Source organism: Miniopterus natalensis, chromosome 12 (assembly GCF_054644295.1).
Source record: "Miniopterus natalensis isolate mMinNat1 chromosome 12, mMinNat1.hap1, whole genome shotgun sequence".
Taxonomy (NCBI): Eukaryota; Metazoa; Chordata; class Mammalia; order Chiroptera; family Miniopteridae; genus Miniopterus; species Miniopterus natalensis.
Window position 1 is genome coordinate 71,202,939 of NC_142092.1, and position 244,575 is coordinate 71,447,513.

General features: G+C 52.4%; 1 protein-coding gene across 2 annotated transcripts; it reads left to right on the top strand.

Annotated features, from left to right (window-relative positions):
• The first annotated feature begins 47,866 nt into the window (after positions 1–47,866).
• On the top strand, positions 47,867–192,300 carry MED27 (mediator complex subunit 27). Of its 2 annotated transcripts, XM_016196596.2 has the most exons (8): positions 47,867–48,074; positions 49,942–50,086; positions 107,195–107,325; positions 151,012–151,105; positions 169,770–169,877; positions 178,129–178,170; positions 189,742–189,819; positions 191,842–192,300. In XM_016196596.2, the coding sequence occupies exons 1-8, from the start codon at positions 47,872–47,874 to the stop codon at positions 191,974–191,976; spliced, it is 936 nt and encodes a 311-aa protein (XP_016052082.2). In that variant the 5' UTR covers positions 47,867–47,871; the 3' UTR covers positions 191,977–192,300. The 2 variants fall into 2 exon arrangements, with proteins under 2 accessions (XP_016052082.2, XP_016052083.2); XM_016196597.2 differs by lacking the exon at positions 189,742–189,819.
• Positions 192,301–244,575: the final 52,275 nt, after the last annotated feature.

Genomic DNA, 244,575 nt, shown 5'->3' on the forward strand with positions numbered 1-244,575 from the left:
AACAGCTCTCCAGCCCCACCTCTCCAGGACTCCCTGCCTCTGCAGCAAGCTGAGGCCCACAGGCTTTTGCAGGGACCCATTCAGGACCCTGCCTCCCGTTTTCCCATTTGCAGACCCTGGGAATTATGAGGGAGTGGAAAGAGCACTGACCCGAGAGTCAGGATAATGGATTTCTTTCGGTTCGGCCCCTAACTAGCTCTGTGGCCTGGGGTCATCACTTCCCCGCTCTTGGCCTCAGTTTCTCCATCTGCAGAATGAGGGGCTTGGCCCCGGAAGGCGGTGGCTTTGCGGTGATCCTGAGTTGACAGCAGGCCAGAGCAGCCTCCGAGAGTCGCACCCCTTCCACGTGAACGATGAAGTGCTTATTTCCCACGATGGGGAGCAAATTGGATTCCGGGTGGTCAAGGGACGTGCGTTTTTAAACTTCATTGCGGTACTTTTGACAAATGACCTTTTCCCAGCGACGAAAAGAAGCCAAGCACCAGGGTAGGAAAGTGTTAATGAATCTCCCCCCCAAAAATAATTGCTGGCTCCCTCTCACCAGCAGCCTAATCATCCTCTTCATTGGTGGGATTTTGGCTCCACTGCACAGTTTTAATTTGAATTGTGTATGTGGCATCTACTATCAAAAAGCATCTGCAGAACAATGCATTTAATTCTGTTCCATCTGTTTTTTTTTAAAGGAGATATATATAAAAGGATATATAAGGAGATATATGTATATAGCTGTATGCATAGATGCATATATATATACGTGTATATAATAAAGATAACAAAGTATGAACAGGGAGGTGGGACAGCGGCAGGCTTCCTTATACATGTTCTTTCTGGGTTGCTTGACTCCTTAACAGTGAGGAAATGCACATAGGTGGGGTAGACGCGTAACAGGAAATTATCAAGTCGCACAGAGCAGTGATCTACTGGCTTTGCAATGAGAGGTAACACATGACGAGGTCCAGGCCTCTGGAGATTGCCGAGAGAAGGCAAATTTTGCTGCAGACAGACAAAAGGACAGACAGACAAAATGAGCCCACACCACTGATTAAAGGCAGCCTACATGTTCCCACCCTTTGCCTTGTTCACGCTCTCTGTTAAGCCAGACCAAGATTTTGATTTGTCCCCTTGACCTTGAGCAGTTGAGATGTGGCTGTAAGTAGGTGGTAAGATCCTGGGAACTAGCCCAGGAGACCATCCTGGAGTTTCCAGGCCGGCCTGGGCCCTTCACTCCCGCAGCCGGGGCAGGGGCGGGGTGGGGGGGAGAGACCAAGCCCCAAGCCCAAGGCCTTCGCCAAGGTGACACCTCCAGGCGGGGGCAGGGGCTGCGAGGAGCACCCCGACTCCTCTCTGTCAGTTCTCCGCTCTAAGCTCCAGACCATACTCCCATTAATTATTATTACCTTATTAATCATACTGTGATTAATTCAGTAATGGGGATTCATAATTGATTGCATTTTACATGGCGCCTCTCAGCCGCTCGTCTCCCAAGATGGGCGCTGCTGCCTACGGCAGGAGACGCGCACGCAGAGCGCGCTCTTTGCTCGCCTGCATTTTGTTGGATAAACTTGTCTGCCAGAGGCGCGGGGCTAATGGTGTTGGGCAGACTGGGCTTGCCAGCCCCAGCTCGGTGCCCATCTCCCTGGGGGGTGCAGCGCCTTCCCTCCCGCCGCGCCCTGCCTTGCCTGGCGTGGCCATGCCCTGGGAACCCCGCAGACCCCGTTCCCTTGGCAGGTTCGTCTGCCTGGGCCCCAGGCTGCTGGGCAAGGACAGCTTGGGCTCCACAGGGAGGCGGTACTTCAAGTGGCACTGGACCAGGGCTCTAGAGTTTGACGCTTGGGTGTGAGTCCTGCCTCTCCTGTTAATTAGCTGTGTGACCTTGAGTAAGCTACTGCGCTTTTCTGCCTCAGCTTACCCAAATGAAAACCAAGATGAATGAAAGTCTCTCTTTCTAGGGTTACTGTAAAATTTACATGCAATGATGCACATAGTAAGTAAGTGCTCAATGAATGTGAGCAGACTGCTTCCCGCAGTAGCAGCAGCAGCAGTGCTGTGACTAGGCCAATCTCTTCCCTTGTTTGAGCCTCAGTTTTCTCAGCTATAAAATGGGACGACTGGTCAGCTTTGAGGGTTCCTTCCAGATCTTCGATAAGTGCTCACTATAGCAGGGGTTGGGATTCAGGACTTCAGAGCCAAGCAGCCCTGGAAGCGCACTCCAGCTCCATTTCCTAGCTGTGTGACCTTGGGCGAAGAACTCACCTTGCCAAGCCTCGGCGGCCCCCTCTGGAAAGTGGGAATCATGACAGTGTCCAAGCCTGGGCTTGGTGTGAGGATTTAAGGAGTGGCTTGGCTTCTGGGAAATGCTTTGCACAAGGTGGCTCTGGTTCCACCCCACCTTGGTGCACACCAGCCCACGATGTCCCCATGTTTCCGCTTTACCACCACCTGTGAAAGATGCTGTTAGCCTCCCACCGTTCAGGCGAGAACTCCGAGGCTGGGTCTGTCCTGGGCGATTCTGTTAGGGGTTAGCCAGGGTCGGTATCCGCACCCCGGCCCGTGGATGGGCTCACCGATGTGTGGTCTCTGAACTAAGCGGGCTACTCCAACATTGTTTTCTTCCCGACAGTCTTGGGAGGGGACTGGCATTGCAGTCCCCACTGTTAGCAGAAGACCTGGGAACCCAGAGTGGGCCGGTGTCTTCTCCAGGGCACATAGCAAGCGAGCGCCTGGGGGAGCCATCAGAACAGGCTCTGCTGAGTGGGTGGATGTGCCCTGGGCCACATGCCTTTGCCTGCTGAGTCTCTTCCCACGCCCCCCCCCCCCCATCCCTCCACACTGGCTGGGTTTCCTTCCACAAGGGACTGTCCCATTCCTGAGCCCCAGGCAGCATGGCAGAGAAGAGAGCTCAGCCCAGGAAGAGCCCGGCTCCTCCCAGCCAAGCTGCTCAACTCCTTCGCGAGGCGTGGCTGCTGCAAGGAGGGAGCCCCCTCCCCAGTTCCTGGGGCACCAGCGGACAGCTGGGGTTTCAGCCCTGTTGGTGCCCAGTCTGTGCCCAGAGCGCCTTTGGCAGATAGCAGGTCTCTGGTCCAAAGGCCCCACAGGCAGAACCAACTGCTGCTCACATCTGTGCATTCGGGGTCTCTGGGGTCCCCCAGGTTTGGGAGATGGTGATGCCAAGAGCGCTGGCCTCCCTCTCTCAGCAGGAACCCTGCCAGTTCAGATCTTAGGGGACACTTCCTTGCAGGGGACACCGGTTTACCCACTGAGCACCTACTGTGTGCCAGCACCCTACAGGGCCCTGGGGATGCAAATGGTGACAATTCCACTGGGTCCTGCCTCCAGAGTGTGGCAAGTCTTCCCAAGATTATCCGTGTCATAGGCACCAGTCTGCCTGTGCACCTCACAAAGGTTTACTAAGCACCTACTATGTGCCAGACACTGGCAGGCCAAGCTAGAGAGGCGGTTGAGTCCGGGGAAGTGTGAGTGTGTGTGAGTGTGTGTATGTGAGTGTGTGAGTGTGTCTGTGAATATGTGTGTATGAGTGTGTGAGTGTGAATGTGAGTGTGTGTACACACATGTGGGCAGGCCCACTGTGAGTGTGCCAGCTCGGCAGCATCACCAAAAAGCGCCAGGCGACCCACAGTTGGCTGCAGAGGCTGGTCCTAAGTCAGGATGGCAGAGAGGAAAGTGCGAGGCACGAGCACCAAGAACAATAAACCCCGGGCTCCCTGGGGATGCAGACCTCGACGGCCACCTCTCTGAGCCTCAGTTTCCTCATGGGTCAAGCGGGGATAATAATAGTGCTACTTCCTGGGGGTGGGGTGCTGCAGACCCCGAGGGAGGTGCCCTCATTTGGTTCCGCCGTGCGAAAGGGGACACGGAGGCTCAGGCAGGTGGAGCGATTTGCTCCGTGTCCTGCGCCAGGAGGAAGCCAGACCCAGGGCAGCGCCTCGGCCCCACCGCGTCGCCCAGGCCGCGCGCTCTCCGGGCGGCAGGTTCTCACCCGGTGCCGACTGGCTCGAGCGGGGGCTGCCCGAGGGTCCGGGCGCTAACATTCCCAGGTGAACCCGGCCTCCCAGGTCCTCTCCCGATGCCGGCGTCTAACCCCCCAGTACAAATGTTTCCCTGAGTGATCAGCAGAATGACAGCTCCCTAAGGACAGGAGAGACGCTCACACGCCAGGCACACGCTGGGTGAGACCTGGCCGCGGGGACCCAGAGGCAGCAGCCGGGAAACAGGCCCGAGACGCCCGGGAAGCCTCGCAGCGCACAGCGGAGCGCTCTTTTCACGGCTAAGTGGCCCGACGTGTACCAAGCAGCCATGACATGCCTGCAGGGCCCGGGGCGCCTGAGGACCAGGCTGGAATTCCTCAGCCACAGGTGACAGGACCACTTCCAGAGAGAACCTGCTAGCACGAGGGTCTGCTGCTGTTCAGCTGGTCTGCACCGGGACCGCAGGCCCTGTTTGCTGGGATACGTCCATGCTTCATGCATTTACCAGTTGGTAAGGACCCACTGCCGGAGTCCCTGGAGGCTCCCACACCATCCTGTTTTCCAACCTGCATTTCCAGGGCCCTTCCTTGGAATCCTGCAGACCTTCCCCACAACCCAGCAGCTACCCGGGCTTGCTCCTGGCACAGCAGCAGGGCCCACCAGGCCCCACCCCTGCCCTCGCCTGGCACCTGCTTGGATTGGTCAGCACCTGTGGCCCACAGGTTAACTATTCGAATTATCACTGCTGATGGCACACACCCACATACACAGAGCCCAGAGTCTGGGGTAACGGGTTGTTTGCTGTCCCACAGAGTCCCCTGTGGGTGGCTTCAGGAAGACCCCACTATGCCCAGGCTCATTGGGTTGGCCCCCTTGGGGTCTCCCCACATTAGGGCAGGAAGACAACCTCTGGTCCCACAGGTGCCTCAGAGTGCAGCACCCACCCACAGGGGTGCGGTGGCTTCTCGGGCTCTGTGATTCCCTGCCACCATTAACCTCTCTCCAGCCAAGCCCACCCACCACTCTGCGCTTTATAACTAGGGAAATAGTGGCTTCTGCTTGTAGGGAGGGAGCGCTCCTCCGGCCGCCCTGGCTGCTCTCTCTCAAACAGACTCTGGGATGGAGGGTGCAGGGGCCGGGGAGCAGGGGCCAGTTCCAACGGGCAATGCCACCTCCCAGAGGGCTGTGCTGGTCCGGCTCCCAGTTACCAGGACGCTGTGCCTACTAGTTGTGGCTGTTTGGCAATGGATTCGTCATGTCTGTCTGGAACAGGGGGTGCGTCTCTGTCCACCCCACAGAGAGCCCAAGTACAAATCGGTGCTTGGGAAAGGCTTCTAATCGAAGGCAATGTTAAGCATGAACCAAGCAGCCTGCATTTCCTGAGCATATACTGTGAGCAATTACCTGGATGATAAAGGAGCAACGTTCCTGGGAAATTTGAGGGTCAGTTTAGGTACCCCCCCATCTGTTCATGAGTTCCCTCTACAGTTATTTATTGAGTGCCTACTGTATGCCAAGCTCTGCGTTGGGGCTGGAGAGGCAGACCAGCACCTGCTCCAGCTTAGTGTGGGGAGACTGGCAAGGTGAGCACAGGCTGGGGGTGCAGCCCCGGTGGCAGGGGTGGGGGGTGCTGCCTCGGTGGCAGGGGTGGGCCCAGCCCTGCTGTCCTCCCAGGCCCTGGCAGAGCCCTGCCCCTAGGACCAGCCAGGGTTGTTAACATCCTGCTGAGTCAGGGGGCTCTTGAGTGTCAGCATCACAAGGAGTTAGATATTCTTGACTCCTGACTGCCCTGTCCCTGCCTCCTGCTCCTTCCCCGGCCTCTACCTGCCCCAGGCTGTCAAGAAGGCAGCAGGTGCTGACAGAAAGAGGTCTGGCTTTGGAAGAAAGAGCTGTAGGGGAAATCAGACCTTGGGGGAGAACAGGTTCAAATGCCCGCTCTGCCACTCATTAGCCCGCCGTGAGAAACGTCACCTCTCTGAGTCCCCTCATTTACGAAAAGGAGATGAGAACAGCAGCTGCGCAGACTGTTAATGCCAGGGCCTGGCCCCTAGCAGGGGTTAAACAGTGATGGCTGCTCATCCGAGTCCCCACTGAGACCGTTCCATGCGCCTTGTCTGGGGAACGACACAGAAGCAGGGTGGGTCGTTCTACCCTCGTGAAACTCAGGCGGTCGGGAGGCAGGTGGTCACAGGGGCCTACAATGGGGGACCCCGGGACCCTTCAGCTCCCCCCAGAGCCTATGCTTCCCACCCCCATGGAGCCCTCCCACACTGTACCACGATTCCTGGTCACTGGCGCCCCTCCCCACACCCCCACAGGCCGTAAGCTCCATGTGGGACCACCCTGCCTGTCTGGGTCAACACAGACCTCCCAGTGCCCGGCCCACAGGAGGTGCCCAATAAATGTTTGCTAAATGAACGAATGGACAAGCAATGAGTGAGAAGAGGGGGCGATGCTGTTGATTTTAAATCACTCCTGTGTACACAGGTATGGCTGAATAATTAGTAGTTTAATAAGATCAGCATAGCTGCTAATTGGAATATGAAAATCAAATTCTTCTAGTTCTCCCCCCCCCTCCGGCTCTCTCCCTCCCTAGTAGAAGTGTCTTAGCGTCAGCTTTGCCAAGTTACACACTAGGCTCTGACCATCACAGTCCTGGAAGGTCTCCTAAGTGTTCTGACAAGAAATGAGAGACAGGTCTGCCCCTGTGTTACTTGGCATCACTGCCAATCGAAACAGCCCATCTGAGCTCTTCTGCCCCGGCTGCAGTTCCCGGGCCCCAAGACCCTCCAATCCAGAGAAGACAAACACAGCCGCGCACAGCCCACTGTGGACACCCAGCACCCGCCTCGGGCTCCCTCCGCTCGCACATCCCTCACGATGTCCTGTGTGCGATGCGACAGGAGGGGGAGGGAGGAAGAGGAGGGGAAGGCAGTGATCCATCGGAGACCCGAGGACCAGCTGATGGACGGCGGAACCAGTGGCACCACCAAGCGGCACCGAATCATTGGACGTCGTGACCCTGATGTCCTGAAAGACTCCAGAAGTGCGTTCCTCCTCCTGACCTCAGTGGGCATGTGGGTTAGCTGGGGAGGTGCAGAGAAGCTGATAGTTCAAGGGCGTCTCCGAAACGTAAGTGGGTGCTACAGGTAAAACCTCCAGAAGACAGTTAATTCCTGACACCTGCCTTGATGCAGTCACCCCTGCCGTCCCCCTTTCATCCCTTAGCCGGCCACGCTAGCTTCCCATCGCCTAGAAGACAAGGGTTCAAAGTGACCCTTAAGTGTCAGCCCAGTTTACCCTCACCATCCCCATCATGATGCCCCCCCACCCCCGCTCCACTTGCCTCAGTCAGTGGGAGCCAGGCTGGCCCCCAAGCATGTCCCCCAGGATGCCCCCTGCCGGACGGAGGTGTCTTCCACTGGGAACAAAAGTGTAGATACTTAAAGGGTGGGTGTGAGCCTCAAGCCCAGGCCCTCTGCCTCCAGCGATCTCCAGGGCCTCCTCCTACATGGCTTCAGAGGCTGGCACCAATGCTCCCTCCTCTGAGAAGCCGCCCCTGGCCTTCCTGCCTGGAAGAACCCCCAAGCCTCCCCCCCCCATTATTCTGTGGGGAGATGGCACAGCTTGGTGATGAAGCTCATGGCTCTGCAGGCAACCAACTGGCGCCGAGTCCCAGCCTCCATCCTCAGGCCATGTAGGACTTTGGACACATGAACTAATTTCTCAGAACCTCAGTCTTCTCATCTGCAAAATGGAAATAGGAAGAGCCCCCTCCCCCACAAGATTGTTCTCAGGATTAGAAGAGATTCGCACACATACAAAGCAGGCCGTAAACCGTGTGTCACACGTTGGTCGTTGTAACTGCTCTGCAGACACTGGCGAGTGTGTCGTGATCACTGTCTGACTTGCACTGTAGCTATTTGAGCATATGGCTCATGTCCTCTCCTAGGCTGTGAAGGACTTGAAGGCAGGGACCACTTATGACGCATTGTATTCTTTTATGTCCTGCAACCTCACACCCCACCCGATTTGTCAAGGAGGGAAGGAAGGAAGGAGGGAGGGAGGTGGGGGGGGAGGGAGGAGAGGTGGTAATGGAAAGAAAAGGAGGTGCTGTTACCACTTGTGCAGACACCGTGCTTTGCAACCATCACCTTCGCACCCACTGCTCTGTGCTGTCACTATTTGCTTCCCTTGTTCACAAATGAGAAAACTGAGGAGGCTCAGAGTAGTTAAGTAACTGGCCCAGGGTCACCCAGCTAGTGGGCAACGAACCCAGGGCTGCTGACTCTGGAGCTGGGGATCAAGGCCACCTCACAGCGTGGTTGGAGACGGGCAGTCGCCGTGTGTAAATGCCAAGCCAGACCCTGCTGGGGTCCCAACCCATCTTCCGTGTTTCAGCAGGAGCCGAGGGTGGCAGAGGAGCAGTTTGGGGACCACCGCCCTGTTGAAAAAGAGGCGTTGATGTTTGCCGTGTTAGATCAGTCCTGCTCTGCTCTCTACTCAGATGCTATTTTTATGCACGGTGGGAAAATAACTATCTCACCCCCTCCCGCCCAGCAGGGGCGGCCTGTAAACATATGGGGAGTGGGGGGAGCGCCCTGAGCGCCCTGCCTCAGGCTGGCCTCGGCGCGTCGGTTTCCCCTGCGCTCTAAACTGAAAATCAGCCGTGAAGCACCGAGGGAAACGGAGTCCGGAGAAAGGGAGAGACAGCCCGGAGTGGCTTCTCCTGCCGGCGGGCCCTGCTCCGGGGTATAAGGCTGCATTCCATGGCAACAGCATTCACACGTCGCTGAAATAAACGCTCCTGCCAGCTGGACCCATTATTAAAGTGGAGGCCCGGGGATTAGCATATTGCATGTGAGTAATAAAGTGGCACCGGCTTCTTAAGGCAAAGGAGCCCCTGAGACAGAATAGGGAGCCTCTTCGGCCGGCCCACCAGCGCTCTTGATGGCCATGGGACTGGGATGCACAAGGACCTGGAAGCGAGTCAGGCCTGGTGGTTAAGGATCTGGGTAGTGGAAGCAAAAAGAGCTGAGCTCAAACCCCAGCTCTGCTACCATCTGGCTATTCGATCTGGAATGAGTCACTTCTCCTCTCTGTGCCTCAATGTTCACATCTATAAAATGGGCACAACATGTCCCACCAGGGGTTGTGTTCTGATTCAGTGAAGAAGTATATGCAAAGCACTCGGCACACAGCAATCAGTTGGTCCGTGCCAACTTCCTAGTGAATTCTTTCACAGCCAACTTTTCAGGAACGCACCTGGCGGGTAAAGTGAGAGATTCTCTTAACATTTTGTGCTTTGTGAAATTTTTCATACTAGCCAATTGCTAAATATGGCCATAAAGCTGTGTGCGTCTGAGTGTGTGTAAGTGTGATGTGTGTGAGAGAGAGAGAATGTGTGTGTGACATTAACGATGCAAAGGATGGAGAGAGAGCTCGGGAGCCAGGCTGATGGGCTTGAGTCCCCCTTTCATTTACCAAGTGATCTTGGCCAAGTCAGGTCACCTCTGACCGTCTCCTCTGCAGAGCCTGACGATGCACCCGCATCACGGCGCCGTTGAGGAAGTTAAAGTGGGGACCTACCGTCAGTGAACCTCAGGACAGACTAAGGTGGCCGTAGCTAAATGCCAAGAGGGACCTTAGAACAGAAAAGGGGCATTAGTAGAAAAACACGTGAAATCCAAAGTCTGAAGATTAGTTACCAGTGTGTGCGCGTGCTAATTTCTTCATTTTGACGTGGGTACCATGGTTATGTGGGAGACAACTGGGGAAACTGGGCGAAGGGTGCAGGCTTTTGCCTTGAACTGTCCTTTGAGTGGAGATCTGGGCTGGGCCCTGGCAGAGGCAGGGCCGGGGTGGGGGGAACCATACTCAGACCTCAGGGTGAAGGCCGTGCCCAGAGACTGCGGCCAGGAGACTGGCCAGGTGACAGCCGGCTTCCTCGCCCACGCCCAGCTCCTGTAGTGTGCCCGCTGGAGAGCTGAGGGGTGAGTACAAAGAAGGGACCAGCAGGTGCTGCAGCTGAATGTTGTTGGTGCCACAGAGAAGTGCAAGGAGCCCAGACGGAGTGATGGGGGCTCCGGGAGGGCGGTGCTACCCCGGCCACTCAGGAGGGCTTCCTGGTAGCTGAGGCCCCTGGTGGCGCAGCCATGGGGTTCTGAACTGGTCACTATTCAGGACGCTGTCTGATCAGCCACAGATGGCACCGGGGTAAGCAGGTGGAGTGGGGCAGGGGAGGGGACTGGGTCTGGAGGCCACATCCATCACTGCCGCTCATTCACGCTGGTTCCTGTTTGAGCCCCATCAACACCTGAGTCACCAAGTTCCTGGCGATAATGATAGCAATCAGGTTAGGAGCACATAATTGGATAATTCAATTGCTTTCCAGGGAGAACTGCTGTTTAATTAAAGAGGACTGAAGACGGAACACGGAGGCTGGGGAAGACCTGCCTGATCATCAAGAGAGATGGCAGCAACCTGGTGAGGTGAGGAGCTTGGAGCTGGGAGGGCAGCAGCTCTGTGGCTGCCCCAGCAGGGCGGGTGTGGAGAACACCAGCTTGCTTTCTGGAAGGGCTCCCCTCATAGCCAATCAGATGGCCACCCGTTAGCTTAGATTTTTGAATAAATTTGCATTTAAAAATAAGCACCCTGTTCTAACTAGCAGCTGTGTGACCTCAGGAAGTTACTTAGCCTCTCTGAGCCTCAGGGGTTTTGTTTTGGTTTTTTCTTCCAATTCTCACCTGAGGATATTTTTTCCACCGATTTTTAGAGAGCGTGGAGCAAGAAAGGGGGGAGAGAGAGAGAGAGAGAAACATCAATGTGAGAGAGACACATCGATTAGTTGCCTCCTGCACACACGCCGACCAGGGGCCAGGGATCAAACCTACAACCCAGGTACGTGCCCTTGACTGGAAATCGCACCCTTGACCCTTCAGCACCAGGACTGATGCTCTGAGCCTCAGCTTTCTGATCACAGTCACAGGTGAGGAATGTACCTGTTGGGGAAGGTGAAGGGGTTTTTAAACATTTGGTGCTCTGTAAACCCTTTTTATATTAGCTAATTACTAACTGTGGCCATGCAGCTGTGTGTGTGTGCGCAGCTGTGCGTGTGAGGGAGCGGGTGGTTGCTCTTTGGCACACGCTGGTTAAGTGGCGCTCACCGGCTGTGGAGCGAGGCCGCTGCGCCTGCCGCCCAGCGTGAGCCTCAGTGAGCCCGAGCCGAAGCCCTCGGAGCGGGCCCGGCGCCCAGCACCCAGCGTCCAACGAATGTCAGTTATCTTTAAACAAACAAACAAACCAAAAGCAATTAACACATCCCGGACCTGGAGGAGAAAATGCCTGCTAAATTCTTGGTGTATACACATTTATTATGAAATGTCAGCCCAAGAAACACGCTCCGTGACAAATAGAGATGTTGAAATGGCTCCGCCCTCCCCATCAGTTCAAAGACGCGGGAGAGCTGCCTGTAATGAATGGGGCGAAGCCGCCCAGCGCCGTTACTGTTGCCACTCAGAGTGTTTACGCGGCGCTGGCCGGCCGAGAGCAGGCTTCACGCCGGGCAGTAGGGAGCCCGGTGGGCAGGGACCGCCTCGGGACACGTCGGCCAGGTCCGTGCCATGCCACTGCCTCTGGTCTTGGAGGTGGGACGCCCAAGGAGCAGATGGATGGTAAAGATGCCACAAGGGCAAAACAGGCACCAAGTGCGAGGCAGTGACTTCTTGCTCCCACCAGGACAGGCAAAGGGTGAGCAAGACCGAGTCCTGGCCACCGCCCCCCGGGTTTCCTGCAGGATATCCCTGCAAACCCCCCTCAAAGAACAGGGCTGCCGCTCCCGCTGTGACCAGGCCCCGCGTCCGGAGCCCTGGCACCGGGGTTAATATTTTAATTGGAGCTTTCTGGGCTTGGGCCGAGTGACCCAGCTGGGGCGCCGTTGAGCTGGGGGGAGGGGGGGCAGGCTTCTCACTCTGCCCTCCCAGGGAACGACCGTCTTTCATCTCCCCCCTGACGGTCCTCCCAGCCCGTCACCTCTCTGCTGCCATCTCCTTAGGGAGGGCTTCGCCCTCTCCCCCAGGGGCGGGCATTGTCCTCTTCCCAGAACCCGCTGTGGCCATGGCGCTGCGCCACCGAACACGACCTGCGTCCTGGCTGGAGTGGGAGGGGTGGCACTGTCTGAGCTGCCGGGCAGGGGTGGCTGGGGGCAGGGAAAACCATGGTGACAGTCCCCAAACGAGAGGGCGGCAGAAGCTCTGGCCCGTGCCCCCCGAAGGGGACGGTTTGGGGGCAGAACTAAGCCGCGCAGAGCCGGGGGAAGGGATGACACAGCGTGGGCAGCGCAGAAACAAAGACTGAGAGCCCGTAGGGGGAGTATTTCTAAGGGTCATTAATATTAACAGCGTTGTTCCAAACTGAAGAATGAGCCGGACTCTAACGAATCATTTTTAATGGCAGCCTTGCTTCTGCTTCCATACTGTATTTTTAATCAACAAGTCTCCCGAGGGGCCTTTCGCCACAGAATATTAACTACGGGCGTCTGCTCCCCTCCCCCGGAGGAGCCCGCGGCCAGCCGGCAATCTGGCGACGGCTCCCAGGTTAGAATACCCACGAGGCTGCCGGGAAGACCTGGTCATTGCAGAGACGGTGGCCACGCGTTCACGCAACACACATTTGAGAAATACCCGCTACGCACCCAGTCCCTTGCCAGGCTCTGAGGACGCAGCTGTGGTCAGAGCGATCACAGCCCCCCCTTGTCAGCCAAGACAGGGACACGAGCAACTACAACCACCCGCAGAAGGGCGCCCCTGGAGATGGCTGGGCGCAGCGGGAGCCTTCCAGGAAGGGGGCCACCCGCATGTCCAAGCGTAGCAGGGAGGCTTCCTGGAGGAAGTGGCATAAAGCGGAGCCCTAAAATGTGGATAGGGGTTGCCGGAGTGGAGAGGGGACACCAGGGATAGACAGGCAGGTGCAAAGGCCCAGAGGCAGGGATTTTGAAGTGACAGGTTGGAGGGCAGCGTGTAGTGCCAACCAAGAGTTCTGGAGCTGCACACCCACCTTCACGGCAACCGCCCAAAGTGGAAGTAACCCAAGTGTCCATCGACGGTTGACAGATAAATAAAACATGTTAGATCTGTGCAATGGAATGCTATCCAGCCATGACAAGGAATGGAGTCTGTTACAGGCTACAACATGGACCAACTTCAAAATCGGCATGCCGAGCGCAAGAGGCCAGACACAGACAGTCCCGTGTCGCGGGATCCTACTTATGTCCAGAAGAGGCAAATCCATGGAGACGGAACAGATGGTGGGGGCCGGGCTTGGGGGAGGGGAAGGAGGGAGTGGCTGCTAATGCACATGGGTTTTACCCGGGGTGTGTGTGTGTGTGTGTGTGAGAAAGTGTTTCAGAACTGGACAGAGGTGGCTGTTGCACAACACAGTGAATGTGCTAAACACCATCAAATCGTTCATTTTAAGATGGTTAATTTATGTTATGTGAATGTCAGTGCAAAAAAAATTTTAAAAAAAGGTGAGAAAAGAAAACGAGTGTTTGAGAAGCCGGGCAGGGAGACGCAAGCCGCGTGCGGCCCCCGCCATGGGCCGCGCCCACCTGCGGACAGCCCTCCCCGGCCCTCCCTGGCCCTCCCGGAGAAGCACCTCTGCTTCCAGCGTCCATATCAGGCGAGTTCTCGGGTTTGCGCTGAATCGCCTGGGAACCCCTGTGATGGCCGGTTAGCTGTCCCATCGTTGAGGACCCAGCGAGTTAATGTACAGGAAAGAGCTGAACTGGGCCTGGCACAGAGCTCGGGGCAGACAAAAATGCCAGCTGAGAGGGCTTGAGAACTTTCTTCGGCCCAGACACGCAGACCAGACTCTGCCTGTATTACTCCACCTAACCTCCCACCAGCCCCATCAACCAGGCATGACCACGAACCCTGATTTACTGACATGTTAGGTCACTTGCTTCAAATGACACAGCTGAGAAGCAGCAGACCCCAGACTGAACTCAGGCCTGCCCAGCTTCACCGTGCTTGCTCTGAGGCTTCCTAAACTATCTGCTATCAAAAACCCCTGACTCCTTCCCTGCCCCCTGCCCCCTGCCCCCTTTGCCGTGGCTTCATGACAGTCTCTCTCTGCTTCAAAAAACCGGATGGTCACCTTTTTTATCCCCACTGCAACATCACCCAGAGGACACTGACGGGAGCCGTGACAGGGCTCAGGTCTCCGTGCTGTGCGTTTATGGCCCTGTTGCAGGGGTGTGCGTGGATGCAGAGGGCCCGCTTGGAGATAGCTGTGTGTCTGCCCAGGCCCGGGAGAGATGTGCCAGCGGCCTTGGAAGCAGCCCAGAGGCCAGTACCAGGTTGGAGATGACCATCGTTACCACCATATTGATCGCCGGGGAGGGGGTTCTTGGAGAATGGAAGTCGAGGGCAGATGACATCGTAGCTGGCAACTGGAGTATTGATTGGCCATCAGGAGTGTTACACTCCCCCAGCAAAAGCATTTTCTCTCCCCAGATGGGCAGGAACCGGTGATTTCAGCTTCCTTCGTGTACAGTGGGGTGGGCCTGGGCCAGGGGCCAGCTCTTTTGCAAAGATGCCTCCTCTGGGTGGTTACAGAAGGTGCTATGCGCACAGTCACTGCTCTTCAGGGCTAGTTTCCTGGTAAAAACTGGAGGCTGCCGGGGAGAGCTTGTGACAGGCAGGTACAAATTGTTAGGACTCAGAGTGCCAAGGCATGGAAATGCAGTCCCCCTGAGGTCACAGGGAAGGTAACAGGCTCAAGCAGAGGCCGACATTGCAGTCGTATAAATAAAAGATTGCTGTGTGTGGGAAAGACCCGACTCATTTCCCAGGGACGTCCCTGGGTCCATCTCAAAGCCAGCCCTTTTCAGTGCTGCACCTGTTTGCAACCCATTGGGGGGCCATCGACGGGCTTCGGGCCTCACATCGATTTGAAATATAAATGCTAAAGAGAGGAAGGCGAGGTGACCTTTTTTATTGACTTGATTGTAAAGGAAGTCAGGGAACCAAAGGCAGGCGGCCAAGGAAACGGTACAAAGTTGCCGTGAGTTTGAATTCCGTAGTCCCAGACCTCCATCATTACCCAGAGATGAGGAGCCCAGGAAGGGGGTGGCGAAATGCTCACAAATGACATTTTGGGGGCTTCTTTGGAGACAAGGGAAAGAAAGCTCCGGTGCTGTGTCAAAGCCACCCACATATGGGGGGCCTAGGACCCTGGAGGGAAGTTGGAAGGGGCACAGGGTCTCCCTCAGGGGCTGAGGCTCACAGCCAGGCTCAGGTGAGGGCTCGGTCCCAACACCGGCAGCCCCCAAACAGCCAGCAGCCTCTGCAAGAGGAACAGGAGCTCAGAAATCAGCCATCCTTTGTGACGGGCAGAGGCTCAGGGCCCCCAGCCCCCCAGGCAGCAGTCTGGCTTGTTTGTCTCCTTGGTACCAGCCCCCACCCCCCTTTGAGGAGCGTGGTTCAGAGTCGAGGGCTGAGAAGGCCTGAAGCAGCTAAGGCCCAGAGTGATGGGGGCCGGCGGAGGGGAGGCGGGCAGAGAGCACAGAAGAATCCCATTAAGGAGCAAGGCTAATCAATACAGGCTGCAGCCAGCAAGGTTTAAAAGCCTTTCCACACAGCCTGCTCCGCTCTGTCAGTGGGGAGAAGTGGCTGCTGGAGAGCTGGGGGCCCTTCTCCTGGAAGGAGCAATGTCTCTGCAAGAAGGAGAGGCTGGGGTGGGGGCTGAGTCACAGCCCATATGGTGGGTCAGTCACCCCCGGGGGACTTGGAAACAGAGGCCATGGGAGCCCATCCTCGGATCTTCACATCCCAGCTCTGGAAGGGACCCAGGAGATCTCTTCAGGGTTCTTCCCACCCATTTTACAGGTGAGGACACTGAGACCCAGGAGGGAAAAGGCTTTGCCTGGGGTCACGTGGCTAGAGGGCTCTGTGCTCTGCCTCCTGGCACAGGTGACTTTTCCACTTCCGGGCCTGTGAGCATGGCCAGACCTCTCACTCTTCTTTATTGTCACGAATGATGCCAGCAATCTGAAACCAACCATCACTTGATTAAACCTGCCACGGCCTGGGTGCTCGCTCTGGCTGGGCGGCGGACTCACTATTCCTGAATTACGTGAGCTGATGTGAATGCAGTGAGGACTGAGCCTTCCAAACACTAGCAGGCCCATCCCCTCATGGCTCCATTCTGGAGGGCAGGGAACAGAGGCCCGGCAGTCTCATGGCCAGCCCGAGGCCAGGCTGCCTTGGGGCCAATCTCCATTCCCCGGACTCCAGAGCCCCAGCTCCTAGGTGTTGCACGTGACGTCCTTGGGAGTCACAGGAGAGGGGGAGGCCCCATTCTGATTCTTCGTGTGGCCTCAGGGTTTTCAGGGTCAGGTAATTGAGCCACTTCCCAATTTAGCTGCCTGGACGGGTGGCTGAGTGTGTGGGTGGCTGAGACTGGTAGGTTCACCCTGAGTGGATTCCTGGAGTCAGCAGAGGAGGGAGGTGCTCTGGCCAGCACAGCCCACTCTTCCTGGTCAGAACCCTGTCAGGGTCAAGGTCATTAGGAAAGGAGGCAAGTAAGACCTGTACAGCCACTGATACATAGGATGACCTTCTCCGGGCCTCTGTGCACCCATTGGGCGAGATGGTCTCCAAAGACGTCTTTGCCAATTATCAATATCATCATGTGAACACCATGACCATTTACGGAGGCTCATCGTGGCCCAAGCCCTGGGTGGCGGAATACTACGCCGCTATGAAAAAGGAGATGAATCTACATGTATTACTAGGGGCAGCTCCCAGGATCTGTCATTCAGTAAAACAACAACATAGGTACAGACCAATGCTTTAAGCATGCTACCTTTAATATAAGAAAAAGAGAGGCAAAGTAAGAATACATATGTTGCATATAATACGTATCTCCCTGTTTGTTTGTGTGTGCATAAAGAGGATTAATAAAGAGGTAATAAAACACTTGCCTGCAGCGCAGGGAGGGAGGGGGTGGCGGGCAGAAGCCGGACTCCCCAGGGCATGCCTTCCCGTGCAGTTTTGATTAGGGAACCGTGTAATGACCTGCTATTAACAAACTCAGGCAGGAGGGCGGTGGGGATGGGAGGGGAGGTTTGATGTCAGAGTCCTGACTTATGAGCCAGGCTCCCCTGGTGGGTTCCCTTGCCTTTTAAACCTCTGCCTTCAACCAAGGGCAGCCCCCCATGTCTGGGATGCTGGGAGGGTAAGATTTAGGAGGCCCCTCAGCTTCACTCCTAAATCTCACTTATTCAGGAGAAAGCTGGGTTGAGGGGGGGTGTCCCGGCCAGTTGGTAAAAGGAGATATAGTATATGACATCATTAACCATACCCATTCCTTACCTTTTTATCACACTTTCTCCACGTGTAAGAACTTTCCTAGGCCTTTCTCATCTGCCCTTGAAGTAACTGAAATATCCCCATTTATAGGTAGGGCTGTGGAGGAGGTACCGTCCCCTGCTCCCCCTTCCCCCCCCAGCCTCGCTGGAGAAGCCAGGCCTTGACTCGTGCCCAGGCAGAGACAAGCAGACACAGGCCAGAGGGAGAAGCCGGGGAGAGGCAGGAGGCTCCAGGGAAGGCTTGGCCCGTGGCAGGGCACCCTGGCTGGCACAGGGGCCCTGGGCTTGTGGCTGACGCTCAGCAGCGGGCAGCCCCCATGTGTCACATGCTCGGCGCGGCTCATGCTGACCAGGCAGGGAAGCGAGACTTGGAGTTACCTGGCCCTGGGGTTGGGTCCCCATCCTGCCACTTCCTAGTGACCTCAGGCTGGTCGCTGAACTTGCTTACACTGCGTTCCACATCCGCAGGTCCCTGGAAAGGACTCTCCCAGGTCATTCATTAGAAGCATGGACCCTGCCTGGCCCTCAGCAGATGGTAAGCTGTGACGGTTTCCTTCTTTCTGTCACCTGTGTGCTATAGGAAGTGACAGGATATGCCTACGTTTTATCTAAACTGCCTACAAGGGAACCACCAAGCAGACTGTTTAGAGTTAATGTATTCGTCAATACACGAGTAATCGACTCATTTAAAGTCTCCGTGCCTTGGTTTCCTCATCCATAAAGTAGGCATGATCTCCGCCCCGTAGGCGGGTGCAGGATTCAATGAGCTGGGCGGGCATGTGTGAGGCACAGAGCCCCGCACCTTAGGAGGGACCTATAAACGTCGGCTGTTAATTATCATTATTAGTTAATGAGGCAGCTAGTCTGTGTTTCCCAAAAGCTGTTCTTTGCCAGTTGACCACATCAGCCCGCATGTTGGCATCGTACAGACTCAGCCCTGGGAGGCTCACTCCTGCTCCCTGTGTCAACACAAGAAGAGGTGATAGGACAACTGGGTAAAAGTCCAGTCTTGGTAGGAGTTAAATCAGCCCCGAGACGGCCCATCAGTGAGCTTTCACTGAGGACCATCACCGGATAAACGCCATGGGGGAGCTCAAAAGAAAGTACCCCTCTGCCCTTGGGAGTCCCACCTCGCCCACCCAGACCCCGCACCCAAACTCAGCCGCCTGTTACTTCTGGTACATGGGCCCCCACTCCCTCCTGATCTGCATGTTTAAATCCTATGCAAAATAAAAGGTCCAGGTCAAAAGGGTAACAGCCACCAGGTCCCATCCCTATAGTCGTGGCCTCCGAGGCCCTGGAGTGCCCAAGAACCTCTCTGCTTGCTGGGGAGGGAGGTCGGCAGGTGTCAGGGAGGCGTGGAAGGCACAGCAACACCTGAGTCAGAAACTTCCCTTTAAGCAACGTGAAGGTTGAAAGAGACTTGGAAAGGGAGCGACGCTCACTGTGATTCAACACTATTCAGCATCGTGCCCGGTTCCACTGAAGCCCTTCCACGTACCCCAGGGCCTGCGCTCCCGTGTTGGCAGGCTGCGAGATTATCCATAAGGAGACTCCGCGGGGGGTCCCCGCGCCAGCTTTCGGGAATCCAGAGAACCACAATGTTTACTGTACCATCCATCCCCCTTTGCCCTTGGTCCCTGGAGGTGGGGGTGGTCTAACTGACACCAAGGTCTGAGCCAGTCTTCTGTGAAGAGTCCCAGGAAGGCCGGGAACACAGGCCAGGCCAGAGATTTCTGCTGGCCAAGGTCTTTCTTACTATTATGGGCTCCCCGCCCCCACAACTACCAGCAACCTCTGACACTCCATCAGCCTGGGCTGATGAATTGGTAGCATTAGTATTTTGATAACTTGAGGCCCCGAAGCCACTCACCAGCAGAGACAACCCCACCCCAGGGCTAAATTATTAATAAAGTGACAATGTGTTTGGAGAAGCTAGAATGAGTCCTCCGTGGGCCTGGCTTTGAGAGAAAGAGCGTGTACGCTTGCAGATCCTCAGTGAGGCCGTGGGCCTGGCTGGCTGTCCCTGCTTTTATTAATTGCAAAGACATCAGCTCTCTATTACTGCTCTCTATTTCATATTTTAGTAATGGGGGTGGCTGGCAGAGGGTGGGGGAAATACCCACTTTAAAAAAAGAAACTCAAGGTAGTACTTCGAACAGACAGCAGGGGAGGGGGCTCTTCGTGAGCGGCTGGGTTTATTTTGGGGGCTCTTGGAGAGCAGGGTGGACTATGAGACTTGCTTATTGAAAAAAATTATTGATCGCCGGTGATCGATAGCAGTAAAGAGTTCTGTCTGAGTCGCTGGCTTTGAAGGACTCAGGAATCCTTCCTCCCTGGCTCCCTCTCCCCGTCAGGGTTTGGAGAGCTCTCCGGGCCGGCAGGTGGGTTTGGAGGTGAGACAATGCTGGTGCGAGCCACGCTCTGGCTGTCCCGCCTCCAAACAGGGGGGCCTTCGTCTGACATTGGATGGCACGCGGAGCATGTTCTGGAAGCAGAGGGGCTTTTCCCCTCAGGACACCAAACGCATTTCCCGATACCGGATCTTAGTGGTCGCAGGAGAGGGGCTGGGGAGGAAGTAGGCGCAGCCGCCCTCAATGATGTGTTTCTAATGGGCTTACAGAAGCTTTGTTGTCCCCCTGGTGGCCTCCAGAAACCAAGCCATGTGCTGGGGGCTGGTTGTTGAGAAGAGGAGACCAGAGGAGCAAAGAGTCCGCTGATGAAGGGGGAGGGGGACCCGACGCCACCCCGGGAGCCCAGCTGCCCGCTGACCTGGTTCCGACAGAAAGCTGAAATGAACAAGGACTGAAGATTGGGAGTTAAAAAGATGCATAAAAACTCGGGATTATGCTAAATTTATGAGCCCTGATCAATACTGAGATGGTACCAATAACAGCTGCATTTCTCTCGTGATGGGCCCACACCCTTTACTCAGGCTCTCAGCCTTCCCTCCAGACCTACTGTGGAGGGGCAGGCGGGGGCCAGAGGGGCAGGCTGAGGTCCCCCCTCCCCTCCCGGGTGGAGGAAGCCTCGTGTGCGTGTCCGTGTCTGTGTGCGTGTCCGTGTCTGTGTCTGTGTCTGTGTGCGTGTCTGTGTCTGTGTCCGTGTCCGTGTCTGTGTGCGTGTCCGTGTGTGTGTCCGTGTGCGTGTCTGTGTCCGTGTGCGTGTCCGTGTCCGTGTCCGGGAGGACTGGGAGGAAGGAGGGGCCGGGCTCTGGCTCACCTGGATCCCTCTGGGTAAACAAATGCAGCATCAGCACGCCAGGGACATGAGCATCCCAGGGCCCTGGAGGAATCACCTAACCTACTTAGTATTTTGGGAAAACTGTACGGGATAAAGCTGAGACCGGAAATGCAGGGTGATCTGTAGGAAAGACGGGCGTGTTCTCCAGTCCTTCCCCCAACTTTGAACCGCCAGCCGTGGCCACCTCCCCACAGGACACAGGTAGTTCCACATTACACCTTTTCCCCCCCTGAGCAAATGTTTTACCCCCACCCCACCCCCAATCAACCTGTTAGTAGAGCCAATCAATTTGATAGACTCTCCCCAGGCAACGATCTGCGGTGGAGCAGAGTGAACAGGTTGTCAGTCTGGTGCGGGGCAGACGGGACTGAGCCCGACCCCGCACACACACAGCTTGCCCCGTGGAGCCGGGCCGTGTGTCAGACCCGGGACCTGGCCGCCCTCCTGTATCCTTTGGCTTCACACAGACAACCGCCCCTGAGATGAGGGTTGTCAACCCAGGTCACGAGGGGAAGACAGGCTCAGGAAGTCGCTCAGATAGAGGCGGGAGTGCCCGACAGCCTGGCATCGAGCTGGCACTGCGCCCGCGGCCTTGCTGCCTCCCCACCCCAGTGATCCAGGGCTCAGGAGAGTGTAGAGGTCGCAGGGCCACATTCAAGTTCAACGAGCTTTTGCTCTTAAACCCCCCTCCGCCTCTTAAGCCTCCCTCCTCTGGCTGGGATTTCCTTGCATCTCCCACACCTTGATTTCTCTCGTTTTTTGCCTTCCCACCGTTTCTCTCCCCTGCCCTTCAGGGCCCTTGCCCGGCATGGAGCCTTTGGGCCAATAGATTTTACTATAGATTTGTATAAACATATTTTGTAATCATGGCTAAGCTGAACGATTTTCCGTGCAAAAGAATCCCAAAGAGAGTTCCCTGCCAAGAGAGGAGGGTGGACGCTTCGGGGTCATTGCCGACAAGGCCACCGTCTTTCGGGTGGAGGCTGGGTTAGTGTGAACAGCCTCCAGGCTTCATCCTGGCATTTTTGGTGTATCTTTAGTTTATCTTAGATGATCTCCTAGTTTATCTTTCTCTGTGTTTCTATTTTACATAACAAGTGTCCTTTAAGACAGACTACATTTGGAATTCCACGAGATAAATGACTTCATTTCTTCAACAACTAAATGTCATTTAAAAGGCTGTAGTTTAAGCCCTGGCTTGTTTGGCTCTGTGGGTAGAACCTCAGCCCCCGGACTGCAGGGTCCCAGGTTCGATCAGGTTTGATTCTGGCCAAGGGTGTGTACTTCGGTTGCAGGCTCCATCAATCTCTCTCCCTTCACTTTCTCTGAAAAGCAGTGTGAGGCGAAAATATCCTCAGTTGAAAACTGAACAAGAACCAGGTAGTAGATGATACGTCATAAGGAATTATCCTCAATTGTTAGATGTGCTGATGGCATCATGATTATGTTTCAAGAGGTCCTTATGCCGAAGCGCTTACCGATGCAAAGATACGACCGTGCCTGGGATTAGCTTTAAAGTGTCCAAAAAAAAAAAAAAAAAGGGCAGAGATATGGGAACTAGAAGGCAAACTGTTTCCAGTTGAAACTCGTGGATGGGTTCACGGAGGCTCACATTCATTCTGCCTTTTGCGTATGTCTGAAATTTGCCACAATAAAAAGTTAACGTTTTCAGGCACGTGCCACGTGCCAATATTTTTAAACGTAGTCTGGACCTGATCTCCTGTTGCTTTCGTGAGAATCCTAACCTGCTCACGTCCCTCCGTGCGGGGTGCTGGTGGGAAAGCTCTCTCCGCCCAGCTGGACTGCGAGATTCCTGAGGACAGGGTCCCCTTTTCCCATTTGTTCTCTTTCCCCAGCACGGGCGGAAGGAAGCAGGTGTTTAATGCGTGTTCTAAGCTGGTCAACCAAGGGACACCGAGGTAGCCAGGGGAACTCAGCTAACGTCCGGAAGGCCGTGGACTTCCTGGCAGTGGGAGTTCCTCGGGGAGCAAGCGGGTCTCTAAGTTACCCCTCCGGCCGCTGGGGCCACCTGTGCAGGGGTGCTGTGGAGAGCTCTGCGGCCAGGTCTTATTAAAACGTTTGCCATAACTCAGTATGAAATGTTCCTTCCGAAATAAACTCAAACCAGGACGGAGAACAGCCTTGCTCTGGAAATGGAACAGTACACACACAGCCGAGACGAACGGCAGGGCACGGTCTCGCTGGAGGTGTGTGGACCTGGTGTTTGCTCTGCTCTCATTTAACATCCTTAATAATGATCTGGAAGACGGAGTAAACAGCACGCTAATGAAATTTGCATAAGATCCTTAATTGGGAGGCGTCGCTCTTGCCAGGAAGGGCAGAGCAAGGAATGCAGATGCCTCAAAGGGGGGTTAAAGATATAGATGGAAAATAACAAAATAAGATTTGGCTCAGAGGGAGAAAGACAAATTCAATTGGGAGGAGAGTCTAAAACAGGATATTCCCTGGAGGGAACCATGCAAAAATAATGCTGAAAGTGGCTCAGGCAGAGAGCAACCTTAGCTGGAAGTGCAACGTGGGGAAATGGTCAAGATTATGAAGGACATTCAGAAAGGAGATATAAATGCCAGTGATGGGATCCCCGTGCCCGCCCCCCCGCCCTCCCAGGGTGTCATAGGCCCCAGAGACTCCATCCTGGGCCACGCAGGCCACCCGGGCCCCAGCCCCTGTGCTTGGGGAAGTGTCCTTACAGGGCTGTAGGGAATTTCCATGATGAGGTCATCCTGGTCCATGGAGGCAGGATGTACATTTCCCAGAAGCTTCATCATCTCGGAGGGCACGGCGGGCCAGGAAAGCTTGGCCCCTGGACGGCCAGTGGACTTGGGCCAGTGAGGCTGACCCAATAGGTGGCCTTGGGTGGTTTTCTGAAACTGTGGCTTCTGGAACTGCTCCCCAGAGACTGGGAAACAGGAGACTGGGCCACCGTGTCCTATAGAGACCCCACTCTGCTCGGAGATGCCAGTACCCTTTCTGCTCAACGGAGATATGAAATTCATTCACTCAAAGAATAGTCTGTGAGTACCCACTACAATGCCAGGCATCCAAACAGGCACGGTCACTGTCCTCCTGGAGCTCGGACTCTGCTGGACGTTATATTGGGGCTCGGTCGGCCCCCTTCTTCTAAAGGAAAGGAGAAGAGGCGGCGATGTGATGATCTTTTCTGGGAAGATACCATCCTCCAGATAACTATACAAACCTTTTCTGCCCCCCCCCAAAAAAAAAAACTCCAGGAGAGCATCAGGTGACTAGTAGTGATTAAAGAAGAGGGAGACAGACTTGGAAAAAGGAAGATAAATAACAAGAAAGTAAGGTATGGGTCACTGTCAGCTCCCAGCACATGGGTGCCAGAAGTTTTTCAACAGGCCCAAGACTGTTCTGCTCGGGTCTCGAGTCTACAATTCAATCAGAAGGGTGGCCCCCCGGTAACCTGAACACACCTTTGGAGTTAGCAGACTGAGTTTCGAGTTCAGGCTGCAACTCTTTCCTGCTGTGTGACCTCGGGCCAGTCACTTAACCTCTCTGACACTCGGTTTTCTCCTCTGGAAAGTGGGACTATCAACAGCACCTACTTCTCGGGACTTGGTGTGAGACTAAGTGAAATGAGGCACTTAAAGCGCCTCGTGCTGTGTCTGACTGTCGTACGCATTCGGTAAACGTGACCCTCACAACCTCACTGCTCTGCACCAGGCAGCTGGCAACACCCGCATTTCCTGAGCATCTGGAGGTGGGATCTTGGCCACGTGCTCGTACTGTCCGTCTGTCCAGGGTGAGGTCAGCATGCGGACTCTCCTGTGTGTAACACGGGCGGGGCGTGGACTGTGGTATGTTTTCTGCCTGGCGCTTTTCTTTCCCCGTCTCCCCTTTGGTAAGGTTGTTTTCCACACTCTTTTTTTTTTTAACTCTCACCCAAGGATATTTTTTCCATTGCTTTTCAGATAGAGAGGAAGGGAGAGGGAGAGAGAGAAACATCGATGTGAGAGAGACACATCAGCTGGTTGCCTCCTGCACCAATCTGCCCCGGTCCCAGCCTGCAACTGAGGCACATGCCCTTGGCCAGAATCGAACCCGGGACCCTTCAGTCCGAGGTCCGACGCTCTAACCACTGAGCGGGCTGGCCAGGAGGGCTGGGTACTTGGTAACCTCTAAGGCCCTCCTGCCTCCGGAAGTCTGCCGTTGGTGGCCCAGGCGGGCAGGGATCAAGTCCCTCGTTTCCTGGTCGAGTCTCAAGCATCACAGCGGATGTGAGGCAGGAGGAGGGGCCAGGGCCAAAAAGTGCAGGAGGAGCGACTTGGGGGGGGGATGGCGCTGAGACACGGGTATGCCGACGCAATAGCGACTAAACAGCGACTAAATAGCGAGGAGAAGCTGAGAGGGACCTCAGCCTCCTGAGAAACCCCTGGCGTGCGCGGCCTGGTGGTGGCCACTGAGGGCGGGAGGTGTGCGGAGAACCGCTCCCGGGAGACATGTGCGGGCTGGGGCTGGATCTGAAGGAAAGGTGGCCAGGCAGGGGCCATCAGTGGAGATAAGATAGGAAAAAATTAATAAGGGACAAAAGGCAGGTGGCTTGGGGCAAGTCTTTTAACTTCTTAAGGTTCAGGCTTCTCTGTAAAAAGCGGGGTGATGACCACCAACCCCTTCCGACTTCTGCAGGCCTCGCCCCCATGGCGCTGCTCTCCTGGGGAGGGCACATGGGAAACTTCCAGGGCGGTGCCTGGCGCACAGTAGGTCCTCTGTAAGCAGGACCACTGTCACTAAGGAGAAAAGGGGGTGTTGTGCTACCACTTAATTGCCTCCCAAACCGGGGAGCCATTGACAACTTTTTAAAGAGAGACAAATGTCAGAGAAGCCTACAACCCCGGCTCTGATACACCTGAGGACACAGACGATGCCTTTTTGTCCCTCGAAACTCAGGGGCTCTTGATGACAATTAAACAGTGGGTCACCCACCAGGCATTTGATGGCCGGCGTGTTCTGGGCCTCCTGGCCCAGGACCTTCTCAGAAGAAAACTCTGGCCCAGCAGAAAACGGGGAGCGGGGCTCCTGCCGGCCCCTCCCCCACCCCTCCCAGTGCCCCTTGTTGATGGGGCCAGGTATTTGCAAACAGCTTAGGCACACACACACGCAATCAATATCGCAAAACATAAATCTGCGGCAATTGACTCCAGGCTGTACTGTCACTAAGTGACAATGAGGAATGAGCAGCACTTGAATACATTGCATTTTTATCTCTGAATCTTTCTACAGAGGCCGTGTCGATAGCAGAGCACTAAATAATCTCTAGATAGCGGAAGATGCAAGAACATTTTTTTTTTGCTCCGTGGAAGATGGATGTAGCTTTTTCGAAGGTCTTAAATACTGATGCGAGGAATTAGCTCTCTAAATGCCCTGCAGTGACTGGCCTCCCGTCAGTCCTCCGAGGACGATTTGAATACCTGACTCCGCTCTTCCATCAGTGTTCTTTAAATACCAGCGCTTGGCTCGGAGGCCCTTCCACGCCCTAATGAATCCATCAATCAAGGCTTTCCGCATCTTCCTCCCCGGGCCAAGCTCAGTGAGCCAAATGGGGAAACTGAGGCAGGGGGTAGTTTAGAGTCTTGTCTAATGAAAGCCACAGAGGAACTCAGTTTCCCCCCAGATTCAATCCTATGGTCCAGGAGAAGAGGGCAGGGCCAGCTGCATGTGGGACTGAAGATGGAAGTTACATGAGCGATCAGGCTGCTGGGCACTGTCCTCAGGTGCTTGCTGGGCCCTGTTAGGTGCAAGACACTGACAGACATTGGAAATGCCAGGACATCAGCCTTACTCTTTCAAGCTTAAAGGTATCGAGGTGGAAGGACGTTTGCTTAGCAATAACAACAACCGCACACTGAGTGGTAACAGACCAGGTATTGCACTAAGAGCTGCACATGCATCCTCTCCGCTGAATGGGCCTCACAGTAGCCCTCGAGGTGGGCATCGCCGACCCCAGTTTACAAATGAGGTAGCATTGCCAGGGGCGGGGAGCCAGGGCAGAGCAGTGGACCCGGGCTCAAGTCCCAGGCTCTGTGTGGATTTGGGAAAGCCATGACCCTCTTTGGCAGGCTTGGTGATCCCCGAAAACCCCCAACCTTTATCATTGTTGGCACTGTGAATATTCAGATAAATGGGCACCCTGTCCCCAGCATCGTGGAGCTCCTGCGGCCTGCCAGGTCCTGTGAACACTGGTTTGCAGAGCTGCCCCTGAACAATGCAGCTTCCGTTCTCTGAGTGGAGAGAGAGGCCAGAGACACCCATCCCCTCCCGTAAAGTTATTGCAAAAGATAATAAAATATTAATCAGCTCTAGTGTGCCTGGAACGGTCAGGGCTCGATATAGAACATTCGAAGGAGAGGAAAACAAAGCTCCTGACTTGAAAGATTTTGCAATTATGCTGGAGAGAGGAGACTGGTGCCCAATAAAACATCTTCTACCATCGAGTATGGGAACAGGGCTGGGAGACGGTGGGGCAGTAGAGAGAACACTGCAGGTGGAACCCAAAGCCCCTGGTCTATAGTCAGTCATTAGGGAGCTGGGGTGAGGTGCCCCTGGTTCAGAGCTGAAGACCCTTCCTGAAGGTAGATCTAGCATGAATCAGCAGAGAACATAGAAAGCTGGGCATTGGCTCCCTCTGAAATAGAGCCCGGGAATGCCTTGCTGACTTGGGAGACACTCAGATCTAATCAAGGGACCAAGATATGTCATCAGGACTGACTAAGAAAGTAGAAACCCAATCGATCGTGCTCTAACCTACCTGGAGGGAAACTATAAACAGAAAAGTATTGGTCGGCATCAAGCCAAAACGGAGGGGAGGCACCGGGCAGCCTTTATCCAGCAAGGAAGGGCGGCCCTGTCTGAGACAGCACTTCCAAGTCCCCCCGGAGCTCGCCGGTTCCCTGAAATGCTCGGGGGAAGTTCCAGAAACCAGTACAGGGGGCCAGTACTGCCCACCACATCCCTCTGGGAGCCTCGATGCGGGCACTGAAGCCCACTGAAGTCCAGAGAACTCGGCAGCAAACAAACAAACAAAATCCTTACTTACCCTCATTTAACCAGGCAGTTCCCAAACTCACTTGGAGGTAGGGTGGGAAAAGGAACGTCCATGACTATGAAACAGTTTAGAAGGGAAAGATCTATAGATTTAGATCAAAGGCATTAATTGGTATCACAGAAAAAGACAGGTAATGAGAAATAGCAGGAAACAATTTTGGAGAGATGAGATGCCTTAAATGCTAGACTAACGCACACCTGGCAAGGAAGATCTTCCAGATATACTGTGTCAGGTGGGAAAAAGCTAGATGCAGAAGCGTGCTTTTATTATTTTTTAACAAGATGGGTGGAAAAAATATATGAATATATATATTACATATAAACAAATACACACACATATGCACATATACTTTTATAGGCACAAGACATCTCTGGAAATATAAGAAATTAATAATACTGGTTGACTCCAGGGGGAAAAATACTGGGGAAAACTAGACTTTTCAATGAATCCTTTCAAATTTTGAGCCATGTACAAGTATCTGTTACAAAGTAAAATAGCCTGGCCAGGCCTGGCTCAGTGGTTGAGCATCGACCTAGGATCCAGGAGATCTCGGTTCGATTCCCCGTCAGGGCACATGCCCAGGTTGCGGGCTCGATCCCTGGCAGGGGGTGTGCAGGAGGCAGCCGATCAATGACTCTCTCATCATTGATGTTTCTCTTTCTCTCTCCCTCTCCCTTCCTCTCTCTGAAATCAATAAAGATATATTTAATTTAAAAAGTAAAATAAAAACACACTGAAGTATATTGATATTATTCAATGTGGATGCACCTAAAAAGTGACAATTACTGAGAGTCACTGCTCCCCTTAGTATATTTCAGTGAATTTCCACTCCCCGTGGGATAGAGTCTAGGCCCCCCTGAGGACCTGAAAGATCTGCCTTGTCTCTCCCCTTATTCCCACCTGTCTTCCCTACAGCAGCCACTGTGCATTCCTGCAGCTCCTCAAACATGACACAATCTTACTCTCTTCTCGGGGTTTTTACACAAGTTGTTCTTTCCACTCTGAACAGTCTCTTCCCGAGTGCTTGTGTGGGAAGCCCACTCTCATCATTCAGGTCCCACCTCAGGTACGTCTGACCCACCCCCCAGGTTATCCGCCTCCCGTTGTGTTGTGTTGACTACTCCTTGTGTTGACTACTCCTTGTGTTGACTACCCGTTGTGTTGACTACCCATTGTGTTGACTACCCGTTGTGTTGGCTACTCCTTGTGTTGACTACCCGTTGTGTTGACTACCCATTGTGTTGACTACCCATTGTGTTGACTACCCGCTGTGTTGACTACCCATTGTGTTGACTACCCGCTGTGTTGACTACCCGCTGTGTTGACTACCCGTTGTATTGACTACCCGCTGTGTTGACTACCTGCTGTGTTGACTACCCGCTGTGTTGACTACCTGCTGTATTGGCTACCCGCTATGTTGACTACCCGCTGTGTTGGCCATGGCACGGCCCTCTCTGCAGGCCACTGCCCGTAGTGCTGAGAACACAATGCTGAGTGGGGTGGCCGCCCCCACGGAACTCAGAAGCCACAGTGACGGAAACTGAATGAAAGGACACAGGGAAGCCAGTGGGTGCAGGCTCTTTATTGGCAGTGTCCCCTTAACTCTGGTGGTGTCATCTGGCATATAAGGTGTAAAGTCTCGCGGGCTATGAAGAAAATAAAGAGAACCAAACAAGAGAGAGTGCCACGTTTTTCACGACCCCTGTTGAATGGGCGTGAAAAACCAACCACCAGACCAGGAAAGCAAAGAAGAGGGGTTGCTTTAAAACCCACTGGAGACAAAGAGGCCTCTAAAAGCAGGGTCTGGTCCCTCTTGAGAATCCCTTCCGCTCCTTGTAGCTTTTCATAGATGACGCCTCCTATCTTTAATCTTGGAGCAGTCGCAGAAATACTGGACTTCAGTGAAATAAAATCTTGAGCCAAGCAACGTGGGAGTGAGCCTTCCCATCTTGGGGACCAAGGTGCTTTACAAACACATTTTCAATGTGTGTCTTCCTAATCCACCTACTGAGTGGACCAGACACGAGGAGAAAGGTAGGGAGCTAACCGAGCGAGCCCCTCGGGGGCCTGTTCCCTGCCCGCAGAGGTCCCAGAGTGGAAGCAGCTTCATGACGGTGCTGTTGCTTTTACAAGTAGACGTTGCAGACCTGGACAAGTGTCTCCTCACAGCCAGTTGTTAATCCACTTATTCTTGTTGGTGGCTATTCTTGAATCCTGGGCTGGTTACTTTGGTTGAATTTTGGGGAGTGTTGCCTCACCGAGATGGCAAACATGCATTTGGGGAGGGGTGGTAACTGGGAGATTCAGCCTTGATCAACGGAGAGGTTTCATTGTGTAGTGGGAGGTCTTCATGGGGGTGAGGATCCGGTCCTCCAGGCACGTTATTGTCATCAACTAAGGTTCTTAAGGAGCGGGCACTTTCTTTGTAGGTGCATGTGATTCCTGACGATGCCAGAGCACATTTCAGGGCAGGCTTTTCCCTTCCTCTCCATGCCCAGCACCGGAAATCGCCGGGCATATTTGAGAAGTGAGCTCAGAGGCAGATTTCTAGACTGTATGTTGTTGTAGGCAGCTCTGGTCCTAACCACCCCCATCAACACCACCACTACCAAGAAATATAGGCAAAGTTTGTATCAACCTGAGTTTGGCTAATTAATATCTCTAAAGATTTCATCTGTATTATTGGAGTGGTTGTGTGTGGATTTCGTTTCTTTGGTTTTGGCTCATTTGCCTGTTCATTGTGTCTCATGATTATTTATTGAACATAGTATATAGTACTGAGGTTTTTGAAAGTTGAGGCGGGGGGGTGAAGAAATCCCTTTTCTTAAAAGTGAACTACTCAGGTCTCAATATAAATGGGAGAAGAGTAGAGCTGTCTTGGTTGACGAGGGCCTGAGGGTCTATTCTCTGCCCATCCCTTCCTTACCTCGATCCCGAGCCAGAACCTGCATGGTACTTCTGAGGAACTCTGGTGCCTTGGGGAACCCACTTTGAAAACCACTGGTACAGAGGCATAGCACGGCCTTAAGCTGGGAGACCTGGTTCTTTCCTAGCTCTGCCCTTAGCTGGTGGACCCTGAGGGAGTCATTCAATCCCAGTGGGCCCACTCTCCATCTCTACAGCTCATCTTTTTTAGGCTGGCTGATTTCTGGAATCCTGAACTCTCAGCTTTGACATGATAAAGATTCCATGACGCTAAAACTTAGATGACAAAATATTATGATTCTCAAATTCTAGAAGTCTGTAACTTAAGATTCCCCGTGAGTAATTGTGTACTTTAACAATCATTTCATAGTAACGGCTGTATTTTTTTAAAAGAGAAAACAAGCTTAGAGAGTTAGCTTTTTTTTTTAGAAAAAGTGGTTAGAGAATATCTCCATGGAGAAAAGGCTTGAGTTATACAAAGATCTGTAGAAAAAGCATTCTTGGGAGACAGATCATCATATGCAAAGGCCCTGTGGTGGGGAATGAGCTTGGCATATTCAAGGAACAATAAGCAGGCCGGCAGGGCTGGAATGGAGTTTGCAAGGGGGAGAGGGGTGGAGGTGAGGTGCAGAGGCCGCTGGCATCCTCCTGGGCAGAGCACTGAGTCAGGGCTTTATTCCAAGTGCAGCAAGAGGTCACAGGGGATGGCGTGACCTGACCTACAGTTTTAAAGGACGCTTTTGGCTTCTGTGAGAAGAATGAACCATAAGGAAAAATGAGAAGACGGGAGACCAGAGAGAAAGCTCAAGCAGCATTCCAGAGGAGAGCTGACTGTGGCGCAGGCCAAGGAGACCACGGAGGAGGTGCTTGGATTCCAAATACATTTTGATGGTGGCACAATCAGGACTCGATGACTGATTGGATGACATGCCACACATACCAAGTGACTGTGGACCTAGAAAACAAAGAGCAAATTCTAATATGAGCCTTAAAGGTCATGAGCATGATGCTCGGAATTGTAGATGCTGGTCTGCGGTTGGGCTGCTTCTCACGTGGCGACCTCAGGGGCCGGCTGCGGGGAGGGCGGCAGGGGTGCGTCCATCTCCCACGCGTCCCAGGCCCCCCGAGCGCGGTGGGGCGCCGGCGCCGCTGGGAACGTGTTAACCGGGCAGACGCGGGCGGGTACGCAGCCAGAGGTGCGATTGCGTGCAGTTTCCTTTTCCCTGCACTTCTCTGTTTTCTAAGTTACTTTAAATAGGAAATTATAACTCATAGTCAGAAAAATATCCCTTTAAGACAAACAAATAAGTCGAATGCGGTTGTACTGGAGAGAGGTGCGGTTCGGTGGATTCCGGGAGGCCGTCGCCTTCGCTGCCTTTTTCGTTCCCGGTTCTCAGCTCCGAACGACAGCTTCTGACGGTCTGCCAGCTGGTCAGCCGACCCGTCCCGCGCCTCGGCTGCCCCCCCGCTCCTCAGCTCTCGCAGACGGGCCCCCTCGGGCCCGCAACGGCAGGCGGGGACGCGGGGCTGCCTGAGCCGGTCCCCAGGCCGCCGGGACACCTGCTGGGACGTGGCGAAGTTTGCTGTTTCCTCAACGTGTGCTGAGGTTTTCCTCGGACAACTGTGCTCATCGCAGCCGTGGTGGAAACAACATGAGAAGGGGCCTCGTGGGCCACACGGCTCCGCGTGACGAGGGAACATTTGGGTCCCCGTGGTACCCACGGGAGAATGGGAGCGAGGAGGGGAGGCTCCGCCTGGCTCGGGGGGACCTCCCGGCCGGGTGGGGCGGGGCACGGCCCGTGAGATGCTGGGACAGCAGGTTGCAAAGGTGACAATGCTGTCTTTAGCCAAACACCCGCCAACCCTACAGAGCGTGTCGCTCCGAGCCCCAGGGAGGAGCTGGGGGAGCTGGGAGGCCTCCGAGGCTGGGGCCCGGGGGGCCGGTGTGACCCTTCCCCTGGCACAGCCGACAAGGACTGGCTCCCAAGCCGCCTGGGAGCTCTTTTTGTCTCGGGGGTTTGCATGAAAGAACAGTGCTGAGTAATGTGCGATTTTAGAGACGGCAAAGGTAAGTTTTCTGGAGGTTCCTTGGGACTATTGGTTCTTAAATGGAAGACGGGTTGTCCCCTTGGGGGAGGTATCAGAGGCTCAGAGCTTTTCTCATCTGGCTTCTACTCCCTCCCACATATTCTAATTTTACTGCCCCAGGGAGAAGGGGTCCCCTGCCAGATACAGCTACTATTATTGATGGAAGCGGTCACCACGCATTCAGCAGCTACTTACTGAGCACTTACTACGTGCCAGGGTTGGGATTAGAAAAAAGGTTGTGAGCCCTGTGTTTTATTTATTATTTATTTATTTTTAAATACATTTTTATTGATTTCAGAGAGAGGAAGGGAGAAGGAGAGAGGAAAAAAAAAAAAATCAATGATGAGAGAGTCATTGATTGATCGGCTGCCTCCTGCACGCCCCCTGCTGGGGTCGAGCCTGCAACTCGGGCATGTGCTCTGACCTCGAATCGAACCATGACCTCCTGGTTCATAGGTCGATGCTGAACCGCTGAGCCACACCGGCTGGGTGAGTCCTGTGTTTTAGGCCGTGACAAAGACCAGGTAGATGTGATGATGGAGGGTTTGTTTAACTGTCCCTTTCTGAGATTCCTTTTTAGAAGGCAGCGGTGGGGGGAGGGGTGTTCCTGCCCGCATGGATCGAGTGCCTCCAAGATGCAAGACCGTGCGCGCATCCTCTCGTGGGATCCTAACAGTGTAGAAGCGGGTGTTTAGCTGTCTGCTTTACAGGGGAGAAGCTAAGGCTCAGTGGAGGTAAGCGACGCTGAGGTCCCACAGGAGCAAATGGCAGAAGGACCCTCACTCGGGGGACTCTGAGGCCTGGCAGCTGCTGTGCTTGGCTGCATCGGTGCTCACTGGGCACTTGTTAGAGAGGCACCTGCTGAATCATGATCCATTTTAATCAGCACCGAGGTGATTCATTTACACATTAAAATGTGAGGGGCACTGAGCCAGGGAACTCACACAAAAACACTCTCGCTCTCGAGCACAGAGCGCACTTTGGAAATCCAGAACGTTCGTTGCGTTTCCCTGTTCCGCCTTCAATAGTCTCAAATGCTATGATACGGCTTTTAAGGAGTATTCCCCCCGCCCAGAGAGAGAAAACATTAGAGCCAAGTGGCAAAAAATGGCCCGTGTCCTTTGTGTACTACAGGTGTGTCCTCCTGAGCCATTCAGGACGGGTCAGGGATTTGGGGCGAGTGTGTGGGGGAAGGAGGCAATTTTATTTACAAAATCAAGTGCCTAAGGCTGAATGCCCACATCTTACGAAGGACGGCCAGAGGACATGGGCCTGTTTTTAGGAAATAAGTGGCACCAGATCTAATCTAATTGGTGAAACTCTACTTCTCCCTTTCTCATTTCTCAGGTGAGCTAATGCAGCCCTGCTGCCCCTTAACCCTAACTCCAACCCTAACCCTAAGCCTGATCCTAATCCTGGTCCTAACCCCTAACCCCTAACCCCTAACCCCTAACCCCTAACCCCTAACCCCTAACCCCAACTCTAACCCTGTGTGGGCCTAACAACCACTGGCTCAACTTCTGATTCCACGGGTCAGCTCTGCCTGGGGGCTTGAATTCCAGGAACCCTTCTAGCATCCAGGCCCTTCGTTGCTGCTGCAGGGCAACACTCGCCTTGACTCCCCGAGCCCCCTGCCAGGGCTGACCCCTCCCGTGAGATCCTCTGTGAGTTGGAGATTGGAGCAGAGAGCTGAGGACAGCGGAAGACAGAGGATGTCCCTGGCTGCAGAGCAAGTGGAATTGCATTCACATTTCCAATGAGTGTCCGGGGTGGAGTCAAAGCCGAGCCCCCTGACCCCTCCAGTTCGCCCTCTCCACCTCCTCACCCGGGTCTGTCCCAGGAAGCCTTGTCACTCCCAAGCTGACCCCTGCACCGTGGCCACCAGGCTTGCTGGGAGGATTCTGGGCAGTGACAGGTGCTGGCAGCTCCCAGGAGCCTGTCCGCCACCCCTGTGCTCTCGCAGCAGCAGCCACCGCAGTCCCTAGAGAGGGCGAGGGCTTCATGGCCTCGCAGGACCGCCCACGGGGTTGATGCCCTTGGCTGAGGTCACCTCTGTGCTTTAAGGAGGCTGAAGTCAGAGCAAACCTGGAACAGCAGGAGGGGCTGCTTTCCCGAGCCCACCGCTTGCCTCCTTTCCCAGAAAGCATTAGTAGCCTTCCCTTCTCTTTAAATTAAGTTTTTTTTCCTTAAAGTAATACATGTGCATAATTTAAAAAGTCAAATAGACTTATAAGGCTTCTATTTTAAAAGAGCCCCACCTGCTGACCCTAATATTTAACCCCAGAAGCAGCCACCTTCAACTCTTTTAACCTGACCTTTTCTGTTTTGGGCATCATCTAGTGGACTTCCTGCTGTAGAAAATGAATATTTAGCTCACACACACACACACACACACGCATGCCCATGCACACGCACGCACGCATGCACACACACACGTGCGCACACACAGCCTCTCTCTCCCCATACTCCCAGTATCACAGATTCTAGTTAAATCAATATTCAGCGTTTACTGTCCTCTGATTTATGTAAACATTGTTTCCCACAACCACCAGTGCACTATGATGACATTTTTGTACAATTTTATGTTTCTCGGAGTTAGTAAATTTTTTGGTCGCTTAGTTTTCTAACTATAATTTATCTCTAAACTCTCCGTCATAGCTATAAAGTTCTTGTTAATATAATAAAAATCTCAGGGACCCATTAGTTTTGCAAACGCATGTAGGGCTCTGAGCCCTGCTTCTGTGCTGGGCACTCTGAAGGCTCTTTAAATCTTGAAGCGTGCGCCCCATGGTTTTGGGAAATTGCCAGATATTATTTCTTTGATAATCTCCTCCCCTCTGTTCTCTCTGTTCTTTTTTGCCTGCAACTCCTGTTTTTGGATATTGATATTCCTGGATGTGGTAGACAGAGTATGGCTCCCCAAAGATGCCTGCACCCTAATCCCTGAAACCCGTTGAGTATGTTACCTGGCACAGCAAAGGGACTTTGCAGATGTGATTAAGAATCATGACACAGGGAGATTCGCCTTGATTACTGAGGCGGGTTCAATGCCATCACGAGGGTCCTCATAAGAGGGAGGCAGGAAAGGGAGATGTGACTAGGGAAGCAGAGAGCACAGTGATGCGCTTTGAAGACGGAGGAAGGGGCCACGAGCCAAGGATTGCAGGTGCCTTTAGAAGCTGGCAGAGGTCAGCTCCTGGATCCTCGCTTCAGGCCTGCGGAAGGAGCTCGGCCCTGCTGACACAGGATTTTAGCCCAGTGAGACCTGTTTTGGGTTTGTGACCTCCAGAGCGGTAAGAGAAGAAGCGTGCGTTGTTTTAAGTCACGAGGCTTGTGGCGATTTGTTATGGCAGCCATAAGGAAACCCGTGTAGGGCCTAATGAATACCTACTATGTGCTGGGCTCTGCCCAACAGTTTGCATTGGTTAACTTTGCTGAAACTCTTGGAGCCTGCAGTCCAGGAGGGGGCCCCCGTTGCAAGCTCCCCCTCATTGCATTCGTCCGAATTCGGATTGAATAATGACGCCTGTGATTCTACCTCAGGTGCCTCTCTACCCACTGGACCATAAGGGCCTGGACGGTAGATCAGTTCATTTTGTTGAGCACTTTGTCCCATCGATATTAATAAATCTGTGACACGTGACTAAATGAATCAAATATTGTTGCCAGCAGTCCTCACAGCAGCGCTAGAAGTGGGAACCATTGTCCATTTCACGGGTGAGGAAGCCGAGGCACAGATAAGGCCCCGTCCCTGTCCCAAGGATGCGTGGATTAGGGGGGCAGGGCCGGGATCTGAGCCTGGCGTTGTCTGTCTGAGCCCTGAAGCCCACGAGCTCAGCCGCTGGACTAACGATGCCCCTGAGACTGTCCGCCCGTCCCTGCCCCTGGCTGACCCCCGCGCGGGCCCCGCCGCCCTGGAGGAAGGCGCGTGTTCACTAGGCCGCCCTGCAGCTGTGCAGGGGGCTGCCTGGTCCCCCACGGAGGCGGAGGTTTCAGTGACAAATCCCTCACTTAGCTGGGCGGCAGGGCCAGGATTTGTCAAGTTGCTCTGGGATGCTCGGAAATGGGCAGCTGTCCAGAATCGCAGTATCATCGTCTTTATTATTGTTTTAATCTAATCTGTGATGGAGGGCAACCATTCTGAAATTGGGCAAAAATACAGCCTAATATATTTAAACATATATTTTTATCTTTATAGAATTTAAAAATAAACGCATTGATGTACATTTTCCAAGCGCCTGCCTGCTGAATTCCTAATGTAATGCAACATGACTCAGAGCTAAATTTAAAGGGAGAGGCACATATGTTTAAAGCAGGCACCGACTTTGAAGCTGAGGAGAAACAGAGTCAGGAGGATTTTTTTTTAGCGCCGAACGGACTGAGTGCAAAGTGAATTATCTCCAAGCCATCTGGGAAGTCTGGTGTTTTTCAATGCCTTCGCGACTCTAATTTTAAGCCGTTATTTGGCCTTTAAATAACAATATCTTTTCTTCCCATTGGAATCTGCACCAGATTCCGCATTTATTGCGCCACCAACTCCAAAAAGAGACCTAGCTCTGAGAGCAAAAAAGAGCAAAAGTTATTGAACGTGTTACTCTGCAGATTGGCTCTGGGAAGGAAACAGCAGTCTGATATTTTGCAAATGAAGTTTGACATATTGTGGGACGGCGCATTGCACTCACCACCGACGGGCTGGCTGCGCCTGGAGGGGCGAGTTTAATTAAAGGCCCCTCGGCAGCAGGCGGCTGGAGGAGAGGACTCAGGGTGCGCCGGGAATGACCTTCACGCTGCTCCGCGGGGCGCCCGTCCATGAATGGCCTTGGCTGTTGCCTGGAGAAACACAGGGCGATAGGACTCTAGAGTCTTAGCTCCGAAGGGGTTCTGGTCCACGCTACCAACCGGTGCCGGGATCCCGGGCACGGATCCCGGAGAGATGTTCATTCACTGTCTCCGTGGGCGCCTCCGGTCATGGGACTCACTGCCTTCCGGCTGCAGACAGTCCTTTGCAATATGAGGCTGAGATTGCTCTCCCTACAGCTTCCCTACAACTGGTCCTTGTCGCCACCAGATAACACGGAAGGAGTCTTCCCAGTGGCTGACGTGAGGTGAGTTGAAGGTCACCATCCCGACCTTTGCTCTCTCGCCGTCTCTACTCCGAGCTAACTGAGCACACCCAGCTCCTCCAAGGACCGAACCTGACAGCTAGGACAGGGCTTCTCCAGTAACAATAATTTTCTGGGAACCTGTACATGGCAGACACAGGACAAAGGGACAAAGGACAGGTCTTGGACCTTCACAAAGCCAGATTTGTTTGAATCCCAAACCTTCTAGTCCCCCCACAGCCTCTGTGTGAGTTCCCTGCAGAGGTGTGGACCTCGCTGGAAACCGGATTCTTACTAGTCCAGAGGTTCTCAAACGGGAGGGCCTGAGACCACACCGCCCGGCCAGAGACCCCTCAGACCTGCTCCTACCTGTTCTCTCTTCTACCATGAGAAAGAAACATGCCAATAAACTTGTCAGAATCAACATGAAGGACTCCGACCGAGACTCGACGGAAGGCATCTGTGCATCGTCAACGTGACCCACAGTCGATGTCCATTTAGTTCTAACAGGCAGTCACCAGAATCAACAAATTCTTTAAAAACAAAAAAAAGATCTAGGATCTGAAGAACTAAGGGCACGTTGAATACTCACATGGTATCCTTAAAAAAAAAAAAAAACCCAAAATTTTCATTATGGAAACTATTAAAAAGTATGACAGCCCGGCCGGGCGTGGCTCAGCGGCTGGGCATCGACCTAGGACCCAGGAGATTGAGGTTCAGTCCCTGGTCAGGGCACATGCCCGGGTTGCGGGCTCCATCCCCAGTCGGGGGCGTGCAGGAGGCAGCCGATCAATGACTCTCTCATCATTGATGTTTCTCTCTCTCTCTCTCCCTTCCTCTCTCTGAAATCAATAAAGACATATTAAAAAATATATATGACAGTGTAATGAAACCCACACACTCGCCCCAGTTTCAACAATGATCCACCGACAGCCTATTGTTCCACCTTTTCTCCACCTACCTCTGCGCCCCTATTATTTGCAAGCCTGGCTCATATATCATATTGGTTTACCCATAAATATCTCCGTATATACCTCTAAAGAGATGACTTTTTAAAAAAGCGCAAAACATAATCAAATTTCGCTTATTGTCTTACAAATTTTTAAAGAAACAGTTTGTACGAAGTCCTTTTATTCTTACCTGTGTCTCCATGGAAACATAAAAACAGGAACAGCAATTACAACTAGTTACCGGAGCGGAGATTGTGCACCAGACGGTTTTGGGGGGCTTTCCACAGATGCCACAACATCATCCTTGCACCAGGCCCGGGGAGCTGGCCATTGTCGCCGCACGTGCCCCAGCGCCCGCTCGGGGAGGTTAAGCGACCTGGCCTCGGTGTCACGGACGCGTCAAGCCGGCGGATCCAGCCTGCTTTTCCCACTCTCGCGTCTGCCTCGCCTGCCTCTGTTTTAGGGCTGTGCCGCCGGTGTCACGGCCGGCCGCCGGCTGCAGGGGACTGCGGGGCACGGGGGACTGCGGGGCACGGGGGACTGCGGGGCACGGGGGCTGCAACACACGGCCCCGCCCCGTCCGATCGAAACGGGCTGCCGGTGCAGTTACGCAAAGAATTTCAAAGGCTCTGTTTAAGAAAAGAATATAATCTCATTAGCAATGTATCTCATTAGTAACTTTTATATTAAAATGACCATATTTTGGGTGTGTTGGATTAAATAAAATATATAGACTTCACCTGTTCATCTTGCTCTGTTTTCCACTGCGGTAAAATACTCATAACGTAAAATGGGCCATTTTTAGGTGTATATCTCACTGGTTTAAGTACGTTCGGTGTCGCGCACCCTTCGCCGCGTCCATCTCCAGGGCCCTTCATCTCGCAAATCGGAAACTCCGCCTGTTAGACGCTAAGTCCCCGTTTTCCTCCCCACCGGCCCCGGCAGCCACCCTTCCGTTTCCCGCCTCTGCGAATCTGACGGCTCTAATGCCGCCTACAAGCCAATCGTGCCATCTTGGCCTTCGCGTGGCTTATTTCACTCGGCATCGTGTCCTCAGGCTTCCTCCGCGGTGCAGCGTGTATCAGAATTTCCTTCCTTTTCAGGGCTGAGTAACATGCCACGGTGCGTGCCCGGCTGGCGTGGCTCAGCGGCTGAGTGTCGACCTGGGATCCAGGAGTTCGGGGTTCGATTCCCGGTCAGGGCACAGGCCCGGGTTGCGGGCTCCATCCCCAGTCGGGGACGTGCGGGACGCAGCCGATCAATGACTCTCATCATTGCTGTTCCTGTCTCTCTCCCTCTCCCTCTCCCTTCCTCTCTCTGAAATCAATGAAAATATATTTAAAAGATTCCATGGAGCGGACGGACCACATTTTGTTTATCCATCGCCCATCGAGGGGCACTTGGGTTGCTTCCACATTTTGGCTAACGTGGGTCGTGCTGCTATGAACGTGGGTGTACAAATATCTTTCCCAGACCCTGCTTTGATTCTTTCGTGTGTAAACGCAGAGTGGAATAGTTAGATAACCCAGCAGTTCTGTTCTGAGTGTTTGAGGAACGGCCACAGTGTTTTCCGCAGTGGCCACACCACTTGACCTTCCCGCCAGCGGCGCTCGGGGGTTTCGATTTCTCTGCACCCATCCCGACCCAAACTCTTCTTTCGTTTTTAACGACAGGGCCGAGGCTCTTTACCTGTTGAAATGTGACTCTTAGAAAACACGTAGCTCCTATTTATGGCTCGCTACAAATGTCCATGGGACAGTAGGGCTAAGGAAGATGAGACTCAATGCCCCGGCCTCCTTTGCAGGGGGAGGTAGCCAGGCGACAGCGCCCTGCCAACGAGCGCGAGCGGGAGCCCGCCGGTGGCTGTGCCCGCGCCCGCGGCCCAAGCCAAGGGGTGCGCAGGCCTCCATCGCCCAGCGCGCTCCCCTCCACACGAAGGTGACGCTGGGCCGTCCACGGACGCCCTGTCTGAAGCGGAAAAGCCTTGGTGGCCGGCAAGGGACTCAAGAACTTACTTGGATTGTTTGTTTTTTCGCTGTTGAGTTGTGTGAGTTCTTTACGTATTTTGGATCTTAACCCCTTGCGGGAGCTGTCGTTTGCAAATGTCTTTTCCCGTTTGCTTGGCTGCCCTTTTGTTCTGCTGACGGTTTCTTTTGCTGTGCAGACACTTTTTAGTTTGACGTAGTCTCATGTGCTTACTTTTGCTTTTCCTTCCCTTGCCTGTGGGGTCAAATTCATAAAATCCTCCCTGAGGTCCGTACGTTTAGGATCTATGTTTTCTCCTGTGTAATTTATTGTTTCAGGTCTTATATTTAGGTCTTTGATCCATTTTGAGTTAATTTTTGTACATAGGGAGAAACAGCAGTCTAGTTTAATTCTTTTGCATGTGGCTTCCCAGTTTCCCCCGTACCATGTATCGAAGAGGGTTTTCTTTTCTCCATTGTATGTTTTTGGCTCCTTCATTGAAAACTGTTTACATGTGGGTAATATATACATGTGGGTTTACTTCTGGACTCTCAATTCTGGCCCATTAGTCTGTGTGTCTGTTTTTCTGCCAATACCATGCTGTTCGGATGATCGTTCCTTTGTAGTATAACTTGAAGTCAGGGAGGGATATAAAACTGAGATCAATGCATGAACAAACAAGACAAGCAAGCAAACAAAAACTCATCAACAGAGACATTATGATGGTTACCAGAAGGAAGGGGAGCGAGGGGGTAGTAAGGGTTAAAGGGCGTCAAATATATGGTGATGGAAGAAGATTTGACTTGGGGTGGTGAACACACAATGCAACATACAGATGATGTATTATAGAATTGTACACTTGAAACCTGTGTAAGTTTATTAACCAATGTGACTCTAATAAATTTAATCAACAAAAAGAAAACAAAGAACTTATGTAAAGCCATTAAATGGAATCTTTGGCAGTCATTAAAATGGTTTTAGGCCCTGGCCAGGTGATTCAGACGGTTGGGGTGTCACCCCATCCACCAAAAGCTTGCAGGTTTGATTCCGGGTCAGGGCACATACCTAGGTTACAGGTTCAATCCCCCGTCGGGGTGTGTGCGGGAAGCAACCTATCGATGTTTCTCTCTCACATGGATGTTTCTCTCTCTCCCCCTTCCTCTCTCTCTCACATCAATACAAACATATTCTCAAGTGAAGATTTAAAAACGCGGGTTTGGAAGACTCTTTTATTTTATGATAGAGAAAGCTTTGTAAGCTATGTTATGAAAAATGGAGGTCATAAAACCAGTGCAATTCCTATTTTGTAAAAAAAAAAAAAATGTGTGTGAATAACTAGACTGTTGAGTGGTAGAATTATGCAGAGCTTAATTTCTTGTGTAGTTTTTTTCTGTCGTTTCCAAGATTTCAAGTAAGTGTGTATTTTGTAATTGGAGAAATAAAGCAACACGTTTCTAAAATGAGACTCCTCCTGCTTTAGGTGAATGGACCGTTTCTTTGTTAGGCAGGTGATGTGCCTTCCTTTGTCGTCTCTCCCGAGGCTTAACCAAGAGCTCGAGGGGCTGCTGCTCAAGCAGAGGGCCCCAGACCGAGGCCCCCGCCCGGCTGCTGCGGCCGCCCCGGGAGCTGCAAGCCGGGGGTCTGCCCTCTGCCCCCAGGTTCCGGGCGACGGTTCCAGGTTCAGTAGCTCCCGGCTCGCAGTCCATTGTCCCTCTTGATCAAAATACGCCATCCACATAACACAGCGAGAGAACAGGAGGGCGATTCCTCCCTCAAATGGGCTGCGGTCGAGGCTGCGCTAGCAACTTGCGTTTTCTTCCACTTTGATTTAGCCTAATGCGCCGGTAAAAGGGTCCGTTCCCGAGCTGTTTCGCACTTAATTACGTATGAATGTGGCAGTAAGTGGAGGCCCCTAATAACATGCTTGGTGGTTGATGAAGTGAGCCTCCAAATGGGCAATTAATCATTTACTCAAATAGTTAAAACACCTCCCGGCTTCCTGGGGTGGGAAGGATGTGGCTCACGTGTGCTCCTCGGGCGGCTGCTCTGCAGGTGGACATCTCGCCGCCTTTCTGGCCTCTGCCTGTAAGCTCGGCCACTTCTGCCCACTTTCTCCATAGAGAGCGACTTCCAAACACACAGGCCTGGCGACGTCACGCTGTGCTTCCCTGTGCCCCCACCGCTCCTGCTTGGCCTCCTGCCACTGTGGCGGGCTCAGCCCAGGCCTCCCCTCTGCCCAGGATGCTGTGACCCCCTCTCTGGAGACCCCGACACCCTCTGTGCAGGCCTCTTCTGCACTTGGCCCCCACTGCACTTCATGTTCCATGTGTCCTGCCTCCCCTGCGAGGCCGCGAGGGGGGCTATGGGAGCAGGAGCGCCTTCGACTCGGATCCTCGCTTAACCATTTTATTTGGTGAATGCCGCTGAGCGCAGGCGGGAGCGCAGGAACCCGGGGCAGGGGCTGTGACCGGAGTTCAGGGTGAATGCCTCGCTTTCCCCCTTCCTGAGCCAGCAGCCGCCTCCCCTAAATGCCATGCTCCCGGTTCCCTCCGGAGGGGCTCCTACTTCCCTACTGTCTAGACTCAAAACCTGAGGTCCACGGGTCAGGGGGCGAGGCCCCAGTCCAAGCCAATGTCCCGAATCTTTGTCCTTGGGGCCACTGTGTCATCACCGTCACTGTCATGTCAAAGCCACGATAGGCAGGACGTAAGAGGAAAGCAGGAGCGGGAGAGGGGCGGTTCTCGCTATTCTTGCTTTGGATTAATTATGATAAATCTGATTCTAAGCAATTTAAAGGTGATTGATGCACGAGTCTTAGACAGGTAAACGTGGAGGGACACGGAATCCACTCCAGGTGTTTTTAGTGGCGGTGACCGGGGCTAGACCGGGCCTGGCTTTACCGTCGGCTCCCCAGCTGCTCAGCACACTGTCGGGCACAGGAAACAGCTACAGTGTTGAATGGCTGACCCGAAAGCTCGCGTGTCCCCGGGACTGTATGCGCCTCAATTCAACCCTCGGGGCAACCCCGGGGTCTTGAGCATCATGCCACGCTGATCACGACATTGTGGCTTATCCAGGCAGATTGGTTTTAAATCCTTCCGGTGACATTCTGGCCAGCCCGCCAATGCAGGGCTCTGCACCCAGCAAATCCTTAATAATTATTAATTGATGAGGGTACTTTCGCATCCTGGATGCTGAGACCACGTGGCCTCTGAAGACGGCGGGAGCCGCCGCATAGTTAATTAAATCCTGACAACTCTAATTCGATCGCTCGTTCTAATACTCTCGCGCTGATCGCGCCGAGCTAATGGCTTGTTCATTTTGGAAGATATTAGCAGCAGGGCCCTGCCTCTTACCCAAACAGGAGATCATCATAATTAAGATCTGATATTGTTCAAAATGAACTCCTCTGAAGTAATTTATAGCCCACCAACACACACAGGTGCAATATATGTGCCGACATTCTCAAGAATTTATGACACCTTGGAGAAACTCTGTCCATTCCCTTCCGAAATGAAAACCTCTCTGCTGATGTGATGGAAGACTCCTGACCAGTTCAGAGGAAATGTGTATTTCCACGGATCAATTTCCTGCCTTCCCAGAAGAGGGGACCCGCCGAGAAAGCCTGGAAACGAATGGCTGTGGGAGCAGAGTGTATTTGGACTTTATTGCGCCAATCAGGGTCTAAACCACTGAATCGGAGGCTGAGACAAAGGAAAAGCTTATTGGGGGGGGGCTGAGCACGGGGGAGGAGAGATGATGTCTGAGCAGACAGAGATGGAATGATCTGGAGAGAGGGTCCAGAGGCAGAGATGATATGTTGTGTGGCTCTCTGCTCGGTTTACTCTGAGCTCCGACTGTGCCCCACGCGTGGGAGACCCAATGGCCGCGAGCCACACCCCACGGCACTTGCCTAGAGCATGACTCTCAACCAGAGGTCCACATTTGGGCTTTAGGGGGGCTGTGAACCCCCCAAATTGTATGTAAACCTTGTGTTTATAGGTAGATATTGGAGTAGGCAGAAATACACTGGTCTTCTTTTTCTGAGGATAAAGTCTACAGCAGGGTCACACTCTCTAAACCTTCAGGGAGTCCCGAAAAGCTGGGTAACCACGACAGCGGAGGTGGCCTTCTCTAACCTCCTCCTGGGGAGGGTGAACCGATCAGGCTAAAACCCACACAAGCCAAGGAGCACAGATATCTCACTTTTGCGACGGTAAAAGAAAAAGCATTTTCTACGAAAACCTTAAAAGCATCATGGCAACTCTGTGACTAATACTGTATTGCACATTTGAAAGTTGCTAAGAGAGCAAATCTTAAAAGTTACCATCTTGAGGGAAAAATCCTGTAACTATGGGTGACGACAGATGTCAGCTAGACCTTGCGGTGACCATTTGCTCACGAATATCAAATCAGTATGTTGCACACCTGAAACTAATATAATGGCTGTGTGTCAGTTACACCTCAAAAAAATAATTTTTAGTCCAAATTGGAAAAAAAAAACACCTTCAAAAAGAAAAACCCTACATCCCTCAAAAGATAAAAAGGCCACCAAAAAATCGTGAATGACAGGAGACAGTTCAGTGACAAGCTCTTGTATCTGAGTTGCCACTTGCAGGGTCACATCATTAGCAATCACTGGAAGTCACAGGCCCATTGTGCATCCTTGCTTGACTCTGCTCACAGTCCTCAGCTGGAGATGCCGGGGTCTGTGACCCACAAGGAACCCTCTTAGCACGTTCTCCTGCCCGCTATGATCTTCTGAGTGTTTACTATTTGCCAAGTATTATTTCAAGAGCTGTGCCTGCAAGGTACTGTTGCACACATTTTATAAAGATAGGTATTATCAGTCTTATTACAGTTGAGAAAACTGAGACCCAGAAGGTTCCGTAACTTGTTTAAAGTTCACAGAAGTTTCCTGCTATCTCTACCCCTTTCCCTTAAAAAACAAAACAGAACAAAACCCCCCCACTCCTATAAATGGCAATACTTAGAAAGATGAGGCAGATGCCAGGAAATGAAAGCAGCTACATAAACCCAAGACAACAAAACCCCGTTCGTTCTCATGGGACTATTAACTAATCGGAAGAGTGTTTATGAGCCGTTTGTCTCACGGGGAGCAGCACCAGGGCCCAGTTTTTAAGCAGAACTCCTCTTCACTGTTGCAGAACAACAGGATTTGAACTGAGCTGGTCTGCAGGTTGGGGGATGGTGAGTGAGGCTGGATAAGAAATGGGACTATCATGGAAGTAGGCTTAAGGTAAGCTACACAATTTCAAAAATCCTGGACCACATAGCCTGGCAAACTGGAGATTTTTCTTACCTCCTAGACGGTGCCTACAGTTTCCATGCTCCTTTTTGATGGCCTTCGAAAACAATTTATTTTGACATAATTTCAGTCTTACACTTGCAAGATTAGTACAAACAATTTCTGAATACCTTTCATCCAGATTCTACAACTGCTGATATCTTACCGCATTCGCTTTATCTTTCTTTAAATAAATATATCGTGCTATTTTCTTTTTCATGCAGACGTAATGACGCTCCTGTATCCCCTCAAGGTCTGTTTCTCCTAAATGAGGGCATCTTCTTCCATAACCACAACACAGTGGTCAAAACCATGACATCATCACCGATGAAATGCCGCTAACTAACCTACAGCCTTATTCAGATTTCACCGACTGTCTGCGTCTTGTCAGCGAAAGAAAATCCCGGACCACGTGCTGCATTCCGCTGTCCTGTTGCTTGAGTCTCTCTCACTCAGCCCTTTTTTTTTTGTCTTTCACGACACATGTTTTGTTAGAAGGTACAGGTCAGTCATGTAGTCGAATCTTCTTCCGTTTGAGTTTGATGTCCTGACCAGACTCAGGTTTTGCATTTTGGGCAGGACTGTCACAGAAGTCATGCTACGCTCTTCTCAGTGCACCATTTCAGGAGGCGATGTTGACCTCGACCTCTTGGTTAGGGTCATGTCAACCAAGTTTCTCCGCTGGGAACTCACCAGTTCCTCCCCTCTCCCTTTACATTACTGAATTAAAAAAACATGGTAAAATATACATAACATAAAATTCACCATTTTAACCACCGCTAAGTGTCTAGTTCTGTAGCGTCAAGGGCATTCACACTGTTGGGCAACCATCACCACCTTGTACAGAACATGTTCACTTACTCCAACTTAAACTCGGTCCCCATTAATCGCTAACTTCCCGCTTCCCCTCCCCCAGCCCCTAGCAACCACCATTCCACTTTTTGTCTCTACGGATTTGCCCACCCTAGGGACCTCCTATAAGTGGAATCACACAGTACTTGTCCTTCAGTTAGCATAATGTTATTCATATTGTAGCAGGCGTCAGGATTTCCTTCCTTTTTAAGGCTGAAATATTCTTTGTATGTGTGCACCACAGCTTGGTAAGTATTCGTCTGAGGATGGGCACTGGGTGGCTTCTGCCTCTTAGGTACTGTGAATATAGCTGCTATGAGCAGGCGTGTGCAATACCTGCTCCAGTCCCTCTCCCCTTCTTTTGGATCTGTACCTGAAGTGAAATGGCTAGATCGTTATTTTTCCCCCCGTGGGTGATACTCCAAGCCTGTGTAAATACTCTGTTACTCCTCACATTTTCACGCACTAGTTTTAGCATCCCTTGATCCTATCTATATCAATTATTATTCCAACGTTGCCAAATGGTAATTTTCCTTCCATCATTCCTGCTACATTTATTAGTTGGCATTCTACTGTAGGAAATAACTTTCCCTTATCTCCCATTTATTTATGGATATGGGCTCCTTTTATTCAATGGGTTACAGTTCTTTACTCCATGGACACTCTGCTCTGAGCAATTCTTTTCCCTATAACTCTCAAGAACACACAGTTGAGGAAATGCGGGAACTTTCTGTATTTCCTTGTCGCCATCAAGAAATCCCAGCGAGCAGCCCGGCTTCCCTACATCGAGATCACTTTCTTGCAGCTGAGATGGAAAACCCCTTTTCCAGGGTTCCCTTCCGCACAAGCCACCTGGGCTGTCCAGGCCGAGTCCGCGGAAACTACATTTCCCAGAGGCCCTCGGGGCCGCGTCCTCAGCGCGCGTCGCGTCATCAGCGCGCGCGGCTTTCGTTGGCGCAGCCGGCTCGGGAGCCCGCGGCGGCGGCGGCGGCGATGGCGGACGTGCTGAGCGTCGGCGTGAACCTGGAGGCCTTCTCCCAGGCCATCAACGCCATCCAGGCGCTGCGCTCCAGCGTGAGCAGGGTGTTCGACTGCCTCAAGGATGGCATGCGGAACAAGGAGACGCTGGAGGGCCGCGAGAAGGCCTTCATCGCGCACTTCCAGGACAACCTGCACTCGGTCAACCGGGACCTCAAGTAGGTACCGGCTGGAGAAGGGGCCGGGACCCCGCGCGCGTCTCCCTCCCGTTCCCTCCGCCGAGCCTCTGCCTGCCCCTCAGGGACACCGTCCCCCACCCCCGCGTTCCGGTCTCCCTCCTCTTGGCCGCCTGGCCCCCGCCGCCCCCGCCCCCTTCGGTGGTCGCTCCGTTCCTCACGAGGACACGGGCCCTTCCCGCGAACTTCCGCTTCTCACCTGGCAGGTTTCTCACCTGTAGGCCCTTGGCGTCCCCTCCAGCTGCACTGACGGCGCCGACCGGGACCCGACCGGCCCTGCCGCCAACCCGGGGGCGCCGGGTTCCTGGGATTCGTCAGGTCCACGCCGCCGCACCCCCAAACCCGGCGGAGCGGGCCTGACCCGTCTTTCCCTCCCCCCTCCAAAACCCGGGCTCGCTGACGGCACCTGTTGAGTTCCTTCCTCGGGAGAGACCCGATCTCAGGCCTAACGGGCGGAATCCCTGCTGCCTAACGCCCTCCCCCCCGGACTCGCTGGCGGCCTCTGAGGGGAAGGGCCGCGCGTTTCTTCTCTGCCTGACAGCTGGTCTCCCCTACTCCTCCAAGGGGTGCTGGCAGAACCAAGGAGGTTCGTAAAGTGCGCGTAGTAGGCGCTCTGTCGTCGGCGAGGTCCTCCCTTCAGAGAGCCAGGCCTTCCCAGGGAGGTTAGCACGTCAGGAGTTTTGAGTCGTATTTCTCAGAACTGACCTGAGCAGGGAAAGGCGTTTGGGGAGCTAGCCCTCCTTTGAGCTCTGAAGTGGTTGGATCTTCTTTTCTCAACCTGTCTCCTGGGTAAGCAGATGGGAGAGGGAGGTAGGATAGAGGAGGAGGTGGCGGCCAAGTGATGGGTGCCTCCCCCCCCCCCAAGTAGTTGCCTTTTTTTTTTTAATTTTTTTTTTTTTGAGGGAAAGCCAGGAATCCACATACCCCTCCTCACTCCCACAGCGCTCGCTGTTCTTGGGCCAGCACTCTTCCCCGCTTGAGGGGACGCCTTGGTCGTCCTTTCCTGCCTTCCATTTCCTCTCTGATCTGCTCCCTTCTGTAATGTTCAGGATGTGAAAGCCCTTCACCCTTTTAGAAAGGTTAGGAACGTCTCCATTACCCCGTTGTTTTCTTAAATCCTCCTACAGTCGGGCCAGGAAGAAGGTGACTGAAGAGTCCAAAATGAACGTGGGCTGAGAAGCTGCTCCTACAGAGTCTTTTGTAGACAGTTGGGGACAGGCCCCTCAAAACGTGCTCCTGGAATGTACTTTTGCTCTTGGCTCTCTTCCCCAGTGTCTCTGGAGTTTTCCTGCTAGACTGAAGTGTGTTTGCTTGACACAGCCCCCTCAGCAGTGTCGTCCCATTCCATTTGTTTATTTTGTCTCTTCTTTGTTGTGTTAAGTTTTACCATCTGTGAAGCACCATGTACAAATCTATCCCTATGTGAGAGACAAATAATCGTTCATTCAGGTACTTGCTGTTCTGCCAAACGTACTGATCTGTGTGTGGGTCTGAAAACTTGGTGAGAAGCAGTGTTAAACCATGTTTCAAAATTCCAGACCGTTTCCTCCCCCCTCGCAGAGAACAGTGCTAGTTGTTAAATCCCAGTTTTAGGATTTATATCGTTTCCACTGCTCTTAACTTTTTCCCCCCCTCCTTTGGAATGGCACCAGAGAGCTTGGTTTTAAAATAAGATAAGCACCCAGTCAGGGGTTTTCTTGATTGCCCCTAATCTTTTTCACCTGTCAAGAAAGTATTTATTTTTGAAGGACTTCTGACGGCCAGTTTGAAGAGTAGCCTTCGACCAGTGTGGTGGGCTGACCACTGGAGATTCAAGGGCTCAGGTTCGCTTTATCTGTTTACTTTTCAGCGAGCTGGAACGTCTGAGCAATCTGGTAGGCAGGCCGTCTGAGAACCATCCTCTCCATAACAGTGGCCTGTTAAGCCTGGATCCTGTGCAGGACAAAACTCCTCTCTACAGTCAACTCCTTCAGGCATATAAATGGTCTAATAAGGTAAGGGTGACATGTCAGAAATGGAGCGAATATAGGAAAAGCCAAGTTTCCTTATATTTTGTGAATGCAGAAGGTGAGGGGAAGTTTTTATTTTATTTTTTTGGTTTTGATTCAGCATGGGGTTACAGAGTTGGGAGCTTTAGAATTCCCCTATGAACTCTTGTGTGGTCCTTTGAAGTCTTTGGGGCTTATTCATGATGCTCAGGTAATTAAATTAAAAATCTAAGGTGTATTTAACCTGGAAGCTGTCTATAGTGAGCAGCCTTTTTTTTTTTTTAATTCTCACTTGGTATGCCTTTTATTGATTTTAGAAAGAGAAAAAGGTGGCGAGAGAGAGAGAGAGAGAGAGACAGACATCAATGTAAGAGAGAAACATCGATCAGTTGCCTCCTGTAACGCCCCGATCGGGCATTGAACCCGCAAGCTTGGTATGTTCCCTGATGGAGAATCGAACCCACAACCTATTGGTGTGTGGGACAGTGCTCCAACCAACTGAGCCACCTGGCCAGGGCCATAGGAAGCAGCTTTTAAGAACCCCTTGAAATTATATACAAAATGTAGTATGAACCTTTGTTTTCTGGGAAAGACGTCCTAGCTTCCTTCAGATTCTCAGAGGAGCCCATAACCCCCAGAAGGTTAAGGACTGGTGGTCTGAATGTCCAGCCACTGGATGTCGTTTGTGCTGCTTGTACTGTCTTTGCCCCGTCCTCGGTGGGAGAGCCAGAGTGCTGTTTGTCACATGTCTCTGTAATTACTTTAGGCTGTATCTGAGGGCGATTGTTTTGTACACGCTCCGTAGACTATGCTTTTGTGGTTTCCTTCAGCAGCAGGCCCGTGCAGAGACGGCTGTAAAAGGAAAACTAAACTGTAGTCAAAAGAGAACAGGACCAATTATGTTCATAGCCTGGAAACCTTTAGCTTACCCACAAGTACCTTTTGTTTGGGTGCTGTGGGTGGTTGTGTTTTTCTGTGTGTTTTTTTCCTTTGGAATGATTTTGGAAGCATTTCTCTTTAGCCTGTGCTACGTCCCTGGAGACAGTGGCTCTTACAGTTATCGGTCATGAACTGCTGTGCTCCCTCCAGTTATCCATTGTTTTTTCCTCTTTTCTGTGGGCCTTGCCTCTTGGGTCTTGGATGACAGTTTTTCTGGTGTGCAGAGTTTTTTCTTTGAATTTCTCTCCAGGGGTATTTAGTATTCTTTGGTTTTAGGTGGAACCCTGGAAACTGAGTCTGAGATTCAGAGAGAAGTGACTGATTGCGGGGTGCTATCGTATGCATTGAGCCTCGTATGCATACATTTTTGCCTCTAAGTCTTGTCTCCCAAGCTCTGGGCTGCCGGTGACAGAAACTCGATGTAGTCTTGAGGATCAGGGTGCGCAGATGGTGTGGGGATCTGTCACTCTCTTGCTCTGCTCTCCTTGGTTGGCCTGATGCTCTCCAAGTGGTAGAAAAGATAGCCCAGCAGTTGTAGGTTTGCATGATCCTTATACCATATGATCTCCTGGTGTCCACATCAGACCCTGGAAAAGTGTTCTGGCCCTGCTTGGTAGGTGGCCCCTGAGACAGCTCGTTAAACCCAGGGCTCTCTGATTGGGAGTCTCTGATTGGCTGACACAGATCGCTGGATCACAGGAAGCACAGGAAGTAGGGCTCCCTGGAGTTGGGGAGAGGCAGTTTGCAAAAGGAGGGAATGCAGGGCCAAGAAATAAAGTATGTGTGTCTGTTGCAGTTGCCTAGGCCAGACCTGAGACTCCCAGCCCTTCACAGACAGCACTGCCCTCCCAGGCTGTCCTGTTTTGCTTCCTTGTTTTCCCATGGCTGCTCTTGGTCACCTGAACATGAGTCTACCTGGTGAGTGGGCGGGATGCCATCAGTCGGTGCATGGTGTGGGTGGTGCAGCTTATTTCTGGTTGGATTCCTAGTCTGCTTTTTGGTGTTTGGACATGGAAGCTGTGCTGATGTTTCACGTGGGTAAAGTTGTTCTCGGAATGTGCCAGAATGATGGAGACTTTTCAGTGATGGGAATGCTTAGGCTGATCCTGAAACCACGAGTGACTGGGACTCCAGTGGGACTGACTGGTTTTAAATTGAAATGATGACACTTAACTTTTGAATGAAGGTAGCTTAATTCAATGAATTTAATAGTTCCAGTATTAAAAAGAGAAATGCCTGCCCTACCCTCACCCTTGCCCCAGGGTGGAAAAGAGGTCGCATTAGGGAAGGAAGTAGTATGTGTGGAGCTCTGGTTCTGGTGATGTAGGCATTTGCGAGTCCCATGTGAGCAGTGGGACAGATGAGGGTTCTAGTCATGCTCTATAAAGTAGCTGCTCTTGTATTAGCGCTCTAGCACCCTCAGAGAGGGGACTTGGGGCTGCTTGTGTCATTGATCGGTAGAAAGGAAGAGGTTGATATTTATTGGCTGATATTTAATATTTTATGGCTGATGGACCGAGGCCCAGTGAACTGACCTGCTCCTGGCCCCACAGCAAGACTAGAACTTGCATTTCCTGACTGAGGTCAGTGTTCTTTCCTCTGAAGCTTGATGGTTTAATCCAGTTTGGCCTAAGATTTCTGACTGTAGAAAACATTCTCCCCTTCTTCAACCCACATCCTAGAAACAACATGTGTATTTTTCCATGAACCTGTTTGCATTTCACTGATATTTAATGGTTTATTGAAGGATGGAGATGGCAAGTACATGGTACACGTGTCCTCAAACGATTGCTCTTGTCCAGGGCAGACATCACTAATCAGCTGCCGCGTTCTTTCCTGCCGAGGCGCTGTGGGCTCAGGACTCTGCTCTGGAGCGAGGCAGCCCCTGCCGGTAACTCAAAGGTGGGCTGCAGGGAGATGTGTTTTTTATTTCTGTTACTGTAGATCATGTCCTATTAGACTGTGGCTTGCTTACCAGACTCTGGGAAGGGTACCTGGTGATGCCACAGGTTAAAACCAGATGTAGGCATTTATGAGTCTGTCTCGTGAGAAAAATGAAGAAAACAAGGGGAAGGATGTCTTGTTAAATTTCTTTAAAATCTGAAGAAATAACCTGAGAAATAAGCCAGCCAGCATTCTAACCTTCAACTGGGGATATGGAAGCAGCAAGCAGTTATATGGGTGTGCCTGGCCTGTGCTGCAAATGAGAAGGGCCTTTTAATCGTGAGGCTTTCATCACTCATCACTTTAGCCTCAAGGAGTTTAAACCAGCAAGTGCATTAAAATGCCGAGTGAGGCTGCGAGGACTCGCCGCTGTCAGCTCTCCGTGCTGGCTGAGGACTGAAGGAAGTGGGGAGGCTGATGCCCCCCACTATGTGGTGAACTTTCTGCATTATGTGCCATTGGCCATAGAGAAGTCTCATTCATGCCGGACAACTAATTCTTTTCTTTAGCGGATTTTGTAATTTTTGTAAAGTCAGTTGGAATATTAATTACATGGTAGTTGGCATTAATTGTTAGGCTAACACATTTAAAAATTAATCTCATCTAATGAAATGATGTCGAATTGCTGTGAGCAGCACTTTTTCTGTGCTGAATTGGGGAAAGATTCCGCTTTTAACTCTTAGGCACCTATAGATCATTGCTCCGTGGAGGGATGACAGGCTCCCTCGACGAGGGCAAAAATAATTGGCCGCAGTGCTGCTCCTGCTGTGAGGCAGTCGGCGTGCACTTCGCATCACTTACTATGCCCAGATATGCTGGGAATTAGGCTGAACCTTTCCTAAGGCCCCTTTCCTAAGGTTTCAGCGCCCTGCTCCCAGGCTGTTATTTCTGGCTTTGACTTTCCTCATTTGGGACTGAAGACTGCTTGTTTACTTGCTTGAGAAGCAGACTAAGACTTCAGCCTTGCTCTGAGGCCACGAAGACCCCAGCCGTCACCCTCTCCCAGGGGTGGGAAGCGGGCCCAGGGGAAGCTGCTGCTGCCTTTTATGTTTTGCATGCTTAATTTTATGTTTTATTAGAGAAAAGGCACCTCTCTATCCCAAGAGTATTCAGTTGGAAAGTCCGAGACGTTTTCTCTGCTCTACCCTCCTGAACTGCTCTTATCAGAATATAGTTTCTTGATGGCTTTAAGTGACTGGGACATTCGTCTCTCTTGGATCCTTCATGCTTGGGCACCGTGGAGCTAACTGGTGGCATTGTTTAAATGGCAACACTGAGCCTTTTCCTTTAGGGATCTGTCCTCTTTTAAGCCCCCAGGAGAGGCACTGTGCCTGTCCTGTTCCCTGCTAGGAGTCCCCAGCACCTACTAAGGTGCCTGGTGTACAGTGAGCATTCAGCTAAAATGCCTCAAATGAATGAAAGGAAAAATCAAAGCTTTTACTGTTGAATTTTTAATTTACAACCCCTTTTGTGGTCTGCCTGCTTGTATTTTTGATGAGGTGCGATAGGGGCATTTTTATTTTCGGCCGTCACTGAGAACCTAGTTGTGTCACTGTGGAGAAAGTCTTGAGATCTGCCGTGCTGGCTGTGGCTGGATCCCAGCAGGGGAATTTAGAAGGACGGGATGAGGTCAGTTGGTGATCTGATGAAAAGCTCGTTGAGAGCTGAGGTTAGCAGTTTTATCTATGTCTTTGTCACCTGGTGTGTCCTCTCTGAGAGCTGGTTGACAGCCAGTGCTGAGGAGGGGATGGGACTTGGTGGGAGTCTTCTGGCCGATCCGAGCGGATGCACCTGACGCCGGGTGGTCTGGGGCAGCTGTCGCTTTGGCAGTGCTGTGAAGACCGTCGGGATGAGGAGCGTCGCCTCCATCAGCCTCGTAGGGCTTACCCCGCTTTGTCCGTCATCAGTAACCAGTTTGTTGCCTAGCGCCCCCCTTCCCACCAGGCCCAACTCTGGCTCCTTCTCCTCTCTGGCACGTGTTCGGGAAACTCGGACTCGTTCAGAATGTACGAGGAAAGAAAGATCACACCAGTGTCCCACACAGCTTAGTCATCGTGATGCAGGCCCAGACCCTGTCTAGACTGTCACCATCAGCAGAGGTGCCAGGGACCACCTCAGATGTGTTCTTCCACCTAAATCTGACCTTCAGAGCGCCTGGCCCCATGTACTTGCCAGCAGAGTGGGCTTGACTATTGGAAAATGGCCCCAGTTGGCCTTGAAGCCTACGCTGTTCTCCTCCCTCCCCACCCCAAGCTCTGATACATGGGAGCCATTGCGAGAACACAGAGTAACACAACCAAGCAAACACTGAAGAGACAAAACCAGTCTCCTGGCTTTCTAGATACTGTGGGATTCAGGACTGAAGGAAGGCATAGCCAGGACTGTCAAACCTAAGTGGAAGTTACTGAATCAGGCTGCCTGAGTTCCGTCCAGCTCTGCGCTTACTCTGTGCCTTGAACAAGTGAAAAGTCTTGTAATGTATCCGTTTCCTCATCAGTAAAATGGGGTATTTGTATCATAAGTATTTGTATTATAGCGTTTGAAGATTAAGTGAAATAGTGCACATAAAAATGCCTTAGGGTAAGGGTAGCTCACATACGTACATGTTATATAAATGTAGTCATAATTACCAGGCGTGGTAACAGCATGTTTGTATTTACTTGTGGAGTGGTTAGGACCATAGGCTCCAGAGCTGGATGACTCTGGCTGGCATCCCCGCTCTGCGACCTCCCAGCCATGAGGCTTACCTCTCTGCCTCGGGGTCTGTTCTCTAAATGAGGTTGATAATTACACCCACTACAGAAAGGTATCATGAAACTAAATGAGATGATGTAAGTAAAGCTCTTATCTGGCACAGGGAACACTGTCAAGGACTGGTGTTATTATCTTAACAAACCGTGAAGACAGACCCCCACTCCGCCCCCCTGCAGCACTTTCCTGTCTTCCTGTGATTTCTGTTCCATCACAAGGCCTCCCATGCTGGACTTTTATATATTCTCCTGAAATTCTGCAGTGAGAAATTCCTTTAGAGAATCAGCACCTTCCTTCCTTGGGGAAGCCTGAGCACAGACATCAACAGTTTACACGTTAGTATGAATCAGTGGGTGGGGGAATCTTTCCTCATAAAACCTGGGCGTGGGGTTGAGGGGTTGGGATTTTGGCTGGGAGCCTGGGGTTTGGCCGGGCTTGGATGGAATGTGGGAATTTAGGGACTGAAAAGGCAGAGTGAGGGTCCTGGGAAGCAGCCACAGGAGGAGAGAGGGGACCGCATTGGAGGAGGTGGGACGGGCCATATTTTGCCCATGTGTCCAAACTGAGGACGAGTCGTCTTACTTGGGCAGGTACTCAGGTTTTCCTGGAGCTCAGAATTCAAATTGGACTGTAGTCGTCTGACCGGTGGGAAAAGATTGTGGACGAGTCTGGGATTTCTAGTGTTTCTTTAGGAAAATGTTTGTACACAGAGGCCAGTGTAAAAGTAAACATTTGGATTATATCCACATTGTAAATTGGGCGCTTGTTATCAGCAGGGCTCTGGAGTCCACTCTGGGGGGTTTGAACCCCTGGGCTCCCTGTCAGCTTTATGACTTGGAGCAAGTTACATAGCCTCTCTCTGTCTCAACCTCCTGTCAGTCAGAAGTGGATAATAACAGCTTCCAGCCGACAGGCCGCTGTGAGGATGGATGAGCTTAATACGCCTGAGGTACCCAGAGCAGTGCCCACTGCGTAGGGAGCTGGCTCCTTTTCATTTTACTGGGAAGGTGGTGCTAAGGCAGTGTGTAGTTGTGACAACACTGGGCAGTGGTGCCGAGAGACCAGAATTGAGCCATGGCGGCCCACTGTCTGGCTGCGTGACCGGCTGTGTGACCTTATGCCGGTGGCTCTGCTCCTCTGGGCTCCCGCTTCCTAGTGGGTAGGATGAGGAGTTGGGCTGGTGATCTCTCGGGTCCCTTTCGGCTCTAACTTGGGAGTTCAGTGGAGTTGTGTATGTGGCTACAGAAGTGAAAGCCTAACCTGGGGGGGAGTGGGGAAGGGTAGCTCCTGGCCGGGAACGTGTCTCAAGCACACCAGCCGGGTGTGCTGTGTGCGCCTCAGAGCCTCAGACACACCAGTGGAGCAGCAGCCTAGAGGCCTTCGGTGGAAAATTACCATCTAGAGGCTCTCTAGACAGCAGTGGCCTCTTGTAACATTTATACCAAGTGTAAATGTTAATGAAAACCAAGTGCTGCCCCCATAATTCTTGACACTTTCTATCCCCAGGCTTTGACCGGATTCTACCTCTTTACGGTCTACTTACTAGTTGTGTTTTCTGAAAATTGTCACTTTACTGTTGCCTGGCCTCAGGTTTGTGACTCCTTCGTCCTTTTCTCTGGAAGAGCAGGAACTCTCTTTGAAGCCGCCCTGGGCTGCCCTAGGGAGGCGCAGGGGCTGCAGGGTCACACCTGCCCCAGGACGTAGTGACCCTGGGGGACTCACCTTGACCTCCTCTTTGGCTGCCTTTTGTGGGCTGATTAGGGCGCCTGTAAAGGGCGCTGTCTCTCCTCCAGGGATGCTGAGAAAATGGGCCCATGGCATTTTCCTTGGTGGTTAGACCAGGAAGACCCTGTTTGCAGGCTCCCTGTTTTCCTGTCTTCTAGTCATGGCAGGTATGACCTGGGGAAGAGCCGTGGGTTAGTGCTTCTCTCTGGTTTACGTGCCTTCTCTGAGTCATCCGTGTCTTCTGCAGCTTCACTTGCCAACCACACTCCAGTGACGTCTGAGTCTGTCGCCAGCCTGATCTCTCCCTGGACATCCAGACCCACGGATCCCAAGTGGCTGCGGGGCACCTGCCCTTGGGGACTCCTGGGCCCCTCAGAATGAGTCCAGAACTAAATTCCTGTGCCCTCAGATGCTCCTCCTGATGGGGTACCTTCCCAGCCAGGTGCCCAGACCCTCATACCTTCTGACTGAGGTCTGACCCTACCTATTCAAAACCTCCCCCTGCAGCTTCTCTGTCTCGACCACCACTGCCTGCGCCCAGGCCCCACTGTTGCTCGAGGCAAGCTGCAGCCTCCCCTTCTAGTCTGTTCTCCACTCTGCAGTGCCCTGGGGTCTTGATAAAGTAGGCATTTGATGGTCGCTCCTCAGTGCTTTCCTCCATCTTCCCTGGATTCGGCCCAGCTCCCAGCTGGTACTTAGAGGCATTGTGTTCATCATGCTCAGGGCCTGAGTCCCGAAGCAGACAGCCAGTGGCCAGATTCCCTCGCTCAGCGTCCTCCTGTGTAACATGCATGAGCAGCCCTGCCTCTCAGGGCACTTGTGGGGTTGCATGAAGACTGTGCTGGAGTGTTCAAGCGCAGAGCCTGTTACTCTTAGTCACTTAGGTCTCGGCTTAGTTGTTACTCTGGGAAGTCTTCTGAGATGTACCGAAGTCAGGTGCCCTGTGTTTGCACCTGTTACTGCTTTTATCCCACTCTGCCTATGTCATCCTGTCAGGATGAAGCCTTGTTCTGTGTTAGGGCTTAGACTTCGATAACTTTGGCAGGTTACCTAACACCTCGGAGCCTCAGTCTGCGGGATTGTGAAGTAGGCATAATGCGGATCTCCTAGGGTTGGTCTGAGAGTCTAATTGGAAAATGTGTTTAAAGTTTCTAGTTTGGGGTAGGATACTTAGTGGCATTTTACAAATAGCTGTTATTGCTCCGATTTCCAGTGTGCCAGAAAACAGTATTTGACGGCTCACCTGAAGCCTCTAACTCTTTTCCTTTTTAGGTTCTTTGTGTGTTTTCCCTTTAGAATCTGCTTCTGTGTATGCACCTGCCTTTGTTCAGGTGGTGGTGGTGGTGGTTAGGCACAGGAGAGCGGGAGGGGAAGTGCGTGCCAAGAGGCTTCATCCCGAGTTCTCTGGCCGCTGTACCCCAATGTCAGGGTCCTCCAGGCTGTGGTCAGACGGGTTCTGCCCTGGAGGGAGGGAAGCTGCGTGTCTCTGGCCCAGCTCACCATGCTGACCTTTGGCTTCTGGAGCTTGCTGGGTCTGCGTCGCCCTCGCCCAGAGCTCTTTGCTGCCTCACTTATTTTTGGGAGGCTCCAGCTCACTGCAGCCTCTTGGGCCTGTTGGAGCTAGTTGCGGGCCGCTCCCTGGGCCAGGGCTTTGTTCGGCCTCTGCTTTTCCTTGCTTGCTTGACAAAGTGAATGGAACTCCCCATGACCCTCACTTGCCCCGGAACAGCTTACTCATCCAGTAGGCTCTGGCAAGTCATTACCTTTTGCCTCCCCCCTCCGCCCTTGGTACACCGTCAGCTTCCCCTCAGCCCTGTGGGTTGAGGCTCATTCTGAAATCTCCAGCTTTATTGTGACTGCTCTGCTGGAGGCACCGGTGCCACCCTGAGGAGCCCAGAGCAGTGATAGTGCCTACTGCCCCCCCCCCCAGGAGTACACTGTACCTTCCTCCTTGTATTCTCTGCCCCTTCCTCCTCCAGCCCATTGAAATGTTCTGTAGAGAGGCCTCCACAATGACTGGGCAGGGCTGGTCTCCCCTGCTTTGCCCCACGGCCTCGTGGTGGCTGCAGTGGTCATACTGTGCTGTGGCTGCTTGCTCTGCAGGTCTGTCCCATCTTCTCCAGGGTTGGAGACTTGGCATCATCTTTAGACACCTCGAATCCAGTATGTAGCAGGCACTTAGTAATCGAAGTCCCCCACCCTATTTCCAAACAAACTCTTAGAACTGTACCCCCTTTGACTGAGTGTTAGATCTCAGGGGACCCTCAGCGATCAGGTAGGTCATTACCCTCATTTTACAGAGACAGTGACTTCTCCAGAGCCACACGGCTGCTCCTGTACCTGGGATCTGCAGTGTTTGGCAGCTTGGACACACTGGATGTCCAGAAAAGTGGAGAGCTTTCTTCCGTTGTGAGGCCTGTTAAAATACTGCCTTTTACCTGTAGTTTTGCAGCTGCTGATCCTGTCAGTGAAGCAGGAGCAGTGGGCAATCCACATGGCACATCACAGGGTTCCAGCAAGAGAGGTGTGATCCAGTGACCGCTACAGTCTATGCACAAGCAAGGCTGTGCGGTCCCAGCCCAGGCAGGGACACGGCTCAGGGCATTGCCTTGACCTGTAGAGTGAAGCAGCCCTAGCCTTCTTAGTTTCTAGAGGCAGGTACCCTTGGCTGCTTTAAGCTCTGAATACAATAAATTAGGAGCTTAGCAGCTAACTGGCATCTTTGCTGGGCATTTCATGAAAAGAAAGGGACTGCCTTGGAGCCCTTGCTGGCATGGGTGGGGACACCAAGGATGGCTGTGTAAGGATAAGACCACTCCTCACTTTTTTCCCTTTTTAACAGGAATTGTACTGAGTCCTGGAGATGCCAGTTGCTCTTATCTTTTCCCCATTTGTGTGTGTCTGTGTCTTAGGGTTGAAGAGTTAGTTACATTGTACCCTTGTTATTTCAGTCAGTAGGCTACTCTGACTATTGATAGCTTGTCAGCAGTTGCCACCACTAAGCATCCTGGGCTTGGCTGTCTCCTGATGACTCCGTGTATGTGGTAGGTTTTGCAGGTAGAGAGGGCAGGTTTGGAGTGTGTGCATACCTCCACGTGTGAGAAAATGGTTGCACTTATTGTAAATGCTCAGTCTTACTCATTTCCAAACTGCTTTTGAGGAGTGTACTTTTTTTTTTGCTAGGAAATACCTAATCCATTCATTCAGTATGTCTTTATTGAGCACCTATTATTGTCCAGGTACAGCGAATGAAACTGGTAAGTTCCCATCTTCTTGGAACTTAGACTACATCCAATTTTCTAACTTCATCAGAGGAGTTAAGTGCCAAACCACCTAGTTTTAATAATTCCTGTTCTTTTTACTGGTCTTTCTTCCTCTTTAATCAGTGCCCTTTATATTCCGCAGTTTACCAGTCCTTTTTAAAAAATATATTTCTATTGATTTGAGAGAGAGAGATTGCTGAGGGAGGGAAACATTGATCTGCTGTCTCCCGCATGCCCCCTACCAGGGATCGGACTGGCAACCCCTCGGTGCATGCCCAACCAACTGAGCCTCACCCTCCAGGGCAGCTTACCAGACTGTACTGTCAGAAAGGAGTGTAACTCCTGGATGCTGGGTGACTCAACTGGCATATGTAACTTTCTGTCTGAATATAAAAGATTTTCTCGTCATCCTGATATCTTAAATATCCTGTTTTTATAGCTTGGTGCATTTTAATTCTGTCGTATGCTTAATGCAAATGCAAGTTCATTGCTAGTAATATATACTTTTCTGGTTTGGCTGCCCTTGGCACGCCACCAGTTTGCCCTTATTTTACTCAGCCTAAGGTTGTGTTTGTTTGAAGGGGGGTTCTCATTGGTTTCAAGGGAACAGTAAATGCACATCTTACATTTGTGTTGGAGGGAAAAGCATTCGTTCAGTCAGCTTCAGGGTGCTGACTTGCTTGACACCTCTGACTCCACCCCTGGTTGGTTGGGCTGTCTCTGCCATCAGAGAACTCTGTGTGTTCTTTGTGATACGGTTTAGTGACTCTGTAGCAAAGGGCACTACACATATGTTATTCCCTGGATTTTTTATGGGTCTGTTTACATTTCATTCAGGTACCTGGAGCCCTGAAGGATGTTTTTGCCTGTGGGTGGGATTGGCCTTAGGCACCAACTTCAGTACCTCACCCAGGGGTAGGGCAGCACGGGCCCCACTGGGTGCACTGTGCTCTCCCGTGGCCTGACCGCCCGCCTGCTGTCCATTCTGTCATCTATCTCTCACCATTTAAAATCACACTTTAGTTCAGTACGTCTCCCGGAGCTGAATGCATTGATTCAGAATCCTTCCTACATCAGCCATTGGTTTGTGATGAGAATTGGAATCACCTGAGTTTCAAGATGGACTGAATTCCCAGCCTTTGCTTCTCAGTGAGCAGAAAATGACTCAGCGGTTGTTGAAGTGTTCTGTTTAAGTGGTAGGTAGAAGCGTGTTCCCTGTGAAACCACTGGGATCATTTCTGTGTGCGCTAGTTCCTCTCCAGCTTTCACCCTCTTCACCTGCAGAATGACTTTGAAGACACTTGGCACAGGGCCTGTACACAGTAGGTAGGCACTTGCTGGGTAGTAGTTTTTCTTTCATGACTGCAAGTTCCCATCTGCTGTGCTCTCCACCCCCACACACTTAACTCCAGCCAGTGGAGACATTCCTGGTTCACTAGTTGGTTTGGATAGCAAAATTGCTAGCTCTATATACTTTTAAAGTGTATAAAGGAATAACAGGATTATGGAGGCAACACTCTCCTGTCCCTTGTTTTTCCCAATCTAAAACAAAGCAGTCCAGCCCTGTCCAGTGTGGCTCAGCTGGTTGGGCATCGTCTCATGCCCTGAAATGTTGCCAGTTCCCTTCCTAGTCAGGGCACATACCCAGGATGCTGGTTTGATCCCTGGTCGGGGTGCATTACGGGAGGCAACCTACCCATGTTTCTCTGTCTCTCTCTCTCCCCCTCCCTCTCTCTAAAAAAATCAATTAAAAAACACCATATTAAAACAGAGCAGTCCATGTTAATTTTAATTGCTCGGATGAGCTCTAGCATTGAGATGTTAATACGTTTTCACATTAGCTTGGACAGCATAACCACTTTATCCTGCTGGCAGTTCATTGAAATCCTCAGCTAAATGTTGTGCTGGGGACCTCGGCTTTTAGAGCCAGAACATGGTAGGTTCCTAGTAGGAAACTTGTGGGGAGTGCTGCTTTCCTGTCGAGACTTCTCTGAGCAGTGGAGCGTTGCCTTCTAAGTCAGTGCTGGGCTTGCGGTGCTTTCGAGGAAGGTTTCCAATGCTCTTGTTTAGCAGAGGCCTCCTCTGAGGGAGTCACTTTGTGCTGATGACTCACGGGATGGGAATGGCCTCCTGTACGCCTCCAGTTTGCTTTTGGTCCAGAAGGAACATTGACGATATCTACACCCTGGTGGTCTGGGGGGCGGTTCCCAGTGACTTCCACTCCCACTTCTCAGATGTCAGGACAGCCTGTGAGGGAGGTGAGGAGCTGAAAGCCGATGTCCAGAGGGGAGCTGGAAATAGCGGATTCCGGGTGACGAAGAAAAACCAGCAACATCAGCCGGGCACGCCCAGCACTGTGGTTACAAGCTCGGTTCCCAGCGCAAGCAGGGAGCCTGGCGCTGCTGTGCTCAGTATTTGCTGCTAAATGGATGAGCAGATACTCCCTCCCACCCTACTCCAGGCCACCACCTGTCATAGCTGGGGCATTTGCAGCTGTCGCCTAACTGGCCTCCCTGTCTTAGCACCTCCTGTCTCCTCACTCAGCAGAGTGCCCTTTAAAAATGCACTTTTGATCACGTAAGTCTCCTGCTTACAATATGTTGATGACTCTCTTCTTGTGCTCAGGATTCATACATAGTATGAATGTAGCTCGTACCTGTCTGAGTCTGACTCCCGCAGTGCCCCAGCACGTGGCCACTCGCACCACACTCAGCCTCCTGCCCTTGCTGAGGCTGGAATGGGCCCACCCCTCTTTTTGTCTGGCTAATACCATCTCATCTTATTTTCCCATTTTTGTTTGTAGTCACATACTTAGGAGAATCTTTCCTAACCCCCCTCTGTGAGCTTTTGCAGTCCCCGCACTCCCCCATTGTGGGTGTGATTCACGTTGAACTGTAAGTGCTGATTGTCTGGGTGGGGACGGGCCGTCTGCCTGATCAGCATTGTATCTCCAGTGCCCAACAGGCCCACAGAGAAAACAATCAGCAAAACACTTCAGTTAAGTAAGTAGCTTACTGGTCTTTGAAGTCAGTATTGCAGTGCTAATTAACCGTGGCTTTGAGGGCGCAGGTGGGACCCCCGGGGCCCACTTCTCACTGGGGTTGGTGGATCCAACACTTCACCGTCTCCTGAGCACATAGCTGCGGCTGTGTCTCTGTCTAGTTCGTGTATTCCATTCATAGCCGACTTGCTGAAGGGTAATGCATATTAAGTTCTTTTGAGGTTTTTTAAAACTGGTTTGAGGAGACAAACAGAAGGCAAATTATCCTGATTATTTTGAGGCAGCTATGGAAAGGGCGAAGAAAGGATGCAGTGTAAGTTATTGAAGTGCCTTCTGGTTACTTCAGCACTTGACAGCATTGGATGCATGGGAGTGGCCAGCGACCCATCAGACCTGGAGAAGCCTCGGAGGGTGCTGTTGAATTCATGAGCTCTGGGGCCCAACTCCCTGGGCTCAGCCCTGCTTCTTCCCTCTACTCCGTCTGCCCTGGGGCAGCTCCCTCCTGCTTCCTGATCTGTAACACGAGGTGGAATATTGGGTCTCCCTCGGGGTTGAGAAGATCAAGAGCTTGGTCTTTGTGAGGGTCTCAGAAGAATGGCTGGTACACTCAACTGTCATTGTCACCATCAATTCTCTAGTAACCTGCCTCTGCCTTATTTAATGAAGAGGGAACTCGATTCCTAAAGCTGAGCGACCTGCCTCAGGCTCCAGCTTGTAAGGGACCCAGAAGATGCACAGATCATCTGACTGCAGTCCCTTTCCTCTGTAGTTGGCCTCTGTGTCTCAGCAGCAGCTTGGCCAGGCAGCTCCTTCTGAGAACACGGTGATGACTTATAGTGAGGGCATTGTTAGGAAGTGGCTCTTCTTGTAGGAAAAATCCTTGGATAGAAACTTCCAGAGTTTACTAACTTTATTGTGAAACTGTTCCTGAGCATTTTTATAAATCAGAGGAGACTCTCTGTGTGGATTGTAGTTCCATGACTTGCCTGTACTGTTATAGTTCAGGTTTTGTTTTTTTGGTGATATTACCTTTAAATTTGAGTTGCTAGAATATGACAGCTTTGCAAACCCCCAAGAAAACGGAAATGGTCTCTGATCTTGGTGATGGCTGCTAGTGGCAATGTGTTTGCATTTCTACAAAACTGTGTCATTGCTACTGCACCTCATCCTGCCACTGATGTCCCACACATGTGGGGCCAGACTTATGCTGATTGCTTACTCTTTACAAAAGAAGTGGAAATGGAATTTTTGTTAATTTGCTAATAATTTTTTCTACCTTGAGCCTCTCTTCCCTCCCTGGCAGTGTAGGTATCTAGATTGAATCCAGGCTCTGTGTTTATTTACCGTGACCTTGGGCAGGGCCCTTGGTCTGTCTTGCATCTCAGTTTTCACATCTTAAATGGGCATAATAACAGTTTTTACCTTCTTGGTTTTTTGTGACGATTCGGTGAGCTGATGCTGGTAAGGAACTGGGCCCAGGGCTCAGTGAGCGTTAGGAGCACACCACTGAAATATACTAATGAGGGTGGAGACTGATTTGTTAATGCTGACCTGACTTCCTAATAGCGATTCCGATGGAGGAGGGTGCGGCAGAGAATCACGCGTCCCAGTCCCACACGTGGGCAGATGGAGATCTTGAGCTGTGTTTCGAACAGAGTAGATTAATGTCTGCTTCCCCTCGGCCTTTGCTTTCCCGAGGATTTATTTGCAGCCGTGATGTGTCAGTGGCTGTGGGTGTTCAGACTGTAATGGATCTTGTGCTTAAGGTTTCCATCGTCACGGCTGGCTCAGCAGCGCACCCTCCGCCCCGCTCAGCGCACGGCTGCGCCTCTGCTGCCCGCACCTGCCGGCTCCCCCGCGGCGCCTGAGAACCAGCCTGGAGCTGTGGCCGGCTGCTCTTGGGAGCGAGGCCTGGAGCTCGCCAGCGCAGCCCGCGCCTTGCTTAATTTATTTAGTCTATCTTGTATCATTCTGAGAGGACAATTAAGCACAAATTACTGTTTAAACTTTGAGCATGTCTCCCTCCAGCCAAGCCCCATGCTGGCTTGGGCAGTCTCCCTGAGGGTGACTCCTCTTGCCCTCCCCGAGACCCCAGCCTCTGTCCGAGGTGATGCTGTAGAAGGGAAAGCAGTTTGGATTCTGACTCCCTCGGTCACACCTCACTTGGGAGACATGCTTTCCTGTATATGTGCCTGTGAATTACATTTCTTTTTCCCTAGTATAGTGCGGATACATAGCTGTTGCTGCTGCTTCATTCTTTCAGATAAAGTGGGATTTTCAGAATGGGGCTAGAGACGTTTGTTAGCTCTTCCAGGGCTGGGAAGAGGTTTATTAGCTCTTTCCAGGGTGCAAATGGTGAGGGGTGGCACAGTCACCAAATCCCTCTGTTGTATTGGCTGTAAGATGCTGTTGGTTGTAACGTGCATTGTTACTTCGCGTACCACTGAGAAGGACAGGGTGCTGCCAAAGGTAATGTCTAGACACCATGATCACAAGACGCAGTGTGATTTCATCAGGTTTTAGAATAAGTGAAATGTGATGGCTAGATAATGGGGTTAGTTATAAAATCCTTAGTCGTTGATGCATTTTCCCTGGAGTTGTTGAGATGTGAGTTTGGAGGACACAGACATTTTTGTCAGGCAGTGTCCTTCACATGACCTTCCAGTTGCTGAAAAATGTAATGCACTTTGCCTGTCGGTGCTTCAGGAGTGGGGACCAGGACCCCTGTATTAGACATGTTATGTTGCCCTTTTTATGTATGACTTTCAAATGATTGCATTTCGTATATTTTCACTCAGCCTAATATAAAGATTTTACTTTGAAAATTGGTGGCCAGGCCCTGGCCAGGTGGCTCAGTTGGTTGGAGTGTCGTCCCAGGCAACAAAAGATTGAGGGCGTGATTCCCAGTTAGGGCACAGACCCAGGTTGTGGGCTTGATCCCTGGCCAGCCAGTGCCTGGGAGGCAACCAATTGATGTTTCTCTCACATCGAGGTTCCACCCCACTCCCCTCGCTCTCCCCCGCCCCCACCTCGGTGTTTACATCACCCCAGCTTGGGTGAGCAGTATGGGCCCCGTGAAGAACCTTTCAGCTCTGCTTTCCATGAGGACAGCTGAGTCAGCATCTGTTCTGGTTGAGCGAGTGTGTCCCTGGAGTCAGGTGGGCAGTTCTTAGAGAGAGGGTCATGCTTTGAGGTCAGAGCTGCTGCTACAGGGTTGTGAGTCCTCAGTTCTGGGTCTCTACCTTCCTCTTTTTACTCAGAAAGTCGAAGAGTTGCTTTTCAGAAATGGCTCAGACCTGCTTGGAAGTTGGGGATGTTTTCGCCCCTCAGTTCTCGCCATTGTGGGCGGGAGACTGGTTCCCGCCTGATCACTCACCAGGGCAGCGCCCGCCTGGTGAGTTGAGGCTTGCTCCTGCGCCTTGTGGTGATGGGTCTGTGAGGGCTCCATTCCCGGGAGAAAGCAGGTTAATCCTGGCTTTCCTCACCTGAGCAGTGTGTGCTGTAGGACCAATGGTGAGCCGTCGACGTGGCCAGTGTGTCTACATAATGAAGTCACTGTAATGAAGGCGTGAAATGAACAGTCTGCCATGGTTACTGTGCTGGAGATGGGAGCAGATGTCATACCAGTTATATCTGAGGGTCAGCTTGCAAAGTTAGGTCCACAGTGTGACATGGTGATCAAGCACTGGGCTCTGTCTGATCCAGGCTAAAGCTCTGCCTCTCCACTCCTTTCCTTTGTGTCCTGGGGGCAAATGACTAAGCCCTTTTGTACTCCCCCATCTGCAATGGGCCTGCCCTCAGCAGCGGCCTCACTGGGATGTTAAATCTGCAATGGGCCTGCCCTCAGCAGCCGCCTCACTGGGATGTTAACAGTGAGGCCCAGTGATTAACATACCTCAGGCTTTTAGAGTGATGGCTGGTGTACAGTCAGGGCTCAATAAATAGCCACATTTCTTAGCATTATTAATGTTACAGTTGCACTGTGGTGGGTGCAGATTTGACTGAAACAAGTTTTTCATCCTCTGAGGATATGGTAGTCCTCTCTGCTCTGTTGACTCCAGGGAGCGCATGGATTAGTGGGAGCCCTTTCGGCACTGATGTTAGTCCCAGTGCCTTACCCTTCCTGACATTCTGTCCTGGAAGCAGCTCATCGGTGCTGGGAGTTGAGGCATCCTAATAGCAGATTTCATTTGTGGTTTGGAGTATGAGTTGACCCACATCTAAATCCCCCTTGATTTAATCGTCTTTGCTGTCCTGTTTGATCTTGTAAATATTAATTTTGTCTGGTTGTACATGTGGTTTTCAATGGTCCCAGGGCTAATTACTGTATTTTGTTTATAAAGTGCTCATAGAGGGCTGGGCACATTACGGAGGGCTTAGGAAAGCCCATTGTCCATGTAGGCCTGCAGACTTGGCTGAAGCTCAGTGAGCACTGGGGAGAAGGGCTTCTGCTTCCTTGTAGACCTGACTGACAATGTCCTGCTGGGGTCCATGGCTTCAAGAGCTATTTGGGGCATACTGTTTTGTACCTTTTCCTGTTTGTTGAGAGAAGTGAGGACACCGAATCTTGTCTCCTGAGAATGATGGGGGGAGCCCAACAGGGTCATTTAGGACATGCTTCTTGAGGGCCTACTGTGTGCAAAGCTGTGTGCTCAGCTGGGGGAGGGGAGCTAGAAAGACAGGCCCTGCCTTCAGTGTACTTCAGTCCATGGGAGGGGAGGCAGGGCACAGGTCACATGGTGCAGAAGGTCACAGCCACCTGGACATAGTGCTCTGAGGGTCTTACAGGGAGATACCTGGTGAGTACACCCCAGAGAGGACTAGTGGAGGAATGCTGACCTGCCCAGAAAGGTGTCTGTGCTTTTAGTAGGACAGTGTAAACAAAGCAGAAAAAACACAGAAATTAAGGTTTTGACAGACTACTAAACTCCCCGTCTAAAATGTTAGGTTCCCACGCCACCCTCTTGACTATGTTTTTTGTACCTATTCCCATACCATTTTTACTTTATTACTTAATAACTTTTTAAATGAACTCTTTTTCTTAATACATTTGCTTTAACAAGGAAACTTTATGACATCCGATATCAATTATGTGTGTGTTTTCTAATAGACGTTGTAATACATAGCAACTGCAATGAAAAGCATGTTCACTTGGGAACTACCCAGGAGTCACCCGGCAGACGCCAGTGCACATCTTACACTCTGGTGAGCTCTGCACCAGTTAACGAGACTGGAGCAAGAGGTACCGGAAGAACAGTAGGAGAGGCGGGGCTGGGAGGTGGGGTGGCGCTGGAGTTGCAGACCCACTTTCTGGAAGCTGCTGTCTGGGTTCACAGCCTGCTTCTGCCCTTTCCTAGCTGTGTAGCCTCAGACATGTCACTTAATGTCCCTGTGCCTCAGTTTTTTGCATGTAAAATGGGGTTAATAATAGTGTTTACCTTACAGGGCTATTGTGAGAATTGAGATATCTATAATTATACTCTATAGGGTTTGACTCATAGTCAGCTCCCACTAGAGTGTCCTTGTTTCTGTTTTTAAAGAGATAAGCTGCTTTCCCTAATCAGTCTCTCACTATCTCCCTCCCTTCCCCTCCCTCCCTCCCCCCTCCCTCCCCTCTCCCCCTCTCCCCCTCCCCTCTCCCCCTCTCCCCTCCCTCCCCTCTCCCCCTCCCTCCCCCCTCCCCCTCCCTCCCCTCTCCCTCCCTCCCTCATACTGTATTCTGATCTTTGGTGCTTCTCCTTAGGAAACTAGCGCCTCCCACTCCATTGTGGTAACGGGTCTCTGCCCGCCTTCGCGGCCTCATTAGGGGCACAGCTCCTGAAGAGCAGTGGACTGTGATTTCGGCTGACCTGGATGTGCTCTGCGAATCTCACTGCACCTGAGTTTGGCTGGGCTTTGTTAGAGATTTTTTTCTCCGCGTGTGTATTTAAGTCTTCCTTTGAAATGTTACTTCTGCAGAGAGTTATTAGGCTTTATCCTGAAGCCATTATATACTTCAAAAACATGCCTGTTGCCCGGCTGCGAGGTAGCCACTCTGTGGAATTAATCTTTTGTTATTAAGCCTCAGAACGGGGCCTGCTTGCAGATGAAATGTCAGCTCTTCTCCGAGATGTTTTGTTTTGCTTGTGAAGCAGAAGTTTGTAGACAAATAGCTGACCCTTTTAAAGGAAATGTAAAAGGGTAAAATTGTCTTAAGGTGACTGCCTCTCAGAGCACGGCATCGGCTGCTCGCTGCGTCCTTCCCGTTCCGCCCCGCGAGCCCGCCACCCCTACCTGTGAGCGCGCCCCGCAGCTGCCCGCATCGCGCCAAAGCCCACGCTTGGGCTGGGGGAAGTGGGCCCACAAGTGAATGGCAGCCATGCTGTTTTCTCCTGGCCCCTTTCCTGGGCCAGTGTGTTTTGTTTCGTTGCTCATCTTTTGCCCAGTTGACCGGGAGCTGAAGGCCCCTTCATAGTTAAGATGGCAAGGCAAGGGGTCCGCTTGGCGCCTCCTCCTCCGTCGGCGTCCTCTGTTCGCATTGGGCCAGGTGACATGCTCATCTCTGTGCCCCAGAGCAGTGTTCTCCAGCAGAACTTTCTGGATAAGGGAAATGTTCTCTAGCTGTGTTCTTCCATATGGTAGCCCTTAGTCACAGGTAACTATTGGGCACTTGAAATGTAGTTAGTGTAACCAAGAAACTAAGTTTTAAATTTTATTTCATTTTAATTAAATTTAAATAGTCACATGTGGCCAGTAGCCACTATTTTGGATGACATAGATCTAGAGGCTGGAAGGAACCCAGGCCATATGAACCGGAACTCGCCCCCTTTTTGACTTAGCTGCCTATGTTTCCATAGCCCTGCTGTCTATCTCAGGGATGGGGTGGGGTGGGGGTTTAGGTCTTTGAAACGCATTGGATATACAGATTATAATGATGGATGACAAAGAAGGCAGACCCTCAGCTAGAGGGGGTCAGTCTGTGGCCAAGACAAGCCCCCTTTCCCCCCAACATCGTCAGATTTTAGAACAAAGTACATGTGGTATATGAGTTAATCTTTCCAGAAACCCAGGTAACAGCTGGCTGTGATTTTGCTCCTTTCTTTCCCACTCAAGAAAGCGTACTGACGTGCAGACGGGTGGCAGATGTTACAGGGGTCACCTCGAATCTGCTCTAACTTCTCAGTGAGTAATGACAGTCTCGTGTACTTTGTTATTGCCAACATGTTATTTGGGACGCACCTCACAATTGGTTACAAAACGCCTGCCTGGACGCCTCAGTTGAGAAAGGGTGGACTGACTAGAGCGTGTGCAGCAGTGTGCGGGGCGTGTGTATCCACACATGTATGTTTGTAGTCAGTCACTGAGCAGGGGCTTCCTGGATGAACTGTGGCTGGGAAACACTGATGAGGCCAGGACTGGGTCTTTCAGTCGTTCCTCTAGGATCTATCTATTGAGTGCTTACCATATGCCCAGATGTTGGCAAAATGAAAAAAGCTCAGGGTCCTTGCCCTTGTAGAGCTTACATTCTGGTGGGGAGACACATAGGTGTATAAATAACATCATGTTGTGATAAGTGCTTTAGAAACAGAATAATGCAGGATGAAAGGCTAAAGAGAGACTGCGTGGGGCTCCGTTAGCGGGGTTGGCGAGTGTGTGTGCGTGTCCCGTGTGAGGAGCAGAGGGGCTGCGTGCAGCTGTCTGGGGAGAGCTCACAGAGGAAACAGCAGTAAGTCTGCCTTGGAGCCTTTGGAGGGGGCTCTGCTACAGTTGCTGCCGCTAGTACCTTTAGTCTCAGAGACTCTCCATCTGTAGTTCACAGCGACGTCCTAGTGTTCTTTACTAGGGCCTGCACCTCTTATAGTGACTTCCCTTGTTGGTCACCTTCAGCCGAAGCCAGGGTGTAGATGGCCACCGTGGCCGGCTGCCTCCCCGCCAGCCTGTGGTGTCCTCAGTGGTGAGCCCATCGGCAGCTGCGCCCTCCCTGTCCCACATGCGGCCTGCAGCCCACCCTGACTGCCTGTCCTCTCCCACCCAGTGCCCTGCGCGCACCCTCGTTTAGTCAGACTGTTCCATTCCTGTCCTTGGGCCATAGCTTGTACTTTCCAAATTTCCAAAACACCCTTTTCCCCTCACACCTTCCCAGCTCCTCCGCATCCCCAGGACCCACCTGGCCTCCCTTTTCTGGGATTCTGTCCCTGTCATCTAGATGTGACTGGAACCCATATTTCCTGATTCCTACTTAGTCCTGTTTGTATTACGTCATAAGCAGTGCCTGGATATTTGTCGAATTGGTAATAAACACGTAAGAAACATTTCCTCCAATTTCTCAAGGACTCTTTGGGTGGTTAGGTTTAAGAAAAAAGGATATCTTTATTTTAAAATATGCTTAGCCTATGAGTATATATGCATATATATGTATGTGTGTGTATATATATTTACACACATATATATCTCCCAATTCTGGGTGCTTTTGAAGAAATTTTAATTTTTTTGTTCTGTTTGGATCCCTCCATTTCTTCCTGGCAGTGTTTTCAGTTTTCTACTTTAACTGAGAACCGACTGTGTGGTTTAGGGTAATGGGGGTCTGAGAGCCAGTCTCGTCGATGCGGACAGCTTGCATTGTCTCTTCTTTCTCTCCCTTTCCGGTTGTGAGCCTGCCCACATCTAGCCTTTGTGATCCTGTATGTTTGCCTGGTTGAGCCAGCCTGGTCTCTTCTGGAGATTCAACCCAATCTTCCCGACTTGTCACCGAAGATTGTCAGGAGCAGCGACACGTCCACTCCTGTGCTGTGGCTCCTTGCACGATGCCCCCCCCCACAGGACTCTGGCATCACAACCTCGCTGTTGCGCTCCTGGCTCCAGATGTGAGCACAGGTGCACACATCTCATCTCTGGAAGACTGAAGCTTTTTCTGATTTTCCCACAGTCTGCAGAGCCTGATTTAGGGCCGCATCAGGATTAAGTAAGATTACCAGCATCTTCTCTCCGTCTCTCTTGTGTATTTTGTATGATGTGTCCTAATAACTATTGATATCAAGTTCATCCCTCAAGAAGCCAAGACCGACCTTTCGTGTCCTGCTGAGGCTGCAGTTTTATGATGTGTTTTTCTTGCAAGTAAAATCAATTGAGATAAATCTCGGTAACTTTTCCTGCATGATGAGGTGGTTAGGCCCTGCTGCCGCGGTAGGTCCCTCCCTCTACAGGGCACACTCTTGTGTCACATGCAAGGTGGTTCCACCAAAATTGCTTGGTTGATCCACTACTCTTAAAGGTCACACTTAATGACATTTGGGAAGATTAAAGAAGATGCCAGACCGCCCGGGCACCATAGTCAGCTCCGCTCTCCTTCGCTGCTGTTTGCTTTTAGCAGCTCTTCTTTCATTTACTAAGCAGTTACCCCAGTGCTTAAGGGCAGAGACCCGTGTGCGTTTTTACCCTGAAAACAAGTCACAGCTAGTCTGCTGTGGTTCAGAAATGGTCTGTTTTGCTTGTGGGAATCCTAACTAATGGGTAACACCCCACCCAGTATGCTGCCGAGCCCTGCTCTCCGCCCCCGTTAGCAGGGTGTCGGCTGAAGGACGGGCTGTGGCCGCAGAGTGGGTCGGCTCATCTGTGCGGCTGGTGAGCCAGGCTGACAGGTCCAGGGGGGTTCTGCCACGGGCCTTTCATGTTAGGCCTGGCGCAGTAGAACAGATGGAGGGGAAGGGGCCTCCTTGACAGTTCAGGAGGGGGGTGGGGACCTTTAAGTTATGAGGAATCAAAAGAACAGTTTAGTTATTAGTGGCATTCTGCTTGACAGCTTGACACTCTATAATTGTCCACAGAGACTCAGCTCCTTTGGAATGGTGCTCTTGCAAATGTGTCATATTAAAATTTTTTCCTTTAAGGACTGGTCTGATTTGAATAGTTCTGAATAATTTCACATTATTATTACCATCAGCAGGATGAATATTTTTCCTTGGCATAGTGGGTGACCAGAGGACTAGAAACAAGAGCGATTGAGATTCCTGCAGTCAAGAAACATGACTTTCATTCTTGAGAGAAAAATTTTGGTTGGGAAATTTATATAATATGACTCAGTATCCTGAGAGATAATGTGGTGAATGTTTGCAAGACAGAAAAAATATTTTTGCAGGAAATAGTTAATTATTGTTTTCAAAATAATATGTGCTCATTACCCCAACTGAAAAACATAGAGAAGCATAAAGGAGAAATCTGTCAGCTATATCCCTGCACTTAGAGTTTAGCACAGTTACCAGTTTAGGGCTCTTTTAGCCTTTTTCTGGGCAAATGTTTATGTTTAACGTTGTTGTGGTCATTCTTTATATACAATGAAAACCACCCCTACCCCATTTCCCAATATATCCTAAGAATTTCTGTGCCATTATGTGGTGATATTATTATATAGTATTCAGAAAATCTAACATTTAAAAACTGTGATGTCTTCATAGTTTACTATACCGTTTCCTGTTAGGTCAGACGTTTATTTAGTTTACCAGTGTCACAGATGTTTATGGGATAAGCATTTGTGTGCACAGCTGTCTTTGTCTAGGAGTACTTTCTAAGGAAAGAAACGCGAAAGTAGAGCTCCTGTGTCAAAGGGTATGGCTTGTTTTACTTCTCAGGATTTGGATAAGCTTTATTATAAAATCAGAGCTCACCAGTGGAGCCCTCGAGAGGTGCCAGGTGGACTGAGGTGTGTGTGTGTGTGTGTGTGTGTATGCATGTGTGCGTATATGTGAATGTATGTGTGCGCGCATATGTGCATGTGTGTGTGTGCACGGGTGTATGTGTGTGTGTGGCCGTATACTTGAATGTGTGCATGTGTGTGTGTATATGTGTATGCATATGTGTGAATGTGTGTGTGTGTGTTCACATCTAAAGATGCCACGTGCCTCCTCCTTTTTATTTTCCATTTCTTTGCTTAAACTTCCTTTCTCTGTCCATTTCAAGAGTGTTTGCCCTTTTCTTGTTGGAGCATTTTTATAATAGCCATTTGATGTCTTTGTCAGAAAGTTCCAACCTCTCTGGCATCTTGTAGTGGCATCTTTACCTGCATGAGTTGAGAGTTTCCTTACCATTGATACGCCAAGTAATTTTGGATTGAATCGTAGACGTTTTTGATGTTGTATTAGGAGACTGTTTAAGTCCCACAGAAAATAGAGTGGGACTTATCCAAATCCAGATCTGTGGGTTTAGGTTTCAGTGTTAGCTCTGCCTTCAAAGCCTTTGCATGGGTATCCCACCTGCCTCAGATGTGTGCCACCCAGTGTCTGTGACTCAGTCACATCTGTCCTGTGGTTCAGTTGCTAAAATATTTCATTTTCTCTAAGGTCAAATCTACGCTTGCATAGCTTGGGGACGAAGCCAGGAGTTCAGGAACAGCTTCACGTGGCTGCTTCTCCAAGCACTTCTCTTTCTGCAGTCTCACTTGTGCTTTCTGGTTCTCTGGGCCCCTCCTTGTTGGTCCCTGGCCAGAAGCTAGCGCTTCATTCGCCCTGCTCTGCTCTGTACTTCGCACTGTGGCATTTGGGACAAAGCAGTGGGAGGGCAGAGAGAATGGGGGAGGGGCACTTCTCCCTCTTGGGACTGCAGCTCCTCTGATGGGAAGGGAAATTTCCCTACCTTCAAAATCTGATGCTCTTTGGGCTCGTATTGCAGCCGCTGATGCTGATGTCACCAAAATGGCTACGATTGCTGAGGGCTGGGGCGTGAGGACGGAGAGAAGAAAGAACCCAGCAGATGACGTCTCCCACTCTGTCTGAACTAGGGGCCTTGAGCCAGAACTAGAATCTGAAACCCCAGTTGTCCACTCCAGTGTAGTGTCCTCTGTAGTGTCTTGGTCTGCACTTCCAGTTTGGGGCAGCATTGAGTTGAGGCTGGGGGTACTGGGGGACAGATGATTAACTCATCTGGTTCAGTGGTACTTCAGAATCTAGTCTTCTTTCTTAATTTACCTGCTACTGTTTACTTCTCAGAATCCTCAAGTAACTGCTCCATTCATTCTGTCCAGGCTTATAGCTGCACTAAGTGGAGAGACAGTGGAGGGCGCTTACTCTCTCTCCTAGACCTGGAATGAGGAATAGGTTTTTTAAAAGACTCTTGGTGCATATTACCAAGTTGCTTTCCAAATTGACAGTACCAGTTTATAGTTCATAACAATATTAGTTGGCCCATTTCAGTACTCTTTATGAGCATTGGAAAAGATTGTCAGAACAAAACACAAATACTTCCATCTTATTGATAGGTGAACCACAGCACCGTACTGTGTTAGTTTCCCTAATTAGTAGTGATTAGAATTAAACTTATTACCTAGGTGTATCTCTTTTCTTCTTTTCACTTGTCAATTCTGATCCATTGTCTATTACTTTGCTAAATCTAGACATATAAATTGATATCAGGATCAGGTTTGGCTGTAAATAGCATAGACCTCTCAAGTTACTCCAGGGCTGTTATTGGAGCTCCATGTTAGCAGGAAACCAGTGTTCAGTTTATCGTGTTGCTTTGCCAAGCATAGCTTTCATCTCACATTCTCCAGTGTGGCTGCCGGAGCTCCAGCCATCACATTCTCATTCCTGGCACAACCTGGAAGAAGGAGTGAAGGAGCAGAGGGCACTCATCATGGGCTTTTAAGGTGGTTTTCCAGAACCTGCCCAGAACATTTTGTTTACTTGTTGGTCAGAACTTAGACACTCGGCTATACCTAGCTATATAGGTTGCTGAGAAATGGAGCCTTATGGCCCAGCAGCAGTGAGTCCTGTTAAACTTGGGGTCTGTTACTAAGAAAGTTAGGGGGACTGGATATTGATGGGCAGTTATAGGTGGCTGCCACAGTATTGTTTTCAGAACCATGAGAGAATATCTGTTTCTAATAAAACAAACACACATAGAGGTCTGACAGTAAAAAGTGGATGGCTAGGGTGGGATTCCCGCCGTGGACGCCTTTCCCTTCACCACTCAGATGTAACCACTGTTCACAGCTCGAGACTAGTTCTTTAGGACGTTTTCATGTGTGCTCATGCTCGCAATACAAAAATCCAAATGTGGGATCCTACTAAACATATTATAATTTTCTTTCATTCAGTAGCATCTTATGTAAGTGCACCAGAGGCTGTTCTGTTACAGGGATGTGCTGTGATTTACTTAACTTTTCCTCGGGCTGCCTTGTTTTTTCATACTTGAAAATATGCTGCAGGGGATATTCTTGAAAACATAGCTTGGCATACTTTGTGGAAATATTTTTCATTGTTTTTATAAAACTATTAATATTAAGCTTTTTCGTTTTTTGCAGATATCTTCTGAATTTGTTGTTTGCCTTAGACCTCATTTTATTCTTTTTTTTTTTAATTTTGATTTTTAGAGAGCAGAAGGAAGGGAGAGAGAGAAACATGGATGTGCGAGAGAAGCATCGATCAGTTGCCTCCTGTGCACGCCTGGTGGGTGCAAAACCCGCTACCTGGGTACGTGCCCTGACCGGGAAGCAAACCCCCTGCCTTTTGGTGCAGGGACGGTGCCCCAACCAGCTGAGCTCTGTTTTCTTTTTTAACACACACAAGTTTGAGGTGTTTATTCAGCCAAACCTGTTGGTCTTTTTCTGTGTCTTCTGTCTCTCAAACTGAGAAAGTAGTTGTGAGACGCTCACGTTGCTTTTCTCCCACGTGTTCCTGTGATTTGATTTCATACTTTTAACTCCAGTTGTTCTACAATTACTTTTGGTGTATAGCATGCAGTAACACTCTAAATTCACATTTTTCCTGTTTTTAGTGTATTTCCACCAAATTAAATGAATTTTATTTTTGCCTTGTTAACAGCGTGCCTCTCATTAAACGAAAACTGACCAGAAGTGAGAAAGATTGATTTAATTCTACAGGTAATTTTCCAGCCACGGAATTTGTGGGTAAAATGTGCATTGTTTTTGATCATTTAAGCAGATACAGGATTGTCCTTCAGATGTGAGGTCAGCAGATCCATCTGCAAAGCAGATAATTAGAAACACAGTTTCTGCAAACTGAAAAGATGGTGCAGTGGGCAGACGGGCTGCCAGTAGCATGCCTGCCCGCCGGGGAGAGGGAGGCCTGGCTGGTCCTTCCCTCTCTCAGGACAGACCTCCTGGCCCCATCTCCCCTCCCTTTCATTTCTGATGAAAGACCCTGAAAAAGTGGTGGCTGTCAGAAGTAAGAATAATAAAAAAAGATCATTTGTTCTGCATTTATAAACTGTCAAATGCTGGGCTCTGTGATTCATATTATTTCTAAATGTAGAAGCAACTCTGTAATTTAGGCACTAGGGTCCCTCATTCATGGAGAAGACTGAGCCTGGAGGTCAGGACCTGCGCCAGGGCCCACGGCTCCCAAGCACCGGCGCCAGGGTGCTGCCGGATCCCAGACCAGGTCCTGCCCGATCCCAGACCAGGATGCTGCCCAATCCCAGACCAGGTCCTGCCCAATCCCAGACCAGGTGCTGCCGGATCCCAGAACAGGTCCTGCCCAATCCCAGACCCCACACTCCCCTTCCCCCCTCCCCTCTGCCCTCCCTTCCCCGTTGTGTTCTTTTCCCCCTTTTCTCCTTTTTCCTTTGTTACCTTATGAATCACTTTAAAAATTACATTTTATTATTATTAATACTATTTTTAAAATATATCTTTATTGATTTCATAGGAAAGGAGAGGGAGAGAGAGATAGAAACATAAATGATGAGAGAGTCATTGATGGGCTGCCTCCTGCTCTCCCCCAACTGGGGATCGAGCCCGCAACCTAGGCATGTGCCCCAACCAGAAATCGAACCCCGATCGCCTAGATCCCAGGTTGATGCACAACCACTGAGGCACGTCCGGCCGGGCATATTATTATTTTTTAATCCTTACCTGAGGATGCTTTTTCCATTTTTCCGAGAGGGGAGAGAGAGAGAGAGAGAGAGAGAAAGAGAGAGAGAGAGAGGGGGAGAGAGAGATATGCATCAGTTGGTTCCCTCCTGCTCACACCCTGACCAGGGTGAACCTACAGCTGAGGTATGTGCCCTTGGCCGCAATCAAGCCCTGGATCCTGCGGCCTGCAGGCCAACGCTCTAATGGCTGAGCCAAATCGGCCAGGGCAAAAATTACACTTTAAATTTTGAAATTAGCCCGGCCGGGCGTGGCTCAGCGGTTGAGCATCAACCTAGGATCCAGGAGATCGAGGTTTGATTCTGGGTCAGGGCACATGCCCAGGTTGCGGGCTCGATCTCCAATGACTTTCTCATCATTGGTGTTTCTCTCTCTCTCTCCCTCTCCTATCCTCTCTCTAAAGTCAATAAAAATATATTTATACATATAAAAAAGAAAATGAGCTCTAGAGGGTGTACTAGATAACTTATTTTAAAATAAATAAATAATTAAATAAAATTTGAAAATAACGGGTTTATTATAGGAGTTTGGAAAATATAGCAAACACGAGGAAGAAAATCGTTCCCAGTTTGCACCCTCGACCAGTGTGTGTGAATCCTTTCCTCGCTTCGTCAGTGCTGGGTGTAACAGAAGAGGCCTTTCCCGCTGCCCTAGGGAGGTGGTGCTTGCACATCGCTGGTCCATGCTGGTGGTTTTTCTTGTTGAGATCCACATCCTGTCCACTATGCTGCCCACTACTGATTCTCTACTCCCAAGAATCTTTTTTCTGAATCATAAATTATGTTACCCTTAGAATTCCTTTTAAAATCTGTTAACTTATATTTTAATGAGTCATTATTTTCAGTTTACTCTCTTTTGATAGCACATATTTTCATTTGCTCTCCACAGTAGGGGCATCAGAAGAGTTTTTTCCTTTTTTAAATTAGGAAAGATTTGCTATATAAAATATGAATCTATTCCTTTACGAAATGTATGCACAATAATAAAGTGAACACCTGTGTACCTGCTCCTAGCTTACAGAAGCAGCTCCCGCCTAGGTGCATGTGAACCCCTCCTCCGGGCACCCTCCCCTGACATCCTCCCCAGCTCCTCCTGGACACTGCCGCCCCCGGGCAGTGTTCTGGGTTTTGAGTTTTGAGTTTATTATTTCCTTTCTTCTGTTTTAGATGGGAAAGTTGAGCCTTAAAAGGTTCAGTGAGTTCCCCAGGGCCTGACAGTAAAAGCAGCTATGGTCCTGGCACCTGCCTCTTGGGTTTCTGGTTCGTCTCTCTCTGGCAACGTGACTGCCTCCTCCCCAGTTAGTAGTGTGATGTTTTCCTCCTCACTTTAACCACGTGGATTCTTGAAGAGTGAAGTCAGGTTGTTTCTTGAAAGTAATTACTACTTTTATTTTCTTATTTAAAACCTTAGGGTTTTACATTTGTCTACTTCAGATGTTACTGGAAAACTTACAGATGCTAGAAAACTTGCCTTGCCGTGGGAAAGTAGATGGGCGGTCTGTGGAGGTCCTGTTGACCCTCCTGATTTGTTCCCATGTCTAGAGTTGGTAGAGATAAAGGATCCATCATCGATGGAAACAGGATCCCTTCTTTTGTACAGGAAGTGTGAGGGGCCCAAGTGAACAAACATATCTTGGAAGATGCTTAGCTAGCCTTTCAAAACACCTTGCTGGGGACTTTCCACTGGGTCTAGCTCATATTTTGTTAATTTTTACAGCTCACATCAACATTTGGATCACAGATGTGGATTGAAAGTGGAGCCAGTAAAATAAGGCCTCTCTTGCAGTAATGCGGGCACAGCAGAGTCCACTTACAGACCTAGGTGCCAACACCACAGTGCTTCATGCTGCTCCGTGATGACGCAGAGAGAAGGCAGGTCCTGGCTGCTGACCCTGGATGCTGGAGGGGCAGGAGCGGGGGTCCTCTCTCCCCCAGGCCACTGGACAGTGCAGTGCCTTGCTCACAAAGCAGTCTCTGGAGTCTCACATATCTTGGCTTTCCCACTGCCTGCCGTGTGACCTTGACCTCTCTGAGTCTCGTTTTCTCACCTGCAAAATGGGGACTTTAGTACACACACTCTTGGGCATAAGGAGTTTAGACAAAGTATAAAGAGAGTAGAATGAGATCATTTGTGTCAAACCCTTATCTCAGTGCCTGGCACACAGTGTGCTCTAGTGATCGTAGCTGCCAGTGACAACTATCATTGTCATCGTAGCCATCTTTTAGCCAGTCTCCCATTTTGTAGAGGAAGGAACTGAGTCTCAGCTCTTATACAGCCACTCAGGCTGAGCTGAGACAAGAATCCCAGTGTCTGAACCCTGCTTCTGCAGAGCTCTCTGCACCCCACCACCTGCCTTTCTGCACACATACCTAAGTCATTTACTTTGTCACCTTCTCTGGTTCCCAGCAGTACTGTTTCTTGCCTCCTCTCTTGAGCCGGCAGATCCTGACAACAGATGGTGCTGTTTTGAATTAAAACAATTTAACTCAGGATCCATCAACTGCCAACATCAAACATCCTTAAAAGAAGGAAAGAAACTCATTATCAAGAGTATTTAAGCGAAGCGGGTGTTTGATCTGTCCTCATCATTTGCACCCTTGAGAAGACGACAGTCGGTGGCAGCTGCCTCCACAGGCAGACCCCTTGTGTGCACTGGCACATAATGGCTTCAGAATGAATTCCCCCCCCTCTTCTCTGCCTCTCAGTACTAATTTGGACTCTGGTCCTAAGTTTTTAAGCGACGCTGAATATTAAAATTTTTTTTAGCCCTGGCCAGTTTGGCTCAGTGGTTAGAGCGTCAGCCCGCAGACCGAAGGGCCCCGGATTCGATTCCGGCCAAGGGCACGTACCTTGGTTGCAGGCTCCATCCCCGGCCCCGGTCGGGAGGCAACCAATTGATGTGTCTCTTTCATATTGATGCCCTCATCCCCCTCTGAAAAAGCAGTGGGAAAAATATACTCTGGTGATGATTCAAAAATAAATAAAAATAAAAAATTTTTTCAACCTAATCGTGTTTTTGGTCCACAAATCCCATGGCTGTACATTTTTCGATGGTAGGGGTTAGCGCTCGGCCACAGCTTTGTCCAGATGCACATGAGCACTGCAGGCTGACTGCCCACATGGGGTTGTGCCTGTAGCCCGGGAGAGGAGGGTGCGTGTGAGCTGCTGGCGCTGTGCTCAGTCCTGGGACAGTCACTCCTGCACACAGCGCAGTGCCCGTGAGTTAAATGTTTATTAATGCCACGCCCCCTGTTCTTTCCAAAGATTGTTGTCTATAGACTTGCTCCTTGCAACCAAATCTCCGAGCTAATGGTGAAAGATAGTGACTGCAAGATGATGATAATATTCAGACTCTAGTCCAGTCTAGTCCAGTCCAGTTAGACCCACTCACGCCTGGACTCCACCATGACTGCTGCTTTCAGCTCCTCACGTGCTCCTCTCCGCCCTTCCATGCCTTCCTGCCTCCACGGGCGGCCCAGGGTAGGAGCTGGGGGACGCTGAGGAGGAGTTGTGGCCCCTTTGGCCTGCCTTTGTTCTTTCTGTCCTTCTCTGGCCCTTCTGCTTTATTTTCTCTCTTTTTCCTGCCTTTTACTCTCTGCTGCCCTTGGCCACTCATGCCCATGGCCACTGCATTGCACTGCCCCACGGATAGATTGTGAGTGGCACCCCATGGAGCCACGAGCCTGTTGGCCCAGATCCTGGTCCTAGCTTTTGGTGCAGCTGAGCTCTGACCTAATCTCAGCATGAGATGAGATGATTGTGGTGAGCATCCGTTGTGTCTGAAATTAGCAAAATAAGGGGGAGATATAACTAGCTGGGGCCTTGCTAGAGTCCCGAGGACTGCTGGTGTGTGAGTGGAGGGGTGCACTGCGGGGGGAGGCACCAGCAGAGGGGACACGCACCTGCTGAGTAAGTGGAATACTTCATCTCCTTTAATGCCTCTTACTGGGACCTTCGTGTCCTTGATCCAGATTTCAGTCTTACTGGGCTAAAAGGTCTGGGTGCAGCTAAACTCTGCTGTGTTCCCACTGAGATTCAGCTGAAAGTAAACTTGCTGTCTTAGTGTTTGTTTGCCACATCACACTTTTGCCCAACATATAGATTTAAAGCCCTATTTATAGCTCTCTCGTGACATTTGCATGGGCAGCTCCCATCAGGTGATACCTTCTGCGTGTGTGAGGCTAGCTGGGCTCCGTCAGCCCCTTTCATCATGGTCCCACCGTCCGTCTCCACTGTGAGCTCTGTGCCTTTTATAAATGGCTCTTCCCCAGTGGCTGGCCATGCAGTCTCTTGCCTAGTTTGGTGTAAACTATTCCCCCATAGGGAAATAAAGCAAAACCGATGGTGGCATTGGCTTTCCATCATTTAATAATTCGTTTCCCTGCCGCAAGGAAGAGAGTGAGGCTCTGACGGCTTGAAAGTCCCTGGTTTTGTTTAGTGTCATTGGGCCACGTGTGAAGACTGATACTGAGCAGGACAAGATGAAATCTCACAAGTAATCAATTTGTATCTGACAGCATTTTGAAAAGTGATGTGTAAGTAGTTGATCTTGGTGTGGTAGTGTAAGATTTATCATATAAAGTCTGTGTGAAGGGGAATATAGGTTGTCTATTTTCACTTTATCAAAACGTCCTGCCTTTTTATTGATGCTGTTCCCCTGCTATGGTCTTATGAAACAGAACGTGGAGTCATGAAATTTCAGAGCTAGAAGGGAGGCCACAGAGGTATTATGTCCTATGAGGGAGGGGCCTGTGGTCACAGAGCTGAAGGGTGTCCCCTTATGAAGCCCCCTGAGGCGGGTCCCAGTCTTGTGTGTGTTTGCATCCCCGGCCCCGCATGGGACATGGCTGGTGGCCACTGTCATCCTGGGCAGGTGAGCACCGCCTGCTGGCTCCTCGCCTCATCCTTGGACAGCGGTGCCTCCATTCACTCTCCATGTGGATTCTTCTGAAGTAGGGCTCCCCTTGCTCAGGTGACAGCAGACAGCTTGGGGGTGAATGCAGGGCTGTGTCCACTACCAGTCTCATTTCTTCCCTCACACAGTGGTCAGACGAGGACTGTGCTGTGGCAGCTGGTAATGACAGTGGCCAGCGTTTACTGAGCATTTGAATGTGCTGGGCACTGGGCTAGGTGCTTTGCACAAATTAACGGGTTTAGTCCCCACAGCAGCCTTAAGGCATGTGTACAGCTATTATCACTCATTTTAGAGGTGAGGCAATGGGGTTGCAGAGAGGTCAAGTGAGTTGGCCAGGCATTGGTGAAGTCTGGCCCCAGAGCCATGCCTTCATCAGCTGAAGCACTCATGCCTCTCAGCAAAGCCCCTGACATATTGCACCCACTCAGCAAACGACAGGTTTGATGATCAGATTAGAACACTGGAACGTCCCAGCTACGGATAGTTCTCCTGTGCTCTTGCTCTGCTCCGTGCTTGAAGAGTTCACCTAGGAACCAACTGTTCATTCCGTGGGGAGCCACTTTGATCTGTGGCATTCCTTGTAATGTAGAAGTCCAAGTTGGAAGCAAAGGGACTAAAGTAATACCATTTAGTTGCATTAGAGCCATTGGTAAGCCAGGTTGGCCTTCAGGGTCTTGTGTTGGCCCTGCTGTGGATTTGTTGGCTCTCCCCTCTTCTGCAGCCTTTTCTCACCCAGCGGTCAGCTATCCTCTAGTTGGAAAAGTCAGGTCATGTTATTCTGCTGCTTAAAGCCCTGCAGGGCTCCCCCCTCACCCCTAGTACAAGCCCATGTACGTGACCTGCCCGCCACACCACCCACCGCCTTGCTTCTCTCCCCTTTACTCTCTCTGCTCCAGCCATTAGACTCCTTGCTGATTCCAAAACATTCACGCTATGCTTCCATTTTCCCGGCCTCTGTGCTGACCGCTCTTCTTCCAGATAGTCCACATATCTTTGCTCAGAAGTCATCGTCTCAGTAAGCACCGTGTTTAACATTGCAGCGTTCCCTACTAGCAGCCCCCCTCCTCTGCACATCTTAGAAACTGTGACACGTTTTATCTTCTAACATACCGTATTTTTACTTTAAAAAAATAAAGAGCTATTGTCTATCTTCCTCTACTAGGAGGTGTTCTCTGTTTATTTCATGGGTGTTTCCCAAATGATTAGAAGATGCCCAGCACATTTTAGGGAGTGGCCCATAAGTGTTTTTTGAATGAATGAATGAGTGATTGAGGGAAAGAAATGGATGAGTGTTGCCTGGTGAAGCCACTTTCTCTCTGTGCCTTTTAAAATCAAATAGCTGCTTGTATCAGATGAAATGTCACATCCTCCTGACTGTACGCTCTGTGGATTCTTTGCATCCTAGTCGTGTGGATGCGTCACTCACCCATCCTCACCCCTCCCAGGATGTGGTATTTGTGGGGCAGGAAGGATTTTGCTGGTGCTGAGGAGGCAGGTGACATGACATACTGGATCCAGGGATCTGAGTTCTTGTCTCATTTCTGATGGGGGAACATGCTCTGTGTCAGCCAAAGCTGATGTGTAAGAAACACGCAATTCTGCCCGGACTGCCAGCTCCTTGGGGGTGGGGCAGGGCTGGAGGCCCTGCCTGTGTTGCTGGTTTTCGTTCCGTGATGTTCCCCAGAGACTCTGAGCCCCACTGTTGTCATGTCCCCTCACCAGCGTGGCAGCTCCAGCTTGCCTTCGGTGCCACCGCAGCCAGCCTGAGCCCATTGTTGCTGTGGATTTGTTTGCATATCGCACAGCCATCTGTTCTTGGTGCCATCCAAGCTTTAGATTTTGATAGATGAATTACCAACCGCTCCATGGATTTCAGCTGCTCGCTGTTTGTTTTGTATGCCAGTAACTCGTCTTTCAACTGTTAGAACCACCAGATCCACCTTATTTTAAAAGCCCTGCCTAGTCCTGTTTTGTGTAGATGCCTTGGGCAATCATGGAGGCTGAATGAACTGGTACCTAGGTGGCTAATTGAAGCGTGGGCTTGAAAACGTCTCCCGCAGCTGTTACTGTTCACGCTTTCATTCCGATAGGTGACACTAAATCGGAAAATCGCTTCCGAGAGCTACCAGCATATAGTAGCGCCACACACAGTGTGCTGGTAAATGAAGAGCACACTTATTTCAAGTGTGCTTATTTGCATTGTGACTTAGCTGCCATTCTCGTGATAAAGGGGGTGGTATGTGAGCGTGGCAATAAGGGGCTTGCTTATCCCCTGGCACCCTTTGCTATTGCTACCCCCTTTGTGGAGCGCTTAACCTGCTCCCAGCGCCGATTAAACACTTCACACGCTCTTCCTGCGCTTTCTTTAACGTGCCCACTCCCTCTGCTTTTTTACATGCTGTTCCTTCTGCCGGAAGTGTCCTTCTAGTGCAGGCTTTCAGCACCTGTACCTTCCAAATGCCAAGGAATTTGTCACAAAGGTCATCCATTTTTGGTTTAGGGCAGGGGTGGGGAACCTCCGGCCAGCTGGCTGAAATCCTTTGGTCTAGCCCTGCCAAGGCAACTGCAGGCAGGACTCGAAATTCAGTAAATCTAGGAGCTTTTTTCATCGCTAGTTTTTAAGTTGATAATTTGGAATGGCCCACGAGTATCCAATACAAATACCCAAATGGCCCTTGGCAGAGAAAAGGTTCCCCACCCCTAGTTGAGGGGCATGTCGGTCTATACTTGCAGGCTTGTAAGCTGCATGAGGCTCGGAGCTGTGTCCCTAGCATCGAGCACCATACCTGGGACAGAATCTCGTTGCTGTCTCTGCAGTAAGGGATGTGCTCTGGTTCCCGCACACAGTCCGTGAAGTATGTGCATATTGTCACTTCTGTCTTACTGACCAGAACACTGGGGCAGGAGAGGTCAGGTCACTGGCCCAAGGTCACCCATTGTGGTAAGTGGCAGAGCCAGGATTCAGACCTGCACCGTTTCAGTGTGCTCTGTCCTAAGAAGCAGGGGCCGCTGGCATTCGGGGCGTGCTAATCAATTCCTGATGCAGTTAAAACAGCAACACAGGAACCAGAAGACCTGTTCTCACCAAATCCAAGTGCTCAGGAGAATGAGCTGTTCTTATTTATTAAATGTTAGCCAGACAGTATTTTTGTTCTTCAGCTTTTTCAGATGTTTCCAAAATACCTCTTCCTCTGCGTTAATCCAGCGCACGAATGTAATTTCATCTTTTTTCATTTTTGTTGAGGAATCTGAAGGTTTTTCAGGGCCATCACCCAGAATGCAGCTCATACTGGCTGGACTGGGAGGGTGGGCCACCCAGCTCTGACCCAGGGCTGTGTGGGAACTTGCTGTTGCACCTCCCCGCGGGGTCGGGACTGCGGCTGGCTGAGTGCTGGCTCATGGAGCCTCAGCCTAGCTCGGGTCTCCTGTGGCTCTGCTCTGCCTCTCGCCTTTGAAGGGGCTCTCATGGCCTGGGTGTTGTGAGCTTGCTCTGTGAGGACTGGCCACCGTCTGACACTTTCCTTAAACTTTGTACTTTGAAAATATTTCTAGCTTTTAGACAAGTTACAAGAAGAGCACATTGAGTTCTGTATGCTCTTACCTACCTTTGCTACGTTTTCTTTCCCTTTGTCAGTGTACATATGATTAGCATACGGTGTCACTCGGAAGCGCTGTGGGTTCGGTTCCAGGCCACCCTTGTAGAGCCGATTTGCAGTGAAGTGAGTCACACAGATTCTTTGGTTTCCCGCTGCTTGTGATAGTTATGTTTACACTATACTGTAGTTTCTTAAGTGTGCGATAGCATTTTGTCTAAAGAAGCAGTGTACATATCTTAAGTAAAAATACCTTATTGCTAAAAGTACCTTATTACTAAAAAATCCTCAGCATTTCCTGTTGGGGAAAATGGCACCAATAGACTTGCTCTACTCAGGGTTTCCACAGCCCTTCAGTTTGTAAAGCTGACCCTGACCCTTTCCTCCTAAGAACAGGGGTGCCTCACCCACGGCCACAGTGCAGTTGTCAGACGCGCGCTCCTGGGAGGCCAGGCCCCCTTGCTCTAAGCTCGTTCTTTCCACAGAGCGGCTTTTGTAGCCCACCGTAGGATCTGCTGTGAGCGCGGGTCTGCCATGAGGCCCCTCCCCAGAGGGAGGGAGGTTGCTCGCAGTCTCTCCCGTTATAAGCAGCGCTCCGCAGGTGTCCGGGTGTGGGTGGGAGGGTTGCCCTGACGAATGATACGGTTTTTGAGGAGGAACCTCTGTCCCAAAGGTAGCTGTGTGGCCATGTCAGTAGCTGTTGCCCACTTGCCCTGAGTTGTACCAGTTGACACTTTCCGCCTATAGGGCCTGGGGCATTTTTCTCCCTCATGCTCTGTATTACCTCATTTTTAGATCTTTGCTAATCCAGCCAATGAACAAAAGTTCATGACTATGTTTTACCAGCGTGTGTGGAATGAGAAGCGTCAGAAGGAGCACTCGTGAGGAATGAACGTTGGCAGACGGAACTGGAGAGAGAGAGGGTCAGGGTCAGCCAGTGCGTTGTAAGGGGAGGCTGGGACCACCGAGGAGCCCAGAGGAAGAGCAGCAAAGCAGGCATGACACGCAGTTGTCCCGACAAGGGCTCCCCAGGGTTCTCACCGTCTGTTGATGGGCTGGTGGCCACCACCTTCACCTGCATCTCTACCAAGAGTTTCCTTGGTCACCTCAGCGATCATTAGCATCCCTCAGGCCCTTGGCTCAGGTGGCATCCTTGGATAGCGCTACGTGATGTCATCACAGCGGAAGGCAGGCTTTGCTAGAAAATTGGTTCTTGGAGACATGAGAACCAGACTTTGTTTTACCATCATTGTCAGTGACTTTAGTGACCTTCAATCCCGAGTTTGATGTACTCAGTGAATTTAGAACCTTCATTTGTCCACAAACACTTTTCAGCTCACCTTCCCTCTCTTCTTTGAATCTAGTAAAGGTAATTGTTTGTGTTCTGTTTCAGATCTGTGTCTGTGAGAGCTAATGAGGTGCTATGCCTTTGGGGGAGAAGGGAAAGTTCCTCTTGATTCTCCAGCTGGGAGAGGGGAGCAGTGAGCCCTATCCTCAGTTCCCATGTATTTGATAAAGATTGCCGTGCACTCACCGGCCCACGTCTATTCCTGCGGGGCCGAGTGTGGTGCTGGGTGCTGCTTCTGAGATTGGCACTGTTATATTATTAATAGTTCCGCTCACACACGCCTTGCATTTAATACAGAACATGAGAGGCTCACCTAGCATGAATGAAACATCTCAAATTGAAAGTGTAGATGCTATAAAATTTTTAAAGAAGAGAATGTGTTATGGTTGAACTTTTGAAATAAAAATGGTGTATTTTTAATCACCAAGTTAGGAACGTCCTTGGATTCTTGAGTCGGGAGGGGGTTGATAGGGGAGGAAGGGAGGTGTGTGCCTCTTACTTTTCTACAGTAGAATCTAGAGACCTAGAGGGACACAGGATCTGAGTTACACTGACAAAAATGAGGAGGGAAGAGTCCAGGAAGACAGCCGCTCCATTACTAATTCATCGGCTGTGGCAGCGGCGGCCGCTGTCTCAGAGCAGTTGGAGGTTCACACACACAAATGCATGTGCTGAAATACCCTCTGATGCCATTCGGCGCAGAGTAACCTTTGATGATGAATTTTCCTGCCCTTTTTAGGGGAGTGGAAGGGGAGGCGGGTGGTACTTCACAGACTAAATTTACCAAAGTTTTTCGAATTTAAATTTTCTTGGAAAAAATGTCAGGTGATTGTAGATCCCAGAATGCCCGTGTTGGCATTTTGATGGTGCTTTGTTGAGCCCAGTGTGGTGCAAGCGGGAAGCAGAGCGGTGCCCGCACCAGACAGCATCTCAGGAATCTCTATGATTCATCTATTGTGTGTGATCTTTTCTTAAACATTGTTAACCTGTGCCCTTTACAAACAATGCCAGGTCAAAAAATGTCAGGGGAACTTTGAATTGCTTTCATAAGGACGTAAAGAAAGTTATTGCCCTCAAAACCAGAGGCTGTGATGGGCAATCTTTATAGAGTGGTGTGTGGAGAGAGACAGACACCTGGCGGAGGCTGCCTCTGGCTGGTGGGGATGAAAAATGTTCGCGGGGGAGTTTACTTCTGGCCCAGACCATGGCGGAGAAGGAAACGTGTTCATGCTGCCTGTCAGGCTGATGGAGACGCTCTTTAACTTGTTGGAAAGGTGACTTCTCAAAGCAGGAAGGCATGTGAAATGCTTCTTCACACTCCCACGGTTTATCACCAAGTAGAAAGGAGGCTGGGGCACCGCCCAGGAGGAGGATGGCTTCACCGCCAGGCGCTGGGAGACGAGAGGGGGCAGGAGAGGCCCAGAGGGCGCCGGGCGAGGAAGAGCCCTTGGGACCTGGAGAATTGACCCCGGTGATCCGGCCCCTAGCTGCGGCTCCTGAGGCCCGCCAGCCCCTCCCTCGTTAGGATCTGGCCGGTCCTGCGCTCTGCACGAAATGTTTGCATAGGTGAAAGTGAAAACGTCTCCTCGCTCATCTTGCTAGTGAAGTTATTAAAATAAAGATGTGAGTGAAAGCGAGGAAGGAGGCAGCCCTGTGGCAGAGCAGAAGCGCCGGGACTGTTTCCAGCCTGTTTTGAAACAACACTGGTTGTGGTTTAGTCTTTCGGAAAGGAAAAAACTCAAGCATGCGGGCTCGATGGGTGGTTTTGCCAAACTGCAGGCCAAAGGTGAGTTCAGGGCACTGCGCCGCTGCTGCTCAGGATCAGGAACGTCGGTTCTTGGTAAACCCCGAATGAGAACCTGCAAAAGGAGCCCCAAGTCCACCCTCACAGGTCTTCTGCATTTTCCATTGTTTTTCAGGTTTTCCTGGTGCCTGCCCTTCCGCGCATGTTGATTTGAAGTAGGGTGGGCCTTGGGGCTGGTGGGCTCACCATCTCTGGGACACCCCCCAACCTGGCGAGCAGCTCGCTGTCAGCAGCTTCCCTCAGCACCTCGCCCACTACATCCACCTGATGGCAGGCGCAGTGCGGGAGCTCTCCGCACCTCGTTATTTCTACAACCTGAGCGGATTTGCACATTAATTGATGTGTGGGAGGGAAGGCATCTGCTGTAGTGAAAACCTTTAACTGTCGCAGTAAAATGCAGTGAAACTAAGTGTTACTGGAGTAAACTAGCACCCGCAGGCGATGCACTGACGCCGTCCTTACAGGGCCTTACACTTCAGGACCCTCCTCAATTTGAGGCTCTTTTTTAAATTTAATTTTTTGGCCAATATAATTTTAATGTTCATCAAAGGAGTACAAAAAGGCCAGTAAGTCATCCTACGAGATGTGTAACAACAACATTGGTCCTTTGCTTGTTTCACGTGCCGCTCCCTGGAGGGAACTCCTTTCAACTCTTCTGGCTCTTTTCTTTGGATACCTGCCTACATTTTTCTAAATAACTTGCTTAAACTGCTATTTTAGATGTTATCTTCGACCCAGCTATGGAAGAGAAAGATTTCACGTTTGTATCCCCCTCTCTCCCATTGATTTGCCTAATTGACGTTCAGTTTTTACGGTATTAGGGCTGTAAGATCCTGTCCACAGCTGAGCCATGTAGTGTGCTATGATGCCATTCCTCTTTTGAAGGCTGGGGGAAGGGGGCTGTCCCGCCATTCAGAATGCAGATTTGCCCCCCTGCTTTGAGCTGTCCCTGAGCATCTCTGGGTCAGCCTCTCCAGAGAATGCACCTGCTGGCTTCTGGGTGTCGAGAAAGGACTTAGCCAGCCCAGCTGACTTCACCCCACCTCACACCTGGCCTTCGCATACGGAGTGCCCCCACTTCTTCGGTCTTTGGAAATTCTGCAAATTCTGCAGCCCAGTTCTGCTTGCTCTTTATGGACTTTTTCTACCCTCCCATCCTCCCCTCCGTGCAGGGTGCCTTTTTTTTTTATTTTTCAATTTCTCACCTGAGGATATTTTTTTCATTGCTTTTCAGAGGGAATGGAAGGGGGGAGGTAAAAGAGAGAGAGATGCACACACACAGAAACATCGATGTGAGAGACACATCGACTGGTTGCCTCCCTCACGTGCCCCGACCAGGGCTGGGGATTGAACCTGCAACCCAGGTACGTGCCCTTGACCGGGAACCAAACCCGAGACCCTTCTGTGTGCGGGCTGACGCTCTAACCACTGAGCCACACCGGCCAATGCTAGGATACCTTTTCCATGTACTTCTCTCTGCTGAGGTAGCTCGGTCTGTTGGCTTCCTGTCTTCTAGAATTATGTCCACCCCTCTCTGTTGTCCCCCTCCTACTCTATCCTGTGGGCACACATCTGGGTTTATTCCTTTGCTGTCATCTTAGTGGTTTGAGGAGGGAGCACAGTGGACAGGACTGTTCATTCCACCATGTGCACCAAGGAGATAGATCTCTGGCTCTGGTTTTTGAATACATTTTGCTTTGTTTTGCACCTAGGTCTGCAGCATCTTAACTTTGTGGTTTTAAAAAACACACTTTGATGTAATGGGCTTTCATTTGCCATGAAGGGCCTCCTTTTCATTGCACGGTTCTAAGAAACATGTGCAGAGGTTTGTACCTTGGTGATTTGAAACAGAGACTACATCTTTGGTCCCTAGGATGCTTTCTAAGAAGATCCCTCTGGTGCTAGCGTTTCATTACATAGGAGGAGGGAGAGAAAATGAAACGCCGAGTTCTTGAGAAGACAAGACGGACCCCTTTCCCTCTTCTGCCGACAAGCTGGTTGCAAACCTCTCTTAGCGGAGCGCTCCTATTCTGGCACTCAGCAGTTCGCTTTTCTGGGGTGCAGAGTGGAGGGCAGGAGTACCTGGTGGGTGGGTGGCAGTGTTAAAAGCTGAACTTTCCACTCCATTAGAATTAGAGCCACTTCCCTTGTGCTGGGACGGGGAGCCAGGCAGTGCTCTCGTGATGGGATGGAGGGGCGCTGACTGAGACCAGGCCGGCCTCTGGTGCCCGTGCAGACAGCCTGCTGGGAACAGGAGTGGATGGAGCCGGGCACTCGCCAGGCTGTGCCGCCTTGGACAGACGCAGTGTTTCAGACTGAATGTTTGTGTCCCCCCCTGATGTATATGTTGAAGCCCTACCCACAGTGTGATTGTGTCAGGAGGTGGGGCCTTCAGGAGGTATTAGATGAGGCCAAGGGTGGGGTGGGTCCCTGATGGTGGGATTAGAATCCCTCCAGGAAGAGGAAGGGAGACCAGAATCTTTCTCCCCGGGGACACGTGAAGATTACGTGAGCTCACTGTGACACAGCGGCCATGTGCCAGCCAGGAGGACACGTACCCAATACCCAGAACCGACCGGGTGTGCTGCTCCTGGATGTTGCACTTCCGTTCTGCAGAGTGTGAGGAGCCGGTACTGCTGACAGAGCCCCGCTGTGGCCTTCTGTTGCGGCAGCCTGAGCCTTTTCACGTCCCTTCCCGTCCTGGGAAACCGACCTAAGCCACCAGTTAAGTGCAACCGGTCTTGAATAGCAGCGTTTCACTCGAAGTTGTTTCATTGTGATGTTGATGAGATGCCATGGGAGCTTAACTCTTGTTTATAGTACTTATCCTTTGGTAAAATGGATTTTCTTTATCTGTTTTGCTTAAAGTTGCGGAACCTACTGATGATAAGTGAGGACTCACTGGGTTGTGCCTGCGGGATCCTTGCATTTTCCATGTGGGAAAGGCAACCCTTTAAACCCGCCTTTCCTGACCTCTGCCGTCCTTAGGAGCAGTTCACACGTAGCCTGTGTGCCGCGACCTTCAACTTCTGGAGCGCACCCCTCCCCCCAAGGGCAATGCAAAGTGCGTCTGAAAAGCAGGTTTCGTACTTCATTGAACCCTCATCTCCCCCCGCGCCCCAGATTTCCGCGCTTGCTCAAGTACACGGTACCCTCTGGAAAGCGCTGCTGGCTTGTCTTCCTTCCCACCCTCCGTATTTGTCACCCTGCCTCACGGAGGCCGTTCTTATTAAATATCATAATGTGCTCATTGGAGAGGTATTTGTAAACTTAATTAGCTCTCTGACTGTTGGAGAGTTGGTGTCGGCCTCTCTGGTCATGTTTCCCACACCCTGGCCTGTGTCTGCTAAAGACTCGGTAAATAGTTGTGAGATGCCAGTTGGTGATGTATGGGCCTCCTTAACATTTCTTTGATTTATGTGCAGTACTGTGGAAAAAGGCAAAGAAAGCAAATTATATGGCAAAAAATGTTGCCAATCTTCACTTTTTTACTCTTAGTTTTTAAAAGTACACTTATCAATCAAATCTGATGGATTTTCTTTTTCATAAAGATTGAAAATTTAACTATTTGAAGACCCTTTGATGCATGTTCTGTGTCTGCTTAATCCAGTGTAGTTTGGCACCCGAGGAGATCAGAATTCTACGAGTTCCTTAGTCTCTCCTGCATGTCCCTGTCCTGCTCTCCCCTCCACTCTTCAAAGTATATGCAGGAGACACTCAGGTTTTCCACAGGATTTGGGAAGACGGGCACCCTGGCTGCTGGAGGCATGTTGCATCCGTGTTTGAAAGCCCAGGCCCATGTGCTGGGCCAGCAGGAGCTAACTGTGACTTGTCTGAGGTCTCCCTTGTAGCGTATTCTTGGTGGGTCCCAGGTAGAGACCAACCTCTTCAATTGATGAGTCATCAAATATTTTTGAGATTGTACTGTGATTGTATTCAAATTTTAGTGGTCTCAGCGCCACCTGGGGTGCATCTTATAATGTTGGTTCTGGGCTCCTCTGTAGAAATTCTGACCCAGCAGACTTGAGTCAGGGACCCTGTAACCTGCGTTTGCAGTAGACACTCTATAGCTGATTCTGGTGCAGGTGATGTCTGGCTGTGTTTTGAAAAATGACTTGAAGGCTGTAGTGCCCTTTGATTGTACCACCCCCTGCTACTGTTAGTGACACCCTTCCCCAGCTATCTGCTGAGTAAGGTCCACAGAAGGTGTCAACAATCCACACCACCTGGCAGTACTGCGGGTTTTTATTTCAAGTGGGCAGGCCCTGTGGGTGTGGCTGTGGCTATGCACAGCTCCTGCGATGCCCACAGGCCTCTTCTGAGTATTTTCCTATTTATTCCTTCACCCAGCAAGTACCTACTGAGCTGCAGTGCTGTGCCAGGCCCTGCTCTAGGTGGGGGCTACGGTAGTGACCAAAGTAGCCAAAGTCTGTTCTAATAGAGCCTCTTATACTGGGGGGGGGGAGTATACACTAAACAAAGGAATAAATAACACAGGTGAAATACCTAGTTGAGTTTACTGCTGTGATTAAAAACACCCTGGTGAGAGAGTCTGGAGGCTCCTGGAGGCCAGGTAGCCGAGAAGGCTCTGAGAAGGTGACATGCAGGTCAAGACCTGCATGACTGGAAGTCGGGCTTTATGCAAAGATCAGGGTGGAGAGTGCTCCACAGCTAGAGAAGGGGCCCTAAGACTGAGTGAGCTGGGGTTCTAGGAACAGAAGGGGCCAGAGTGGAGAGGGTGAGCTGGGAGAGGGGCGGGATTCCAGTGAGGCGAAGGGGAGGCAGGGCCAGCTCACCTGGGTTGTTGTGCTCTGTGCCTTGTGACTGTAGACTGGCAGTGGCCATGCGATTGGTGCTGGTGCCCAAGCAAAGGCTGCCAGCAGCTACTGAGGTGCCGGGGGCATGGCATTCTGCCCACACACCACCCTCCACTGCATGCACAGGTCCTAGGTCCCGAGCCAGAGATTTGGGGTTCTGACTGTTTTGAAGTTTAGAATACTTCGGATTATCAAAAGGTAGCATGGTTCATTTACCACATATTACATTAATTTCTCCAGCGGGATCTCGGGCAGTACCCTGTAATCAAGTATCGTGTAACAGATTGTTAGACCAGTCACACTCAGTGAGGTACATTAAGATTTAAATAGGCTCACACCAGCTCATGCCCATGTTTGCTGCCACAGTTTTGGCACCGATGTTAACGAGAACTTCTTACATTTTTATATTGAAAAAAAATATTTATGGCTCTGTCCTGGCAGATTCTTGTCCCATCCCGTTTCTCGGGCCAGACACCAGAAGGCACTGAATGGGAAGAGGTGTGTGTGCAGATTCTTACTCTCACGGGGCAGCAGGCGGAGTCCTGGGGAGCAAGGGCACGTCCAGGGCAGCAGCGGCAGTAGATTGGAGGAGGCGGCAGCTGGCAGGGAATCAGAAGCCAAGAGCCACGAAGGGAGAACAGCTGGGAGGCGCTGGGGTTGCTCACTGACCAGCGGCGAGCCGGGTTTCTATTTCCAAGAGGCCTGTGCTGGACACATCTCCTGCTTTCTCCACTTCCCACAGAGCCGCACAGCAGCTCCGTGTGCCTGCCCGTGGCAACGTGACAGGACAAGCTGGGGAACAGGAGGCAGCAGTCCTGTCATCCTCACCTCCCCATAGGCACCATGCACATGAAAGGTGTTCCGAACCCACATTCCTACCTTACTTTGATGCTTAGTTATGTGTTCATTTACTTTAAAATACTTACTGAGAACATACTAAGTTCTGGAGGGGCCGTGGGTATGGTGGTTACAGAGCAGGGACCCTGGAGCCAGACTGTACAGATTCCAATCCTGACCCTGCCACTTACTAGCTCTGTAACCTTGGGCAGGCCATTTCCCATCTGTGCCTCAGTTTCCTCATCTGTAAAATAGGGTGGTCCTGTTGATTAATTGAATTAAATGAATTAGAGTGACACCTGCTCACAATGAGTCCTATATATACATTGGCTAATGTTATTGTTACTGTTTTTTATTGTTATGCCAAGCACTGTTCAAGACCCTGGGGATGTGGCATTGAAGACCAGGGAGCTCTGCACAGCTGTGGAACTTAAATTCTAGGTGACCTTGACCTTCTAAAAACAGAGGACATCTCGTGTATCTGTCCATGTCTAACACTAGGCTTTGCATCCATCAGGCCATCCCCTTCTCAGCAGATACTTACTGAGCTCCATGTAGGCCCTAGGCTAGACCTGTGGGTCTTGTAGAATCCTGTGAGAGCTCGGCCTCTGGCATTCTGTTGAGAGAAAGAGTAAAGGTAGATGCGCAGGAAGCGTACATACTGTAATGTACATGGTCAGCCCCATAGAAGGTGGTTCAGAGAGGCTCTGGACTGGCTTGAACAGACTTCACCTTTTCTCAGCTCCCTGCATGCCTGGTCCTAAGGGGAAGGGCAACCTGTGTGGTATTGTGGACGGACAGGGCACATTGGATGTGGTACCGGTTGCCTATTTTCCCGCCCCCGGTCCCAAAGAAGGCTGCTTCCCCCATTTGGATCTTCTGGATGAGCGTGGTTGGTGACAGCTGCTTAGACACTCCTAGCTGGCTGCCGCTGATACCCATTGTGGTTGCTTGGCTTGTTTGTCACAGCACAATTCAGGAACTTTGAGGAGGGCTGCAGAGCATCGTGGGAGTAAGTTTAATTTGCACATTGAGCATGGGCCAAGCTCTCTTTCAGTCCAGCCATCTCTGGACACTCCCCTTCCTCAGACCCATCCCCAAACAGGCCTGTTTTTCACTGGTTCACCTCCTCTAGGGTTTTTGTTTGTTTTTGTTTTTGTGAGAAGCAAGGCCTTCCAGTTATTGGCTCAATCACCCCTAAGCTCAGGTTCGTTGTTAGTGGCTCAGCAACCTCAGCCTGTTTATAGTCCTAGTTAACATTTATTCATTGTGTATTGTGTGCCAGCCACTCTGCTCAGCACTTTCCTGTACTCAGCCTTCACTGACTCCAAGAACTTGAGTGTGGTTTTGCTCAGTGAAATCCCAGATTGCTTTTAGAGTAATCGAGTAATATTGAGTAACAGTGTTATCCCCAGTGAGAGGGGAAGACTGAGGCTCTGGAACGTAGAGTGACTCACCCAAGGTCACACTGTCGTTAAGTAAGGGCCCTGTGATTTCTCTCCAAACAGGTGGCTGCCTCTCTGCATTCTTAGAGTAAGTGGAGTAGAAATCACACCTCGGTCATGTGGATCAGCAGGAAATTCACTCTGATCTGTGGTTCATTTTAAACCCAAAACATACCACAGTTAGTATGTATGATGTTTGCTTTTTTTTCCTTACAAAAAATGGAAATCACAGCCCCATATTTATCATCGAAAAATCCTACCATGTAAGCTGACACCTGCTTTGCCTTTTCTCATACTTCCTGTGTAGACAATCACACCTGGAACTTAAACCAACAATAAACTTCAGTCGTCCTGTAAAGGAGATGGGGCTCTGGGGTCCGGAGGGAGACTTGATCTTCCAGTGCTGAGCACTGTTAGCTGCGTAAGAAATACTCCTGACCAAGGTTGAGCCAGCTTCCTGGGCACGGAGGCTGTGTGTAGATAAAGGAACACTCTCCACAGCACATTAGAGGGAGTTTCCCCTGCTCCTCTGCACTGCCTTTCCCTTGGGGAGCTCAAGGCATCTCCACAGCCCTCAGGCAGAACCCTGGGTTGTGCTGAGCCTGTCCAAGTCGCCACAGGGTCGCCACTGCTGGAACCTCCGCCTCAGTTGGACCAGAACCCAGCTGGGCTTCCTCCTAAACGCAGCTCCTCATTCAGAGCGGCCTCGAGGGCTCTTCTGTTTCCTTTTTTCCTTTACACGTACCAGTTTATCGTCTGACGTGTTTAGGGTGACAGTGTTTGATTAAAAGATGATAATTCTAATCGTTTTGTGAACGTTCGGTCATTGCTGGCAGGTTGGAGGCGTGCGTTTCTGGGGAGGTGGCTCCTGGTAACGAGACGGCTGTGTCCCGCGTGCGCGGGGCGCCGCTCAAGGCTTTGGCACGCATCCTGTCAGTTAATCCTACAGCTGCTCTTCTGCCTTCTCACTGTGAAAGGCCGACGGAAACTCCTTCCGCGGGCTCTGAGATCAGGAAAGGCACTTGTGAGGCTGCCTCAGGGAGTGTGCTCAGTCAACAAGAAAACAGCTTCGTCCTGGGAGGTCAGCCTGTTTTCCCTGTGCGCTGCCGGAGAAACGGCTCAGCAACCGCAGCCACGTGGAGCACCCTCGGGGCTGCCCTGCCTCCGAGTGCCAGCCTGTGCGTCCTGGGCCCCTCGCCCACCGGCAGTTCTCAGCCACCAGGCTTTCCTCCTCCTGTTCTTGAGGGAAAAGGCGGTTGTCAAAAATGACTGATAAAAAAATGTGTCCTAAAGGCTTCCTCCTGCTGCCTGACTCCTGTTCGCACAGGCCTCCTGGCAGGCAGCTGTCCCCAGCTTCCCCCCGAGTCTCCGTGTGTCTGACGTCACAGTTCCGCATCTTTCAAAGTCAGGGACCTGTGGCCCGTTTCCCCTTCTCCTTCCGCCAAGTGTCCTCTGCATGCACCGCCTTTCCGCCTTCCCACTCCGCGGGTGGGTGGAGTGCGGCCAGGCAGCAGTCGGGTGCCTCCCAGGTGACATGGGAGTAAGGGGGGGCTGCGTCGGAGGTAAGTGGTGCTCAAAGCAGAAGTCGTCATTTGGTGACATGGCAGAAAGACTTAAACTCTCCACCTAGATCTAAACTGATGCGAGGGCACCAGGAACCCCTTTTACTCCTCGTGAAAGAGGCTGCTGGTAACCTAACTGTAGTTTTGTTTGTCAGATTGGTGATTTTTCAAGAATCCTGTTTTCTGGTGTCTTGACTGAAACCTTTCCAGTGATAACTGGGCAGATGATGAATGCTTACCATTCAGGTCTAGGTTTGAGTTTGGAAGCATCCAGTTTCAGTTTACTCAGCTCTCAGTTGAAAAACCTGCTTTCTTTTTTGGGGGTGGGTGGGAAAAAGAACCATCCAGGGACATACTTGTTGCTCGGGAGTGTTCAGTTCTTCCCATGCCTCCCATGTGAGTGGGCAGAGTAACAAGCTAAATAAAGTTTGTCATTTTATTGTATGTCAGTAAACATTTGGGAGGCCTGTAGCGGTGCACTGGGTTTCAGCTAATACGGCATTGGGTGTCTCAGAGAGCACCCCCCCGAATGGCCTTTAAATTAGAGACTTTGGGTAACTAGTGAAATGTTTGCATTTTATAAGTGTATTTAAATTTTATCGCTGTTGATTTTTATACCAGGAAGTCAAGTTCAGACTGCCTTTTCATGGAGAAATATTTATAACATCATAGAATTTTAATGTTAGAAGGGGCCTTAGACATAATTCTAGCCTTACTTTTTAGACTGTTGATCCAGGCCTTAATATGCATTTAAAAACTAATATTCAGCAAGTACAGCACAGGGAAGGTAGTCAGTAATATTGTCATAACTATGTGTGGTGCAGGTGGGGCCTGGAAATAGTGGGGGGTGCTTTGAAATTGTAGGATTGTCTAACCACTATGCTGTACACCCGAAACTAATACAGAGTAATATTGAATGTAAAAAAATGTATATACTTCTGATAAAAAAAACAGCTAGAAAGGGCCTTTCTGGTGGAAGTGTAAAGATGACTGCAGGACGTATTACTCTTCAAGACCTTCCTCTCCTGTCCGGGGGGGAACAGAACCGTCAAGTACGCGTTCTGGTTTCGTTGGGTATCGAGCACAGTGTGCAAATGGATGTTATTCTGGGTGGTTCAGCTCCGTTGGAGACAGGGACAAGGTGGCCCTGGGACGTGGACTTCTTCCTCCAGTAGGAGCCTACGCGAGCAGGATTGCGCCTTGTTGCCCCTCTCCCGAGGCCCCGGTCTCACTGGCTGTCACCACTCTTTTATAATCCGGTAGGGTGCTCTCTGGTGCCCTGGCAGATTTTTGCCCCCATCCTATTTCTGCTTCCTGCTTGCACCTTCTTGAGTGGCCAGGCGACCCTCCAGCATGGCCTTTCTCTGTGACCCTGTGCCTTGCTCTCTAGGACCAGGTGGGGCACATAGTTGAGAGCCTGGTGGGAAACTTGAGGTGCTTCCCTGGAGACAGGGATACAGTCTCATGCACCCCTCTGTCTGTTCTTCCAGAGTTTGCAGCTCGTCTTCCCTTTTGCTCTCTTTTGTCTTCCTTCTCTCGTTACAGATGGTCCATATTTAGCCACGTGCACAGTTGGCTCTGTTAGTGAGTCTGTTCGGAGGTGGGAGTGACATCTCTCCCAACTTATTGGCATCTCTGAAGCCTGGTGACACGGTGCAGCTGTGGTGTAAACGGGGCCAGTTGTGAGACAGGCTATTAATAAAGGTGCGAGTTCTGGGGTGTTCCAGGGGACCCGTCCTCAACGACCCCACACAGCACAGAGACTTAGGAAAGGAAAACACAGCTATCCGTCCTCTCTGTTTACTTCTTTGATGGCTGTGAAGTTCGGGCATTTGAGGATTTGTACGTAGGAAGAAAGAAACAAATGGCATTTAGCATGTCACTGATGCTCCGGCTGAGCAGGAGGCTCGGCCCAGATTTGCTGTCCTGCTTTCTTAGTAATTGAAAAGCCTGAAATCAGCTTCCCAGAAGAGAACAAATAGGCATCTAAATTGGAGGCTTCCTTCTTATGGCTTATTGATGGTGTTGTGACTAAATAAAAAGATCTTTCCCCATAAAAGCTCAAACTTAAGGTTGTTTTTCTTTTCTTTTTTTTTTTAAAGTTGGCTATTTGGAAGAAGTCTTAGGAGATAAAAGGGGGAAAGAAGTAATATTTAGATAAAAATCCAAGCAAACCAATTAAATGGCTGGTGTTTTTCTGTGGCTGTTTTCTTGGGTGCCCGTAACACCAAGGCAGGCCTCCTGTTTCTCTCCTAGAGTTACGTTCAAAAGAAGCAGAGCTTTAGCATCGTGCGTGGTTCTTCTCATTAGCTGCAAACAAAACACATTTCAGTAATGAGGGCAGAGGTCTCTGCAGCTCAAAGCGGGGATGAAGTGTTCCTGGGTGGCTCAAATCTCGATTCTAGTTGGAAGTTTAATGACTTGGGGGAAACAGGACTGGATAAGAATCTCAGATTGGCCCTCCGCCCCCACTGTGCTCACACCCTGGCTGTGTGGGGTGTGTCCTCAGGTAGGGGCTGTGGGCTGTGCGCTGAGGGGAAGTGACACTGCATGGACGGGTCCTTTCTTGTTGCTGTCGTGAGATGGTACACAGCTTTTCAAAGAGAACCCCTGCGAGAAAACAGATTGTGCATGTGATTCTCAGGACAGTGAGAGGATGTATAAAGACCTGTTATAGTAGCATGATGGGCCCGTCTTACAACAGTGCCAGAGCCGTGGGGCAGGTAAAATGTGCTACCGCTGAGTCTAGAATTTAGATTTCCTGACAACATTGACATTTCTATGATTTCTTTTCTCTAAGGTTTTTTTGTGTGTATGTTGTTTTTTTACCCTGAATGATATTTTAAAACCTTAAAATGGTAATATACAGAACTTCTCCAAACTCCCTACTCTAGACATGACTGGAGTCAGGAAGGAAGAGCAGGCGACATCTCAGTACCTAAGAGAGGTCAGAGTGAAGGGAGCAGACAGGAGCCAGCAAGTGCTGTGATGCTAACATCATGGCTCCATTGGCACCGTCTGGGTCCTTGTGCGAGAGGAACCACTGTGTCTCGTTGCTGGAGCAGGGACGACAAATGCCAGCCAGGCCTCCAGGTAGAAAGGTGCAGCTCATTCCCCCACAGGTAACTGCCAAGTGGCCACCTTCCATTTAAGACATGTGTGGCCTCGGGTCAGTCACCTCTCTCAGGCTGTCGTGGGTTTCTCTAAGGCATTAAACATTAGAATTCTGTCATTTGCAGTAATCCACGTGCAGCCCCTGTGGACGCCTTTTCTTGAACTCAGGTCTGCAGAGGGGCTCAGACATACCTCCTTTGGGGCGGTGGGAATGAGAGGAGAAAGGGTTCCGTCGTGGCTCTGTAATGACAGAGCACCTGCACGGCAGTGTGTGTGCTTCCTCAGGAGGCCAGCCTGGGGAGAACTGTCTCACGGAGCCTTTCGTTCCCTAGACTGGCTGCAGTGACAGGTCAGGCCAGGCCACCGCAGTCGTGCTAACCTGCCAGTCCACTCACGAGCTGGCAGGTTTGTTCGCGTCACCTGTGTGCACTGCATTGTCCTGGACGTGGTAGGGAACAGAGTTAATCCGTAGCAAGGCCTTTGCCCACAGCTCTCCCTAGGCGGCTGCCTTCGCAGTCAGACCAAGAAACAACACAGGCCGCCTTTCCCAGGTGCCAGGTGCCAGGTGCCGCCACAGGCAGGGGCTCTGTGCCTGGGGAAGGGAACCTGGCTGGGGGCCTGGCCTCGTCCTCTCTTCTCTCCGTGGGCCCTCTGGCCTAAGCCAGCCAGGACTTGTTACGACTTAGTTAAATCTCATTCTTTGGTCAGAGGGTTTAGATACTAGAAGTGTCCATGTGTCTTGTTAGTGTTCCCTAGAAGCTTACATGTCATTATACGTAAAGTGACTTAAAAATGAAGTGAACCGTGCCTTCAGGGTAAGAGGAGGGGGGTAAGAGGACCCCCTTTCCCCCAAGTAGCTTTTGGTGGATGCTGGAGAAGGAAGTAGTGGTCTTTGTAGTGGCAGGAATCAGGCCTGCTTGATCTGGCCTGTACGTTTTGAGGTTTTTGAATGTCAGGTTTTCTTAAAGTGGGATTCAGGCCATATGGTGAGGGCCAGGTGACACTGCATAAGAGCCTCTGTGCCCTGGGCCCCAGGGAGGTTCCGCGCACACTGTGGCTTTATGTCCGGGGCCTGACTGAACGCCACTGCTTCACCAGCGCCTTGGTGGCGTCACGAGTGCAGTGGAGCGATCCCTGTGATGGATTTCCTTCTGCTTTCTTCTCAGACTCTGTCCACTGCAGAGTATGTCCTCTGTCAGTCTTGGAGCAGGTAGAAGCCTTCAGAACAACGTGGGAGACTTGAAGCAAGTAGAGAACTGAGGAGGGGAGGGGTGGTTGCTCACCTGATTTTCTGAACCCAAGATTTCAGTCCGAAACTGCATTTGAATCCTGCTTTTTATAATTTCCTTTCACATAATTTCCTTCCAGTGTATGGTATTTGTAATTCGAATCATATTAAAGCTGATTGAATTTGGGCCTTAATAGTTTGGACTTCTTTAAAAACAGATTCTGTAAAGACCTAGGTTACCCAGGGGTGTAAGGTTTGTTAACTTACTGTGTGAAATTGTAGGGACATTACCTCCCTACTCTAGGGTGAAACCACACTCCCATGTGACTCCCTTAAAAATTGCAAGGAGTCAGACTTCAGAGCAGGGGGATGGAGGGAGAGGATTCGCAAGTGCTCTGTAGGGGGACGGGAGGCGTAAGCTCACGCAACTCTTAGTAGCAGAGCCCAGCAGCACGTCTCCAGTGTCATCTCCCTACACAGGCTCCTAGTCTGGCTGTTAGAGTCTACTAGGCACCTACCTGGCAGCACTTGGCACGTTTGCATGTTAAATGATACTAAAACAGCCTTCATTTAAAACTATTCGGCAAATCAAGGTTTTCCTAATTCTAAATGGTGTTTTCCCCAGGTCTTTATGAGTTGTTGAAATTTTCCCATGTACAGAGGTAACTAGCAGACATAATGGATTAGAAAGGGCTTTAGGCTGAGAACTGAGAGAAAAATCCTAGGTCAGTCATAGGAAATACAGGGTGGACATTAATAGACAGCAGAGTTGGAACTGAGAGAAATGTTCTCAAAATCCAGAAAACACTGAAATCACTGTTATTACCGAGTGATAACTTACCACTTAGTAAAGACCCCCTGACCCCGGCCGCATTAAACACTCTCCTCCCAGCTGTAAGATGTGGGGGTTAAGAGAACAGGTCACTTCACGTTTCCCCTTTTCATGTTGTTCTTGCTGGTTAGCGGAGAGTGGATCTTGGATAGAAACATCGCATTAGAACTTTAATAAGTTGCTTTTTGAAACAGTTGTTTCCATGCTACAGATATTTGGAGCAAAGTATGTTTATTGAAATACATTTTTATAGAAATATTACAGAACCTGTAATTGAAAACTCACAGCAGTATTTTGGAGAGTGGTGTGTGCTTAATGTTTATTTGTGGGTTAGCTCCGAGCTTCCTGCTGCTGTTTTAGATCCATTGGCTGAGTGAACGTGTTCAGGAGTCTTTTCAGACCTAAACTGTTTTGTAGAATGGAGTATTTGGTGCTTAAATAATGTATAAATCCAGTTGGACAGGAGCTGCCTGTCAGTTTTATTAACTTTGACCTTTTCTCCCATTATAAAGATGGTTCAGTAAATATTTAATGGGCCCCTTATAGATCCTGACAGCCGGAGCCGTGTTCCTGGAAACTGGGATAAGTACACATGATTAACAAATGCCGCTTAATCACCGCAAGTCAGCTTTCAGGGCAGGTTTTGTTTTTGGGGAGAAGAGTTCTTCCACCCACGTGTGCCCTTCGGGATGCAGGGTCCATGGAGGCTGCCTGAGATGGCTGAGGCTTCGAAGGAACCCTTTCAAAGGCAGCAGCAGCCCGCGTGCATCTCTGCTGCTTTGCTTTGCTTTGCTTTTGTTTGTTTGTTTGTTTGTTTGTGCAAATGATCGAAATGATGCCAGGTGGGCAAAACTGCCCTGCCCCTCTGCCTAGTTAGCAGGCCCTTCCACTCGAGGAGTCAGCAGGGCTGGAATGGCTGAGCTTGCATGGACCCCAACAAGACAGAGCAGAGAGCCAGAGGAAGCTGCCGCCTTGAGTGGGGGACCCCTGCCAAGCTGTCTTTCCCTTTAATTCCATAAAGCCCCGTGCATATTGCACTCATTGCACATTCTGGTGGGGACGATCGAAACCAAGTAGCTGACATTTTGAAACATTGTCTTTCAAACTTGTACTGTCCCTCGCTTCCATTGATCCCCATTTAAGAACCCTGTAGGAGAAAAACAAACCTGAGCAGAATTCATTGGTCTAAGATGAGTTGTTAAAACCAAATTATGCCTCCCTTTTCCACCATGAGAGGAGCTCCATTTCCATTATGAACGTGATAGATCTTTGTCTTGTATTGTGCAGCCATAAGGCTCCCGCAGCAAATCGACCACGTAAATCAAGAGGCTGTTAAAAAGCAATATGGATGCTCCAAACAGACATTTCAGTCTTACTGGGTGACTGGAGATCTTCATTTTTATAGCCACTTGCAAGAAGCAGATCATTTCATTTGGTTTTGTTTTCCTTCATTCTCTATTTGTGTGCAGCCCGATGGCTTAGGTGAGGCCATTTATTTTTCAGAACGTTATTACCCTTTGCATCCAGGGCCCAGCCCCTTTTAAACGGTGGTCACCAGTTTCATTACCATGAGCTGGGGTGTAGCTGACTCTGCAAAGGAAATCTATCCTTCGAAGAGCATTTTGAAAAGAAATTGATTCAGAGCTTCAGAATGAATTACTGTTTGTTGTTCAGTTAGTTCTAAGTAAGCGTCTGAAAGACCTTGCTTAACTTGAGGGAGGGGGAAGAACCATACCGGATGTCGTGAGGGGTCTCCTCCGCATTCTTAGCTTGTCATTTTCACACTTGGAGGTTTTATTTACATCTGCTTGAATTCAGATACCTTTCAAGGATCATTCTGTTATCGACAGCTTGATGACAACTCTTATGATCTGAAGTACAAAAGTGTGGGATTAAAAAGGGAAACTAGGAGCCACTATCACATGTCAAGTTGGATATAAGCTCCATTTGTCAACGAGTGAGAATTTGTTGTATTTAAATCAAAAGACCCTTGTTGTAGGAGTTGGGGTGAGGGGGATTGTCTGCACTGGGGCACAGGGGAAGTTTCTGCAGCGATGGGAAATTTCTATAGCTTGTTTTGGCTGGCAGTTTTACAGAGGTACACATTATCAGAACTCATTGCCCTGGTAGGCTTGGCTCACTGGGTAGAGCACCAGCCCTTGGACTGAAGGGTCCTGGGTTCGATTCCGGCCAAGGGCACGTACCTCAGTTGCAGGCTCCGGCCCAGTTGGGGAGCGTGCAGGAGGCAGCCAATCGATGTGTCTCTCACGACAGTGTTTCTCTCTCTGTCTCTCCCTCCCTCCAATGGAAAAAAGATCTTCCCTGAGGATTAAAAAAAAAAAAGTGTGCTGCTTCCTTACCCCTACCTTATCCATTTATGTGGAAAAGGAGTGAAAATACTTCATCCCTGGTCTTCATGGAGTCTGTATCCATTTGTATCCATTGTCCTAAGCTGTCCTGCTGAGCTTATGGTTGACACTTGTGTCTTAACCACTGAAAGCAGAGGCCCCGAGCTTCTCACCCCTGAGCCCGCCTGTGTTTGAATCTGTTTGTAAGCAGCCTTGTGCCCCCTGGTTTATTGCAGTGGTCTCCGAGCACATGGTTTTTATTATAAGCAGGACATGACAGTAGCAGGAGTTCCCAGAACTAACTTATCTCTAAGAACTAGTGGATCTTTTTATAAAAAATGACACTGGCTTTGAAACTATTTACATAAAGCATATATATGAATGGTAGTAAAATATAAAGTAAAAATTATTCTAATTCTACTACTTAGAGATGCACTATTAACATTTTAGAGAGCATCTTTTTAAGTGTCTCTCTGCTCACAATGTAACCTGTTTTTACAATTCACCGAAATGGTGTGAACTCCTCTTTATGTTCTAGCCGCCTCCCAGCCCTTGTTGCCATTTGGATCCTGTCAGGCTCCCCACCGTGTGACCCTGTGCTGAGCAGCCTCATTCATGTTCTCGTCTGTTTTTCTCTCTCCTTCTGATACATCCCTTGAAGCAAAATATTAGCAGCTGTGTTAGAAATGATTTAAAATACCTGAAGGGGTAAGGCCTGTGGGGTCCTGGCCCCGTGCCGCTCTGCCCGGCCCGCACCTTACCTGTCTCCCTGTCCGGCGTCTCTGCAGTTGCAGTACCACGCGGGCCTGGCGTCCGGCCTGTTGAACCAGCAGTCGCTGAAGCGCTCCGCCAACCAGATGGGAGTCTCCGCCAAGCGCAGGCCCAAGGCGCAGCCCACCACCCTCGTCCTGCCTCCGCAGTGAGTAGGCCCGAGCAGGCGCGCCGTCCGCGGCCAGCGCTTCTCTGTGCTGCTTTTTGGCTAATTGAACGTTTTTTTTGCGAGATTGTGTGTTTTTTCCTTTTCTTTTAAAAAAGTATCTGTTAGAAGGGAAACCTAGTATGTGGGTAACATGTTTTGCATAGATCTTAAGTGAAGAGTTATAATACAGTTCAGAGTATGCGTTTTGTGACTTTTCCACCTAGGATTTTAAGACCCTTCACAGCTCTCCGTGTCCTGGTCGCGTTCCCGCGGCAGGCAGAGGGAACGTGCAGTTGTCCTTAATCCACCAACTGGACAACCGGGAGCTGGCATCAGACTTGGAGCTGGGCTCGCCTGTTTCCTTTCTAAATAGGAATACATGTGCCCTTCTTTTTCTCAGCAGGAGAGATGACTGTGAGGTTCATGAAGTATACAGCTGGGTACTTTTTTACACATGTTCACCTCCGTGTAGCTCTCCCCAGATTAAGCCATGTGGCCGCCAGGGCCTGGATCGCACAGGGTCCTTCCTCATAATCCCAGTCTACACACGTGCCACCCCCGTCCCCAAGTTTAACACTGTTCCCATTCGTTCTTGAACTTCGTATTCATGGATCGTACAATAGGAAATACTTTGCATCCGCTTTTTCCCCCCTCATCATCTGTTAGATTCATCTAGGTTGTTTGTTCTTTTTTGTAGCCGTGTAATATTCCTTCTAAAATGCCACAGTCAGTTCATTCATTTTCCTGTTGGGTGGCTTTGCCCCAGGAGCCCCCGGAGATGAGAACCAGGGCTCACTCAGTGATGTGGACTCAGAAATGTGAACACAGCAGTCTTTGCTCATGGCTTTTCTGTCAGCGTGCACTCCCCCAAGGGGGCAGGCCTCCCCACAGGCTTGATGTGGACTCGAAACACACGCCCTCGCCCATTGTGCCCCTCAGTTATTTCATTTACATCCTCAGGTACAAACTACATTTTGAAATTTCCAGTCCAGAGAAGTGTCTGCAGATGAAACTCACATATTTTGCCTTCACTTATTTTCTGTTTGATTAGCAAATATTTATTGTACCTACTATCCACCAGGCACTGTCCTAGGCCCTGGGGATAAAGTCATGAGCAAGACCGACGTGGTCCCATCTTCCCAAAGCATTTTGTTTACTGATAGAAAAAGACCAAACAAAAGCACCCCTAAACAAATGAATACATACAACAATATAGTAATTTCTGGTTATGATTGGTGCTTAGGAAGAGAAGACGAGGGTGGTAGGGATGACTGGGGGAAACTTTTTAAACCCAGATGGTCAGAAACGGCCTCTCCGAGGAGGTGACATGGTGGAAACTTGGAGAGTAAGGAAAAGAAAGGCCAGTGAGGAGCTAGGGGTGTTTCAGGGGATGGGTGGGGACCTCTTCTCACCGGTGGAAACTCTTCTACCACTGTCTCTATGACTTTCAGGTTTTCTTCACGATTCACATTTGCTCCCAGAATAGAATGAACATAACCAAACAGCCTCCACCAAGCTATTTTTTGTCTGCTGCAGGCACAGGTGCCTTGTTTTTCAGACTAAGGGACTGGTTCTTTGAGTGATGCAAGGCAGAGTGTTCACCGTCCGGCAGAAAACTTCCTAAGGAACATGACTCGGTCTGTTTTCTCATATGTTGATGTGGCGATTCTGTAAACCTCAACTCCCAGCTCTCAGAAGTCTAATGGGCCTTGTAACTTGTCATTTTCTCTGCATGGATTGTCTCTGAGGCAGGACATTGGCGAGAAGTGAAAGACTTTCTAATGGTCCCGTAAGACTGGAGCCAAAAAGTGTGTGTTGCTAACACTCTCCTGACAAAAGTCCGTGCTTGGTCCATCTGTTCGCCATTTGTTAATTTGCATTGGCTTGAAATCTGTTTACAGGTGACATGCTATTATGAGGACACTTAGATGCTATTTTAAGCACCAAGGCAATCAACAGACTGTTCTCATGCCAGAAAAAAAGGAGGTGTTCACAACTGTCATTATAAATTTATAACAAATCACTCAAAATACTTAGTTTCAAAGGGAATAGTGGTTACTGTGTCTTAAGAATACAAATGTTGAAATGATTTTCGATACTTAGTAGCCTATTTCCTGTGAAAATTGACTGTCGCCTTTTCACAGCATTGAGCTTTCTGGGCTCTCATTATCCTGGAATCCCTTTATAGAGCTACTGTCCGGTAGGTAGGATCTATACCTCAAGGTCATTCAGTGCACTTTTATTGAGCATCTACTATGTACCACTTCATGTGTTAGATATCAGGGCAGAAACACCAATAAGACATAGCTGCTGGCTTTTTTGTATTATAACATTTTTTAAATTAAAAACAGGATACTAGTAATACATACATTGTCGTAGGTTTTGGGAAAAAGGAAGAGAACAAAAAAGAAAAAACAATAATACTTTCACCCTGAGAAAGCTGTTGTTAAGGTTTTGATGGATACTGTTCTAGACTTTTTAAAAAAAAAAAACCTCCAAAAAGGATTATATTGTTCTGTGTCACATCTCAATACTTATTGAATGTAGTTGTTAGATTTTAAGGTGGTATAGATTAAATTTGTACATTAATCACCATTTATGAATATTATGGTTGTATTCTGTAGAACACTAACTACAAACTTTTTATTATGAGCATGGCATAACTATAAAATACTCTTGTTATTAAGAAAATCCCTTGCACTCTCATATAAAACAACACCTGAATCCTTCATGGTTGCCACACTAGTCATCTATTGTTGTATAACAAGCTTCCCCAAAGCTTAGTGGTTTAACAACAGTAAATGCGGCTTCTCATATCTTCTGTGCATTGGAATCTGGGAATGGCTCGGCTGGGTGGTTCTGGCTCGGAGTGTCTCATAAGATTGCAGTCAGCAGCCAGGGCTGCACTCATCTGAAGGATGGGCTGGGATTCAGCGGTCACTTCCAGGGTGGCTCACTTACTTGGCGGGCAAGTGGGTGCTGGCGTTCGACAGGAGACCTCAGGCCTCTCCACAGGGGGCCTGAGAATCCACGTGGCTTTGGGTGACTTCTTCCAGAGCAGGCGACCTAGGAGAGTGCGAGCCCACGGAGCCTCTCCTTTTGATGGCCTAGCCTCAGACGGACGACACATAGCATCAGTGCCACCTGCCCTGTGTGCTAGAGGTGAGTGTGACCGACATTCCGGGCGGGGCAGAGACGCCCCTCAGAAGGAAGGAGTGTCGGAGTGTCCAGTGAAGAGAGACGTCGCACAGATGGGGAAGGACTGAGCCTGGAAGCTCCACTCAGTTATTTTTCAGAACATATGTGCTCAGGGCCTTTTGAGTGCTTGGTTCTCTGCACTGTGCTGGGACTTGGAGGTGAATAGGCTATAATTGTGACTTTTGGGAAGCGCAGAATGGAAACAGGAACAGCAAAGAGGGAGTCACAGCAGGGGGTGCCACGCCTAATGATGTCCTGGCGTGCCCGAGACCCATGCAGGCCAGCCGCACGCCACCGGGCCTCTCTGCATGTGTGGAGACAGAGCCTTCGCATTAGTAAGGGAGCTGGATGCGTCCTTGCGTAGGTTTGTGGGATTCTAAGGAAAGGTTTGGATTGAACACAGCAAAGGCATCCAGTGAAGGTCCAGTGACTGGGCTTGGGCAATGGCTCCTGCCAGCAGGTGGGGGCAGTCAGGCCGCCTCGACAGAACCCCAGCTCTGCCTGAGTGCGCAAGACCACAGGCCCAGCAGGCCTTTTGTACAGTGTGTTTGTTTTTAAAATGCAGCACTCAGATTCCCCTGTGTTCCCATAGGGTTGGTGATTTGTGGAATTAACGATTCATTGCTGGCCTCCCCTCTGAAGAAGCTTGTGAGAAGACAAAGATGTTCGTGGTGAAAGATCTTTCATTGAGTTGGCTTTCAGAGGGCGCTGATGAGGCCGCTCGCTCCCCCCTCCCTGGCTCCCGAGGGTCCGCGTGGAGTCTCGAAGGGGGCACTGTCGCTTTCCTAGAGTGTGGGCCCGGTGCTGGGCGGCGTGGTCGGGCCCTGACCTTGTAGGATTTCGGTCCGTCTGGCCAGTGGCTGTCATGTTTGATCTGTAAGTTGTATATTGAGACATCTCTGTATTTAACAGACATCCGTGGAGGTGTCTCTGGCGTTGGTCTCAGCTTCACGGTGTGTTGTTAGTGTCCTTCTGGGTGACTGTGGGTGTTGGTCGGCCCCGGTGGACACCCAGGACTCCGGCTGCATGGCTGCTGTGAGGAACACTGGCTCTGGCCATAGCAGAGGTGAAGGCTCCTCTGCTCTTATTCTGGGCACGCAAGCTCGCTCATGTTCGAGGAAATAAAATTGTTTTACAGAAAGGTTATTTTAAAAATATTACCTTCACCCCCTGGGAACTGTGGAGACAGGCGTTTCTCTTGTGTCACATCCTTTCTTGAAAAGGTCCCGCCTCTAAATCAAGGGCAGTCCCCTTCCCAGGCCCCGCCTCTGCCTAGTCACTGGGCGGAGGGGAGGGGTGCCATCCACGCTCCGCCAAGCATAGCCCCCCACTTGCCCACCAGGTCTGGGCCCCACTCACCTGCCTCAGCCACAGCTGCTCTGGTCTCCTTTCCCTGTCATCAGTGTTCCCTTTTTCCCGGGTCGGTCCTGGTAGAGTGCAGACATGCTAACGCAGACCCGTCTCCATTAAGGGCGCCCAGCTCGTGACCCCATTTCTCTCTGCCCCCAACCCCCTCCCCTCTATATCAGGACTCCCCAAAAGCATCGACTGGACTCAGCTGCAGTTTCTCGCCACCCAGGCAGCCACTGTCTGGTTTCTATCTGTCCCCTTGTTTTGCCTCAACGGAACTCCACGGAAACGGCATCATGCAGGACGGTCTTCTTTCTGGCATCTTTGGCGCCACGTGGTGATTGGAGACTCATTTATGTTGTATGTCTCGGTGGCTTGTTCCATTTTCTGGCTGAATAGCGGGCCCTGGGGTCTGTCGGAGCCTCCTGGTGGCATTTCCCCAGCACCGTCCTCTGCGCCAGTGTCGTCTGATGCCTTCGCGAGTGCAGGCGTCTTCCCCTCCACTCCTGTGCTCAGATGACCTGCCTTGGGTCTGAGTAACAACCACACAGACGGCTGGCAGGGACTGTGTGGCTGGAGGGAGACGCCGCAACTTGGGAGGTAACAGCAATGGCACGCACGCCCCGGGCTCCGGTGTGTGAGCTACCGGCTGCCGTCAGCGCGGCCACTGACTTGGCCTTGGGAATTGAGCTGAAAGAGACTCGTTTTCTGCTGCTGCCTTGCCCACTAATTCCCGAGAAGATCAGCGACCTGAAATGACACGTGGTGCTCGTACAGATGACTGGTTCCTTCCACGGTGTGCAGTAAACGCCGCTTCCACTCCTGAAGGAGGGGCTCCTGCTGTCTCCTGCTTAACGTGAAACCAGCAGGAACCACACGGAGCAGAACAACCACATAAATCCATCCCAGACACAGAGACGAGGGAGGCTGGGGCTTATCGTGGTCACGGACGTTTAAACCAGCGAGGCAGGTATTTGGCAGGATGGTGGCACACTCCGCCCAGAGGACCCTGGAGCTTCCTGGCCATTACGTCACCCTCTCTGCTGCTGACCTTCAAGACCTGTGCAGGGAGTCGTCAGCCACCCAGGCGGGACTCCAGGTTTCTCTAGTTGCTGTGACGTTACAGACACTGTGGTACCGGTGCCATCAGGTAGTGACTGTGACCTGCTTCCTTCAGGGACCTGTTTTCTTCCTGATGACTTGGGACTTGATATTTTGTCGAGGGAAGAATTTGTTGTGTTGCTAAGTTGATGTTAAATTCTTGGGCTTGAGTGCTGATAGGCATGAACAGGAACAGGCATCGCTTTCCATTGGGGCCGCGTTTGCCTCCAAGCAGAGTAACAGTAGGTGAGCCACGGCGGAGGAGAGACTGGTGCGTGGCCACGAGCTTTGGAACCCAGAGCGTTGTCCCCAGTCCCCTTTTCTAGGGATGTGTGTGGCCCGGGTGAGCTCCCCTGGCTGGGCTGGCGAGTGTGCTGACTGTGCCGCATGTTCCCAGGAGGACCCAGAGAACTTTGCAGCTGCGAGTTCCCTGAGTTTTAGAAAAAGTCATCAAAACTTGAGAAGAAGTTCGCTAAGTCCTTCTTTCCCCTATTGGCAGTATTAAGTAACAATATTCACGAAATACCGCTGAGAGGCTGTGTAATGAAGAAATAATCCTTGGCCTTGGTGGCTGTGATGCTCCAGAAGAGCTGAAATTGAGAATGTAATTAAAGATTAAAACAGTGTTTGCACTCTAGAACATGGAGGACTCTTCCTCTCCGCGTGGGACCACGTTAATAAGGAGGAGATCAGTTTCCAATAACCAGCACCTCGAGCTCCGTTATTAGCACACGCTTAAGCCACCCAGCTCAGTCCAGGGTTGGAGCTGTCCCAGGAACGGGGGGGGGGGGGGGGGGGGCGGGGGACACCAGCCTCACCTCAAAAAATGTGCCCACGCCTGTCCCGTGTCCTGGGTTTGACAGGAACGGTCACTAGCGAGGTCCCCGGCTGCTCTGCCGCATCCTGTAACTTCATTGTCTTGTTTGTCAACAGGAAAATGTTCCGTCTGTTGGTTTCAGCCAGTTTTTTGTGCAGGGTTAAAGGTTGGAAGGAACTCATGTAGCTAGCTGGCTGTTTCAAGGTTTTATAATTGTGGCTGGGAAGGGGTGAGGACACTATAAATTTTGTCACAGCATCTCGACAGTGACGGGAAGAAACCCTGGTGGCCCGATACCTGGTGCCTGGGCTGCTTGGAGCCGCCGCCCCCGAGTGAGCAGGGGAGCCCGGGCCTGCCCCCGGCTTGTCACGTTTCACGGCGCGGCCCTGTTTCCTTGTCTTCCTCTGCTCTGGGTTGGGGTTTTTTTTGGTTGCTGTTCATAATTGGTTGGTTTTCCATTTGCTCTGAAGTAGAATCCATCTTCACTGCTGCCTTGTTCTCGCTCTTTTAGTTTCTCATCCCAGGGCTGGAGGAGACACTCGGAAATAGTCCTCAAAATGCCCTTTTTTATGTGTTTATGTGCTCGTGTTTGTGGCGGGTAGAGAAGGAGCATGTGTCTCTCAGTCTGTGCCATTGACTAGGGAAGGGAAACGTGGTTCAGTGGCTGGACAGACTGCAGCTCGCAACTCCTGCAGGGCTTTCCCTTGAGCCCTCCCACAGCGCTGCCACAGCCTGCCTGCCCGGGCTCTGGTCACCCTGGCAGCGCCTTGGGGACCGGGGCTCTCTGGGTCTCCTTTGCCGCCTGGCCTTGGCTCAGGTACTGAGGGCTGAGTGAACGAGTCCTAAAGCCAGTTCCCGTTTTTGCTGCGCCACACACACAGCCACGCACTTGTGCACACGAGCACGTACACAGACACACGCGCACCCCGTGGGTGGGGTGGAGAGCGTCTCTTTACAGGAGGTTCTGGGCCTGTTTGCACTGCTCATGTCTCCTTGTAAGTTGGAGGAGTGAGCGCTGGGTGTTGAAATGCCTGGGAACCAGGCACAGACAGAAATGCCTGCGGGGGAGGACTGGGAGCTGTGGCCAGTCCAGCCCTGCCGAGCGAGGCGGTAGGATCCGTCCAGAGGCCCAGGCAGCCGGCAGGCCCCAAAGCCAAGCAGAGAGAGGCCTTGCAGTTGCTGCTGCCGGGAGCAGCAGGCCTGGTGGCAGGAGCGGGGTGCTGTGGACAAGTGGTTTGTCAGGAAGATGGATCGAGCAGCAGATGCAGATAGGAAGGCAGCCCTTTGTAGCTGTGTAACAGCTAATTGGCTCAGGCTCCTTATCTCATCCCTTCTCTCTGGGCAGGAGGAAACTGGGAGAAATAAAGGAGGAGTTGCTCATAAATGTTAATGTAATAATCTGTCTGCGGAGAATAAATAGAGGGACGTTTTGTTTCAATGCTCCGTGTCCCCGTGCTTCATTAGCATATGTTGCAAAAGATCTGTCTCCCCCAAGAGAACTACATTTAGTTCAGCCAGTAGCCACTACTGAAGTCTGTAGCCGGGCAGGGGTGTCGTACGTTAGAGGCACAGCAGGGCCTTGCTCCCCGCTTCACCCAGACAAGTGCTGGCCATGGCAGGAGGCCTGGAGGAAGTCCTGGGGCCTGGCTTGTGTTCCAGGCCTTCTGCCTGCGCCTTTGTCCCTGGGTTAGGCCTCTGCGTGCGTCTGCTCAGCGCTCTAAGGCTGGGTCTGTGCTCCCTGGGCTGGGAGTAGAGGTGCAGGCAGAAGCCTGTCTCCAAACAGGCGAGAAAGGTGGCGAGTTCCCGTTCAAGCGCAAGCTCAGGTGCTCGTAGCTGGGGTGAAAGATGGGGAATTCGCTTTGCTTTAAGCCACTCCACCCTCTCCTTCCCCGGTGCTGGAGGGCGGAGGTAAGATAAAAATAGCGGCTAATTGTTGAAACTGGTGGCAAGAACATAATGCTGTTGATGAGCTCATTATACTGTTTTATCTACTTTTGGGTAAATTTGAAAATGTTCACAGTGAAATGTTTTTAGAAATATGGGTCTGGAGCTTGGATTGTTACTGAAGAAACAGTTTTGGTAATCAGCAGTGCAGGGTTGGCAGAAGTGTCGGGAGTGGGTCGGGTCCACCAGGGCTAGTGGAGGGAGAGCAGAGGGGGGCAGGGAGGTGGGTGCAGGAGCCCTGCCGCCCGCCCGCCACGCGGCACGTCAGCCCTTTCTGTCTGGGCTGGTCCTGGCCTCACTTTCAGCTACTCTGTCCTCTTTGTCTCAGACCTGCTGTGACACAGACTAAAGTTTAAAACTCAGTGTCTTCTGTAGATACTGAACCAAGGAGAGACTGTACAAAATAGAGAACTGTAATAAAGAACCTGGCCATTAGCACAACATCAGGTGTGGCAGCCTGCGGAATCGTTTAAAAATCCTGTTTCACTGCACCTGTAATTGCACTTCTCCTTTGCACGGTAACGGTATCCAGGAAGACAGCTCCCGGGTGCGGTTATTACATCACTGTGGCCATTCCTGGGCAGAGGCGGAGAGGAAGCAGAGACCGGGTTGTGTAGTGCAGCTCTGCAGATGGGGCCGGCTCTTTCTTTAATCTTTTTGCATAACAAAGAGCTTCGGGATCTCTCCTATTTCACACTGTGCCTTTCCGGACCAACGACGCTGTTTGTAAGAGAAACGCTTGCACTCTCTTTAAATCTTTCTGTTCTTTCCTGGAATGGAAAGTAATTTTGTTGGTCTTTTGACGTGTCTGTCTCTCTTTCTCTCTGCCATGTAGGCTACAAGTAACCCACTGATTTTGGCCCAGAAAGCCCCTATTTAAGGTTATAAGTGATGAAGCAGCGAGCCAGCTTCTCTGTTCACCTGTGGTGGACACTGTCCCTGAGTTCTAACAGCTCCCGTGCCCCCAGTGATGAGAGCGGCGTGGGTGGCAAGTGGCTGTGTCTCTGAGCTGAGTCTGTGGAATAAATGGGTTTGGATCTGGTGCACAGTTGTTCTGAGGGTCCTCACCCGTGGTAGACACAGAGGGATTTTTAGTAATTAGACACGTTATACTTAGTTCTAGCTTCCGGAGGCATTATGTATACCATCTCCAAGTCTGCTCAATGGAAAGAACTGGATGTTGTCTCTTTGTGGAGGCAGTTTATCAGCCTCGATTAAACTGTGAGCTCAGGCCCTGCTGGTCCTTAGAGTGACCTATCCAGGGCAGTCCTTGCCCTGGAGACACTCTGACAGCTGGGTAGCAGTGGGCTAGAAAGGGATCAACCAGCCAGGCGTGGGGAACCTGGTCCTTCTCCAGAGATGAGGGAACTGTAGAGCCGTGGTGGCCAGTCTTGGCTACATGTGAGAACACACGGGAGCCCTCTGCGGGGAGAGGCCCCTCGCCCACATTTTTACACGGCCCCCAGGACGGCTTCTGTTTGCACCTGAGATTCAGGACCACTGCCTCTGGAGGGCCCGGGGACACTCCAGGAGGGAGGCGCCTGGGAAAAGTGTCAGAACACCTGTCAGACAAAGGAAGGATCGTTGTGGGGACACTTGGTGGAGCTGATTTGCTCACGGCCGCAGATGGGGACCTGCTGGAATTTCAAGCCCAGAAGGAGGTGGGCCTAACTTGGTTGCTTCCTCGGTGGCTACCAGACATACCCACTGTGGTCAGTACCAGTCACTTCCCTGACCAGTTCAGCTGTGACCCTTGGGGCCCCAGAACATGACAGTCTGGTGATACTTTACTTTTTTCTTTGAATGTATTTTTATTTTATAGTAGTGGCTTGGTCCTTCTAGTTAAATTTGTATCTGTAACGAAGCATGTTGCAGTGCCATTATGGACACTTTTACATAGAGTTATGTAAATCAGAAGTACATTTTAGTTCATGGGAGGGTGTGGACTCAGGAAAGTTGCAGTTCCCTATAAGTGGGCGCCTAGCATAAGAGAGGCCCAGTGCCTGTTCCCCACGAGGAGGCAGAGGAAGGGCAGGGCAGGAGCTGCAGGGCTCTGGGAAGCGGGAACAGCCGAATGAGAGCAGCCGGCTCCCGCTCACTCTTCCCCTGGTTCCCGGAGCCCGCCTTCTGCAGTGTGAAGGACACACAGGTCCCTCGGCCCCTGAGGAGACTCGCTGGGGCCCAGGGCCACTGCATTTCCCACTGTCCTGGAGACCTCATCTCCTTGGGTGCCACGGTGTGACAGAGACTGGGAAACTGCTGTGGGCGTGGCCTGAGTCACTGCTCCCTTCTCGGGCTCTAACTGAGGCAGGCACCCTCATACATGTACACCCTTCTTGTCTTTGTCCCTAGAAAACTTGTTTTTCACTGTTTAGTAACCACAGTGAGAGACTTTACCAGGCTTGAGTCTCAGATCAAACTTACAGAAGACTCTCGTTTCTGGACACATCCTGGTAGGACCAGACAGCCTTTGGGATCCCCTGGCACCTGGCCACAGGGGGACTCCGTTACGTTACCGTGGCTGAGCCAAGCCTCCCTGCGCCAGCCCCCTCCCTCCTCCCTCCTCCCTCCTCCCTCCTCCCTCCTCCCTCCTCCCTCCTCCCTCCTCCCTCCTCCCCTCCTCCCTCCTCCCTCCTCCCTCCTCCCTCCTCCCTCCTCCCTGCGTGTGTGGGGCTTGGACAGGTGGTCCTGCTGGCTCAGTCTCTCACAGGAAGGGAACTGCTGGGTCTACAGACTTGCAAACTCCACACACAGCTGCACCAGCTCCACACACAGGCTTCCTGACCCCAAGAAGAAACCCAGGGGTCTTGAGCTAAGATTCAATAACCTGCCCCTCTCCACCCCCCGCCCACTCACTGCAGCCCATAAGTCCTGTTGCATCGCTTGTCTCTCCTGTGCTTGCATCTCGTGGCTCCACAGGAAATACCCTTGTACGTCTCTCACAGTCTCCAGTACGGTTTCACTTCACTGGGATCAAATCCAAGCACCCTAGTTCAAGAAAGATGGTCTGTTCTCTCTGGTGTAAAATAGATTTAATTTTGTGTGTGTGTGTGGACATGAGCACCTTGGGAAAAATAAAATCATTGAAATGAAGTCAATAAAAGCCACCAAATTCCTTTTTCTTCTCTTTGCTAGAAACTCCATTTCCTGTCTGTTAGAATGGACCCCCCGCCCCAAGTGTGGCATGCACAGAACTTGACTTTGCACATCAGATTTGGGGCTAGGACTGGCTCCTACAAATTCACGTCCTCTCTCCTGTTGTTGTTGTTGTTGGCACTATTTTTGTTTTTAACAAAGGGCAGTTACAATGCAAAGGTGTCCTAAGACCAGTTAATTCAATGCAGCTCATTCAGCAGACATTTAGACAGTATGTGGCATTGTCCTACCCCTAAGGAACCAAGAGCCGGGAGGCAGCCTCCTCCCCACTTCACCGGTAGGGGAACTGAGGGCGCAGGCCGTGAAGTGCTCCCCTCAGGGAAGCCACAGTTACTGTAGCAGGGCCAGGCTGCAACCTCTAGACTGTCCCCTACCACTCCTGCTGATAGTCTGCTACCATCTCCCGCTCCTGGGCTCGGTGGGTGGGGGGCAATGGAGGAGGGCGAGAGGGGAAAACCAGGGTATTAAAAAATTGTACCTTTTTAGGCGATGTTTTGGATGGTATCACAGAGTTCCCACCTGTGCCTTGCTCTTTGAGGCTTCCCCAGGTTGGACGCTTGGCTGGCTGCATACTGAGTCCCGCCCGTGAACCCAGCAGCCGCACAGCCCCTGGCTCCTGGTCCCTTGCGGGGGGGGGGGGGGGGGGGGGGGGGGGGGGGGAAGGGGTGGTTTCGGCATCTGTGTGCTAAGAACCCCTCTTTCTGCTTCAGCGCTCCGTGGCCCTGGAGCGCTCCCCTGTTAGCTCTGCTTTTTGGCAGAGAAGCAATACTTTATTAGCTCATAGGAGCAGATATTTCTGTTCTACAAATGAGCCCAGATTTATAGAGTCAGAGTTCAAAGAAGTGAGACGAGAGAGTACCAACCAAAGTCAAATCTGCAGCGAGGGGAGACGCCGCCGGGCTGGTTGGTAATGGAGGCCAGCACGAAGGCGCTCATTCGGTTTTTATGTGTATCCTCTGGGGGTCCTATTACTCTCCTCGGCTTCACAGATGATGGCGCTGAGGCTCGGACCTCGTCCAGAGGCTCCCGGCTGGGAAGGGGGGATCCTGGTTCCAACCTGGGCTCCGGGACTCCAGAAGCCACACATCTGAGCTGCCCAAGTAGAGTTGTGCCCTGTATTCGTCTCTGTCGTAGATTAGGTTTCTGGAAGCAGGTGCTGAGGTGGAGTTTGGGATGAGTATCTTTATTAGGGATCAACACCTATGAAAGGAAGGGGAAGAAACAGGACTGGACAGGAAGACTGCAGACTGTGAGACGGGCCCAACAAGCCTCGTCCAACCCAGGAGGTGTCCAGAGTGAGTGTCGCCTGGGAGAGCTGTCCTGGCCGGTTATACCCCTCGCTCGGTCACGGGGACCCAGGAAGCCTAGCCTGTGAGGAGGCTGCTGGCACAGCCCCCGTGGCCGGGCCGCAGGTTCCCCGGGAGAGGGACCTGCCGCGGCATCCGTTTCGGGATCTTTGTGAACTGTGCTTCTGCCGCCGCGGGGCTCACTGCTGGTCTCTGTTGCTGGCGGATTGGACATTGTTGGCCTCGGTAACTGCATCAGTTTTGTCTAGTGCAGGACGGTGCTCTTGGCCCATTTCAGCCACTGTGGCTGCTTTGTTTCTTGACCCACCAGACTGACCGTGGTTGGCTGCTGTGAGTGGCAGGTCACTTTGTCCACTTGGTGGTACAGGGACCGTCCACCCTCACACCTCTCCCATGTGTCCGTGCCTGTGTCTGTGTCTGAGACTTTCTTGTCTTGACCGGTCCAGTCTCTCCTCCTGCACCTTGACACTCTGACTGGACCTCTCACCACTGCGCAGGAGTCCATGTAGTCTCACCTGCGCCGCCTCTCTGCACACATGGCTGATACCTGGCTGCACTGCTCGAAGCCCTGCCCGTTGGGAGGCTTGCCCCTCCCCACTGGCGGTCATGCCGCCCAGTGTTTCTTTAGCTGTGTGAAGTTTTGGCTTGTATCCACATACCAAGGCGGCCTATCCATAAAGCAGGCTTGGGCTTTCCTCTCCTCCTCCAGTTGATCACATAGGGCCGCCCCACCCCAATGCAGCCATAGACCCAGGCTGTGGGAGGGGTGGGCCCCCATGGTGGGTTGATGGGGTTGGGGGCTCTGGCTCTGCAGGTGCTCCGTCCAGGCTGGCTGCTTCCACCTGAGCACTGATGGTCGCTGGGCCTGCACATTCTCAAGATGCGCTGGGTCTGACAGCCACAGAGGCCCCCGGACATTGTGCTTCTCTCCTGTGGGAACAGTGCAAAGTGCAGTGACTTGTGTTTTCTCAGGGGTCCTAGCAGAACTGGATACGTGTGGAAACAATAGCTCCACTTAAAATGTTAGTTCCCGGTGGTGGCATCTGAGGGGATTTCTCGCGACAGGTGCAGGCTTGGGTCCCTGGTGGCACCTGTGATTTCTGTGATGCAGCTGAACTTAAACATAGAAGGTGTCTGTTGTTTTGTGTGGCAGTCTTCAAGATACTTGAGTACAAGTAGCAGTTATGAAAAACTGTCAGAAGTTGTCGTGGAAGGGAAGACAGGCTCTTCTTGTAGTGCCTCTGGGTTATGATTTCAAAGGCAGGGCTCATCTCTCTTTGCTCCTGAGCACACCCCCCAGGTTCTGCGTGGATGCCGATGGCATTGACTAATGAACTGACCAGTGGTTATGGATTTCCCGCTCCATGTCTGATTAGTGCAGTGTTATGTGCCCTTGACTGAGGAGCTGGCAGTCCGATTGAAGGGGGAAATTATGTTCAGAGGCAGATGAGAGAGTATCAGTTCCAGATGACTCGTCCAGACAGTCCTGTGTGAGCTTGTGAGCTGACATCCTCCAGGAGGTGCCTTTTGGCCAGATCTGCTCTCACAGGAACCCTAGGTCTGCTCGGAACCTGGGTCCCGGGGCAGGACTGGCTTTCAGTCTGCAGAGCGTGGAGTTCAGGGTGAACCAGGAGATCGCATCCTCCTAGGGTAACCCTGAGTTCAAGGACCAGGTGGGCTGCATGACCATGGCATGAATCCAAAGGACTGGCTGGTGGTTCTGGACCTTGTTTGGAATCAGACACTCCCCGGCTTTAGAAAATGTGTAGGCTGCTCGGTAGAGGAGTCAGGGTGCTGGGTCCTGTTGCAGGGACCAGGGATCTGGGAAGCCATACCAGACAGGAGCCTGGTCTCATGGAGGGGTGGTCTTGTGAGCATGTTCAGAGTCATGCACTTTCAGGGCCTCAGGTAGAGGCCCATGGACAGAACAGAAGGTGCCCATAGAGCAGGGAAGGCTCCAGAGCGGCTGATCTTGGAGCATCACCAAGGTGCTAGTGGTGAACTGTGTTGCAGGGTCTGCGTGGGCTCACCCACGGGAAGGGCGAGCACTGCTGGGGCCGTGACCCTTCGCAGGTGAGGCTGGGGCTGGACTCGGAGGAGGCAGAGCCTTTCTGTAAACAGAAGGTGTGGGAGGAAATGCCAGGGGGCTGCGGGAGGACAGCGTGAGGAGCGCCAGCACTGAGCCGCTCCTGGGGAACTGGGAGGGTGGCGGGTTCCCGCCGGGCTCCGCTAGTTCCCTTTCTTTCAAGGTGAGTGTATTGCTTCCCAGTGGTGGGTGTTAAAATACAGCTGTCATGCCGAAGGAGATTATAGGTGAGTTGATAGTGATGTCTGGAATGTGGGTCCTGTTTTAGTTGTGTGTGTTTTTTAAGTCTGTTTATGTTGGGGGGGTAAATAAAACAGGCTGGTAAAATATAAACAATTGCTAGAGTGGCTAACATGGGAGTTTATTATACAGTTTTCTCTACTTTGGGATGTGTTCAGACATTTCCGCAATAGAAAGTTAAACTGAAAATAGTATAGCTGCTTGCACAGCCTGCGAGTGCATGCCAGACTGTGCCCTCGAAGTGGTGGAGATGGTCAGTTTTATGTCATGTGTTTTTTACCACAATTTAAAAAATGGTTAAGATGGCATATTTTTGTATGTATATTTTACCACAGTAAAAAAATAATACACATCTTATCCACAAAGGGATGACGTCAGATTGTCACTGGCGGCCACACGCCCTACTGAGGAGGCCTCCTAAGACATACTTTGAGCCTGGCCGGTGGCTTGGTTGATTAGTGTGTCGTCCCGATACACCAGGGTATCGGGTTTGCCCCCTGGTCAGGGCACATACAAGCATCAACCAGTGATGCATAAATAAGCAGAAAACAAATTGACGTTTCTCTCTGTCTCTCAAATAAATTTTTTAAAAGACAGTATTTCCATGGTGTGGAAGGTGAGGGGACCCCTGGGCTCCTGCTGCTGTCCTGAGGGGAAGTTCCAGGCAAGGTGTTGGAACCAGCCGCTTCCTTGCTTTGTGGTTTTGCCAAGAGGAAGCTCAGTCTTTAATTAGTGATGTTTGAATAATGGAATATCTTCAGCGTGATGAGCTGAAGATATTCCTTCTAATAATCACCAGCTATTTATATAATGGCCGTAAGCCTTGGACTCTTCACCCATAAAATAGAGATTACAGTTGTTCTGATGTTTAAGTGAGATAAAAGTGTAGAGAAGCCTCGCACGGTTTCTATCTCCCTACGCTCTGAATCTCCCGTCAGAAGGAGGCTTGTCAAGCGAGGGGCTCTTGCGATAGGTCAGTCACAGCTGAGGTGTTCATAGCTGTAAGCAAGCGTAGCTCTGTGGCTAACAGAGAATGTTTCCTCAATATTTACTTGGTCATTTTTTTAAAATTAAAAAGTGTGAGTAATCACTATGCTAGAGAATGTTGAAAAAGGAAATGAGCTCACAATTTTACTTCTTTAATACCATGATTTTATTTAACTTTGTTGTATTTTACAGAAATGATTTTCTCAGCTCATAGTTTTTTAAAAATTGTAAACCTAAAAGTCAGCTAATTCGATCCATGTCTTAATAGACAGGAACTCTTACCTTTTCCAGCAGTCTTTTGCTGCATAGGCCCTCGGCACGTGCTCTCACAGTGTGACAGGGAACCCCGAGGCCCTGGACAGGATGGTCACTTACACACGGCCAGGACACGAGCCGAGCTAATCCGTGTCCCGGTTCCAGCAGGCTGCTTTCCCGGCTCCCTCAGCAGCATCCAGACTGAGGATGGTTTCTGGTACTTGCTCTCTCTAGTAGGGAGAGGACCTATTTCACACACAATTCTTCATGAAGGCCCATAGCTTTTAATTGCTTGCTATTGTGTCAAAATATTGTCCTTCTGACAGTCAGGGTGATGTAAACAGAAAGCAAGAGGAGATAGAAAATTGAGTACATTTACAAGAAAATGAGAGTGCCTTTGAAATACCTAAGAGACTGACTTAGTATCATCAGGAACGTATTTTGATCTCCTGCATTGTCAGGTGTGATATTTGGGGGAGGTGAGGATTTCTTTAAGACAGAACCTGTTCCTAACACAGCTTCTGAGTCTACCGCAGCCCTGGAAGGAGCTGAGGCTCCTGCCTGTGCCCCACCCCCGAGTAAAGTACTCTGCGGGGCAGGTGGAGGGACCAAGCACGCGGCGTCGGACTCCTCACTGCATCCGCATCTTCCACCAGTCCCTCAGGGAAGGGGCCGAACCTCTTTGAAAGCTGGTGGCCGGGGATGGCATCTCTGAAGATTACAGGAATCGTTGCCTTGGATCCTTCCGCGGCATCCATTCAGTGCCAGGGACCGAGGAGCAGGACCACAAAACCTGGGCAGAGAGTTTGACCCAGGAATCTTACATTCAGCCAGCTTTCGTTACGTAGGAAGACAGCAGTGTTCTTTAAAAACAACCAACAAACCACACACTCAAGGAAGAGCCCGTGGGCCTTTCTGTAAAAACCTACCCAGTGAGTGGGGATGCTGAGCGCCTGCTGTGTGCCTGGCCCTGGCCTCGCCTGGGAACGCAACAGCTCATCAGCTTCCATTCTGGTGAGTGACGGCAAAGCCATCGGTCTTCTTGAATATATAGCCAAGGGCACATAATTGCCAGGAGTATAACATATCATAAAGTAAATGTTATGAAACATGGGAATGTAAAAATATTCACAGAGCAAGTAGAATCAGGAGTTTGAGTAGGGGTATTGCATCATCTGATTTGGGAGCCAGAGACATGTCTAAATATCAAGAAATAGAGGTTTCATTACAGGATAAAAAATTAGAAAAACCTTTGAAGAACTTAAAGAAGTTTCAGTACAACCTCCCAAGACAACAAAAAGACCGTTTGTATAGTAAAAAGCATTAATATCTAGAAACATAAAATAAGACAAGCAGATTGAGGCCACACATCTGTGTTATCAGTAAGTACTGATGGAATAAATTTCTATTAAAGTAAAAAGACTTGGATTGTCCCCCAAAACCAAAGCTCTGCTGTGTACAACTCTCAAGGGCTGTTGGACAGAGACAAAGCCTGCCTTTCTAAGTAGGAGAATTAGGGTCGTGACGGAAGTAATGGACAGGTGAGTTCAGGCACATGGTATGAACGGCGGCAAAGGGAAACGTCCCGACAGAGTGCACAGCCCACAGCGAGGCCCGGACAGGCAAACCCAGGGCCAAAATACTGACGTATCAATGGCAGGAAGGGCCAGGAGACACAGACGAGCCTACCAGTAGGACAGAACCCGCAGCAGACCAGGGAGACAGAAAGGCAGACAAGCACATGCAGGATTCAAATAGCATCTTCCTTACCGTCGTTTTTAGTTGAAATGTCACCTCCTCGGAGAGGCCTCCCTGGACTACTCAATCTAGAGACTCTTCCTCAGTCACTGTCATACAACCTTTGCTGTCTGCTGTTCTCTTTTTGGTTTATTACCTTGGGGTTGCTTTTATCTTCTTCTGTTTAAATTATTTGGACAAAATCTGTGCAAATCTGTGCAAAATCTGTAGGAACCCTGTTTGTCTTGTTCCTGCTGCAGCCCCAGCACGTAGAGCAGAGCCTGCAGGCGAGTCCTTCTTGATGGAACAAGAGTCTGAGTGCCTGGTGTGTGTGTGTGCAGAGCAGGCAGTGTTCCAGGTGCCTGAATCCCTCAGTGCACAAAACGCAGCCCCCTGCCCCGGTGCTTCCATCCTAGCAAGGGGATGTGGAAGACAATCCAGAGTAAGCAAGCACCATCCAGGGCCTGGACAGTGGGGAGTGCAGCAGGGTGTGGAGAGCCAGAGAGCGGGGCTCAGGCAGGAGGGTTACAACTTAAAAATTATGGTGGAGACCTCCTTGAGGTGGTGACATTTGAACAAGGTATCCTGGAGGGAGTTAGCCACATAGGTCTCTGAGGGAAAGAGGAGCACAAGAGAGAAGGGACCGTTAAGATAAGGTCGTAAGGACCAGCTGGAGCCTTGAACACCAAGTGAAGGTGCTTGGACCTATTCTTGAGACTAGAGCTCAGACTGGGAGCAGCAGGCGGAGTTTAAACTGATACGTGACCTTGAGCCAAGCTTCCGATTGCAGGCATTTTTGCCTTGATGCACTATAAACGATGGTTCTAGCTTTATAAATTGTTCCGAGGGGTACAATAGGTGCTGATTTCAACTATTAAAATGTCCATTTAGAACATTTATTAGCACAAATGCATTCAATTATTTCAAACATAGAAGCAAAATATTGTGTGGAATGAAAATAGACGACATAATTAGACTTTTAATGAAAACACTTGCCTACCTCTGCATGATTGAAAGTGAGAGCCTGACAGTCTCAGAAGGATGGAGCTAAATATTTACATATCTGTCTGAGATGCACATTTTTAGGTGCTAAAAATAGTCACTGTTAATGACTTGAAGGGAAATCTAGGTTCGACGTAGTAGTAAACTTCCATAGTGTCTCACACGCAAGTCAAAGTTGATTCTGTGGAGTGCTGCTGGCAGCCTTCGGAACAAGACCTGCTGCTGGACTAAAAGGAGCGCCTGCTGGGTTCACAGGACCTGCTCTGGGCCGGTGGTTACTCTGAATCTAAGGTTTGCATACACGTGCTAAAACCGGAGCCCGTCTTGAGACAGTAAGAGGAGACTTGAGCACCGCCAGGGCACAGCCAGGTGTGATTAGTTAAGTCACAAGATCATCCCGGACTCAGGAGGGGACCACACAAGGGGGCAAGTCCCAGGAAGTGTTCTGCTGGGGACCATGTTGTAGCCGACTACCACACATGCATGAACATAGGACATGCATACTATGTGCTGCCTGCTACTAATATATGCAAAATGTGGGGTGGTCTAAAGTTAGCCCCTTCCCAGATGCTTTCCTCCTGGTTGGAACCCCTTTCCCACCTTCCCTACCACTTCAGAGTCAAGCAAGAAGAAAATGGACTAGTGGTCAGATCTGGTTGGAAACCTGAGGCTCCATTTTGGTTAGAAAGCATGTCAGTTCCTTGCACAGTGTGCGCCCCCTCCCTGGAGCTGCTCCCGCTGCCTTCGGGTGTCTGGGTGCGGGCTCTGGCCGCACTGCGCGCCTCAGCCCTCCTTCCCCTGTTGTGGCTTTGCCCCGTGACTGTGGCTTTGCAGTGTCCTCAGCCACGCAGGTGGCTGTAAATCTCTGAGCCCCTCTGCCCCTCCTCTTCGGCATTGCTGGTGAAGGGAGCAGCTTGCTTCAGTTAGGATTGTTTCTCACAAATGGCCACGTTTTAAAATAAATAAACTGGGGGAGAGAATACGTTTGGCTCATATGTGCATGCTCCTGTGTGTTGGACTCCTTCATTGTCAGCAGTGGCGTTTTAGTTCATTTTAGCACATGGGCGTAGGCTCTGTGAAGCTTCATGCATGTCTTTGCCGGTTTTGAGGGGAAATGCCTTGAGCCATCACCCTGTGCAAAAATCCAAAGCATTTGATTTCTTATAATTTAGCCAAAACAAATAGTGGTTTTCCTAAGGCTTGCAACAATCACTGTGAATGAGCAAATGTTTATACAAGGTGTGAAATTAAGTTTCATATAGTCACAGAATGTGAGTTCCAGCCAGCAGCTCTGAAATCAGATTTGTATTTTGGGTAACAATTTCAGTGCTGTTTGTTGCAATTAGGAGCCCTGCTGCTTCGAGAAATGATGCCCCTCATCCCGATTTAGCTCCTGGTTAAAAAAGAAAAAAACTGCACTGGTTTCTGATGAAAACCAGGGCTTAATCCTTGCTTTTAAAGTGTGCAAATTGTGTCATACATTCGTCCCGGGTTTTACTTCCTAACCTGCTCCACTGAACAGCTTCCTGCACTAAGGAGAATTGCGTCTTTGCCGACTGTCTACTGTGAGAAGCGTCAGAGTTCGTTGAACTAAGAGGCCTGTCCTTAGCAGCAGGGAAGTAGTTAACACTCAACATTTCTTGTGCCTTTTTTTAAAAAATGGGACCAGGCAGGCTAATGATTCTATGCAGCTTTTCTACCAAACAGTCAAAACCCATTTTCAAGAGATAGTTTCCAAGATAGAGCAGAATCCACAAAATGATTGCTTATTGTGCACTGATTTTTCAGGACTAATTGGGAAGTATAACTGCCTGCTGTCACATCTTCCTGATAAGCGGAGAGTGATGTGTTATTCTGTACCCCTTACCTCTTTGCCCTGAGGTCCCATTTGTTTTGTGGGAAGGCAAAGTGCAGACACATGACAGCTGTGTGCTGAGCTGGGGCTGCCCGTCTGCTTCCAGCTCCCTCGAATGCTGGAATCTCTTAATCGCCGCAGCCTTTGCTGATGGCAGTGGCCCGTGCCATGGGGTCAGGATCAGGTGTGCTCTGAATGAGGACAGTTTTGCCTGGCCCAGCATTTGATAATGAACTGGGTGGCTGGCTTATTTCTAAAGCAGCTTAGTGCTCAGGGCGACTGCTCTTGTTCAGTGGCAGCTCGCTTTCTGTTCCCCCGCCCCGCGCTCCCTTTATAAAGGCTGTGTTCACACCGTGAGCTCATACATAGGTATGTATCTAATGTATATTCCTCCACCCCAGAGAAACAGCAGTTTTCTTAGTAGCAACGACGTATTTATACTTTTAGCAGACCAAAGCCATTTAAAGAAACAGTTGCAGTTTGAGCTGAGGTTCTGAATTGGAAATACATGCAGTTTTATTATGTTTTAAATTAAAAGTTTAAATGTCAGTTGGGGTAGACCAAGTAGCCCAAGGTTTTGAGGAAAAAAGGAGGTCCTGCAGAATCTTGAGGCGGGTGAATTTTATTATTTGTCCCTCCCTCCTTCCTGGGGCCTGGTGCTACTGCACAAGAAGGCAGCCTGCAAGTGGAAAGAACCCCACTCCCAGGTAAGGGCACTCGGGGGTAAGAGGTCCTGCTGCTGAGCAGATGCGTGTCCACAGGGGTGTCTCACGACCTCCCCATTTCCAACACATGGGAGCTCAGTTAAGGGAGCTGCACTCATTTCTTCTTTCGGCAGATTCTTCGTTGAGCACTGCCGTGTTCCACGCACTGTGCAAGGGGAATGGCAGATGGCAGTAGTAACCCCAGAATTCCCTGCACTATCTTGTTTCAGTACTAAAATTCAGGTGTGTGTTGTTTTTAATATTTAGTGGTAAGTAATGCAACTTAGTTGGAAAAAACAAATATTTGCTCATATTTATCATATGTTCCTAATACAGACAGGAAGATACACAAGTATTGGTTAAACTTCCTAATCTGCTTAAATGAAGAGATAGCACAGATACTCCAGATCTTATCTGGATCTTAATTCATTGGTGAGACAAAAAGGAAGTTGCTAGGGTCCACGTTGACCTTGGTTGGGTGTCCCCAGCCTCCAGCCCTCTGCCCCTGGAGAGCCACAGTACCCCGGGGAGCTCCCGAGGCCCAAGTGATACAAGTGACAGCCGTCATCTCTGAGGTGCGTCACTTACCTGCTCGGGCTTGTGCACCACACTGTCACCAGATGTTGTAGCTAGAGAGTCCAGTGTTTGTGAAGTTTTGGATCATAACTCAGGCCTGTGCACAGAGGGCTCTTTGGCACACTGTTTAGGGCTTTGTGGTATAGATGAAGGGCAGGGATCGTGGGGAAAGGATGGCAATGATCTAGTCATATTAAAAACAGCAGCAAGACGTTCTTTGCTGGAAGTTCTTTATATATGAAATTAAAAACAGAATAAAATGCCCGCTTTGAGGTGGTTCATCCAAATCTGTAATTGACCTGAGAGCAGTGTGGCCTTGCCTGTCTGGACTCCAGTTGGTCTCCGCCTGTCTGGACTCCCATGCAGTAGGGCGCGTGGTAGGGTGGAACCATGCATGGGACAGTCTTTTTCTTTTGATATTTTTTAACTTAATAAACTTTATTTTTTACAGCAGTTTTAGGTTCATAGCAGATCTGAGCAAAAAGTGCAGCGCTCCCACGTACTCCCTGTCCCTGCACCACTTCCCCATGTGCACTGCCGGCACCCCCACCAGAGGCTCCACAGTTACAGCTGAGGAACCCACGCTCACAGCAACACCCACAGTCCACAGAGTGCGTGGAGGTTGCTCTTGGTGGTGTCCACTCTGTGGGTTCTGACAAGTGTCAGGGGACACATACCCTCTGTTGTAGTGTCACACACACGGCACTTCACTCCCTAAAACCCTGGGCTCTGCCCCTTCTTCCCCAGTGTTTCTTTGAACTGTTTCATTACTTTGACTTCTTAGTGGAAAATCTTGAACATACACAAAAGCAGATAGAATATTGTCATGAACTCAGGTGCAGCCAGCAGCCTCTTGCGTTGTGTTGAAGCACAGCTGAGACACCATTTTACCCACAGTGCCTCCGTGCATCTCAGAGGATCAAGAGACACATCGAGTGTAGGGACTGTTTAAAATGCTTGCCCGCGATACTGTGGTATCGCTGACATAAAACCAACCATAGTTCCTAACATCAAGCTTCCTGTCAGTCTTCAGACTTCCAGGTGTCCCGTGGGTGTCACCGGTTCCTCTCTCTCTTTGACAGTTTGTTTGAATTGGGATCCCAGTAAAGTCCACGTCTTGTGATTGGTCGATGTGTGTTTGTGTCTCTTTTAATCTATAGTTTCCCTCCACGGCTCCCTCTTCCATCTTATTTTCCCCGCTCTCCCACGTTGCAGAAGGGCCAGGCCGCTGTCCCGTTCTGTTTTCCATGGTGTGGGTTTTGCTATCGTGTCCCCTGACCTTGCCGAGCCTGTCTGACCTCTGTGTGAATTTGTAGTTGGGGTCAGCAACTGGTCAGAGTCGAGCTTGGTTTGTTCCTGCAGGCTGCTTCATCGATGGCCTTCTCTTACCAGGAGGCACAGAATGTCTGGGTGGCTGCCTTTTTTATGACATTAGCAGCCGTCTATGCTCAGGTCTAGATTATTCGCACAATGATATATTCATGCCATCGTTCCTTGCTCATCTGTTAGCTGGGATGCTCCTGTGAAGACCGCATTCCCGTGTCGACTTGGATTACCCAGTGGTACAGCCTGAACAGGGCAGGCAAAGTCATGTCTGGTTCTTTCCCTTTATTTCCCAGTTTTCAAAATAGTGTTGGTTCTGTAGCATCCTTCAACAAAGACCAACTCTAACTAAGTATTTTAAAGTTAAGCTCTTTAGTTTTTGCTTAAGAACCCTCATTTTTGAGATGGCCTAGAAGGTTCTTTCCATGGATCTAGAGCAGTCCCAGGCTGTGGGAGCTGCTGAGTGCACTGGGGTCTAGACACCTCCTAGAGTGGCCCGTGTGTCGCTCTTGGGCCGCCAGCAGAGCAGTGGTCCACACCACACAGAGCCTCAGGGGCCTGGGGCCGGGCAGGATGAACCAGGTTACCCTGACCTTGGCGCTGGAACCTCAGCAGCCATCCAGACCAGCGTGCTTTGACAGACGAGGACAGGGAGGCTCAGAAGAGTTGAGGCCACAGCAGTAGTGACAGAGTAGTCACTGGAAGCCACATGTCCTGACTTTCAGTGCAGCACTGTTTCCAGCACACCAGGCTATACCCGGCTGCCTTGGAGCTGCCACCTCCGTACTTGGCACGTCGGTTGGCCTTTACTGCCCTGTGGTGGGCACAGCAGAGACCCCGTCAGAGGATATGTCCGTGTGGAGTGTTCCCCCAGAAGAGACCTCATCAGAGGATGTGTTTGTGCGGAGTGTTCCCGCAGAAGCTGCTTTTGAAAGAGGTTACAGAAACCATGGCTGGAATAACTAGCGGCCTAAGGGTTAACCTCCCGGACTCGCTGCCTTGGCCGGGCCATCAAGAATTCTGCGCAAGTTCATCCTTGAAGCTGACATCAAAGCCGTACAGCTGCTACCAGAGTCCCAATTAGTGCTTTTCCTGTTTAAACGGGGCTCCTGCAAGTTGGATCCTGAAATAGCGGAGCTGTGATCAGGGTTTGGGAGAGCAGAAAGGGGGCAGGCCTCTCTATAATTGTAGTGTTCTTAACGCATAATGATCTGTTTTCCTGTCTTCCCTGATTAGATAATAGCACCGTAGATCAGACGCAGAGCCAGCTGAGCTCATTGCTGTGCGCCTTTGTTATTTGGTTGGCTGTCTTTTGGTGGCTGTTTCCATAATCACTGTAAACAGTTTATATGTACAGATTTTTTTTTAAAGCAAGTGATGAAGCAGGTTGGTCAGAGTTCAGCTTGTCAAGGAAGGAGAGACTTTGAACATGTTTCTCCGCGCACTTCCCTGGATGGCCTTGTTTTTCCCAGCAGGTGGGTCTGAATTCATTGGCAAGGCCCATCAGTAACAGACGATAGACTAGTGATAACATTTGTCTCATCTGGTTACAGGATCAGCACTCCCAGACCTGGGGACAATGCCATCACTGTCAATAATAAAATAACCTAATGCACCCTCCGCCCAGTGTCTGCTTTTGTTTTTCTTGGCCTTTGATCCTAAGAGCATAACTCATCATGAGCTGGTTGGGATGGTGGAGAGGGTAATCGCGACTCTCTGGCATCATCGAGTTTTAGACCCAGAGTCTGCGTAGTGAGGTCCTGGATTGGGTGAGAGACGAGGAGCTGGTCCATCCTGAGCTTTCTCAGGTAAGCCAGATGGCCTTGGACTCAACTCCAGTTCGTCTAATTTCCCTTACTTTTAACTACGAGAAGTTGGACTAGTACAGTTCCAAATCCTCTTTTAACTCTTTATATTGTCACTCTGGTCCTTCTAGAACCTTCTCTCTCCTAGATTGATAGTTACCTCTTCCACCAGTTGTTTTCTCAGGTAAAGACAGACAGACGCTGCCTTGATCCCCTACAGCCCCTCAGTTCCTGTGGAGGGCCCGCAGCCTTCCTGTTGGAGGGTCTGTGAGTGATGTCTGGGTGTCCTGCCCAGGAGCTTCCCTCTTCCCCTCAGCTTAGTTTAGTGGCTCCTGTCCCTTAGTTTAGTGGGTCCCGCAGACATCTGCATCCTCGTGAAGCCCATGTGTGTCTCTGTCCCTGTCCCTCATCTCACCGGGTACCGTGCATTTGTGCTTCTCTGCCTCTCTGGGCTGCGAGCCGAGGGCAGGGGTTGGCCTTGTCCATCTTCGCGCAGATGACAGTGCAGGATGTGGTACATGCTGGCCAGAAGAATGAGTGGCTCTCGACCACAGCTGCTTTTTCAGTATAAAACGGGGGAACAAACCCAGAGAGATGACATTTGCTCAAACTTTATAGTAACTGGCATCTAAAACAGTATAAACCCTAGAGTCACAAGTAGGTGTTTCCATTAGGGAGCCCCGTAATGTAGCAGGAAGAAAGATGGACTTGGGGCCAGGAGCAGAGCAGGACTCCTGCCCCATCTCTGCCCTTAGTAACTGCGTGACTGTGACCACCTAATGCCATGCGGTTTTCGGGGCCTTTCCGCTCAGAGGACTAGGGTTCTTGAAGCATAAACTCCTGCTAGCTTCAGGCAGCTTCTAACTCCCGAGCACAGGAGTCATGAGACACAGAGTTTCTGATTGGAGTCGCTGCTGGAATGGAACCCGATAATGAAGGCACAAGTAATACCTTTAAAACCACACGCTTCAGTTTAGTACCGCACCTTTCCGAGGTTTTTGAATTAACACCCACAAATTGGAATGGCCCAGGGTTTGTATTTTGCATAAGCACAGAGATTGTTGTGCAGATTAGAGAACCGTGTGAGAAAGTGTTCAGTTACTGACATGATGGTGGTGGCCACCACGTATCAGTAACACACCGCGTACTGTGCACCAGACCCTGAGCCACACGCATCGTGCCCGCTGTTACCTAGCCAGGCTGCGCGTGAGGGAAACATCATTCCTCAGCTTCAGAGATGAAGAACTGAGATGCGAGGGGGGAAGCACGCCACGTGGCCTGGGAGATGTGGCGAGGCCAGGGTTTGGTGAGCGCTCGGGGTGCTTGCCAGGGGCTGCCCTGTGGTCTCCGCAGTCTGTCCATTAAGCCACATAATCTCCACAAAATCCCTGTGAGGTTGGTACTACCGTGTTTCTTTTACAAATGAGGAAACTGAGGCACAGAGCGGGGAGGTGCTTGGCCAAGGCCGCATCGCTAGTTATTGTCAGAGCGAGGATTTGAACGTGGCGGTCAGTCCAGAGTCCACCCAGGGTCTTCTCTATAGATAGTGTTACCCAGCAACAGTTGGCGTTGGGCAGAATAACTCCAGTGTCCTTGCTGTCAGCCAGGCCACTAGAATCACAACAGAAGAGCGAAAGGGGAGCTAAGTGAAGACATTTTCAACCTGGCCCTTACTTTAGGAACAACGTTGAGTGTTAGCCGTATTGCATGTGGCCTGAAATTCAGCAAAAATAAACCTGTCTCTTGGCCGGTCACTGAAGTCTGAGCCTGGGGTGGGGGTGGGGTGCTGTCAGCAGGAGTTCACCCTTAATCTCAGGTGTCCAGCTGTATTGCAAAGTGGACATCCCCTCTATCTGCCCACGGCTCCAGGCAGCACAGAGGACCGGCTGTCACCTCTGTCTGGCTAACACTTGGTCACTCTGCCCTGGAGCTTTCACTTTGGAAATGTGTTCATTTAGAGAGAAGGTCCCTGTTTTGGGGGGGTGAGGCCTCAAATTAGTGACTTTATTTTATGAGAAATTTGAGGTAACACCGACCGCTGAGAGTGACCTAGGCTTGTCTTTTAAGTAGAATCCTTTTCGGGGGGTGGTGGCGCTACTTGAACTGTTTTCTTTTTTAAAAATATATTTTTATTGATTTTAGAGAGTAAGGGGGAGAGAGAAAGATAGAAACATCGAAGAGAAACAGTGATCGGCTGCCTCCTGCACGCCCTCTACCGGGGATCAGGCACACAGCCCAGGCATGTGCCCTGACCAGGAATCAGACAGACAACCCTTGGTGCACGGATCGGCACTCAACCACCGAGACACACCAGCCAGGCTGAACTGTTTTCTTAATTTTCGGGTTTGTATTTGAGAACAAGTAGAGCCCAATGAGATCTCTGAGCACCAGGTAGCCCAAGACTTTCATCTATACTTTTGCTCTTGGGAGACAGAGCCCGGCTCTGCGTCTTCTCGGTTCTGCCACGTGGCCACTGGTGAGCCACAGCACTGACCCAGGAACCATGGCTGGCAGAGGAGGCCACGGTCAACACCCAGGAACCGTGGCCAGCAGAGGTGGCCACGCATGGTCAACAGATCCCAGACGACTGCCTCGCCACACATCTGTGGAGCTGATGGCTGTGAAAGTCTTCAGTGGTTTTTCAACTTGAACAAATCTGAAATAAATAAATTGATCCATTGACCTGTTACAGGAAGGTTCCCACTGTGCTTGTACCCCCAAATCATGTCAGATGAGGTTAACTCAGCCATACTGGAGTAGATTCTCAGGTAGCGGGCGGACCCTAAGGTGACCATTAGCCACCTGCTTTGTTTATGAGAGGTGGCCCTCGGAGGCCACTGGCCGGGCTGGAAGCCCCTTCCTCCGGGGCTGTGTCTCCACCCTGATCATTGATCTGGGAAGCCGACCAGTGAACAGTAAGTGTTTCCTGGGCTGTAGGCATCCTGAATAATGTGCTCTTCAGTTGAAAACAGCACTGTAAGCAGTTGTTTAAACCTAACCATTTGGGAATGAGGGAGAGAGTTTCATGAATAATTTATTTCCAAAGAGAAGATGAAGGGATCTGAACTTTCTCCCCTTCCCAGATCTTTTTTACTTAAAGTGAAAATGCCTGCGAGTGCTTTCGATCTGGATGCATGAGAGTCATCGTGCACACTTGATGTGTGTGCGTTTATGTACTTTCACTCGTGGGAACCTGTGTTGAGAAGGTACAATCGTGTAAACACAGTGAGTTTAAAGTAAGAACTGGGCCGGAGTTGCTGGGGTTGCGGGGTCTTAGATACCGCGCCGAGCGTGTATTAGCATAACGCCGGGAAGAGCTTGAAACGGGTCACCGCGTCCTTGGGCTGGAAAGGGCTCCGTGAAAGCGGAGCGGCGTGCGCCCTGGCGCCGCAGCATCATGCTTCCACCTTGGAGCAGACCCCCGTCTCACACGAGTCCGAGTCCTTGCTCAAGGTTTCAGAGAGAGTTTGGGCCGGGGCCAGGTGCACTATGACAATACCAAACCCTCTCGCCGCCCCTCCTCTTCTTTCTCCTGTTCTCAAGCCCCTAACCCCCCACCGTGTGGACTTGTGGACTTGTGTGATGTGTGGCCAGAGGGAGTCCTCCGTGGACGACGTACGTCTTCATCGACCGTCTGGGCGTTGAAGGAGTGAGCAAAGGCGCAGGTGCCTGGATGGTGCTTCCCAGTGGTCCCCCGCCGCCACACGTAGTTGTCGTTTATTGGTGATCACTCGGTGTCAGGCGCTGTTCCAAGCACGTAACACGCTGTCTAACCACCTCCTGAGCTGGGTGCAGCTGTCGCCTTCACATTACAGTGGAGGGGACTGGCGTGCAGCGTTTGAGCCCTCGCCCAGGACCCCGGGGCCGTCCTCGCGCCCCTGCCACCGTTCACGCTGCCTCCTCCGTCGCCTCACAGTCAGACCAGACGCCCTTTTGTCGGGGGGTAACCAGCAGACAGTAAGCCACACGCTCACTCACTGTCTGTTCTTGACCCCATGACAACCGGGAACACAGTCAAGAACCAAGTAGGATGAGAGCAGAACATTCATAGAATTGTTTTCTCGTTAGGAATAAACATACTTTTGTTTTAAGAAAATACTCATGGAAGTGGATGAAACGAAGTTTAGGCTTCCAGAGAGAGAGGCGTGAGGCACGTGGAGCGTTTGCTGATGAGGGGCCGCGCTCTCGGAGCGGGGGGCAGTGAGGACCAGCGGGCGGTGACGGCTGGCTGTCAGGAATCCCTTTGCCCTGGCTTAGGGACCTTCACTGTGCGTCATCTGTTTCTGTGTCTGCTTCTGGGGCTTGAAAAAATGTCATGTCTCAGGTAGCGGGCCTCCCATCCTGAGCCCGTCACAGTTGAAAAATACCCCTTGAAATGATCCAAAGTTAATTTCTGACCATTTTGTTTCAGAAACACTAACCTCTTGGGTGTCTTTGTTCTCTACACTAAAACTTAATCTACTTGTAAAAATACCATTTCTTTGCTGTAGAAATTGACTGGACATGGTTCCTGTGAGTGATACGGGTGCTGTTATCCCCAAACACTGTAAAAATGAGCTTTGAAACAGGTGGGAGGCACCCAGGCTGAAAGTGATGCATGGCTCGGGCGTGGTCTAGTGGGATGTTATGCTCAGGGTTTGACTGGTCATCGCGCACGGGTTTTAGAAATGCATGTCGGGTCCTTTGAAGTTTTATTTTTAGAGTGGAAACTTTCTCACGCAGCAAAATAGATGAATCAAGGATGTTTGAATCGATGCTGAAATGTCATCCACGTCTGCAGATTGAAAACCGTTGGCCAGGTTCATGAAATCCACGCAGAAGGAAGCGTCTCGCTGCGCGCTCACCCGCCCGTCTGCACGGGAGGCAGGAGGGAACGCGGGCCTGGGCAGGAGCGCGCTCCCCGGGGCTGCTGCTGTCGTCCAGGGGCTTCCGAAAACACCAGAGCGGACGCTGGCTGGGCACGGGCAGCCCAGCCTGGACTGGCTTCAGGGCGTCCACACACACGTTTAAACACAGACTCGGCCTTCCTCCAGAGGCCGTGCCTGAAGACAGACCCAGACGATTTCTCAGAGCCGTGCAGCGTAATTCCAGTTACACTTAAGCTATGACCAGAATTTAGTGTTGGAAAAGCGAGAGTGGATAAGAGTGTTGTAAAGACTACAGTGGAAATATACAATGAAACCTTTTTTACACGTGGCTGCTAAAGGCTCTTAAATCTGTCTTTTGGAAGAGTTTTTTGGGTGTTTTTTATGTGTTGCTGTGTAGTCACATTTTAAAGGAAGGTCTGTATCTAGGACCAGAATAGGTTCAGAGGTCTGAGTTCTAATCCCAGCTTTGCCTACAGCAGCTAGAAGGCTTTCAGCGAGCCAGGCAGCCTCTCAGTGCCCCGGTTTCACTCTCGGGAGTGGAAAAAACTCGGACTGGGTAGCCTCTGCCTTCCGGCTTCAGAATCATATGACTCCTATGGGGGCTGTTATAATTCTTAAATCTGTCAACTCTTGGGATGTGTTTACAAACAGGAATTGATTCACTGACGCGCCTTCATCCTCATGGAGAAAACAGTGCTCGAAGGGACACTCCACGTGTCATCTTTCAGAGTGCAAGCAGGCCTTTCAGCCTTAGAGTGTGAGGGTCCCGGGGACATGGGTGGGCTCTGCTATGTTAGGTGTGAGAGTGTTGTAGAAAGTGTTTCCCCAGCTCAAGATTCCTTAGCTGGTTAATGAAGGCAGAAGCTTCCTCCTGCACCCTGCTGCCTTCATTAGGCCTTGGAGCTCCTAGCGGAGGCCAGTGGTCAGTCATTATTCACAGTGGAAATCTGGAAAAGTCCTGTTTGCTGGAGCCATCAGCAGGCGCCTGGAACCTTCCTCAAAGTGATGAAAAGTTTCTGAGTCATGCTAATTGAGCCTAAATGCTTTACATTGTTTAGCAACAGATAATGCCACTGTTTTGAACTCTGCAAAGAAAGAAACCTTTGAATTAAGGCTGGAGCGTTTGGAGCTGTCCTTTGGTTGTGATGTGTGCACCCAGTGCCCCCGCCCCGCCCTGGCGCATTGCCTCTGTGTTGATTTCTTGCCCCTTGCGGCGTTTGCAGCCCATTTTAACAGCTTGTGACGGGTTTGAATGTCAGGAGCTTGCCCAGTGGGCAAAACCCTCACTCACACTAGAGTTAAAAGTGTTGAAAAGCAGTTTAACCTCCTTGCTTCCTTCTCATTTGGAGCAGAGCGTACCTCCCCAGGCGCCTCGCTCGGACCCGGGGCTGGGATAATTCCACGGCCTCAGGCAGGTCTCGAGTGTTCACCTGGAGCCCCTCTGCAGGCCGCCATGCCTCGCCCACCCCTCGCCTCTCTATGCCGCTAGCAGGCTGTCTGGTTGTAAAGTTTTGCTAGATATTTATTTTTTTTCAATTTTCACCCAGGGATATATTTTTCCATTGATTTTTTTTATTTTTTAGATAGAGTGGAAGGGAGGGAGGGAGAGGGAGAGGGAGAGAGAAACTTCGATGTAAGACATCGATAGGTTGCCTCCCACATGTGCCCTGATCAGGGCCGGGGATCGAACCTGCAGCCCAGGTATGTGCCCTTGACTGGGAATCAAACCCATGACCCTTCGGTGCTCAGGCAGACGCTCTAACCACTGAGCCACACTGGCCAGGGCAAGTTTTGCCTGTTATTTAACCTCGGTGTCCCTGCTGGAACGCACTCTTATTGTTCTCATTGGCCAAGCATAATTGATCTGTCTTTGCTCAGCAACTTCCATTTGCGTGTTTTAGGGGTGAGGGTGTCACTCGTCTCTGTTGAAGACAGACCTGCTCCCCTTGTGCAGTCTTTGTGCTCCTGGGTCATCTTCACACAGCCTGCAGGTTTTCATCCCTTCGCTGTCACCCACGACAGTGCTGCACCTGCTTTTCCAGGTGGGGTGATTATCTCCTTTTACACGTAATCTCCCGCTTTCACACTGTTCCAAGCATGTCGTTGACTCACTCACAGGGTGGTTCGCTGCAGTCCTCCTTGGGCAGCTGTGGGGTCCGAACAAGAGAAACTGGACTTGTTCCTTCATTGTGAGCTGTGCCCGACTCCTGAGCAGTGTGCTCTGCCCCCTGAAATACCCCATGTGTGTGTGCGGGTGTGCGCACACCACTTCTCAGGTCAGAGCTGGGTTACGGCCTTTGTGGGGTGGGGGCAGATGGTGGAATCTGGAGCATTAAACAGAGTGATTGATACAACATAACTGAGTTACGGCTGCTCCCATTCACTGGGGCAGATCTGTTTACGAGAGTGTCTGCAATTTAAGAATTTAAGGACCTGGGTACTATTCTGCAACTCCTATTTCTAAAGCCATTAACATTTAGGGAAGTAATGGTTTTTACCTGTTCTAGTCTGAGATCTTCAACTAGAAGACATTAGTTATGTGCCCTTTAGTCACACGTGTCCTCTGGACATCCTCCGGGCTGCATCAGGGCAGCCTGCTCAGCCACAGTGAATATTCACTTGTGAACTCGCGTGGGCAGGGTCTTTTCTGTCAGTTCCCTTGGTGACAGATTTGCTCTTTCCTGGGCTCTTATTAAGACACTCGTCTTCAGTTCTAAGACTTGGTTGCAGTGGTCCTGTCTAGTTACAAGTTTCTTTAGAAATTTCTAGTAATGTGCTTTCCCTCCCCCGCCGCCCCCTGACAGTGGCAAAGGCAATGTGTTTTATGCCAGTACTTGGAATACTTTGGTTAAAATGCTGATGGATTTTACTAAGATCCTTCAGGTACATTAGATTCCAGTTATTTCAAAGGTTAGGGAATGGGGTGTTCTGATTGATTGGGTTTCCTAGAATAATGACCATGTGTACCACTCGAAGATGGATAGTCTTTAGAGCTGTATAATTACCTTCTTGTGCACATAGCAAGCTCTTAGGAAATGTGTGTTGCATTGACCAGGGTTAGAAGGACCTTAGAGATCATCAAGTACAAAAGAGGACACCGGAGCCAGAAAGCTGGGTGGCGTGCCCACTGAGGCCCTGTGGGTGGCGAAGCTCGCTTTGTGCCTGAGCCCTTCAGGACGTGACTCCACAGGCATGTGTTGCGCCTGGGCTGCCCCTCGCCTGCTGCAGAGCTGCAGTGCTCAGCACCCAGAGCCCAGAGGGATCCAATCTCGTCTGTCTCCCCAGGACATATTAAAAACCACTTACTTTGACTCTCATCCATTAATATTTGCGATTAATGCAGAGAATTCAACACATTCTAAACTTTTCTTAAAAATCAACCTTATTGAGGCATAACTTACATAAAATGCACCCATTTTATGCTGAATAATATTCCATTGTATGCATATATCACTACATGGGTTGGTTTCTATGTTAATCCAACTTTGCATTCCAGAATATACTTGATCATGATACGATGTCATTCCAACGTGCTGCGGGATTCTGTTTGCTCCTTTTTTGTTAAGGAATTTTGTCTCTGTTTCTAAGGAATGTATCATGTGTAATGCCATTGTCTACTGTCAGTATCAGAGTGATGGGCCCCATTGAATTAGTTGGAACTGTTTCCTCTTCCTCTGTTTTCTGAAAGAGTTTCTGTACTATTGTTATTATTGCTTTCCTAAATTCTTTGGTGGTGTTAATTCTCACCTGAGGATATTTTTTCCATTGATTTTGAGGGAGGGAAGGAGGGAGGGAGGCACAGAGACAGAGAGAGAGAGAAACGTCGATGTAAGAGAGTTACATCAATTGATTGCCTCCCATGTGTGCCCTGATCAGGGCTGGGGATGGAACCTGTAACCCAGGAACGTGCCCTTGACCAGAAATTGAACCTGTAACCCTTTCCAACTCCCTAACCACTGAGCCACACCAGCCAGGGCGCTTTCCCAAAATTTTGATAGAATTAACCAATGAATCCATGTAGGATGGGAGTTTTCTTTATAGGAAGGTTTTTTTAAATAACGGATTTAATTTTTTAAAATAGATATTTAGATTTTTATTTTTTATATCAGTTACCTAGTGGATGTCTTTCAAGGACTGTCCACGTCATGTAAGTTGTTGAGCCTGCTGGCCTAAAGTTGTCCATCATATTGTTATTAGCCTTTTCACGTCTTAGCACCTGAGTGGTGTCTCCTGGTTCATTCCCGGTGCTATTAAATTGTGTCTTTTTTCTTTCCTTGATCAATCTAGCCAGAGATTTCTGTTTTATTTGTTTTCTTTCAAATTACCTCTCTTGACTTCAGCCTTTCTCTAAGTTTTCTTTTTCCTCTTTCATTTACAGTTTCTTCTCCTTACTTTGCATTAGTTTGCTTTGCTTTTCTGATGTTTTAAATGGAAGCACAGGCCTCTGATCTTCGGTCATTTTTCTGTTTTTATATAAGCCTTTTTAAGCTATAAACTTCCCTCCAGCGTGGCTTTAGCTGCATCCCACGAATTCTGATATATTTTTATCCTCCATTTCAGGGTATTTTCTAATTTCCCTTGTTATTTCTTCTTTGTCTCATGTGTTACACATTTTTCTAGGTACATATATATTTAAGTTAAAAATATTTGTCCATATATCACCTAATATCACCTCCCGTACCAGGAATGGTGTTGAATTAGGTAAGCAGAGTGTATGTAAAGTTTTATTTTGTTACCAATTTAGAATATTCTTATCACTGTAGCCCTCAATTAATTTAAACATTTTTTAGCTTTTCATATTTCTTATTCTAGCCGGGGACTACGGTTCCCAAAGTTGCAGGCAGGTGAACCGCAGGGGTGGTGCGGTAAGGGGTGTGGTTACTGGACCCCAGAGAGAGAGGGAGCGAGCCAGTGGAGGGGGGTCAGCAGGGTAAGTACTTGACCCCCTCTTCCCTCCCCCCCTTGCCCTGCCTCAGCCCACCCCCTGCCAGGTCCTGTTTCAGCATCAGTAGCAGCCTCCTCTCCTCTCATCCCGCCTTCACTTGAAAGTAGTAAGTGAGCTCTCCCTCCAGACCGAGTGTGAGAGTTGTTAGAATGGAGTGTGAGAGTTGTTAGAATGAGCGAACCCGAGAGGCGACACTGCAGTTTGGGGCTGCGTGCACCTCCCGGGCTGTGCTCCTCCCGACCCCAGAGACCGCCTGGCCTTTTCTTAGGCGACAGCAGGGTGTCCGGCAGGCTCGACCCCAGGGAAGCCGCAGCCCCGTTCGTGTCCGCTCGCTCGGAGCCCGGTGCTGTGTGTGCCGCTCCCTCCCTCTCTCGCAGTGAGCACGTGGGGAGACTGTCTTTATGCGCCCTGTACAGGTGAGGACACCAGAGCTGAGAGCCTGACTGTCCAGGATGCGGGGGCGCCCTCAGTGGCCCTGGCAGGGCAGGAAGCCGGGGCTGGGAGGCGGCGGCGGTTCCCAGAGGGCCCTCTCTGCCCCTGTCGCCCACCTGCGCTCCAGGAGCATTTCACCAGATCCGACGGGATGACTGATTTAGTAACTACTGTGACTGGTGCTGGAAAGCTCAGTGGGGGTGTTTTTCTTGTTTGTTTGTTTTCTCCATAACATGTCAGGGCTCGCAGAGGAAGTAGATGTTGAATGAAAATATAATTATTTCCCAGCTTAATACATGGTTTAAATGCTTCAGGGCAAACTGGGACCTACAGATATCCGAATACATTTTTAGTGCAAGAAGAACAGACATTTAGAAGAGCATCTGCCTTTTAGTTAGTAATAAAAAATAAAATACAAAGCAAGTATTTACTATTTTGCCCCTTCCTGTTACTTAGCAACTTTGTACAGGAATTGAGAGTCATGAAATCAAAAACCCTACAGGAGAGTGGAAGGCATTTTAACTTAGTTGTCGTGTTTTCCTGGAAATGAGCCCATGGCCTTGAAGGAAAATGGTGTGTAGTGGGAGCACCAGTCACGCCTGTGAACGAGGGGAAGGGAGAAGATCAGAGATTGATTTCATTTTGTCCAGACGGTACAGAAACACTTCTCGGTTGTCTTGTAAAAAGTCCGGGCGTGTCCAGCCAGTGTGGCTCAGTGGTTGGGCATCGACCCATAAAACAAGAGGTCCCCAGTTCAATTCCCGGTCAGGGCACATGCCCGGGTTGCCAGCTTGACCCCCAGCAGGGGGCGTGCAGGAGGCAGCCAATCGATGTATCTCTCATCACTGATGTTTCCCTCTCTCCTTCTCCCTTCCTCTCTCTGAAATCAATAAAAATGTTTTTTTATTTTGAAAAATGCCAGGTGTGACAAAAATGAAATCTACTTTTCCATGGAGTCCTTGCAGGCCTAGTCAGAGCGCTGTGGTGTACAAGAAAGGCCTAGAACGGGAGGCAGACATGGGTCCTGGGCTCGGCTCCACCACCCAGCATGCTGTTACCTTGAGCAACTCAGCCCGTTCTTTTCTGTCATTTATGATACGGGAGTTTCACTTGCCCTTCTTATGTCCCAGAGCAGGTGAGAGATCAGATGAGGTAAAGGGTGCAGTGTGCTTTGAAAAGGGGACGCAGCGCCTGCTTTCTGCTCAGCCCGGCTCCTGCAGCAGGAAGCCTGGCGGGACCCGCCGCTCCGGCCGTCCAGTGCCCACAGAAAGCCCGCCTTGCGCCGCCAGCTGCTTCAGGCTTTTGCTGTCCTTAGCACTTAATACCATCCCCTGAACACCGTGATTGTTTGTAGAGGCCTATAGGCACTCAACAAATATTTACTAATAGATACAGTAGGGATAGCTTACAGATTAAATTATTTGCCTCTCTAAACCCTGTGTAGTAAGAATTGTTTCGTAATGGTGTTTACCATGTGTTCTAGTTCATACAAGCCCATGAACTTACGGGGCAGCCTGACACCCGCAGAAGAAGGCAGGTTTCTTATTTTTGGTGTGTGGTGGGTCTTTGTGCATTTACTTCAACTTTAAGAAGCGCAAGGTAGCTTTTGTTCATTGGCCAGGTGCGCCTAGATTTGTTCGGGTAGCATGTTTACATAGTTCAGAGCGCGTGCGCCGCTGGGAAGAGAGCCGAAGCGTCCCCTTCACTCCTGTGCCTGGCCAGTTCCACTCCAGGGGCCAGGCTGTTTGGGTGGCGCGTTTCCACAATGAACTTTTGAAGTTTCGAAGTTTCTGCCTGTCTCTCTCCGTGGATGGAGAAACACAGCAGGTAAGGGAGCGAGGCAGAGGTGGCGCCCCGGCGAGCGAGCGCTCTTACTTCTGTCTGTAGCACCCCTGGTCTTGTCGGTGATGCACAGTCTGGAACAAGCTTCTTTCTAAGAGAATAACCAGACTGGTGGACACGATGCAGATAGTGTACAGGCTAAGTCTGACCTAAGTTTCCAGTCTTCTTTCTTCAGCACTTTGAGATCAGTAGTTGAAGTTTCAGGCACATCCTTGTGAAATAATTAAACAGACCCCCTCTGCTTCTACCCACTGGCAGAGCCCTCGGTGCCGTCACTCTGGACAGGGGTGGAGGAAACCCTTAGTACGTTCTCTGATCACACCCGTGACGTCCACTGGGCATCCCCTCGCCCCAAATGTGGCTTATTAATGTGCACATCCCTGGCACTCAGGTGCCGCGTGGGTGGGGAGGAGGAACTGTGTGTCCCACACGCACGGTGTGGGTAAGCGTTATTTAAGTCTGGTTTGAGCTGCTCAGCATCTGACATGCGGAATCACTGGCTGGTGTCCAGATTTGTTAGTGTTTTTCTTTTGAGAAAGGTTCAGACTCTAGAGAACTAAGCCATCTGTCCAGCCAATTATTTTAAGGCTTTAATAACACACAGTTTGCAATATATTTTAATGTGTAGAGTAGAGGATTCATGTTTTGTGGAACTGGTATCTTTAGAAATGTCATCCACACTGTTTTATTATCATTTTGGTATTGTAACCCCGATTTGGTAGCTCACGTCTTTGTACTAGTGTTTTCGCAGAATTAATTAGTTCATTAGAAGCAGCATCTTAGAGCTGGCGCGTCTGCAGTGCGGTGCACGGCTCCGGCTCCGGCTCCGGCTCCTGCGAGGGCTGAGCTCCTGCCAGAACAGGGGCGGGTCTCTGCCGCCCGCCACTGAGCTGTGAGACTTTGAAGCCTCTCCTGCTTTCTTTAAGGTTTGTCTGCGGGGCTCTCTGGTTGCTATTGTTGCTCACTTTTGATGACTCGTGTATTGGACTCTCCCAACACCTCAAATTGCTAAAATCTGCTAAAGAGAACTTTGCATTTGTGTTGTTTCGTAACTGCCTAACCTGGGTCCACACGGCTGACTTTCAACATCCCGCCTGCTCAGCTCAGCAGATCTGAAGGAGAGCTCAGAGGGCACCAGGCCATGGCAAGGAGCTGGCATCCAGCACTGGAGGAGGCAGTCCTGCCATCCCAGGGACAGTTCTCTTGGCAAGATAGGCATTAAACAAGTAATCAGAAAAATTGCTTAATTACAAGCGGGGCAGAAGACACAGAAGAGAATTAAAAAGCACCATAAGGGGTCAGACAAAATGTACTGGCTGATGGGGGCCAAAGGGAGTGTGGGAAGGCTTCCTGAGAAAGTGTCATTGAACTTGGAACCCAGAGAGTTAGAGCGGGAGCAGGACCAGCCTGCCCGGGGGGACGTAGTTGTGAGCATCATCCTGCAGGCAGAGGATGTACAGTGTGCAGGCGGCCGGTACGAGGTGGCGCAAGCGGCTCAGGGTCACTCACAGACGACGGGGGCCGGCCCGGCTGGAGCAGGGCTGCAGGGCCTCCTCGGTCCTCTGAGGACTTACACTTGAGCTCACCACTGAGCTGTGCCTCTTGCAGGATGCAGAAAGCAGGAGCTTCTGCACAGCTGGTGAATGTGGCTGTGGAGGGCAGGAATGTCATGTCAGATGCCCTCCAAGGTCATGGAGCAAGTCCTTGACCTTGTTGGGAAGGTTAGCAGTGAGAAGCAGTTTAAAAACAAACACCAACCTTGGACTCCATTGTGGGGGCATGATGTTAATTAAGATGATCGGAACTCTTAGATTCACAGCACCTGCTGTACCTCTGCAACATGTTTTTGTGTTTTTCCTCCTAAAAAGAAAATAGCTTTATTGAAAAATACGGTTTACCATTCAGAAAGGAACAAAGAAGAAACCAGATACCTCAATTCTAAAACAGGTCTCAAGCAGTTATTCTGAACTTGGGGTCTGTGAGTGACTTACAGGGGCCTATGAGCTACAGAAACTGGTCTGTACAATTTGTGCGCAGACATATATTTTAGTTTTCAGTAGTTCTCAAAGGGACCTGTGACCCAAGAAAGGTAAAAAGGCTGATAAAGAAACCCGGAAAGCCAGAGTCTTACCTGCTTGCAGAAGCCTGTGGGTTTGGGAGGAAATATTTGCGTGTTGTCTGGCGGGCTGAGTGGGTGGAGACACTGCAACACCCAGCCGGGCAGGGGCTGCCTTGTGAGGTGTTCCAGGGGGTGGATGAGGGCGACGCTGGACGAGGGCTCTGAGATCCCAGTGCCCTTTAATTCTCTGATTAAGGACATTTAAAGGAGGAAGCCAAGCCCTGGCCGGTGTGGCTCAGTTGGTTGAGTGTCGTCCCTGCACCGAGGGGTGGCCGGTTCCATTCCCAGTCAGGGCATGTGCCCGGGTTGTGGGCTCGATCTTCAGTAGGGGGCGTGCAGGAAGCAGCTGATCGGTGTTTCTCTCTCTCTCCCCCCTTCCCTTCCTCTTTCTCTCAAATCAGTAAAGACATATTTAAAAGTAAATAAAGGGGCAAGCCAAGCTACTTGAAGAAGGTCAGAAGAGGGCAAGGTAAAGGCTTCAGAAGTTGATGCGAGGCACCTGCTTGTTTCTGACACAGCAGAGATGGCAAAGTAGTTGATTCTGAAGCTGAGTCCCAAGGAAGCCTTTAGAAACTTCTAGAAGAATCGGTTGGCCTGTACTGGGAAGAAACGGATGGGAGACCATTGAGAGTCTGTAACTGGGAGCAGGGCAGGGAGATGGAATTCTTCACTTGCTCAAAAGTTAATCTTCTGCCTGAAAATACTCAAGGGATGAGTCACACCTTGACAGGGACCTTGATTCGGGGTGGGGGTGGGGGGGGCGGTTTCTAGCCGGTTCTTGAACCATCAAGCCCGCTGGTCACTGGTCACTGTTCGGCGGGTCCTCAGGAGGAGAGCCCAGCAGCTCCCTCTGGAAAGGCCTCTGTGATGCAACTGGAACAGCATCCCCCCCAGTCATTACCCTGTTAGCAGGCTGACAGATATGTGCAAATTGTGACTCACTGCTCAATTTGGCACTAAATTAATCTCTCCACGTCGCATCTGCTCAAGTGTGACTGTCACCACTGCTGTGTCACTGTGTGTTTGCCTGTGTTCCAAAGGTAAAAATTAAAGTAATCTGATCCTGCCACAGAACGAACGGGTGGGACAGATGGTGGCGGGTGGGAGGAGAGCACGCAGTTCCTACCTGCAGCAGGGCTCTGCTGCTCGGGCGCTGGCCTAGGAGGCAGCGCCCAGGGACGTCCTGCCAGAGAGTGCCCGAGGTGGAGCCGTCTCCATACCAACCCCATTTCTGGCCCAGCCCCCCTCCGCACCACCCTCACCTCCCACCCCCGCCTCTGGGCCAGCCCCGTGTGGGCAGAAAGTGCCCGTGTCACCAGCTCAGTGTTCCTGTCGGGTCACAGGCAGTGGATACGTGTTTTGAAAGCTGGATCTACTTGCAAATGAAATGTTTTGATTTTGCTGCTAGGATTTAGACACTGTTTCCTCAGTTAACGGCACAGCTGACTTTCTCTCTTTCTCTTTTTGGCAAACACGTAATGTCACCTGTGAAAAGGAAATTTGCATCTCCGTTATGTTAGGCATGGGAATGAAACACAGACTCCTTGAAGTTTATTTCTGCTTAATAAGATCTTTGGGTTGAGCTTACTGAGCTCTTGCTGAGATCACTGGTTGGGAAGAAAACAGAGATACCACCCACACCTCTCCACTCCCCTGTGTCGACAGCAGGCATTTTTCCTAGGAACCCTTTTCCTCCTGCCGCTGCCTTCCTTTCTTTGCAAGGAAAGAACTCAGAGAGAAAGGGACCCCAAATGGCAAGGAGCAGGTGTGCGCTGCGCAGGTAGGATTCTGGCCCTTACCAGAGGCGTCCTAGGAATCTGCACCGAGCTTGGTTTCTGGAACCGTCGCTCAGCCTGCTCAGCCCCCTAGTTCCTAGCCCACTAGAGACAAGTTTTCCAGAAAATATTTGAAACCGTCAAGGTGACCGGCACGTGGAGAGTAAATGCGAGGTTACCTTTGTGCTGCAGCTCCGCGTGGCCATTTGCATCCTGCTGTCCGGAGCTATGATGGCTATCGATTGAGGGTCGTTCAGAAACCACTGCCCACCCCTCCATCAGCATATGCTTAGCACCGACCTCCCTTCGCACAGGACAGCAGAATTTTGCTTCCTGCTGAGTCTGAATTAACTGGGTTTAAACCACACACACAGATTTAGAAGAGTACACAAATGCCCCAGGGGCTGGTGTCAGCTTGGAGGGAAGCTTCCCGTGTCTCCCACCGTTTTGAGGAACATCAGGCAGTGAGGGACCGTGACCTAATGTCCTGCTTTCCCTGTCTTTTCACCTTCAGCCTTTAAGCTCAGAGCCGGGGTTGTACATGCGTCACGCAGCTGTGAGTCTGGAAGGGGCTGCGGGACCCAGGATGTGCGTTCTTAGTCACTCTTTCTTAGTCATTTTAAAAATCAGTAGAATGGGGCCTTACTTTTAAGAACTGCCTCTCGTTCTTTCTGAGCGAGGTTGCCTTTTACTGCCATGCCCTCCTGGGGTCCCCCCCAGCGGCAGACGCCTCGGTGCACCCCACGTCTTCTCGCGCACCTCTGCGCGTCTTCTTGCCATTCATTCCTTGTTACCGCTGCCTTCATAGCTCTTCTCTTCCTGCTCCAGCTCAGCGTTTAAATCTGTAACAACACTCCCTGAGGGAAACCTGCAAGTTAATCAGTGGGACCGCTGTCTGACTTCATAGCTGATATGCCGTGTTCGCTTTTTAAACAAATGGCATTGTGTTGTCTGCTGCCTCTCAGGAGCCCTAGGTCTCAGGCTAAGTCTTTTCATGTTGTGAGTGGAGAGCTAATCTCCCTCTCCCCCCAAGAGAACATAGCTTTTCTATGTCCCTGATCTAATGGACATGTAATTTAATTTGTCATATCCAACCGATAGGAAATCCAATGCAAAATCCTTAATGGATAGTTTTGCATCTCAGCTATTGTATTATACATCCCCTCTGTGGCCAGTGGACTGGAGAGTGAGCACACATGCTGGTGTGATTTCCTTCTCGGGATCTGAGCCAGACCCAGCTCTGTTGGAGCTGTGCTTGGCATCTTCACGGTGAGCCTCCCCTGGAAGGACAGTGCGCCTGCTGAGAGGGCATTTTTGCAGAACAGGTTCACGGTGGACCAGTAGTATAGTTTTTGAATTGTTGGTATGTGCCCGATGTCATGCGAAGTGCCTAAAGTCAGTTACCTCAATGATTGTTAAACCTTAAGAGATACAGGTTCCTTTTGGGCCAGAGGAACAGAGGACTGCCTTTCGGAGGAACATCTCCAGGGAAAGTGGAGCTGATGGAGTGCCCAACATGCATGACTAGGGAGAGGGGTTTTAGAGTCAGGTGGAGAGTGCAGGAGGGAGCTATAAGAGGTACATAGAAAACTAAACAAGTGAAAGCAGGCAGAAAGGAAACTGTACAAGTAAGTAAATGTACTCAAGCCACCATGTAGCTCAGTTGTTAAAAAATACATGCATAGGTTATAGAACGTGACCATCAAATACCCATTTAAGCAAAAAATTGTGACATAACTTGAATTACTTAGAGTCCAGCCAGGAAAACAGGAATGACTTCTGGTACTCAGAAGGAATTTAATCCAGGGAATTGGTTATTCTGGTGACTGAGATGAGAAGCCAGGCAGGAGACAGTGAGGCGACCAGGGCTGAGTTACAGCAGGAAGCAGCTGCCAGTCTTATACTGAAGGACAGACAGAGAGATCTCTGTCACTAGAGCCCAGAAGCCCAGGAAGGTGACAGAGCTCCATTCTGACCTCCTGTAGAAAAAAGTCACTAGGCCATGCCTTACGGTGAAAAGGCAAGAGCTCACATTAAAACCACATTACGTAGAAATACCAAAGAAGTCGCTAAAAAGTGGTTGACTGGAAGACTAGAGGAGGAATGGGCGGTAGTGTTTTTATAAAAAGCCCTGTTAACCCATTTGCCTTCTTGAAAACATGTTCCATTAATAAAAAATTAGATTGAAAAGTGAGCCTGGCAGACTGGATGTGTGTTTCTTTGACTAGGTTCAGTTCATACATGTGTTTTTTTCCCTCTTAGGTACGTAGACGACGTGATCAGCCGCATCGACAGGATGTTTCCCGAAATGTCCATCCACCTCTCCAGGCCCAATGGAACGTCAGCAATGCTTCTGGTAAGTTCCACCTGAGCATCTGTTGGGACATGTGGGAGAAGATTGGCCTCAAGGTTAAATTCTGGTGCTGGCTGTAGGATCTGCAGAGTGGAAGTTAAGCCCCAGCTCAGCAGAACAGCATAGTGCTCTTGACCGGCCTTCACTAGGTTAGAGCTCTGCACTCTGAACCCCCGTTCTGGGTGGAATTGCAGAGCCCGTCCACGCCGGAGAGGGAAGACGCTGTAAGACCATCTCACCTGCAAGCCAGTCCGTGGCGCTTTGCTGCGGCTGTTTTATGTTGTCCCGAAGACAGGAGTAATGCTCGGCTGCTGGGTCCTGCTAAAGAAAGCGCCCTCTTCAGACAGAACCAGGGCCTGTGGAAAATCATTTCTAAAACCCATTGCGTACTTAAGGAAAGCGTTCCAAGATCATCTCACTGGCGACTCCAGTTTCGTTGTTTCTGCTGGTCTGCTGTGAGCAAGCTGGCCTCGTAGCCTCCCGCTGGTGTTCGCGTTTGCATGAGTTCAGAGACGGGGTGTTGGGGAAATACAGTGGCGCAGAAAGGCTACGTCACATCAGTAATTAGAAAGGCACAGAGACTACGATGGAGCTTTGCCGAGGCTGTGATAGGGAGCACTGGGAGGACTCTTCCCTGTGCTCTGTCTTGTAGAGCCACCAGGTCTTACAGGAGAACAATTAACTGAATAAGAGGGGTGGGTTTTGACGGGTATCGGGGAGGTGAGCTTCAGGCATGAGGGCTTTTCCCGTCTCGCCAGTTACTGCTGCTTGGTGCCTCGTGTGAACGGCCCAGGCTTCAGCATTTTACTTTATAAAAACATAAAGAGCCAGCCACCCAGGGTGAGCCACTGCTCTCACACCCTTCCCAGGGGCAGCAGGCTGTGTGCACGTTTCTCTTCAGAAAGGAGCAGTGGGTGTGTTGAATGTGATGTTTCATTTGTGGGGGAAATGAGTGAAGTTTATTGGGGTAACATGCTACTTTTCTTTAAAAGTCAGTTAAAAAGTACAGTGAATGAGAGAATGTGGTGTTTTTTTAATAGAAAACGAGAACAATTTGTATCTGTCTACAGAACGTGAAATATTTCCTGCCTCAGTTTAGCGTAGAAATGGTCTAAACTTTACGATCCTCTAGATCCAGCAGCTAAAACAAATCCTGCTTTCATTGCACTTGATAAGGACCCCGAGTTAATGAAGACAACACGGAAAGCGTCCCCGGGAGATAGGTTTGTGCGATGACTTCTGGTCCTTGAGCTTCCGTGGCATGAGGAAGGCAGGAATTTGGCGTTGAAGGGAATGAGCAGAGAACTGGATTGTAGGTAAGCAGGTCTAAGGCGGCCGAGCTCTTTCTGCCCGAGAAAGCCAGCTGATTTCACATGACCCGTGAGCCTCGTCTGCTTCCTCACGGAGTTTGCTTCCGCAGACTGATGAGAGTTAGGGCTCGGTTCAAGGGAGGAGCCCCATTTTATGTAGACCGCTTTAGCCCCGCGAGGGGCCACTTCAGACCAGGAGCATCTAGCCAGTTAGCTGTTGCCTCTCGGGGCGAGAGGAGGGAGGGCAGACAGGCTCGGTGAGTATTTGTGAGTGCGTGGGATACACGCGGGGCAGCGCCCAGCACCCTCTTTTCTGTATGTCCCGGGGCTGCCACGTGGGACAGGGGAGGCTCGCATACCAGTTTTATTCCAGAACTCTCAGGACACGTGTGGCCTCAACTTGCTCTGGCGCCTTTGAGTGTTGGGTAGTCGCCCGCGGCCGTAACTGCAGCGCCGGGAGCGCAGACGGCTCACGCGAACCTGAAGCTCAGCCTCCGGCCCTCGGCGTGGTGGCTGCCTGTCCGCGGGCGGGGCTGTTTGGGTGTTGTGTAAGTTAGTAACTCGTGATGCAGTAAATCCTATTTCCGCTCTTTGAAGAGATGAGCTCAGTCATCCAGAAATAAATCTAGCTATGTTGATATTTAGTTTCAGTTAATCTACCGCCTAACATCCCGTTATTAATGTTCTCGAAGCAGTCAAAATACTGTAAGAGCTTAACTGAGTCAGAGACTAGAGCAGGCAGCTGGCTCCTTTTGGCATTTAAAACATCAGTGTCTAACTGTGACTGATTCACCAGGTCTAACAATGTAAGAAAAGAAAAAGATGAAGCTTCAACGGTGATGTTAGAAAGATACCTTGGTATTATGTAACTTAGTCTTCATGTTACATGATTTACAAGAGATAAAACTCGTTTGTCAATCTTTCTAGGCATGCATTTAACTAACCTTCCGTTTCTGTGACACATTCATGCCTGTTTTTGAGTGACATGTCTTTTTTAAACCACGCAGACACATTTTGGTGCCAAGGTTGAGAAACCCTGGTTTAGTGCATGCAAATGCGCGCCTTCCGTGAAAATGCCAAAATGTTTCCTGAGAGGCAGCGCTGAGTGGGAAACAGATTTGTCCCAAGTGTGCCGAGGCTGGATGATAGCTCAGGTGTCCTTTGGGAGTTTCCAAAGACCCCCCCACCAGTGCCAAGTTTTGGGGTGCTGCGGCAGCCGCTTGAGGAAGCTGTACCAGATTTTAACACTTTTGTCACAGCACCAAATATTATTGGAATTCTTTGTTAAATTTTTTTTAATGCTATTTTGTAAGACTCATTAGAAAATTAATCAGCTTTTCTTTCCTACTTCATTTTTGACACATAAAAATTGTACATTTGTTTTTAAAAATGAGACTCGTTTAAGGCAGCGGTTCTCAAATCATGATCCGGCTGTAGGAGAGATGAAAAATATTGTCGAGTCAGAAATTCAGGAATTGAAAACAGTATGAAGAAATGAAAAGGGTTTATTATACTCAGTAAAAAATGGAAGGAAATGGTAAAATCATCTCAGAAGTTGACTGAATTTCAACATGCTCAAGGGAGAAAATAGATTCAAATGAAACGCAACAGGAGCATTGAAGAGATACGGGGAAACAACCACGAGAATGGAAATCAGACAAAAGAAAGAAGGAAGGGCCAGAGAGAAGGCGGTTGAAGTGACACAGAGACAGGGAAGAAAAAACATTATAATTGGAGCCCAAGAAGGAAAACAAAACAGTGGAGCAGAACTAATATGTGAAATTGTCATATCTAGAAGTTAAAGGTCTGAATCCACACACTGAAAGGGCTCGCCGGGGGCTTGGGAAGATTGACCGGCGACGGTCAGGCCTAAGATGTAGTCGAGCGATACTATTAGACTTCAGAGATACAGAAAAGTCCCCACAGCGTCCAGGCAAAAAAATCAAATACTTTACAAGGCGAGAGAATGACACGGGCATCAGACTTCTCGAGATCAATACGTAGAGCAAGGCAGTGATGGAGCCGCATTGTCAAAGAAGGTGGGAGTCAAGGATACATAAGCCTTCCAAGCAGCATGGCCAGAGAAAAACCGCCTCCGACAGATGAAGTCTGCAGCCGTCTGCCGGGCCCGAGGAACCTGCAGGAGAATGTGCTGTCCCCGGGGCCTTCAGCCTGAGGACTGTGGTGAGCGCCTGCTGTATGTCACTGTCTCTGAGACTAAAACAAAGGCAGAGATGAGGGCGGTGCTGGCACACCAGTGTCGCGTGTCCTGGCACAGCGGGGATGATCCAGACGAACGTGGGAGGAGGGTAGCGAAGGTGCTCACTGGTTCTTGTATGTGTGGTAGATGAGACTTGAAGTTACCACTGAAAATGAACACGCGAGATGCTGACGTGTTATCTGGGGGCATTAGAGTGTGTAGACGGTAAGCATCGGAACAAAACCTAACCCCTCCCGAACTCAGCCAGTAACCGGTAAACAGTGAGCCGGCAGGGGCAGTGTCGCTTGGAGAAAGCAGCACTGACAATCTGACAGCGCGTGAAAACTGTGGGGCTTGGGGACCAGGTTGCGACCACATTTATCAGTCATACCGGCAAATGTGAGTGAATTTAATGTACTCGTGGAAAGATTGTTTTCAAGTTGATGATATTAAAGTTCATATGGAAAAGAAACATGCAACAAAGGATAGGAAAGCACCCCGAAGGAACATGACACAGGACGTGACCTTCGGGCACTAAAACACACTCTAAAGCACCTGTAACCGACACTGAGGTGGCTGGCGAGTCCCCACACAGGCTAGTAGGATAAATGACTGAAACAGACTGAAGTTCCTGTGAGAGGTCAGCCTATGAAAACGGTGGCATCTGATCAGTGGGGCCTCCGTGATAGAAGGAAAAAGGTTGGATGTCCAGAGAGCATCAGAGCAAAGTCAGAGGACAGCTGACGAGCTGGGGGGAAATACTTGCCACATGTCTCAGAGATACAGGGCTGTTCTCCCTGAGGTCATGTTAAAAATCTTAAAGATGAAGGGGAAATGACCAAAAGTGGGATAGAGAATGAAGAGAGACAGACCACCCCCACCAAAAGGTGGAAAAACAGTCTTTAAACATAGGAAAAGGTGTTCACCCGTAGCCATAACTGGAGAAATGCACATTGAAACTGCTCTGAGGTACCATTCCTCACCCGCCAGGCTGGCACAAAGGAAGACGGAGCAGCATTGTCAGCGAGCCTGTGGGAGCCAGCACCGCCCTGCGTCCTGGTGGGAATGCAGGTCTCCGGCCATGGGAGGGCCCGCGGTGTCCCATAAAACTCCGTGCGCGTCTACTGCTGACCCAGCGGGACTGCTTCCAGGTCACCCTGAAGACACACCTGCGACACGAGAGCACGTGCGCTGCACTGTTAACTGCAGCTTGTCTGTAATTCTAAGTGCAGACAGTGACTGCGTGGATTACGGTGCAGCCTCGCCATTGCTTTTTTCACCTTTAAAATAATGAGGGCCGTGGCTGGTTGGCTCAGTGGTTAGAGCATCGGCCCGCGGACTGAAGGGTCCCGGGTTCGATTCCAGCCAAGGGCATACCTCGGTTGCAGGCTCCATCCCCGCCCCGGTGGGCGCACGAGCAGCGGGCAACTAATCCATGTGTCTCTCACATCAATGTGGGGTTTTTTTCTTTCTCTCTCCCTTCCACTCTCTCTGAAAAGCAAGGGAAAAAATACCCTCAGGTGAGGATTGAAAAACAAAAACACAAACAGAGAACGAGGGAGACCTTCGTCCTCGAAGAAAGTGACTCCGAGGACCCAGCTCTGCTCCTCGGGAGGGAAGAGCGCAGGGAAAAGAAGCCTGAAACGGGGACGGAGGCGGGGAGGGGGTGGCCTGGGGGGGAACATGCCCCTGAGGAGTCCTTTTTGTGTAGCCCTGACTTTTAGAACTAAGGCAATGTTTCACATACTCAAAAATAAATCTAATCGACAAGAGTGGATTGAAAGCACGTGGAATGCAGCTCAGATAGATAAACCTATTTCACATGAAGACAGTGGCCGCACTCTGCAGGGGGAGCCTTTGACACGGAGTCCTGACTAAATCCTCAGGCTGAGCATTGTTGTGACTGAACCAACATTAAACTTCGGGAGGTAGGCCAGTCTTTCACAGGAGCGGGGGTTAGCGGTTCTGAAGCTATATGTCCCAGGATGGAGCTAGTAAGGAAATAATTGTGTGTGACAGGAGCCGGGTGTCCCCTTTTGGAGAGGGACATTACAAACACAGAAAGAGCTGGGGTAAATCCTTGGTGTCGGATTGGAGCATCAGTATGAACTAGTTGTTTTCCAATGTACACATATATATATGTAGATAGATAGAGAAATAGATACAAGTGCGTATGTGCACAAGCGCACGCACACACACACTGATGTCCCAGCTCTCTCTGCTGAGAAGGTCTGGAAGCAGCAAGATTCCAGGAACCACGAGCACATCTATTGTCCATGTCTTAGTTTTAAGTATCATTCTCACTCCCAGGAACCTAGGCTTCTTGGAGAATTGACTGACTCCAGAACTGGGGTGGAGAAAGTACAAGGTGAACCTGGGACATCTTGCTGTGCCCGAAAGTAAGGAGGTGCCCAAAGAAGGGTGGGCTGTGTTACAGGGACTCAGAGGCCAGACCTGGGCCATTGGGCACCAGCATAAGTTATGGCAGTAATGGGTTATAACCCAGAGAAGCAATAATCCAAAAATCAGTGAATAAAGAAAGAGACGGAGGGATCAGTATAACATGACAATAGCTACAGGAAAGCAGTTCCTTATAGTAGAATGTGAGCTAATAAATGTACAAAGAATTGGAAAATTCAGCAGCCACCATAGTAATAATTGTTTCGCAAAAGAATCAGGAATCATCCGTGGATGCTGAGATTAATGGGTAAAAGTTTGGTAACCGACAGCATGTGTGTTGGTGTGCATGCTTGTGTGCGTTCGTGCGCATGCGCGTGTACACGCACACAGGGGCAGCGGATGTGTTCACATCCGCCAGGCTCATGTGGTATGATGCTGACATTTAGGACATCTAGGTGGAGAGTAGTCAGGAATTCTTGGTACTATTTTTACAACTTTTCTGTAAGTCCAAAATTGTCCAAAATTATGTCAAAGTAAGAAGTTACATTTTTGAAGCATGCATATTTAGATTTATACATTAGATAATATTCTGTGTGTTTGGTCCAGAATGTGACTGTTGCTCTGCCTTCCCCCACTGCCACCACCCTGGCCCAAGCCTCTGCTCTCTGTCACCTGAGTTAGTGCCCTGCCTCCCTTCTGTGCCAGGGGCTTTTAAAGGGAATGTCAGGTCATGTGTCTTCTCTGCTTGGAGCTGGCAGTGGCTCCCCGTTTCCCTCCCTAAAAGCCTAAGTCCTGCCCGGCCGGGCGAGGCTCAGCGGTTGAGTATCAACCTATGACCCAGGAGATTGTGGTTCAATTCCCCGTAAGGGCACATGCCGGGTTGTGGGCTCGAGCCCCAGTGGGGAACGTGCAGGAGGCAGCTGATCAATGACTTATCATGTTTCTCTCTCTCTTCCTCTCCCTTCCTCTCTCTGAAATCAATAAAGACATATTTTAAAAAATAAAAAGCAGCCCCAGTCCTTGTATGGCTCCCCATCCGCTCTGACCCCGGCCCTGGCGCTCCCCCTCCCTCACTGGGCCCACTCCTGCCTTCAGGCCTCTGCCCTTAGATACCCTGGCCTTGCTCCTCAGGGCCCACAGGTTTGCTCTATGTCCCGTCTCTACAAGACTAGTGTGGTCTCAGTCATCATCTAGGCCCCCTTATTCTGAGGTTTCTTAGCAAACGATCTGCAGCGCTTTGTGTAGGCATGGGTGTCAAAGCCGTGCTTGGCCTCCCCTTTAGGAGGTGTGTGATTCTCAGTTCTGTGTGGATGTGGCATCCCATTAATACACACAGATGCCTTTCCGTGGAGTTCCTGTCCCGTTCCTACTTAAGCGTCTGGCGTTAGCTGTCGTTGCAGTTTCAGGGATCTCAACCTTGCCTCCATGCGCTCCTGGGAGGCCATGGCTGGGCCAGGAAACCTCCGAGCCCTGCAGTTTCTGTGTGTAGACCTGCTGTGTGCCTTCTTCCAGGAGAAAGGTGGTCAGTTCCCAAAGAGGTTAGGATCGCTGGCCTCAGACCTTAACCAGGGCTCCAGGCCTTTCCCTTTGGGCTTTCCAGTTACCTGCCGATGGAGCATCTGTACTGTGCACTCCTGTTTTATATTCAGCATAATAGCATTTGTAGTTCATTTCCAGGTGCATTTCTGGTGATTTCAGGTTAAAGCCCAATGCTAGAGATGCGGCCCTGGAAGATAGGGCCTCGTAACGGAGCGGACAGAGGTGACGGACTCAGGCCCCGGCATGGAGCAGCTCAGAACACGCTCAATTGTTAAATCTGTTGTTTAGTTTTCTGACAGCTAAGACATTAAAAACATTTTTTTTAGTTACATACTTTTAATTTCTGACAGAAGCATTTTTTTCTTAGAGCTAATTTCAAGGAGTAATTTAAATGAGCGAGTAAACATTTTTTAAACACCAAGAAAGGGTGGTTCATACTGTTTGTTTGTTCATTTTGAGATTGGATCTCATTACTGGGGGCTCGATGCTTCTTTGGTTTCTGTAGCTCTTGGTTCAGCACAGTGGCCCCAGAGGCAATGGCACACTCGGGGCTGTCAGGGAATGTACTTGGGACCTAATGATCATGACAGTTTCCCTAAGATTCCCCAGAAATACATAGTCTAAGTGAGTGGTAGCCCAGCTGGGCACCCAGAACCACCCTCCCACCCCCCCGTGCAGATATTTCAATAATGCTCAGACCCTATCATTTCTAATGATACTTTTTAAAGCCCATAGTTCATTCTCTAGTTCCCTCAGCACTTTTCAGTTGCATTTGTCTCCAGAAGTTGGGAAGCACATTTCACCAGCCCTACCAGGTACATATCACTGGACAGGCGTTTACAACGGTGAAGTTAAATGCTGGAGAAGCTGTTCCTGCTCCAAAGGTGTCTTACTGGCTTTTATTTTAAACTATTTTGCATACATTACGTGAACTTAATGTCTGGTACAAACAGGTGCCGCTTGCCTTTTTGAGGCAGGTGAGGCTATGTTCAAAATTCAGAAAAGTGGGTTGAGTAAGCGCCCGGTCCCACAGCTACCGGACGGGATTTTTAGATCACCTAGTTCCATTGTATTTCACAGTAAGTGTTGGCTCTGTTTTCAGGGTACCTGGTTCCCAGATTCCTTGTCTGACCCCCGCGCCCAAGTTGACAGCTTTCTGTTCCAGCACTCGTCTTCATTCTGTAGCAAATATTTATCGATCAAGTACTATGTAGAAAATATCCGCATAGTAATCCCTCTAGTGAGCTGGCCACAGACACACCAAGTGTCATGTACACACTGGCGGTCCTGCCAGTGTCCTGCCGCGTGTCCTCCAGCAGCCTCTGCCCGCCTCTCTTGCCTCAGCTCCCACTGCCCGAGCTCTGGCTGCAGGCTTCCAGCGGGCCCCCTGCTCTCCTTGTTTCTGGACTCCCAGCCTCCACTCCAGCTCTCTGCCTGTGATGTCCTGTCCACCTCCTGGCTCTTCAGGGAAAACTGCTGTGCATTCTCTGAGTTTGGAGTCTCGCGTCACCTGTCAAGAAGCCCACCCTTACTTCTTCAGGCCGCGATAGTTTCTTCCCGTGGGCTCCCAAAGCACTGTCGGTGCTGGAATTACAGGGTGTAGAGGGTCATGGGTTGATATTAAACAGGTCACTTTGCTTTAAAATGCCATTTGACTGTCCTCCAATATCACATAGCCCGATGCCTCGGTGGAGCTCCTGGAGGGGAGTCTGTGGTCTGGCCGGTTACCCATAACATCACTGCGTCCCTCCTCCTGACGTAGCCCCCTCGCCCTCAGTGCAGACCTGGCACTTTACAGAGAAGTCTGCTCTTGGAACTTCCCAATCTCTGCGGGACAAAGAGACGGTGTAAATCATTGGCGTTGATCTTGTTATTAGAAGACAACGCTATTGATCAATATGTCCTTGGAATCTCTTGTAACTTGTCTCCGTTCGTATTTGGCCAAACGGAGCCGTTTCTCCCAGCACCCACTGCAGTCAGTAATGGGAGCAAAATGATGCTCCTCTTTCCGAGTCATAATCTTTGTTTTGAAGAGTTATTAACACGGGAGCCAGGCTGCTGTTTCCCATGGACTCGGCTTGTCTTGCTGCAGATTTACACACAGCAGTTGAATCTCATTAGCCCGGATTTACACTGCGTAGACCAAGCATGTAAATAATTGAAGCCCTCCGGAGCTGTATTAAATCTTCGGCAGATTTTAAAAGCAGTTTATCTCTGTATTTTACTTTATTCCCTAATCCCGGTCTCCACTGTTGATTTCTCCTCCAGTTAATCTTTGCCTTGTGTCTCTGCGTTGATGTAGAACAGTTGCTCGTATGATAAGAGTGACGTACACGATCCGTTTCTTTTGGCAGTTGAATTAAAATATGTGTGAGTTCACACTAACATGGCCTATGGCATTATTATAGAAGTTATATTATATTGAGTTTTAATTAAAATTAACTAATTGGGCTGTATGTAGTTATAGGAGTGGTGGTGGTCATCACACCCCTCGGCATCAAAACCCCCTCATAAGCAAACTGGTAAGAATACAGGCTCCGCAGCTAGGCTCTGGCTTTTTCTCTAGAAGCCCGTCCAGAATCCACATGCTTCTTGCTAGCTCTACCCCACACCCCAGGGCAAGCTGCCTCTCACCTGAGTTTTTACAACATCCTCCCAACTGTCCCCTCTGCTTCTACCATCGCCCCTCTACGCACTGTTGCTAGAGTACTGTTTTTCAAATGTCACTCCTCTGCCCAGAAGACTCTTCTAGCTTCCATCCCACTTAGCGATGTCCTTACCATGCTCTCTCAGGCTCTGTGTGATCTGTATCTTCCTCCCCACCAGAGCTAGTGGAGTGAGGGGCACTGGGGTGTCTGATTCAGATGGGGTGGGTGGAGTTCACCCAGTAAATAGCCATACTCCAGGAGAAACCTCACAGCTGCGCCCTCACGGAAGGGGCAAGATTTCAGCAAGCCACCCGGGCCTCCCAAGCAGGGAGGAATAGAGTGAAGGGTGAGACTTACTTGATTCTAGAAAAGCCTGCCCTGTCGTCATGGATAGAATCCTAACCATTGCCACCAGTTAATATGCCCACCATGTGGTTGGAGCTCTAATTTCTGCTTACTGATTTTCACACCACCCCTCCATGCAAGATGTTAGCACCATTTTACAGAAGAGAACACCGAGGTTCAGAAGGTCACAGTGAGCGGTGGAGCTGGGGTTTGACTGAGATCCAGGGAGCCCGAGTCGCGCCTTGTCTGTCACCCTTTGTGCTGTCCATGACTGGATCAGACAGATACAGGCAGCTCCTAGGACATGTGGGTAACTGGGGGACATGTGCTGAAGTGAGTCAGGGTTTCTTTAAAAGCTTCCTAAAAGAGGAATGGTTTGGGTAACATTTGATTTTGGTGGGAAGTGCTTTCTGAATATACGTCTGACTCCCCCAGCTGTTTTCTTCTTTCCCACAGGCTTTATCGAATGATTGTTTTGTTGATAAATTTAGGGTGCAGTTGGGACTTATAAGTAGATTGTACTTACCCTTAAAGGGAGAGGGGATCTATCATTTCCATTCATTCTCATTAAAATCAGAACATTTGCATCTTAACTTTTACATCTTGTTCCAGGAATTTTAAGCAGTCTGATTGTATGGAAGTGGGTCGTATTAATTGCAAATGGGCTAGACATCTGCTCACTAGCACAGGATGATTTTTTTAGCTCTTTTTGTTTTTATATATGATCTACCAGAGTGATTGAGGGCTGTCGGTGATGCTGTTACAAGACTAGGATTTTCAGAGACTTATAATGTAACCATAAAAATGAATTTAAGAGTGAATCTTTGCAAGTTCTTGAACTGGGAGCAGTTAAACATCTTCGAGTTGATAGGTTTTTATCCACAGTGTCAGGGAGCCATTCTCTCTTCTTGGAGCCGCTGTGGTCTGCTGCCCAGCGAACCCAGGTGCAGTGGTTGCCTGGCTCGGGGGTGAGGGGAGAGGGTACATTGCTGTCTCTTTCTACCTGCAGGCTGTGCAGTGGGGACTGAGTGAGGTGAGGTGTAGTATGGAAAAATACGATCCAGGCTGGTGACTGGTAGAATAGGCAAGTCATTTCTTCCTGATACTAATATAACAGTGTTTCCCAGTGTGGATTCTTGCAACACTAATCATTAAGGAGACTGATATGCATAGTAAGTTTAGGAAACACTCAGTGGTTAAACAGAGCGAGCAGGTTCCTTTATTGCAGTCCTTTTCAGAGCCTTTAATATGCCTGTATATGGTGTGAACTTTTAAGAGGAGAACAATGTATGTCCAGTTTCCCCGACACCCTTGCCCACAGGCGTCTTGTCTTTTCATGGAATCCTCTTTGGGACATACTGTCATGGAGAATGTCCTATGCACTTTTGTTACAATCAGGAACTGAAGAACCTAACTGGTGCTGTCTTGGTCGTGCAGTTTAGCAGGTCTCAGCTCCTCGGGCGGCTGCCTCAGCCATCTTGCCACTTTGAACCTGTAGGATCTGGTTTCTTTCAGTGTCAGTTGCAAGCCACTGGTGCCACTGGCTCTGCTGGAGGCAGGGCGGAGGTTGGGCCTCTATGTGTCTGTGCATGTCTGTACTTGACAAAGAGGGGAAGGTGACATGTGATGAGCAGCAGTGAGGAGGGAAGGACAAGTAGAGCATGGAAGAGGAAAGCATTTTGGAACGAGTAGCTTTTCCTCAAGTGGTTTCCTGACCTGACCCAGCGCCTGCTACCTGGACAGCAAAAAAGATGTCTAGTGTTGACACCATCACATTCTGTTTCAGTTCAGTTGTCAAATGTATGTAATCTTTCATACCCAGAATCAAAGGTTAAAGCTCGCCAACTTTTCCTTTCCTGCAAGTACTGGAGCTACTCGCCGCGTGCGGCCCAGCCACGGGGCAGGTGTTCCTGGTCACTCTTACTCGGAGTGGGGATGGATGTGAGCCGATGGATCCAAACCTTGACTCTGTCCCTCTTGGAACCGGTGATAGAAAGCTGACACGTGGAAGGGGTGGGTCTGCTGCCATGGAATTGAGCAAATGATAACAGTGCAGTGCCTGTCTTACTGCCAAATCCTTCCCGACGCTTAGAGGAAGCTGGCTGTCTTTCCAGCCAGTCCCCTCCTTCGGCAGAAGGTGGCTTGTTACCCAAAGTAATATGGGGAAGCCATTTAGAGCACTTAATTCGTGTTGACTCTTTATTGGTGCACTATTGCAATTAGATTAATGAAAGATAAATTCCAGTCTATCCATGAAAACAATCTCTTGTAAATGTCCTAATTAGTGTGGGTGTTTATTTAGCCTCTCACGGTTTAATTGCGTCCCGTCCTGCTATTTACAAACAGGCGTCATTAGAGGATACTGAGAGTGAAGAGCAGGGATGCAGCAGCAGGTGAGGTAGTGGAGGTGGTGGGGGGTGCGTGGGAAGTCGCTGGCGCGGAGTGAGGGGTCCGCTGAGCTGGTCCACGCAGGGACGGGCGAGCTCACGGCGGCGGCTTGCCCTTTGCTGCAGAGCTGGGCTGCCGTCACCCGTTGCTGAGCGTAACCTGTGAAGGTGCCCACACGCTCACTCAGCTGGGGCTCCTTCCAGCCCTGAGCTGCCGGACGTCTGCAGGTCAGGTCAGTGAGGGTTCCCGGGAAGCTGACACAGCCAGAGAGGTGTGGGGCTCCCCTCGGGTGGCTCAGCCCCAGTCCCTTCAGCGGCCTTAAAAAAAATCCCAATGTAAAATAAATTGAGAAAGCGGTTTATGGTATTTCACTGGCCTCCTTAACATCTCATTCCAATGTCACGTAATCGGCAGTCGTTCCGATGTTGCAAAGCAGTTTTGTCTTCTGTCGACAGGCTCGAGATCATTTCCATTCCGTTCCAGCCTGGCTTAAGGGTAGGACAGCTGAGCTCCAAGTGGGAAAGCGATGAAGCGGAAGGGAAGGGACCTGGTAGTAACCATCCGTTCCCGTCGTGTGTTGTGTCGCTCTCTGGTTCTTGGTATAGCATCAGTGTTTCTAATTAACAAGGAGTCAAATGCGGGGTAGAGGTGGCCACCCCAAGGAGGAAGCACTGCGAGTCCTGGGTGCGGACCCTGGTGGGAATAAGCCTCTGAAATACCAGTGCCTCAGTTTCCCCCCTCTTCTGGTTGTTGCTGCCAACCATTCTGTGGCTGTGTTCTATATAAATGCAAGTTGCTGCCATTCAAACTGTATTAACACCTAGGTTTCTCTGGGGATTCCTGGGTGTGTTGAAGTCCAGGGTTTAATTTATTTAAACTCGGATTATAGGAATTCACAGTTTTCAGTATATTTCTTCAAACAAAATAGATTAATTTTAAGCTACCCTTAAATAGAAGCCAAAATAAGCTTTCCGGAGTCCTGACTACTGCCTTTATTTAGGGCGCTGCGAGCTGCGTCCGCCAGCAGGAAGGCCTGGCCAGGCTTGGCGCAGGTCTCCTCTGTTGTCGCTAACCTGCGACTGTTCCTTTCAGCTCACAGAACTGTGGGGCATATTTTCCTGTTCATATTAATTGGATTTTAAAGTGACCTTGTCTATGTATCGATTTGAATTAAATTTTTTTACATCAAGGTCAAGTTGGCACACATCCTACAGTGGAAATGGTAAAAAGCCAAGCGCTGCCTAACGGCATCGACAGCAGGGGTGGGGGTGTGACAGGCCAAGCTGCCACAGAGGGCACCGGGTGCCTTTCTCATGGAGGCAGCAGGTGGCGGGGCTATGTGGCCACCACCCTCACCTGGACTTGAGTCTACCTCCTGCGTTCTTGGGGGAAGAGCACCCCTGCCCCTGAGCACCCCAGAGCTCAGATCGTGCTGCTCAGATGTGTGCTTAGGATGGGTTTCAGCTCATCTGAACTCACACAAGCCACCTCGGGGAAAATCATTCATACTCGTGAACCATCTCGCCAAGACCTCCTCTGTGAGTCCCAGTCTCCAGTATGCCCATTTAGCATCTCTCCATGGAGGCATTTCTGCAGCACCTTAAACTTAATAAAACGGAAGTGTCTCCCCCCCGTTCTTCCCTCTCATGCCAGTAAATAGCAAAACCATCTACCTGGTGCTCAGGCCAGACACCTAGACGTCTGTTTGTGGCCTCACAGGTACGCCCTGCCCTTGTCCTGGAGCCCAGGGAGTCAGGGAAAGCCTGGATGGACAGAATGTTGCTTCCAGGACACATCTAAGAACACCTCTGGGAGGAGTGTCCCATAGGACCCCATGTGGGGAGACCCCGCCTTTTTAAAAATATATATTTTTATTGATTTTTAGAGAGAAGGGAAGGGAGAGGGTTAGATAGAAACATTGGTGAGAGAGAAATATCTCTTGGCTGCCTCCTGCATGCCCCCTACTGGGGACCAAGCCCGCAGCCTGGGCATGTGCCCTGACTGGGAATCGAACCGGTGACCTCTTGGTTCCTGGGTCATTGCTCAACCACTGAGCCACACTGGCCAGGCCACCCCTACCATTTAGTGCCTGTGATGACTGGGACAGGCGCTGAACCAAGTGTGTTTGATGGTGGCACACGGCTCGGTGATGATGCAGCACCTCCCTGGGGTTCCTCGGGGGGCGCGCTTGCTGCCCTCAGTTCCTGCAGTCCTGCGTCACTTATCACCTCCAAAGTAGGAGCTGTGTTGGATGCTGCTCACGCTCGCGAGGCTTCAGTTTACCCCTTGACAGATGGGAGAGGCGGACAGATGATTTTTAAGTTCTCTGGGGCTCTAGAGTTACACTGTTCTCTGAATCCGTGTCCGTGCCCAGTGTGCCCGTGGCACGCACACTTACCTGTTCATAAGTAACTGCTGTTGGGGCCCCTCACTGTGCCTTCTCTTTCTTCAGGATTGGTACAAAGATGAGGGTTCTTGGTGCTGTCCTGTAGCTCCGCGGTCTTCTCTCCTCCTCCCCCGCCTTCTAACTGCACCTTGAAAACAGCGCGTCGGCCTATGCACCAAAGGGTCATGGGTTCGATTCCCGGTCAAGGGCATGTACCTGCATTGCAGGCGTGATTCCCCCCCCCCCCCGTCGGGGCACATGGGGGAGGCAGCCGATCAGTGTGTCTCTCTGACATCAATGTTTCTCTCTCCACACACAAATTGTTTCTCTAAAAATCAATGGAAAAAATATCCTCAGGTCAGTATCAATAAAAAATAATAAAAATAATGATAAAGTACCGCAGACGTCTTAAGGATACATATTAGACTTTTACCTTGTTTGTACCTGGAAAATAACATTTGTGGGTGGCTATGTGTTTTTTAACACATCCCTCCCCAAGGCCCAGGTCGGCCGTGCAGCCTTTGTCTGAGTGACAAACACTGTGCTACCCCTTCAGCTCCCGCTCGTGGCCTTCGTGTGGTCAGGCATGCACATCTGGTCCTGGGTTCCTCATGCAGCTAAGCTTTGGTCATTTCCTTCCCCACGGCCTAGACAGACACTGCTCAAGCTCGCAGCGATCGGTGTCTCCTACGGCCCAGCGGTGTCAGTCCCAGTACCGTATTTGCCTGGCCTCTGTTAGCATTTGGTGGCAGAACAGATTTTCGCAGTTATCCTCAACTTCGCTCCCACTTTGCCTTTCCTGTGTGTGACTTGCCTTGCTGTAGTGAACTAGAAATTCTCTGACTGGATGGCTGCCCTGCAGGCAGCTGTAGCAAGACCAAATAGAGAAGACCAGAGATGTCAGCCCAGCCACCCAGCACGCAGCTCTCCCTGGACAGCAGCCAGGCAGGGACAGCGTCTCTGAGGCGCTTCCCTGGAAGGCTGATACCCTGCGGGGAGCCCACTGGCCCCCTTGACTCTCCACCACTTGCCATTGAGCACTCACAGGAACAGGCACAGGAGGAGCGTTGAGTGACTCTTTGGAAATGTGCTTCTTAGTCTAGAAGAAGGGTTACCTTGGCAACAGCAAGCCTGCTTCATTACCAGATGGCATTAGCTTTATTCGTGGTGTCCCAGAGCAGTCGCCAAGAGCCGACCTGTAGCCCCGTCACTGGGCGTCTTGCCTGTGACCACGGCCAGCGTTGGCTAGTTTGCAGACGGTGTCCATTGGCCGGCGTGTGAGGCATTGCCTTATCAGTCTACCAGACTCCACGGTCATCACAGCCTTAGAACCAGCACAGTCCTGCCTGGCTGGTGTGGTTCAGTGGCTGAGCATCAGCCCGTGAACCAAGAAGTCACCAGTTCAGTTCCTAGTTAGGGCACATGCCTAGGTTGCGGGTTTGCGCCCCAGTAGGGGGCGTGCAGGAGGCGGCCTATTGATGCTTCTCTCTCTCCCTCTCCCTTCGTCGCTCTCTAAAATCAATAAAAACATTTTTTTAAAAAAAGAAAGAAGAATCCCAAATGTAGTGGAAGCTTTGTGAACAGAAGTGTGTGTTGCAGCCCTATTTATATTACGGGGAAACTTGGAAGCAACTCGTGCCCAACAAATAGAGCGGCTGGAGAAGTTACAGTGTGGCCACCGAAGGGATGTGTGGGCAACGTGGGAGGAAGGATGCTTTTGTCAGAATTAACTCTGAAATACCAATTTACTCTTAATAACAAAAAAGTTACATGTAAAATTTCTACTATCTGTGATGTGTGTTTTTCCTGAATTCCATCTGGAGAAACTAGAGAAATCACTAAGGTCATTTATCAGTTAATTAAAGTCAGCTAGACTTTGGGTTTTTTAAGGAAACAGCTGCTTAGTTATCCTTGCTTATTAGGAAAGAGTTAAAATGTGCAGTTGAAACAGTGGCCCTTTTAGAGGAGGTCCGGCATTGGACTGCCACTGTCACCTACTAAGAGGCTATTAATTTCAGTGCTTATCGTTACAGAATTATAATTCAGTTTCTTCCCCTCCCTCTTTCCCTCTCTCCCTGCCAATAAACTGGAGATGGTTGCTGTCCTACCTTTGCGGTTTATTGGCTCCCTTAACTAGCGGTTTCCAGTTGTAGAAGTGAGCCTTTAAATGTTACGTGGTGTAACAGTAATTAGCAGTACTGTACAGAAATACAAGTACTATACAGTTAACAAAATGAGATGTTTTTCTTAACTTTCTCTTAAATGTATACCTTTTTCTGACCATTTTAGGCATTAAAAAAATGGAGACGTCAACTCAGAACTAGAAGTTATTGAAGGAACTAGGTATTGGGAATGTTCACTGATGCCAGGACTAGTTCAGGAAAGAGGAAGGTTCTTGCTGAGGACAAGCAGTGGAACATCCACAGGAATGCGGGGGAGTAAGGAGAGGCTGGGTGGGGCGGCACCCCCAGGAAGGACTGCGCAGTGGAATTGCAGGACGGGGACTACTGTCCAGGGCCGAGGCTCTTGTCCTACTCAGACCAGACCTCCTTTCAGCCAGTTCTGTGGTGTCAGCCTCCTTGGAACAGCCAGACCACGGACCCTACTGGGTCCTGGGCCAAGTGTCCCTCCAGGGCCTCATCTAGGAAATGAAAAGAAGAGGCTTGGTGAAGTATCGGAAGGGTGACAGGAGCCCCCAAAGAAAGGAGGTGCCGTTTCTAGTCTAGTGCTGAAGCTACTCCAGCAAGCAGCGGGTACTTTTTCCCTGGCATTTATGAAACTGCACTTTTTCAGGTTTTTCTTTTTTAATCCATATACTTCCTTGAAGTTCTAAAAGAGTAAAAACACTTACATGTATTACCAGGATTCTGTTCCTTTTTGGAGATAAAATTCAGCTACTCCCCATTTACCGTCCGAATTTATTTGGCATTGCTCGCCCACGCTGACCAGCCGTGATACAGTCCCACCAGGGGTGTGTGGTGCCTGCCTTTAACCTCTGTTCTCTGCGTAATCCACGGGCGTGCACAGGCCACAACGGTGCGTGGGAACCGTGCCCACTAACTCCCGAAGTCCCGGAGGCGCAGAGAGCCTTCGAAGGCGATCGTCTCAGGACAGAGAAAGTAGGAGGAAATCTTACTTTATCCAGCAGGCAGTAAACACGTGGAACTTATCCTGGCCGTTCATAAGCCAGAATTATAAATACACTCGGGCTGGTGGGATGCGTTGGGGCCCGCACCATCTTTAAGTGATTACGGAAGAACTTGTGCTGTTGGGGCTTTGTTCCCAAATGCTTTGGGATGTTTGCGCAAGGGACAGGCCACGCCCTCCCTCGGTGGCCTCCCTTGGTGTCCCCAGTACCTCAGAAACAGGAGGGAGAGCCCATGTGCCTTCTCATAGTCTTGCCCGACGTGGCGTGGTTTGCGTGTTCATGTCTGCACCCGTGTGTTGACAGGTGACCTTGGGGAAGGTGTTGAAGGTGATTGTCGTCATGCGGAGCCTGTTCATCGACCGGACGATAGTGAAGGGTTACAACGAAAACGTCTACACCGAGGATGGCAAGGTAGGCGCACGGTGGCCTTTGTTTGTTTTTCCTTTTGTTTCCTGTGCCCCAGACAGATGTGGGGGCTCCCCGTGAGTGACATTAGTCACTAAGTCCGAGGTAAGGTGACCAGCAGCACAGATCTCTTGCGTGAGGCTGAACACTGTGCGGAAGCCACTCTCCCTGCATTTCCCATCAAACTCCTGCTTTCCTCCAAGCCTGATGCCCTCAGTTGAATTTCTGATTTATCGCCTTAGACCCCAGTTGCCTCATTAAATGTGTCTTCTGAGGAAATGGATTTTCTCTTTTATTCACCCAGTGGCACAGCGTAATAGCCCAAGGCTTGGCATCTTGCTCTTCCTAGGACCACAAGGAAAATTCGAGTTAGTTTGACACACAAGCTACTGACAGTCTTTTTCCATGAAGCTAATAGGTCGCCTTCAGGAAGTCGCTTTTCCACAGCAGCTCATACTGAATGATGCACTTGACAAAAGACAAGTTATTTCCACGGGTGACTTGTTCCATGGAAAGTTCACCCCCCTGTACCCCTAATTTCTCATCACCACACACTGTCCATATGGCTCAGGAAAGCTCATCAGAGACACTAATGGGAGCTGACAGCCTTCATTTGTGTTTGCTCCCAGAGTGGAATGAGCGCTCCGCCCGAGACTCCCACCCAGGCACCCTGGGCCCTCCCAGCGCTGGGACTCGCCTGTCCTCTCTGGAGCTTTCCTCTCTCCATGAATCCCACGTGAATTTAAAAGTTAGTTCGTTCCACCCAACGGCCACATTATAATGAGGACAGAATGTTCTTTAAGAAAAAGGTGACACGTAGCCTAGCCTGGCACGTAACTGGGTTGTAGTGAGGTCTGACCCAGAGTCCCGAACTTGATTCTTGAGCAAGTCACCAGAATTTCCACATTCATATGGGGGCTGTCCCCTTGGGAAGCGACTCTCATTCTAAGTCTTCTGCCAGGTTCTCATGAATCTCGCCATTGGTAGCAAAGCATTCCCTAGGGGAGGTTTCCTTTTTCTTTTTGGAAAAGACAATCTCTTTGGAACAAGTGTAGGGGACAAAGTAGGTAATCGGGGCAGGCGAGATCTGTGGTATGTATGAGTCATAAACGGGTGGCGACTCTCCAGAGATTCTAAGCCGAGTGGCGGCAGCAGGAGCAGCGCCCGGGTGCTGGACCCCTGGCCACGAGCCCCGTCGGTGGTCACTTAGCGATGTGGTTCTCGTTGCTTGGGTTCGAGGTTTTCTGCTTCACAGTCTCACCTGGTGTGAATCAGCCCGTGTTCTCCAAGGACTTACAAGTGAAATTGGGGGGGAAAAGAACAAATGCATAAAAAGTTAGGTACTGAGAATGGCCATGCTCAGAGAGGCACCAGATTCAGGGTGCAGACGACGCCTACTCTGAATCGAGGCTAAAGGAGTGGAGATTTCCTCTATCTGCACTGCGCGAGATCTTCAGTGTTGTATTTACTTAACTGCCCCACAGTGAAAGTGTCCAAAATAACACACCAAAGGCACTTAGTATTTTGCCACCTCGTAAATACTCAGTAAATACTAATTAGTATTTTTTTATTTTGCACTTAAAGCGAGGAATTTGGAAAAGATTCCCCTGTGTATCCTGGCGTTTCTTTCCCTGTCCCCTCAGCTGCTTTAGGTGGCTCCTGCCCTCGAATCTGCCCTGGATGCCCCGCTTCCCGGGCCCCTTCTCCGTGCTCATCCCCTTGGCCTCTCTCATCCACTCCTGTGGTTTCTCATGTCACCCACACCAGGTTCCCTCCGGACCTGTGCCTGTGTGACACCTCTCCTCCCCAGATGCACTCAAATTTAGCCTGTCCCAAACTGAGCTCATTGTCTCCCTCCCTAAACTCAGTTTCCAGACAGGGAGACAGACCTAGAACCGTAGAGTGACTTGCTCAAGGTCACACCGAGCCAGATCTGAAACCTCCCTCTGTCGGGAGCTGCTGGGGCCCAAACTCTGTCCTGCGACTGCCTCCGAGGATAGACCTCAGTGCTGGGAACCCAGAAGCCCAGTAACATGGGAGAGGTGATGAGAAGGCCCACTGCGGAGTGAAAATTAGAGGTGGGAACTAAAGGAAGCAGCGGGGGGCGAGGTAATGAGTGAATGCGAGACTGAAGGACACGCACACATGCGCGCACGCCTTTCCCTAATGAGCGGGCGGCGTGGGCTCTCCCTTCTCGGGAGAATGCGTGTGTCCGGGAGCCTGCGCGAGACCGTGATTCATATCGCCAGTGCGATGCATGGGGCCTCTCGTTCCCGTACAACTGCAGGCTTTGGCCCGGGTGGTGAGCAGGGCCCTCGGACTGGGACTAGCGAGATGGAAGGACTGAGTTCGCTTGTTATTTTAAAGGTACATTAACCACATTTGGCGGAGCAGCTCTCAAATGACTGCTCTGCCCAGAACCCAGTCCCGCGCCTTTCTCACAGCACTTTACAGAGAATAAAAGCAAAGCCTTGCAGCCAGTGATAGTGTCCTGCGTTGGCACGGACACTGGTATATGCAAACTTAAGTATATTTACATACAGGTGAGCATTCGTGCAGTCGATGTGTTGAGATGTCTAGCTCGTCCCAAATAAAATGTAACATTTGGAAGGAGCCATTGGCGCTCAAGTGTGGTCTTAGATGGGTCCTTGCCCGGCCAGGCATGGCTCAGCGGTTGAGCATCAACCTAGGATCCAGGCGATTGGGGTTCGATTCCTGGTCAGGGCACATGCCCAGGTTGCCGGCTCGATCCCCAGTCAGGGGCATGCAGGAGATGGCCGATCAATTACTCTATCATCATTGATGTTTCTATCTCTCTCTCTCCCCCTCTCCTTTCCTCTCTCTGAAATCAATAAATATATATTTAAAAAAAGAAAAGAAAATGGGTCCTTGCTTGCAGCCTTACTGATCCTTGGAAGCACCTGCATCTGCTGAGCTGGTGCCTGGCGGTTGCAGGGTGTTGGCCGCAGTCTCCAGATTGCAGCCACTGGCACTGGGGGTGGAGCCTGGAAGGCCTCTCCTGGGTTGCAGGCTCTGACCTGTGCCTGTGTCCTCCAAACCCAAAGCAGCCAGCACCTTCTAAAAGGTTCCCATGTCCCGCTGCTGCAGCAGTGGCCGGCCCCACCCCACTGTCCACATCTGGCAGGCTTCCCCATCACAGTCCCAGCAGGGCTGTCCCTTTGCAGTAACATCCAACCACTGCCCCTGTCCTTCTGTCCCCTCACCTGTGTTGCACATTTTTTTATACTGAGTGCCTGTGACTAATTCCTCCAATGAAATAGAAAAATGCTCTAAGACTCACCGACCGGGTGTCCACTGTGATCCAGGAGGCGCAGAGCCATGACTCAGCATGGTAAAGTCGGGTTTGGGGTGAATACCTGGCCATTGTCCTGATTTATACCCGTCAGACTTAGCTGAAAAAATACAAGTGTCTCGAATTTATCTTATTAGGGGATTTAGGTTATGTTAATGCTATAGCTCCATCAATTACCCCGTATCAATTTTTTTTTTTTTTAAAGGCTGCTTTTAGCCTAGCGTAAGAGAGGAAAAGAAATGGTGGTATCAAAGGGAACCTTCAAAGACAGCGAGAGCTGTCTCCAGGGTAATTCCTGATCCCTGCATGCTTCCCACTTCAAAGCTGGGCGTGTGCGTGTTTGGGTCGGGGGAGCTTGAATCTGGTTTCCCTAATAAGTGTTGGCATCAGCCCGTTTGATATTAGATGCAGGGAACATTTTGATTTGTTACAGCCTTTGAAACTGTTCAGACGACCTTCAGAAAAACGGCCTCTTGTTACTCGTGGGGGAGGGGCCCAGCCAAGGAAGGGAAACTGTGTGATCCCCATGCAGAGGACGCCCTGGAACTGTGCCTGCAGCAGCTTTTAGTGGCAGGTGTGTGTCCTGATGGACAGTGAAATTCGTGAATAGCAGGCCTGTGACTGCGCTCTTGGGTGAGACCGGTCCGCTCTTACATTCTCCAGGGTGGGCGGAGGCACAGAGGTGACCAAAGAGAAGCTCCTGGTTTTGGAAACTCGGATAACCATGAAAAAACCCATCACCATTGCTGGTTTATGGCACCTGCCCCTGCTGACCTTGACCTTGCAAGATGAAGCTACTAGTAAATAAAAGCTTTAAAAGTTGAAGCCCCTGAGAGGCTTATGAGTTTTACTTGGAAGTGTCAATTTTAAGATAATTTATAGTTCATTGTACTGTTTTTTGAAATGAATTGATAAGCTGCCAAAATTTTCACTTGCTGCTGAGTTTTAGTGGTGATGACTGTCACGTCTGCGTCCTTGGAGCAGATTCGTCACGTTAAACTTTGCAAAGGCACTTCCTGCAGGTCTGTGACAGCTGGGGGCTCCAAGCCACCCTGTGTCCGAATTCCAGCTGAAAGCTGGGCCTCTGGAGACAGACCGGGCTGCTAACTCGCCATCACAGCAGCTCAGTGTTGAACAGGCCGCCTAACTCGCTGAGCCTCGGCGTCTTCACCTGGGGATTGGAATGGCTTCATCACCCCCGCGCGATGGCTGGGAGGGCGCAGCCCAGGCCGAGGGCAGCGCCATCAGTAAGAGGGACGTGCCTCGCCAGGCATGGTGGGGTCATGTGGTAGCCATCAGGTAGCTAGGACTCCCTGGCCTGCCGATGTTGGGTCATTCTAATGTTTCTTTTCAGTAAGTAAGTTTCTGTCACTGTTGTCACTAGTTCTTCCTGTGCTGGAGAGGCCCTGACGTCCTGATGGTTGGCTGGGGAGCAGCTGTGTCTGTGCTCCAGCAGTCGGTCGTCTGTGGAGTCTGTTAATCTAGCTTCGAATGGACGGAATTGCCCCACCTGGAATACTCCCCCCAGCCCCAGAGCCGCCCCGAGACCATGCCTGCCAGTCACCGCAGGTTGGCTTTTCCGTTTTAAGGTCTTTCCGATGCCTACCCAGAGGCTGAGGGGCACTTCACTTTCCTGTTCACGACACTGTAGTTGAGAGTAGCTGTTCTGCTCTGTAGCTGAGCGCAGCCTCCGGAGCACTGCCGTTTGAACACACCGCCAGCGGCGTTGGTAGCCCTGCCGCCTCGCAGCCCAGAAGCTGGGCTCATGAATGTTCACCTGGGTCAGAGTGGCTCCCTGAGATGAATTTCCCGAATCTTTCTGGCCCTGCAGAGAGGCGGGGCACCGACCCCAGAAGGCCTGCTTAAATGGCTTTCTCTGGCATAAATCTAGCAGAAAACCAAGTACAGACCACCTGCTGTGCCTTCTCCCCCAAGATCAGAGCCATTGTGACCGGGTCCCTCTCTCACCCCTGTGCACCTGGTGAATGTCGGGTGTATTGTCCAGTGTCTTTCTGTCCCAGGTGGTCTGAACTATTCCTCAGGGGCCCTGGGTAATATGTTTAAAGCGCCTTTCAGACAGCAGCACGCTCTCTGTACAGAAGGAGTTTTCAGAAGTCAGGCTGGTCAATCGGCTTAATTAAACCGATGCCTGTTTCCCTCTAGGATTTCTCTACTAAAACATTTTGCATTGCTAAAGGTGTTTTTTTAATAATTTCATCTTTTAAATAAAAACGGTCCCTTTCCCATCTGTACGCAGACTCCTCCCTTTCTTTCCTGGCCCGGGTTTAAGCCTTCGGTGTGCCTTGTGTGCTGGGAACAGGAGGAGGGACAAGCAGGAGAGCTTCAGAAGGAACCGCTGTGGGCGTAAAACAGCAGGAGGGTTTATCTCGTCCAAGTTCAGACGTGGAGGGTACTCTTCCTGAAATTTAGATTTGGAGTCTTTGTCATCCTCCTGTCATCTTGGCAGTGATTTGTTAGAACTAAAGATACAAAACGTCATTCACTCAGCAATCGCGATCGCCTTCAGGCTGCATTTTCTAAGCCCTGGGCTAAACTGCACTAAGAATAGAACCTGAACCTGATTTCACCCCCTCAGATGACCAGCTGCCCAACGGGGCTGCTCTGCAGCAGAATTGGTTATGTAGGGAATTCACTTCTTGTTCCTTCTCAGGTTCCTTCCAGACTTATCTGGTACAGTAGCATGTCACTTTCCCCTAGAAATTGCTAACCTGTCAAATTAAAATTCTAATGCCTAAAGATTTTTAAATTGTTACCCCATCAATTGGTTAAACTCGGGGGCAGTGCCTGAAAATCGACAGCACCCTCTGGAGAGCCGTGTGGCCAGAACAGGAGGAGAGGGGTGCCTGGGGCTTTTGTGGAAATCCAGGGATGGACGGGACGGTGGTGGGGCAGGGAAAGGAAGGTCCGAACGGACATTCTGTCGATCAGAGTTCTTCCCTGACACCTCCTGGACTTGGGTGAGCGAAACCTCTACCCTGTCCAGCAGGAGCCCTGCAGAGGTCGGAGGTCAGGTCCTCAGTCCTCTGAACCTCCACTGCCCCAAAAGTTTTCCTACTCAGTGAAATTTACGTAAAGCTAATTGTGAAGAGGTAGAAGCCAAGAGAATTGGATACAGGTCTGTTCAGAGCCCAGCTTTTTATTTTAATCTTCACCCAAGGATATGCTTATTGACTTAGAGAGAGGGGATTGGAGAGAGGGAAACATCAGTGTGAGAGAGCATCAATTGGTTGCCTTCCATACGTGCCTGGGGACTGAACCCACAACCCGGGCATGTGCCCTGACCTGGAATAAAACCCTCAACCTTTTTGTGCACAGAATGATGCTCCAACCAACCGAGCCACCGGCCAGGGCCACAGCCCGGCTTTGAATTTCCACGGACTGTTTTCTGCCAGCCAGGTGTTGGTGTTTTCCTCAGAGCAGAACCGCCCGGCCAAATGCAGCACTCCCCTCCTGTCTTGGCGAAGGCTTCCCAGCCGAGTGCTGCTTGGTCCCAGGCGCTCCAAAATCAATAACAGCATCCAGGCTTCGACAGCCATGTCTCCGTTTCCACCGTGACCACTGGCCAACCCCAGAGGCAGGTTCCAAGAGGCCCATTGACCAGGTGTTTCAATTTGCTCGACTCATGAACTCATATATTAAAGCTGACTTTTTAGCGCCAGGGGGCATACTGACGGCCCCTTCTTGAATCTGCACTGTCCTTGAGCTCCCTCCCTGGGCTCCGCTGCACTGGGCTGATTCTGTTTTCACTGTACTTCATTTGTTCTTGAAGTAGTGCGGGGGCACTGATTTGATTTCTCATGCAAGCCTATAAAACCAGGCTGGTTTGGTGAGACTGTGCCATGAAGTGCCCTGTACAGGACCAAGTGCGGCCAGAGAACTGGACTGTTTGCTCTGCACCTGCCCACGTTTCGTCTCAGGCCTCCACCTGCCCCGTGTGTGAGGCATGGGTGCCCTAGGTCATCACAGGCTCTGACCTGAGCAGCCATCTCTGTTACCCTGGAGAGCAGCACTCAAACGAATGGACAGGTTCTCCGGCCCCCCCCAAACCTGCTACTTCAGACACTCCAGGGGAGGGACCAGGGTGTGAGTGTCACCGGGCTTCTGATGCTACCACCTGTGAGCACCGTCAGGCAAGACAGTCCATAGGGGCCTCTCCACATTATCTCGGGCAGTTGAACGGCTCTGAACTGCTGTCCATCACGGGGAAAGCAAGGCTGCTCCTGGGATCAGCCATACAGGCTGTTCTGGGGGTTCAGTGAGCGTGTGTGTGGAGGCCCCGGTGTGGTGCCTGGTATGGAACAGGCGCCCACCGGCTGGGAGTTTTCCTCCCCTCGGCGAAGACCCACTGGTGCCCGTGACAAGCCAGGGCCAGACCAGGACGACGTGAACACAGAAGGGCTCGGGCAGTTTTAAGTATTATGAACTGTAGAGTTTTTGAAAGAACAAAGAGAAAGCAATGGATATGGGAGTAACAGACATTCCAGGCAGAGCACCTGGGAAATGCCTCTGATCAGGGGACATTGGAGCTGAAGGAAGCACAGGCGGGCTGTGGGAGGGGTCGTGGAAAAGCAGTCCCGGGATAGGGCACCGCCGGGGCAAAGGTCCTGAGACAGGACTGACCTTGGCCTGTTGGATGGTACAAGAGAACCATGGTAGGAGTCAAGGTTAGAAAAGTGAGCAGGGGACTCAGCTCATGGGGCCCTGGACACAGTCAGGGTGACTTCCCTGTGTCCCTTCTGTAGTCTCCTTAAGTCACCAGCAGGTTGGTGAGGAAGACGCTCGAGCAGGATATTTAAGCCCTTCCAACCCCAAGGTGGTGGATCGTGCTTTATTTTTTTGAGCTTAATAGCAGTAGCTAGAATCTCATTTTTGACCTCCAGATTCTAAAATCGACACTGATGATTCTTTTATCTCTTCCCCCAGCTGGATATATGGTCCAAATCTAACTACCAGGTGTTCCAGAAGGTAAGTTGTGCTTTTCGCTTCTTAAATACGAATGCTCTGAGGGGTACACATTGGTTCTTAGACTCTTTAAAAAGTGAGAAAAGCCAGACACAAAAGGCTGCTCACTTTATGGTTCCATTTACATGGCTCTGGAGAAAACAGTGCCTGAGGGAGGGAAATCCGATCAGTGTTACCAGGGGCTGGGTGAGGGCAGGAGATTGTCCCGGAGGGACATGAGGGACCATGGCTGGGCGATGGGAATATCCAGCTTCTTAATTGTGGTGGTGATTACACAACTATATGGAATATATACCTACAGAAGGCGACTTTCGTACATAGAAGTCATACCTTTTTTAAAAAATAAGGCTTTTGGCTTGTTTCAAGCTCAACCTACAGTTTTTGTACTCAGAGCCCTTGTGGTCCATGCAGGTGCCTTAGGGACAGCCCAGGAGGCAGACCGGCCACGCCCTGACCCTACCCCCATCCCCTTTACACTCTTGTGACACCTTTTTCAGAGATTGGACTTCCTCGTGAAATGTTGTTTGTGAAGTGTTAGGGAGAATTAAACGTGACTAGAGAAAATCCGTTTTCCAGCTCCTGGTGGTGGGAGGGGCCCGTCCCTGAACCAGCTGCACACTGGGCTTGGGAGTGTCGCGCCACCTCCCCGGCCCTCTGCCGGCTCCCCAGGGAGCACCGCTGCTTCCTTCACCCTCTGTCCTCTGCTCTCATCCAGCTGCGCAAGCCACAGAGTTGGCTGCAGTTTCATTCACGGCCTCATCAAGCTCAACAGTTATTGGGCCCCTTCGCCTTGTGCCAGGCACTGTGCCAGCTGCTAGGAACACGGGGAAACACACAGAAAGGAAGCACAGTGAGAGAACTCCGGTTGTCACTGGGACTGCGATCAACGCAGCAGGGAGGCCTTCCACATTGGGGTAGGCACAGGAGGGAGGCCTCCGGGGCAAACTAACCTGAGGCAGGGAGCCTGAGGAGGTGGCAGCCATTTGAAATGCAACCAGAAGAGGTTCCCAGGCGATGGGAGCAGCGCCCAGAGCCTTGTGCTGGGGCCCGTGTTCTGAGGGCGGAGGGAACCCGTGGGATTGGGGCATGCAGAGGGCTGGAGGGAACGCAGTGGGCTGAGAGGCAGAGCCGGCGCAGGCAGGCCTCTAGATCCTGGAACGGAATTCGGATTTTATTCCCAGTTCAGTGAGAAACCACTGAAGGATGGATGTGGAGGAAGGACTTGACTTTGAACGTTGGCCCATGTCATTCCCACCGTGTGACAGTGTGTCCAAGGTGGGCCTGTTCGCTCGGAGAGCACGGCCTCTCTTTCCATCGAGGTGAAAGTCACGAGCACTAACCATTTCAGAGTCAGCAGCAACCCACGGCTTTCGGTTCCTACTCAGAGTTGTGGAACCACCACCTCTGTCTAGTTCCAAAACATGCCCATCGCCCCAAAATAAACCCCGTACCCACAGGCTTTTGTGTCAGAGGAGCGTGGTCGACCGGCCCGTGGCGGCGTCTAGCAGACATCAGGTTCACGTTCCCGACCAGCCGACAGTGAACGGGGAGCCTGCGGCAGGCAGATCCGGGCGCAACACCACGCGGCGAGAGGCCTGCGCGCACTGGCGTGCCGTGACCCCTCACCGCGCAGAGCAGCCTGCGGCCTGACAGGGTCCTGACCAGACAGACGTTAATGCAAAGACTGGGCCTCCGGACAGACTCTGGAGTTTAGTCACACTAACCAGTACTGGTTTTCTAGTTGTGACGAATGGAAAGATGTTAGCAACGGGGGAAACGGGGGAGGAAGGTGTAGGAACTATGGGCCGTCTTCGCAACTTTTCTGTCAAGTTTAAGTTTGTTTAAAAGAGGAAACCATAGTCTTGACTCCTCTAACACTGCTCTACCCAGCTGCGCCCAGGTGGCCCCCGCCCGGTCTGGAGCCCGAGGGGAAGGGGTGTGGTGGTGTGTGCGCCCCGGTGCAGGCATCTGCAGTTTAACCTCGGCATCCTCGCCTAGGGGACCGTCCCTGTGGCCTTTGCGGGCATCGAGTCCCGACCCTAAGCACTAACGTGGTCCGTGTAGACCGCCTTTGTCCGTTTCCCAGCGGCTGGTGGAGAACATCCTGAGGGGAAAGAACACTGGTCATTACCTGCATCGGCCTCGCTCTCATCGTGAGGACCCGGGGGACAGCTGGGTGGTTCTTTTCCAGCTGGTTCCCGGGGTGTCTGTCCTCCGCGGTGTCACAGGGAGCAGCGCGTGGAGGCTGGCGGTGACCGCGGCTGCACCCGCATACCCCTTGGGAGGGAGGGGCTGTCCGCGCTCCCGGTGCGTGTTTGGCTTTTACTGGTGTGTGTAGCAGTGGGTTTGATGCAAGCAGAGAGCCCTTCAGGAAGCTGTAAAATGTGTGGAGCAGAGACTTGGAGAGACAGGGCTATATTTTTATTCCACCTCCCCTGAAAATGACACTGTATCTGTCTAGCCCGCAAGCCCACACTGAAGCGGTGTTTAAAACCTGATACTAGGCTGGCTGGGGAGGTTCCCAAGCACCGGCCAGGGCTCCCTTGTCATCTGTGTGCCACGTCCAGCAGTGAACACAGGTGCACGTGTAGGGATGGGGTTCTGTCTGTATTTGCACAGAACCCTTTCTGAGGTTCTTTTATCATCTCTGCTGTCACCTGTTTCACCTGAAGGACTTGACCTCTGATAATGGCTGGTACTAGATTCAGGAAGCAAAACCCAGGGACAGGCGACACTGTCTGATTCACCCTGAAGGCGGGTAACGGGAAGTCCTTTTCCTTCCTCAGAGGCAGGGAGGAATTAGTGGGTTAGGGAGCCCTCCCTCATCCCGCTAAAACGTCCTCTACATGCTGTCAAATTAAGGAATGAATTGGAAAATAATGTAGCGCAGAATTAAGCTTAATCCTTTATCAACAGAGCCTTCACCTAAGTATCGTCACATGGAGAAGGTTTGGGGTTTTGCTTTTTAAAGTCTCTTTGGTGTGGCTGTGCTTGCGGAGAGGATGACAACTGTGCCGTGGGGTCGGGAGGGATGGGCGGCTGGGCTGTGCTAACGTCAGCGTTGCCCCGGCCGGGCTGGGCCTGAGGGCAGGCCTCCCTGCTCCACAGCCGCCCGTGTTAAAAGCAAAGTGGGGACCACTCTGTCACTGCCGATTCTGAAGGCCTGGTGCAGTTCATGGGGTGACATGTAGGCACTTCAAACTCAAAATGCCAAGGAGAAGATTAGGTGGCAACGTTCCTAAACGCCGCGCTTCCATATCAGCTTTTCCTCAGAACCCTGTGTTCCCCTTGTCCACCTGCTTACACTTCAGAGTCCCGATTGATGTCGCCTGTGGCATTTCCAGAGGACACTGTTGGAGAGCCTGTGGCCTCCTGACCGTCCTCTGCCGGGTCCGCCCATCCAGGTAGACCAGGCAGGTTGGGGGAGGGAGGCGGGTCCGCTCCAGGCAGGCAGCAGGAGCAAGGCCCCTGGAGAGCGCAGTGACATGGCCCAGGAGGCTCCTTGGTCACAAACAGATGGAGTTTCTCAGACAGAAAACAGTTGCCAAGTGTCCCGACCATGGCAGTAGATGCTGCAACTGCACCCATCCCCGAGATGGGCCTGCTGGGCTGCCCCTCGGACCCCCAGGATGGGTACAGGAACCTACTGCCTGCATTGCTCTGCGTCCAAGCCCAGGACTTCCTTTCTTTGGCATCATTATGTGGTTGCAGTTACTGTGTGTCACGTGTGTTTTCCTGCCCACAAGTAGCAGCGGTGGCCGCTGCAGAGAGAGGCCTGCTGGGGAGGCAGGAAGCCTCCCAGGTCCTTCCCCTCTGTGTGACAAAGCAGGGGTGGGAGGGAGGACCGCCTCACACGACCAAACCCAGCTCGCGCTCGCCTTGTCAGTTCTGGAAAACCACATCGGAGCTGAAAGCACCTGTCCAGCTCCCCTCTCACCAGTCCTGTCACCATCCCCACCCCGTGCAGCTAGGTGCGGCCTGCCTTTGTCTGCTGCGGGGCTCGGTCAGCAGGCCCTTTCCCCGCTCCTCATTAGCCCCATCCCCGGGCGTGGGGCGGGCGGGGGGCAGCTCGCTGAGGCCCATGGCTGCCGACAGGCTCCGGTCATTTACTGTGGTGTCCCAGAGGCCTTTGTACTTCGTCCCAGGGCGAGGAAGCTTTTCACAGCCAGCAAGCCTCCGGCGGAGCAGATTCAGAGAATGGAGCTTAGGAGGGGTACCATCTGAAAGGGCAGAGTGACAAAGAGCCGGGAAAGGTTCCGCGTGCTTGCGCTTTCCTGACATTTAAGCTCTGCGGGGCAGCAGCTGTTTTGATCTTGAACCTCCTCGGTTCAAAACAGTGCGTTTCCATCCAGTGGCTTAGGAAGTGCGAGAGGCAGTGTGCGGCTACTCCCGGCGTTGAACCTTGGCAGGGAGGCCAGAGAAAGGGGGGCGGGGGCAGCCCAGGTAGGCAGGTGGGGCCGGGGGACAGTGTCAGCGACTGGCACATGCTCCGCGGCCTGGGGTGCCTGGCTCTCGGTCCACAGTCATTGTTCTTGGGGCAGCAGAGGCAGAGCCAGCTGTGCCCGTGAGGGCTGTCCAGCGGTGGGCGATGCTCTGGGCGGGTTGCCACTGCTGCTTCATCCACATGTTCACTCGCTCGCTCCCTCTCTGATGCCAAGACCGGCCTCTGTGGGGACAGACTTCTCGGGATGTTTCCGAGGGCCCTGCAGGTGGCTGCAGGGTTCTTGTTTGTCCTGGTGGCCATCCTCAACCAGTCTGGACCCGGGGTCAGGGAGGTGAGGGGCTTCCCTTTGGAGTGTCAGTGCCAGCTTGGCTGGGACTTTAAAGAGGGTCAGTGTGCAACCCCTCCCCCAGAAGACTCCTTTATGGAGTGCCTGGTATGTGCCCCAGGCTGCATTCGGTACTTTATAGAGGAGGGAGGCCTCACCCTTTTCCCACAGAGCTTGGTCTCAGAACTGTGACCAGGGACTTGAAGGCAGATGGCGCAGCGGGTCCATCTTCACCCCCGGTTCCAGCCCAGACAGCCCTGCCCCGTCTCACCCAGGCAGCACAGCCAGGCCCCTGTGGGCGAGCCCCTGGAGCCCGTGCATGTGGCTCCCTCATCCAGCAGAGAAGGAGCTTCGACTTTGTCTAAGGAATCCCGCGTCCCCCTGGACAGTGACGCTTCCTCCCTGGTCCTCAGACCTGCTGACCCCCTGGCCGCTCACACGTCCGCAGTGCAGGTTAGAGACGAGCCTGGCAGAGAAGACTTGGAAGTGGAAACTCTCGTCACCCTCAGTCACAAGGCTGTTGTGGGACCGCTCCCACCAGGTGGTGCTTGCCGTTTGTCAGACACTGTCCACGTGCTTTCCCCTCACAACACATTTAATCCCTGTCTGAGGTCACCAGCGTTAAGGACAGACCAGAGCCCAGCCTGTGCAGTCTGGCTCCAGAGCCCAGGCTGTGTGGTGTAGACCAGCCTTGCCCGGGCAGGTGCCACTGTTACTGCAGGCAGTCCCGCTGGGGTGCAGCTGAAATAACTGGTCATCTCCCGAGCACCCTCCAGCGCTCAGATCCTGGGCATGAAGACGTCAGCAGCTCTTTGCACACAATATGGTGGAGGAGCTTTGGGCCACTTGTTTTGACGGGCGTCTCCTCCAGTGTGCTGACTGGCAGCTGTTCCAAGGTCTCCTGGAAGGTTGCTCCCTCCTCCCTGAGCCCTGGCCGTGGGCAGGAGTGAGGTCACGGGAACAAAGTGCACCTGCGGGGGGGGGGGGGGGGGATGGAAATGCCGCCACTCGGGATACGTCACCTGCAGTGCCACGGAGACACGGAGGCCGCGCAGCCCAGGCCAGGCTGCAGCAGCGCGGTTTGCTTTGCTGGATAAGTGGGGCCTCTTCCTCAGCCCGGGCCCCTCTCCCCTCCTTTTTTGAGTTGCTGTCCTTCCTTCCCCCTCCCCTCCTCCTTTTAGGTCCCTATCTCGCTGGCTAACTGTTACTTTTGTCTTCTCCTCCCTCCTCTCCTTGGACTCGCCATCTGCTTTGATCTTTTCCCAGCTCTTTCCAGAGCCGCACTCGCTGGTGGGATGAATGGCACGTTTCTGTTCTCGGGAGCATTAGTGCCCTTCCTCGCCCGCCCGCCCCACGCCCCGCGGGTGGGCGGCTTTTATCTCCAGATGGAATCTCCTTAGCTTCACAGTACACCAGCCGACCTCGCTGGGCTGCAGAGTTGATTTAAGTTAGTTAATAGTGAGGTTTTTTGTTGCCCCAGGCCTGTTTTTTCCCCCATGTCTTGGATGCTGAGCAAAAAAACCCACAACTTTGTTGTTGAAAAGTGTAAAACAAAAATCCGTTGAAGGTGAGATGCTTTGGCAAAAAGGAAGATCGTTGTAGGTGAGTGTCTGCAGCATTCGGCAGCCTTGTCTTGCCCCATGCTTTGGAGCCTGGTCCTGGCCACCCGAAAACCAGCAGTGGAGGAGTTTGGACAGGAGGAAGGGAGGGAAAACAGGGAGTGAATCGGCTTTGTTTTCTTCTATTAGAAATTCAAGAAATTAAATCATTTAAATAGGCATGTGAACACCAGAGAAAAGCCCTTACCGTTGGCACTTGAGGGAGCACTTCACACTGGACCTTTGAAAAAGAGCCTGCACCTGGCCAGACCACAGGCCCAGTGAGGGGAGACTGAGTCAGGGCCCTGCCTCGGAGCCACCTGCCAGGACAGCTGGGGGGTACAGCCCCACCAAGCCTCCAGAGCCAGAGGAGGACACTGCCCAGTGAATTCCGTTCATTCTGCTCTTGGATAGGAGCCACGTGACAAATCTCCTAACTTGTACCTGAACCAGACCTCTGGCTTTTCCAGGACATCACCAGGCTGTGGTGGGGGCAGATGGCATCCTGGGCACCAGGGCACCTGCCAGGGTGTCTTCGGGAGGGAGGTCACAGGCTCAGGCCATTCCGACAGCCATGGCCCTCCCTGCTGTAAGTCTCCGTTTCCTCTTCTGTAAAATGGAGATGAAGAGAGCGCCCACCTCCGTTACCATGGGGATGAAGTGCGAGGGGTGTGAGCGTCACAGGCTCTCGGGTGCAGGGGCTGTAAGTTAGTGAATAGCCCTGCAGTCCTAAAACAGCACTTTTCAGACCCAGGAAGACCCTAGCTCAGCACCAGCACCCCCATAACACAGCGCTCGTGTGAACTCTGAGCACCAGCGTTTACTTTGATTCTTGGAAAAGACAAGTCCTTCAGGTTTTTCCTCCTTGATTTTGTGTCACAGAACGAAATGCCTGCCCCTCTGGGGCATCTTTCCCATGGTGCCTGGACCACTCCGCCAGCCACTGCTCAAAGCCGGGTCCCTCCCCAGCAGCCTCAGCCTGGAGCCTGCAGCAAACGGCCAGTCTGGAAGGAGCTCCACCCCAGACCTGCTTAGTCAGCATCTGCGGGCATCAGGGCCCAGGGGACTAGTGTGCTCGCTAACATTTGCATCCTGCATTTCAGCATCCCTGAGAACAGCTGCAGAGATGGATTCTGGGCCCAGCCCAGAAACTCCGGCTCTAGGGTCCTCAGTGGGGCCCAGGAGCTAGTGAGGCCAGCACTGCTGGTCCACGAACCACATTCCAAGCAGCACCCTACCAGAGGGGAATGTCCTTGGCACAGCTTGACCTTGTAGACCTGGCCCACACTGTGGCTCATCTCGAGGGTGGGATTCAGTGTCCCGCGAGGACAGAGCAGCCCGGACAGGAGAGGAGACCTGCTGCGACCGGTGAACTTCTTATTCTGTCGCTCAAACAGCCAGTTTCTCTCTTGCTCTCACTACACACCACCCTGAGGGCTGGCTCCTTGCCGTCGCTCAGGGGCCTGGCTTAACAGAGGCACCACCGTCTTGTGAGTCCACCCCGAGCGCAGCTCCCGCCCTGGAAGGAGAGAGGGCCCGGGGAACCCCACTCGCCCTTCTCTGGCTCCAAATAAAGTGACACCAGCTACCTCCATTTCCCGATGCGTCGGCTGGGGCCAGCCACACAGACCAAACCTGACTGGGAAGTTCCCAGGTGCTGGCAAGGGCAGGAGGACCTGGCAGTGAGCCCTGGGAACTCATACAGGGAAGCCCAGGAGTCCCAACAGGCCCGGGGGTACCAGGGTCCTGGCTCCTGGCCCCCGCCCCCACCCCGTGAAGCCTAGTTCTCTACCCCACACTTCACATGAGCCAGCCTCCCTGATTCTCAGGGATGGAGTGGGTCATCCATTCAGCCAGCACACGAGTCAGGGACCTCCGGGTTGGCGAGGTAGGGGGGGCTGTGGCCTCAGAGTTCACAGTCAACTCAGGGAAACTGACACTAACCAAAATGCAAAGAATAATTATACAAGCTCAGTTGTGAGGAATGAATGCCTCCACAGAAAAGACCTGAGCCAGGGACAGGGCCGACTTGGGATTCTGGGAGGTTCCTCTGATCTGAACTGCCCCCAAAGGGGAAAGGGAACTGAGGGGGAGGGAGCACTAGGGGGCCCGGCAGCATTTTCAGCAGGGGGGTGAGAGGAGAGGAGCACCCACATACTCAGAGGGTGTCCAGCAGTGAGGTGAGTGGCACGGTTAGAGTTACAGCTGAATAACCACTAGCGCTTACCAACAGGCTGCACGACTGTTACTTGACCTCACCGTTATCCCACGTGACAGGTATTGTCTGTCACTATCCCCAATTTCCAGATGCGAAGACCGCAGCTGGAAAAATTAAATGACTGCCCGCGTGGCATTGCTGAGGCGGAGGCAGAACTCGGACCTGCAGAGCCCTCCGCCTTCCCTGGCTGCAGGAGGGCCCTTCTTGCGCCTCACTGAGCAGGGCTGGAGGGAACTCGGAGCTTAGACTGGGGAATGGGAAGATCAACGATTTGCCACCCCAGGACTCAGAGACTTGAGTGTGAGCAGTGGACAAGCCCAGGTGGCTGGCTTAGACCCCCGAGTGGTTGGTGGCATCATCACTGAGCAGCTGGAGGAGCCGCGGGTCTGCAGGAGGCAGCCAGGAAACTCAGCCAGGAGACAGCACAGGTTTGCCAGGCCAGGCCCCCCGAGAGCAGAAGGGTTCAGGGCAGACATTCTTGGCAGCGTTTGGGGAGAGGCCCTAATTCCAAAGGTGAGCAGGGCCAGGCAGGTAGCACAAGTGAAGCAGGCTGGTGTAAGCCCTGGGGACCCCTGCACCACAGCTGCATGCCCCGCCCTGCCCCCCACCTCCCGCGCCCCCCCCCCCATCCCGATGGCTGCTCCTCCTGGACTCACTCTGATGGCCGCCAAGTGGATAGGCGGGGGCCAGGCCTTGCCCCAGCAGGTCACATGGCGGGACTCATCCGCACAGTGACCCATGCGACAGGCCCACAGTTACTGCCCCAGATCTCCTGGTACTTCAGTTGAAGCTGGAGATGCAAGTTAGGTAAAGTTTCCTGAATTTAAATGCTAGTCATTCATGTTAAAAATTGCCAAAGGAAGCCCGGCCGGCATGGCTCAGTGGTTGAGCATCGACCTATGATCCAGAAGATTGCGGTTCGATTCCCGGTCAGGGCACATGCCTGGGTTGCGGCTCAATCCGCGGTCCAGGCTTGCAGGAGGCAGCCGATCAATGACTCTCTCTCTCATCATTGATGTTTCTCTCCCTCTCCCTTCCTCTCTCTGAAATCAATAAAGATATCTTAAAAAAAAAAAAAAAAAAATAGGTGCAGGAGAAGGAATTCTCCAGAAACTTGGTTTCTTTTGTAAGGCAAATGTGGTTGTCAGGAATGTCTCCTCAGCTTATAAAATGGCACTTGCCCGGGGTTTTTAGCAAGGCCCCTGGACAGGGAAGGACCGAGCTCTCAGCTCAGGTACCACTGGGGCCGAGTTAGCTTGGCTGTTTTGTCCCGGTTAGTTTCACCCCACCACTCCCCACCTGCCAATTTACCAAGTTATCATTGCTACTGTTTAAAAAAAAGTTGCTCATTTTAGAAAGCTGTCTGTCAAAAATGCTTAAAATAAAAACAGTCTTTGCACTTGAAGAAATACGCGCCATTTATCCTGAAAGACTGGGTAAGAATTTCTCGGCAACATTGGACACGTGAACCATTTGCTGTGTTTGCAAGAAAGCCAAGCAGGTGTTTCTGGTATGTGGCCTTTGGTGAGTGGGCACTTTTAAGTTCATTTCTTTACTCAACAAATATGTATGGAGCACATGCTAGATGCCAGGTGATGTTCTAGGCCGTGGGGACATGGCAGGAACCAGATAGACGTGATCCCTGCCCCCACAAAGCTGATCATCTAGTGGGGCTCACTGGCCACCAAGCAGGCCATGAAAGCCAGTGGGGGCAGAGGGCAAGTCCAGGGAGAGCAGAGAGACGGGAGGCAGGCTGGAGGTCAGGAAACTGGGCTCAGAGAGGGTCTATGAGCTGGGGGGCCTGCGCCCTCACTCTTAGGGGCATGGCCTCGGTGGCCTTGGGGGTAGACCCGCAGCTGGACTCATTTCTGGGTCATTTACAACTCAGAGTGTGTGGGGCCTGGACCGGCCCTTTCGAGTCCACCTGACTAATGCTTAACTGCCCTTAGGCCCAGCACATCACACGGTGCTGGTGGGTGCTGGAAGCCAAGGGGTCTGCACAAGGTAGACCATGGTGTGTTCCTGTGCACAGAGTGCCGCTTCACTTTCAGACGCAGCATCTGTAAGGGCCAGAATCCCTAATGAGGACAATCAAGTAAACCATGTGTTCGAGCATCACCGTCAAATTAGATGTAGCCTATTAATTTGTTGATGGATGGCAGGCATTAGCAATCGTGGAGTCATTAAGTTTCAGGCCTGCAAGGGACCTCAGATCAGCCCTTTGTTTCCAGAAGCACCGAGACCCAGAGAGATTAAGTGTTTGGATCAGGGTCAGCGGACGGCGCCAGGGCTTATGCCCAGTGGGATCCATCTGGTCGCCGATGCCTCTAGTGGGCTTAAAGCAGCTGTGCCCTTCACCCTGCTGACAGCCTCTGCGTGGAATCGGGGGGCTGTGGCCTCCAGGGGCTGAAACAGACCACGCCCTTTGGAGGGTGGCGAGAGGACTGCACTTTGAGTGGCAAGGGGCCTCAGAAGGATAGCAGTAGTGAGGCCCCAGGGAAAGATCCTCAGAAAGACCATATTCCTGATCCTAAAACCTGTGTGGCTACAAATCATGAAACAGAATGAGATGGGAGGAAGCGGCAAGAACGGTCACTTCCCTGGGGTCCTGGTCCAGTGTGCAGGGAGTGGGGCCGCTCGAGAGCTCCTACGCACTCATGCAGCCGGGCATGCAGTGACCGCTCATAGCCCCTCCTCGGCCCCTCCACCTCCCACTGGCCCCGGCCACACCCCTCCTCTCAGGTTGCTGGAATGTTCCACACTTCGCTGGCCTTCGGGCCTGGACACCTTCTTCCTCTCTGCCTCCCGCCCCCCTCCCCTCCGTGCCCCAACTCTGCAGACTGGTTTTCATACTTCAGATCTTATTTCAGATGTCCCTCCCTCCGGGGGGCTCAAACGCAGACTTGGTTGTGATCTAAAAGGAACGCAGGTGTCTTATTTTCTCTGGATTTGGCGTGGCCTCTGACTCGGTCGTTGTCCTTGGTTCCAGGTGACGGACCATGCCACCACCGCCCTGCTCCACTACCAGCTGCCCCAGATGCCGGATGTCGTGGTCAGGTCCTTCATGGTAAGCGGGCGTCAGAGCTGAGACTCGCGTAAACCTCGACTCCCCTCCCTCGAGTGAGGCTCGCAGGGGCAGGGGTTGTCCTTCCTCACGGCACGCGCCTCACAGCACAGGTGGACCAGCATCGAAATGATGCTTCCTCTAAGCCGGGAGGGATTTAGGAGAAGCCTTTTCCGCTTAGTTAAGGTGTTCTTCTATCATTGCGGAACAATTGGAGGTTTCGGAAGTGATCGCCCAGCGGTTTCCAACAGTCAGTAGGTGTTTGGTGAGCTCCTGGTCTTAGCCAGGCCCTGTGCTGGGCGCTGAGCAGGCCACAGTAACTGAGATAACCTCACGTGTCTCCCAGGACATATCATCCTTCGGTTAAAGGAGTTGGGGCTCAGGATGAGAAATGACCCCAAACAGCCACCCCGTGGCGTGCTGGATCCGCTCCTGCCGGCTCCTGTAAACCCCAGTTTTGCGAGCTGATTGTTCAGCCATTGGTAGGTTGGAGTCAGACATTTATACCATGGAAAGTGGCAAACGCTACGAGTCAGGACTGCTCCCCCGACCTCCAGAGCCAGTTCAGCAGCCCTCTGCTGCCCAAATTCATCGCGTGACCGCCCGCTGGCCGAGGCAGGACCAGCAACTGGCTCCGCAGGTCCTGGCCGCGCCTCCGGTTCCTGCCAGCGGGGCTGCCAGGCAGAGCGCCCGCGGGAGCACATGCCTGTCAGCGGGCCCCAGCGGTGGCGGCTGGGCGGGGTATTGCTCGAGCCCTTTATCCCGTCATGTTTGCCGCAACAGGTAAGCTTCTTAGGGAGCCTGCAGTTCATTTCTTGGAAGACACAAACCTGGCTCCTGGTGCCGGGAGCTTACGCCAGCCCAGGTGCTCAGCCAGCCGTCTGCCCGGCGGCTCCTTCGCGTGCCCAGGGAGCAAGTCAGCCGGCCGTCCCCAGCGGCTTTGTGTTTGGGTAGACAGAGGCTGGCTTTTAACCTAGTGTGACTTACTTGGGAATTTGGGGACCATTTGAACCTGATCAGCACCAAAGGATAAATAGTTTAACTCAATGACCGGAAACCTCCACCGCGGCTGTGCGCGGGGTTTGTCCCAGACTCGATTGTTGCTCATTGAAATTCCCGGTACCCCGCCATGACGACTTGAAATGTAGTCGGCACCGGCAATTTTTGAGTCTCTATGGAGACTGAATTTTTTAAAAAATCTCCAACACAGACGCCGGAAGGGGGCGGTGTCCGGGGCACAGGCTGCCCTGTGAAGGCGGCTGTGATGCAGAGGGGAATGTGTAGCCACAGACCTGCGACTCCTCAGACACCAGCCTTCCCCCACGGACGTAATTCCAGGCGACGTTAAATGACGAGGTTCGTGAGCCCGTCACAGCGCGAACTTGCTTACCTGTCGGTGTGAGTGAGTGTGAGTGTGAGTGTGTGTGTGTGTGTGTGTGTGTGTGTGTGAGTGTGTGGGGGGCGAGTCTCCTTGAGCGGCGGGAGAATTGAATTACGTGCGCCTCATCCTTATTCATGGCGCCCGCGAGGACTCTGCACCCTGAACCGCTCGGGTGTGTCTTTGCCGCTTATTATGTTACTTGGTGGCACGGGGTTGTCCCCACCCCCACCCCAGGCCTCACTGTGACGGTGAGGGATGACCCTGGAATCCGATTAGGCAGGAGGCAGGTCAGCCCCGGTGGAGAAATCAAGTCGACAGCGATGCGAGGTCTCCCTCTGCACGGCCGTGGGTGGGTGGTGAACCGGGAAGGATCGATCCCCTGTCCCGGCGGCCGCCGGGCGCAGCGAGCTCACGGCCAGGTCGCGGCCCGCCTCCCAGCACGTCCTGCCCGAGGGGAATCTGTTTCAAACGCTCCCTCGGGGCCGGGGCGGGTGGGGGCAGAACTGCAGTAGCAGCCCGTGACCTTGTGGGCTCCGCGCAGCCACCCTAAGGCCTCTGTCCTCGCGGCCGTTAGGTTGGCAGGAAGGATGCCGCTGGCGGCGCCGGGTCCCGTGTCTTCACTCCTGTCCCCGCTCTCTTTCCAGACCTGGCTGCGGAGCTACATCAAGCTGTTCCAGGCCCCCTGCCAGCGCTGCGGGAAGTTCCTGCAGGACGGCCTGCCCCCCACCTGGAGGGACTTCCGGACCCTGGAGGCCTTCCACGACACCTGCCGGCAGTGACCCCGCCCTGCCGGGCCCAGGTCCGCACAGCCCGCCCCCCGTAAGACGCATGCCGCTCGCGAGGCCTGAGCCTCTGGAAGGACAGATTCCGTCTGATGGGACACTCGCGGGCGTGCGGGGGGCCCAGGCCTTAGCGCCCAGTGTGAGGAGCGAGCAGCGCGTGGCGTGGGCGATGCTGGCGCTCCACCCTCCTGGATCGTGTTCCCAGTCACTCCCGTGAGCCCATGGTCCGGATGAGCCCCGTGTTCACACACATTGTCGCGCTGGGTGTGCTGTTCTGTTTGTAACTTATTTTTATAAGCAATAAACCTGTACCCAGGGTAAGGCTCCGTTTCTTGCCTTTTTTTTCTTCCTTGATTTTAGAGAAAGGAAGGGGGAGAAAGAGAAACGTCGATGAGAGAGAAACAATCCACCCGCCCCCACACCCCCACCGGGGACCGAGACCGAAACCCAGGCATGTGCCCTGACCAGGAATCGAACTGTGACCCGGTGCCACTGAGCCACGGCGGCCGGGCCACTCCCGTTTCTGAAAGCCCGCCTGCGGTCAGTCAGAGACCGAGCAGACCTGGCCTTTGGAGAGAACACTTAGTGATGTCTGTGTCTGAGGACAGGTTTTTCTGCTTTTTTGCTCTCAGGAGAAAGGGCAGTGTTGGCAAATCTTCCATTTCAAAGATTCTGGCAACTCAAAAAAATATATTGTCCTTTTTGAGAAAAAAGTGCACGGATGCTGCTTTTTACTAAACCAGAAGCACGCACCACCCTCCCCGCCCCCCCAAGGGAGAGGGCCCTGCCCGAGGCACCAGCTGGTGTGCCTGGCTTGTTTGTCCTGAGTTTTTACCTCAATATTACTATGAACAGCTTCCCGCCAAGTCTGCTGGGTTCACTCAGGGCCTTGATCCCCAGCATTTAAAGCCGTCGCCTTAGTTTATGAAGTTCTTGAGAAGGGTGGGGGGCCTCCCAGAGCTTTCCCAGCCCAGCCTATGCTACAAATCACGTTCTCCTAGCAGCAAACGATGCCAGAGAGACGCCGCCTTCCGAGATGTCCCCAAGGACGGTGGCTCCCACCTGGGTCTAGCACCACCCAGACACTCCCACTCACCCCCACCCAGCCGAAAGGAGCAGAGGATGCAGGGGACTTTAATGATGGAAACGACAGGGCAGGGCCAGGTGGCCCAGTAGCTTTGCAGGAACAAATTTTCAGGCCCCAGACTGACCGAGTCAGGTGCCCTGGGGTGGGGTCCAGCAGCCTGGTTGTTCACGAGCCCCCCCAGGTGACTGATCGGGCTCTGGAGGAGATGGCCCTGCGTTCAGTGCCCGGCCTGGGGGCACAGTGAGGCGGCGAGGGGCGGTGCAGGAGTGTTTCCGTGCAGCAGAGATTTCAGATCGAGCACCGCGGTTCATCACACTCGAGGTGCCTTTGCTTGTAAGATGCACCATTATTTTATGAACCTCTAAGAAAGAAAAACACGCTGCCAATTAAACTATGGCACGGCCTTCCTGGTGATCCTGTGTGACATGAGTTGGCCACACCAGCCATGCCTTGCTCCAGAATTCCTCTCATCTTCCGGGGGGTTGGTGGCAGTTTCTCCCGCCTCCGGTCTTAGAGTCTGTCACGTGACAGGCCGTCCCTTTACAGGGTTCCAGCAGCGACTGTTGCTGTCACAGGGCTTGTGTTTAAGTCACTCTCGTTTTACTTAATGCCATTCACATCATTTCCATTGGTATATTATTACAAGGCCATTCACATAATTTCCATTGGTATATTGTTACAATTTTCTAATTTACGTTACTATTAATCTCTGACCGTGCCTAATATATAAATTAAACTTCATCGCAGGTGTGTGTGTGCAGGAGAAAGTAGTGTACGTCGGATCGGTGTTGCCCACGGCCTCAGGCATCCATCGGGGTCTGCGAGCGTGTTGCCCACGGATGGAGCAGGGGCCGCCGCAGTAATGTTTTGTCTCATTGCTGCACATCTTTTGAAGACATTTAAATGGCAAGTGGACTGACCCAGTGCAGGGCTCCAGGCGCCCACAGCTCGTATGAAGTGATGTGCGGGTGACAAGTAGGTCGTGACTGCCAGCTGGCTACAGCTCACATCAGAGGTGTTCACACCTGAAAAACCAGCCCTCAGATGAGAGATGAGTCACGTCAGGCGAGAGCTGGCTGGATTTTAACTGTTTGAATCCTCCTGGTTGTCACAAATCTGAGCGGGCCCATCGGTACCGGCCGTGTCTCTGACTCGCACCAGGCTCCATTCTCAGTAGAGCTCAGCACTGCGGGCGGCCAATAGTTTCTGCTTAGAATTTAGCGGCTTTTTTTCTTCGGTCATCTTTAGTGATGCCTTGTATTTGTGGCAAATGATGCCTATTTCCCGTTTATGGGAGCAATACAAAGTTTTCACTTTAAACAAATGTATGTAGGCAAAAAGGTGACCATCAAAGAAAAATGTTAAATAAATAATAGCACACGTAGAGTGTGGCTCTAGCAAAAGTATGAAGGGGGCAGGCCAGTGGCCATGGCCGTGGCCCACTAATGGGGGGTCAGGGCCAGGGCCTGCACGCTGGCCTCCTGGGCGGGTTGTAGGGGTCAGATAAGTCCCTCCCCTCTTTATAACCCGTCCCTCTCCCGTGAGGTGCCAGGCTGATGGCCCATGACGCCGAGGAAACAGGATTGGCCAGAGCTGATAACTAGGGCTGGGCCCTGGATGGGGGGGGGGGGGTGGTCCTATTTTTCTGATTTTTTTCTTAACTTTTTTAACTTCCCTAATAAAAAGGGGGAAAGACACAAGGGTTGGGCCAGTCAACTTTAAGGCCTTCCCATGTCTGACAGCCCCATTCCCCGGTCCTGCGAGGAGAAAGCTGGGAGGGCGCACGGAGGTCAGTGGAGGGGCGATGGGCTTGCTGCCCAGTCTCCGAGTGCCGGGTGCTGGGCGCCGGGTGCCGGAAAAGGCGCACACGAGAGACTGGCTTGTGTTCAACGCTGAAGTAAAGATGAAGGACTGACCCGCGTTGGCAAAGCAGAGCCCGCACAGGTGCATCGGGGGCAGTTCCGAGACGGGTGAGGCAGCAGGAGGCCCGGGCCGTGGGCGGTCGCGGGTCCCGGAGCCGGCCTGTGGCGCCTCTCGGAGGGGAGCGCGGCCGTGGACGCCTGGGCCATCCACACGCTGTACAGACTGCCCCGGGCGGCCTCGAGGCCGGACCCACTCGGTATTTCACGTGGCTTCGTTGCCACCCCGCCAGCTGGGCGCCGACTCCGGCAGGCGTTCCAGCCGGCCGTCCAGGCGGGCGGGCGTTTTGCCTGCTGCGCGCGGAGGGCCCAGCGGGGGCCGCACAGCAGGAAGCCGAGGGCCGAGCCCCACTGCCCAGCCGCAGAGCAGAGGGACGGGGCCGCCCGCCAGGTGTGTGGCGTCCGGCGCTGCTGGAGCGCTGCCCTCGGCCCAGCTGGAGATCGCACCCCGCACCTGCCTCTCGCCCGAGCTCGGCGGGCCGGGGGGCGGTGAGTCAGCAGCGCAACGCCCAGAGCGGACAGAGCAGATGAGCAGCCTTCTGCGTTTGTCCAGATTTTTTCCTGGACTATATTGGGAGCTGGCCTTTTGCTGTCGATGGCGTCTCCACGCTTCACGCCGCTGACGGAGAGCTGCGGGCACGAGATGGTGATCTTTCCGCGCGAACGCGCGAAGTCGCCGCCGCACGCAGGGTGTCAGGGTGTGGGCCCGGCGCTAAATCGAGAGCCTTTGAAGGTCACCCTTAAAGGGACGGCAGCTTCAGCCACCAGGATCCTCACGAGATCTGCAGCCTCCGGGCGTAAGGGAAGGGGGGGCATCGCCGAGCTTCCAGGCCTACGGGATGGGAAGTGTCGGACCGCGCCTGCCCGTCTGCGCCCCCCACTTCTCATCCCCTCTAGTCCACGAGCCTTCACCGCGCTGGGGGGACAGGAAAGGGTGGGCGCTCCCTCAAGGCTGCGGCCGTGACAGGAGCGACAGGAGCCCGGCGGGTTTGCGCGCGAGCCCGCCCGCCCGCCGCCAGCCCTCAGCCGCCTGCTCCGGGAATAATGAGGCTCCGCTTTCTAGGACGGGCAGGTTCCCCCGCCAGCCTCTGCCATCCTTCCCCGTTCGCATTCCCACCCCGGCTCCTTAAATTAGTGGGAAGGAACCTCAGAAAAATTACTTCCAAGTTGAATTTTAAATTGCAGGTTGGCTGCTTCCTATTATTAGCACCTGAAGAGGTACACCGGCAAGTTCACGGGCATCCCGGGCGAGGCGCCCGCCTGGCAGCCTTAAGACCGTGAGCTGCTCGGGGGGCCCTGCAGCCCGTCTGAGCTCATTGAGCCTGAAATTCCAGGAGATGGGCCGTCCTCGGGGACGGCGCCCTGTGGTTCTCCGTCTGCCCCGTGCGTGCTTCCCCTGGGTCCTTAGGGGCACCGCAGCGAGGCGTCCCTGGGGCAGGAGGGGTGGGCAGACGAAGGCAGTCAGCGCGGGAGCCAGCCTGGGACCCTGCAGGCTTCGGCCCCACCCTGCCGAGCGGATTGTCACTGGGGGCGTCGCTCACTGTCGTCTGACTCTTGGCTCTGTCTCAGTCATACGCTTGCTTTCTAATTACAAAAGGAACCCATATGTTCCTTTTATAGGAAATTAGATAATGTGGGTAAGCAAAGAAAGGCAGATAATATCCGTAATCCTGGCTAGCAAGAGAGAGTTACCAGGGCTCTTTGGTGCCTCTTTTTCCAGACCTTCCTATGGACGTGTTTGTGTGAGCACTTTTCTTGTAAAAAAAAAAAAAAAATAGAAATCCTACTGTGCGCCATTTGGGAACCTGCTGCTTCTCACTGAGCAGGCGCACCTCTGACACAGGGGCCCCGAAATGCAGGCCTCGCGGGGCACAGACGCTTATTTCTCCTTCACCGAAGAGCCCAGGGGGCGGGGTTCAGACCAGACGACGGCTCTGCCCCCTGCGGTCACGCAGGGCCCTGTCCCTTCCGCCTGCTGCCCCACCCGGTGACCGGGGGCAGGGTCCGCAAGGTGGACGGAGTCCCGGGCACCTTCCGAGTTTGCAGAGGGCACAGCAAAGCCGTCCCGAGCGCTCGTGTTCGGGTCGCGCGAGGGGCCGTTTCCGTCTCTGTGGGATACGCGCGCCCTGGGCTCACGTCCTGGGTCCCGAGGAAGCCCGGGGTTCGCTCCGAAAGGAACCGCCCAGCCCGTCGCTCTGCGCCGCCGCCGGCAGGGTCCCCACGGGCACGGGCGTTGCCCTCCTTGCTCCAGCGCTCTGACGGCGGCGGGGTGGCTCCTCGCCTGGTTTCCCGCTGCCGGCAGGGTCCCCACGGGCACGGGCGTTGCCCTCCTTGCTCCAGCGCTCTGACGGCGGCGGGGTGGCTCCTCGCCTGGTTTCCCTCCGGCTCTCCGAGGGCTGAGCGTGTGGCCGGCCTCCCGCGTGCTGGCGAGACGCCTGTGCGCACCTTTCGCCCGTTTCCTAACTGGGCTGGTTCTCGCCAACGCCGAGCCCTGAGAGCCCTTCGTGCATCCTGCATCCGGGTCCTTTGTCGGGCATGGGGCTGGCACGTTTCCGCCCCACGGTAGCTTGTCTTTCTTCCCCCCATGGGCTGCTGAATCCCTGAGTCACCGCCCGGAGGAGAGCGGCTCCTGAGCGGCCTGCAGTGGGGCTGTGTGAGAACTCAACTTAGACGTGTCAAATCCCTGGGATTTAGGGGTTTTAAAAATAGCCTCTAGTATGTCATTTGCCCCAAACATCATAAAAATACCCTGGAAACAATGCCACCAATAGTCAGTACTTGGTAAGTGGAGGAGGCCCCTGGTTCTGCTACTGCTTTAGCTTGGGTCCGAGTCACCTTCCACTCAGGTCATAAGAGGACAGCGGATGTCCACTCAGCCTTGTTCTGTTATTGCTGCAGGAAGAGTAACCTGTGAGGCCTCCCTGACCGCTCACTGTGGACGGGTGCACGCCCCCGTCCCTGCCGGCCGCCTTGCTGCCCTTCAGAGCACCCACTGCACCGGGCACTAGTCATTTGTTTACTTGTCATCGCCTGTCCGCCCACAAGAGGGCCAGCTCCATGAGGGCAGGGACTGTGTCTGCCTTGGGCATTGCTCTGCCCCTTGCACACAGTAGGTGCTCAGTGAACATTTGCCCAGTGGTGGCTGGAATAAGAAAGCCAGGCCCAGGTCTCTGCTCGGCTCCCACGGAGGTGACTGCGGGCCAGTCACTCGAGGCCTCTCGGCGTGGAGCCCCCGCCTGGGCATCCGGTGTGGAAGTCCTGTGAGAGACCACACCAAAGCGCTTACTGTGCACCTACTATGTGCAGGCACTAGCGCCAGGCATACAGTCGACGCATAAAGTAAGAGGACCAGACAGTGCGATCGACGGCCTTGTCAGCGGCTCCCTTGCGGGTACACGCGCACCGGGGCCCGGAGGCAGTGGCCACAGCGCAGGCCCATTTCACGATCCACGCGGCCTTCGTGACACCCGCCCACTCCCCTTTCTCGCTCTGAAGAGAAGATGCAGAGAACTGAGTGGGAACGTGGTCGGCCGTCCCGTGGGAGGGCCGCCCTTGGGGACGTCGCCTCAACACCGTCCCTTAAGCACAGGGGTGGAGACGCCGTTTCCGAGCGGAGGTGCCCGGAGGGAGCGCCCCACCGCCACCCCGTTTCCCGATCCCGGCGGCGTCTCTGTGATTAGAACGCGCTCCCCTTTCCGTCCTGGCCTTTTGGTATTTGACTCTGTGCTCGACGCCCCTAAAGCTAACAGGCGCTGGCCTTTCGTTTCCAAAGGGTAGTTGGTCAAATTAATAACCGTCCAAAGGCCACAGTTAATTTGCTCTCTTTCCTGTTTCTTTCCATTAGTTTGCAAACCAGCCAAGTTCAAGAAAACTTCCCAGCAGAAAAGGGTAGGAATCTAATTAGGAAGCGGGCCGGCGGATCTAAAACTTTCTCAGGAGCTTGGGGCTCCGAGCCGCGGGAGGGCCGCGAGACGCTCGCGAGAGGAGCCGGGTCCCTGCGGGGCAGAGTCCCCGCCAGGGGCAGCCCCGGGTGGGCCTGTTGACCTTGTCTTCAGCCCCGAGCGAGGGACGCGGGCCAGGCCGTTGCTGGGGGCGGGGGCGCCCTCTCGGTCTGCGGGACGGGCTGAGGCCGCCAGGGCCCGGGGGGCCCTGCCCACCGCTCCTTTCTCAGAACATAGACGCCGGTGCCCCTGAGCTTGAGCAGAGGGAGTGGAGATGCTGCTGGAGCAGGGGCTGGAGGGGCCTCCCTCTGCGGGAACCCAGCTCACCCCCGGTGGCCTGGGCGGGGCGGGAAGGGGGAGCCCCTTTTCCTGAGACGCCCGTGGCCCGAGCTTAGCCCCAGCAGGCGGGAGGAGAGAGCCGGGGGCCCGGCTGTCCTTGTAGGTCGGGCGCCGAAGGGTGGGTTGGACTGAAAGGCGGGAAACCGCGGCCCGCAGGGTCAGGTGCTGCTTCAGATGGCTCTGTGACAGAGGACCTTCCCGTCCCCGTCCCGGGTTTAATCTTTGCCCAGGGGCCATGTTTTAATTTGAGGGGTTTTTGCCATCTGGAGAGGCTGGGACGAGAAACAGCTTTATTTTCAGGCCCAGCGCATTACGGGTCCTTTAGATTTTCTTTAAATTTCCTCTTACAACGGAACCGTTTTCTTTCGGCCGGTGAGAAGCGAGGCAGCTTCCCCCACCCTGAGCCGGGGGCTCCATCCGCCGGGCGGTTCCCTGGTTCCACCTCATCACAGGCAGGGGCACCGCGGAGCCAGGGTCCCCTCCCGCCCTTCCAGTGACCCTCCCACCCCCTTCACGCCCTCGCCATGGCCTCCGCAGCCCCCCCCCCCGGAGGGAGGAGCGTCCAGAGTGCGTGAACTTGTTCTAAAACGAGAACGGGATGTGGGGGGGGGGGCGGTCCCTCTGTCCCCCTCATGCAGCTCTCAGACCCTGAAGTGGCCTTGGGGATGGAGGCCACTCCCCGGAACGGGATAGAAACGGCTCAGTGCCCGGTGGCGCCACAGCCCGGGGCAGCCCCTGCCCGCCGCCCGGCCGGCCCCGCCAGGAGGAAGCCCTGCCTGCCTGCCTGAGGCACGCTTCGTGCTAACCCGTCCTAGCGAATGCACCCCTGGGGCTGGCCCTTCCTGCATCGGGACTGTTCTCTCGGTGTCTGACTGTCTGCCACCCCGTGGGGTTTAAGGAGCTCGGGGTCCAGACCACAGGACTTGCACGGCCGTTTGCACAGCGTGACCGGAACGCCGGCAGCCAGTGGAGCGCTGGTGACTTGGATGTGGTCACGGTAAGTCTCTGCTTCCTGTCCGGTGACGTTCACACGGCGTAGCATGAGTAGCGTGTGATTTAACGTCACAGTTTACATGGCTCACTCCACCCACTTGAACGGCCGCCAGTCTCCCCTCCCCGGTGCCGCCCTCAAGGTCAGTGTCTGGTTTGGGGCCGAGACGTCGTTTGAATGTATTTTGCCTTCGGGACCTGGCAGGCCTGCTGTCTGCCCTTCCAGGGGCCGCGCTTCCACTCTTCCTTCCCAAGGGAGCTCCCGCGTGAGCCGGGGACAGACCATCTCCCGGGTCCTTGACGACCGGGGGCGGCCACCCGGATGGGACAGGTTGTGCACAGCTGCTAGGAGCGTCCTCGGGGCGGCGAGAGGAGGGGGCCCTTCCTGCCCCTTCCTCCTTCCTGCGGGCCGGCCTGGGGGTGTGACGGCCGGCTTCAGGCAGCCAGATTGGACCATGAGGTAGAAGCCGCACGCGGAGTCGGGCAGAGCAGCCGCAGAGAGGGAGCCCGGCTCTCTGGCGACTTTGACGTCCATTCGTGGTCTTCTTTTCTGTGGGAGAGAACTATCTTGTTTAAGCCACTGCCATTCTAAGTTTTCTGTAAATTAGCTGAATTTGACCCCTAATTGACACAAGGATATCTGATGGAAGTTGGGATTTTAAAACAACCCGCAATATGAGCTTGCTTTCCTGTCTCTCGCTCGCTCACACCTCTCCGAGGAGCTAATTGAGAGCTCCAGTTAATTGCCATTTTTTTGTTCCTGAATGTGGCGTTTGTCGTGGCTGCACCCGAGGCCCAGGCGATGCTGCGAGCTCGCCTCCCTGTCTTGTTGGCCGCCTTCCCCAGGATCATTAGCACCCCCGGCCGCCGCCGAGGCCCACTCGATTTCGGTTTCTGCTGGTGGTTAATGCGCTAAAGGTTACCGAATCCATCTTCAGCCGGGGAGCGCTGGTTAATTAGCACGGTCCTGCCTCGCGAAGGGAAAGAGGCGCGAGCGTGTTCTAAGCTGGGGTCAGCCCCACCCCCATCCCCCGCCGTGGCCGCTGCATTTCCTGCCCGGCGCTGGACAAATAGAACAGGCCGCTTTCTCATTTTCACCTGACCCCTCATGCATTTTTCATCTCAGCTGCTCTGCCCTGTGAACGGTATCGATCGGCTGATTAAGCCATCAACTCACAGCAAACAACTTTAATTTTCTAAGTCCAGGCCCCCGCTCCCCTGCCTTCCCTCCACCGCGTTCCTGTCTTCCCTGTTTCAGGCGGCGGAGGGTTCGGGCGCCGACCCACCGCTGACCTTTGCGTCCCCTGCCCTCATTTGGGGGCTGCTGGAAAATCAGAGATGAACTTACGCGCCGCCAGGTCCTCGATTTAGATGCTGCCTCGCCTGCTGTCCGAACGGAATACCTTGAGGCTTCTTTTGATTGAGCCTCTGAGGATGCCCTCTCTCAAGGACCCGTTTGAAACCACGCTCTGCATTAGTTAGCTGTTGCTGCGTAACAAATTACCCCCCACACTTAGCGACCTGAAGAACAGACCTTTGCTGTTTCCCAGGTTCTCGCTGGGACCATCTCCTCCTCCCCAGGAGGTCCCCCTAAACCTGCATGGATGTGCCCCGTGACCACACCTCTGTCTGGAGCTCGTGCTCACCCAGGCGCGGCCCGGAGCTGTCCCTCCTCCAGCTCTCTGAGGAACCTCTGATGGATCTCTGACCATCACCCAGCAAGACCTTCCACGGCCAAGTTCAAGGGGTTCATGGGAGGGCTGCCTGGAATTTACTCTAAACCCCGGCTCCATTTAAAATAGCTCCCACCAGGCATTTAGCAGCAAAGTTCTTTGATTTCCCATCCGTGTCCTTTCTCACCACGACTAAATACCAAGATATTCTGGTCCCAGTTCCAACTCCCCCACCCTGATTCATGCAGCTGTACATGCTGGGGAGTGTGAGACAGCGTCACCCTGCCACCCGTGAACTAGGCTGGGCGGTGACATTGACGAGAGCATCGGGCTGGAAGCTGGCATTTCGGCTCGGGAACAACTTGGCTCTGCAAACATCGCCAGCGCCCAAGTTAAACCATCAGAAGCCACACGTGTGACCAATGACATCACCTCCCATTTAAAGCACTTATTTTTTCTTTTTTTCAATCCTCACCCGAGGACAGGCCCAGAGAGAGGAAGGGAGGTCACAAGAGAGAAAAACATCAATTAACTGCCCCCCCCACACTCCCCAACCAGGGACCAAACCCACAACCCAGGCATGCGCCCCGACCTGAACCAAACTGGCAACCAACCGCCCCACCCCAACCCCCGGTCGCAGGATGATCCCTGACCACCTGAGCCGCTCCGGCCGGGCACTTTTTTTTTCTTACCTCAGTTTATGTGCATTTCTAACTGCCCACTCTGGCTCCCGGCCTATGAGCATCTCAGCCATTTTGAGGGCAGACGCCCCAAGGCCCCCCCCTCCCAGACTTTTACCTGGTCTTTGGACATCTCACCTTGTCTTGACCTCTGGTTTTTCATTTCCACCCAATTTTGAATTCATCCACTTGCCTTCCAGCCTGGTACTTGAGTTGAGATAGGCCTGCGGAGGCCTTCCCACTATGAGGCAGAGCCCACCTTCCACTGTCAAAGCCAAACAGCAACGTGCCCCGACTCGGCCATCAGCAGCACTGCCCTGCCCTTGACCAGGAGCGGGGGGTGAGAAGTGGGGACCTTGTGGGACTTGTCCCCGTGATGAGGATGACACTCCAAATGCAGGTGCGATGCTGCCCCGGGTGGCGAGGGGCACCTGCAGTATCTCGTGCCCAGTGGCACTCCAGTGCCCTGCTGGCTTCACAGGCTCTGAGCAGGGTCCTCGGGTCTCTCCGGAGGGACCCTTCTAATGAGTTCACGTTCTGCCTGCATCAGCTGGACACTATTTCTGTTGCTTACAAATAAGAACCTGTCAGTTGCTGGGATTCATCTTCATGATTTTCTCCAGTGAATTCCCAGGGCAATAAAATGTGCTATAAAGTTCTTTTCTTAATAAGTGTTTAAAAAGTTGTTCCATTAAATAATACATGTTCATTATTTTAAAAGACAAGAAATAAAAAATACCACAAAGAAAAGTTCCACATAACCACAGCACTCAGGAAGGAGCCCACTTGCTTTTTGTGTGTGTTTTTAATTCTCACACGAGGATATTTTTTCCATTGCTTTTCAGAGAGAGTGGAAGGGAGGGAGAGAGAGAGAAATATCGATGTGCGAGAGACACATCAATTGCTTGTCCCCTAGCAGGGTGGGGATCGAGCCTGGGACTGAGGTACGTGCCTTTTGCCTGTATCGAACCCAAGACCCTTCAGTCTGTGGGCTGACGCTCTAACCACTGAGCCAAACTGGTTAGGGCCACATTTTCTATTTTGATGTATACCTTCCAGATGCGGATACAGACTTTCTTCCCACATATCAGTGATGTTTTTATATTCCATGTGGTAACTGGCTGCTTTGCTCACCAGCATCTCCTGAGCATCCTCAAACGTTAATAAGCACATGTTTCTATCTTTTCAAATAACTGCCTGATGTACCATCATTTCCATGCACCCCAGTTCACCCCACCAGCCCCCCATGAGGGGACATGTAGGTCATTTTCTGTTTTTCATTACTCAAGGCGACCCTGGATAAGACAACGTTATGGACGGAGTCATGGTCCCACTCCCAATACTCATATGTTGAAATCTTAGCCTCCAGTACCTCCGAATGTGACTCTTTGGAGAACAGGATCTTTAAAAATGTGGATAAGTTGAAATGAGATCATATGGGTGGGCCCTCATCCAATATGACCAGAGTCCTTATAAGGAGGGGAGCAGGACATAAACAATGCAGACTGAGGGAGGACCATGTGAGGAGACAGCAAGAAGGTGGCCGCCTGCAAGTCAAGGAGCGAGGCCTCAGCAGATACCGAACCTGCTGACTCCTTGATCTTGGGCTGTGGCCTCCAGAACAATGACAAAATTAATTTATGTCATTAAAGACACCCAGTCTGTGGTATTTTAATATGGCAGACCCAGCTCAACCTTTGAGTACATTTTCCATTTTTCTGTAAGCTAGAATCACAGAAAGGGGATTAGTTCATCAAAGGGTATGCACTTTTTAAAGACTTTTATTTGGAAATAATGATAGACTCACAGGAAGTTGCAGAAATAGTACAGAGTCCCATGCAGCCTTCTGCCAGCTTCTCCCAAAGGTGACATCTTACATAGCTCTAGCACAATATCCACACCAGGAAATCGGCATTGGTACAATGCTGTGAAATGGACTACAGGCTTTATCCAGTATAGTGGTAGATTTTGGTCGATAATATCCCCTCACCATAGATTAATTCCTCAGTATTTGATTTTCTTACACTAATGCAAATGCTATTTTCTATTTTGTTTCTGGAATAAGGAAACTAAGTATACTGACCTAGTTTCCAGCAATCTTGCTAAATTCATTTATTAATTCTGGTAGTTTGTTTTAGATTCTGTTAGAACGTCAATGTATAGGTTGTCCCCCAAAAAATGTTTGCACACACTTTGAATAATTATAAAGGCAGGGTTTATTAAACTACATTTCATTTTCAAAACTGAACTATCCGCTGTCAAAGTGTGTATACATTTCTTGGGGACACCCTATAATAGGGGATATGATGCTATCATCTATACCTGAAGAAGTGGGGGTTTTTTTCCTTCAAGCCTTATATTTTTTTCTTGCCTTATTGCATTGGTTAGAAGTGTCGGTACAAAACGATGATGGTGTGAAACCTTGTTTCGCTTCTAGTCCCAGGGTTGGGGGAAGGGGAGGTTTCTGTAATCTATCGTTAAGTATGACTGTGCTGTAGACTTTTGGTTCAAGTTAAGGATGTTCACTTCTAGTTCTAGTTTCCTAAGAGCTTTCTCTTTTCATGGATGACATCGAATTCCATCGAATAAATGTTCTGCATCCATGGAGTTGATCAGATTATTTTTTCCTTTGCTACGTTAACGATTTATTTTTGAATGTTAAGCCAACCTTGCATTCCTGAAATAAGTCCCTCTTGGTTGTGCTATTGTTTTATTTGATTCACTAATATTTTGTTCGGTATTTTTGCATCTGTTTTCGTGAGAACAGTTGGCCCGTGTCCTTGTCAGGATGTAGTATTAAGGTTACGCTAGCCTCATAAAATGACTTGGAAGGTGTCCCTTCTTTCTCTCTTCTCTTAGAGACTTCATGTCCATTTGGGGTTATTTCTTCCTTAAATGTTTAGTAGAATTCACCAGCGAAGCCATCTGGAAATTTTTTTTTTTTGGTCAGATTGTTTTCATTTTGGATTCAGTTTCTTTACTAGATAAGTAATTTTTTTCCTTGTGACAGTTTCAGTAAGTTGTGTTTTAAAATATTTTTAAATTTCATTTAATTTTCAAATTTATCAGCATAAAGCTCTTCCTGATGTCTTCTCCGATTCAGTTAAAGCGTTTAGACCTCCGTATGATTACACAGGTTTCTGTACGATTATCAGTGTTACTTCCTAATACCTGTATCGCAGCACTTGACAAATTATACCTGCCTGTCCCGTGTGTGCATCTGTGCCTATCACCTCCCCACGTGAGCTGTGAACCCTCCCAGAGCAGAGACCAGATGGAGCTCACTGACCAGACGGGACACCCGATCGGACTGACTGCGGACCTGGGGCCAGGGTGAAGGGCTGAACCTCCGGGTTTCAGGAGGCAGCCCTCACTGGCTGCTGAAGCGACCGACGGCTATTGAATGAATCTCAGATCTCTCTGAGATGAAGCTTTCAAATGCCGTTTGCATCGAACTATCTAAGGGCTCCCCAGGTCCACCCAGCCGGAGAAAGTCATTGATAGATTAGTTTGAATGAAGATTAATCAATAATTTATGCTGATGTTTTCCTCATGCAGCAAGAAGGCCTGTTTTGATATCATTTGACAGGGTCGGGGACACCTTGGCTTAATTAAACCTGATACAGAATATTAAAAGGAAAAAAATGCTACCACCCCGCCGGCGATTGGTCGCCCTAGATGGACTCAACGTGCGATCGATGCGGAGGGATCGAGGAGCAGATGGGGCCGTGGAAGGAAAGTCCGGATTCAGCAGCTGCTGCTGTGCGGCGCCCCGGCGGAGCCCGCGAATGTAAATGCTCGTATTGGCATCTCCTCATATCGTGGCCTTTCGGAGGCAGGCCGCGCGCCGCGGTGATGGATGGTTTTGCTGGCGGCACGGACGCCACGTCTGGAAGCCGGCGCTGCTGGGCCTCCCCGGGAGGAGCCGAATGCTGAGGCCGCAGGAGCAGCCGTCCGAGGGAGCCAGTGAGGTCAGGGACCATTGTCCTCCCAGCAGAAGGGAGAGCCCTGGGCCCTGGCGGAGAAGCACCGTCAGGGTGGGCGCCTTGGTGGGACTTCCCAAGTTTTCGCCCCTCCAAGCTCTCGGCAGGATCGCCCCCTTTTTTGTTCCGTTCTGTCGGATGCCCCAGTGGAGCCTTATCCAAACCCTTGGGATCTGATCAGAGCTTCTGGTGGAGCCGCTCTCCCGGCTCCGCTATGCCCTCTCTGTCCTCTGGGCGTGGTATGAATCTTTGAGGGGTCAGAGGAGGGTACCCGCGGGTGACCGTCCAACTCAGAATGGCATCTGGGCTCCAGGCCACTGAGGCGTTGCTGCGTGAGGCCGGTCAACTGACAGCCGCTTTCCTAGAGGACACCGTCTCCCTCGGGGGGTCCTCGGTCCCACCCAACGAGTTTGCTAGACGTGGCCCTGAAAGGTGTGTCCACCCGGAATAAGGGTCTTTGCAGGTGTGGTTCAGCTAAGGGCCTGGAGATCGTCTGGATGAGGGAGGGCCCTAGCTCCAATGACAGGTGAGACATAGACACGAGGCACAGCGGCGAGAAGGCCACATGAAGACGGAGGCGGTGACCGGAGGGACACGTCTACAAAACAGGACCGCCAAGGGTTGCCTGCACGGGGCAAGGTGGGGGGGGAAGCGAGGGAGGGAGAGCCAGGAGAGAGGTGTGGGGCGCATTCTCACGCGGCGCCTCCAGGTCCGGGAGGGCCAACTCTGCCCACACCTGGACCCTGGCCTCCTGACTGGGAGGGTAAATCTCGGTTGTCTTCGGCCACCGCTGTGTGGTCGTTTGTGTGGCAGCCACAGGACACTCAGACACTGCCCTCCGAGGCCCATCTCCCGCCCTCCCGCCTCTCCCGGGGCAGCCTCGCCCAGCCGCCACCCGCCCACCACCGCTCCCTTGGGCCTCGCTCTCCGCCCTCCTCCACTCATCCAGCTGGACAGACACCCTTGTTCAGGAGCCACAGCGCCGTCCAGCTTGCCACGGATGGGGACCTGGGCGAGGAGGGGGCATCTCGTCAGCTCCACAAGAAGCCTGTGATGTTGTGGCTGAAACTGACCCCACCCAAGGTGACCTTCTCAGGACAGACCCTGCCCTGGCATCCATAGTTCAGGCAGGGCATCTTGGCATGTGCTCCGCCACCCCACCCCTGCCTTAGATGGGGCACTGGGGAGGGGTGGGGAGCAGAGCGCCCACAGGCTCGCCGGCTCGGGCCAAGGGCTCTCAGCAGCGGCCCCACAGTGGCCTTGAGAGTAGAGTCTCTGAGCAGAAAGAGCTGTCGCCGGCCCTTTGATTCCGCCCTGACAGGGTGCTGACGGATTGATCCGGCGCCCTGCATAATTCATGAGCCCGAGCAACTGCAGGTTCTGAGCAGGCCTTTTCCAGCGCGCAAGCAGACAAAGCTGGGCGCAGAGAGGGCTTGGGGAGCGGGTGTGGGAGATGGGGGTCCTCCCCTCGTCTGTTCCTCTGCCGTCCCCCAGTGCCGCCACCCCCAGGAGATGCTCCTTCAGGAAGTGGAGAGCTAAAGGGAGGCTCCGGGGCTGGGGTGACACCTGTCCATGGTCTGCCATCTCAGAGACAAGGACTGCTGGGCACTGCCCCCTTGTCCCCTCCGTCAGCCTGAGCACGCCCTGCCGACCGCCACCTGCCTAGTAGGAGGTGCACCCTGAGGGACAACTCAGGCCACAGTCCTGCACACACGACCAGCAAGGTGACCTTGGGCAGCCACCAGCCTGCCTGGCCCACACACTTTCCCTGTAGAAACTCAAAGATAATGCCGTCCCTGGGAAAGGTGCTCCCCCCGCAGTCGGGCCTGCTGAGCTGTGGCTACTGGAGATTATTCTAGATTTTCATATCGTCTTTCCCGCTTGGCTCCTGGGGGTGACTTCTCAGCGGCTGGGGCAGGAGGCGTCCCTCAGCCCTGGGCAACGGGTATAATCGAGCCTGGCAGCAGGTGGCGGGCAGGCTGCCACGCCTTCGCCCACGCCCCTGGCAGACATTGCTGATCGATGCCCTTTCCCACTGAGCACTGCCCGGCCTCTGAGCCCTCTCCGCCAGGGTTCCAGGCCTTGGTAGCCAGCCAGGGGGAGGTCTGCCGTCCCCAGTCGGGGAAGGAACCTGGGCTCCAGCCCCAGATCCACCTGGCTACCCGCGATCCCTTGAGGTAGCCACTGGATTCTCTGGCCTTTGTTTGCTGGTCTGTGAAGTGGGGGTGAATGTGGGACGGGGACTGGTCCTCCGCCCGGCTTCCAGCAGTGTCCCCTGCCCCAGCTCGGTTGTACTTGATGAGCGCCAGCTCCAGCACTGGTGTGGGACCCTGGGCCGCTGCCAGGCCTCTGAGCCCCGACGCGTGACCATCAAGCGAGGGTAGTGCCATCGCCCGGCTAGGCGTGTTGGTGAAGGTGGGGTCTCCCCCGCCTGTCTCCTTCTCTCCATCCCTGTTGCTTTCCCCCTTACCCCGCCGGCCTGTGGGCATGGGAGACGGGCACAGAGATGCTGCCCCACCCAGCTCTGCCCTCCTGGTCCCTCGCCCAGGCAGGCCCTGCTCAGCCATGCCCCCCGCATGGGTGGTGGCGGGCTCCCTCCTGCTGCTATGGGCCGGTGCCCCGGCTGCCTCCAGACCAGGAACCTGGGAGCCTGGGTGGCTTCCCGGTGCCTCCGCCTAAGAATATTCGAAAACTGCCTCTGGGCCAGCGCCAGGAGCTCCTGCACACGCTGGCAGGTCGGCCACGGTCACCGCTCCCGCAGGCAGGTCCTGGAAAATTCCAGTCCTCCGTGGCCTCAGAGGCTGGCTTTTCATCCAGAGGGCTCCCCTCCCTGCTCCACCGTCCGGCCTATTCCCCGTCGCCATTGGTCCCCTGGGTCACACTGTTCTCAGTGGCGAGGCCCTCGGGAGCAGGAAAGCAGGGCAGCCCTGGGAGGAGGCAGTCCGTGGAGAAACAGAGGTGCTGGGACATGTGTCCTTGCCTGGGCCTTGGCCACGCTGGGCCCTCCACTCCCTCCGCAAGCCAGGCCCCGGACAAACATCAGGAGTGTCCTCCAAGAAATCAGCCGGGTGGGGGCCTGGGAACGCCTGCCCCTCCAGCCGCGCTGATGTGGAGCCGAGGCTTTGGGGCTGATGAATTTGTCAACCACGCCGGCAACTCCTGGTAACGAACATGTGAACTGGAGCCGCGGTGGCTGCGGACAGGGCCCTTGCCGCGGGCCAGGCTCCCTGCTCAAGGTTCCCAGTGCGGACGGAGCCTGGCCATCCTCAGCTCAGCCCATCTTCACCACCCCTCCCCGAGTAGGAGACTCAGAGAGGTCAAGACCTTGTCCAAGGTCACACAGCCCGGGAATGGAAGAGCTGGGACTTCACACCTCATCTTCAGGGGACCCTGACTCCGCACGGTCCCTCCTCCCACCATCTCATTCTCACCAGAAGCCATTTAATCATGGGCAGAGCAGCCTGAAAATCTCCTGCCACAAATGCCAGTCTGAAATGTCACCATTATTGCCCATTTTTTTTTGGCTGCTGGCTTCTGTCTTATCAATACTGCCCCCTGCTGGGGGGGACCTATTTTGTGCCCTAACTCTGCAGTTGGAAGGGGCTGGGATCCTTTCCCGCCGAGAGAGCAGGCTTCTGCTTCTAGAAGGGAGGTGAAGGGAGCCGACAGCGCAGGGAAGCTGCGGGCAGAGAGCAGGGAACTGAGGCCACTGGCAGCCTAGTTTGTGCCAGGCACTTTTAGGGACACCCCATTGTGCACAGGAGGGATCGCTACCTCCAACTTACAGGTGAGGAAACTGAGTCTCGGGGGTTACAGGAGCCACTGGAGATCGTGCTGCTGGTGCCCAGGTCTGACTGGGGGAGGAGCAGCTTTGGAGGCGCCCCAGGAGCCCGACTACGGGGAGGGCTTGGTGTCCTGCGAGGACCCCTGTCCCCTCGTTCCTCCTGGAGGCCCCCCTGGAGCACAAGGACTGGCCAGTGGGAATGACGCAGCTCCTCACAGTCATCGGGCTGGAGCGGAGCCACTGCCGCCAACGGTGCCTGCGGCAGCTGCCGTCCAGGTCTCTGCGGGGCCCGCCCGCCCTGCCAGCTGGGGCAGCTGCCGCCTCGGACGGTTCTAGGGCAGCCAGAGAAGACCCCCCAGGCCTGCGGAAACAGGGGCTGGCAGGGCCTCCGGCTCCACTGCCTGGCGAGCACCGCGCGGGCTCTGTGCGGATGCCTCCTTGCCCTGTATCATCTCTTCGACTCCTTCCCCTGCCCTGTACAAGGAACAGGCGAGAACACCCGCTCAGAGAGGTCCCCCGACTTACTCAAGGCCACTGTTAATAGTGGCCTTAACATTTGAACCCAGAGCTGGGTCTAGAAACATTCTCTGAACCATTGGGCTCCCTCGTCGGGAACACTGGCCTTGGATCCTGCTATGGTGAGCGTCCTGAACTGTTTGGAATCGCTCTCCTTGGAGGAGTTTGTGAGCCTCTATGAACTAAATCTGTGCCATCGTCTGGGGATAAAATGGTGACAAGCGAGACAGACATCCCTGCTCCAGGGAACCCTCCAGTCAGGCGGGTAGACAGCCATGAATCAAACAATCCCAGAAATCCACGAGGTGCTTCCACCTGGGAGTCGGCTCCAAGGGAAGGTAGTCAGGTTGCTGAGAACCCAGGAGGGGGGCCCAGAGCTGGCCTGGGGTCGGGGAGGTCAGGAGGGGAGGCTCAGGTTGACAGCTAATCGTTTGGGCATCAAAGACAGAGATCAGCAGCCGGGGACCAGAGGAGAGAGCCCTGGGGCAGAGGACCTGGTGATGGAGGATTCTGGAACCACAGGCCAGAGTCGCTGGGGGCAGAGGGACACAGGAGACAGGGCCCGGACCCGCGCAGGGCCAGGCTCCCAGAGAAGGTGGAGAGGACCCAGAGGTGTTTATCCGAGATCTGGGGGGTGGGGGATGACAGGATGAGCACTTTCATTGACAACAGAATATTCTGCAAGGGGTTCCCCCCACGTAAATGGTCCCCAAATGCCATGGTTCTCCCCCACTTCTTTGTTGACAGCTGTTGTCTCTTTTCTACCAGGGCCCCTCTCACAGTAGCCAGTGTCTGCCCGGTGGCCCCTTTGCACAGCTGTGGACTGGGGCAGACCCCCTCCTGCACACCCGCTACTGGGGATGGATCCCTCAACCTCCCGGGCCCCTCCTGTCTTCTTATTGCTGCAAAGCTCTGTCTGCACAGAGCCCCTGGCATTGAGACAATGCTTCTGACCCACTAGGGGATTTGCCTTCCCAGAGCCCCACCCCCGCCCCCTCCCTCAAGGGACTGAGACCCCAGGTGAGCAGCTCTGGTGATGGCCTGGCTCCTCCCTGGGCATTTGATCTCATCCTGTAACCATTCATGACAAACGTCTGGCGTCGGGCGCTGTCCTCGAGGGGCCTGGAGTGTACGGAGGAGGCGCCGGGTGAAGGAAGCTGACCTCACGCTGGGGCCAAGTGCTGAAACCGAAACAGGCCCGAGCACTGCGGGGTTCTCCCTTCCAACCATCGCCATGGTGGGGACGCCGGCCTGGGGAGCTGATTCTGGTCTCCTTGCCGCCTTCTGCCTCCTGATCCTAATTCTGACGGCCACCGGGCTCCTCGGCGCAGGATTCCAGGTTCATTCCGGAGGCAAAAGGACCCAGAAGGAAAGTCAAGAGGCCTCTCCCTGACCCAGGGCAAACGATACTCACCAAGACCAGTCACCAAGCAGACTCACACTAAGCTAGTTTGGGTTTTTAATTGGCTGAGGGCCTGGAACCCGACTGGCAGGGATGGCTCAGACAGATGGGATCCTATATGAAGCTACCGACTTGTTCAACTTAGAAAGAGAAGAAAACCTCATTAGTCAGTGTTTCAAAGGGCCGAGACTTCACAGGGAGTCTTCTCTGGCCCAGCCAGCTGGGGCTGCCTCTCGCTCGGCTGGCACCTCCCTGCTTTGCCAGGTCTGAGGTATGTGCCCTTGGCTGGAATCAAACCCAGAACCTTTCATTCCTTGGGCTGACGCTCTAACCACTGAACCAAACCGTCTAGAGTGAGATAGGGTCTTTATAGAGGTAACCGAGTTTCAGTGAGGTCCTTAGGATGGACCCTAATTACCCAAGATGTTCTTACAGAAAGGAGAAACTCGGACCAGAGATGCCAGAGGAAACATGATGTGAGACACGCAGGGAGAAGTCCATGGACGAGGCCGGGCCTTCCCCAGGGTCCTCAGAGGAACCGACCCGGGCAACACCTCGACCTTGAAATTCTGGCCTCAGAACTGAGACAAGAAAGGCCTGTTGTTTGAGCCCCATGCCCAGCTGCGGTCCTTTAATACAGCATCCCTAGCAAACTAATGAACACATGACCTTCCCCATGGGGTCGCCAGTATCCTGGGCTCTACTTCGCAGGTATTCCAGCCCGTGGCCTGGACACAGCCATCGGACCAGCCCGGCCATGCTCACTAGGCCTGCTCTGCTCCCAGGACCCCTGAAGCAGCAGCTGGCTGCTTCTTTCCACAGGACACGTCGGTGAAAGGAAGCGTCTCCCTGAAGGAGTGCTCGGCTTGTGGGGGCTTCCCACCCAGTCTGGCAGAGGGCCTGGGAGGGTGGGGAAATGGTGAATGGTTTGGGGAGGCAAGAGCCTCTCTGACTCGTGAAGCCTTTTTAGGAAGCATTGTGTTCAATCTTCCCATTTAGAAGAGAGGAAAACTGAGGTCTATTGGGTTCAGTGGAAGGTCCAGGGCCAAGCCAATGAGGGGGCCTCCTGCCCAGAGCCCTGGGTGGTCTCCCCACCCACCGGCCTGGGCAGCCTGGGCTCCCCCGCTGAGCCCCTCCTCTCACTGGGCTCCATTTCCCAGCCTGCCTGCTGATCCATTCAGGTCCCAGCAGGGCAGCCAGAGGCCAAGCAGAGGGGTCACCACTAACTATATGCTAATGACAGCAGGGACCAATCAATCTCCCCCTTAATCAGGCAATCAATGCACACGGCAGGTGTGTCCAATCCTGCCCGTGACTGAGGGAGGAGGGATGTGAGGGGAGAGGAGGGGCCGGGGGAGGGGAGGGGAGGGGAGGGGAGGGGAGGGGAGGGGAGGGGAGGGGAGGGGAGGGGAGGGGAGGGGAGGGGAGGGGAGGGGAGGGGAGGGGGCAGAGAACCGGAGGGGATGGGCCGAGCTCGCAGCCTGCCTTCCTCTCGATCCCAGAGAGAGCCTGCTGCAAATTGAAATCACGGCTCAGGAAAGAACCCAGAGAAAGGGGAAAAGTCGGCATCTTTTTAATCAACGCTCAGAGCTGCAGCCGCTAATGAATTCGAGTTTCTCCGGAGCCCAGGGCGAGTCTGGGTGGAGAGAAGCCAAAAGGCTTCCGCCCTCCCCTGGGCTCTGCCCGCGGCTCCCTCAGCAGCGGGAGGGGGGGCAGGTTTAAACCTTCAGACTGGAGGCCTCAAGGTCAGCTACTCCCACCCCGCCTTTTAGAGATGGAAGGGTGGCCCAAGGTCACAGCCAGGGTGAGGCTTTTTCACGGCCCCCTGTCAGGCTCCCTCTCAGCCTGGCTTTGGGAGGACTGTTGGTGAAAGGTGTGGACAGGCCGGTCCCTGGTCCCTGCTCCGACCAGCCCTCTCCTGCACCCACCGGGTCTGTACCGCGATTGCACACCTGCTTCCACGCAGTGGCACACTGAACCCCCCAGCGCCCGCCTGGAGCCTCCTTGCTGTGATTATCTCCATTTTATAGGTAAGAAAACCAAGGCTCAGTCAGGATCATGGAGTCTGCCAACACTTTGGGGGGCTGGGGGCCACGGAACACACAGATCTAGGGTCCTGGAAGCCCCAGCCCCTGCCCGTGTTCTGAGGTGCCCCGAGGCTGCCCCTGGCTCTGCAGCGCCTCAGCCCCATCACCCGCTGCGGCTTTCCCCACGTTACGGCTTAGCTTGGGCTTCAGGTCCTCAGTGACTGTGCGAGTCCTTTATTTTCAAAGTGTGAAGGTGCTGGGTTTATGGCATTTGGGACTTAGTCTGTGTTTGTTCCTTACCAGCTGTGTGACTATAAGTAAGTTGCTGGCTGTCTCTGGGCTCAGCAGGCAATGTGTGGCCTAAACCCCGACGCCAGCCCCTCACCCTCTGTGAGGCCTTTCCGATGCCACACTTACCCCTCAGTGGACGAGTCAGCCGAGACCCAGAGAGGTTAACCAGCTTGCCCAGGTCACCCAGCAACACCGAGGAAACCCTTCCTCTGCCACCTGCTCCCTTTGCCACCTCTAGAGCTGCCAGATCAGGAGGCAAAATGAAAAGCGGTCTGAGAAGGAACAGGGTAAATGGTGCTGGTTTAGGAATTCATGGCCTGGGAAACGTATTCCCAGAGCAGCTCCGTTCAAAAGCTCTGCTGTTAAGAGCTCTGTGCAGTGGAAACTAGGGGTGAAGACTGGGGTCCAAGGCCACGCCGATGGAGAGGAAAACGTGGGCTCATTTGCTTTTCCCTCGCACCTGCCTGGCCCCATCTGTCAGGATCTGCCTTCCCGCAAGGTGCTCCGTGCACGCGGGCTTGCACACGCAGGCGCTTGCACACACTCACTCGCACAGCTGTAGCCTGACAGGCCCCCGCACCCAAGCTGGGGCCAACCTCAGCCCGAAAGCTCCGGGTGGCAGGAGAAACCCCACTCGGGACAGATTGCCATGGGGGGTGGGGGGTGTAAAGGAGAGAGGGCTCCTGGCACCGGAGGCCAGCGGACGCCGAGGCCTGGGGGGATGCCAGCAAAGCACCCAAACTGTGCTGTCCAAGATGACAGCCACCAGCCACATTTGAATTTAAATTAATTTAATTACGCAAATTTGAGTCTGATTTAAATTTATTTCAGTTCACTGGGGTTTACTATCCGGCTCCTCAGTTGCACTCACCACATTTCAAGGGCTCAGTAGCCACATGTTACAAACCAAAGCTGAGCCCGCCTCCCCGGCCATCGGGGCAGACTGAGACCCTCAGAGGCTTCTATGGGACACCCCGTCTCATGGGGACAAGGGTTTTCCTCTCCGTGGGGCTGCTGCCCTCCTCTCTCTTGGCTGGATCCTTCTGATTCATTCTCTGGTACGTGGCCCAGCCTTTCACCTGCCCCTCAGCCGACGCCCCTCCCAGGGGAGAAACCACGGCTGGCTCAGCCCCGTCTGCGATGTACACTGGGCCCCTGTGCAGACAGTTCCGCCTGGGGGTGGGGGGGGGTGTCAGGGCTGTGCCTGGGGAGCCAGGGCTGAGGGCAGGTGGCTTCCTCAGAAGGGACGTGGTTCCAGGGCCCAGAGCATCGGGGATGCGAGTGAGAGTGAGAGTTGACAGGGCTTGTAAGTGCCACTCTGGGCGGAGGTGCCTCCGCTGGAGATCCTGTCTCACAGCAGCTCCAGGACTTCCGAACTCTTGATCACATTTCAGATAAGAAACCCCGAGGTGGAGGTGGCGGAGGGAGAGTTAAGTAACTTATCTAGGATCGCAGGGCCAGTAATTGACAAGCCCTCAAGGTCAGATTCCCTAAGACGATTGTCCTCGGAGCGAGCCTGCCTCTCTGAGCCGGGCAGGCTGGCACCTGGGTGGGCTTCCTCTCCCCACTCTCACGGCTCCTCAGCACTTTATCTTCCCAGGCGGAGAGAAGGGTCCCCCCACTCCGTAAAAGTAACCCCACCCCATGAGGGTTCAAGGTCTCTAGGTCTGAGCGGCTGGTCCTGCAGGAGCCCTGGCCTAGAGACAGGCCTGCCTCCCAGGGGGGTGCAGGGCACACAGAGGGAAGAGGGACCAGCAGCGTGTTCCTGCAGAACTGTAGCTCTGTGGGCTGTGCATATCCAGGGCAGGCCGATCACTGTAGCAAATGGCCCCCAAATCTCAGTGGCTCAACCCAGGGAAGGTTTCTCTCTTGCTTATGTCGCAGTTTAGTAGAGGTTATTGAAAAAGGGGAGCCACTAATCCTTCCTATAAGTGGCTCCACCATCCCCTAGAGCAGGAACCAGCAAGCTTTTTCTGTACAGGGACAGATGGTAAATATTTTGCTGGCCCTACAGTGGCAACTTCTCAGTTCTGCCACTGTGGTGGGAAAGCAGCCACAGACCACACCGAAAGGGATGGGCACGACAGCGTTCCGATAAAACTTTATTTACAAAAACAGATGGGTGCATAGATTTGTCTTGTGGGCTGTGGCTTTCCGACCCTGCCCTAGAGCCTTAGAGCCCCTCACAGGACCCTCTGCATCTGATGAGGAGACCTGGAAAGAGAGCTGTGGGGGATCCTGCAGCAGGCTTTGGGGGCCAGGCCTGGAAGTGGCATACTCCGCCCCCTCCAGGTCAAATTGGCCAGAACTCAGCATCATGGTCCCACCTCGCTGCAAAGGGTGCTGGGAAATGTAGTTTTCCTGTGTGTCCAGGAGCAACATGGGCAAAAAGAGGCTTTCTTTCAGTGGTCACCGCTTCCCTCCTGCCCCTGGTCCACCCTGCAATCACCCCCAGGCAGGAGCCCTCCCCCATCAGTCTTTGGAAGCATTGACAGCAAGACTGTGTTTCCAGCACGCTCCTGGGACTGTTCCCCTGGTTTGGACACGGAGTCCTGTCAGGGCTGGAAATCCCCGGAGTGGATGGAGTGGTTCCACCTGAGCTCCGCCAGGGAAGCCATCGGCCTGCAGCAGGAAGGCGAAGCCAGTCACCGATCTCTGCTGCCTTCATCTTGAGAAGAGCGGCTCATTCGTTCAACAGTCGTTACGGGGCACCGGGGATATGACCATGTGCGAGACCTGCCTGGACTCTCACTCACCCAAACCCCTCTCTTCTTTTTTTAAAATCTAGCTTCTTTATTGATATGAGCTGGGCCAAGGGCTTCATACCCTTCTCTCACCTCCCAGCAGTCCTGGCAGGAAGCCTGTGGCAGGTTGTAAAACTGGACCGGAGGCTTTACCCTCTGCCTTTGCCGAGCGACTGCGTAGCTCTCCTCCACTCTCACTCTGGAGTCCTCCGGGAGGCTTCCTTCAGCCGAAGGGATGTGCCAGCCGATGCCAGCAGAGTCCAGAATTGCTCATGGGACGGGATCTGTGCTCACCTTTGCCCTGTTGTTGCCATGAGAACATGCATGGACTGGCCGGATAGAGAATGAAAAACAATACGGAGCCAACAGCAGGCTGACCCCAGACACGGGGTGGGCCCAGCCCAGGCCTGGCTTGTTGCACCCACTGAGATGGGGGCTGTTTGTTACGGAGCATCATTGTAGCAATATATGACTGGCACACTCTCGCTGTGTGCATTTCGAAGATGGAAAAACTGAGGCCAGGAGAGGTCAAGTACTTTGCTCAAAGTCTTACTACTGGTAAATGGCAGAGCCTGGATCGGCCCCTAGCTCTCCACTCACCACTGGGGCGCAGGCCCCATGAAAGCCAAAGCTTTCCTCTGAAGACTTGACGGCTGCCCGCTTCCCTCAGCTAGAATGGTGCTGAGCATGTATAGTAGGAGCCGGTGTTTGCTGAGTGAGTGACAGAGTCCTGCTTTGAGTGGTGGCGACTGAGAGGCCCTTCTTGCTCTCAGGGAGCACATGGGCCTTGACTCCTCCAGCAGGGAGAGGAGAAGCCCCGAAGCAGCCATCAGAATTCCCCACCACAGGAGCCGGGAGCCAAGGCCCACACGAGGGACACATGACCGCTCCAGCAGACCCGGGGGAAGCAGGGGCAGAGTCTATGGATAAAGAGAGAGAGAGGTTCTTTAAAAAGCTCTGGGCTTTTGATAAGATGACAGCCCCTTGGGACGATGCAGGTAAGAGGAGACAGGGTGCAGCGCAGGGGGCAGGGAAGGCGCAGAGCAGGGAGGCCGCTGTGTGGCTCAGGCCTAGAGGAGACCAGCTGAGGCCAAGGAACCTCCCAGAGGGACATCTCGGGGGCGGGGTGCAAGGAGAGGAGCTTGCCCAGGTCCCTTCACAGGCGTCCTGCTCACCCGGCTCACCCCAACCCTGCAGCTCCAGGAGCTCCCCAGAGAACCCTGTTCTGCTCAATGTCATCACCGAGAGCAGAGGAAGCAACATTTTCTTGTTGCTATAGCTTTGCACACACTCACACACTTTCTCACACACACACACGCACACACACACATGCACACACGCACACACACACGCCCCTCCCAAGGGGCCGGCGTGGCTCCCTGGGGGGTTTGATGTTACCCAACATCCTGGCAAAGCAAAGCGTTCGCCACAGAAGGGATGTCCACGACTCGCCGTCTGCTGAAAAGTCGAGCCCCAGCCCCAAACGTCCCTCTGGTCTCTCCAGGAGCCTGTGCAATTTGCAGATCACTCTGGTCTCCGAAAGCAGGGGAACTGGTGCCACCTATTGGCAGGGCTCCCGGGAGAGGGCCGGCGCTGGGCCACAGGGCCCTTTCCTAATTCTCTCTGTAAAAGCGCCTGTCGCGGGCTGACAGTGCCAGCGTGTGCTGAACGAGTGACCGTCTAACCCAGCGCTCGTCATCACGCGTGGTGCGTGGCCTGCCATGGGGGCTCGGTAAATGGGTGCAGACGTTAACGTGGTTCCTGAGCAATGGGGATGCTGTTGGAGGCGGGAGGGGTAGGGTGACTGTGCTCTCTTCTCTGTCTCTGACTCCGCCAGCGCCGCTTCTTCTGGGGTCTGTTTTCACCGTAATCAAACAGCAGCGCTGGGCTGGTTTTCGTGCGTTTCGGTTGCGGGCCGTTTCTATGAATCAGACGGACGGGCAGTTAAGTGCTGGACACTGAGGCCAGGCAGACCTGTGTTTGAACCCGGCCTCTGGTGTGTGTATGGCTTTGGGCAATTTGCTCGATTCCTCCGAGCCTCCCGTCGCAATGGTGGTAATAACGGGACCCGCTTCCGAGAGTTATTGTGTTTTCCCTGCGACCGAACATGAAAAGCGCCCTCGGAGCCCGATGGCCACGCGGGGCCAGGCTCGGGGCTCCTGGAGGGAGGGGAGGGGAGGGGAGGCGAGCACCAGGTCCCCCGAGCCCCCGCGGCTGGGCGGGGACGAAGGGAAAGCATGTGGAGGAAGCGTGTGGCTCTAAGTTGGGTAGGACGTCAGAGGCTCGAGAGGGCACAGTGGGAAGAAGTGGTCAAGAGAGGCTTCCTGGAGGAGGAGACACTGAGGCTGGGCCTTGAAGGATGTGAGAGGCGAGTAGATGACAAGATGGTGAGCGGGACGAAGGGCCGGGGCTGGAAGGAACGGAGTGTGTGCAAAGAGCTGCCAGACAAGAGGAAGGAGTGTGAGCACAGATCCCAGGTCTGGGGACATGGGATGGGCTTGGCTGTCACCGTAAAGGTGGCGTCAGAAGCACCGTGGATGGTGGGGAGTTGCCCAAGGCCCCCAGAGGAGGGCGCTGTCGCTGGGCGATGCAATAACACGAAAACGGAAGTGTCCCCTCCGGCAGTCTGGTTGTGTCTGACCAGCAGCCTTTGTCGGGTGTCACCTCTCGTTCTCTGTCCCTCCCGCTCCACCCACCGCTTCTTTTGTCCCTTGGCCCAGGATTCCTGAAAGGAGGTGGGCAGGCCGCACCTGAGCCCAGGTGGGGATGAGACCCGGCCTCCGGCCTGCGGTGTTGGTTCAGCACCACGGAGAGCGCCCCAGGGCCTCCCTGTCACAACTTGGGGCTCAAAATGCCAGTGATTTTCTTCGAGACTCCGTAAAGCACCCCCACCCCGCACCCACCGTCTCCTCTGGAAGCTGGTTACGACTCTCCTGCTGTGCCCACTCTCAGGTCCCCACTCCTGGCATTTTTAAATTTTTTTTTAGTATGTCGTACTCTCAAAGCCTAGAGTCTCCCGCGAGGTCACTGATACATTTGCCTCGTTCACCCCACAAATCCTCCCCCTGAGACGGAAAGATGCAGGGATGCCCAGGCCCTTCCTCTCCGCCTTTCCAAGGGCCTGCCAGTCCAGCACCCACTCTACAAACAGTTGCAGTGCCTGCCCTGGCTGGACACCAAGGAGGCAGCAGAAATAGCCCCCCCCCCCCCCCCCCCCAGTCCTTGCTATCCTGGACCTGAATGTCTAACCAGAAAGACAGACATCAGACAGGTCATTTCATTAGTAACTGAATGTTTCCAGCTGCGAGGAATTCTGTACAGACAGGCTGTGGGTTGAAGAGGGCCCCCCCAAATTCATCTACCTGGAACCTCAGAATGTCACCTTATTTGGAATAAGGGTCTTTGAGGATGAAAGTAGGGTAGGATCTTGAGAGGACACCACCCTGGATTAGGGTGGGCCCTCGATCCAATGACAGTGTCCTCATCAGAGCCTCGGCGAAGACAGACACACAGAGGAGGGGGTGGTGTGGAGATGCGGCAGAGGTCACAGGTCTACAGCCCAAACCCCAGGGGGGGCCGGGATGGCAGAAGCCCCCAGGAGCTGGGAGGGAGGCATGGAGCAATTTATCTCGGATTTTTTCAGAGGGAACCAACCCTGCTCATACCTTGATTTCAAATTTCAGCCTTCAGAACTGGAAGAGAATCCATTTCTGTTGTTTTAAGCCACCGGTTTGTGGCAGTTTGCTGCAGAGCCCCAGGACACTATGACAGTATCCAAGGCCCCTCCTGGTCTAGAAGGTCAGGGACAGTCCTTGAGGAAATGACATATGATCAGAGACTGGAGTTTGTACAAGAATTAGCGGCACAGAGCATTCCAAGCTTGGGAATGACAAGTGCAAATCTTGGGAATGGCAAGTGCAAAGGCCCTGAGCCAAGGAGGAGGCCCCGAGGGAGGGACCGGAGGGGTGTGGGGGGCGGAGGAGGTGTGTGGGGAGGGGGCAGAGGAGACCCGGAGGAGCGGCCGTGCATCCAGCTGCAGCCTGGCCCCTGCCTCCGCACACACACGAGGCGCTGGATAAATGTCAGGTGGTGGGCTCTGTTGCGCGTGTGTTTGGGGGGTGCAGTTGGCCGTGATAGCTCCTGCAGTGTGCATGCCACCCCCAGGGACAGCGTGTGGCACCTGCTCCGAAGCCCCGTGGCCGCAGCCTTGGTTGTCCTTTCAGACACGTCGCCTGAAAGCCCCTCCCATCCCTGCATCCGTCTGGGGCCCTTTGTCCAGGTTAGACGCCCCCCCCCCAGCTCCTGCCGCCTCCCTCCAAATTCCTGTTCCCCAAGCTCGGCGTGTTAACAGGGGACTTTCTCTCCTTTGATCCATCTTCGGGCTGAATTAAAATCGCGTTGCCAGGCCGTGTCAGATGCGCCCAAGGAATTCCAAGTCTCCAGTGACTTCATTAGCTCCACCGCCCGGAGCCCTTCGAGCTGAGGTGCTTTCTTGTCCCGACCCCCCCTCCCACAGAGGGGCCTCATTAGCTGGGAAATGCGAGCCGCTTAGTAGTTCCATTAGCTTCTGCTTCCAGCGTCTCATCCCTGCCTCTCTCCCCTCTGCCCTTTCCCGGGTGAGCCTGCCTGTCCCCTCGTTAGCCGGAGGGACCTCCGCGTGGAGACTCCCCCTCCTCGCCGGGTCTCCCGACGCCTGTCCTTCCTTATGTCCCACCAACTTCAGAATCCGAGGACTCCGCCACCTGGAACCGGGACCTTCTTCTGCAGTGAGCCCAGGATGCCCACTGGCTGGAGAGCCTCCCCAGCCCGCCCGCCCCTGGCGCCCAGATCTCGCTGGGAGTTGCTGAGTGGGCATCATGTGGCCCTACACTGGTCTGCCAGCTGTCACCACCTGGCATCTTGCAGTCCCAGCTCCTGCTCATCTACTTCCCCCGCCCACAAACCTGCCTGGAGACCCCGCACTCTGCCACCTACCCCAGAAAAACAGTGTTCCTGCCAAGGGGGCCACTGCTGGGGGCTCCCAGACCTCCCACTCCCAGGGACTCCAGGACTCTCCCAGGTCCCCTGACCCACATGAGGGAAGACAGCCTGCACCAAAGGTCGCTGCTTACCGCCCCCCCTCGGCCTGCCACTGCCCCCAGCCCCATGCTTGACACCCCCCTTGTCCCCCACTTCCTGGAAGCTTCTCTCCCAATCCTGAGTGATCACGAAGGTCTCCGTGCACTGGGATAGGGGTGGGGAGGAGACCAGACTATTGCCCCGGAAGGACAATTGGTGTTTGCTGAGTAGAGAGGTGGGAGAAACCCAGACAAAGCCGGGGGCTGGAAGGGACAAGGGGGATTCAGCTGCCTCTGGTCTCCAGGGGTCTTCACTGTCAGCCCCCACTGCTGAGCTTGTCCTTCCGCCTGGATTGAATTGAACCAACATTTATTGGGTGTGTCTCGGTGCCAGGCCCTGCGCTAGGCGGGGAGAGAGGTTATGGGCAAGCAGGCCAGGGTGGAGAGAGGGATGGAGCCGGTTTGAGTACAGTCCCGAAAACAGAGTGAGCAGCTCTGTGCTCCGGGTTTGGGGAGAGCCTCCTGGCTCCTCTCCTTTCCCTGGAGGAGCTCAAGGCAGACGCACAGAGTCACCGGCTACCTGCCCCGGGCCCGCCCAGCACACGGCATCACTGTAGGACTCAGCGTGACAGAACGGTGGGCCTGGGCCAGAAAGGCTGGGTTAGCGTCTTGCCCCTGCTGCTTCTAGGCTGTGTGACCCTGGACAGATTGCTTCACCTCTCGGGACCTCAGTTTTGTCGTCTGTAAAATGAGGGGATAAGAGCATGCACCCCACACATTGTTGTAAGGTGGGGCTGTGGCTCAGCGCCCAGTGCGCAGTGAGCACCGCCGAGCTTTGCTGTGATAGCTGTCACCGCTGTCATCAAGTGGCATAGGAGGGTACTGGGGTGGAAGTGGGCTGCCGGGTGCAGGGGGCGGGACCCTGGGGTGTGCAGGGGCTGCCTGGCTGCACAGTTCCCCTCAAGCACCCAGCTCAGGGCGTTACAAGCCAAACGTTTCCTGATCCCCCTGACATCCTGATGAGGCAGGTGCTGTTACCCCATTTCACAGATGAGTGCACTGAAGCCTGGGAAGAACAAGTGACTTGTTCAAGGTCACACGGGTGAGCCAGAAATGAAACCCAACTCTGTCCAGTTCAGAGCCTGGCCTCAGGATCCCTGAGCTCTCTGCACTACCTCAGAGCAGGAGGTGAGAGGTGGAGGCGGCCCGGGGGTGTCTTTGGGCGTGGGCAAGCCTGGAGGGAGGACCGGCAGAGGCTGTTGACCTGTAGGCCCAAGGATACCCTGAGGACCAGTGAGTCGGCCAGTGCCTGCCCCTCCCCGGAGCTCAGGACAATCACCCAGAGAATTATCGATACAGATGCACCAGAAACTGAGTTTATGGATCTGTATGGATTTAATAAGTAGGAGGTGGACACGGAGTTTACAGAGACAAACACACATCTAGACTGTAGCTACAGCCACAAACATAAAGACACAGCCACCGTTTCCTCGCGTGTCCGCTCAGTAACCGTCCCCTCAGCCCCCCAGAGGCGTCAGGAGTGATGCTGGGCTCGGGGACCAGGCCCGGGAAGGCCGCAGCACCGCCTGTGCCCACAAGGGGCGCCCGAGGGCGGGCGGCGAGCAGCTGGGCCAGGGGCTGGGGGCAGAGACGCGGGGATCCGGGTGAGCGGCAGGAAGAAGGTGCTTCATTGCCCCCGCTGGTGCCAGCCACCTCCTAGCATGCTCTCTAACTTACTCATTGGTGCCAACCTGCCTGCCCAGAACTGAGCCCCTCAACCAGGCTGCGTCCCAGCGCTTGGCACAGAGGTGCCCCGTTAGCATTTGCTGGCTGGCTGGCTGGATGGCTGGATGGATGGAGAAGGGCTCCTTCCTCAGTTGTCTTAGGACTCCCCGTGGGTGTGAGGTTTGCAAGTTTAGATGTCAAGAGCCCTGGCTTCAGAGGCAGACAGACCTGGGTTCAAATCCCAGGACCACCATCTCCTGGCTGTGTGACCTGGGGAAGGTATTTGAGCTCCCTGAGCCTCACTTTTCTCATCTGTAAAATGGACTTAATAGCAGTGCCAACCTCATGGAGCTATCACAAGGATTCCACAGTGCTGTCCTTATAAGCCAGTCAGCTCGGGACCTACTCCTAGTAAGGATTTAATAAATGCTAGGTAATGATCCTCTGGATGGGGGGGGGGTTCTTGTCCATGAGGACCCTGGGGACAGGCTCAGTGGGGCTGTGGGGGCCTTGCCCAGACATCCCTCCCAGCCCTGCCCCTGCCTCCGGCTGTCAAAGCCTGTGCCAACTCATCTCTCATAGAGGGGAGACCCCGGTGAGGCTCGGGGAGGAGGGAGGACTACAGACCAGGAGAGCAATCAATACATTATTTAACAGCAAGAATGCAAATGAGAAAAAATTAATGAAGGTGCCCCCTCTGCCTGCCGCCGTCCCCCCCCCACTGCCCCCACTTTTCCTTGACTGCACAATTGCTGACAAATTCTCTAGAAAATATCAAAACAGCCTCCGGCTGGAACCTGCCACAGTGATGCACCATTATTTATTATTGATGGAAACCTTGACAAGTTCTTTTTAAGGAAGGCAAGCTGGGGAGGGAGCTGCTAATCCCTGTTTAAAGGGATAGACTCCTGCCCTGGCCGGTTTAGCTCAGTGGTTAGCGCGTCGGCCCACAGACTGAAGGCTCCCAGGTTCGATTCTGGCCAAGGGCACATACCTCTGTTGCAGGCTCGATCCCCAGCCCCGGTCAGGGCACATGCGGGAGGCAACCAGTTGATGTGTCTCTCTCACATTCTCTCTCCCCCCCCCCCCCCCCTTACACTCTCCCTTACACTCTCTCTGAAAAGCAATGGAAAAAATATTCTTGGGTGAAGATTAGAAAAAAAGGGAGGGAAATCGACTCCCATCCCCCCCACACACAGGGCCTTGGCCACAGGTGCACCTGCACCTGCATGCGTCCACCTGTCCCATATCCTGCCACCCGGAGAGAAAAGACAGAAAAGGGAAGGGGACCTGGAGAGAGGCGGGAGGGACTTGTGCCTCAGGTTCCCTGCCGGGTGCATTAATGGCGTGGCCTGGGGACAGAGGGGCAGGTGTCAGGATGTGAGGCAGGAGAGCTCCGACCCGCCTCAGGCCAGGGAGGAGAGGGGTGCCTGGGGTGGGGACTGTCTGCGATGACCCGGCAGCTGGCCACGCTGGGACGCTAAGTGCCATTCTGCAAAACGAGTAGGTCCAGAGGAGGCGGTTTGAAATGGTTTAATATTAGAAATGCCTCAATCACCAGGAAGTCACCTGGTGAACAGCTGCACGATCTAGAATATTGGAGAGAACCCAACAAGGAAGCTAACGCGTCCTCTGGAGGGGCCGTTTCAAGGTCGCCAAGCCCAGGCCTTCAGGCTCCTGTGCTCGAGCCACGGAGAGGCCCGCAGGCCGGTCCCCCTTGTTCTGGACGAGTTGCTAACACGCATGGGGGCTCCTCTTCTTCTCTCCCGGCAGGCTTGAAGGGCTGACTCGTGGAAAGGGGGAAGGGGGAGGGGGAAGGCGGACACGTGGAGATAAGACTTGTAAACAGGGCGACGCCACAGAGGCCGCCGGGCGAGGGGAGGGTGGATGGCGTGGAGCAAGCAGACACACGGGGGAAGAGGCAGAGCCACCCGGGGCCACCTGGCGCGGGGCAGGCCCTCACGGGACCTCTGGTTTGGCAAAGGAGTCAGACAAGTCTAACTTGCATAAATTTAAAGCAATTACAACAAGTGCTCCACAGAAATGGCGTCTTTGAGAAATGAGAGCTCCGAGACTTTTTGCTGAATCATAGGGAAGGATCACAACGGGTGAAGATGGAGAATTTGGGAGCTTGTCATCCAGGGGTGACAAACTCGACCGCCTTTACAGGGGCAGCCAGATCATATAAATGAAAGAAACAGAAGGGTTGGCAATAGGGCTTGGTGGTGACTGTGGCAAGCTGGGGACCGCAGGCCTGGTCTTAAAAAGGCAGCTGTCCCTGAGCTCGGTCAGTCACCCTGGCAAAGGAACAGTTGGGTCCCTGTTGTCAGATCTCCCCATTTTTCAAAGGAAGGTAGAAGCAATTTTACAATGAGATTTCCCAATTTTCAAACATCGGCAACCAGTGTGCAGACCACGCAAAACCCGTCTGTAGGCTGAGCCCGGCCTGGGAGCCACAGCTGCACCCGCTTGTCTTCACTGATGGGAAACTGAGGCCAGGAGAGGTTCACTGGTATGGCCAGCTGCCGGGTGGGTGGCCTTGCCACAGCTTGGTACCTTTTCCAAATCAAGCAAGAGGAGCTTGGGTCTGGGGCACGTCTCCGCAGCAGCACCTGCCAGGCAGCCTGTGAAACCTGCACGGCGCCCGGCGGGTGGGTGTCACCCTGCTCCTTCCATCTGGGAGGACAGGCAGGCTCAGAGGAGTCGGGCGCTTCCCGGGGCCGCACAGCTGCACCAGTGCCGAGCGGGACCGGGGCTGGCGAGAAGGCAGGGGGCTCCCACACTGGGACCCTCCAGCGGATCCCTCCCCCATCAACTGGAAATGAAGGCTGGGGGCAAGGACAGAGCGCGGCCGCTGTGGCGTTAGCCCCCGTGACTGTCCGACACATCGCCACAAGCTTGGTGGCTCCTCTCATGTCACTGTTCTGGAGGTCAGGAGTCCTAAACTCGGCTGCCAGCAGGGCTGGCTCTTCCTGGAGGCTCCAGGGGAGAGGCTGTTCCTTGCCTCTTTTAGCTTCTGGAGGCCATCTGCCTCCCTTGGCTCCCGCCCCTCCTTCCTTCCTCAAAGCCAATCTCTCCGTCCCTGCCCTCGCTCCGTTCTCTGACCCTCGCCCTCACACCTCCCTTCTATAAGGAAGGGCCTTTGTGATGACATTGCCCACCTCATCATCCAGGGTGACCTCGACTCACTCCGATCTGCCTGTCCCTTTGCCGTGTCGAGTAACATGCTCACAGGTTCCGGGATGCGGGACATGGACATCTTTGGGGGAGTGGTGTTTTACCCCCGCAGCCGGCTTCCCTGCAAAGTCGGGCACCACTGAGGGGAGGGGGGGAGGGGGAGACACGGGCTTGGGGCTCAGGAAAGGCTGAGCAGAGGGGCTGGCGCCTCCAGTCCTGCTGACCCCACCCCCGAGGTCAGGACGGTGGTCACCGGGGGTCAGCTTCAGGCCCCTCTATTCCCTTTACCCCCTGCCAGCTGTCAGGAGAGGGGCTGACCCCAGGAACCCGGCTTTCCTTGTTCCTACCCCTGTCCTGGGCTGGAGGCCTCATCACAGTCTGACTTCACCCACCTGGAAAGCTCCGAGAACCCCGGGGGGGGGGGCACTCGGCCAGCGAGTCAATCAGTGGGGTCCTGCGTTTCAGCCATTCCCTCCTTCATTCCAGGCGTTGCCCAAGCCCCCCCAGGCCGCACCCTCGGCTGCTGCTGTGAGAGAGGCAGCCGGGCCACTCCCCAAAGCACCTGCTCCTGTACCTGGAGAGGAAAAGTGCTTTGGGGACACGGACTGTTTGAGAAATGAGGCCCCATATGGTGCGTCTTCTGGGAACTGAAGGTCTCTCCTTGGAGGGATAGTGTAAGGGGCTGGAGGAGGCGGAGTGGGAGGAGGGTCCCTGGAACTCACCACCTGTGTCCCCCGAGTATAGTTGTCGCCGTCGCGGTCGGCCTTTGGCCTGATCCACTCGTGTTCTGGGCCATGAGGTGCCCACGCCCCTCATGTGGGGCTCTCTCCAGGTTTTGGTTCTCCATCTCTTTCCTCTCATCTCACCGCTGGTACCACTTCTCCCAGGGGTGGGCCAGGCTCTCCAAACGGCACCTCCCCTGCTCCTGCGGCACATCCTGCGGCTGGCGCCCGGGAGGCTGGCGGGGACCTGGGCGCAAGTCCCTCCGGCTGGTGGCATGCGCAGAGCAGACCAAGCTTCTCCAGGAGCCCAGGGCCGATACCACTCACCATGCGAGACCCACCTCCCCTGCCTGATGGTGGACGATGGCGCTAGGCAAGCCCCACCCGTCCTGAGCCCCCGGCTGCCCATCTGAAAACGGAGAGTGGGTCAGTTGTGTCCACCCCCCGTCGCTCTGCCCCGCAGAGCCCTTGCCTGAGTCCCAACAGGGACCTCGTGGTTCTCGGGTTCTCCTCCTGGACTGGAGAGCAGATGCCCCACGAGGGTGTTGGCACGAACAGCCTGCGGGCTGCAGCAGGGAGCGCGGCACCGGGGACCGTCTCAAACGATGCTCGCAACTGGGCTGGCACCGGCCCGTGGCTGCAGCCCAAAGCTGCATGCACCCCGCAGCACCGTGCCAGCCTGCCACTCCACGGGGAACCGTGGACACTCTGTCTTTGATTGGGACAGGGCGAGAGCTGGGGCCGGCTTGGGGCTCCCAGGGCTGGCACCTCCACTGAATTCCTAGAGGGCTCCAGACCTGGCTTTGCGCTCTCAGCTCCCCCCCTCCCCGCTTCTTGCTAACCAGTGACCTTGGGCAAGTGGTGTAAGCCTCCCATAGCTTCCATTTTCTGATCTGCGTCTTCATGGGACTGAATGAGGTAACAGGGTCCGGCAGGGAGCGGGGTGTGTAGTAAGTGCCACACGGTGCCTATTAAAATCCTTTAACTGATCCGTCTACTCACTCGCTCGGTGGCCTGGGGGAGTCCCACCCCCTGGAGAGCCAGACCGGGTGCCGGCTCAGGAAACACCTATTGCGGGGGAAGAGTCCCCGTGGAGCTCACATTCTGTGACCTGTACCAGCTGTCACTCCTGTTGCTCCTCTTAGCTCGCGACTGCAGCCTCTGGGAGGCCAGGACCACCCGCTCCTCTTCCCAGCCCACGGGCCCCTGAAGGACTGACGGGTGGGAGTGGGCAGAGCCTCGCCGCGGGGAGGGGAGCCGCAGTCGCACTGGGATGGCAGGGACCTCGGTGCCACCCACCATGAAGGGGGGGGCAGGGAGACAACCGCAGGGCCCCAGGACAAAAGTCATCCTGCCCCCCGGGTCACAGGTCATTCCTCTCTCAATGTCAGGGCCCAACTTCCAGATGAGGCCGGAAAAGCTCCCCGGATTTAAGAGCTTATGGAGAGTTTAATTAAAGAACCTCATTCCTTTTGGAAAAAAATCCCTCTGCCCGCATTGATTCTCCCCTGAAAGGTGTTTGCTCCGATGGAGCACGGGGCGACGGCGGGGGCGGGGGCCGTGGCGGGGAGCGAGAGCAAGGAGGACACTCAAATGGGCCAGACGTGACCGGCATGGACAGGAGGCCCGGCTTCCCGGGTCTGCCGGCCGTGACCCAGCCCGGCCGTTCGGGAAGGGTCTGCCTCCTGAAACCAGGGCCGCGTTCAAAGCGGGTGAAACCTCCCGGCCTGTCCCCAGGCCTGGGCTGGCCAGCCTGCCCCCTGGCTGCCATCCGTCTGTCCTCTCTTGCCAGGAGAGGCTGGGGGTGGCCGCAGTGACACAGGCAACAGTCTGGGCCCCACGCGAGGAGCTCTCGCCCCCGGGGAGCCTCCCAAGATGTCACAGTGGCCCCAGTTCGCCTGAGCTCAGAGCTGCTCTGCAGGTCTGGGCTCCAGGCAACGTCGGTGCAGAGCCTGTCCAGCCTCCACCCCAGCCCCTGCCTGACTCCTCCATCTGCCCCCTTCTACAACCGCCACCAGGCTGCCCTGGGCCCCACACCCCGGGGTTGGCCATGGGACCTCTCTGGGTCTCAGGGGATGGGGTCATCTGTGAAACCGGGTTTTTATGAAACCACAAAGTAAAGCGTCAAGGCAGTGGGGGCCGGGGGGGCGCGCTCCACACGTAAAGAGCAGCAAGTCTTGGGCACAGGGGACACTGGAAGTCACAGGGGTGCCTCCCGGAAACCAGGAGCAGGAGGCAGCCAGGCCTCTGGAAACCAAGCCTCGGCCCCTGGCTGCTCCTTTACCAAGTTTCTGGGGGTATCCAGGACACTGTCCCCACCGCCAGCCTGGCGCTGACCGCACTGGCCGATAATCACCTGCCCCCATGGGCAGCTCCACTGAGAGCTCGCCGTTTGTATCGGTTTCCTGTGGCCTCCGAGACGAATCGCTCCACATTGCACAGCTTAAAACAGCTGAATCACAGCTCTGGGGACCAGAAGCTCAGCATCAGTGTCACTGGGCTGAGATCCAGGCTTTGTCCGCGCTCCCTCTGGAGGCTCTGGAGGGAGCCTGTTCCTGCCGCTTCAGCTTCTGGAGGCACCAGCAGTCCTGGGCTCGTGGCAGCCACCCTCCCACCTCTGCACCGTCTTCGGTCTTTTCGTCTGTGTGTCCAGTCTCCCTCTGCCTGTCTCCAAGAAGGACATTTGGGACAACATTGAGCACCCACCCAGATAACCCAGGATAGCCTCCTTGTCTCAAGATCCCTGACTTAATCACATCTGCAAACACCCTGTTTCCAAATTAGATACGATTCCCTCTTCTGCCATGAAAGGTCGCATTCATGGGTCCCAGGGATCTGGAAGTGAGTGCCTTCAGCTCCTGTTGCCCACCAACCCCAGGGACCATGTCTGTCCCCAGCCGACTGTCCTTGCAAACCACAGTGCCAGCTCAGGAAACACCTGATGCCAGAAGGAGTGGAGGCAGGTGGCAGGCAGGGTGGCAGAGGCCTTTTCCCCTTGGCCAGGCTGGACGGGGCAGGAGTCAGACTCATGATGCTGGAAAAAGCGGTTCATCTTCAGTTTCCTCCTCTTTAGGCCTAGAGAGGGGGAGACGGCCCAGGCCACAGGGCTCATTTGTGCCCAAATACTGGAGGGCAGGTTTCTGATGCCGAGGATCCGAGTCAGTGGCACCAGCCTCACAATTCTGCCAGCAAAAGGCGACACTGTCCCCTATGGAGAGGGGTGCGCAGAGCCTCCCATGGCACTCACGCCGGCCTCCAGGCCACTGCCGGCTCCAAGTGGCCTTCTGTGACTCGACTTTGAACATGAACTATGCTCCCTGCTGGTGTTCCTATTGTTCAGTCAGGCCTTTGTTCCCACAATCCTCCCAGAGGCCGCCTGGGGTCACCTTCACACCCCGCCAGCCCCACCAGAAGGTCTCCTGGCCAAGGAGAAAGGCAGGGAAGAAAGGCAGGACCCCAGGGAGACCCCAGTCGATGGGGGCCTTTTTTCCGGCGCAGCAGGGTTGGGAGGGGCTCCACCGCCTTTGAGCAGAGTGGCTCTGCACCCCCAAGAAAGGAGCTGGACCCCGTGGAGGGACAGCTGCTGTGGAGAGCTGGGTGGGGGTGGAGATCACAGATGCCAGGGCCACTTCTGCACCAGCGAGGCTGGAGGGGTGGAGCAGGCTCAGCCCGGAGTCCATCCCAAGGCTGGGCGTGCTGGCCTCCTAGGGCTGGACACTCACTGCCCGGTGCCCTCAGGGTAAAGCCAGGCCCCTGCTATACCCAGCTGCTCATGGTACCCAGAGTGGGCTGCAAACTCTGGAGTCAGGGAGGCCTGGGCTAAGTCCTTGGGGAGCTCCTCCACCCCGGGGCTCAGTGACCACGTCTATAAAATGGAGAGAATCACAGTGCATCCTTGCAGGGAAGGAATGAGGGGGGTGAATGTTCCCGTCTCATGTAAGGGCCCCGTTATCAGTCGTTGCACTGTTACAGGAACACCCCCGGCTCTGCTTCCTGTCACTCTCCCACTCCCCTTCGGCCTCTAGCCCAGGGGTGGGGAACCTTTTTCCTGCTGAGGGCCATTTGGATATTTATGACATCATTTGCGAGCCATACAAAATTATCAACTTTAAAATTAGCTATGAAAAAGCTCCTAGATTTCTTGAATTCTGAGTCCTGCCTGCAGTTGCCTTGGCAGGGCCAGACCAAATCATTTCACTGGCCGTATACGGCCTGCGAGCCAGACGTTCCCCACCCCTGCTCTAGCCAGACTGAACTTTCCTCTGCTTCCGGAAGCTTCCATGCTCTCTCGCTCCTCCAGGCTTGTGCACATGCTATGGAATACTTTACCAAGCCTCTAGGTCTCAATCTCAATGCCACCTCCTCCAGGAAGCTCTCCTGGGCTAGACGCTCTTGCCGTGTGCCCCTCAGGCCTGCGTTTTCTGCATCCCAGCACTCCTCACGGTTGAGTCTCCATTTCATTGTCTCTCCCACTGGGCTGTGAGGTCCCGGGAAGGGGAGCATCTGTTGTGTGCACCTGTATCTCTGGCACCAGGTGCCTGACTGAATGAAGTTGCACTTCACGAATGACTAAGGTTGGCAAACAGGGAGCTCCGTCCCAAGTGTCAGGGGTTACTATGACTGAGTAGAGGCTGACAGGTGATGCAATGACCAGACAAAAAGTCCCCGGGCCCTGGTCAGTGTGGCTTAGTTGATTGGAGTGTTGTCCTCTCCACTGAAGAGTTGCGGGTTCAATATCCGGTCAGGGCACATACCTGGGTTTCAGGTTTGACCCCCACTTGGGGTGCGTAATGGGAGGCAACCTACTGATGTCTCTCTCACATCGATGTTTCTCTCTCTCTCTCACTCTCTCCCTTCTCCTCTATCTAAAATCAATTTTTTTAAAAAAGCACAAAACATATCCTCGGGTTAGGGTTAAAAAGAAAAATCCTGGGGGCCTGAGAGGGGCCCATGATGACTCACCTCCGTGGTGTTTTCAAGGGAAGGTGAGACAATCCCTGGGAACTGTGGTCTGTTCCCACGAGGCCGCCTCGCTGCCGTGGAAAAGATGAGACTTCCAGGCCCGGCAAGTGGTTCATACCCCGCTTTCCTCTTCCTGCTCCCAGGCTGACAGACTCCCCTTTGATAAAAAATACACACCACGGACAACTTTTGAGAGAATGTAAAGCTGGCATACCTGGCACAGAGTCTGGAACAAAGCAGGTGATCAATTTTTAAAAAGCAACAGATGTTAATATTTTAAAAGATGCTATAAATCAAAACCTGTTTTACACCCTCTCCCTGACTTTTCAGCCGAGGCCCAATACGCGTGCAGTTCATAATTCCTTCCCCATGACACTAACTTCAAAATGATGTTTTCAATTTATAATTTATTGGGGTTTCTTTTTCCCTGAGATAGACATCTCCAAGTTTTGATCTAAAAAAATACAATCAACAAAATTAATATTTAAAGTCTAGAAAAATCTAAATTTGTTTCCTGATCTCAGGATTTGAATTCACAGGAAAATTTTTAGGCCTTTGAGGCTCTGCCTGGGGGGTTGTATTTTATATGATTCTCCTGGGCGGAGGAAGGCAGGAATTTGGCCTCCCCTGCCCACCTCGAGCCAGAGAGCCCATCGAGCCAGAGAGCTCATCGCCGTAGGCCAGGACCATGGCGAGCAAACGGAGAGCTTTGGTCTCCTTCCTGGTGGCTGCCAGCACTAAGGGGTCACAGCCTCCTCCCCATGGAGCCCCACCCAGCCCCAGCATCCTCTTCCTCAAAAAAAAAAAAAAAAAAAATCCCAAGGAGCCAGCCCCAACCCATCTTCCAGACCCGCTAACGGGCCGTTCCCTGCAGCCAGCAAGCCCATCCATCATGTTCGAAGCATATGCCTGTAGAATGGCCTAGAACGTGGCCTAGAACATGGCCTAGAACGTGGCCAAAAACCTGCCCGGCCCTGTCAGTGCTCACTCAACGTCTGTGGAATAGAGGAATGAGTCTGCGTTGCCAGGCCGACGGAGCCGCCACCAAGCCTGCCACAGAGGGCCGTGGGTCCGCCTTGAAGTCATCGTTACCCCAATAAACACTGTATTTCTTCTCTTTGGATTTTCCTGCATGAAACCTATTTATGAAATCTGATGTTTTAAAAATTCCTCAGCAACCAAGGTGTCCTTCATAGGTAAATGAATAAACAAACCCAGACGGTGGGATATTACTGAGCTGTCGAGACATGGATGTCAGACGCGATGGCCGAGTGGCAGAAGCCGATCGGAGAGGCTGCATGCTCTCTGATTCCAGCTGCGTGACGTTCTGGAAAACGCGCGGCTAGGGAGGCAGTAAGCGGATCGTGATGGCCAGGGCCTGGGGCGGAGCAGTGAGCCGCCGGAGCCCAGAGGACTTTTAGGGCAGTGAAACTGCTCTGTATGATCCTTTAAGGGCGGGACCGTGTCACTCTCCATTTGCCCAAACCCATAGGATGCGCACGACCAGGAGCCAGCCCTCGCGTCAACTGTGGACTTCGGGTGACGATGACGCATCGCTGTAGGTCACTGGTTATGACAAACGCACCTCTCTGGGCGGGAGCCGTTGATAGTGGGGGAGGCTGTGCACGTCGGGTCGGGGGTATATGGGAAACGTCCGTGCTGTCTGCCGCGTTCACGGTGAACCCAAAACTGCTCCAGAAAAATAAACTCTGTTGGGTTTTTTTTGAGTGTTTTTTTAAATTCCTCACCCAAGGGTATTTTTTTCATTGCTTTTCAGAGAGAGTGGAAGGAAGAGAGAGAGAGAGGGAAAGAGAGAGAGAGAGAAGGAAACATCGATGTGAGTCACATTGGTTGCTTGCTTCCCGCACACGCTCCCGACCCAGGCCAGGGATGGAGCCTGCAACTGAGGTACGAGCCCTTGGCTGGAATCGAACCCGGGATCCTTCAGTCCGCAGGCCAGCACTCTGACCACCGAGCGTGCCGTGTAGGGCAAAAGTCTATTTTTTTTATAATACACTCTTATTCTTGTTTTCTAGCCTATATTGGTTCACGGTTGTATGTGTGGAAAATTATACAGTAAGTAATCAATAAGATAAGAATAAACTGTTCCATGTACTCCAACTGTAAACCTACTTTCGCCCCACCCTGTAATTTCCTTTGTGACCACCAAGCACGCAGGGCTGGGGGGGACGAGGGGGGGGCCCATCGCCGTGGCTGAAGGCGGATCTGTGTGGGCAGAGAGTGGGCACAGCGAGGGGACTCCGGGGAAGACCGGAGCTCGGACGTGGCCTTGGGGCCAGGCCAAAGGCGTGGATCTTACTCCAGACCCCATCTCTCTTCGTTCCTGCTGCATTTCATAGCGGCTCCCAAAGCCAAGGCCGCGTTGCTCTCAAACGCCATTCGCGTTGGGGGCGCCAAGAAGCTTAGTTTTCTTACAGCTGCCCCACCCCCAGTGCTCCTAACACTACAGGGTTCGAGTCAGGCAGACTATGGATTTCTGGATGGATTGGTTGTTGGTGTTGGTTGGTCACCTCTTTCCTACGCAGGGGAGTGGGACACTTGGTCGTGAAGGTCACTGTGACCTCGAGGGGATGGCAACCTCTGGAAAAGTTCCTGGTAGAAACAGCGAGACTGTCCGTCGGAGCTGGGCTGCGACGAGGCGGGGGGGGGGGGCGGGGGGAGTTTATTGACAGGCAAAGTGTGTGCCTGCCACCCACTTTCTCCCCCGCAGGACAGGGGCATTAACATGCTCTCAGGTGTGCTGGGGTCTAAATTCACCGTCTGTCTCAGGCACCTTGAGAACTGCTTAAAATGTGGAACTTATTCAAATACAATGGATTGATCTCTGCATTCAACAGAGAAGGTTGGAAGCATAGATCAGAAAACAAGGATGAAAGACAGCCACGTGTCAACGCTCTTTCTCCCTTTTTCCCTGGGAAACCGCCCTGTCCTCTCTCACTTGTTAATAACAAAGTCTCTCCTCCCAGACCCGGTGCCCCGCCCCTGGAACACCGAGTGGTCCTCTGGGTGCTGGGCTTTTTTGAGAAATGGCGCAGACCTGGGCCAGGGAAGGGCCGGGTTGAGGGTGTTAAAGGGAGGTCCTGGGGCTCAGGGTGCTAACCCAGACTGGGGAAACGAAGGAGGCTGCCGAGCGAGTGCGGTCACCCAGACAGGGCCAGAAACGGGGGAGAGCAGAAACGCCAGGGAGAAGCTGGGGTGTCAGAGCTGGGTGTGGGGCTGGGCTACCTGAAGCTCCAGTAAGGAAGTCGTAAGATTAAAAAAACAAAAAGGGCCCAGCCGGGTGTGGCTCAGTGGTTGGGTGGCAACCCATGATCCGGGAGGTCGCGGTTCGATTCCCGGGCAGGGCACGTGCCCGGGTTGTGGGCTTGATCCCCAGCGGGGGGCGTGCAGGAGGCAGCCGATCAATGACTCTCTCGCATCATTGATGTTTCTCTCTCTCTCCCTCTCCCTTTCTCTCTCTGAAATCAGTAAACAACAACAAAGGAAGCCTGCGGTAGGGAAGACGTCACGTGCACTTACCAGCTGAAAATAGAAACAGGTTCAAGGAAGGTTTTCATAAACACTTAGGAGCAGGCGGGACCCCGGGGATCCTCTAGTCTAGTGGCTTGAAAGATTTTCTGGGTTAATTTTAGCATCAGAACTCTTTTTTTTCAGTGAATAAAATTCACAAAGCCTATGAGAGCTGCTCTGGCAGCAGGGGGGAGGACTCCACCCCACTGCCCCTTGGACCCCAAGGCCTTCGGGCACCTCCAAGGGGGGCTGATTGGAAGGCACTGACTTCCCTCTACCTCCTCACACCACAGGGAAAAAGGGGGGCAATGTGAGGGGTGAAGGGAGCCCAGCGACGCAGTGACCTCCCTGCCTTCCCTACGACAACGGGGGTGCCGAGGACACCTGGGCAGTGACAGCCACAGACGCGCACGAGGCCACCAGCCTCGCAAACGGTCACTGAGTGCGGCCCAGGGTATTTGAGCGGGGACTCTGGCCAGGCTGCATGGGCGGGGCAGGGGCAGGGGCACCCAGCCTGGCTCCTGTAACCTGGACGGCTGGCACGTCCCCCGTTTCCTATCTGTCCAGTGGGAGCGATGACAGTGCCCAGCGTGGTGGGCTGTGGTGCGGGAGGGAGCTCAGGGTGCTGGAGCAGGAGCAGGACACCCCGCCCCTGGAAGGGGGGATGTCGCAGCTGCGAGGCTCCCCTCTGAGCCCTGCCCGGGGCAGTGCTGAGATTAGAAAGGAGGCTTCGGGTGTCCAGCTGAGAGGAACCCCGCAGTGGATCGTATTGTTATTATTATGACTTCTGTTGATATTATTACTCGAATTAAGCCCCTCGAGAGACCCGTAAAGTGAGGGAGGTGTTACTATTGCCACTTTGCAGGTGTGGGAACAGGCGCAGAGAGGTTGAACGATTTTCCCCAAATCCCAGAGCTAGTGAGCGACAGAGCAAGCGGTCCTTGGGTTTCCTCCCAGGGCTCCGCCCTCCACGCCAGGGCAGGTGGTGGGGAGAAAGGTGGGCCCCGGAGGGTATTAAGCCGTGTCCGCCCTCCCCTCTCCCAGGGGCATCGCCGGCCACAGCGCTGTCCTTCTGCGGGACTGTGCCGCCCTCTAGTGGCTCGGATGGCAGGACCGGCCACCAGGTGCCAGGCGGTTCAGAGGGGCCTAGGCCTCGCCCACCACGGTTGCGTGTCCGCCCACAGCGTGGCAGAGCTGTGGAGGCTTCTCGCGTGGCCCCGTGATGTGGGCAGACCCCGCCCGGACAGACGGCGGCCCTGCAGGAGCAGCCCGCACCCCTCAGCAGGCCCGGGAAGGAGGCCATGCCTAGAAGCCAGCTGGGCGCAGGGGCGGCAGGGAAGCCTCGGTTGGGCGCCTGGGCCCTTCCCTTGACCAGCTGCTACTCCTCAAAGCACCCCCTTCCCCCTCCGGCCTGTGGAGCGGGCACGGAGCCGTCGTAAGAGCACTTATGAGAACGGTCGCTATTATTACGCCCATTTCACACTCAGGAACACAGGTTGAAAAGCATTGAAATAACTTGACCGGGAACCAGGCAGGCCCCCGGGGCCAGGATGGAGCCCTCATCACGGAGCTGGTCCCGCCCGGTCCTGGCCGCTCAGATTCTCTTTCTCTACATTCCGGCCACGGCAGACTGAGAAAATTAACATGTTCGCCTCCAGGAGACCAGAGGTTACACAGTTTAATTTTTTTCAGAGCAACAGAAGTGAGGCTAGAAAGGATTTCAGCCCTGGCCGGTGTGGCACAGTGGTCAGAGCGTCGGCCCACACACCAAAGCGTCTTGGGTTCAATTCCCCCGTCAAGGGACCGTACCTGGGTGGCAGGTTCAATCCCCGGCCCCGGTCAGGGTGCGTGCGGGAGAGGCAACCAATGGATGTGTCTCCCCCCCTTTCCTTCCACTCTCTCTAAAAATCAGTGGGAAAAAGCATCCTCAGGTGAGGGTACAAAAAAAAAAAGAAAGAATTTCAAGAAGGCTTCTCAGGTGAAGATGAAAGGAAGTGTTACAGGAGAACTAGGACTGTTGATCCTTTCAAAGTCCAGAGCACTGTCTTTTCATTTAAAAAAATAGTTCAGGTGATGAGCTGATGTATTCTTCTCTCGGGAATTTGGTGAATAAGGAAGGTGCCTTTGTTTCTCACCTGGCACCTGGTTTATATGCAACAGAGAGATGTTTACGGCCTGGGCCATGTCTCAGGGTGGAGCATGGATCAGTGAGGGTGATGGCTGTAGCCCCGCAGCTCTCGGTGCACCTTCCCTCTCCCGCACTCTGTCCGAGGAACGCTGGCTCCCTTGGTCTCCCCAGGCTCTCAGCTCTATCTTCTCCATCTCCACCGCCTGGGTCCCCCCTCCCTGGAAACTCTAGGCATTAAACTGGGGCAATCCTAAAGTTCACCTCATTTGTGCCCATTTCTCAGGGATCACTGCCATTAACTCACTCGTTCATTCATTCATATTTAACCGTGATCACCTTATAAACTGGATCACCCCCAATGTATTATCCCCATTTTACAGATGAAACCCCAATATGAGGCAGGCATTAGTATTACCCCCATGAGGCTTAGAGAAGTTAAACGGCTTGTACAAGCTTGCTTAGCAAATAGCAGGACCAGAACTTGGACCTGGCTCTTTCCTTACTCAAGGATCTTAAACACTGCACTCTATCACCTCTCCAAATGCACGCCATAACCAAATGTAATTCTTCCAGGTCGCTCTCCACTGCCCAGGTTGTTGTATCTCTGGGTCTTCATCCAACACAGAAGGAAATAAGAAGCCCCTGCAGGAGTACCAGCATCAATGCACAGCTATAGCAACCTTGATATTTATGGCAATTTTGTTTAAAATATCAAAAATTGGAAACAATGTAAGTGCCCATCAAGAAGAGAATGATTGAATACATGCTGATACATCTATACAAGGGAATGCTATACGACTGTTGAAAAGTATCAGATAGATTTGTAGGTACAGGCATGAAATATCTTCTATCTATCTATACGTAATGAAAAGATATATTTGATGAAAAAAATGCAAGTTGTAGACTGCATTGGACAGGATGGGCTAACTGCTAGAGCAAGGCCCGGACGGCTTCATTTCCTGCTCAAGTCTCCGTCCTACAGTCCGAGGCTGGTCTGTGGGAAGGGGTGGCGCTCTGCTCCAGGCAACCATCCAGGGACCCGGTTCCCTTCCATCCTCAACTCACCATCACGGCAGAAATAGAAGAGCGAGAGTAGAGGAGCAGGTGTGGGAGATTTTTACGGGCCGGGCACGGAAGCCGCAGTCATTACTTAACCACATTCCGCATCCCGCTGTCCACAGGGCCACACCTCGCTGCAAGGGGACGCTGGGGGTATCGCCCAGCTGTGCCCAGCAAATGGCTTGGGGAGCACTTAGCCAGCATCTGTCATGTAGACTGGTATGTACCATTTAAACCCTCTCATATATATTTAAAAATCCGTTAAGGTGTGCATGCATATATTTTCACGGGGAAAAGTCTGGAAGGCTGTACATTCAATGGTTACCTCTTGTGAGTGGAGACTCACTTTTATTTTATAGCTCTCTGTTGTTTTTTAAATAATGGCACATATTTTCTCTGATTAACACTTAAAGATCCATGAAATGAGAGTGTGTTGCTTATTTAAATGACTTGAAGCAGCACCCAGCCAGGTGTGGCTCAGTGGTTGAGCATCAACCTAGGATCCAGGCGATTGGGGTTCGATTCCCAGTCAGGGCACATGCTCGGGTTGCAGGCCGATCAATGACTCTCTTATCATTGATGTTTTTATCTCTCTCTCCCTCTCCTTTCCTCTCTCTGAAATCAATAAAGATATATGTAAACAAAAATAAAATTTAAAAATTAAAAAAATAAATAAAGATATAGGTTTTAAAATAAAATTAAATAAATAAATCAAAATAAATGACCCGAAGCGAATGGAGTTCAGAATCCTAAACGCCCACTAGGGGGCAGAGGAGGCGCGCGGGCGCCAGCGCTTGCTGTTGGCTAATCGCTGTTTACATTTCTTGCACAATTTCCTCTGTAGACAGGCCATCTGCAGCCTTCACCCAACGGTTTGAGGAAGTGACAGCACCCAGGCCTCTCGTACTGCAGGCTTCAACCACCCCACTGTGACCAGATCCTCAAGGCTGCGGTCACCTTGTGTGTCATTAAAAATGGGTCTGTTCCTACCAGCGTTTGAGTGCTCAGAGCAAGAAGCCTGTTGAGTGGCCAGAACCCCCACCGGTGAGCACAAGGCTGAGGATCCCAGGAAGGCAACCTCCTTCCTGCTCTGCTGGATAGTCTGGGAGATGCCACGTTTCCATCGGGGAGAGGCGACCCAGACATCTGTCCCCGCCCTTCTGAGGACGTCTGTGGACACTTCCCCAGTTTCCTGAGCACTGACACCAGGTCAGGAGGAGGCCATCTGGGGGCCTGGGGCACGGTGGAATGTGGGCTCTCGGGCTCGCAAGAAAGAAACATGAGCAAAATCTCAACAAAAACAAAATTGCTGGAGTCATTAAAATTTTTGTTGCCTCTATTTGGACTTTCCTGATGCTCCAAATAGAAACAAGTACCACACACCCAGACGGCATGCTGGGCCCCCTGCTGGAGCGTTCATCAGAGCTGGCCTCATGGGAGAGTCACTGGGACCTGAGAGTTCCACCCCAAGTCCCCCCGAGCTCCTGCAGACCAGGACCCAGGTCTGGTCCATCTTTGTTTTTCTCATGAAGCCCAGGACTTTGAGGACATTCTGTCTATGGGAATGAAAGGGAGTTGAACTGAACTGAATTGAACTGAACTGAATTGACGAGTTGAACCAAAGTCGAGCATCACATAAAATACCGTGGGATACTTAAAGACACGTTTGGGTTAGAGAGGTTGTAGCACTGTGAGTCAAAGACGAGTCCTGGCCGGGCCGGGCGCGGCCCCCGTGCAGCTGGGCCAACCAGATCGGCCCTCCCGGCGGTGAGGTTTGGGAGCGAGCCTCCTGCTTGGTGGGCCTGGTCTCCTGGCTGAGGCGGGAGAGGAAGGGACCTGGGGGCGGCTGGACAGGTGATTGTGTGGGCAGTTCAGGCGCTGGGGAGATATTTTACCTCTTGCCCTTCGGTTTTACCATGAGACACGCCCGTGCTTTTCAATCAATTCCTCTTTTTGCAGAGCGATTATTAAATTGATGTATGTAACATGTGACCAAACGCTCCCGGACCTAGATGGTGACCCTCCCAGGACTACTGTGAGGCTGGGTCAAGGACTGAGCACTTGCCAGCCACAGGTAGCCCTCATTACCACTTCTGCTGCTATTAATGGGCTCCATCTCTTCTTCTGATCTGGGATAAAGATGCCAGGAAGACAGTCTTGTCCTCTGAGACCTGCAGTCGGAGCTCAGGCAGGTTCCTGTGCTCCGAGTGCCGCCACTCCAAGCTGAGGTGAGCCCCGGAGCCGCCAGCCTCACCTCACTGTCTCTACCCCCGTCTCCCGGACTCCTGCGGTCCCAGGGGCTGAACGTCATCTGCAAATGCCAAGAAGAGGGTGTGACCTTCCAGGAAGGCCCGTCTCAGGCTCCAGGCCACCTGGCTGTCCTTTCCCAGCCCAGAGAGCTGCGCGTGATGGTCACCTGGCTGCTCTTTCCTTTGATGTGTTGGAGTTGGTGCTGCAGCTCAGGAGCCAGACATAGTCCGTGGACTAACTAGTGTTTTTCATTTTCTGTATCTTATGATCTGACATCTTAAACATCTTGCTGGCCTGGGATCGGCTAGCCCATTCCTAGAGATGGGAAGGGACCGAACCAATCCTGAGTCGTCAGCCTCAGCCACCATTTCCCCTGCCCTAAGTCACCCCAGGGCCAGGCGACTAGAGGCCACCCCTATCTCCCAGAGCCCACTGGAATCATCCCACTGGCCAGTCCCACACTGCTCACCCCGCCCCACCTTGCCTTTCCCAAAGAAACCCCAGTAAAGGCTCTGACCTAAGCGTTCCCCTCGTTCCTGTCCCTGCCCCTGGACCACCCGAGCGTGCCCCCTGTGGCCCTGCCTGGTAGGGAGCTCCCCCTCCTCTCGGGAAATGTGAGTAATGGCTTCTCTCAATGGCGCTGACCTCTCCTTGTCGTCACTCAGTCACCTCCATAAATTAAAATCTCAGGGGTCCAGGTGACACAGCCCCTGCGTGCATGGAGCTCACGGTGTCTGGAGGGGACAGACAGTGAACAGACACTGGGAATCCTCGGAGGTGTGTGCCTCGGAGGAGCATTGCAGGAGGCTGTGAGGCCTCCACCGGCTGGGGCGCCCACGCGAGCGACTGTGCGTTTTGCCTCATCAGCATCTCCTGCCCCGATACTGCTCCGAGCACCCACCCTTCACCACCCCTCTCTGCCCGTCCTAAGGCACCCACTCCCCAGCTTTCCCGCACTTGGCACAATTCCTTGGCCTGGCCAATTTACAGATTCTAACCCGCTTGCCTGTAGTTACTGGCTCGGGGACAGGCATGTGACTCAAAGTAGGCTAAACGAGAGTCTGCTGGTCCCAGCTCCACCACTGTTTAGAATGACATCACCTGAGAGCAGAGCCGACGCAGAGGAGCACTGTCGTTGATTCCGAGCCTGGGGATAGCCATGTTGGTCCTGGCTGTGTCCCGGACTGCTAGTTGGGATGACCAACACATCCCCCTTTGGCCCTAATCCAGCTGAGCCGGGTTCTGACGGTGAAAGCAAGCATCCTGACCAGTACAGGGACCGGCCCCACTGGGGAAAGATTCCCCATAGAAGTGACAGTTACATCGAAAGGCTAAAGATGACTGGGAAGCAGCCCAGTGGATGGAGACAGGAGAGAATATTCTAGACAGAACGAGCAGGTGAGAGCAGGCCCCAGAGTGGGAAGGACAGAGCTTCGGGGATGTTTGCCTCATTACCTCGCGTGTGTGTCCACTACAGCTAGAAACACTGTTGATAAATAAAACCTTATTTTATTTTTAAATATTTTTTAAAAATTTATTTTAGAGAGAGAGGAAGGGAGAGGGCTAGTTAGAAACATCCCTGAGAGAGAAACATTGATCGGCTGCCTCCTGCACGCTCCCTACTGGGGATCGAGCCTGCAACTGGGGCATGTGCCCTGATCAGGAATCGAACAGGTGACCATTTGGTTCCTGCATCAATGGTCAGCCACTGATGCACACCAGCTGGACGATGGATAAGCTTTATTAAGTGTCCTGGACCCTCATTCTTAGTAATGGCCAGTAGTAAAATACTTTACTGTTTGACAATCCCTTGCCATTTGATATGTCATGATTTATTAAATATAGTTGGGTGTATTCTAATGAACCCCCGGCTGAGCCTACTTGTTCGGTTTAATTTCCTGCTTTGCACCTAGGATTTTGGACCTAAAGTACTGGCCCTTCTTAGCTCAGAAACTGAAGGAATTGGGGGCAGCTGTGGGAGTGTTGGGGAGGTGGGCCTGGGGCCAAGGGCCAGTTTTGCCAGGCAATGAAGCTGCCAGGGAAGCTGTGCAGCGCCACTGTGGCTCAGAGCCGCCATTCATCAGGTCGCATAGAGAAATGGATCTGTCACTCTTTGGCTTTGCCTTTGACCCTGAGAGGGCTGGAGCCGATTACTGGAGTTTGCCTGCCACCTCCGGCCCGCTCGGTGAGGATCAGTGAGCCCAGCAGAGTGTGCGAGAGATGCAAATAGGAATTTCTTGCAACTTCAACCACCTTTCCTTCTCCCTGCATCTCTCCCAGATCCTGCCCCTATCACCAGATCATTTAATGTATGTATTTTGAGGGATGCAGGAGGGGAAACTAGCTGAATTGGTTTTGCGTTGCTTCTTTATATTCTCTCTTGGGTCAAGAACAGCAGAGCAGGGGTGGGGGGGGGTGGGAGGGGGCAGGAGATTTTCCCACATCCCTTGTGTTACTAAAATGTGTTGTTATTTATACTTCTAGGATTTATGTTGATGCCCCAGAATATGAACTTTTTGGAGGAAGAATCAAGGGTGTGCATTTTTGCGGGACCCACGGCAGCAAACACAGTACGTAGCCCCAGGAGCATCTTTGTTTCTTAACTCAGT

Coding starts and splice junctions, on each gene's coding strand:
- MED27 (XM_016196596.2), top strand. CDS start 47,872: ATGGCGGACGTGCTGAGCGTCGGCGTGAACCTGGAGGCCTTCTCCCAG. Junction 151,106..169,769: donor GAACGTCAGCAATGCTTCTG/GTAAGTTCCACC, acceptor GTGTGTTGACAG/GTGACCTTGGGGAAGGTGTT. Junction 189,820..191,841: donor TCGTGGTCAGGTCCTTCATG/GTAAGCGGGCGT, acceptor CTCTCTTTCCAG/ACCTGGCTGCGGAGCTACAT.